This window comes from Erinaceus europaeus, chromosome 1 (genome assembly GCF_950295315.1).
Source record: "Erinaceus europaeus chromosome 1, mEriEur2.1, whole genome shotgun sequence".
NCBI lineage: Eukaryota > Metazoa > Chordata > Mammalia > Eulipotyphla > Erinaceidae > Erinaceus > Erinaceus europaeus.
Genome location: NC_080162.1, coordinates 117215426 through 117488236, shown reverse-complemented (window position 1 = coordinate 117488236; position 272811 = coordinate 117215426). Strand labels below are relative to the sequence as shown.

Genomic DNA, 272811 nt, shown 5'->3' with positions numbered 1-272811 from the left:
TGGTCTCTTCACAAGCGGTGAAGCAGGTCTGCAGGTGTTTATCTTTCTCTCCCCTCTCTGTCTTCCCCTCCTCTCTCAATTTTTCTCTGTCCTATCCAACAACAAGAACAGCAATGGCAACAACAACAATAACAGCAACAACAATAAAGGTGACAACAATGATAACAACAACAGAAAGGAAAAGGTGGTCTACAGAAGCAGTAGATTGCTGGTGCAGGCACTGAGCCCCAGTGATGACTCTGGAGGCAAAAAAACAAACAAACAAACAAAAAAAACCCACAATATCTTAAAAGACTGTTTGAATATATTACATAAGCTAGTACTGGCTTCTTAAATATTGAAGTACTTAATATTTAATATCAAAGACCAACTGTCCATGAGAAAGTTACACTCATTGTCACAGAAAGACAGGGGCTGTTTCAATACATAAGAAGTTGCTCAACTCCACTCACAGCCTCACTCACTGCCAGTTAAAACAATAAGATCCCGCTGGGACAAAGTAAATAATTCCAGGCCCAGAAGGCGGCCTCCCTCGAATGCTTCCAAACACTAATGGAAGAAATTTTAAAAACAAACAAACAAACAAGACTCTTACTCGAACTCTTCCAGGCAATAGAAAAGAGCAAGCATTTCCCAGCTCTTTTAATGAAACCAGGATAATCTTGAGAACACAATGTGACAAAGCTCAAGAAGAAAAAAGGAAAACTCAACAAAGATCAGCAAACTGAAGCCAGCAATCTCTCTCTCTCTCTCTCTCTCTCTCTCTCTCTCTCTGTGTGTGTGTGTGTGTGTACATACAAAAGATAATTCTCTCAGCTCTATTTTATAGTGGTGAGGGGGATTGAACTTGGGACTTTGAAGCCTCAAAAAAAAGATAATTCTCTACATGATATCTGGGTTCACTCCAAGGACGTAAGATTGCTTGCATGGTAGAAAATCGAGCCGTGTTCATGACACAAACACACGGACAGAATATAGAAAAACAATGGATTCACTCAGTAAATTCAGAAACACATTTCATAGAGAATATCCCAGCTCACACTCACAAGACAAACTCTCAGCACTTAGAAGCGGAAAGAAACTTCCTCAACTGAATACACTGTGGCTATAAAAGCTTACAGTAAATGCCCTACCTACTGGGGGGTATAATTGGCCTTCCTTTTGAGACTGGGACTGAGACTGAGATGAAGGAGGCTATCTGCCACAGAAAGCCAGCACACCAGTTTTATACTTTTTGGGAGGATCAGCCCTGTGTCTAGTGGTGGTAGGGAGGTGGTGGTGGTTGCAAGGGCTAGTTCCTTCTGCGAGAAGTACGAGAGACTCTGTTGGTCAGATGTGCATACTTTATTCTGATTAAATGAGGTGCAGGGACACCTCATTTAATTTAGATAGTGTGCAGGGACAGGTTTAATGTGTGAGACATCGTGTACATAGACACACAAGGGCTGTGGGAGGCATGGCCCCTCCCTGAGTTCTCTCTTTTATTATACTCAAAGCCTTAGTACCACCTGGAATCAACTTTTATTTCCTTCTTTCCTCCCTCCCTCCCTCTCTCCCTTGCTCTTTTCCTTCCTTCTTTCCTTCTTTTCCTTTAATCTGAATACTGCTCATCTCTGACTTACAGTGGTGCTGAGGATCCAGCCTGAGTCTCAGGCATGAGATTCTCTTTGCATAACCATTATGCCACTGAAGTAAAAAACGAATGAATATAAGCTTATGCTTCCTTTGTGTCTGATGTGCCCTACCTCTTCCCTCTGCATTCCTAAGCAGGACAGCTAAGGAGGAATCCAGCCTAGCCAGCAGAGATAAGACCCCCATATCCAACTAGCACCAGGGCCAAAGATCATGTGCCTGCAGTGTGCCAATGTCTGCATTCCCTTTGTAACCAAGATGTAAAACTGTATAAGCTGTGTTGTTCTTCTGTCCAGCACAGAGAGCTTCCTAGAGCTATCCAGATCTCTTGCCCACTAGTATATTAAAATTCCTCTCTTTTCACCACACCTGGCTCTGGTCTCGTGTTTGGGGATGATTTCTGCAACAACAGTTCTGGTGCTGACACTTGGATCCCCTACAAGAAATGACTGTTGGAGCCCCTAGTTGGGCAGAGGGGCGCTCTACTCAGGGCTGCAGCCTGGACACTGGAGACACAATAGGGAAGTGCACACGACCACTGTTTTCTGGAGTCCCCCTTCTGGAGAGGCTGGGACAGACTGCAGGCCCTTGGATGGCATGACCTCCAGGTGACTAAGAGATGATTAAAGCCAGGCTGTCTGGATGGGAATGTCTGTAACCCCCAGGGAAGTCAGGTTGCCAGAGTGGGTTTAATCACCCCACATCTAGGTAGATGATGGTCCAGATCTGGGTGGGTGCCTAGGGCCCCAGATCTGGAGAACTCTCATGGGGCTGGATACCTCATACCTTGTTGAGTGTGAGTCTGATCAGAACTAGCTCAGGAATTTAAAATGGGAACGTATAAACTCTGGTATAAATGTGTGTAAGTATGTGAATAACTGATTTGGTCCCACAGCACATGTGAAAATGAGTTTCTGTAAGTCTAAGAAAGTCAACTGTTCGTAATTGGATGATAAAATATTTCAAAGAGCTTTTTACAGCAACTGTCTAGATGCTTGTATGTCTGTTCTGTTGAATAGTTTAAGTCTGGCTTGACTGCCTAAAAGTGTAATTTAAGAGTTAAAACTATCTGTCTTGCAAAAGCTAGAAGCATTAACCTCGAGTTGTACTCTCTTATCAGGCAATGCTGAACAGAAAAAAATAAAAGTGTAGTCAGGGCATTTTAAGTCAGCAGCAGCTAGGCTGAAGGCCAAGCAGGCCAGTTGCAGTGTGTTACACTTTGTTTTTGAGTAGATATTCCTCCTCTGATACAGCAGAAGGGGCACTCCAGCTCTGCTTTTAGTTTCCTGAGTATATGATATAATAAGAGACCAGTTCCCTATAGATTAATAGTATTTGCTAGGTGTCCTGTACTCTAGATTTAGTTTTGCCAGAAGGGACAGAATAGGGTCTTGGTGGCCTGTTCTTCACCAGTCAGTGGCAAAAGTCAGTGGCAGGAAACAAGAGCAAGGAGCTGCTGTCCCTGTTAATATAAGCTGGCACTGGGTATCCTAAGATGGGGCACCAAGTCTTAGGTACAGAGAAGAAATGAAAGAATAGAGAAACAGTATACTGCCAGGTTCTGTTAGGTATAAATTCCTGGCCTCTCAAAAACTATGAGGCTACAGCTGCCAGACTATGAGGCTACAGCTGGATCAAGAACAGATCCTGTCAGATGGAGAAAACCTAAAGAAGAAGCCTTGTAGGAGATGGCTAGTGCTCCAGCCCCAAGACTCCCAGACTTATTCATTCTTGAGAAAAGACATTTCCCTGAGAGTGCTGACCCAAACATTGGTCCAAGACAGAGACCTATAGTTTACCTGTCCGGGCACTTGGACCCAGATGTGTCTAGATGGCCCTTTGTCTATGGGCCTCGGCTGCCACCATCTTTTGGTTAAAGAAGCAGATAAGCTCATCCTTGGACAGAACTTCAGAGTCAAAGTGGCACACCAGGTGATGATACTGTTAAACAGACATTTGGCAACGTCCTGAACCTCAGGCCCACATTCAGGGGCTTCTGTAAACAGTTCTCACATTCACAGGGTCACTGCTTTGTCACCAGAAGATGGGTACGAGGACATCCTTGTGCATGTGTCTGACCTTGAGGGAGAGAGCCAGGAGTAGAAGCAGGCCCCTCAGCATACTGCAGACAAGAAAGGGGGGTGGGGCAACAACTGCTTGGCTTGCTACAGACCTTCTTCAGTCAGTATTGGCTCTGAACTCCAAACTGAGGTCCTTTCCTCTTCCCCTGACCCCTGCCTGAAGAAGAAAGGGCACCACCAGTTCAAGAGGAGCCACCCTTCATTCTGGCTCACAGCCTCACTGATGCCCTGCTCTGCACCATGGACCCACAGCAGATGCACACGGGTCCTCTCCGTCAGGATCTGTGCAAAAAGCCCAGGACAGCCCACAGCCTGAGGCACCAGCCCTGCAGCCCTTTGCTGAGATGAGCCCTTTTGTCGCTTTAAGAAGTGTGGCTGTCCCTCAAGCCATCTCATTCCTGTGTGGCAGGAACAGTGACTCTATAATGCCTATTCTGAGAGGAAACCTGGAGTTGCATGCCCAAGATAGGGCTGGCCAGTGACTATCTAAGATGACCAACCACTGGCCTGCAAGAGCCAGGACCCCCAGGGCAGAGACCAGCTGGGGTGTGTGCATCCCCATGCCGCCACATAGAGACTAGAACCCAGAGTTACTGTTATGTGCTGGCCAGCCTCCCCAAAACTGGAACTCGTGCAGCCTGACCTCCCACTCTATGCTGGCCTTACTAGAAGAACTTCCTTGATAATTCTGCTGGTGTAGGCTGACTGCTGTGGCCCCAGACCATGACAGTGAAGAAGTATTCAACAGAAGTTTTTTCTAGCAGCTTTGAGAACAACATGCAGGTTTTCCCCAAGTTTGTCAGCACAATGGGCAGAACTCTGGACACTGATTAGAACATTCCCACTAGAAAAAGAAAGAGGCTGAATATTTATCCTGATTCAAAATATGCATTTGCAGCTTTACATGTCTTTGGGGCTATATAAGAGAGGGGCCTTCTAACAACTAAAAAAAAGACATAAAATAAAAATAAAAGTTTATGATTACTAGGTGCTATATGAGAACTGACAAAAACCAGTGGTAATGTACTGCCAAGGTTATCAGAAAAGACTAAGTAGGTAGTGATAAGGCTACTTTTTGTGGACAAGGCTATAGAAAAAAGGTGACTTAAAATACAAGTTTGGTGGTGTCAAAATAAAGATAGACAGAAAATGTATGTGAAAAAAAGGTGCAAGAATGCCTTATAACACTGAAACTGGGTATAATATTAGTCTATAGTAAGGTAAAAGAAGAGTAAATAAGAAAAGAAAAGAGACCAGAGTCCTAATAGATGACAGAATCTCAATTATAAGAAGATATCATTTTACAAGCCAATACCATACACTGGCTCATCCAAGAAAGACTACAAATTATTGCTACAAAAAATAATTCCTAGACATGGTCTCCCCACATCAATCTGCAAAGACCACAAGGCCTGTATTTATGGTAATTACTGTGCAAGGACTAGCCTGAATTTTGAAGATAAGCTAGAAACTACATGCTGCCAATAGGCCACAGAGTTCAGAGAAAGTTAAACATATAAACAGGGCCCTTAAGCTACTTGAGCCAGATATTTGAAGAGACTAACATGACCCGAGTAGATTTATTTCCCCTATCTCTACTCTGAGTTTGATGCCCCCCCAAAATCTCAGGTTGTTCAACCTTTGAGATCCTGTACTACTAAAGAGTGACCCCATAAGTAAGTAAGATAAATATGACCCTATACCTAGTAAGATTAGGGACAAATAGATCAGGAAGTTTTTTAAAAGAAGAATCCTGTGTCCCCTAAGAAACTAGTTACAGTCATCTGAGCCCAGAGACATGGTTTGAGTAAAAGCTGCTTGTCAAAGTTACAGGCACTGCTGTGCAGATCTGTCACCCTAGAGTGACAAAGGCTGCCTAGCACTTGCAGACAGAACTGATTCCTCTGGACAATAGGCAAGCAGCCTAGGAGTACAAGGGACACTGAAAAAGTCCCTTAGAGCACCACCCAGCAACGTAGAAAACAGAAAGAGATCTTCAGCTCTGCTGCAACCACCACCAGAAGCTGATTGGCTTGTGCACGGCAGAAGCTTGAAGAATTGCCACTCCCTGTGACCTGTTTTGTCCCAATTGTTTTGACCTTTTCTATTTATTATACTGTAGACTGTGGCCTCAACTGACTAGTGCCATATAGGGAGACTCCTGTTAGTCCTTTACTATTCCATGTATATAAGAAATTTCTTATCTGGTATGTTTAATTCATTCCTCTATGTTTCTCAATGACTAAATCAAAAATGTTATATTTAATTGAGTTTATGATATTAGTGATTAAGACAAAGAGTGAAAGTCACTATAACACCTGTTGTTATGTTTCTACTGTGTACCCTGTAATGTATGTGATTGCTTTGTTCTGCTTAGTGCCCTGACCCAGGGAGACAAGAGACTCTTCCATTCCTGATAGATGGTCAAAAAGAGGAGGGGGTGAAAAATATTTAAATTTTAGCCCCTAGATATGCTTAAAGTATAAGTACATGTTTAAAAAATTAGAGTTGTTTAAATGATTGTGAAAAATGATTGTGACACATTTGTAAACAGGCCTCAATACAAGACAGAAAGACTAAAAATATAATGAAGGGTTAAGAATATGTAGAAAGTCCGAGACAGGGGAGCCGGGGGGTGGGTGGGTAGGGGAGAAAATCTGAGATAGTGCAGGTGGTTAGTGCAAACTGGCCTTCACTGGGTGAGCAAATGATAACAGTAGAGACATAAAGGTCAGACTGAACTTTCACTGAAAAGGCAGCTTCTGTAACCCTGGCTAGTTTCTGCTCTCCTAAAAGACACCCCGCCCCCCAGTGGAGTATCTTATGCTGAGGCTAAACCTTCCCAGACAAAGCAATGCAGGAAAGATAACAGTAACTAAGGCAACCAGACCCTGAGCAATGGGCACAAGTCCCACCCCTTAACCTTGCAGCCTCTGCTTCTGTGATGACGCTTTTTGCTCTCAAGCCTGTACTAATCCCTTTGTTAAAGTTTGGCCTCCTGCTTGTTTCATGCTTGATCAACTCCTTGGCCAGGTTTGTTCCATCTCAAGTGGCCATGTGATAATCCATAGAGATTATGGATTGTAGTTGAAGAGGAGGGGGTGAAGTAAAAAACAGATGAATATAAGCTTATGCTTCCCTTGTGTCTGATGTGCCCTACCTCTTCCCTCTGCATTCCTAAGCAGGACAGCTAAGGAAGAATCCAGCCTAGCCAGAAGAGATAAGACCCCCGTATCCAACTAGCACCAGGGCCAAAGATCATGTGCCTGCAGTGTGCCTATGTCTGCATTCCCTTTGTAACTGAGATGTAAAACTATATAAGCTGTGTTGTTCTTCTGTGCAGCACAGAGAGCTTCCTAGAGCTATCCAGATCTCTCGCCCACCAGTGTTTTAAAACTCCTGTGGGGGTCAGGGGGTAGCTCAGTGGGTTAAGTGCACATGGCACAAAGCACAAGGACCGGCGTAAGGATCCCGGTTCTAGCCCCCGGCTCCCCACCTGCAGGGGAGTCACTTCACAGGTGGTGAAGCAGGTCTGCAGGTGTCTGTCTTTCTCTCCCCTTCTCTGTCTTCCCCTCCTCTCTCCATTTCTCTCTGTCCTATCCAACAAACGACATCAACAATAACAATAATAGCCACAACAAGGCTACAACAAGAAGGGGAACAAAAGGGGGAAAATGGCCTCCAGGAGCAGTGGATTCATGGTGCAGGCACTGAGCCCCAGCAGTAACCCTGGAGGCAAAAAAAAAAAAAAAAAAACTCCTCTCTTTTCACCACACCTGGCTCTGCTCTCCTGTTTGGGGATAATTTTGCAGCACTATCTACCGCCCCCTTCCTTCTTTCCTCCCTCCCTTCCTTTTTTTCTCCCTCCCTCCCTACCTCCCTCCCTCCCTTCCTTCCTTCCTTTCTCCCTCCCCCTTTCTTTCTTCTATTTATTTTATTTTATTCTATTTTATTGCCACTAGGGTTATTGTTGGGTCTCAGTGCCTGCACAACAAACCTACCACTTCTGGAAGCCATTTTTTTCCTCTTTCTTTCTTTCTTTCTTTCTTTCTTCCTTTCTTTATTTCTTTGATAGAGAAGTTGAGAGGGGAGAGGAAAGGCAGAAGGAGGGACAAAGAGAGACACGTGCAGACCTGCTTCACAACTTGTGAAGCTTTTCCCCAACAGGTGGGGCCAGAGGGTTCAAACCTTGGTCCTTACACATGTCAATGTGTGCACTCAAGCAAGCGTGGACCACCAGAACCAACTTTTCATCACTCCATTGAGATTATCTGACTTTTCTACTAGACTTGTGTTATTTCTCCAAAGTCCCTCCCATGATGAATGAGTCTCTTCCTAGTGTATTCTTAAAACTCTTCCCTTTACTCCTTGTTGCTCTTATAAAATCCTACCCCTTTCATAAAGGAAACAGGAAAACAAAACTAACACATGGAAAAAATTAATGGCCATCTAACTGGGGTTCTGGGCCTCCTAAGACCTCAGTAACCCCTAACAACATGAAGAAAAATCTGCTTCATTGTGCAACTTTGAGACTGGAGATCAACAATCACCCAGCCAAAGGCCAAGTCAGGAAGGTCAGGGAGGGTCAAAAGCTCTCTCCACCACCCACCCCAACTCCTAGGGTCACAGTCCCTCCTCCAGGAACAAAGCTCTATTAAACTAAAAGGGTAAAGAGGGGGTAGGGGAGGAGTTGGAGTTAAATCAATCTCTGGCCACCCGCCCCATTTCCTGCACAGTTTAGATAGTCCAAGTCCAGTCCCCTTGGGGCTTGATTTCAAGACCAAAAGAAGTTTTCCTGTTATCACTGCAAAATTCTTGCCAAAGCAATATTGTGGAGAAAGAGCAAAACAGGGTCTGAATTACCCAGCTTGACAGTAACCAGATTTTATGCTGAACCTGACACAGAATTGAAAGGATTTAAAGACAATTCCTTTCCCAAAACCAGTCTAATGCTTACTTCACAGAAAGCCAAAACTGAGGGACTGAGTATGTTGGCTTCACAGAGGATTGGTGGGGAGGTGGGAGTCGGGGGGTGGGGGCAGCATAGGAACTTTCACACTCAGGGCGGTTGATAGTGCACCTGGTTGGGCACACACGTTACAGTATGCAAAGACCCAGGTTCAAATCCCTGGTTCCCACCTGCGGGGGGTGGGGGGAAGCTTCACAAATGGTGAAGCAGGGCTTCATCTCTCTCTCCCTCTCCATCTCCCCTTCCCCTCTCAATTTCTCTGTCTCTATCCAATAATAAATAATTAATTTTTAATTATCTTTATTTATTTCATAGAGGCAGTAAGAAAAGCGAGAGGGAAGGGAATGATAGAGAAGGAAAGAGACAGAGAGACACCTGCAGACCTACTTCACAGCTCGTGAAGCCTCCCCACTGCAAGTGGGGACCGAGATCCTTATGCATTGTAACATGTGCAGTCAACCAGGTGCACCACCACCTGGTCCCATAAATTATTAATATTTTTAATTTCATTATTGGGGGATTAATGATTTACATTCAACAGTAAATGCAATAGTTTGTACATGCATAACATTTCCCAGTTTTCCATATAACAATACAACCCCCACTAGGTCCTCTGTCATCCTTTTTGGACCTGTATTCTCCCCACCCACCCACCAGTCTTTTACTTTGGTGCAGTACTCCAACTCCAGTTGGAAGTTCTGCTTAGTATTTTCTCTTCAGATCTTGTTTTTCAACTTCTGCCTGTGAATGAGATCATCCCTTATTCATCCTTCTGTTTCTGACTTATTTCACTTAACATGATTTCTTCAAGCTCCATCCAAGATCGGCTGAAAATGGTGACATCACCTTTGCAGAGGTTGGACCAATTTACATTCCCACCAGTGGTGCAGGAGGGTTCCTTTGACTCTACAACCTCTGCAGCATTTGTTGCTGTTACCTTTCCTGATGTATGATATTCTCACAGAAGTGAAACGGTATTTCATTGTTTTTATTTGCATTTCTCTGACAATCAAAGACTTGGAGCATTTTTTCATGTGTTTCTCAGCCGTTTGGATTTCTTCTGTGGTGAATATTCTTTTTTTTTTTTTTTTTCCTTTTTCCTCCTCCAGGGTTATTGCTGGGCTCGGTGCCTGCACCATGAATCCACCGCTCCTGGAGGCCATTTTCCCCCCTTTTGTTGCCCTTGTAGCTTCGTTGTGGTTATTATTATTGCCCTTGTTGACGCAATTCGTTGTTGGATAGGACAGAGAGAAATGGAGAGAGGAGGGGAAGACAGAGAAGGGGAGAGAAAGATAGACACCTGCAGACCTGCTTCACCGCCTGTGAAGCGACTCCCCTGCAGGTGGGGAGCCGGGGGCTTGAAACGGGATCCTTACGCCGGTCCCTGCGCTTTGCGCCACATGCGCTTAACCCACTGCGCCACCGCCCAACCCCCTCTTTTCTTGTTTTAATATTTATTTTATTTATTTATCCCCTTTTGTTGCCCTTGTTGTTTTATTGTTGTAGTTGCTGTTGGATAGGACAGAGAGAAATGGAGAGAGGGAGGGGAAGACAGAGAGGAGGAAAGATAGACACCTGCAGACCTGCTTCACCGCCTGTGAAGCGACTCCCCTGCAGGTGGGGAGCCGGGGTTTGAACCGGGATCCTTACGCTGGTCCTTGTGCTTTGCGCCACCTGCGCTTAGCCCGCTGCACTATAGCTCGACTCCCTGTGGTGAATATTCTGTCCATGACTTCTCCCCATTTTTGGATGGGGTTATTTGTTTTCTTGTTGAGTTTGGCAAGCTCTTTATATATGTTGGTTATTAAACTCTTGTCTGATGTATGGCATGTAAAGATCTTCTCCCATTCTGTGAGGGGTCTCTTGGTTTGGGTAGTGGTTTCTTTTGCTGTGAAGAAGCTTTTTAATTTGATGTAGTCCCATAGGTTTATACTTGCCTTAGTCTTCCTTGTAATTGGATTCGTTTCATTGAAGATGTCTTTAAAATTTATGCGGAAAAGAGTTCTGCCAATATTTTCCTCTAAGTATCTGATAGTTTGTGGTCTAACATCCAAGTCCTTGATCCACTTGGAATTTACTTTTCTATTTGGTGAAAGACAGTGGTTCAGTTTCATTCTTCTGCATGCTTCAACCCATTGTTTCCAATACCATTTGTTGAAGAGACTCTGCTTTCCCCTATTAAAATCTGGGCACCTTTGTCAAAGATTAGGTGTCCATAAGTGTGGAGGCTTACTTCTGGTATCTCAGTTCTATTCCACTGGTCAGTGTGTTGATTCATGTTCCAGTACCAAGCAGTTTTGATGACAATGGCCCTATAGTACAATTTGAGATCTGGGAGTGTGATGCTTCCAGTTTTATTCTTTCTTCTCAAGATTATTTTGGCAATTCTAGGTCTTCTGGTTCCAGATAAACATTTGTAGCATTTGTTCTATTCTCCAAAAAAAGGTGGTTGGGATCTTGATGGGGATAGCATTAAATTTGCAGATGGCTCTGGGTAGTATACTCATTTTGATGATGTTAATTCTTCCAACCCATGAACATGGAATATCTTTCCACTTCTTTGTGTCTTTTTCAATTTCCTTGAATAGTGACTCATAATTTTCAGTATACAAGTTTTTCACTTCTTTGGTTAGGTTTATTCCTAGATATTTTATTGTTTTTGTTACTATGGTAAAAAGAATTAATCTCTGAATTTCATCTTCTTCCAATTTAGTGTTTGCATAGAGGAATGCCACTGACTTTTGTATGTTAATTTTGTAGCCTGACACTTTACTGTATTGCCTGATGATTTCCAAAAGCTTCTTGCTGGATTCCTTAGGTTTTTCTATGTATAGTATCATGTCATCTGCAAATAGGGAGAGTTTGACTTCTTCTCTTCCAATCTGTATCCCTTTAATTCCTTGCTCCTGCCTGATTGCTATTGCAAGAACTTCCAACACTATGTTGAATAATAAAGGTGACAGTGGGCATCCCTGTCTAGTGCCTGATCTGAGGGGAACTGCTTCCAGTTTTTCACCATTGAGTATGATGTTGGCTGTAGGTTTGCTATATATAGACTCTACTATCTTCAGGAATTTTCCATCTATTCCCATTTTTGTAATGTTTTGATCATAAAGGGATGTTGTATTTTGTCAAAGGCTTTCTCTGCATCTATTGATATGATCATGTGGTTTTTGGTCTTGTTTCTATTGGTGTGGTGGGTCATGTTGATTGATTTATGTATATTAAACCAACCTTGCATCCCTGGGATAAACTCACTTGGTCATGATGAACAGTCTTTTTAATATACTGCTGTATCAGGTAGTCAGAATTTAGGTCAATATTATAGCATCTATATTCATCAGAGATATTGATCTGTAGTTTTCTTTTTTGGTTGTGTCTCTGTCTGCTTTTGGTATCAGAGTCATGATGGTTTCATAGAAGCTGGAAGGGAGTATTCCAATGTCTTCAATCTTCTGGAAGACTTTTAAAAGTAGAGGTATTAACTCTTCCTTGAATGTTTTGTAGAATTCATTTGTAAAACCATCTGGTCCAGGACTTATATTTTTGGGAAGGTTTTTGATAACTGTTTCAATTTCATTAGATGTGATGGGCCTGCTCATGTTATCTAGTTCCTCTTTATTTAATTTTGGAAGTTTGTAGGTATTTCAGAAATCATCCATTTCTTCCAGGTTCTCTAGCTTGGTGGCATATAGTTGTTCATAGAAGCCTTATATGATATATTGAATTTCTGCGGTGTCTGTTGTGGTATATCCTCTTTCATTTACTATCCGATTTATTTGAGTCTTCTCCCTTTTTTGTTTTTTGAGTCTGGCTAAAGGTTTGTCGATTTTGTTCACTCTTTCAAAGAACCAACATTTACTTTCATTGGTCTTTTGTATGGTTTTCTTACTTTCAATGTTATTTATTTCTGCCCTAACTTTAGTGATTTCTGTCCTTCTAGTTGCTTTAGGGTTCCTTTGTTCTTCTTCTAGGTCTTTAAGATGTGTAATCAGGCTGTTTATTTGTGCTTTTTCTTGTTTCCTAATGTGCACTAGTATGGCTATGAACTTCCCTCTCAGTACTTACTGCCTTAGCTGTGTCCCAAATATTTTGATAGCTTGTGTCTTCACTTTCATTGAACTCTCAAAACATTTTGATTTTTTCCTTGATTTCCTCTTTGAACCAGAGGTTGTTAAAAAGTGTACTGTTGACCTTCCACATTTTGGGGTTACTAATCTTCTGTTGATTGTTAAGTGTTAGTTTAATTCCACTGTGCTCTGAGAAGATGCTTGGGATGATTTCAATGCTCTTGAATTTGCTGATGGTTTATGGCCTAACATATGATCTATGCTTGAGAATAACCCATGTGGACTTGAGTAGAGTATGTATTCCCGTTTCTTGGGATGAATGACTCCGAAAATGTCCAATAGTTCTAGTTTATCTACCTCCTCATTTAGCTCCCTCATGTCTTTATTGATTTTCTGCCTGGATGATCTGTCAAGTTGAGAGAGTGGAGCGTTGAAGTCCCCTACTATGACTGTGTTGCTGTTAATATATTGCTGTAGCTTTTTCAGTAGATGTTTGATGTATTTAGATGGGTTCTCATCCAATGGGTGCATAGATGTTAATAATTGTTAAGTCCTCTTGATTGACTGATCCACTGAGCATTAGGTACTGTCCATCCCTGTGTTATTTAATTTTATTGATTTTAAAGTCTATCATGTCAGAAATAAGAATAGCTGTTCCTGCCCTTTTTTGTGGGCTGTTGGCTTGTATGATAGTTTTCCAACCTTTCACTTTGAGTCTTTATCTTGTTGAGTTAGGTGGGTTTCCTGTAGACAGCATATTATTGGGTTGTGTTTTCTGATCCATCTGCCTACTCTGTGCCTTTTAATAGGTGAATATAGGCCATTGACATTTATTTATATCAAAGATTGAAGATATTTTAACGCCATTATTGTAGAGTTTTAGAGTGTTCTGATATATGGCATATTTATGGTGGTCTGACTGTTTATAGGAGACCTTTCAGAACTTCTTTTAGGGCAGGCTTGGTGATGGTTGATTCCTTCAACTGTTGTTTGTCTGAGATGGTTTTGATGCCTCCATCTAGTCTGAATGACAGTCTAGCAGGATACAGTAGTCTTTTTTGAAAGCCTTTCTCTTTGAGCACTTGATAGGTATCTTGCCATTCTCTTATGGCCTATAGTGTTTGTGTGGAGAAGTCTGCTGCTAATTTTATGGGTTTTCCTCTGTAGGTGACTCTTTGTTTTTCTCTTGCAGCCTTCAGGATCCTTTCTTCATCCTTATTCCTTTCCATTCTAAATATGATGTGTCTTGGTGTCTTTAAGTCTGGGTTAATTCTGTTTGGGACCCTCTGGGCTTCTTGAATCTTTATGTCTTTGATATTGTCTAGACTAGAGAAGTTTTCAGCTATTATGGCCTGCTTTCTTCACCTCCCTCTCTTTCTTCCTTTGGTAATCCAATAATGCGTATATTGTTTCTTTTGAAGTCATCCCATATGTCTCTGTGGTTGTTTTCAGTATTTTTTTATCTCTTTTTGAGATCTCTTCCTTCTTTTTAGTTGTCTCTAATTTGTCCTTGATCTTGCTACTTATGTCTTCAGCCTCATTTATTCTATTCTCTTTTCCCTCTACTGTTTTCTGGAGTTCAGCTATTTTGTGTCCCTGTTCTGATACTGTATTAACTTGTTCAGCTAGCTTTGTTCTTAGATCAACTATTTCAGCTTTCAGCTCTCTAATAACCTTGAGATACTAGTGTTTTCTTCCAGAGTCTCATTTGTTGTTTCTGCATTTCTGATGACAATTCTTTCAAACCATTTACTCACTCCTGTGATTATTTCTTTAACTAGTGTTTGGATGTTGACCTCATTATTTTGTGCTTCAACCTTTGGGGTGCTTTTAGCTGGACTCTTGTAGGACAAGTTAAAATTTCCTATATTTCTTCTTGTTGGTTTAACCATTCTATATAGTATGTTATGAGGTGCCTCTCTCAGTAGTTTTCAAATTACTGATCACTCTTGCTTGGATTGACTTGTGTCTAAGTAAGGTCCTTAAAGGGCTCACAGCTGTGGAAATTAATAGTTGTTTCAATATTATTTCAATCCCTGAGTTGGAGCACAGTGCCTTTTAAAGCGTCTTTTGTTCTTTTTCTTCCCTGTAGGCTATGGGAGCCTGAGGGCTTTTAAACTATAAGTGGGCTTCTTAGCTTAATCCCTCACTCCTGACCAATAGATAAAGCAGGGTGGGGAAGAGATAATACAGTGGTTATGCAAAGAGACTCTCACACCCCAAGGATCCCAAGCTTCATGCTCAATTCAGCTTCTCTGCCAAGCCGGGCAGCACTGTGAGTTTCTGAACAAATTCTGTTTATAGTCTGTAGGTTCTGAGGCAACTATTCACTATGTTCTCATCAGGAGAACAACATGGAAAGGCTCCCACCACACAGCCCCACTGCTAGGCCACCTAGGTTTAGATCTTCTCCTCAGTTTCCTGGTTAGTTCTTTGTCCCCCAGTGTAAGCACAGGGCCTCTACCCTGCTGCTCCAGATTCTCAGGGCAGTAGCAATGGAGACTCACAGTTGCATTTTGTGAGTCTTCAGGGATTCCTCTCCTCCCTTTAGCAGTCTTTTTTGTTGGTAAAACAGATTGGAGGTGGTTCCTCAACTGATAATATGCCAGACTGTTACCAACCACTTAACCTCTCCACACGTATTTGCACTCACCAGTGACTTGATGGTTTCCTGAAGTTGTTCTAGTCCTGCCTTGTTACAGATGATTTCCTTTGGTATTCCTAGTTGATCTGGGAGAGGAGAGGAGAGGAGAGGAGAGGAGAGGAGAGGAAAGAAACATAGCTGCTGTTGCTCTGTCATATTTTTTAAAGGAACTTTAAACTCATATATGAAGGTGAGAAAAATACTTCTGACATCTTGCAATATGGTTAGCTACTACCAGATGTGTGTGTGTGTGTGTGTGTGTGTGTGTGTGTGTGTGTGTGTGTGTCTGTGTGTTTGCAGGAGCCAGGATCCTGGCTGATGACTCCCCCATGGTGATCTCTGTCAGCCTTGCTGATGGCAAGAATTCAGCTGACAGAAGTGGCCCCCAGCTGACAGTTCTGTATGCTTAGTTAAGATGGTGATTTCTACATGTTATCTTAAATCAGGTCTTACAATAAGGTCCCAAAGGAGTTAAAGTTAACCACAAATCTCCTTAAAGAAACTCAGGAGGGGGCCGGGCAGTGGCATACCAGGTTAAGTGCACATGATATGAAAGCACAAGGACTAATGCAAGGATCCCAGTTTTAGCTCTTAGCTCCCCACCTACATGCTGTAGGATTGCTTTGCAAGTAGTGAAGTAGGTATGCAGGTATCCCTCTGTCTCTCCTCCTCTCTATCTCTCCCTCCCCTCTCTGTCCTATCCAATAAAATAGAAAAAAAATTGGCTTCCAGGAGCAGTGGATTCCTAATGTTGGCACTGAGCCTAAGAAATAACCCTAAGCAATAACAGAATTAGCCAGATAAAGGACAAATTAGAGACAACTAAAAAGAAGGAAGAGATCTCAAAAAGATATTAAGAGATACTGAAAATAACCACAGAGACATATGGGATGACTTTAAAAGAAGTAATATACGCATTATTGGCTTACCAGAGGAAGAAAGAAAGGGAGGTGAAGAAAGCATTCTGCAGGACATAATAGCTGAGAACTTCTCTAGTCTAGACAACATCAAAGGCATAAAGGTTCAAGAAGCCCAGAGGGTCCCAAACAGAATTAACCCAGACTTAAAGACACCAAGACACATCATATTTAGAATGGAAAGGAATAAGGATGAAGAAAGGATCCTGAAGGCTGCAAGAGAAAAACAAAGAGTCACCTACAGAGGAAAACCCATAAGATTAGCATCAGACTTCTCCACACAAACACTACAGGCCAGAAGGGAATGGCAAGATATCTATTGAGTGCTCAATGAGAAAGGCTTTCAAAAAAGACTACTGTATCCTGCTAGACTGTCATTCAGACTAGATGGAGGCATCAAAACCATCTCAGACAAACAACAGTTGAAGAATCAACTATCACCAAGCCTGCCCTGAAAGAAATTCTGAAAGATCTATAAATAGTCAGACCACCATAAATATGCCATATATCAGAACACTCTAAAAATCTACAAGAATGGCATTAAATTATCTTCAGTCATTGATATCAATAAATGTCAATGGTGAATTCACCTATTAAAAGGCACAGAGTGGCCAGATGGATCAGAAAACACAACCCAACCATATACTGTCTACAGGAATCCCACCTAATTCAACAAGACAGACACAGACTCAAAGTGAAAGGTTGGAAAACTATCATACAAGCCAATGGACCACACAAAAAGGGCAAGAACAGCTATGCTCATATCTGACATGATAGACCTTAAAATAAATAAAAAGTTACTATGGATATTACTTAGCCCTCAGAGGATCAATCAATCAAGAGGACTTAATGATTATTGTTGGGCAGTACGCCAGTCCCCCCCCCCCCCGCTTAACGCTGTGGTCTATTTTACATAATCACTGTTTTACCTGAGACCTGCCCTGCCTGCAGGGCACTGGTTTAATCCCACTGGTTTACACTCTCTTTTCGCTCCACCCCATCTCCTAATCACACCCTGTTTTCCACCATTTAATCCCACTGCTTTGCACTCTCTTTTCGCTCCACCCTCTCTTCGTCACATCCTGTTTTCCACCCTACTATTTCCTTCTTGGTGAGTATAAATACAGATTCTTTTCTGATTAAACACATTGGATTGCCTTCTGGCTCCGTGAGTCCCAGAGTCTCTCTCCTGCAACACTAGCCTGACACGAGTTCCTGATCCCTCTCCCACACAGCAGCCTAGGTTGGCTCGAGTTCTCTCCAACCCAGAGAGCACGTACTTGGGAAGAAGCACCCTCAGGCTATCCCTGCATCTGGCGCCCTAACAGGTACCTACCCCTCGGCTTCACACACAAGCAGCAGACTTATGAGAAGACAACTCAGATAAGTATATGCTGCTTGGCTATTTGCAACCTCGTGTTAAGGCACCATGATTCTTTCTTTTCTCTTTTCTTTCTTATTATTTTCCTGAGACCTCTCCGTAACGGGTGATCCTTTCCAAACCCTGTACTCTTTTTCCTTTATACAGTTTTTATATCTCTGGAACATTTTTCTTGGGCACATCTTGGATCCTTTTGACCATGGTCGCAGCTTTTAGGGGATATATAGGGCAACCTCCCAAAAAGGCTATGGGACTTTGAGGCTAAGGTCCAAGAGTTAAAGGAAATAGTCATTACGCTTACCCAGCACCATAAATGCTTACAAGAAGAAGCAAAGCCTGTCCCAATCCTGACCCACCCTAAGTCCTCTGTATGTTGCCCTGAGGCTCTTGTTTTGGCAGACACATGTCTGGATTCTCCTGCGGCCTCCACAGCTGCTTCTTCGGCCACCCCCGTTTTGGCAGACACATGTTTGGATTCTCCTGCAGTCTCCACAGCCGCTTCATTGGCTGCCACTTATCCAGCGGCTTCCACTTCTGTGACTCCTCCCCCTGCTGCTACACAGCTATCAGAGCAAGTCCACACATTCCCAGTCAATGTTACCCCCAATAGACAAAAACCTCAGGTCTGGTATCCATACTCCTCCACAGTCATTAAAGACCTTTGTCAGGCTATTAAGGAGAACGGAATTCATGCTTCATGGACCAGGTCCATTTTACAAGGCTTCCTCCAGAACCTTAATACCCCCCAAGATTGGAGGGACATAACTCGCGCTACGCTCCCAAGCCTCCTCTTCCTACAATGGGAGGCATTTTTTCATGACGAATGTTTACAGAAATCGCGGGAAAATAGTCAAAATCAGCCAGAGGGGAATTTTGATGCATCATTTGTAATGGGTCATTTGGAAACAGGAATTCAACAGGCAGAGGCCAAGTTTCTACCTGGTTATTTTGATCAGGTATGCCTCTGCACATTGCAAGCATGGGAGAGGTTAACACCACCCACGGGAGCAGACTCAGCCCCCATTCTCTCCCTTCGCCAAGAACCCGATGAATCCCTGGCTAAATTCATTGCCAGGGTCCAATCGAATTTGGAAAGAAAGATTTATAATCCTGATACCTGTTTTCTCCTCCTGCAGTCCATTGTCTGGGATGGCATACTTCCAGATTTCTGACAGGAATGTCTCAGTCTTAAAAACAAACATCCAGATACCTGGATTTTAGCCACACAGGAGCTTAGATCAAGCTGTTGTCAGGCACCTACATGCAGGCCTGTGCAGCTACCCTATATAAGCGAAAGGGGGCTTGCTTTCAGTGCGGTCGCCAAGGGCATTGGCGTAACCAATGTCCAGAAAATAAACCGCGACCCTGCCTCCATTCAGGGCAACCCCACCTCCAGTCAGGGAGCCAGAGACCACGAATGCCTTGTCTCAGATGCCAGAAAGGGTTTCATTGGAGGAGAGATTGTTGGTCAAGGTTCCATAGAAATGGCACGCCCCTGCCAAATGTAAACAGGGATTTAAACTACCTATTTTGCTGTAATGGGCACACCTCTTAAAACTGACAATGGGACTGCTTTTACCAGCAAACAATTTAAAGATTTTTGTTCCCTCTGGAACATTTCCCATACTACAGGCATTCCCTATAATCCACAGTGACAAGGTATTGTTGAGAGGGCCCATCAAATCCTTAAGGCTCAAATAAAGAAAAAGGGAAATGTACCCCCCCAATATCCAGCTCACAAAAGCCTTAACTACATTAACTCTTTTTACTATTTACAAAAACTCAGACCAACCTCCTATTATTCTTCATTGGCAAACACCATCCACCCTCCACCCTCCCAGCTATTAAGGTCAAATGGAAAGACCCACTTGATAAAATTTAGAAAGTGCCTGACCCCCTATTGACCATGGGAAGGGGTTTTGCATGCGTTTTTCCACAGAATTACTCAAAATCTGTCTGGCTTCCTGCCTGCCATGTCCAGCAATACCCGTATGATGGCGCTGCTATCCCTGAGGAACAAGAAACACTGCAAGAGGACTGGATGCAGGACACAACCCAGGATCCATAATAGGACATGGAGGAATCTGAAAAATCTGGTTCACAGAGCTCTCTCTCTTACCCCCCCTTCTCTGAATGCCTTATGCTATGACTGGCCAGTTGTGTTTTGTGAAAGAGTGAGTTGAGAAAAAATCCCCAGTGATAACCCTGGAGGAAAAAAAAAGAGAGAGAGAAAGAAAGAACCAGACATCACTCTGGTACATGTGCTGCTGGAGACTGAAGTTGAGACCTCATGCTTGAGATTCCAGTGCCTGAGGTCTGGCTATGGACTAACAGCCAACAGCAAAGACAACAAATATCAACAGCTATGAAGTCCACAAACTTTACTAGATTGTAGCTGGGACATCGGCAGACACAGAGGCCTCTCTCTAGTGGCTGCTGGTGTGTATGGACAGGGTGAGGGGGGTGTAGGACTGAGGCCAAACACTCAGGCTGGGAGCTCCAGCAACAAATGGCACCATTTTCTCAACAGCAGTCAAGGCTGCACACAGTGCTGACTGTGAGAGGGGGGAACCTTTGAACTTTGGCCTGAAATGAAAAATCCATAGGCTGCTGGTGGACCTCCACTTCTGCATTCCAGTATCCGAGTGGTGGGCTCTGATTGTGACCAACCTGATCTTATCTTTATTGTCAGCACCCTGATGGACTCTGTAACCAATCAGCTTGTGTTGTACTCAGCTTGAAACATAAAAGTTGAGTACACTGCTTGTGCTGGTCTGGTAAGAAGTGGCCTATAACCCGTTAACGTAAAATAAATGTAAATCCCTGCCCTCCACATGGCTTCAGGTCTCGTTCTTTGGTTACTTTGAGCTATAATACAGAATTTTTATTACAGGCCCATGACCTCAAGGGTGAGAATTTGCTGAACTGGTGGTGTAGCAGGGGATTTGCCAGACCAGCCTGGTCTGCCTCCCCACATGCAGGCAGACACTCAGAAGGTGATTTGTGGCAGCTGGCAGCTAAAAGGCAATAGGTGACAGCTGATGGCCAAATGGTAAACTTGAGTCCTGCTTCTTCAAACATGCATTCTCCATCCTGCAATGTGTCCTTAAAATATGAGGGCAAAATAAAGGTCTTTTCAAATATTCAGAAACTAAAGGAATTTGTCACCATCAATCCCATCTTGCAGGTGTTGCTGAAAGGAGTCCTGTGGGAATGGTAGAAACAAAGGATTATGCATTATTTATGTGTTTATTCCCTTTGTTGCCCTTTTTTTGTTGTTGTAGTTATTATTCTTGTTATTGATGTCACTGTTGTTGGATAGGACAGAAAGAAATGGAGAGAGGAAGGGAAGACAGAGAGGGGGAGAGAAAGACACCTGCAGACCTGCTTCACTGCTTGTGAAGTGACTATCCTGTAGGTGGGGACCCGTGGGCTCGAACCGGGATCCTTGTGCCAGTCCTTGAGCTTTGTGCCACCTGCGCTTAACCCGCTGCGCAACTGCCCGACTCCCTAGGATTATGCATTCTAACTGAGGTGAACAGCAGCAGAATAGAACTAAGCACAACACAAACAAGAAAGAACAACAAAATAGGAAAGGGGAGGGAATTGATGGGAAGAACAATTCTATCAAATACTAGTTAGTCTAAGACTTAAAAGATACAATATGTTAGCTACTACATTTATGATAAGCACAACACAAAACAAGGAACAGAGAGTTAACAGAAAAAGTACAAGTGAAATTGGTGAGGAAACCACCATAGAAACCCATCCACACACACACACACACACACACACACACACACACACACACACACACACACAAAAATGACAGAAAAAAATGGAGAAAACATCAGCAACCTAAAACAACCTTAAAACAAAAATCAGAATAGATGCTGTGGGGTTGAAGAGGGGCCCCAAATAGTGAGAGCAGCTGTTGGCCCATGGCCAATTGTTCCTTGTTTCGTGTGGATATTTCCACTGGTGCCCATCCTGTTATAACTATAAAAAGGTGGGACGAGAAGTGATCGGAGTCTCAGACTCTCCCTTTGCTTGGAAGGGTGTTGGCAGCCCAAGCTTAAGTTGATAAGAAAGGCTCTTGCTATTGCATGTGATTCTGGTCTTATTTGTGTGAGATCTGGACTCAAATTTTGAGCATAACAGATGTAAGTAAGCCACAGAAATCAGTAATCACCCTAAAGTATGCTTCTTTGCCATGCATACAACCTAGGTTTGAGATTGGTCCCCACTGTATTAAAGGAAGTTTTGGTACTATTCTCTCATTCTCCATCTCTCTCTCTCTCTCTCTCACCTCCCTCTCTTTCTTTCTCTCCTTCCCAATCTCTATCTAAAAAGGAAAGAACAAAGTCAACCCACAAAAGTGAAAGTCTGGCAATGACAACAAAAATCCAGTTTGAAATCTGAGATTGATGTTTAGATATTCTCTAGACATTTTCACTCATTTGGGAGAAGTACAGCATGCTCTGATCAAGATTCTGTAAAAAAAAAAAAAGTTCCATACCCTCTTTATGGGGTTATTGTATATCAGATTATGTTCACTTTTTTCAAAGTGTCTCATAGTAGGTTAACATGTTTGACTATATAGAAGTTTAGTACAAGAAAATATGGATTATACAGTTCATTCTGTTATGCATGTAAATATAACAAATTTTAAATAAAAGCAATCCAAACATAGCCTTGAATAATAAAAATAATCACCTTAAACGTGAAAAGCCTAAATTCACCCATCAAAAGGTTCAGAGCAGCTAAATGGATTAAAGAACACAATCCATCTATTATGTGTCTCCAGGAGACACAAGTTCAAGGAAAAGATATACGGGGGCCAGGGTAGATAGCATAATGATTATGCAAAGAGACTTTCATGCCTGAGGCTTCCAAGTCTCAGGTTCACCCCCCCCACCCCCATAAGCCAGAACTGATCAGTGCTCTGTTAAATAAAAGAGAGAGAGAGAGAAACAGAAGCTTAATGTAAGAGGATAGATAGAACAATACTCAAGGGGGTCGGGCGGTAGCGCAACAGGTTAAGCACACATGGTACAAAGTGCAAGGACCAGTGCATGGATCCCAGTTCAAGCCCCCAGCTCCCCACCTGCAGGGGAGTCACTTCACAGGCGGTGAAGCAGGTCTGCAGGTGTCTATCTTTCTCTCCCCCTCTCTGTCTTCCCCTCCTCTCTCCATTTCTCGCTGTCCTATCCAATAACAACATCTATTATGACAATAATAATAACCACAACAACGATAAAAAGCAATAAGGGCAACAAAAGAAAAAAATAGCCTCCATTAGTAGTGGATCTGTGGTCCAGGCACCATGTCCCAGCAATAATCCTGGAGACAAGAAGAGGAAGGAGAAGGAGAAGGAAAAGGAGGAGAAGGAGGAGGAGGAGAAGGAGGAAGAGGAGGAGGAAGAGGAGGAGGAGTAGGAGGAGGAGGAGAAGGAGAAGAAGAGGAAGAAGAAGAGGAAGAAGAAGAGGAAGAAGAAGAGGAAGAAGAAGAAAAAAGAACAATACTCAAATGGAAGATTATAATCTCTGCAATTTGGGGGGTGGTGTAGTGGCTGGATTCCAGGCTCAATTTTCAGCACTGCATATGCTGGAGTGGAAAGTTCTATTTTTTTTTCTCTCTCTCTAGTTAATAAGTCTTTTTTTTTTAAAAAAAAAATTTTTAAGTAGGGACCGAGCAGTGGCATAACCAGTTAAGCATACATAGCACTAATAGCAAGTACCTGCTCAAGAATCTGGGTTCGAGCCCCCAGCTCCCTACTTACGGGGGGATGCTTTACAAGCAATGAAGCAGGTCTGCAGGTTTCTCCCCCTCTCTCTCTCTCTCTCTCTCTCTCTCTCCCCTCCCCTCTCAAGTCTCTCTATTCTACCCAATGAAATGCAAAAAAGGGTCTCCAAGAGCAGTGGATTTGTAGTGCCAGCACCAAGCCCCAGCAATAACCCTGGAGGCAAAATTAATTAATTAATATTAAAAAGTAACCAAAATATTGATAAGAGAAAAAGCAATGAGAACTTTGTCAAGAACATTTATGCCTCCTATATACGAGGGACTCAGAAAACTGAGTAACTCACACATGGCCTCAGAGGCTAGTGTTTAATTTTTTTTAATGTATTTATGAAAAGTAGTGGAGGGAGAGAACCAGAACACGTGTGATGCTAAGGGTCAAATTTGGGACCTCCTGTTTGAGAGTTCAACCTTTTACCCACTGTGCCATTTCCCAGGTTTCACTTGTCTTTAAAATATTTCTTTCTTTGAGCCTGGGTTTCGGGGTGTCTCTCTCCTTCTCCGGCAGGATATCCTCCAGGGGAAAGGTAACGGGCTGGTTCTTTCTCGCTCACGACAGGGGTGACACGAAGTAAAAGACACCAGGGGACTCTTAGCGTGAATCTAGAATCTGAGTCCTTGAGTCCCAGAATCCTAGAGTCCGTTTATTGGCAAAATTGACATGAGTTAAATAGAAAAGCAATGGAGGTAATTATTGTTGAAATATGACAGAAATTACAGGTTTCTTAACAGTCAGCATGCCCCTAAGTTAGGGGGCTGGTATGACAGGAATTGATGAGATACAAAACAGTTATTCTCCATGACACAAGCAACTTAATTATCCAAAGGTATTTGAGAGAAGCATAGGGGTTAAACTCGTAGGGTGAGACAGAGAGAAGATGAATATCAAAGAGGCCATATAATTTGGAATTTCTCTTATCTGGGGTCTGAGGTGTGTGATGAAGTGTGTGATAAGGTGTGTTCTTCTGTGATCAGAAGGTGACTTTGAATGAGTGAATCTGCAGCCATGTGGCCTGTGGTTAATGGAGGGAAGTACTGGGGTATCTGTGGGCCTGAGAGTCAAGAAGGAAAGAACCAAGTCTGAGTTTCCCCCCTTATGCTCACCTAGGTTGAGAGAGACTTACCAAGAGGTTATCTTCTCAGACCTCTATCCAAAGATGGGGGTGGTTCTCCCTAAGCTCTATCAGGCTCACACATGTTCCCAACACCTGGGTCTTGGACTTATAAAATTTCACTCACCTATCTCAGACAGACTCCATGTAATCTGGCACTCCCCTCTGAGTGTGCACTCTGCTCCCCCACCCTAGTAAGTCTTATCTACCATGTACTGGTATTCCTGAATTCCTTCTGAACCCTGAGGAGAACCTGCCCCCAGTTTGGGGTGCTTTTTCTCTTGAAAAAGAGAAATCCCGGGATCCCATTCTCAAATCATCTCTCATGGCCCAATAAAACCATTGGGAAGAAATAAACAGAAAGAAACTAGCAGCCCCAGAGAAATATCCTCCTGAAAACTCCATTCAATATCTTTTTCATCAGTGTTGTAACAAAAACTTGTGATTTGAGTGTTGTTTTCGCCGGGCTGGCTTCATGGGCGGGTAACAGACGACCAGGGACTCATGGTTGAGCTGTAGGCAGTATCTCTTTATTCATGCAGGACGCAGCACAATCTAAGCTGAGCTAAGCTAAACTCAAGGTACCCTAAAACTCACAATGCTATCTTTATATATACTTGCCAAGTAGGGTGGAAACAGGATGTGACATACAGAGGGTGGAGAGAAAAGTGACTGGTGAAAATCAGAGTGTGACAAGGAGGGGGCGGAGCAGGCGAGAATCCTATCACTGAACCACCAATGCCCTGGAGGGAGGGTGGTGCTTGTTAACAGCGGTTATGTAAATAGAATGCAGTGGTTATGTAAATAGAATAGTGTTAAGCAGGGGGGATTTAAACCAAATGAAACAGAAGGGGTCTTATGCATACCAACATTTGAGGACCTGACCGGTGGACACTTGGCTTATTTCCATGCCTTCACTCTTAGTGAGTGATGCCTCTATGAACACATAGCTCAGGCCTCCCGTTTTCCACTTCCTCTGGGCAGCTACCCTGTAGTGGAATGGCTGGGCCACAGGGAACTTGGACTGCTCATGTTAGAAGGAATTTGAATGTTATATTCCATAATGACTAGACCAGGGCCAGTGTGCCTGTCAACATACGACTTGTACTTGAAAGAAAAGTTAAAGATATTGCAATTGGCACCAGTCAAGAGTCCAGCCAGGGAAGCAGGATCACAATTGTGGTCACAGGGTCTCTGAAAGGCAGTTGTGGCTTTTTTTTTTTTTCCAGAGCATTGCTCAGTTCTGGCTGATGGTGGTACAGGGGATTGAATCTGGGAATTCAGAGCCTCAGGCATGAGAGTCTCTGCATAACCACTATGCTGTCTCCCCTACCCAAAGGCTGGGGTTTTAGATGCATGCAGGGGGGTGGGGAGGCAGAGTGCTAAGAGGAAAGATGTGCTGGAGTGTGGGGTAGGGAGTTGTGGGGAGATGGACTGCACCCTGAGTTCTGTCCTTGTTGCCAAGGGTGACACATCTGTGCTGCAGAAGCAGGGACTGGATGGCAGGAAGTGGAGCTCTGGCCTGCTGCCTGAGTCAACAGACAGCACAGCATCTGAGTGCTGATTCATTCCCACCCTCCACATCAGCCTGGGAATCTCTCATGGATTATTCTTACCCAAAACTCAGAGAGGGGTTCTGGGAAGAGTGGCTCAGCCAAGCTGAAGTGGACAGGGCCCTCATAACAGTTTCTTTTGTCTGTCACAGAGCAAGACACAGAAGAGCTCAGGGAGCCAACTGGAGAGGGCCAAGGGCTTGGGGTGTCTCCCAGGTTGCTTATTCACTACTTGTGAAGCATCCCCATTACAGGTGGGGCATGGGAGCTTGAACCTGGGTCTTTGTGATTGTGCTTAACCAGGTGTACTACTGCCTGGCCCCTCTTCCTTCCTTCCTTCCTCTCTTCCTTCCTGTCTTCCTTTCTTCCAATAATTTATTTCAATTAAAGAGATAGATAGATAGATAGATAGATAGATAGATAGATAGATAGATAGATAGATAGATATAACCAGAGCACCACTCTGGTACATGCAGTACTGGGATCAAACTCAGGGCCTCATGCTTGAGAGTCTAACACTTTATCCACTACAGCCTGCTCTATTTCCTTTCTCTTTTAAAGACACACTTGCACACACACACAATCTTGTCCCCCGAGCTTCACCACTCCAAGTGGACCTTTTCAGAGGGAGAGAGAGAGCTGCCACAGCACAGAAGTTTTCTCTAGTGCAGTGGGGGCTGGATTCAAGCCTAGAGCAGCTACTCTGTCCAGGTGAGCTCTCTCAACGGAGTCCATTCTACTGTCCACTTGTACTAACTTGAATTTTCTTTTTTTTTTTAAATATTTTTTAGAGAATTTATTTATTTATTCATGAGAAAGATAGGAGGAGAGAAAGAACCAGCCATCACTCTGGTACATGTGCTGCCGGGGATCGAACTCAGGACCTCATGCTTAGGAACTCAGGACCTAGTGCCTTAGCCACTGCACCATCTCCCGGACCACTACTAACTTGAATTTTCTAAGTCCACTGCATAAACTGAATTATATAATGTTTTGTCTGTGGTCTTTTCCAGGTTCATCCGTGTGAAACTGTGTCAAAAGTTCTTTCTTCCTTAAGGCAGATTCACATTCCATTGTCAGTTTATGTTTTATTTTTTTGTTTGAATCACGGCACTAGGTTCATGGGCAGAATTCCATCCCGGCCTGCACAGGGGATCCAGGCTGGCAGGGTTTCCAAAGCCATCCTGATTCTAGCAGAACTGGGGGAGAGCTTAGAGTGTTCCCTGTGAAAGAGCTCCAGGCTGGGTCTGGTTGGGCACCCAGCCCCCATGATGATGATGGCTGGACTTCGGTCATGTGACACCTGGAAAAGCAGTCCAGTGCATGGTGGGGAGAGGCACAGGGCAGGGTGCACTGGTGCATCTCTTGAAATGACTGGGGCCTACTCCTCCAGGAAGCATCCTTGACTTCCCACTGCTGCAGCTTCCCAGCCCCTTCTTCTCCAGGAGAGCACGCCACCAAGATCGGGTTATAAGGAGCCAACCTGGCCCTAGCTGAGAGTTGCCACTGTCCCCATTGCCAGTACCGGCTCCTTGCTCCTGGGTCAGACATTCTCTGCTGCACTGGGGTGCTGAGAAGCCTTAGCAGAGAGGGTTGTCTCCCACAAGGACCCAGGGGAATGCACAGTTCCAACTGCTCATGCTTTTGGGTGTGGGCCTGGGCCTGGGCCTGGGCCTGGGCCTGGGCCTGGGCCTGGCTCAGCACCCCCCCCCCGTACTTCAGTCCAGGAGTAACCATCTCACCATCTCCTATTTCTTTCATGGCTCCCTGGGCTTCTACATTTCCAAGTCCTTGGACAGGGGACAGGGGACTGGCCTTTAGGTTAAATGCCACAGTTCTCTGGGACTATGTTTGGGAGAGGCCAGGCCCAGGCTCTCGGATCCTCCCGCAGGCCTAGCAGCACCCCAGAGACCCCTGTGGGACCTCGGGAAAATCCTTCACAGGTGGGGCTTCCCGTCCTGGCCTGCCCCTGGCAGAGCTTAGTGTCTGGGCCCCATCTGCTGCCTGTGGGTGGGGGCAGATCTTGGCCAAACCAGAAGGAGAGGGCTAGGAGTGTGGAGGCTTAGGATGAAGTTGAGCACCCCAGCTGGCCAAAGAGGAGCTTTCCTCCATCCTCTGCTGACCCCAGACCTGTCTGCTCTTCCCTTTCTCTGAGCCTTTGCAGTGGTTGTTCCTCCACCTAGAAGGACCTAGTTCCCCACAACTCTGGATTGCTCATTCGCCCACTATAGCCCTGTCTGGGAACTGTGAGGGGCCCCTGCCCTCTGTGGTCACACTGGATCTGCTCCCACAAACCCAGGAAGTCTGGCTACACACCCTGAGTGGGGCCCAGCTAGCATGGCCTGGCCCAGGCTGCACCTGGGACTCAGGTTGGTGGAGGCTGGCCATGTCTTGCCTCATCTGCACAAAGGAAAGTACCTGCCTAGTGGCCAGAGGGCAACCCCTCAGCCCAACCCAGACCAGAGCTAGAAGCTCAGAGGGTGGGCTGGGTGGTGGCACACTTGTTTCTTTAATTATTATTATTTTTTACTTTCCCTTTTGTTGCCCTTGTTATTGTTGTAGTTATTAATGTTGTTGCTCTTGATGTCATCATTGTTAGATAGGACAGAGAGGAATGGAGAGAGAAGGAGAAGACAGAGACAGGGAGAAATAGACACCTGTAGGCCTGCTTCACCTCCTGCAAAGCGACTCCCCTGCAGGTGGGGAGCCTGTGGCTTGAGCCAGGATCCTTAGGCCAGTCCTTGAGCTTTGTGCCACCTGCGTTGAACCTGCCACGCTACCACTCGACTATGGCATACTTGTTTATCACCACCCACAAGGACCTGGATTCAAACCCAGCTCCCCACCTCCTCAATTTCTCTCTGTTCTGTCAAGCAGAAAATACAAAGAAAGAGTGGAAGGAAGGGAGGGAGGGAGGGAGGGAGGGAGGAAGGAAGGAAGGAAAGAACTGGTAAAATGGCAGCTAGAAGTTGGTGGATTTGTCATGCAGACACTGAGACACTGAGACTCAGTGATGACGCTGGAGTCAGAAGGGGGGGAGGGGAGGGGGGAAAGAGAAGGAGGAGGAGGGGAAGGGGAGGAAGAAGAAGAGGAGAAAGGAGGAGGAGGAGGTCAGAGGGTAGAGAAGCCTGGGGAAGATAGGAGACTCCCAGATGGAGTCTCAGTCTCAGCTCCTCCTCTAAATGTGCCTCATAAGGTATGGCTGCCTCCTTCAGGAAGCCCTCCAGACTGGACCTGCTACCCCAGATCCCCCAGTTCTACCTAGGATTTTGCCAAGGGCAAGACTGGGAAGGGAGGCTGGAGGCCTGGGCGAGTGCTAGTGGATGGATGCCCTGTGCAACCACTCGCCCCTGAGTTCCAAGGGGGGAGGGGCGGGGGGCGGGGCTTTGCGCATACAGAGGGGCTGAGCTTGAAACTAGGCAGCTTCAGCCTCTGTCCTCTGCTGCCCTCGTGTGGCAATTCCAAACACTGTCAGTTACAGTTCTGTCCCAGGTAGTCTCCACTCTGCTCTTCCTGCCCAGAGCTCTTCATGGTGTGGGCACCCCTCCTCCACCACCACCAGGCTGAGCCACCAGGACTTGCCAATCTCTGACATGGCCCTCCCAGCTACTTTCTTCATCTGCGACCTAGGATGATGCCATGCTGCCCTGCCCAGTCCTCCTGTAGTCCTTGCAGAGTCTCCCCTCCAAAAAAAGGGGGGGGGTAGGAGGCCTTGAGACCTCACTCATCTGGCTCCCAGCCGATGCTGGCATCAGGAGCTGGGGCGGGAAGCTATGCCGGGAGGCCTGCACTCTGGACACTCCTGAGAATTGCCTTGGTCCCTTGGCATTCTTGCTCACTGGCTTGGGGGTGGCCTGAGGCACACAGAGGTCCAGAGCCAGGCCAGGCCAGCTTGCTTTGGGGACAAGAGCTGGTGCCTGTGTACGGAAAGGGCAGGTCAGCCCTCACCCAGGTCTTAGACACCCAGTGTGGCCCCTGCATGCCAGCACTGCCCTTGTGCCCTCAGGGAGTCGCTGATCTGGCTTCTGATTCCCTGGAGAAAGGTGACTCCCCACCCCCACCTTTGTTCTGTGGGTAAAGTGCTTAGGTCCTGGTGGCTGTCAGTGCTGTGCATTTCCTGGGACAACAGGGAATTCCCCAGAATAGAGCAGGACACCAGGAGAGGACAGCACAGGCTTGTTTTCTGCAAGTACAAGCAGGAGGGTGTTCTCAGTGACATCCATCGGGAGCTTGGGGCTGACTCTAGGTTCAGGCTTCTCGGGGCCTCTGAGTCTCAGGCATACAGGGAAGCAGGGCTGCTCAGCCCTGGGGCTGCTGTGTAGGGCAGCAGGCTCAGTACATAGCGATGGATCATCTGAGTGTCAGGTGCCAGAGTGTTAAGAGTTTGAGAGGTAGGCATTAGAATTCAAGGGTCTGGAGGATTTGGGGGACAGGGCCTCAGGGGCTGCACTGCAGGAGCTTGGGGTCCAGATCTGACATGACAGCAAGTTGACAGGTTGAGAGTCCAAGGGCAATAAAGACTCAGGTATCAGGGGCCCAGGGCCAGGCATATGGTGCTGAAGTCCTGGGATGCACATTCTCCGGAGCTTGGGGTTTCTCCTGCAAGGCCGGTCTTCAGTCCTGGGGTGGCCCCATGGTCCTCCTGCTGCAGACTGTTTGCTCTTCCTCAAGGGTGTGAACCCCAGCTAGTCCTGTGGCAGAGATGTGGTCTGGAGCAGGCAGGGTGGTCCCCTGGGTTCCCAGAGCCTCAGAAGGGTGCGGAGGGCATAGCCCTGGGGTGGGCTTGGGTGGGGAGGATAGGCTCTCACCTGCTGCTTTTCCTGCGGCTTAGCAACATGTAAATGATGACGCCCAGGCCCACCACAGCCAGCCCTCCGAAGATGATGCTCAGTAACACTGTGTAGCTGCGGGCTGGGGGGGCAGAAAGCAGGAGCATGAGGAATGGCCAGGCCTCAGGCAACCAGGGGGGTGGGGCAGGGAACAGTGGGCAAGGCATCCTTACCTGGCTCGCATGTCGGGGTGGGCTTGGACCAGGTGCCACCAGTTTGGCACGTGCTGGCCTCTGCCCCCACCAGGCTGTAGCCATTGTCACAGTGGAAGCGAATGGTGGAGCCCACCAGGTACCTGGTGCCATCCTTGCGCCCATTGGTGGGTGGGGCCAGCCAGCCACAGGAAGTCACTGGGGTGGGGACGGGGCACAGACGGCAAGCCTGAGTCACTGGCTGCCACCACAGCCTGGGGTCAGTCGGGGGTCCCGTGTCCCATATCCCCTATCCCAAAGCCAGGGGCTGCTCCCCTCATGTCTTCCATTCCTGGCTGTGGGGGGTGGCTCACCAGGCTGCAGGCTGTCCGAGAGCCGCCAGTGCTGCTGGTGGGCTGCCCTGGTGGCGTTGCCCACATTCAGGCTCCCGCTGGCCAGCACGTCGAAGGTGCAGAAATGGTCATCCCCGCACAACTTGGCTGCCTCTGCTGCCAGCCCAGGGTTAGGGGTGGTCTCCTCAGGGAAGAGGGGCTGGAAGCTGGGGTCATGCTTGGGCCCATGGAGGAAGGTCTTCACCAGGTACTGGGAGTCGTAGGTGAGTAGGGAAGAGGCGTTCTCCACGGCCCCTGGGAAGACATGCAGCAGGCCTGGCTGGAAGCTGGGGGCTGGGGGCCCTCTGCTCCTTCACCAGTTTGCCCCCTGCCACACCACCCCCTTCCCACAGCAGGCACCCACTCACAGTCAGCCCCAAAACTGAACAGCTCCCGGGAGCTGGCCTGGACTGGCAGGACCTGCCCATTGCGCAGGGTGAAGTCGTCGGCTGGGTCCCCATTGAGCGTCCCCAGGAGGCCCTTCGTGTGTGTGATGAACTTCTCCGGCAGCAGCACTGACACACTCAAGAATGGCCCCTGGAGGCTGATCTCCAGCCCAGCCCCAGATGACAGCATGACGGAAACTCGGTCCCCAGAGGCCACAGACAGGAATATGCCTGGGTGCCGGAATGGGGGGGGGGAGGGGAGAGCAGTTAAGGCTGTTCCCACAGACCCTGGGGGGATGGCTGACACTTGTGAGATGAAGAGGGAGGGGTGTATCCCCAAATCTGACCCTTCTCCACTAGACTGGGTCCACATCAGAAGAATGTAAGGTGCCCCAAGCCCCAAAGGGAAGATGACACCACTCACAAGTGTCCCTCATTGCCCCCAATACCAGTCCCTGCTTGGGAGCCAGACATGCCTGTCTCAGCCCTTCCCAGGGACCCCAACACTCTCAGCAGCCACAGGGCACCGGGTATCCCCACATATAACTACTGGAACAAAATGATTCCGGGGACACTGGGGGGGGTAGAGGCCAGGCCAGCCCCCACCCCTATCCCTGGAGGATGGCTCCCCAATTGCCCACCAGTCATTGTTGCTGGGACCGCAGTGGCCACGTGTCTCACTGTCCTGGCTCCTCAGGAATCTGTCCATGTCCTGAGAAAACCACTCAGGTCTCAGGGATACCGTGAATGTTCGGCAGGCTGGGCCCTTCCCACAATGATGCAGGGGAGAGCGACTGATGGGTTCCCCACAGAAAGAGCCAGGGAAGGGGCTGGCCCCTCACCCTTCAGGTCCAGCCAGCTTTGCTCCATAAAGCTGAGAGTCTCCTGGTTCAGCAGCACCTGCAGGCTGCCGCCCACCTTCCGAACCTCCAGCACGTCTGAGTTGTCCTCCTGCACAGCCACGGCCGTCAGTCCCGTGCCCAGGGTCGTGGGACCTGGGGTGGTGGGTGCAGAGAGGGGCCCACTCAACTCCAGCCTCCCAGACAATGGAGCCCAAGCTATGTGGAGCCCCAGGCTCACCCTGGAGCTCAGTTCCAGGCTCGGCTCGGCCTTGCACTCGCAGGTTGGTCAGGTCGGCCTCCAGCAGCACGTACTCGCCGTGCCCATTGAAGGTGAAATTGGCACCATCGAAGGTGATAAAGTGTGGGTCTCCAAAGGCAGAAGCTGAGGAGCATAAGGAGGGTCAGGCAGGTATGAGGTGTGTGTGGGGAGCTATCCCTGCAGCCCTGCCCAGTCATCCATCCATCCGTCCAGGGGGCCAGCACCCACCTATGCGGGGGGGAGTGTAGTGGCGACAGTCACTGGAGGGCCGCCTCTGCATGTAGCGGGGACACTCAGGGGCCCAGAGGCAGCAGTAGTAGAAGCTGATGACGTCATAGAGCCAGTGGGAGAGGCCAGGCACTCGGGGCGGCGCGCGGAACGGGGGTGCCCCCCAGTCATGGCCACGGTCTGGGGTGCTGCCACTGGTGGAGTCCCTGGTGAGCAGCTGTGTGCCATCGGCTGTGTAGCAGCACTGCTGGCCAGAGCCGTACCTGGGGCTGTTTGAACAGCTGGGTCAGGGCTGCCATCACTGGGCCAGGAGCCTGCCCTGGCCCAGCTTGCACCCCCCACACCCTTTGGGTGCTCACCTGGCTTGCACGGAGCGCACACAGTGCACAGCCCCTGGGTGGTAGGTGCACACGCTGCCTCGCTCGATGTCACAGCCGTAGTCCGTCTGGGGGGGGGCATCTGCCGTTGACACCTGCCTCCATCTCTCCCTTCCTTGCCATTCCTTCAGGGTACCTCAGTCCCAGAACTGACCCCTCCCATACCCCATTCTTTGTCTGCCTCCTCCTTAACACTGTGCTGGACCACACAGTAGTTTCTGTGGTGGGAACAGCCACCCGCCTGCCCCTGGCCACAGTGGGGGCTCACATGGAAGCGGCCAGAGTCGGCCTGGGCCTGGGCCAGGGTGCAGGGGCAGTCAGGAAGCTCCTCCAGGAAGTTGGGCAGCTGCTTTTCCAGCTCCTCCCAGGCCAGGCACTGAGCTCGAGCCCAGGCCTGGGGGTCAGCCCGGAAGTCCTCGTCCAAATGCCAAGCCAGTGCATGCTCGTTGGTCCAGAGTGCAGACACATCTCTGCGGGAGGCAGAGGCCCACTAATGTGCCACCCACCCCACCCCACCCCACCCCTGCTTTCTGTCAGGGGTAGCTGGTGCTTCACTCTTAGCTTCCCCATCCTCACCACCAGTGGCTCTTACTTCTGCCCCTCATAGTGTTTGCTGTCCACAATCCTCAGTGCACCCACTTTCCATTTTTGGTACTTTTGAGGTGCAGGTCTTGGAGTGAAGGTGAAGAGGCCAGAGTTGGGGGCATTGGTGGCCAGGGAATAGAGGTATGACCACTGTGCTGTCCAGTTCTCTGAGTAAGGCTTCCCTGAGGGAGAGAAAGTCAGTCAGCCCTGGAGCCTCTCCAAAGACCCCCATAGTGGGGGTGTGGGGGGGTGCTGGCTGCCAGTCTTGTGTCTGTTTGCTTGGTGTCAGCCCAGACCCCCCACAGACAGAGCCTGCACAGGGCTACATCCCTGGCCCTTGGCATCAGTCGCTGGCACTCTAAATAGCTCAGTAGGTAGACAGACAGATTGACAGATAATTCCTACAAGAGGACCTACTCTGCTGCTCCATCAAGGACCCACACTGCAGGAAAACTGTCTCTGTTTGGGGGGGGGGTCATGTTGTGAGGAGTTCCAGTCCTGGGCTCAGAAAGGAGGGTGCATGGGGAAGTGCTTCTGTTTCCAGGCAGTGTACCCGGGGACAGAGAAAGGCCCCATGCTTCTGCCTGAAGCCCCGAAGTTGGGCAGCTGGTGCTTCCTGGCCTGTACTTTCCTTTCTCCACTCCTGCCCAGCTGGGAAGGCACCCAGCACACACGCCAGAATCCCCTTTGCCCCAGCCTTGCAGGCTGGTCACCCACCTGCCCCAGGCAGCGGGTCTGCTAGTCATCACCCAGCCTCACCTGTCTCCTCGTAGCCCCACAGCTCGATGGTGACAGACTGTGTGGGCAGAGAGGAGGTGTTCCAGCTCATAGTGAGGTTCCCCGAGGTGCCAGCAGTGCCATAGTACTGCCAGCGGGTCTCATTCACTAGTTCGCTCTTCTCTGTCTCTGACACTTTGCTGGGGTGCACTGAGAGGAGGGTGGGGAGCAAAATGAGGAGTGAGCAAAGATCTGGGAGCCAAGAGGCCCAGGGGCAGGGGTGCGGTACTGGCTCCCAAGGATAGAGCAAGGCAGCAGCCAGATGAGGACATTCCCTACTCAGGAAGGGCTACCTCTCTGGCTTCCACCTGGCTGTGACCATCCCCTGGCCTGGGCACCAGGGGGTAAGGAGAGGAGCTGGGAGACAGGTGTCTCTGGGCTCTCCCAAAGGACTGGTTCAGCCAGCACAGCAGGGTATGGCAGGCGGGCCCCAGGCGTGGGGAGTATGGGGCTGTGTGCCCAGGGCCGTGCCACCATGCTGGGGCTCACCAGCCAACCAGGTGCCCGAGCGTGGGAAGGAGAGGCCATTGTCGGTGGAGATGGTGAAGGGGATGCGGCCCGTCTCATAGAGGAGAGGCGACACGCAGTGCACACGGCCGAGGGTGTCCACGTGGCCCAGGGTCTGGATACTTTCCTTAAACCTGGGGGTAGGGTGGAGGGGTGGGCAGAGCCTGGCCAGAGCTCCCAATCCTCAGGGACCCTGCCCCTGCCTGGTCAGCTGGCCTCCCTGCAAAAGGGTCTGCAGCCAGCATACCATTGTGCTGCAAGTCCCCTGAAATCTCTCACCTGCAGAGCACACCGCTGGAGGAGCTGGGCAGGCGGAGGTGCTGCACCACAAAGTCCTTGCCTCCCATCAAGGAGCCTGAGTAGGGCGAGATGTCCAGGCAGAAGTCCTGGAAGTCGGAGCAGCAGGTGCGAAGGCCGGCACAGGTGGGGTGGCAGGAACACAGCCCAACCTGCTCCCCACAGCGCTGGGCACAGCTCCTGGTACCTGGAGGGAGAGAGCCCTGAGTGCCTGGACCTGGCCAGGGGTGCTGGGCAAGGCACCCCAGTGCAGCCCCCCCCGGGACTATCAGAGAGAGACAGATCCCTAGGAGACCGCAGGTAGGGGAAGCAGCTTTAGGACTGCAGAGCTAGAAGTTGACCTCAGTAAGGAACCAAAATGAGGGGGCAAGGGACAGTGCCTGCAGAAAGGCCCCTCTGCAGTTTCAGGTGGCACAGGAGAGCACAGGAGAGCCTTGCCCACCAAGGCCCACAGCACCCCCAGATGGTCATAGGAGCTGACCTGGCTCCACAACCTGAAGCATGGGGTGGGGGGAGGGGGACTTATAGAAGGCAATGAGCTAGGCCCCCCCACCACAGGCATATGGCTGGGGACATGGTTCCGTCAGGTCTGAAGCCCCCTGTGCTGCAGCTCCAGCTCTTGCCTGTGGCCCCAAAGGGAACCCCACTCTCAGGGTGGAAGGGGTCTACCCTGCTGGCACAGGGTGAGTGCCGTCCTAGCAGAAGGCATCTCTGGACCAGGGTAGTGGGTGTGGGAACTGTGGCTGGGATCATTGTCCCAGCCAGCTCTTTTCCATCACCCCCAGTGGGGCTGAGTCAGGGGTCTGTCTGGCTAAGCTGAGCCCCCCTCTGCCTATCTCCTCCTCTGCAGAAGCCCCTGGCAAGCCAGAACTCCGATGGATGAGTATTCATTGATGAGGGTGTGATAGCTGGGGGTGGGGAAGGGTGGGGAGGATGCCGAGTGATGCCAGTGAGATCAGTGACAAAAGGGTGGTGTCCCAGCCCTGTGATGGAGACTGGGGGGAGGGGCAATGACATAACCAGTTCAGGACTCAGGTGTGGTCCCCCTGGACTTGCTTGGTTTCCCCCTGCCTGATGCAAACCTAAAATTCCTCTTTTAGCCAAATAGGAACCCTGTGGAGCCAGGGGGACTCCCCCATGTAAGAGCATTCCCTCGTTTGGGGTGCAGGCCAAAGTTCTGGCCATCTGCCCCAACCCCACCCAGCAGTCCCCCAGGGAGAGGGGGGGTGGTTTAGAATGGCTGGATGGCCTTCCTCACTGGTGACCCTGGCCCCTCTTCTCCCTAGTCCCCAGAATTTCTTCCCAGAGCCCCCAGTACAGTCACAGATGGCCTGACAGATGGACAGAGGCTGAGCACAGAGGGTGTCTGCCTGGGTCTGGCTGCAGCAGGCAGATGGACAGATGGGACAGAGGGCAGGGTTGGGGCATACCTGCTGCGGGCTGGGGGCCGGGGCCGGTGGCTGCCACCAGCAGTAGCAGGGCCCCGGGCAGGAGAGGCAGCTTCATGATTCGGCCTGTCAGCAGATCGCGGGCGCGGCAGGGACTGGGCGGCAGTGACCAGATCCCTCCCTGCAGCTTTGCCCCGCCCGCCCCAGGAACGCCCGTCCCACCCCGCCAGGCCCCGCCCAGCTTCCTGTCAAAGTCCACAGGTGCCAGAGTGGGTCAACCTGCCCCGTTAACACATTCCTGGCCCGCTGGCCTGGACCACAGGGGGCTGGGGGCCCAACTTCCAGCAGCCTGAACTCTGCAAACAGCCATACGTGGAGTGGCTGCAGCTCTGCAGAGGGGCGTGCCCCCTCCCCCCCACCTACCAGCCCTCCCCTGCGGGCCAGAGGGGAGCTCTGGGTTGCAGCCCCAGAAGCCCCTGGTCCTGTCCTCAACATCCTGGTACAGCAGCAGCAGCTCCCAGTTCCTCCCCAGCTCTGGCAAGCAATGTCCTATAGGCAGTGTGTGTGCAGCATAAGGCTCCCTCTCTGGGAAGGGGAAGGGGGGGGCTCAGAGAAGAGCCACTTTGGAGGGAGGAAGTGACTGGAGAGGGAAGGACCATGACCCTAGCCAGTCAGCTGGCCAGACAGGACCCTGGGAGGGTTCTATGGAGAAAAGGCCATCTGTCCACAGTTCTCAAGGCTGGTCCACTGGCCCCACCCTCTGGCCTAGTGGTATCACTAGATGCTTGCATAATCTCACTGAGCAGGTAAGGAAACTGAAGCCCACACAGGGCAGGGTGGAGCAGCAAGTCCAAGTCCATGTGATACTGGCTCTTGCAGGAAGGTGACAGTCTTGTTTGTTGCACACAGGCCATGGAGGCAGGAGTGATGTTCTAACTGCCCTGCTTAGAAGCCGGCTTACACAGGTAGGAAGAGCTGGAAACTTCTATCTGGTCTATTTCTTGGCAAACAAGAGGTAGGTTTTGGGGATAAACATGGCTTAGGATCAGCATTGTGATGGGTTTTCCTTTCTTATCCTTTAGCAAAATTATTTACGTAGGGGTCCTGGGTGAAATACATAGTGAATTCACACAACAGATTTTCATGCCTCAGGCTCCAATGTCCCAGGTTCAATCTCTGTCACCATCATAAAAAAAATTACCTTGGGGATACAGCCTAAGGAGTCAAACATACACATCCAAAAAGACTTGTATACACCTATGTTCATAGCAGCACACGTTGTAATAGCCAAAACCTGGAAACAACCCAGGTGTCCAACAACAGATAAGTGGCTGAGCAAGTTGTGGTCTATATACACAATGGAATACTACTCAGCTATTAAAAATGGTGATTTCACCTTCTTTACCCCATCATGGATGGAGCTTAAAAAATTGTATTAAGTGAGATAAGTCAGAAAGAGAAGGATGAATATAGGATGATCTCACACACAGAAGTTGAAAAACAAGATCATAAGGGAAAACACTAAGCAGAACTTGGACTGGAGTTGGTGTATTGCACCAAAGTAAAAGACTCTGGGGTGAGGGGCAGGAGGGGAGGGTTCAGGTCCTGCAACATGATGGCAGAGGAGGACCTAACGGGGGTTGAATGTTATGCATGTACAAACTATTGTATTTTATTGTATTTATAAACCATTAATTCCCCCAATAAAGAAATTTTTAAAAAATTACGTATGAGAGAGGGAGCATGACTCAGGCAGGAGCAGTGTGGGAGAGAGAACTCCAAGATCTCATGAACACAAGTCCTGTCCTCAATTGCAACTGTGAGCTGCTTTCTTAATTTTTTTTCTTCTTTTTAATTTTAAGCTCAGTTAATTGACCTGACAAGCAAGAACAATGTTGGGGGGGGGGGTTTAGGCCTTCAAGATCCAGAAGGGTTTTCCTTAACCTCAGCTGAAGTTCCGGCACATCTCTAACCCAGTCTATCAAGGCCAGGTCACCATGTTACGTAGCCCTGCCCCTTTGGCTCCTGGTAGTTTCTAGGACAAGGACCAGGTGGGAGGACACAGACCTGGGTAGCTTCTCATGGAGTCCAGTGAGGACACATTCACTACCTCCTTGGAAGCTGGACTAGGGCGTGGCCACTGAGGTCTACAACAGGGAGCAGCCCAGAGCTAGGGGCACCCCAGGCCCAGGGCTGGGGAACCCCTTGCTAGCACATCAGGCAAGGAACATGGTAGGAAAGCTCCCAGGATAGGTTCAAAGTATCCTGGTGGAAGAGTCTTGGTAAAAGAGCACCAGCTCCTTGAAGCTTTCTTCCTGCAGGAAGGCAGGCTGTTTTTCTATATTGGGTACCGGTGAGAACATGAAAAGAAGCACAGGGACCTCCACAGCCTAGACCCTGCAGGGGATAGGGGTTAGCTGAGAACTGCTGCCCTCCCCCCTCCTCCAATGTTCAGGCCACCTTAGGAAGGGCAGGGTTTAGGGCAGGTTCAGCAAGAACCTGTCCAAGGCCACTGTGCCTCTGGGCTCCTAGGGGGCTCTGCCAGGCCTGGGTTGACCCCTTGGTCTTTACTTCTGGGCACTAGGCATAGTCTTCAGTCCAGGAGGGGAACTAGGCATAGTCTTCAGTCCAGGGAAGCCAGGAAGTGCTGCATCTCCAGCTTGGACAGAGCCTGCTCAAGGAAAACTCTTGGGAGGTAGTGACCAGGCCCTCAAGGTAGTGAATGAATTAACAGTTGTTGAGGGGGCAGATTAGGGGACCTGTGCCTCCCCTCCCCAAGACAGGGAGGGATGTTAACATAAGTTTGCTCTGTTGTCACAAAACAACTTAATATATGGTCAAGGGATCCTATATCTGTACCTCACACTGACCCATACTTACAGGACACAGAGGAGTTGTGGTGGAGATAAACTGCCTCACCTTGCCCTTCCTGACACAGAGACCTGCCCAGGGTCCACACTGGGGTACAAGCCAGTGCCCCTAAAGGGACTCACTCTTAGCTCTGCATCCCCTTAGGGAGCTCCTAATACCCCTGCCAGGCCTGACTCAAGTCTCACCCAGAAGGGCCTCCCAGGCCTCTTCCCTGACACACACACACACACACACTGACTCAAGTCTCACCCAGAAGGGCCTCCCAGGCCTCTTCCCTGACACACACACACACACACACTGACTCAAGTCTCACCCAGAAGGGCCTCCCAGGCCTCTTCCCTGACACACACACACACACACACACACCCCTCCCTGATCTGTGAAAGGTACTGAGACATCTACTACACCCCTCTGCCCTCCTGTGAACAAAGAGGCAAAGACAACTGTTTCATCTTTATTAGAAAAGAAACAAAAAGAAAATGTGGGATGAGCCCAACCCTCAATGACACCTCCACGGTGACACAGGTGAAGCCCAGCAGGTCTAGGTGTCCAGGGGTGGACTGGACTCATTACAAAGTCAACATTTCATAAAAAAAAGGGTGCTGGCCCTACAGTGCATGGCGACCTGACTGTCTGCTGTGGCTGAGGCCTGCATCCTCAGGGCCCCTAGAGGTGGGGGCAGCTCCAGGCCCACAGAGGCAGATGGGCTAGCACCCCACAGGCTCAGCCTTGCCTGCCCAGATGAAGGCAGGGATCCAGCGGGCCAACCAAGCCCTCAGATGTCCATGTAGTCATCATCCTCGTCTGTCTCACTCTCCAGTGAGGACTCCTGGCTCGACGTCTCCAGGACCTCCAGGGCTGGCTGGCACAGGCTCTCCTTCCTCACATTGGCAGCTGACTGGGCAGACAGGATGGCTGACTGTATGGACAGGGCCGGGGAGGGCAGTGGTCAGAGGGGCTTGGTCCCTGGGAGCCCTCCCCCAGCCTGTGCCTCCCCCCAATATCCAAGGTCACCTTCAGCTTCTGCTTGGTTTCCTCCGAGATGCTGCCTTTGGGTGACAGCAGGGTCGGGGTGGGTGGAGTGACAGTGATCTCAGGGGGGAACTTGGTGGCAGCCGAGGGTATGACCAGCTTGGGCATGTTGGGCAGGAGGCGAGATTTGTTGCGGCTGGGCTCTGCTTTGCCTGTGTGGACCTCTGCTGGCTTGGCACTCCCACTGCTGGGGACCTTCGCACTGGTGACTGTGGGATGGACAGGGGGCAGGGGTGGGGGCATGGCTAAGCCTTGCCTGCAGCATGCTGGGCCTGCTCTCCCTCCACCCGCCCAGCCTCGGTTTCTCTTCAGGAAGACAGAGGCATTGAGGTTTCCTCCCTGCTGTGTCAGACAAATTGCAAGTTCAGGGCTTTCTGTCTACACCTGACAGACAGGCTTCCCCTGGCTGCCTCCCACTTCACCTGACTCTGGCTTTGAGTCAGGAGGTGTGGGCGCTGGACCTCTCCCCAGAAGCTCTGTGTGCTCAGAGAGCCCAGAGCCTGGGGCACAGCTGACTATCTCCTCAGGATTCTACAGGCACTGTAACCATGAACTGTGGCATTCCTGTGACCATGCTGGGGTACAGGACCATTAGTGCACCTGTCCTGGGGAGGAGGCTGTGGCCCACAGTGCCCTTGGGCTCACAGAGTGTGGGGGCTACTTTTGCAGAAGCTCTGAGGCAGCAGTTTCGGAGCTGGAGACGTCCAGGGAGCTGCCCAAGATGGAGCCACCCAGTGCTGGCCATTCTCCACATTCCACTGCAGCCCTGTGGCTTTAAAAGGAACAGGGCTTCCTCAGAGGCACGCCTGATGCCCTTGCTGGCAGTAGGCCCTGCCATGCTAAGTGGGGTCTGTGAGAGGCACTGGTCCAAAGACTCCCAAGGGGGCCTCATGGGTCAGGTGGCTGGTGGGAATGGCAGACAGGGCTGAGACTGGGCCAGATGCCTGTCTGGCCCGGTCCAAACTGACTGACCCAGCTGTTCCTCAGCCTGACTTTGTCCTCCACATGCATGCCTGTTCCTCCATGGGCACAGATCCTCAGCAGGGTCTCACTGTTCAGCTCTGTGGGGCCAGGGGTAGGATGTGCAGCTCTGAGGCCTTTCTCCCAGCCCCAGCCATGTGCCTTAGTGGGATTCCTCCTGCCCCACCCCAAGTTTTTTCTGCCTTCCCTGGGCTGGGCCCTCTGCTGGCCTTACCCTGGCTGGAAGTGGGCTCAGCGCCTTCCAGGGGAGGTGGCTCTGCTGGCCAACAGTGCAGCTCTGCTGGGGGACTTTCAGGGGCTGTCTTCACCTGCCCGCTGTGCCCAAGTTTCTGGGCTGGTCCAGTGCCCTCTGCCCCTCCTGCCAGCTCTCCTCCTCCTGCAAGGCACAGGGCGGCTATGGGTTAGGTTCTAGCTTAGCCACAGGACCAGCCTTCCCCCCTAAGCCCTGTTCCTGACACAGTGAGGGCTCTGCCAAACACCTCCCCCCACACCACCACCATGGCTCATCAAAGGTGTGGGAGTGGCAAAGAAGACCAAAGTCAGACCTGTGGCTGGGGGTTGAATGGTAGCAGGAAGAACACAAGCTGTGCTCCCAGGTAGACACCCCCCCCCATGTGAAATTATCTCACATGAAAACATAAATATAAACAAAAAAATAAACAGATGCCAAGTGAATCAAGTAATACAAAAGTGCATGGAGCAGAACACTAGCACTGGGCCTTCCAGCCAGGCCACACCTTCTCCGGCAGGAGGCAGGGGCCTTAGTTGTGCCAAGGTCTGAATGGGCCCATAGGGCGAGAGGTGTGCCTGTGGCCGCCAGCCAGCCGTTAGTCAGCACTGGGCCTGATCTCAGGCCTCCAGGCCCTGCCTCCACCCTCCACATGGCTCCCAGGGGCACCAAGCCTCCTCGCTCCTATCCTTATTCTGTCTTAGGACCTCCAGCCCCACTACACTTCCACACCCCCACTTATGCTTCTGTTGTGAGGGCCAGCCCCTCTCCAGCAGATGAATCTACCCCCTTCCCTTGGCCAGGCAGGAGTGAAAGCTACAGGGACCAGGACACAGGCAGTCCTGTCTTGGTCTCCTGCGTACTGGCTTCCGGGCCCTAGCCCCAGGTCCTCCACTGCGAGCCACTCTGTCTTCTCCTCAGACCTCACTGCCCACCTGATTGTCATAACCACATTCTGTCCCCAGGGTACTACGAAGGCTCCTTCTGCACCCTAAGGAGCAGGGGTTCTTGTAGGGCCAGGAGTGGGTGCATGTGCTGAGAGGTGAGAAGCCTCCTGCTAGGAGGGGTCTACAGGACTAGACCACAAAGGAGGGTCACTTGGAGCAGACATGCAGGGACGTGGGGAAGGTGTGTCCCAGGCCATGCATCCCCATCTCTGCAAGGCTATCCCGGCAGTCCTGGGAGATGCTCAGGAAGGGCCTAGCCGCCAGAGGAAACCTGGTGGGGTGCCCCTGACTCCGCAGGAGTCCAGTTAGAAGAAGGTGGCCAGGCTGGAATTCTGTGCCATCAGCATAACTGTTGCTGCTGCATGGGGTGACTACAGCCTGGGCACCTGGCCCTGGCTCTTTCTCTCTCTCAATAGCTTTTGAGCACAGAAGCCCCTGAAAGCCCAAGGGTGACGCCTTGCACAGATGTTAGTTCTCATCCAGGCCAGTGCTCCACTAAGACCCCTCTCCAGCCCTCCTTCTTCTCCACCACAGACCTGAACACTTGAGGGAGCAGGGATACTGCTCACCGTGGGTAGCAGAAAAGGTGCTGGCTGTCGGTAGGCAGGCACCCACAAAGCAGATGCTAAGGACAGCTTGGCACAGGGGTGTGTGTGTGTGTGTGTGTGTGTGTGTGTGTGAGAGAGAGAGAGAGAGAGAGGCGCGCAGTGGAGGCACCTGGGGTGTTGGGGAGAACAGCTTCCCTAGACGCCCGAAAGTGGGTCTTAAGCTTCTCCAAGGTGTGCACCTGTCACCTGGGGACCCAGGGATTGGGTGGGCATGGGGAGATCTCTGCTAGTGACCAGGGAACCCTGAGGGTGCCTCTGCCATCCACAGTCACAGCAGGTTAGACAAGTTAGGGGCTGGCAGAGGAGAGGAGAGAGAACCAGAACATCACTCTGGTTCATGAAATGCTGGGGATCAAACTTGGGGTCCCATGCTTGAGAGTCTTTATCCACTGTGCTGTCTCAGAGGTTACAAAGGGCCTTTTGGTCAACTAAAACTGTTGCATGGCATTGGGGCATGAGACTACACATGGAAGGACTAGGCGGTAGGATCCTCTCGCCTTACCACACTTAGCATAAATGACCTGCGCCCCTCAGGGCTGCCCTGCTGCAGGGGCTCTGTTTGATGGCTTTGGCTGCCCGTGTTTGGGCTGGGCATCCCTGATGGTTCCCAGGGCTTTCAGGAGGTGCTTCATGGCCAGGTTACACCTGCTGCTCCTGGTTACCAGCACGTTTGGACAGAAGGGAGGGTGAGGTCTCTCTGTAGAGGCCCCTAATGTCTCCAGGCTACTCAGACCTGGAGCTGGAACTGGGGACAGTGCAAGGGGAGCCACCTGAAAAGGCATACTTCCTCCCAGCATGTCATCCCCAAGCTTAAACAAAGTAGTGAGGGGACAGGCACTTGTCCCTACGCTGGAGGCCCTGCTCCCAACCAAGGTGGCCATCACAAGCCTAATGGTTGCAGCCAGTGCAGGCCACCATTGCCTGCTGGCCTTTCAGGTGTGGCCTCAGTGCCCTTTGCTAAGAAAGCTAGTCCCACCTGCTCCACCCTGTTCTCCTCTCAGCTTTGCCTGTGGACTGCCATTCCCAGTGACATCTGAGCTCTAAAAGGAACAAGGGCAGGGCCAGCACAATACCTTACTAAGACAGTGCGCTACCCAGGGTCAAGCCTGGCCCCCACTGCACTGAAGGAAGCTCTGGTGCTGTGGTCTTTTCCATTATTTCTGTCTTTACTTTAAAAAAGTGAGACAAGGACTTGCTCCTGCTAAGAGTCACGTATGCCCCTTCCGTAAGTACTGACTCATCTCTGCCTTACCCAGCTGCCTTCCATTTACCCTGCCCCAGCAGGTACCCAGAGGTGGCTCACAGGCATGTGGAGTCTCATATGTGTTGGGATCAGGGGACCCCCCCCCTCTGCACCTGGGTGAGGGTGCTGTTACCAACCCCATACCCCCCCCCCTTTAGAGGCAGGAAGGTCAGGTTCAGTGGGAAGGTGGGCATAGAATGTTCCTAGCCAGGCAAGAGAATGGCTGATGAACAGACCAGGAGGACCTGCTCCCAGAGCACCTGTGCCATGCTTTTAAGAACCTGCCAGACTGGGGGACCCCTGCCTCTCCCAACCACTCCCCTAGTGCAAACAGCAGGGTAGGCAGCTGGCTGGGCGCAGGCTGCAAGGGATAGGACTCACCTGGCGCCAGAGAGGCCATGCTGGTGTCTTCAGGTGTGGGTGGCTGGGCAGGACCAGGGTCTTTGGATGTGTCTGGGGCAGAAGCTGATGTTGAGGGAGGGCAGGTGGTAACAGCTGTGGTGGCAGCAGGGGCAGGGCGAGGCTTGATGTGGGTGTCGCTGGTTCGCTGAAGAGAGTCTGCTGGTGTAGGATCAGGGGCCATGGAGGCTACCACCGCTGGGAAGAAGGTCTCTCGGCTGTCCTTGGCATGCTTTGGGGTGGTAGGTGTATCTCCGGAGGACTGTAAGGTCAAAGGAGCTGTGAGGAAGGCTGGCATGGCAGCTCCCTGAGGCTAAGGCTGCCAGCACAGCTCCTGAATTCACCAATGATGCCCACAGGTGATCCTGCAGGACTCTGCTGATGCCAGGCCAGTTGGAGCCCAGACCCTTCTGGGAGAGTGCCAGGCAGTGCTGGGGGACTCCATGAGGGGCTCAGCTCAGGCCTTCAGCCCACCGCACCCTCCTCACATTCCTGGGTGCCAGCCTGAGGGGAGCGCTTCTGGCTGATTCAGGGCATGGGGTTCATTACCTGAAGCTGGAGTCACAGGAAAGGCAGGTCAGTCACGGAGGGTGACATCCCAGGGCTAAGTGGTACCTTGGGGGAGGTCACCAGGGAGCTGGAGTGACACTGAAAGAGCTCAAGCCTGCTGCCCTCTTCCTGCAGCCTGACTGGCTGACCAGCAGCAATAGCCCTTTGGTCATGGGCAAGTGTGGTCCTTTGGGGTCTGCACTCTTGTCTATGTAGATCACCAGGCCACTAGACTACTGCTACAGCCAAGCAAAGCTTACCTTCCTAGGACAGCTGTGATGAGGCCCCTCCCACCCCCATGTACCAAAGGCCACGCTGGGCACCCTGTGGCCTCTTGGGCCCTCAGACTCTGAGCTGGCTGACATGGGTTGGTAGGACTCCTTCATTTCTTCTGATGCATATTCTGCCTGAGATGTCATGTTCTGTGGTCACTGTGCAGGCCTGGCCCCTGAGCCTCTGCCAGAATGAGCTAGGGCAGGACAGGCTTGAAGCTCATGGGCAGTCTCACTTTGAGGGAAGGCAAATGCTGTGTCCTCCTAGGAGGGGAGTTCACAGTATTAAGCCTTTATGTGCAGGGTTGTCTTGGCAACTGGGACAAGCCCAGGGCAGAGTGGCCATTCCCTGAGGGACAACAGTAGGGCTGCCTTCTTCCCAGAGCTAGCTAGAGGTGTACCCAGGATAGGTATAGCTAACCATCCCATTCCCTTTCCCAAAGACAGGTCAGCTGTGTGCTGGCCCTGAAAGTCTCAATCACTCAAGAAATAGACTCACCCTGCTCCTAGCACCTAAAGCACTTCCAGCCTCAGGCCAGGTTAGGGGGAGATGTTTGGGGCAAGGGTTCTCTGTGAGCCCCTCTCACTTTAAGCCCCCTCAAAGTCCACACCACACCAGAAACAGAATCAGCCTTTCTCTTGAGGGGTGGGGTGGGTACTGCCCACCTACCCCCATGTGGCCCAGTGGGGAAGGCAGGCAGGGTGTTCCCTAAGCACCTTGGCAGTTCCTGAGGGCCAAGGGTCATCCAGGCATCAGGCCTGGGGCCACAGGAAGCACATGGCTACCCACATTCTGCTGATTGGGCAGTACCAGCACGGTGGGGGCACATCTCAGTTAATGGAAAGGATGGGGGCCCCCTGTGTGCTCAAGCTCATGTCCCTGGGCTCCCTCAGACCTAGAGTTCAGGTGGAGGTGATCGTGCTAAGGACCCTATGACTGGGTACCCTGGGTTGCAGCTGGCTGCTGACTGGCCTTAACTCTGCCTCAGGACTCCCTCAGGATGTACTTCCCCCTCTGGGCCATCCCAAGCACCAGGGAGGGTCACTGTGCAGCCAACAGTGTGAGGACAGACTGGCCAACTTGAGTTGCGAGGGCAGTTTGGTCACCCCAGGGGAACAATCAATCCCACCTATCCTAACAGCAAGGACCAACCCTTTCACCCAGTCAGAGCAGGGTCTGGGCCCGCCAGGGCCTGTCATGCAGCAGCACCCCAGCTGAGCTAGAGCCTTTGGGCCCAAGGCCCAGCTGCCCCTGGTCCTTCTCTCCTTGGTCTCTGTAGGTGACCACCGTACTGTCTGTCAGGCACCAGCTTCCTGGCCTTCAGATCCTTACACAGGTTGGGTCAGACTTACCTGTCTCTGAGCAGCAGCTCCAAGGTGCACCTGACAGAACTTCACAGCCTGTTCCAGCGCTGCCTCTTCATCCACCTGGGGAAGGAGATGCTAGGTCAGAGGCTAAGGATGAGGTGGCCGACCTCCTCTTGGCCTCTGGAGTATGGGGAACAGCTCCTGCAAAGAGCGGCTGCAGGTCCAAGTTCATTTCCAAGCCCACCCCCAAGGCTGACAGCTCTGGGCCCCTCTGTCCAGGCCCCCAAGTTCATTTCTGTGGTGGTGCTACTTCATCCTCAGGGGTGGGCAGGATATTCTGAACCAGAATCCACTGCTCAGACAGGATGGAAGGACTTCTGGAATCTTAAGGTAGTGGATAGCCCTGGGCGCATCCTCTCTGGAGCCCAACTGACATTGCAAATGGACACAAATTGGGGAAAAAAAACTGCACTTTAGACACAGTCACTATTTTGTCTCAGCCAGTCACTGCAATCCTGAGGATTATTCCTCAAGAAATCATTTCTGTTAAGAGAAAAAGCTGTGTCTAACACATTATTTTTTATTTTTAAAGAAGGCAAAATCAAAAGGCTGAGCTTACATACTCCAGGAACTGTGGTCACCTTAGCAGACAGCCACAGAAGTCTCTGAGGAAGTTCCCCGTGCACCCGGAGCCCTGTCACCACAGTGAGACCAGGGCTTTATTGATTTATTATCCCCCCCACCACCACCCTCAGGTTCCTGCTCAGCTCTGGCTGATGGTAGTGGAGGGGACTGAACCTGGAGAGTCTGTTTGCATAGCCATTATGCTACCTACTTGTCCTAGATACAGGCTTTTTAAAGCTTGTGGTTTTTCTTCCTGGGGGACTTCCCTATATTTAGTGTTTTCCCCCCTTTCTTCGCATACAGTGTGATGACTTCCATGCTTGTTTTCTGACACAAACCTGTCAGGAACTCATAGCAGGAGCCTCACGCCCAAGAAGTGAGGACAGCCACCAAGCACCCAAGGCTGGCCATGGTGCTCCTGCACGGAGCATGGGTGACACCCATGGGTCAGAGGTGCTGCCCTGAGAACAGCCCACCTGCTTTATGAGCATGTAGGTCTCAGCCATGATTCTCTCAATGGGGCCCAGGTCGTAAGACACACCCTTCTGGCCCTGCTGCCACACGCGGTAGGCGTCCAACAGGAGCGTCTTGCCCGACTCTGTGTCTTCCAGGAGCTTCCTCTTGCGGCTGGGCCGTGGAGCTGTCTCCTCAGGGTGGCCACTCGCTGTGGCCGTGGTGGCAGGGGTGGGGGCGGGCTGGCCTGTGGTCAGCATGCTGGGCTGCTGCCGGGCACTGATACTCAGCTCCTCTAGGGACAGCTCGGTAGGCCGGCTCTCAGGACCCCGGTCCCTTGGGGTGCGGCCTGATGCCAAAGGTGGTGCCTGCTCCAAGTCCAAGTGGCGGGCTGTCTCGCCCGTGTCCATGGGCTCTGTGGGTGCTGCCCGGAGACTCTCTTTGTCCTTCTGCTCCCCACTCTGGTCTGTGCTATCTCCTGAGTCCATGGTGATGGGCCGGTGGTTGAGTGGGCCCGCTTTGCCACCTGACTCTGTCCCAGGCCCTGAGCCATCAGCCAAAGGGGGCTTCTTGGGGTGGGGGAGTCCTTCCTGGCCATCCTCAGGACTGGCCTTGTGAGGGATATCGGAGGTCATCCTGGCTCCAGGGTTACCACAGTTCCTGGGTCCTGGCTGTTCTGTCCCCTACAAGGAGATGCAAAGGGGAAGATACCAACTTTGGTGTCTCTTAGACAGCAAAACACCCCTAGGTATTAGAGGTATCCCCTCCCAGGCCTCTTCTACCCAGGGATGGGCCCCAAGACCTACTTAGGGAAGGTCCTCCCTGTCCAGGAGGTGCAGACATTCCAGAGTAGGTCTGCGTGTATGGGGACAGCTCTCCTCTACATGTGAACCCTCAGGACAACCCTGGGTGTCTGAGAGGGCTACCAAGTCCTCCTGTCCTGGCTTTTCATCACCCTAAGACAGAGGCTTGGGCTTTTTTGGGGGTGCTAACCTGAGCGCTTGTACCATAGTCCAGCCAATCCTGTTACCCCTGCTCAGGTGGTGACCAAACCCCTGGACCTTGAAAGGAGTTTCACTAAGAAGCAGGGTGGGGACCACGCCTACACTGGGGGGTTGAGGAGAAGCCACACGTGCAAGGAGCTGAGGCCAGGCAGTGTGAAGGCTCAGGGGTAGTAGTGTTGCCCTGCTGTGACCCTTGGATCAGCCAGCCAGAACATGGAATGCTGGGCCAGCTGTGCTGCTCAGGCCATAGTTGCAGAAGCATCACTGTGGTCCTCTGTGACCAAAAGCCCAGGCCTGCTGGGCATAGCAGTGCCTCTTTATGTGGGGGGAGGGGACAGAAAGGTGCTACTTCCCAGGTGGGGATGTGGGGTTTGCCTGGTGGCCAGGTGGGCCTAGTGAGATGGGAGCTCCACTGAGGAGGCCCAGGGAGAGGGCTGCAGTGGCTTACCTCTGCGAGCTCACTCAGTGTGTCCTCCAGCACCTTCACAGTAAGGATGAAGGCACGCTGTGCCAGGACCTGCCGGTCAGCATCCCGCAGATACTTCCTGTAGGCATGGGCGGCAGCATCAGACCCTCGCGGCCCTGCCAGTGGCGGCCTCCTCCCCTCCCAACTGTGAGCATGCTTTGCTGACCCTTACCTTCCCTCCACACCCTGCAAGCTGGCTCTGGGCTTTCTGGCTGTGAGCACAGAGGAGCAGGGTGGGCAGGGCTAGACTCAGAACTGGGGCCCTATGGTCAGTGTACGCCAGGCCCAAGCTAAAGACTGCCCAGCTCCTGGCATGCTCATGGTGAATGAGGCTGTGGGAGGGTGAGGTAGCACAGGCAGAGGGCAGCACCTCCCAGTTGTGCTAGGCCCCAGACCACAGTTTCACAAGTCTGTCCTGGAGTTCCTCCCATGCATACAGGTGGCAGCTGCTTCAGGAAGGCCTGGGTCCTATCTGTCCCACCCTTTCTGGCTAGCTCTGAGGCCAGACCTCCTTTTTGCTAGGTGGGTTATTACCGGCCTTTGCCTGGGCCATGCTGGCTGTTATTTCCAGAGAGTCCCAAGCTGGGAGCAGAGTAGAAGGGCTGGCTTGTCTAAAGCGTGCTCACACAGCCTGTGATTGCCCCCAGTGAATCCAGGGGCTTTGGTTATCTGGGGAGAAGGGCTGATCTGTGGACAGGCTGAGGAGGTTACAGCCGGTACATAAGCTTCCTCTCTGACCCTGACCCCGCACACAGGGGTGGGTCCTGCAGGGACAGGCAGCCGTACTCACTTGCCCTGGTCCGGGGTCCGCTGCAGCATGGAGGATACCTTCAGCAGGGTGTTGTGGTCCCGGAGCTGGGCCAGCACCTTGAGCAGCAGCACGATGGAGCGGTTCATGTGCCAGGCGAAGCTGCCTGGCCGGTCAATCTCATCCACGGGGATCCGCCAGATGCCCTATGTGGTGGGTGGGGTGGGCATGTGAGGAGGCCACACTGACTAGAGTCTAGCACAGTCCCAGAGTGGATACTCCATGGCCAAGGGCTCACAAGACCCCTTTCACTATCCCCAAAAGGACTGAGAGCAGTCACCCCCACTTACTTGCCCCCTATCCCCAGCCAGCAAAGATGGCAAACCCTCCTCTTTTGAAAGGCTGGGGTACCCCTCACAGCATGTTACTCAACCTACCTCCTATCCCCCAGGAAGCACATGGGGAGTCTGAAAGGGAGATGGGCAGGGTCTATGAGTCTTCTGTGGGTGTTAATTTGCCTGTAGGATCAATTTCTACAGGAGAATGGCTGGGTTGATAGGTGGCCAAAACCAAGGATTTATTTATAGAGGCTGGATGTCAGTCCACCCAGTAGAGTGCACATGTTACCATGCACAAGGACCCAGGTTCAAGCTCCCAGTACCTCAAGTAGGGAAGCTTCACAGTGGTGAAGCAGGGCTGCAGGGGTTGGTCTCTCTCTCTCTCTCCTCCTCCTCCTCGTCAGTTTCTCTCTGTCTCTATTTCACAGGAGAGATACAGACAAGACTTGAGGGTAGGGGGGAAACCAGAGTACCAGCCCAGTGTGTGCAGTTCTGGGAACCCCACTGGAAGTCTGGGTGTAGCCTGCTGCTTCTGCCTCCTCCCTGTGCTCTCCACCACCGACCACAGGGGCCAGATGACCCTTGATTCCACAGAATTCCCACTTCCCCTGCAGAGTCTCTGAAGATGCAAAGGCCAGATGGGCAGAGGTACCCCACCTTCTTCTCTTGGGGAGGATGAGCAGAGGAGCTGCAGTCACTCCCTCAGACTGTCCTTGGGCATGCCTGAGGAGAAGGGGGCTGACTTTTCCAGACCATTCCTAAAGAAGTGCCTCCTTCCCCCATCAGCAGAATCAGGACACAGACTGGAGGAGGGGCCTGGAGACAGGCCTGCCAGGGCCTCGGGGTCAGCCTGGGGGCCTCAGAAACCATGCCAACCTCAAGACACTGCAAGGCACTTGTGAGCATGACACCTCAACTTGCCAGTCTGCATACCTGGGGAGCTCACCACCCCTAGAGAGGTGGTCTGTTTCATCTCCAATGGTTAGAAAAGGTCCCTCTATTGCATGGTGCTAGGACCCTACAGCATCTAAGTCCTCACACACTATGAAGACGACAGCAGGACTTTCCTGGATTTCTTGGGGATGGACCAAGAAGGGTGGCATGCAGCAGTAAGCAAGTTTTCTTGGGGGCGGGGGGAGGTTGGCCTGAGTGATAAGCACTCTACCTCCCTGGGCCTTCCCAGCCTAGGACAGCATGGCACAATGAGCAAGGGCTCCCCCCCTGGCAGCTCTGTCCCAACGGCTCTCTTCTACAGAGAACACAGAGCTGTGAGCACCCAGGGGAGGCCCTGCTTCCCCAGCACAGGGATTCCTGCACCCCCCCTCCCCTGGCACGGGTGCAGCAGTGACTCAGCGCTCCTAACAAGCAGGGGTGGGGAGCCTGCTGGCATCCTACTCCTGGGAGCAGCGGGCCCAGGGCTGCAGAGTAGGCTGCTCTGTGCAGAGGACCAGCTGCTGAGCAGGTGGTCTGAGCTGAGAGTGAGGGAGCCCCTCAGAAGGAGGGTGTTGGGGCAGGTGGTTAAGGGCCTATTTTTCCCAGAGGCAGCATAAAAACTTTTGCTGTTCTAGGGCAGCCTCACTGATGCAGTCTGACCCCCAGCTAAGTCAGGAGTGGGAAGGAATTGGACAGCAGGCCTTGGGCTAAGAGCAGCTTCTATTGTCTTGGTAGACACCTGTTACCTGCAAGTCTATACGGACCTACCAAACAGCAAGACCACTTGGAGAGGGACCAGAGAAGAGTGTACAGAGCTATCTGGGTGCCCATGAGCTCCCTGGGGTCAGTGCTACTCAAGAGAGCCTGACCAGCTCTGAAATCCGTTTTCTCTTCTAACTGGCCAGAGAGGAGAGACTCATTAGGCCTCTCTCAATTAGAGACTACAGAACTCAGCCCACCTGCCCTTCCCACCCCACCCCACCCCACCCCACCCCACCCCACCCCACCCCACCCCAACACACACACACACACACACACACACACACACACACACACTACCACTTGTAGCACCATTCTGTTCCAGGCCTGAGATCCGGGGCACCACAAGGGGCAGGCGATGAACACCTCATGGTGCAGGAAGTCTTGTAGTCTCTGCAAACCCACATGCCCGCTGCTGCTCTGCTCTCAAGGCTGTACAGATACCGCCTGAGGCGCCAGCTACCCCTGTCCAGCGCCCCTGGGTCAGGATTCCAGGTCATCCACAGGTAGAGTCCCCAGTGCATAACGGGGGGCCTCCGGGGAAGCCCTCAACTGGCCTGCAGCATGCGCCCGCCCATTTCCATCCTCTTCTGCCAAAGGGAACACTCCTCTGAGTCCCCCAGAACTGCTGGGCTGCCCCTCCCTCCGCCCCCGGGAAAAGCAGAGACAAGCAAGTAAAGTGCGGGGTGGGGGGGGGTGGAGGCCAGTCACGCCTGTCCACGCCCCGCCGTGCCCGCTCCCCCTCCCACTGTACTACCCGACCAGGTCCCGGACTGGGGCTCAAAGACTCCGGCACCACCTTCCCGCCCCCTCACAGCTGCACCTCCCTGCTCACCATCCCCTGGGCTGCCGCGCAGCTCCTGGTCGGCGCCGCCCGCCACGAAGTTGCTGGAGCCGCGGGCGGGGAAAGGCTTTCGCTTTCGGCGCAGCCACCCCCGTGCCCCACGCCCCAGGGCACCCGCACGCCCGGCCCAGCCGTCCCCTAGAAGCGGCGCTAAGGAACTGCGACCGCGGGCGGGCTTCCTGCTGCACCCAGCGGCCGGGCCGGGCCGGGCCGGGCCGGGCCAGGGAGAGGAGGGAGGGGCGAACCTAGGAAGACGGCGAAGCTCAGGGAGCGGGAGAGGCGGCCACCCCCGCCCCCGCCCCCGCCCCGGCAAGTTCCTACCCGCCGGCTGCGCCGTGGCATCTGTGCACCGGGGCCGGGCCGGGCGCCGGGCCATGGCCGCCGAGGCTCGCTCGTGGCGGGCCGGGCCAGCCGGGGCGGGGCGGGCAGAGCGGGATGGGGCGCCGCCGCCAGCCACCCGCCGCTCCCCCGCTCTGGAAACCGGCCCAGCGCGCAACTGACTTAGTCCGGCCAATCCTCGCTCCCGGGAACGCTACAGCGGACCTGCCTGGGGATGCAGCCCCCACCCGCAGCTAGGAGCCCAGAGGCCTGAGGAGGGGGTGGCAGGACGCGGGGCCGATCACTGCAGGCAGGGCTGCCCTCACCCGACACTTTGCAGTGCGCCCCCTGGAGTTGTGCTACAAAGGCCTCAAAGGAGGGCAGGGGCTGCAGTCACCCGGGCTGGCCTGGCTGACCCAGAAGCGGGGTGAAGACCTTGCCAGCAACAGCCTTGGGGAAGAGCAGAGCAGAGCTGCTGTGGCAGCCCCCCTCCCCGCAACACACACACCTCTGTGGCTTTACAGATGGACAGTGAGGGACCTGGGAGGGGAGGGTGTTTGCTGAGCCCAAGGCCAGTGGGAGTAGTGAACTCGCCCCGTATCCCAGGACAGCAGCACCCACCACCCCCTTCTGCAGAGGGCAGATTTACAGAGCTCTGAGGGGCCGTGCACCCTGCAAGTGAGGCCTGCTGATGCCAGGGAAAGGGTGCTGTGCCCATTTTACATTCAAGGAGTGGGCTCTGGACAAAGAGCCTCATCCAAGAGTTTTAGTGCCTTGCACCTTGAGTCCCACCGTGCACACAGCACCTTCCTCCCTGACTTCCTGTGGGGCAGGCTGCGCCGGGACTTTCCACCAAGTCTTAGCTGCTCCTCCCATCCCAGCTGAGGCCAGGCCAAGCAAAGGCAAGGGCTGGATGGCAAGATGCTGCATGAGCCATGGTTAGGCACCAAGGCTTCCATCTCAGTGCCTTCTCCTCACATGCCTAGGGCCCCCAGCTTCTCTTGGCCCCTGTTCTGCTGACAGGCCCCCAAGCGCAGTTTCCATCTGGCCTACATCCAGGTTGGATTCCCCCCCCCCACTAGCACTTTTCTAGTTTTGCCAATGCCCCTGCCAGTACCCCCCTGCCTGCACTCACCCTTAGCCCAGTTCAGATAAGCCTGGATCCAATCTGACCTTTCTTCTGAGAGAGATCACACTCTGCCCTCTCTCCTTTGGGCACAGAGGCAATGTCTGGGAAGGGCCTGAAGAATCACCATTACACACCAAGTGCTGAAAGAAGCAGGCCTGGTCTCTTAGATGTCACTCACCTGCAGGGAGGCATGCATGAGCATGACCTCTGTTCAGGGGGTGAGGGGCTCCCCAGGCTCAGGGCTCAGGGAAGGAGTTCCAGTTCCATGCGTGGCTCAAGTCGTAACAGACTACTCACCATATCTACATTTGGATCATCCTTTGTCACCCACAGGTGGAGACAGATTCCAAGGCACAAAGCAGTGACCAGTGTTGGCTGGGTCACTGCTCTTGGCTGTCACCAGGGCTGGAGTAGAAACAAGACTTTTGCACCTTGCATAGCTCATGACCTCACATGGGATCTTATCCACTTCCTGTAAGACTGGGTCAGACTAAAGGAGGCTGAGAATGTGTGCATGATACTTTTAAGCCCGGGGGTGGGGGAGGTCTGTGTTGAGTGTGCAGTCTCTGAAATCAGTTCCTGCATCCAGGAAGACTTTGGGCTTAAGCAGCCACACCTCTCCATCCATGGCTCAGAAGCCTCCCTCACAGGCTTGGGAACAGTGCTTAAGGTGGGCTGGGGTGGGCTGGGGCTCCAGGGTCCCAGCAGGAGGGAGGCCTGTGGTGAGTGAGGGGGTGCTCAGGGACTCTGTGCTGCCAGGCAGGCTCTGTCTAGCAAGGACCCTGGAGAGAGCTTTTGTTCTGGGTGGTCTTTGGCTTCCTCAGCCTCTCCCAGTACCATACAAGCCCCTGTACTAGCTGGTGGAACTCTGTGACATGGGTACTGCCTCTCCCGTTGACAGGCCACATCACTGGGTCCCAAAACAAGGAGACAGGACACCCTTCCTGACGTCGGGGGCTAGCACTCCTGTGTACACTGAGTGCCCCCTGGTGCTTTAGGTGATAGTAGGCACAGGTTGGGCTTGTTTACCCTGGATCCTTGAGAGCTCTTTGGACCACAGAGCCTGGTGCCCCCCCTGGGGTATCCTACGCAGGACAGCTCTGCAGGTCAGGCTCAAATTTCCCCTCAAAGAACTTGAGTCTGTCTGTCTGTCTCCCTCTCTATGTTACTCACTCTTCAACAATAGTTCAGCAAGAGTGGTGTAATCATGGAGGTGTAAAGCTCTGGTGAAAATCCTGGTGGCAAATAAGAGATTTTTTTTTTTTAAACAGCTAGCTAGCCATGCTGTGGCCCAGGAGGTGGCCCAGTGGACAAAGTGTTAAGACTCTCAAGCCTGAGGTTCTGAGTATGACCTCTGGTGGCACATGTACCAGAGTGATGTCTGGTTCTCTCTCTGTCCTCTCCCTCTTTCATTAAGAAATAAAATCTTTTGAGAAGTGTCCAGCCATGTGGAGTATAGTTTTCTGGCTACTGTCTGGAGGAGACAGTCACCAGCCTACCATAGAATGACCCCTGAAGACCTCAGAGGTTGGGGGGCTATTACAGTGCTCTACCAGTCTCAGGGTCCAGGTCAGCCGACCCTAACCCCATTGTCCATAGGAAATAGGAGCTTCAGGGCAGGCTGGTCTAACTTGTGAGTTGGTTGCTTTGGATTAGTCCTGGAGTTAAGAGGATCCTTGGTCACCTGCCTAGGCACTCCTCTGCCCCAAGAGAGGCTCTGGTCCAGCCTTAGTCAGGGAGCCAGCCTTGGAAGTCCTCCTCTTTCATCTACCCATCTGCTGCCCACCAGTGTCCCCTGGAAACCAGTGGGGAGGAAGGAAAGCCAGAATTCTGCCTGTTTCCATACTGGGAAGTTGGTTGACCAGCATCCCTCTTGCAGCCCCCATATGTGCCTCCCTCTCCTGGAAGGTGCCCTTGTTTATCCTGTAAATTGTAGCCATGTCCGAAATGTAAGCTGCCTGGCAGACAGAGGCCTGGTCTTCTCTGGGGCATGTGTACTCCCATGGTGGCTGCAGAGAGGGCCTTGTGAGTTGGCAACCCGGGAGCCAGGGCTGGTTGCCTAAGCCAGAAGGAATCAAAAGAAACTGAGACCGATGGCCACAGTCTTGTCTGTGTGTGTGGTCACTGGCAGGGCCAGACAGGGCAGGAGAAGAGTAGCATGAGAGGACAATGTCTGGAACTGTTTTGGGTTGGTACTGAATGTGAAGCAGCTTGGGGCATCTTGTCACCTGTGCTACAAGAAAGAAGGCTCCAAGCACATGCAGCAGCATGCCATGGACCTGAGTGTGGAATCCAGATCACTGCATGTGTGTTTGGGTGGGTGGGAGGTGAGTCTAGGTCCTCAGAGCTCTGCCTCAAGTAAGTCAGCAAAAAGAGCAGCCAGGGCCTGGCCCCTGCTTCTCCTGAATAGGTCCTGGTCACCCTGGTGATGGATGTAGTCCCCCTCAGTCACAACAGTCCTGCTTGGAAACATGTCCTTGGCCTTTGGCTTACATGGCCAGGAAAGCCCTTCCCAGTGCCCACTCCCAACCATGCTCAGCTTCTGCATTAGGTGCTGCTGGTAGAGCTGCACAGGGAGCCCAGAAGCCCCTGTGGCACCTGCAGTTGTCACTGGTTCCTTTCTGCCAGCTGCTCTCAGTTCCACTTGATTTACCCCTGTCCTTTCCTGGTTCTCCATTCCACCAACCTCTGGATTGGGGTGTAGAGCTGGGGTCCTCTTATCCTTGTTGTTAGTTACAACTCCAAGCCCCTGGAGCTCTAAGCTGTCAGCTGGACTAAAGGCACAGGCCTTGTGCTGCTCACTTGCCTGCCTCCCTCCTCCTGTAGGACACTGGCTCTGTGACAAGTGCTTGGAAACCTCTCTGTTGACTGTCAGAGACTGCTGGGCCACATGAATCCACACCAGCCAGCTTCCCCTCCCTTCCCCAACAGTCAGCAAGGCAGTGCCTCTCCTTCCCAGTGCATGGAACCCCAGCTCCAGCCACACTGTTTTCACACCCTGAACATGTAGTAATCAAAAACAGTGCACGACTCTACTCTCTAGCTGAAAGGTGTCTTGGGTATGAAGCCCAACTGTTTCTGCCTGTTTCACCTGGGAATGTGGACAGAGAAGTGGGAAACAAGGAGCTGACCTGCCAGCCAAGGTCTGGTTGCCATGAGCAGGGTTCAATTAGGGCTTCCTGCCCCACAGTCTAAGGGTCCCCCTCCTCCACACTCAGCTCACAGGGGCCAGCACACGAGAAGGAGATGGATGCCCTAAGTGGGTCTGGCCTACGGCCCGGTCACCATGAGGCAGAGATAGGGTCCTGGTCACAGATAGCAGGGCTCTCTTGTGGGTGGACAATGACACAACCACATGTCAGTTCAGCTTGCCTGATGCTTCCAGCCCAGCTTAGAGCTCAGAAGCAGAGCTGACCAGAGTAGGGTGGGGGCAGGTATGGGCCCACTTCCCAGTCTCTTCACAAGGGGACAGAGCGGAGGAGAGAGAGAGAGAGAGATGGCCATGACAAGATGCTTGAGTGTCTGGGACAGTCTCACAGAGGGCAGAGGGGCCATGGGGGCCTGGGGCACAGGCAAAGCAAAGAGGGGAGACCAGCAGGCTCGAAGACCTCTTAAAGTGGACTAGCACCTGGGGGGCGAGCTGCTGTAAGCCATGAGGCCCATTGGGATAAGCGCCTGCTGCCACATCAGGCTTGGAAATGAACTTCACTGTCCAAGCTTTGAGAACAGCCCACTGTGGAGGACTGCTGAACTGCTTCCATTTCATCTCAGGAGGAGAACCCAATCCTAGAAAAGCCACATCTGTGTCACGCACTGAGGAAACTAGGACAGGACATCCCTCACCTGACCCCTTGCCCCTCAAGAATGGCCTTTGTGAGCAGGGGTAGATAGCATTACGGTTCTACAAACAGACTATTAAGCCTGAGGCTCTGAGGTTGCAGGTTCAATCTCCCACACCACCATAAGACAGAACTGAGCAGTGCTCTAGTAAAAATCAATCAATCAATAATAAATAATGGTCTTTGTGGGTTGGGAGGTGGTGTTAGCTGACTGCTCTGGGCCCCACTTAGCTGGTGGCTAAGTGAAGAGGGAGTGACAGGGCCACTCTGAATACAGAGGCAGCCACGGTGGATCCCTGGTGGATCCATGTGCAGAGAAAGGCCAAACAAGCATGGTGATGAGTCAGCACTCCACTGCGACAGGCTGGCCCAACTGTAAAACTGAGGTGAGGTCCCAGGTAGTCCACGGGCCCTCAATAGCTTCCTAAGCCAGCTCATGCCTACTGCTACCTCCTGCTCCCAAGATCCAGAGAGAATTCCTTCAAACTGTAGAATGAGAAAGGGAACAGGTTCTCCCAGATTTGTGCATATCTGTAGAAGTGTCCATGAACCAGAATGAGATGTTAGAAGACTCACCCATGAGACAGAGCCCTTCCCCTGGTTAGACTGCTGTGCAGCACCTTATAGCAATGGGCAGATAGGGCAGGGTTAGGTTCTCTCAGAGTGAGGTCACAAGTGTCTCCCCCTCCTGCAACTGCTCCTCCTGCCAGTGGCAAAAAACAGAGTAGGTCTAACTCCAAATGCTGTGAGTACTCCTCCACAAACCAGGTTGTGCCAAGTCACAGAAAATCTGATAACTCTGTGCTCCAAGCAAACTGTCTCCTAGAAGACAGACAGACAGACACACACACATACCAGTCACTGACGCAGGGATCTTCTTGGGCCCATGCCAATAGTTTTCCTTCTCTCTCTAGGCCCCAGGCCTCCTTCCAAACTCTAAAAGCTCCAACCAGGCACCCTGGCTTGGATATGCCTACTGTGAGTGGGCCCATTGCCTGCTGGCCCTCAGAATGTGTCTACTCACCCAGACCACCACTGCCTACACTTTGTGCTGTGATGACTTCCTCTCTCATTTTTCTTTCCTGAGATCTCTTTTCCCTTGGCTGCTTGACAATCTGGCTAACTTGCAGCTCAGTTCAGGCCTCTGGGAACACTTCTGATGGCCCCAGTCCTCTCCACTGGACCACAGCACCCAGAGACCCACACAGTAGTACACTCGAGATGCCATAGCTTGTCCTAGGGCTGGGTACTCAAACCCAAGCCAGAAGGGAATGATGCTGATGGCAGTGGACTCTGAACTGGGAGGAACTCTCCCTTGGAAAACTCACTGAGCTACTTACTGAGCACAGCTACCTCTTCTCTCCCAGTGGGCTCTTCATTCCACAGGGGCTGGTCTGTGCTTGGCTGACCCACACCAGAGGCAGGAAAAGACACCGCCTCCCCCAGTCTAAATGTGTCTGCTGTCCCTGGTGATGGGCTGAGGTTCTTGGTGGGTTCTGTGTAGCTTTGCTTGATCTGTTATACTCCAGTTTTATGTGCCATATATATGTGTGTGTATATGTATCTCAGTTTCTCAAAATGTGTTTTTTTTTCCCACTTGAGAGACACTAGAGTACTGCTCTATCTAGCACATGCAAGGGAAGAGACAGAACCTGGGACCCAAGGTATGCAAGTCCTGCACTCTATCCACTAAGCCATTACCCCTGGCCCCTCAAAATATTATCTATTTTTTTCTTTCTTTTTTTGCCTCCAGGGTTATCACTGGGGTTTGGTACCTGCACTACAAATCCACTGCTCCTGGAGGCCATTTTTCCCCTTTTGTTGCCCCTGTTGTTGTTATTGTTGTTGTTGGATAGAACAGACAGAAATTGAGAGAGTAGGGGAAGACGGGGAGAGAAAGATAGACACCTGCAGACCTGCTTCACTACTTTGAAGTGACCCCCCTGCAGGTGGGGAGCCGGGGGGCTTGAACCAGGATCCTTATGCCAGTCCTTGCGCTTTGTATGTGCACTTAACCTGCTGTGCTACTGCCTGGCCCCCATGTTATGTATTTCTAACCAGCCAAACTCCTATACTTCTTCTGAGGGGTCACCCCACTGGTCCTGACTCATCTTCCCTTCACTAATCCCACTGAATCTTGTCACTACTAGGGCCTTCTCTAAAAGGTCCTGTCACCAGTTCCCTCCTCCTTTAGGGACCTTCCTGGACCTCCCTCTGGAACACAATGACCCCAGGGAAATGGACAGCAAGACACGCTCCCACTTATTACCATGACTCCAGAGGGAGGTCTGGCCAAGCCCACACTGTGGGTGAGGACACAGCTTACCCAGTATGGGCAGGCTTGCCCCAAGGCACCCAGCAGCACAGTGGAACCAAGCATGGGAGAGGCCGTGGGCCAGGCCAGCGTCAGGCAGAGTTGGGCAGGGTGTGGGAGTTCCACATATCAGGGTTTTCTCTGCACCCAGGGGTGCTGGGCAGCCAAGCCTGTCACCATGGAAACCAGGCAGGGGGCTCCTGGAGTCTGGAGCTTTGGTTTGGATTTTAAACCCAATGAGGAGCTCTCAAAAACTACTTGGTCAAGCTTTCCAAAAAGGAAATGTGAAGAAAGAAGAAACAGAGGAGAGAGGGAGAGAGAGAGAGAGAAAGAGAAAGACAGGCAGACTTCCAGGCTGAAGGTTCTTCCCCCCCCCCCGAGTTCTGACCAGTCTGTTGGTTTGGCAGTATGGTGTCAAGGCAGAAAGACCCACAGCCTCTCAAGGGCTCAGGTGCCACCTTTCTGGGGGCTGTGTGGAGTGGGGTACAGACTAAGCAGGTGGGGTTCAGCCCTTCCTGTCTCTGTAGAGAATCTGCCCTTTCATGTTTCCCAGCAGGGGTTCTGAGAAAGGGATATTGTGGGAAAAGGCCTGGAAAAGTCACTGACCTCATCCATCCGATCTATCTTTGAAGAGGGGAAACTGAGGTTAGAAGGGGTCAGGGAGCCAGTGAGGTGCCTCACTGGATAGAGAACATGTCTTTCACACATGAAACCTGTGGTTCAATCTCAGCCTGACATAAAAACAAGCACGGAGACAACTGGGACTTTGTGGATATGGAGTGGTGCTCTGGTATCTGGTAACAAAAAATTTGGGCGCAGGGCGGTAGTGCAGCGGGTTAAGTGCACGTGGTGCGAAGTGCAAGGACTGGCACAAGTTAGAGTCCAGTTAGGGTCCCAGTTAGAGCTCCCGGCCCCTCATCTCCAGGGGAGTCGCTTCACAGGCGGTGAAGCAGGTCTGCAGGTGTCTATCTTTCTCTCCCCCTCCTCCATTTCTTTCTGTCCTATTCAACAACAACAGCTATAACAGCAATAACAACCACAACAAGGGCAACAATATGGGAAAAACAGCCACTAAGAGCAGTGAATTTGTAGTGTTGGCACCGAGCCCCAGTGATAATCCTGGAAACAAAATAAAAATAATAATACTCATTGGACCAGGAAAGTGATTCAGCAGCAGAGCACATGCACAAAGTGCTTGGGCTTAAACCTTGGCATTGTATTTTTACAAAGAAGAAGAAAGTATGTTTTGAGAGCAGGGCAATGTCCACCTAGCCTGGAGCAGATGCACACAGAAGATGGATAAACTTGGGCCTACCTTGGGCTGGGTGCAGTGGTCTCCCATGTTCCCAGTATGCTGTGGGCCCCATCTGCAGTCCACAAGTCCCTGGCTACACCTACAGAGGCTTGAGGTCCCACACAGGTTCAACTCCATGTCATGTATAGCAAAAGAACAGGCAACTCCTCCAGGCAAGAGTGTCACCTCTTTCAACTTGAGGATTCAAGGACAGAGTCCCCCAGAGAGCTTCTGCTAGCTCTGGGGTTTACAAGAATCCATTACCAGTACAACTTGGTGCCCTTGCCACTGGGGGTGCCACAAGTCCTTCTACTAGTACCTGAGTCTGGGCCACAGAGGTACTGTCTGAGCCTTTCATTGCCAATGCCCACTGCCCCAAGTAGTCCCTGCTTCCCTGGGAGCTTCTATCGAGAGCTGCAGACAGTTTATCTCCCTGCCACTACCCCTTTAAAGAAAGATGTATAATGAGAAAGAACCATGCATCACGGGGGTATATGTAATGATGGGGAGAGAACTCAGGGCCTCACACTTGTAAGTCCTGTGCTCTATGGCTGCGAACCTCCATACCTGTACCTTTACTCTCCTCTCAGGGATCCTAAGGGCTTCAATGACCTGCCCAGAGGGCACCCAGGAAGCCTTGGTAAGAAATAAGAGGTGAATGGGTGGAAGGTGGGTATCATGGGGCAGCAGCAGTACCGGCTCCTCCCTTTGCCACCACCCACACCAAGAATCTTCCCTGGCAGGGGTGCTGTTGCTGTTTTAATTGTTTAGGCAGGACTTTGGGAGGTAGGATGGAAAATGCCCAATAGGACAACACATAGCACGCTAGTCACCAGCGGGTCAGGCAGGGCAGGGTGGTACCCTTCCAATTGTCCTGCGTCCCATGCATGACTTCTTTTTTTTTTTTTTCCTCCAGGGTTATTGCTGGGCTCGGTGCCTGCACCATGAATCCACCGCTCCTGGAGGCCTTTTTTCCCCCTTTTTGTTGCCCTAGTTGTTGCAGCCTCGTTGCGGTTATTATTGCCATTGTTGACGTTGCTTTGTTGTTGGATAGGACAGAGAGAAATGGAGAGAGGAGGGGAAGACAGAGAGAGAGGGGAGAGAAAGATAGACACCTGCAGACCTGCTTCACCGCCCATGAAGCGACTCCCCTGCAGGTGGGGAGCTGGGGGCTTGAACCGGGATCCTTACGCCGGTCCCTGCGCTTTGCGCCACGTGCGCTTAACCCACTGCGCCACTGCCCGACTCCCCCATGCATGACTTCTTAGTGACACATGCTGTAGGAGGATGGGCCAGCACAGACCATAGCTTAGCAGCACTGGGCTACTCTTTGGGGCTCAGATATGTAGCTCTCAAGCCACCTCAACACAGCCTGGGGAAATCACAGGGCCGTCAAATATCATGTGATTGCTGAAGGGATCCATCTCCCATCTCACAGGTGAGGAGACTGAGCCCAAGTGGCCATGTGGCACTCTGTGGAGGACAGTCCTTCCACACCTTGGCTTAGTCAGCAGGAACACTGGGCCCATGGGTGGGTGTGGCAACTGACAAGTGGCCCCGGATTCAGTGTGGCCCAGGGTTTCACACGTCAAGTTCTTCATCTGCAGACTGGGCTCATGTTATGCCCTTCTCTCTGTGGGGATGAGCTGTGCAGCAAGTTAAAAACTCAGGGACGGGAGTCGGGCGGTGGCGCAGCGAATTAAGCGCACGTGGCGCAAATCGCCAGGACCTGCGTAAGGATCCCAGTTCGAGCCCCCGGCTTCCCACCTGCAGGGGAGTCACTTCACAAACGGTGAAGCAGGTCTGCAGGTGTCTGTCTTTCTCTCCTCCTCTCTGTCTTCCCCTCCTCTCTCCATTTCTCTCTGTCCTATCCAACAACAATGACATTAATAACCACAACAATGTTAAACAACAAGGGCAACAAAAAGGAAAATAAATAAATAAATAAATAAATAAATAAACAAACTCAGGGACGTGTATTCTGCTTAGGTACCCTAGCCACACCATGCAAGTTGTGTGGGCCTTTGACTGGATCCTGCCAGTGCAGTCTGGGAGTGGGTTATGGATAAGCTGTATTCTCTGCAGCCAGACCTATGGGCTGGAAGCCACAGCTGCTCCTCGTAGAGGGAGTGAACAGCCCAGGGCTCAGCTTGATAATCTTGAGATGGGGACCACAGGGCTGCAGGGAAGGGAAAAGAAGAAACGGGGGTAGCATCCGAGAGGTCTGCCTCCCTCAGGATCCTCTGCAATTCTGGGGAACAAGCTCTGAGGCCTCCACCCTCAGAAGAGGTCTACTCACTGACATTCTTCCCCATCTCAGCTCAGAAGCACTGCCATATCCCCCACCCCCATCCTCCTGTGTCTGGAGCAAGTGCTTGGTGCTGTGGCTGAGTGAACACAGCAGAGGCTGGTGCTGCCAGACCCTCTCCTCCCCAGAAGGCACATCCTGGCAGCAACAACCACAGCTAGGGCCTACTGGGGGACCGTCGCTCCTCCTGGGCCCAGCCATCTTCAAGTCTTTGCTCTTTGCAGGCGGCCTGGCTGGCATCCTTCTCTAGTGTCTTACTCAAATCCCCATGCTTCTGCCTGGGAGCGGGCCTCTCTGGGTGCTCCTCCAGATGGCTGGGCTTGACCCCAGGTGGTGTCCCAGGAAAACTCAGCAGGCTTCACCCACACAGAACAGTTACAGTAGTGTCTCAGGGAGACGGGGCAGGGACGCTTCCTCCAAGAGCAAACCTCCCCACAACAGCTTGCAGGAAGAAAAGAAATCCTCACTGAAAACAACCTTCTCTTCAGGAATGTTAAACAGTGAGCTTCTGACTGGGGGTTGGGCAGCTCGGGCTATGGGCTCTAAGGTCTGTTCTAGAAGTGGATACAACAAACACAGCTGGGCTTGCCAGAAATGCTGGTGTCCAGGTGGGCCCACAGGATGCGAAGCCCCAGGCCCATTGCCCAGCTGTGGGGCCCTGGTCAGGCCATGGCTAAGTAAGCTACAGGGGCCTCTACACTCCTTGGCAGGAGTGTCGTGCTAAGAGCGGGGATGCTAGAGACTGAAAGACATCACCTTCCTTTGCCCAAGCATCTTGGCCTTGCCACAATGAATCCACATCTGGAGATGGAAAATGCTGGCCACAACCAGGAAAGAATGCACACCAAGAATGATCATCTAGAGGCTGTTTCTATACTTTAAAAAAAATTATAGTAGTGAATGAGGGGAGCTTGGTTTGGACAGGGAATTCCTGGCTCTGCTGTAGTCCCCACAGCAGCTCTGTCCCCACAGCTCCACTTTGTGACTCCTGTCAGGCCACAACAGAGGAGAGGTCCTGGATGGGACAGTCTTTGGCATCTGTTTCAGGCTGAACATTGGCCCCACAGTTCAGAGGATGGGAAGTTCAACAAAGCTTGCAGAGCCAGGAAAAGGAGAGACAGGAGAGCCTGGAGGTAAGCTAAAAAGCATGCAAGTTTGCTAATAACCCTTTAGAGATTGCTAAAAACTAGCCTTTTTTTTTTTTCTACCCCTGGAGAACTTGAAGTGATTCTTTTGTTTACTCTGCTTTTGCAATTGGCCCACAGATCATCTCAGCAGTGCTAAAAATAGTGCTAGGGCAGCAATTCCCACTTCAGCAAAGGGGCTCTTATTTCCTCACTTTCAACTTTTCCCTTCTTTTTGATTCTGACTCCCTCTGTGACGTGGCTGGGTTTCCATTAACTCCAGGTTAAACCATGGAACTACCACATGCTGCTCTGGTCCTAGTGAAGAGGAAGGGCAGCCAGTGACCTGTCATGGTCTCTGACAGCGAGAACAGTATGAGGGGCAGAGGCCTGGCCCCTTTCCTCGACATTGGGTGGGGGACCTGCTGCCATGGGTAACTCAGTACCAGCACAGTTAGGGAAGAGTAACAGTCACAACAAATCACGGGCAGTTTCTTTGGAGAAATGGGAAAACAGGGACATGGGGAAGGAGTCCCTTTTATGACCACCTGGTGCCCTGCCCACTGGGTGGGCACATGCCTTATGTGCATGTACTCTCTTCTGCACAGCAATTCCTATGGGCCCACATCCACCTTCCCTCCCTCTATGCTCTCCTTCCTGTACCCCTGGGCCTTCTTTCACCTGTCTCTGGAATCCACTGGCCCTGACTTGGTTCTAAAACTTGGCATGTGGCTCACCTAGAAGCAGGGTTGATGGTGCTACCAGGATTCAGTGAACTTCTGGGTACAGAGATCCCAAAAGTAGTGGGTCAGTAGAGATATCAGGCCCTGTCCTAGTCTAGTCCCTCCAGTACTTCCTTACTGTGGAGAGATCCCCAAGACCTCCTGTCAACTGCCCTGGGCAGTTGGGCTGGGCAGGCAGGACCATCTGTCTCAGGCACCCACCTACACTCCCACGCTGGCTCACGCTGTTCCCTCTGCTATGTAAGCACCCCCCTCCGTGTCACCTCCTCTGCCTTCCTGATGCTTAGGCCACGGGGTCTGATGTGCAGCAGGCTTCCAGGCTTATTCAGGCATGAGGGTCTCAAATCAGGTGTGCAGTCATTTCAGAGGTAGGATCCATGCTGGCCAGAGGAGGGCAGCCTCAGGCAGGGCTGGAAGGGGAGGCTGGCTTATACAGTGGACCTATGGGAAGGCAGAGGGGGCTGCGAAGGGGAGCCCTGACTACAGCATGGTTTCCAGTCAGCAAAGGTCAGAGAAGGCCTGTGGTTGGAAGGGCAACAGAAAGCAAGACTGGGTTCTCAAGAGGGAGGCCAAAGTGTGGAGGGACTTACTTGTAGGTTCAACAAACTGGGGCCCTGAAAGCACATCTATTCCTTCCCACATCCCCAGCTCCTCCTCCATCTACTCCAGCTGCATCCCACATCCAGTGAGCTCTGGGCTCCTGTGGTTGCCATTTACCCGAGCCCCTGCTGAAGGACCTGAGCACCCCTCCAAAGTGGGCCTCTACCGGCTTGCTGGGAGATGAGCAGGGCCACAGGGCCCTCAAAGATGAGAAAGAGAGGGCCTCACTTCCAGGAGTAGGGAGAGGACTCATCTCCTGGAGGAGAAGGACACAATTGGTCACTCTCATCATCCCTTCCAAAAGGCCACGGAGCATAGGGTCCAGATGTGGTCATTAAATTCCCGAGGACATTAGCAGCTAACAGTGCAGTCCCTGGAGTGGGACAGAGCTGGATACTGTGCTAGCTGTATAATCTTGGGCCACTACTTTTGCATCTAAAGTTAATATTTTAAACTATTTTATTTATGTATTTATTTGAGGCAGAGAGAAATAAAGAAGAGAGGAGTAGATAGAGAGGGAGACAAGAGACACCTGCAGCATTGTTGTACCTCATGTGAAGCCTTTCCCCTGTAGATGGGGATCAGGATCTTGAACTCAGGTCCTTATGCACTATAACATGTGTGCTCAATTGAGTGTGGCACCACCCAGCCCCTCCCTTTGCTTCACTGGTGGTGGGAGTGGGGGTGGGAAAGGGTAGTTGTCTTCTGCAGAGCCCTGACTACTGACAATCACTGCTATAGGAGTACTCCACAAGCATCCCTTTTTTGTATATCCTCTCCCAGTATGAAGAGCAACAAGCCAGAAAACATGGAGGGAAAGAGGCTGCTCAGGGGCTAGGCCTCTGGCCACCCAGATAGGTAGGCATCTTCCTCATCCTTCCACCCAGTCAGGTAACACCCTATTTAGGAGCACTGGGCCCATCCCAGTGCAGGACTCAGCGAGTTTCTGTCTCTCATGCAGCCACTGGCCACTGCCCATGGGCCACAGTGCTAGGCATTCCTCCTGCTACATGGGCTGTGGACTGTGGCCAAGGCACCGTCCTTCCCAACACCTTCCAGAAACAGGATCAATACTGAAGCCCCATGGACTGGCCTATGGACATGGGACTTTGTTGGCAGTGAACACAAGGGGTTGAACAGTGGGCAAAAGGACAGCAGAGGCAGAATGTAAGCTAGTTGCAACCTGACCTGAATGGAGAAGTGACAAGGGAATAGCCTTGTAAAAGGTGTGGGTCTGCATAGCCCTGAATTTCCTGGTTCTGACCAGAGAGAAAGTGGGGGTGGGGGTGCTTAATGCTGGAGAAGACTCACTGAAGTGCTAGGCGGGCAGAACACCCCACTGATGCTCTGGGGTTTGTTTACAGGCTGGGAGGCAGCACAAAGCTGCCACTGCCTGGGGCGGTGTGGGTATAATTAATTGGGTGGAGACCAACACCTCGTCCTGGGTCATGTCTTGGTCTTTGCAGATATATGCCTGCAAAAAGGCATAGAACTTGGGGTTGGGATCTGGGGGTGGGTGTCAGTGACTCAGCTCCAGGGGTGGATGTGATCGAGGTAGGGGCTGCCCATAGGCCCATCAGGCACAGCGCCTCTAGGGAGCTGGAGAGTGGGGGTAGAATGGGTCACATATGGCCTTGCCAGGGACAGGGCATCTGTGGCACAGCCCCGATGGTCCAAGCAGGGCTGAAATCCTGAGCACCTGGGCCAGGATGGCACTGGTTCCCCTCAATCTGGGGGCTGCTGCTTCCCAGCTACCCAGCCCAGAGAACTCTCCAGGGTGGGAGGCATCCAGGAGGCACTGTGCCAGAGGGGTGTGTCAGGAGAGTAGTCTAGATGTGGCCCCTGCTTAGCATCCTGATCTCCATCTGGATTACCCGTTCTCCCATGACGAGGAGGTGTTGGCTAAGGCCTGGCCCGTGCCATGGACACTGTCTCAGGCTGGACTGTGTGCTGGAGTGAGGTGGGGCTGCCAGCTGATCTCTGCAAAGGTCCCTGGCATGGGTCTGGGCACACTAGACCTGTTCTTTCTAACACCTGGCATCTGTTCACTGGGCTAGGAGGAGAAGGGGGATCTCTCATGCCACACAGGTAACTGGTGGCATACCAGAGTGGCATGGGAGGAAATGGTTCTTATCCAGTACAGTGGGGTGCTGGCGGGGGGCAATTCTGACACCATCTCTCTTTAAAGAAATGAAGATGGCTCACAATGACTGTACTGCTTGTGGGTCTAAGAAATAATCAGGACAAATTAACCAGCTGTGTGGTGGCTGCCAGCTCAGAGAGTGCTCCAGAGCCCAGGCAGACAGGAAACTGGCCAAAGGCATGGGAAGGCTCTGTTTCCCTACTCCCTACTAGACAGGGGACATGAAAGTTGTGGTTCTGAGTGCCAGGAGGAGGCAGAGCAGTGGCTGGAGGGAACCTGCTCAGTTGTGAGGAAGGACTGGGTATGGAGGCCCTGCAACATAGAGCCCATGCCCAGACATTTGTCCTGGAGGTTTCTGCACAGGCAAGGAGCAAGACCAGGGGAAGCAGAGGTTTTGCACTAGTGCAAGATTGGACGCCATCTATCCACTAGAAGAATGCAGACAGATAAACTATAGAACAGTCAGACAGGACTGCTATGAAGTGGAGACCGAAGTAGCATCCACAGGCACCAGTCACTGAGCCAGACACATGGAAGGGGGCTCCTGCTGCAAAGAGGTGGCCATTCTGCATCTTGAGCAGTCTCATTACAACCTCTGGGGGGTTCTGGCCAGTTAGAGCTGGACCTCCCACCATCCTCAGCCACACCCCCTCTGGTACCAGCATTCTCTAATGAGGCATCCCTGGGCTCCACAGATAGATCCCAGCTCTCCCACAGACCATTCCTAGTCCTAGAGGTTAGCTATGCACCATGTGTGCCAAGGGCTGCCCCCTTCCCCCGCACCTGTAGTGACCACTCTGCCAGTGGGTGCCCGGGGCCCTCTCAGGAGGCTAAGCAAGGAAACAGAGTGGCTGGATGCCTAGCCTGATGGAGGCTAACAGATGCGCTCATCTAAGTGATCTGGGGGACTCCAGAACCTGCCGTCCACTGGAGCACATGGGGAGGAAGTGGCTGAGGAACAGGCAGGTGGAAGGGCAGCTGCAGCAGGTCAGCACCTCCCTTCTAGTCCCTCAAATGCAGGCCACAGTCTGTCTGTCCCCCACAGCCCCAGAAGCGGGAAGCAGTGTGCCTGGGCCCTTGGCACCACTGCTTCCTTCATAGAGGCTTGGAACTGGGTTGAAACAAGAAAAAAACAAACAAACCAAAAAACCAAAAAAACCCAGCCTGCTAAAATAAGCAAACATTTTGGGGAAGGAGGGAGTGCCATCTCTGGCTTGGTTACCATGGCAACATCACTGAACCAACTCTCAGAGGGAGAAAAGTTCATCCTGGACAGAGCAGCCCAGTTCTCGACTATAAAGACCTGCCTATCTGGAGGTGTGTACACATTCTTAGGAGCCGTGAAAGATTCTGGACCCTTAGCCCCCACTGTGCCTTTCAGCACCTGCTTTGCTGCCCCTGCCTGGTAGGGAGCCCCCCCTCCCAGCTCCCACTCTCTATAGCCCCCCTGATGCTGGCACTGGCTCAGGAGGGCTCTTGTAGCTTCCTTTGACCTTCAGGTCTTCCCTGCCCCCCTTGGAGCCCCTATTCCTGCTCTATATAGTGGGCCTCAAGAGACCCATGGCTAAACACCTTTTGCCAGTTCCTCCCAGTTCTGTGAAAGGCAGGCACCAGGGTCTAGGCCAAGCCCCACAAGGGCCGGGAAGCCCACAGGACCTCAGCCAACAAGTCTGACTCTGTTCTGTCAAAGGCTAGACTGTTCTGCCTACTGGGAGCCGGCTGGGATAACAGGGCCTTCAGCTAGGGCTCTGGCCTGCCCTGGAACATGAACCATGGTCTGGGAGATCCAACCTGCTTGGCAGACACTTCACAAGCAGGGATTTTCCATCGCAGAAGAAAGGGCTGTGCTGGGAGCCATTCCTTCTTGGTAGAGTTGTGAAACAGTGGAACTAGAAATGGGCCAATTTCACTGCCCCCTCTACCCCTCTCTAATGCTCATCCAACCACTCTGCTAGGCCCGACTATATGCACACCTATCCACTGCAGGCACTGACCAGCTAGGAGGCAGGATCCTGGTACAAGGAGCTCATACCAGGGAAACCCACAGTATAGCCCAGGTCAGTCACCTGCCCTTCACCTTCAAAAAAAACCCTACAAAGGCTCAGCCAGCACTGCACCACAAGTGGCCTAGCCCTAAAAAGCTCCCCTCTGGCTGCTGAATCTAACTCTGGCCTCTCTCTCTCTCTCTTTCTCTCTCTCTCTCTCTCTTCCCCTGGCTCAGCGGAATCCATACTGCCAGTGGGAATCCTCCTTCTAGCCTACTTGGATTCCTCAAGGGCTCCCCAACATCATGAAGGGACACACAGATGGGAGTTTGCCACAAGCCTGCTAGCACCCTGGGAGACTGTGGCTCTATGCATCACACAATCCTGGGTGGCAGCACAGCCTGTACTTCTCACAGGGAAGCTGATCCAAGACTTAATGCCACTGGGAAAAAAATAAAAGTTGCCCAAAAGCATGCAGACATGGTGCCACACATGTGTATACTTTTAAAAGCTACCTGGAAAGCACACTTATCTAATTTTTTTTTCAAACAGCTGAGGAAAGAATGGTAGCCTGGTAGCTTACAGGAGTCCTCTAAGCAGGTCCTGGTGCCAGGGGCAGGCTGACCAGGATATCTGGTCTCCACTATGTGCCTGAACTGTCTGTAGTTACCAAATGGTCCTATGTGGCTCCTACAATTTTCCAAATTTGCCATTAAATTTCTATCAGAATTAGACATAAGCCTAGACCATGAAGATGAGGAGGCTTCCCAAAACACCCCCTGGGTGAATGAATCTGTCAGGCTGGGTGGTGTGGGGGGCCCAAGACTGGGAATTTAGAGGGATGGCAGGTCAGGATACCAAGTGACCCTGGTCTCACTCTCCCCACACCTCCTCACAAGGAAGCCCCCCCCCCCCAATAGGCTGACACAGAAAACCCAAGTATACACTGAAGGGAGAAATGCTAGCCTGCTCACTCCCACCTGTCACACATGGTTAGCTGAGGGCTGTCCTAACCAGGCAAGTTTATTCACTCTTGGTACAATCTGCTGCACCAAGGGCTGCTTGCTGAGTGACAGACATAGGTGTCCACCCAGAAGGCCCACCTGCAGATGTAGGACAGGGTGGGGTAGGCCCAGTCTGGGCCATCCTGTCACTAGTCAGCTGGGTAGGTCATAAGGTGGGGTGCAAGGGCCTTTATGGCCTCTGCCCAGAGGTCAACATAGGGAATACCAACCTACTTCCTAAGGCCAGAGCCGAGAAAACAGAAAGAAAGAACTTAGGCTGGGAGAGCCCCCCACCCCCTGGGGGTGGTAACAGCAGTGGGTCTTTGGGAAGTACAGAAGAGCAGAGTCACACAGAGGAAATAAAGCCACCCCAAAACATCCAGCCCTGTTGAGGGTGGTCTGAGTCTGTGGGAGCTTCTAGAAGCAGGAAAGGCATTGCCTACATGCCAGGCTCACCCAGGGCTCTGCCAGCCTTTCATTCAGACTGCCCTACTGTGACTTGTTTTCTGAAAGGCGCAGAACCACAGGAGATGCTGCAGGGAGTGAGACCAATGTGAAGAAGGCCAAGAACACCCAGCTGCCAGCTAAGGAGCAGGCACATGAGGTGCCAGCCTCCTCCATAGTGTCATTAGGAAGGATGAGTGCTTCACCACGAAGAAAGGCAGGATGGGTCTCTCCGTCCAACATCACTGCACAGAACAGAGAGGGGCAGACAAGTGAAGGAAACTGCTCTCTTGGGCACTTACCACGTGCCAGATCCCGAGTTAGGGGCACTACTCCTTATCTAACTGGATCCCTATAATTACTCTTCAAGGCAGGCGACAGAAGCCCATTTTGCATGGGGAGCAACTCAAGCTCAAGGGAACTAAGCCACCTGGCTGGTCCCAACTTTGGTTTATCAACTACAGAAAGAAAAAAAATATATATGCAAAAAAATCTGACAAGAGGCTGGTTTCATTAATAGAGGGAGTTCTTTTAAATCAATAAAGACCAATGATGCCAACAGGAAAATGAGCACAAGTAAAATTTAAACGGCTAATATGATATCGTAGCCAATCCCAGTCACAATGAATGGAATGTGATGATATTTCCATCCACTCAAGAGCAATTATGAAGCTGCTTAATGAAGCTGAGTCTTGACGGGGCCTGACGTGGATACTTGTGGTGCAGTACTCTGTACCAATATAAAAGCTCCCCAACCTCTTTAACCTGACAACTGTTTCTAGAAATTTATCCTATGAATGGACTTCCACAAATATGTAAAGACATGCAGTGTAAGCACTGTTTGTAAAAAAGAAAGAAAGAGAAAAAGGAAGAAAGAAACAAGATAGAATCAAAGTGCCCATCTATAAAGGGTGAGTGGGTAAATAGTGGGACACCCCTATGATGGGAGTACTACGCAGTTATTAAAAAGAAGCAGGTTTTAAACTACTCTCCAAGACACACTTGTTGAAGCCTGTATACTTTGCCCCACATGAACATCTCTGCATGCTGACTTATACTGGGTTATTGGGTAAGTCATGTATTTTTCTATGCAAAAGTATGACATAATTTTTCTTTTCTTTTTTTTTTGCCTCCAGGGGCTCAATGCCTGCACTATGAACCCACTGCTTCTGGAGGCCATTTTTTCCCTTTTTGTTTATCGGTGTTGTTGTTACTACTATTGTTGTCGTTGCTGTTGGACAGAACAGAGAGAAATGGAGAGAGGAGGGGAAGACAGAGAGGGGGAGAGAAAGACAGACACCTGCAGACCTGCTTCACCGCCTGTGAAGCGACTCCCCTGCAGGTGGGGAGCCGGGGGCTTGAACCAGGATCCCTATGCCAGTCCTTGCGCTTCGTGCCATGTGCACTTAACCCGTTGTGCTACCGCCCGGCCCCGACATGATTTTTCTTTTAAAAAATATTTTATTTATTAGTGAGAGGTATAGGAGGAGGAAGGGGGGGGGAACTAGACATCACTTTGGTACATGTGCTGCTGGGGACTGAACTTAGGACATCATGCTTGGGAGTCCCAACACTTTATCTATTGCACTATCTCCCAGGCCACCATCATGATTTTTCCAGCAGCCCAATAGATGGAAGGAGTCTTTCCTGAGGTCCTGAAGACACACACATGACAAGAATCAGCGGCTACTTTGGGACAGCTGCTACAGTCCAGACATGCAGGTAGGACGGCTTCTCTTTCACTGAACACCCTCTTCTACTATGTAGATGAGTAATGGATTCCAACTATTACTTGTCCATAAAGTGCCCACAGAAGCATTGGAAGGAAAACCCCTGCCCCCCTAGCTCCAGACCCCCAGCCGAGACCTTAGAAGGGAAACAGTTTGAGATAGAAGAGCCATGAGCAAGACACCCAACCACTTGATCAACTCTTGTTGGTAAAGTCATACTGTCCACATACCTGAAGAACCGGATTCCACCATGCCCCCAGCCCTGCCCTCATTAGCTCCAGTCCAGGGCAACAGCTTGTCCTTTAGTTTCCCTACTTATAGCAGGGAGTGAGGGAAAACAAGAAGAAACCAAAACTTAGAGGGCCTGAGTGACTTGACAAAGCCACCCAGCTGGTGGGCCAGAGAGAGAGCAGCAGCCAAAGTTACCCAGATGGAAGCTGGGAGTATCAGGTGGAGCTATGACAGCTGGGTGAGGACTTGGAAGTGGCAGCTGTCTATGAGCAGGGCAAAGCAAATGACGAGAGCTGAGCTCAGGTAGGGTCACCACAAGAAGCAGCTGGGAGGCACTTGGGGGGGACCTCAGGGACTGGAGGCAGATGAGCACCAGGACTTAGATGGGTACTGAAAGCTCAGTACTAGTCAAACTTTTTGATTTTTAAGCAAGATACCTGATTGCAATATGAAGCTCCAGATGCATGAACCACCCAGGGACACACAACGCTGCTCTGCAGGGGCAGGACTACAGACCTGGAGCCCATCCCTCCACACCTTTTGTGGCCACAGTGAACACACTGAGCGTGTTGGTGCCTCCCGTAACAGAGGAGTGAGTCGGTGCCTGCAGGGGTCAGCTACTTGCCAGAAGTCACTTGGCAAGTGAAGCCCCAGTCCTGAATCTGGTGCACTCTGAACCGCTCCACCCTGCCTGCCCTCTGAGGGTGCTTCAAATCCGTGATCCCAGAAGCGCCCACCCGGGGGGGGGGGTCCACTTGCACGCCTTCAGTGAAAAGCAGTGGCAGCAGCAAAGGAGATCAATAAGGCAAGTAAGTACTCACGTTGAAGAAATTGGTCTTGTTCCTCTCGCAGAAGAGCCCCTGTGCCGGCATGTGCTGCAGCTGTTGCCACGGGATACCGCTGCCTAGCAACACATCTCGGGCCCACTGGAGGTTCTGGGGAGACAAGAAGTAGGTTGGAAGTGAGTGTGTGGGCAGCTCACAGCGCCCACAGGGAAGGGAGGCAGGCCCTCCTTCCTGGCTGCACTGGCAATGAGGCAATGAGCAAAAGCTCCTGCAGACATCGATCCTGTGGCTCCAGGCAGCTCTGGCTGCTGCCTTTGATCATCTGGCTGTGGGCTGCATTTCTGGGATGGATTTCTTAAGCAGCACAGCTAACTTGAGAGAATGTGGCCTCATATCGCCTGAGGAGGGCACAGACAGAAGTCCCTCATCCTGATCAACTCTGCTCTTAAGCTGCAGCTTGGGCCAGTACCCTGTGTCCTATCAGGAGGACCCCCGCTAGCCCAGTCAGCCCTGACTTGTTTGTGATTGGGATGTCTGTAGAATTCATCATCATAAATGTGCCATTCTACTCGTCACAGTCAGCTTGGGCTTAGCAGAGCCAGGACCCTATAAGTCCTGGGGCTAGCATGATAGCAGGGGAAGGGACTCTGTCCAGTGCACAGGCCCATGCTCTCTGGGCAGTGATGGTCTCATTATGAAACCCTGGGGCTTGGGAAGGTGTGAACAGGAGCCCGCTGGCCTAGGTGGGACTCTGGGACAGGATAAGAGGCTGGGAGGGGCCCCAGCTGCTTGGCTTCCTCTAGTACCTTCTCCCTGATCCAGAGAGCAGACTATCCTTATTAGCTATCTGGCCAGTCACTCTACCCTCTCAAGTTGTTACCAAGGTGGCTTCCATAGCCAGAACCCATGCTAAGCACCCTGCATGTACCATCTCACCCCCTATTTGGGACACTGCTATCCTATAGGCAAGAGGTCAGCAGGGAGCAGAGTTGGGACTGGAACCTGGGACAGCACATTGCCAGGCCCTCAACCCCTCAACATAAGACAGACACACACACACACACACACACACACACACACACACACACACACACACACACACACGGCCCTTCCTCACCTCTCCCATTCCTGGAGGCTTTCATTACCTCATCCCAGTTGCTATAAACAGCTCTCACTTCTCAGCCAGTGAGTATGGCCCCTTTGCTGGTCAGGCTGAACTTACAAAGTAGTCGCCCTTATCGTAATTTTCAGCAAAGATGCAAACTAGCTTCCTGGCTTGCTAGCTAAGGTTCCCCTCTGGCCTGCCTCTGACCCTCTGTTCCTACCTCCACACAGAGGAACATGACGCAGAGGGGACAGGCACACAGGAATTAGGGCCCCTATGGCTGGACAGAGGCAAGGCTTCAGGCACACACCTTCTGGATGGATGACACACTAGCAGCCAAGAAGACTTTGTGGAAGCCCAAGGGAGAGTCATCTCCCAGGAAAAGCCCAGATGATTAAGCCTGGAATCAATTCTAAGTAAATTTCTTCTTTTTTTAAAAAATATTTATTTTATTTATTTATTCCCTTTTGTTGCCCTTGTTGTTTTATTGTTGTAGTTATTATTGTTGTTGTCGTTGTTGGATAGGACAGAGAGAAATGGAGAGAGGAGGGGAAGACAGAGAGGAGGAGAGATAGACAGACACCTGCAGACCTGCTTCACTGCCTGTGAAGCGACTCCCCTGCAGGTGGGGAGCCGGGGTTCGAACCAGGATCCTTATGCTGGTCCTTGTGCTTTGCGCCACCTGCGCTTAACCCGCTGCGCAACAGCCCGACTCCCCCTAAGTAAATTTCTATAAGGACACAGCAGGTTCTGAAAGTAACTAAAAGCTCAGGCCCCACAAATTCAAGACCCTCTCTGCACAGTTCAGCCTGGCCTGAGGAGGCTCAACATGGGACCAGGAGCCAGAGGGCAACGGGGAGTTTAGCACACAGAGAGGCAGGCCAGTGCTGGATGAACAAGATGATGTGCACCATTAAAAGCCTTCTGCATGGCTGACTCCTCTGGCCAGCATTCAGTAAGCTCTGAGCTGAGACATCTTCTGAGATGCCTCTATCGGCTGAGGTCATGAGCAGATCATGACTCTGCCTTCCTTCAGTTGCAGCTGGAATTCTGAGGGGAGCCCCAAGGCAGAGTCCTGCTGAGGGCCACAGCATGGCTGCCCTCACTAACCCGAGCACAAGTGGCACTTGCAGTCAGCTGTGACACTCTCTTTTCAGGATGCGAAGGCCTTTCTAGGACCTCAGGTACTGATGTTCCACCTGCTCAAGGAAGATGCCAGGCCTCCTGCCTTCAGAGGTCCCCCTCCTCAACATTCATCTATGTGGAGGCTGGAGTAAGGCAGAGCAGGGCCTCCTTTGGCAGTGAACGGTCTCCCCCAAGTCCCCACTCCCACCCCAAGGGCCACTCTCCTTCACACACACTAAGAAGAGTGAATGCCCTGGCCTCTGTCTTCTGAAGTCTAACATGTGAGGGTAATCAACTTACAGTTCACATTCAAATGCCCTTAGCAGTGCTCTGTGGTTTGGCTCAAAGACTGCCTCCTGGGCTAGTCCATTAGGATGTCTCCTGAGGCAGGTACTAGCGCCAGCCTGATGCTTTCTGTGCCCTGTCCATCCCTATCTACATACTCCTGCTACATGGCCAGTGTGGAGGGAGATGGTCAGCTGGGAAGAAATCAAGTGTAGAATGAGGAAAGAGGTTGGCTTGGGCCCACTTCACTATAAGGAGTAAAATCCAAACAGACTGAAGGTCCCATGAGCAGGTAAAGCCTCAGGCCTGGGGAAGGGAAGAGGGATGGCTCCAGAGTCCCGGAAAAAGGTCTCTGGCTTGCATCCAGACACAGCCATGACTCCTTGGTTTCTGTACTACTAGGTACAAAACCCAAGGCAGTCATGAAGGCCCTCATGGGAGGCAACCTCTGGGTTCCAGTTTGCACTAGGGAGCTGAAGGACTCATTAAAGCAAGTATCCACATAAGCAGAGTGGCCAGGGCCACCAATAAGGCAGAAGGGCAGGAGGACCACCAGGGAGCCAGTGCATGGTCTTCATCTTGCTCTTTCTCAGACTCCAGGCACACGGAGGTCTGAAAAAAGTTTCCCTAGAGGCACAACTAACACCTCCTCTGGAGTTCCCTCATGACATGCAGAAAGTGTCCAAGTAAACCCTTTAAGTAGTAGTTGGTAGGAGTGGGAGTGGAGATGAGGTGGGGTAGGGGGGCAGTGATGTGAAATAAGACTTGAAGAAGCATCCCCATGGAGATTATCATATCCAGAAAGTAAAATATAACCAAGGCTTGGGGCCAGGTGGTGGCACACACACACTACAGTGTGCAAGGACCCAAGTTCAAGCCCCTGGTCCTCACCTGCAGGGGGAAAGCTTCATGAGGGATGAAGCAGGGCTACAGGTATCTCTCTCACTTTCCCTCCATATCTTCTCCTCCATTCCCAATTTCTCTGCCTTTATCCAATAATAAATAAGCAAATAATCTAACCGAGATCAATATGACTACGGATTAAAAGGGAAAGTAGGGGGAGTTTCCTTGCCTCTAGGGCCTCCCTCCACAGCCTTAGGCCATGGAACAGGGAACATACCTCTCTGGCTTGTTTCTGCAATGACACTGACACCAGACCCCCTTCTGGCCTTGTTGGGCTGTGTATGGAGGACCAGGGCTCCTCTAGTGGAGAAGTCCCAGGGCTCTTAGAGATCAGGCACTTGAAAGAAGTGCAGAAGAGTGCTGGCCTGCCAAACCTGACCAGGAGTGTCAATTAGCCTCCTGCAGACTCAGCTGCTGCACGCTGGTAGGGCTAGGCTCCTCAGGCGTCTCCCAGGCCTGCCAGAGAAAGAGCTGATCGATGGTCCAGGCTCAGTGTCCAGAAGACTCATGGAAAACCTGAGCTAATCACATCTGAGGCTCCAGATGGCAGCTGACAGGGATAAGGAAACTCACAGTTGGAGGCCAGGCCAGTGGAATGAGGGGAGGGGGCAGACTGGTTTAGACACTGCTAGGCCTCAAGGAGGTGCAAAGGAACTGAGCACACTGTGTCCCTACACCATGGGGCCTGCTCTGCAGCTCTGTCTGCAGTGTAAAGGCAAGAAGATATGATATCACCTGGGCTGAGCTCCTAACCCTCTGTAAGTTAGTCTTTCTCCTAGACCCTGCCAGTAAAGGCTAGAACTCTCACAATAAATGGCATTTTCAACACCACCTGGCCTCTCCCCTGGGCTTCTCACACAGACTCAAGAAGTTTACCTTTTTATCTTAAAAGGTTTATTTATTTCAACACACACACACACACACATGCACACACACACGTGCACCAAAGCATCACTCTGGCAAAAGAACTTAGTTTTCTTGAGCACGGACCAGTGTTTCAGGGTTCAATATCATGAAAGACTGTATGAGATGCCAGAGGCAGATATAGGACTACTGCAGCCACTGACAGAAAGTAACCTCTGAGTCTCAGGTGTGAGGAGTAGCTGACAGCCTCTAGCTTGGTGCAGGCCAGCAAGCTGAGGGACCAGTCCATTTTGCAAGAAAGGGGCCTTAGGCATCAAGAGAGAAATGCTCTGGGTGTTCTGATGTAGAATCAGGGTCTGAGCCCAGGTGAGGCAGGTTTCAGAACCCGCATACCCCACAGACCCTGCTTTCCACAGTTACCTGAATAGGAAAGTGGTTTCTTTATAGAGGCCTGGGGGACTCTGAACTGAGCAGGACTTCATCTGGAAATACTTGTCAAAGACCTGCAGTCCTCGGGGCCTCTCTGAAGACACGGATGATGGAAACTCCTGCCAGGCACAGAGTTGTGAGGCGGCAACAGGAAAATGCCACTGCTAAGTCTACAAGTAGGTCTTATGAAGAACTGTGCTGGTGTTAAGAACACATCACGGGAAGTGTTTGTTACCAAACAGCTGTGTTTGAAAAGCAGTCTCGGCATGTCACTTAATGGCTCTGCATTAGTTATCGAGAGCATTAGTTGTAACCCCCAGATCAAGGCCTGGCTAGCACTATGCCCAGTCCCCAGGCTGGTAGCATGCCTCAGATAGGGCTGGCCTTGAACCAGGCTCTCCATGGAGTGGGTGTTAACAACCTGCCATTCAAACTGGGGTATCAACTGGTGCTCAGCAGAAATCTCTGAGCAAAGCTACGGAAGTATGCAGGGCACAGTTGGGGTCCAAGATGAGTAGGGGGTGGCTGGAGAGTACCTGAAGCTCACCTGGCACCCCTACCTACCTATGCATAAGAAAGAAGTGTTTCTTTATTAGATTAGAGATCAGAATTCCATTCCAAAGAACAAGGAACCAAATCTGAGAAAGCAGAAGAGAAGAGATGGCAGGAACACTGAGAAATATGGGGAAGCTGTCTGAGAATCCCAATGTTCACAGTGCCGACAGTCTAGGAAGCCTCCATCCTCACCCCCTAGACTATCACAGAGTCACCAAAATGACCTGGGGAGCATCTATATGGGCCCCTCACTAAGGTGCGGAGGTAGTAGAGGGACTGGGCTTCGCAGGGCTGCCACTTACCACTCTCCATCTTGAGCCAGATTCCAGAAGTGCAGTGGAGAGTCTCTGCTTCCTACCTCCTGAACCTTCAGTCCCTAGAGCCTCCACAGGACAGTAAGCAGTATGCACACACACGATGGCCCTGGTTTTATGGTAGTGGGACTGTGGGCCTCCTTTCTCTAGCTTTTTTTTTTTTTAAGGTTGTTTTCCACTTTGAGAAAACTTACTGGGAGCAAGGGAAGAAGCCAGTGTGTCACAGCATAGAATATACATATGCCTGTAGCCCCAGAAGTCCCAGGTTCTATGCTCAACATCAACCAGAAGCCAGAGCTGTGTAGTGCTCTACTCTCTGTCTCCTAAGTAAATAAATAAATAAATAAAAATCTTAAAAAAAAAAAATCAACAGCCCAAATCTTTGCCTACTCCACGAGCAGAGTGTGAGCAGCTGCCCGTGCCTGGCACAGTGCAGAACCCTCTCACTAGCTCCCTCACACCCAAGACTAAAGTCTTTTAAGGGGGGGAGGGGGCTCTGTGGTACCTGTATCACTGCTCAAGTCTACCTCCTTCTAACTAAGCATCCTCTCTCTGCCCACACAAGATGACTCCTAATAGGCCTTTTGCAGCCCAAAGCCTGTACCAGCACCTGATTCTGGAGATGGTGACCTGCTACACTGAGGGAGAAGACTTGAACTCAGCACAGGAAATGATGTGTCCTGCTCAGAGCTGCCCTCAGCTGGTCAGACTGCACAGATACTTAGGGGAGGCTTATGGGGGGGAGGGGGGTCAAGAAGGGCATCCAGTGGAGTCCTTTCCACCTGAGAAAGGAGTGAAAGCTCCTTCACTGGGCTCTTCTGCTTTCCTGGAAGTGAAGGGTGGACTTCCCACAGCAGCACTAGAGTGTCAGCTTCAGAGTCCTGTGAACTGCCACAATAGGAGAGGGTTTTACTAACACCCAGGTCAGCAGGAGCCTGGAAGGCCTGGAGCACTGAGGTAAGGTCACCTGCAAAGAGCAGGCAGACATGGAGTGGGCTGGGTTCAGGAGCAGCACTGGTCACAGTAATGGAGAGTGGCAGCAGAGAAAGAGACCTGCAGCACCAAGTCTGGACTTGACTCCTTCCTCCCCAGCCTGCCACCACCAGCTCTACTTGCTCTGCTCAGAGAAAAATCAGCATGCCAGGCAGTCACAACTGCGAGAGGGCACATACCTGGGCCGTGTCCCCAGAGTGCCATCAAGTCATGTTCTATCACATCGACAGTACCCAGCCAGAGTCCAGTGCTCTGGTCAACTATTCCCCCTGCTGCTTCAAATGTCCCATAGAGAAACTATCAAACTAGCAGGAGCCTCTGAATGGAGAAGGTTCTGAGCCCAGCCCTGACTACATGGGACAGTCAGGCAGCAGAGACCACAGCCAGACTCAAAGGTTGCCCCTGCTTGTTCCACCATCGTGGTCTTCTATGGCCCTCACTCCATCCTGGTAGACTGCTAGGACCACCATGTGATCAATCTCCTCCTCCCCTCCAAGTATGCCAGCCTATGGGAACCACCATGGGGCCCCATGCACCCTGTTACATTCCTATAGTACCTATCACAATGGAGCTCACTTGACTTGCTCATTTGCATGTTTTTAACAGTGCATGGGCTAGGCAGTGCATTGCCCTGTGGAATGCAGCTGGGGGTGTGGGGTGGGGGTGGGAAAGCTTTTCCCCAAAGCCTCTGAGGTGAATAAAGTGTGAGAGAATGCTGCACATACCACTATCCCTCTGCTAAGTGCCATCAGGGAAAGTCTAGTTGGGAAGCCCCTGGGAGCAGACAGGGTCTTGAGCAAGCAAAGGCCCTGGGGTAGAGAAAGAGGGACTATTAGGCCCCTGGGGGAATCTGTAACAGGCAAAGGACCAAGGAGGCCCAACAGGGAAGTTAGAGCCTCTGCACAATTCTTCCAGTTGGAGCTGATGAGCTCTCAGCCCTCCCTTACTACAGCCAGTCTGCCAGCCAGGGCTCCGGCAGCAGGGACAGCTTCCACCCCTTCTCCTCCCCTGCATTTTCCACCCAGCCGCCCAGCCTGTTTGCCTGTGCTCTGCCCTGCAGGGCCCATGGCCTACTCACCCGGTGGGTCTTGCTGTAGGTGTAAAGGAAGGCCAGGCGGTAGAGACTCTTGTAGTGCTGTGGGAAGCGGCTGAGACATAAGCGGAAAGAGGAGATACACTGCTCCGTGAGGAACTGTCGCTGCTCCTCTGCACCAGCTGGCAGGCCCTGGGGGAAGGCAGCTGGCTCTGCTGGGGGCTCCCCTCTCTTTCTCCCATCCCATGGGGCCAGGCCAGGTGCTGGGGTCTTGACAGGGATGTAGGCAGAGGCTGAGGGGTCTGCAGCAGGCTTCTGGCTGCCTTGGTCTACGTTTTCCAAGGACTCCTCAGACTTCCCTACAATTGGGAAGAAGGAAGAGAAAGTGACCTCAGGGGCAGATTCTGTAATGTCATGGTTGTTTTGCTCACTTTACACACAGTCATCTCAGCTTTAGGTTGTGATGCAGCAGTGGTCTGTCACCAGTAAAAGAGGCACTTCAGTAAGATGACAAGCTAAGCTGGGTCCGTGCCCTTGTTGGCATGGTGCTGGCCCCAGCCTACTGGCATGAGACAGATGCTGGCAGTGCCCCTAGCAGCTGAGGTCTTGTCAGCCTTTCTACTACCCAGTTAGCAAACAGCAGAGGAGCCCCAAGACTGCAGACCTGGGTCCCCCTCTCAGTGGTACCAAAGGGCACCATCCTTCCCCCAGTCTGGCGCAGGTACATGGGGAAGCAGCCCACAGAGACCAGATGTGGCCTCTATCAGCATGAATTAGAGCATCTGCTCCACTGCTCAACGACTACTTGCCCCAATAGCTGTTGCTGCTGCCACATGGAAAGCAAGCACTTAGCCACAGACCTGCTCAGGGACAGTCAGGGCAGCAGAGGCTCGCCTGTGCTGGGTGGCAGGAGTGAGAGGAGATTGTCTTGTCTGGGAGGAAGTGGGTGAAGACCAGTGTAAGGGCAAGATGGCCCACTAGGTACCCAGCTGTTTGACACAGTCTCATAGAGAAGGCAAGAGCAGCACCCAAGTACTAATAATGCTGAAACCTATCTTCTGCTGTGGGCTAAGCTCCTTCCTGTCCTTCTCCTACTGTAGACTGTAGCCAGAAGGCTAAGCCTGCTGGGATAGAGTGGGGTGGGCCAGGGACTCAGCCTCCCAGCTCCCTTCATGACAAGTTAAACAGAGCCATACAGACCATCAGGTGTTTGTCACACTTGCACAGCACTACTCTTGGTAAGGAGATAATGCGAGCAATGAATCCCAGTGCCCACTTCAGCTGCCAAGACAAAGCCTCACTTCTCAGCAAGGCATGCAAAACCACCTGCCAATGGCCTTACCATCCCTTCCAGTTCCCCTCTTGACCTCAAACCTTGTAACCAGCGACTCAGAACATCTCAGTCTGTGTTCCTGCCTCTCTGCTGTCACTCCTTCTGGATACACACTCTGCCCTTCTCCTCCTCTTCTCAACATATTAACTCACTCTCCTCCCTCATGGCTCCTCTTTCAGACCTTCTCAGATCTGGCATGATGTAGAGTTGCCACCAGTCTGATGACACTAATCCCACCATACATGCATGTCCCCCCCATCCCTGTTGCTCAGAACCAAAGACAGGGTTGACCCCTTTGAAACTGACCAGATGGCTGAGTGACAGGTCATATCTGATCTCAACCAGTGCTCTCCTCTCACAGGAGCTAGGAGGACCATGTAGGTTCCACATGAACTCACTCACAGTGGATGATAGCAACCAAGGCACCTACTTAGGGCTGACACCCATCTCAAAGCTTACTTTCCATATATATGCATATGCCAGGCTTATAGCATTGTTGATTTTGAGGACACACTTATGACATGTCTTTGGCAGACACAGTTTGGGCAATGACTCTGGATCCAGCCTATGTGGGGTATGAGGCAGACAAAGAAAGTAGGCAGTCCTCCCTAACAGGCACTAAGTGCTTGGATACAAGGTACAATACACTTATGGAAAGTGGGCAGAAAGACAAGAACTCATCCAAACACAGCTCAGAAAATGTGTCTGAAGAAACACAAACAAAATTTGAAAAATAATTAGTGATGACTTGTCAGAGGCTGCCACTGCTAAGGGCCAAGTGATGGGCTCAGGGTGTGTCCCCAGTGCATTCTCTGATGCATCTGGTCCCCCTACAGGACACTCGCCAACCTCACCACTACACTTCCCAAGGAAAGCCAGGCTGAGAGGGGACGAACATGTCTGTGGAGGCCAGATGTTTCAGTTCCACCAGTCATGTCAGTAACTTTGGTTCCACCCCAACTTTCTCTGCCAATGGCTAGCCCAATAAACCATCTGCTTAAGCTGTTGGCTCTGAACAGAAGGCAGAGGCAGGATGCTTGGCACATGTCTGGTAAGCTTTGCAGTCTAGGCTGTGTAATTTTTATTTAGAAATCTCAACAAGTCAGACCTAACTGAACTAATGATCAGCTATATTCTATATCAGGTATATAGAATATATACGTATAGAGTCTAAAATGGGAATGCAGTAGACATCATCAGAGCTAACCTCCTCTTAACTAAGCACTATACCTGTGCTCCACACCTCCCTGCCCCAACAGAGCACAGGCAGTAGACCACAGTAAGAATAATCCTTAAGGTGACCTGGGCAGTAGTTCTACAGTAGAGTGCTGGGAATATTTCTCCAAATTGCTCTGTAGCGTTTGCCAATATTGGCTTGGGAAAGCATGCTGACTCGATGGTGAAAAAACAGGGTGCTGCTCATCTTGTGATGGGGAACAAGCAAATCCATGGCCTCTGTTCTATATCCCTTTACCTGACCCTAATGGGGATACCTTTCTCAGTGTGTTCTCACCTCCTAATGTGACCAGTCAGAAGGGGCTGGCAAGGAACTGGGAACTGGGAGAGGCCTTTCCTAGTGGGAATGGCTCTGGTTCCACTCCAGGCCTATCTGTGAGCATCCAGGTCTCAATCCTCCCCAGCACAGCCCAAGTGGCAACTTCCTGGGTAAGGATCAGAACATTGACAGGCAACATAGGGGAGGAGCTCAAGGTACACACAGACTGTAGGCTAATTCCTGACCTTCTCTAAATCTTAGGTTCTTAGGAGATAATATGAGAAAAGTCATATTGCTTTTTGCCTCAGGTGGCTGAGGGAAGCATATGAGTTAAAAATGGTGCTGGGTAGCCTCTTTTTCTGTACCAAGTACAGAGTTATGTTACTACTACTTCTTCTTCTTCTTCTTCTTCTTCTCCTTCTCCTTCTCCTTCTCCTTCTCCTTCTCCTTCTCCTTCTCCTTCTCCTTCTCCTTCTCCTTCTCCTTCTCCTTCTCCTTCTAGCATTTGCCCTTCTTCCGTAGCCAGTCAACAGCGTCAGGTTGAGCCTGATGTAAAGTTTCGAGACCTCCTTTGAATCTGGAGAGGTGGCAGTCGTTGACTATGTGGGTCATAGTCTGTCTGTAGCCGCAGGGGCAGTTCGGGTTATGTTACTACTACTGTTTAGCAAGCTACCTGCCTGTCCTGGCCCTTGTCAGAGTGGGAGAGCTTTCAGAATACACTGCTGGCCAATCAGCCAGGCCTCGGGGTAGGTCAGAAATGTCCGGCAAGCCTGGAGCTTCTACCAGGCCACAGTGTGGGGCTCTGTAGACCAATTTTCACAAAGAGAGCCTGAGGACACCAAGAAAGCTGCTAACCCTCTGGAACTAGATCAGGGTCTCCTGGCAAAAAAGGGGAGACCCTCCCCCACTTAAAATCCTGATGTGATGCAGACAAAAAAGGAAACAAATTCATGATTTTAGGATGCAAAGACCTAACCACTTACCAAGGGAAAAAAATCAAGTCACATATATATCACAGACATGGCTTCTTCCTGACCTTCCGTGGAAATGTAACACTGACAAGCGTCAGTGAGTGTACCAAGCTCCTGCTACCACATTGCTGGGTGGTCTTGCTTAATCCTCACAACCCTGACAGTGGGTCTCGGTTACACTTGCACCCCCACCAGAACAACAGAGGCACAGAGAGCGGTAACCCTCCAGACAAAGGCTCCAGGACAGCAGGCAGAGGCTCAAGGAGGGATGGCAGGCTGGGCCTGGGCCCTCCCTGGAGCCCATGCTTTTCAGCATTGCCCACCACCACAGATTAAAGGAGTTCTAGTTCACCCAACTAGGTCTTCATACCTCTTTCTTCTGTGGGCCCTTGAAGGTCTTTACCAGGCAGTGCTGCTTGGCAACTGGGGACAGGCAACCTCTTTTCTGCACTGGGCTTTCGGGAGCCCTCCAGGGAGCTGGCTGGCTCATTAAATAAGTCCTGTGTCGAACTGGAGTCTGAAAGTGCCACAGCTGTGCTGTCCTGGCTGCGTTCTGGGGAGAGAAGGAGGGAGAGAGAGCAACAGCATGAACCCATACCACTTCCAACATGGAAGGGCCTTCCCAGGGTGCCTCTTCCTGATGAAGGCCCAGTGACAGCCCTGCAGAGCAGACTGCCCAAGTACAGCCACTCTGACCCTGTAGGTTAAAACACAAATCTAGTTTGTCTCACTGACTGGTTAAAATACATATATCTACAGTTGAATTTACTGAGGTTTTCTCAAATGTCGGTGTTTCACTAAATGCTTAACAATTTAGTCAATTGTGGGATAAGGAGAAAACACTCATTTGCAGGATCCACTGAACTGTGTGGGCACATTTCAAGGCACTAACATGAGGTCACTGAATGTGAAGTTGGAAACAGACACACAGTGAAGTCCATCATTATACACTCTTTCCACCATGTAGAGGTCACAGATGTAAGCTTTGAAGGGTACAGAACTGTAAGAATTCAGCAAAACCCTTGTCCCCCCGCCCAGAGCACTGCTCAGCTCTGGCTTATGGTGGTACCAGGAGTTGTGTCCAGGACTTGGGAATCTCTGGCATCAAAGTTCTATGCATAACCACTGTGCTGTCTCTCCAGTCCACCAGCAAAAACTCTGATGACCAAGAGTGGTTTAGAATGGCACTACAGATCTGGGGGAGTCACAGATGCATATCAAGTTGACCCTTACCTATTGGTTGCCCACCTTAGCTTTCCACGGGTGCTCAAGACGGAGATCAGGGCCAGGGCAGGAAAAGATTAGAGAAAACCTTCCTGGGTAGATATGGGGGTGGGGTGGGGGAGGCTAGTTCTCTGGAAAAGATACAAAGCCCAAGCAGAATCTTATTTTCTCCTAAGGAACAGAAACTTAAAGCCACCTTGGCACCTTCAGCAAGTTTTGGTGTTTCCAGGGTATGAAGGAAGACACACTGCATCTGGGGAGAGAGCAAAGAACAACTCTCTGAAGGCAAAGCAGGAAAGCACCCACTGCTCAGCTCTCCTGTCACTAGAAAGAGGGGTCAGATAACTGAGGAAACCCCCCACACACACACACACCACCCTGAGACTGCACCATTGCTTGCCTGAGCCTGCGGCTGGGCCAAGACACTAGAGAACCAGCCTGTCCTTTCCTCAGGCTACCAGGGGAACAACAGGCACACACCAGTCTACCTAGGAAGAAGCCCTCCCAGAGATGGACACCAAAGGCCTGGAGCTGAAAGGGAACACCAAAGGCTGAGGAAACCTTCTAGCTAAGCTATCCACCACTGACTAAACATAAGGTCAGACCAGAGGAATTGGAAGCTGGTAATACATTCAAGATAGCTCAACTCCCCCCCCCCCCAAAAAAGAAAAGCCTAGAAACAGAAAAGGGGAGTCTATTCTAGGCATATATATTATTTACTTCAGTTTTTCTATTCTACTTAACACAACGATGTGTGCTATTCAATATAAAAATTGTAGCACACACACATTGTCAAGAGACAAAATTATCAACAAAACCAGGCTCAGAAATGGCCAGATATTGGAACTAGAGAATTAAAAACAAGTAAAGAGTAATAAAATTCATAAGTGTGCTAAAGATTCTAGTGGAGTGACACACCCAATTAAGCACACACAGTACTAAGTGCAAGGATCTGCACAAGGATCTGGGTTTGAGCCCTGGGCTTCCCAGCTGCAAGAGAGACATTTCACAAGTGGTGAAGCAGTTCTGCAGGGATCTCTCTCCCTATCTCCTCTCCCCTCTCAATTTTTCTCTGTTCTAGCCAATAAAAGTTGAAAAAATGGTCACCAGAAGCAGTGAGTTTGTAGTGCTGGCACAGAGCCTCAGAGATAACCCTGGAGACAAACAACAACAACAAAAGAATCTAGTGGAAAATATGAATACATGTATAAATAGATGAGATGTTTCAGGAAGTGAGATAGAAACTTCCTAATGAAGATGCTAGAAAATAAAAAGTAGCAAAGACAAAGAATGCTTTTCTTGAAGATTCTCAGCATGCTAAGAGAGAGTGGGAAAAAAAAAATCAAAACTTGAAGCTTGGCTAGTAGAAATGATCCAAAACCAACAAGGAGGGGACTCAGGAGTAAGAAACAAAGATCTAACATAGCAAATGGAATCATAGGGAGAAATCAGACAGAAACAGGACAGAGGAATGTTTTAAGATATAGCTCATCAAAGTCATCAAATCATCAAGAATCTCAAAAAACACCAAACAGGGCAAAGACTTCACAAACACATTAAAAAAAAACAAATCCCACACCTAGTTGAGCTACTAAAAATCAGAAAAATGTACACACATGTGTGTGTGTGTAGAAAAATCTTAAAGGTGGAGAAAGACCATGTATACAGGAATAAAATTCAGAATCACAGCTGACTTCTCATCAGTTATCCTACAAATCAGAATTTTTAAAGAGCTGAAATAAAAATGTCAACTCAGGGGGTCGGGCAGTAGCACAGCAGGTTAAGTGCACATGGCTCAAAGCATAAGGACCTGTGTAAGGACCCTGGCTCCCCACCTGCAGGGAGGTCGCTTCACAAGCGGTGAAGCAGGTCTGCAGATGTCTATCTTTCTCTCCCCCTCTGCCTTCCCTCCTTTCTTGATTTCTCTGTCCTATCCAACAACATCAATGGCAAAAAAAAAAAAAAAGGGGAAAAATGGCCTCCAGGAGCAGTGGATTTGTGGTACAGGCACCGAGCCCCAGCGATAACCCTGGAGGCAAAAAAGAGAGAGAGAGAGAAAGAAAACATCAACTCAGAATTCAGTATCAATTGAAATTCCTTCTCAAAAGTGAATAAAAAGTAAAAACTTTATCAGACAAAAACTGAAAGGACTCCTTAATATCAGATATGAGCTACAAAAAGTGGTAAAGAATATTCTTCAAATAAAAGTAATTAAAACTAGGTAGACACTTGGATCTACTTAGCAAAATAAGGATCCTTGTAAATATTTAAAGTAATGATAAATATAAAAGACATTCTTTTTATTTTCGTACTTATAATTTCCCTACTTTTTTTTTTTTTTTTGCCTCAAGGGTTATTGCTGGGACTTGGGGCCTGTATGAATCCACTGCTCGTGGAGGTCATTCTTTCCCATTTTGTTGCCCTTGTTGCTGTTGCCATCCACTTTGTACTTGTAAACATCATTTATGCTCTATGATCTATCATCTATGCTCCTGGCTCACTCACCTGAGCTCCCACAAGGGTCTCGTCTAGGGATTGGCACAGAGGAGCGTGAAGACCAAGTGATCCAATGTGCCCTGCAAGTGATCCAATTCTGACCCTGACACAGGAAAATACTGATGCCTTGGACAAAGTGGCAGGCCACGGCCTCTCTGCTTAAGAATTCTTCTGAAAGCCAGGCCAGGCACCAGCTAATCACTGCCTGACTGGGCAGCAGACCCTATGGTGAGTGTTCAGGAAGCAGGCTCAGCCAGGAGAACTGCACAGAGAATTGGCATGCTGCCTGATAAGCTCAGGAGCTCACAAGCTGTTGGGCTTTGGGCCTGAATCGCTAATTTGGTGGAATCCCAGTTGTGAGCACTGTGAAAACCAAGAATTGGCTTAAGCAAATGAATATTTACTCCCAGTGTGCTAATGCGTTCCCAGTGCTGCCTGCTGAGGATGTTTCTGATGCATCAGAGCCAGCAGTGAAGGCAGCGGGACCACAGCCATGATGGGTGGCACTCAACAATCACTGGCAAATAGTGTCTCTTTTACAATATTATCCACGTTTATAGTCACAGCAGACACAGCAGGGGACAGAACATGTGTTGTTAGTCAAGGGGCTGACAGGGATGGGGGCTGCAGCCATGCTTCTCTCAAGTCTCTTTGACATGCACATGAGAATATGTATCTGGTTCTCTGAAAGAGTGGACAGCGGAGGGCAACAGAAGCCTGTGGTACTATAGCCCTCACCCCAGGGGTGGACTCAGGCATCTAAAGGGCCCTGAGTAGTAGCGCTGATGTTTAGGAGGGAAGTGAAAAGAGTCTGAAAACCCCCAGAGATATCCCAGCTGTGTGGAGTCCATGCAGGTGGGGGGGGGGGCGTACAAACTTAGGAATGTTGGCTGGAAAAGTGACCCTCTCCTTCCCTCATCTGTGAACTAAGAGGGTGTGGTAGTATGTGCCTTAGAAGCAGCAGACATGAAAGTGGGGGTAGGCAGCATAATGGTTATGCAAATAGATTCTCATGCCTGAGGCTCTGAGGTCCCAGGTTCAATCCCCTGCATCAGCCAGAGCTGAACAGTGCTCTGGTAGAAAAAAAAAAAAAATCCAGGGCATATGTAAATAATAGCCACTAACAGGGGCACGTAAAACCAAGGTCAAGTTTCTCCCTAATCCTTTCAGATTCCATTTATCTGAGACAATTGGCATAAGGCCATCTAAAATAATCCTGAGCTTTGGGCTGGCAAAGCAGCTCACTTGGATAGGGCCTTGCTTCGGTAGCTGTGCAACTCAGCTTTAAGCCCAGCCCTCACAGCACTAAAGGAAGCTGCCGTGCTATGGCCTTTCTTGCTCTCTTTACCTCTCTGCCTTTCTGAATAAAAATAAATAAATAAATAAAAGTCCTGATTTTTAAAAAAATACTTCATTATTCATTTTAAAGAGAGAAAAATCAGAGCACTGCTCAGCTCTGGCTTACGGTAGTGCAAGGAGTTAAACTTGGGATCTCTGAGCCTTAGGCATAAAAGTCAGAAGTACTATGGGCTGCACCATCTCCCAGGTCCCTATAATCTTGCTTTTTAACAAACTTAAATCATAGAGATAGAAAATAGACTACTGGTTACCAGAGGGGTGGAGGACTAGGGGATGGTTAAAGTGGGCAGAAAGAATTAAGAGGTGCAAACCTCCAGCTACAAAGTGAGCCAAGGAGCTATAAGGTACAGCGTGAAGACTAAAATCAGTGAAATAGTCCTGCAAAATTTAAAGCTGCTGAGTTATAATCTTACTGTGCTCATAATTTGTGTACAAGTGTCAAATCCTTGGACAACTGAAACTACAATTATATTTTAACTTTTTTGTAATGATGTTGATTTAATTTTTTTCATCATGGGACTTTCATAGCTCCAGGCTGACTTCCTCAGATGCATATAGAGATATACAGACAAGGTGGGGGTAGACAGTATAATGGTTATGCAAAGAGACTCTCCTGCCTGAGGCTCCGAAGTCCCAGGTTTAATCCCCTGCACCACCATAAGCCAGAGCTGAGCAGGGCTCTGGTAAAAAGAAAAGAGAGAGGGATACAGGCAGAAAGGGGGAGGAAACTGCCACATCACTGAATCTTCCTTCAATGTGGTAGGGGTGGACTCAAACCTGTGTTGTGTACATGGCATAGCAAATGCACTGTATCCTGACAGTGTGATGCTGGTTTTAAATACTGAGAAGCAAGCCAAAGTTACACACACACACACACAACCCAAGTTGGATCCAAAAAAAAACCACTTCAGCTTCATTTCTTTTACATTACCAGACAGGAATTAAAAAAAGCTCTTAAAGAATGATTACCTTCCAGAGATAGGGAGCTTGCTTTGTGTGTTAGAAGCCCTGGATTTAATCCCCAGCACACTCTGCCTCTCCTATCCACCCCCCACCCCCCACATACAAAAAAAAAGATGGTGCATCATCAGCCTTTTCCTGTTCTGAAAAATCCTGGTCTGTCACCTCCACAAACAAATGGCCTGTGAGGGTTGCTGTGAGGACCATCTTCCTGCCACTGGCTGGGCTGCTATGGAACAGAGAAGACAATGGGCTCACAGTGCTAGAAATGTCTGGAGAACACAAGACCAGTTTGAGACGTTAGAAGAGTCTAGTAGGAACTAACTAGCAGGAACTGGGAAGATCAGACAGCTGCTTTCTGGACTAGGGTATGCAACCCAGAGCAGCTTTCTAATGTGGACAGCCCTATTCCAGAAGGCTTTTCAGTAAGTAGATGAAGATAAGAAAGATGCCACTGGCCTCCTTTCCTCTTTCCATTCCCAGAGACTTCTCTGCAATGTCAATTCTCAAGTCTCCACTACCAAGGAAACCCTGGTGATTCCAGGGAAGACAATGAGCAGGGGAAGCTGCAGGCAGAGCAGGAGAGAAAGCTCGTCTGGGTGTGAGAGCACACAGGCCTAGATGCTCACCCATCAGACATTTCCCTCTGGGCAAGGACCAGTTATCACTAAGCCATATGCCACCTGTTCTCATGACAGCTCCAGCACCACCAGTCAGAGTCTTATTGTCACCAATGGGTTCTGATACCGGGACTTGGTTGCCTGTTTGTGGGAGAGGGAGATGGGGCCACGGCCAGTTTCACCCCGGTCATCTCTATATCCAAACACCATAGGATTCCAACTCCTATGTTTTTGCTGCTGCTGGGTACTGCTGGGTGCTGCAGGCCTCTGGAGGCCCACCTCCTCCAGGAGTTCTTCCAGCTCACCAAACCCCAGAGCCAGGGCACAACACTACCTCTTGGCACCAAGCACAGGTCCAGTCACGCAGCAGGATCAAGGCTCACCTGGGTTTCCCTAGAGCATTCTCTTCCATGCCCAGCACACAAGAGGCACTCCATCAATGTCATGGCTGGTCATGGCCTAAAGGTGCTTTGTTAAACCATCTGGGAGAGAGCCCCCTTCCCCCACCAGGTGGCAACACCAATTCCCACCTTGTGGGGGAAGCCAGGATGACATCAGCAGTATTTGGTGCCCCTCCCACTTGGAGGAGGGATTTCAAAGGAGCAGTTTGCCTAAGTGAGCTGACTGCCCCGTGGTCCTGGAAAGGAGGTCAGTGAGCAGAGACCAGGCTAAGTTTGCCATGGACTGACATGTCAGTTATAGCTCCCCACCCCCAAGCCTGGACAATGCTGACTGCAGACACAGGCCCTATGTCAGAGCATCTACTGTGCAGTTTGCATTTTTACATACTTGTCCTTGTGAAGAGGTCTTGGTATCCCGGAGTTGGCTGCCTCTGTCACATTTTTTAAGGCACAGAAGAACAAAGCAATGGAAATACAGGACTGAGCCTTCTGCGAGGCAGGTGGGAGGTGAGGAAGGCCAGTGCTGTATCTGCATCTGGCCAGAACTGGGAAGATGGACCATGGGCAGAAGCCAAGCACATTAAACACACACTTTCCAAATCACAGGACCAGCGGATGTGAAGGTGTTCCTGGTCACAGGGGAAGCAGGGAGCCGGACTGTGAGCTACTAAGCATGCGGTCTGCGTCGTCCCCTGAAGCGAGCCGTGACAGGTGTAAGCAGAAAGACAAAGCCTGGAGAACAGAGTGCGGGCAGGGTTAGGGGCAGCACGGGCAATATTGGTGGAGGCAGTGTGAGCAGGCGAGTGATAAACAGACAGGGCATGACACACAGTGACACACAGTGACAGCATGGTAGGTGAAAATGAACAGTCACGTGGACTTGGCATAGGAATCCCTGGGCACTCCTGGGAAGCCCGTGACCTAGAGCAGCCCGTATGCATGCTGTCAGTGGGGCCAGATGGGCAACCAGACACCATCCTCACAGCTCCCACTCTTCTGAATGTTAGCTGGTTCTCTCCACTCCACCCACTCACCTACTTCTCACAGGAAAGAAAAATAATGCTCTGCAGATCTTAGCTAAGCTCTGGGTCCTCAGGAAGGCCTCCCCTTCACCAGGACGCAGGACCAGCTCTCTCTGGAACACTTTCATTTGTACCCTGACCTTTGGCCGTGCCCCTCACTGACTCACACCTCCCCCACTAAGAGCCTGAAGCAGGGACTAGAACTACGATGTGCACCCAGCATCATGCTGGTGGAACCCCTGCATGGACATGGGCATGGACTAGCCAAAGAACCTTGCTGAGTGCTCAGACCAGATTGACTTAAGGGCAAAGCCTCTGAGCTATATAGTCATGTCTAACTCTGGTGCTCTTAGATGACATGGAACATGCCAGACAGACAGCAAAGATCTTGGCCAGTCCAACAAAGTCACCATGCATATAGTATCCAGCCAAGACTGGTCACATTAAGAACCAGGCAATTTTGTCATGGCCTGCTCCCTTGGTTCTGTCACCAAAGGACTTTCAACAAGGAGGGAGACACACCAAAATCTAGTCACCATCAGGCTGGCTGGCAGAGGAACATTTGCAGTGTTAGCCACACCCCTGGCATGGGGCAGAGAGATTCTAGCTCTGAGTGAGTGTCCACCCCACCTGCCCTCAACTTCCTAAGGGGAAGGGGGCCCATGACCAAGCTAACAGGGAAACTGTAAGGGTGGGAATACTGTCACTACTACAGAGACCCAGGTGGAGTCCGGCACAGAACAAACACACTGCAATGCAGTGGGGGTGTCTCTCTCTCTCTCTCTCTCTCTTTCTCCCTCTCTCTCTCTCTTTATCCCCCCCCACACACACACTCACACACACGTGCGCGCTGCATGTAGGGCAGGGATGTTTTATTCAGAAGTCCCTTGACACTGTTTAACAGGTGTAAATAACAATCCTTAGGAGGACCTCAAAGACTACAACAATGCTATCCATATGACTTTTTTTTTTCTTTTTCCTGCTCAGCAAGTTTCCCTACTAAAGATTTTGCTGCTGCAGGAAAATTTATAGATGGAAGAAAGGGAGAAGTTAGGTGGGGAGAAGCAACCCAGGGCTTAGTTTGGCCTCTGTCTCTACTAACCTGGCCGGAGGGCCCCTCTTTAGTCCATAGCCCTGAGAAGAGGGGGCTTCAGAGCAGCCTGAGGGCCAGTCCCAAGGAAATTTAACCAGGCTGTGGACAGGCTGCAGGAAGTGGCAGATCTTAGCATGGGTAGCACAAGAGTGCAGGTGGAGCTGCCATCAATTGCCAGTATGGGTCCTACTAAATAGCTGCTATCAGATGCCCAGCTTCCTGCTCAGAGCTGGAGCTGTTTTCCTATGAGAATGGGCCTCAGCTGATTTCTGGCTTGGAAGCAAAGGCATATAGAAATGGAAAGGTGGGGATAGGGGAAAATTGCCTCATCACACCCAAGGAAAGTCCTGAGTCTTGGCAGATAGCACTTATTCTCGGGGAGGCTCCATAACACAGAGGAGACTAGGACCCAGGCCTTCTGAGTGCCATACCCAGGCAGGGGCTCCCGCTTCGGATGTCACTACTTGTTTCTCCACCAAGACCAGACTACTGACTACCAAGAGTCAAGATACAAACTGAGAGGACTGGTCTCAGGTCCCAGGATTCCCCTTCCCGCACTGTGCAGCACTATCAGCTCCAATAACCCTGGATGACCGTGTCTGGGTAGCACCTCAAATCTGCACACACCTCAGTGTAACAGTCATAAGGAAGTCACTGCCTCTGTTCTACAGGTGAGGAAGCAGAGGCTCAGAAGTGAAGTCCACTGAGGGGATACCCATCAAGTAAGCAGTGAACCTGGAACTAGAAATTAAGATCTCCGACTCCAAGGCTGTGCTGCCTGACTCTTCTGTCTGACCTCAAAAGGGCTCCTGCCCTCTGCATGCCACTTCTCCTCTGCTCCAGGGCTAGAGGACCAGGCACCTGCTTGCCCCAAAGGCTTTCCCACAGCCTAGAGTGAGCACTAGTGTGCCGTCTTCCTGCAGCAGGAGACAGGTTTCAGGTGGAGAAGCGGAACGGAAAGTGTGAGGCTACACATTCCCCACCCAGGGCCTGCTCAGCCAGCCCTGACTGGGTCATAGGCGATGGGAGTAGGCTACCAGCATGGATCCAAACACTGGCAACCTGCTGCTTCTGCCTAAGTCAGGCCCTTTCCCAAGGTTCTAGCCCACATTCCCCAGAGTCATGTGACATCCTAAGATCATGGCTAGTTTAGGGCTCAAGATGAACTACTTTCTCTCTGAAGTTAGATGAAAGATGTGAAAAGACCCTCCATCCAGGTCTGGGCAGAGGATAATGTGGTCAGTGTGAGGCATTCTGGCACAGGAGTGAAGGTGGGCCATAGGTCTTAATGGCTCCACATCACTGGCCACTGTCACATTAAAAGAAAATTAAGAACCATTCAAAAAGGTATAATCATTTAAAGGTCTGCACCTATTTATGACTCCCTCTGAAAACTTCCAGAACAAGTGACCACTATTTTGACAGCCAGACAGGTCACACCAGCACCTGCTTTCAGTGACCTGCTCTCCACAGCTACAAACACATACATAGGATGGCTGGGCAATGGTGCCAGGTAGCATCACAGGCCTCTTGTCTCCTTCCCTCTCCTACTACAGGGTGCCCGTGCACACACACACACACACACACCTCTGTGGTGAACAGCCCAGTACAGATCTGATGCCTGGTCTTGACTTGAGCCAGGAGGGTCAGGGAGGGGCTGCCAACTACAAGCCTATGGACAGCTGTGAGAAGTCTTCCCCTTTTCTGAAAACTAGCATGGAGATAAATCCTCACAGGCAGTACCTGGCAAAAACCAGTTCTCAAAGCAGGAATTTACTCTGTGTTTTCCCAACATTTTCAAGAGTAAAAGGTTGACAACAGGGTAGACTTGCTATTTGAATTAAGTTAGAGGGTTGATGATGAGCCTTGCTTCAGATACATCTTTGAGACTGAGGGGGGGGAGGGGGGATGGTGGTGCACCTGGTTGAGCGTTAAGTTACAATGTGCAAAGACACAGGTTCAAGCACCCAGTCCCCACCTGTAGGAGGAAAGCTTCATAATTAGTGAAGCAGGCCTATAGGTGTCTCTCTCCCTCTCATGGGGCTATTCACTAGCCCATCTCTCTCCCTCTCTATTTTCCCCTTCCTCGCGATTTCTGGCTGTCTCTATCCAATGAATAAAGACAATTAATTAATTAATTGAGACTGAGGGGGCAAGGAGCAGGTGGATCATCTCCTCCCAGCTCTGCAGAGTAGGCAGAGAGATGGCAGCAGCCAGAGAGACAGAGGGAGGTGATGGAGCCAGAGGGACACATTCAGACCTGCTAGCACACACACTGGAAATCAAACCAATCCTGGTCAGGATATCGCAAGTCTCTTCTCACAGGTCACAAGATGCCATCTTCCCAAAGTCAGCAACTTCCAGTGCTATCAACCTCCTTCAGTGCTTCTCTAGCCCTGCTCCCAAAGCCAGCTCACTCAGTAACACCCATGCTCTTTGGAACCCAGGCCTCACTGCCGTGGCAGCACAAAGTCCATCTGCCACAGCCCTGATGAGATGAACAGCATGTGAGTGAGGCCCTGGGCATCTTGCCGTGTTGCCGCTGCACCCTCAGGGCTCTACTCTAATGGCCCGCTAAGTCCACCAAGTAGTTCATTCCAGTGGGTGCTATGTCACCAGCTTATTACTGTCAGGGGGAAGCAAACATGAGGCACTCCAGTGAGGTCAGCATGCAAACCTCCTAATGTTAGTAGAAATGTGGTGGACCAGTCGCCACCTGCCCCACCCCACGTGGAATGGCCTCACACATGGCTATAGCCACTGCTTCTGCCCACCAGCTCTAATGCACACTGAGATTCCCAGGGTGAGAGACTCAGCACCAGCTACAGCCTTCCCGTGGCCATCAGGAGAGCTGTGCTACAATGCTACAGGCATAATGCGGCTTCACTGAGCCAACAGCACAGGTGTCACTCCGTGTGCCTGTGCACACCCACAGGCTCTTCCATGGCCCTTCAACGTCCTCCTTGTGCAAGTGAGAAACGCAGGCTGAGAGGTGAGGAGTCTTGCCTGCTCTGCCCCTCCCCGGCCCCCAGGTGGGCTAGCTGGCAGGTGGCGACCCTGAGCATGTCTGGGAAGCACAGAATCACCGTGAGTCCATGAGGTTAATGAATAGCCGCAACATTGCCCGTGGACCCCAGACCCAGCACCCCCCTCAATGAAACAAAGTGTCTCATTGCACAAAGCACCCTCCCTCAAGACTGGTGTGCCGCCCTGGGCTGGCAGTAGGGAGAACAGGGACTGTACCGTCCGGCGTCGCCTGCTGGTGGGGTTTTTTACATTTGACGTAATCGTGGTCAATCGGAGTGGCTGTGTAAGGTGGGGATGTCAGACCTGGGCCAGAGGAGGAGGGGAGGGAGGTTCCAGGGCCCGGCAGTGTCCCAGCTGAAGAGTGGGAGTCCTCATCCACCAGGCAGGCCTTCTCCCTGTGACGGAAAGAGAGATCACAATCTCCATAGCACTTGGAAATCAGACACCCTTGGAAGTCAGGGCCCTTCGCAGCTGCCAAACCTTCACCGCCTCTGAGGGGCTCCTTTGCCCTTTCTAGGATCCACTGTTTTCATGGACTTGTGGTGACAATACATACCACCTCCATCCCTAACTTGTGTTTCTGTTTCTGAAGAAGCTGCTGAGGGTGGGGGTAGACAGAATAATGGTCATGCAAAGAAAGTCTCGTGCCTGAGGCTCCAAAGTCCCAGGTTCAATCCCCCACAGCACCATAAACCAAAGCTGAGCAGTGCTCTGATGGGAAAAAAAAAAAAAAAAAAAGAAGAAGAAGAAGAAGCTGTTGCCATGAAATCCAGCTGGACTCTGACCTCCACCTTTCACAGTTGGGCCCTGCTAGTGTCTTGGGTCTAGAGCCCTAGGAAGCTACACGAGGGTTGGCAAGCTCCTCCCCAAAAGCACCCAGCACCACTCCCCCAAACCAGAGCTCTTCTGTCTGATAATAAACCTTGACTTTTCTAATCCCCAACAATGGTGTCAACAGATAAGCACTTAGGGTTGAGGGAATTTGCTGAGACACTGAGCTGGAAACACTCCGACATCCAGTCAAGTCACAGACAGCCTGAAGCCTCTATACTAGGGAAAGATGTAAAACCACAGATTACAGGGAGCCACACAATGGATGAGATTAACAGAGTGCTAGTCTCTACAGAGAGGGTCTCAGGCCCAGCACTGGAGAAATGTTATCTATATAATTTTTAGAAAAAGATGCATGATCACCAAAAGTCACTGATATGCCTTGGGGATCTTTTGTGACTAAAAGAAAAAGATATACAATACAAATCTGCAATGTATATTTGTAGTGAAATGTTAGGGGAAGATGGCCAGAGGGCTCTGAAACCCAATTCCTTCAGGACCCAAAAAAAGAAGAAAAAAATAAAGACATTCAAAGTAGTAACAGGTGTAGGTGTGACTTAAGACGGAAGAGAGGGCAGGACCATGGGGAAAAAATGGGCAAATATATATATTTATAGAAAGAATAGTCAGCCCATATCTGTGACCTTGGGAGAACTGCAGTAGCTTCCAGTGAAGGGAATGGGGACAGAGAACTCTGGTGGTGGGAACAGAGCAGAATTATATCTGTTACCTCCTAACTTTGTAAATCAATATTAAATCACCAATATATATATATTTTAAATCTGCAATCTGCCTGTCTTCTTTCCTTAATGAAGCCCTGCTCATCTCTGGCTAATGATGGTGTCAGGGAATGAATCTGAGACCTAGGATCTGAGGCATGAAAGTGTTTTACATAACCATTATGTTGTCTTTCTAGCCCTGAAAACTGCTTTTTCTATATCTACAGTGTTTTTCTTGGGACAAAGTTATGCTCCAATAGGGATGAGAGGAAGGACAGGTAGTTTCTCCTGAGTACTACCCCTGAGGATAAAGTGTCACCAGACACAGAGCAAAGTGACCAGAGACTGAACACTCAGTCTCTCCTAAACAGAAATGGCTTTCTCCAGCTACCAAGGGACTCTGGAAGAATGACAGATGTCAGGGTTCCTTGGGGGGAACGAGGCAGGAGCGAGTTCACTAAAAGGGGTCTTCTAGGATATCGTGGCAGCGGATGATACACAAACCTCTTTTAGGGCACCGTTGCGGGGAACGTAACAACTTTACTGATGCAGTTACAAGTTTATAAAGGCGTAGCTGTGCAGCGGAAGTAGCCAGCTGGCCAATGAAGTTGATATCTCCTTATAAGGGAAAAGAGAGCAAGGCAATGAGAGGGTATGGATGGTGATGCAGGAGCAGGGAAACAGAAATATAAGGAAGGCAAAGCCCACCAGAAAGGGGAGAGGGGTGGGTGATGCGGCAAGGCTGACAGGAAGGTTGGAATTCCTCCGTGTACTCTCGCTCGACCACAAGGCTGGCATGCCAAGGGGAGACTGATAGATGAGCTTGGGGGGCAGGGGGGAGCAGCCATTCATGCTCAAGCACACATCAGACCCACAGGCAGAAGCTCACTGAGTTCTGGCTTGCTGAACTGAACACTACACTGTCACAAATGAATCATGCCAGCTGCACATGGACTGACTGGGCTAAATGCATACCACTCACTTTTCTGAAGCTTTGGGTGTATTCTTCTCCTCACCCCTGGCAAAGGGTCCTTCTGCAGCCTCCTTCATGAAGTTGACCAAGACCTCTGCACCAACCCCAGAATCGGGCTTCCCCAGGAGCTTCAGGATGGAGGCATGGAGCCGGAAGTACACCTAGGAGAACAACACTTGGGTGTAAGCCGCTTTCTTACTCGCCGAAGGTTGTTCCACAGGCCAGTTGGTTCCAGTCAAAGGCAACACTGGAAGTGAGACCCAGAACAGGGAGACAGGCTTTCACACACCACTTCTCTTGGTTAGCTTTTAATCCAGGCAACACAGAACCCATTCAAGGCAAATTAAAATGGACAATTACCAGCACTGCAATATCAGTACTTACCAGGTAAGTGGAGCTAAAGTAACAGGAATACCTAGCCCTCAATTCTGGTCACAAGTACCTCTTCCTGCCACAGTGTCTACTGTCCTGTCCCTACTCCTCTGCTGGCACCCAGAAAAAGGGTCCCCCTCCACATCTACATCCCCTCTGAACTGTGGGCTCTGTGAGGTGATGACTAAGTAGATTTCTATTTACCTTATAGCTCCTGGACTGGATACCTTATAGCTCAGCCCCATGGGCACAGGATGGGTGGAAGCTTATTACCAACTGGGGCTTAAAAAAAATTTTTTTTCCTCCTCTAGTTATTATTGCAAATCTGTGTGAGTTAACTAAAGTTCCATATCCAGGTCAGGCCAAACCCAGGTGTATTCTGTTTCCTGTCCTCTGCTGTCCCCAAACAAACAGTACTGCCAAAGTTAACTGGATCTCACCTTCTCACCCAACTATGGGTGCAAAATGGGCTCTTACCTGTGGCACGTGCTCCTGTGGGGTAGCACAGTGGGCACCATGAGGGGTGAGAGTGGCTACTGCTACAGAAGCTGATGAAGCAGCCCGCTCCCAGCCCCTGTGGTTGTAAAAGCCTAAGCAGGTGAGTGAGTGGCCTGGTGATGCAGGCCCAGGCAAAATACTCAAGGAGCAGCCCAGAAAGAGGGATTTCACACCCAGTGTTCCTCTAGTTCTTGTCCACTCACGGATCCCAGATAAATTGGCCCTACAACTCTATTTTTCCCTGTAGGGTTCTTTGAGGCACCCACACATGTCCAGGGCTACAACTGGAGGAGAGCAAAGGGCTCAACTGCAAAAAATTTCCCAGATAGCAGAATGATCATTTTGAATGAAGGCTGAGCAGAAAAAACTATTTAATGGGGCACTTTTAAATAATAATAATTTTAAAAGCTATTTATTTATTTATTTACCAGAACACTGCTTAGTTCTGGCATATGGTGACGCTGGGATTGAATCTGAGTGCTCAGAACCTTAAGCATGCAAGTTGTTTGCATAACCATTATATTATCTCCCCAACATGAGAAATGCCATTTTTGAGTCAGCTATTCACATGTACCCACTCTTCTAAGAGCTGGTGGGGTAGACTATGGAAGAGCAATCCATACTTTCAGGGCATCAGTTCCTCATGTAGAAGTCTCTGGGCCCTAAGTCACCTGCTTGCTGACTGGTTCAACCAGGCAGCAACAGAGGCCAAAAGTCCAAAGGAAACACAGAGGACCAGGCATGTTCTATGCATGAGGACTCAGTGCCATTGGAGGACCCTGAGCTCAGTGAGATGTGGGTCCACCAGCTCTTTAGTGCTTAGCTAGTCCTCAACGCCTCAGCCTTCCCCACAGGGAAGTCCCTCCAAGGACAGGCATGTGAGCTCAGGCAAAAAGCATGGAAGAGTTGCAATGGAGAACAAAGTGGGGCCAGGGGTTATAAATGGCTGCAGCTGGGAAGCTGCTAAACAGGCGTAGGTAGCAAGCTGTGCTTCCGCACTTCACCACAAGCCCCATTGAGTGCTGCACTAAAACAGCTGCTGGAAGTCATCTAGCGTCATCCCTCTAAAGGTCAGTTTTTTTGAATGATTCTTTTTTGCTTGTTCACAAGATTGACAAGTGTTTTTTAAAGGGGGGGGGGCATTTGCATAGTGGAGGAAAGAGCCACACTCACAAGCCAGCACAACTTTTCAAGCAAGGAGACATTTTTGGTCAAGGTCAGATGACCCTTGGAAATATTCACAGAAGTGTTCCCTGCCTGCACTCTGTCATGTAAGGGGAGAGGGCCAAATCCATGAGGGGCCAAGAAAATAGAGATGCCCAAGCAGACTAGAGGGCATGTGGACAGGGAAAGAAGCCCAAAACTCCTTCCAGCACATTTTGTCCAGTGAAGAAGATGAGCTGCTCAAATGGTAGGAACATCTTATGATAGTTCTGTCTGCTAATGGGGGGAGGAGTTAAAAGGAAAGCAGGTGTGAACTATTAGTGGGGGCCGTAGGTGTGGGGACTGTGACCAGTAGGGGCTTGAGCTTCTCATTTTAAATACTTCTCAACTGCCTGGGGAGAGAAAGAGGGAAAGGGAGAGGGAGAGGGAGAGAAAGAGAGAGGGAGAGAGAGTGTGTGTGTGTGTATGTATGTGTGTTAAACCATAAGAAGGTGCTAACTTTATATAAAGACGCAAAGGTTTAAGCAAGCAGATTCTTCTGCAAAGTCCAAAGTGTTTGTGAGAACATAGATGTGGCGGGGCTGGATCCAGTCAGGAATGTGTGCTATGTGGTATGTTCAGGGCCTCAGGGAGCAGATTTGAATCCACACAATGCCCCAGTTTTCTCCCTACAAGGAATGTTGATTCAAGTCACCTAGACTGCCTCACAGGACTGCCATGAGCAATGGTAAGAGAAGTAGGTGAAATGCTCTAGAAACAGTGAAAGCAAAGCCAAGCACAAAGCAAGTGCTTTGATGTGGAGGGGCAGCAGAAGTCCTCAATTCTGTGGTTAAGTCCCTGGCTCAGCCCTACTAGGCTGGGATCTCCAGGCACAAGCTGTGGCCTCAGTTGTCTAACAAGCCGACAAGCATGCCTTCCCTCCTCTCCCTGCTGGGAGTGGCTGCTCGAGGTACCAGAAGGTTCTGGGCTGTGCTGGTACTCTCATCAGCCAGGTTCTTAGAACCTGAACACACTGATGAGGAAGGACTGTCTCCTGGGAGCTAATAATGAAATGCTCACTCATCCGGAAAGGATGCTAAGCACCCTTCAGAGAGAGGAAAGGCTGGTTTATTTATACAGAACACAGAAGTTTCCCGTGGCTGCTGTGGAGTCACTGGGACTATATGCCCCAGCCCCAGGCAGGTGAAGAGAGCAGCCCTCCCCTCCCCTCCTTCCCCACACTGGGACAGCACAGTGTCACCTCCAGGGCCTCCATGGCCAGCTCGGGTGGGTTATGGTAGTGGATCTTCTTGGGGTAGCGGGCGGCCTCCTCATGCAGGTAGTAGCTGGCCTGTCGGTAGTGTAGCAGGTAGACGGCAGGTGGCTGCTGCTGCTTCTCAGCCACTTTTCCCAGCATGTAGTGAATGAGCCACTCCTCCTCATCACCATCGCCCTCGCAGTGGGCTGCCGATGTGAAGCAGTGCCTGGCCGTCTCTAACATGCTGTCACGGCGGCTCTCCATCTGTAATGAGACCGCAGGCATGACGGGCCTTAGGTGTAAGATCCAGACCTGCACAGGATTGTGCCATGTCCTGTTTAAAGCCCTGCTGACTTGTCTGTGACACATACAACTGCTGTAGGCAATCATTTACAGCTGGCACACAGAATGTGGACAGGCCTGGGGACACCTCAGAAGCACACAGCAAGTACGGCAAAGAGCTAGGCCAAAGCTGAGACTCCTTTAGGTCCTCCCTATCAGCTGACAGTCCCTCCAAAGCTCCCAGATAAGACTCATGTGGCTCAGTGATGCCCTGCACCTGGGTGGGGAAGCACCAGGCCAACAGCAGCTTGCCACATCAGGTGGAGAATGCTGGCCAGCAAGTGAGCACCCTGTTGCCCCCTCCTCTCACCAGGTGGGCAAGCAGACTAGAAGGACTGAGTGTGACTCATGACTCTCCTGACTCTCACTCACTACTGGCTTTGCCTTTCTCTTACCACCATAGCTGCAAGTTTCCACCCTTGCAGAGCTTCACAAACAGAGCCCACCAATGCCAAGGGCAGAAAGGGCATTCTGGCTTACCATCTCATTTATTTCCTGGAAAATGCTATCTTGCTAAATCTCACTTGGCATTACCAATGGGAGACTGGGTGGGGTGGGGGGGGGAGAAGGGGAGTGAATGCCAAGACAGATGCTCTACACACACCCCTGAGCCCCAGGAAAGGACAATGGTGTTCCTGGTGTCGCTGGGATGGCTTGCAAGGAGTCAGTGACCAGCTACTAGGCCACAAGATCAATGCAACACAAACAGAATAGCGTGAGGGACCACTGTATCTTACAGTTAAGAAGGGAGGAGGAGAGTCTACTGGAAACAACGGAATTTCTCAGGTTCAGAACACAAGAGGAAAAAAAGGGAAGTAACACACATACTTGTAATTATCAAGGTTCTAGTGACAAAAAGATTGTTAAAAGATTTTTAAGAGTGACTTTCACTATTATTTATTACGATAAAGTCCTAATCACGCCTATTGTGGACTATATAGTAGAATAATGCAAGTTGATTCACTATGGGAACCCTTTTTTAGTGCTGACTGCTCTCAAACAGCCCCTCCATTTTTTTTCTAGAGGAGAGAATATCACACAGGTATAAAAGAGGCTATTGCTTGGAATGGGGGGATTATCTATGTTATTGTTATAATCTCCTTTTCTTTATATTCTCCTTTTCTTTTTTTATCTAGTCTTTTTTTTTTTTCCTTATTATGATAGAAGCAGAGAGGAAAAGGACAAAAGAGGGGGAGAAAGAAAGACACTTGCAGCCTATCCCCCCAACCCCCGCAGGTGGGGACTGGGGGCTCAAACCCAGGTTTTTGTGCATGGTAATGTGTGCACTCAAGCAGGGTGTGCCACTGCGCAACTGCTTTTTACATGTTTCTATGTGGCCTGAACTATTACACCAAATAAACCTCACATCTGTAACCAGAAAAAGCAAAATAGAGCAGCCACTATCTGTGCAGGGCTGAGACTCCCTGCTTTTTGCTCTGTGCTAGGATTTTGAGCCATTACAAGGCCTGGGAAGCAGTTATGGGAGCCTGTGTCCTACTCTACAGAGAAATGGGGGGCAGTGAGAGCCCTAGGTGCATCAACAGAGGCCCACCCCTCAGAGCATAGTGGCAGTGCAACAGCAGGTGAGAGTCTCACTGACAAGTGTGGTCCCAATAGTGCCAAGACAGAGTTAACCAGGCCATCATTTTGTGTCAGGTTCTGATCACAGGTGATCTCTGCCAGATCCAGGCCCTCTCAGCACTCTGTCACCCAGGAGAACTTCCTGGATGGTGGCAAGTTATTGCCACAATGGTCCAGATGTAAAGTGGCTTTTCCACTTCTACCTCTAGAAACCAGGGGTTCTCTGCTGAGCACAGACATCAAGTAGATAGGCAGCAGTATACAGCTAGAGGACCCCCAACTAAGAGAGGGACTTCAAGGTTCTCAACAGGGCAAAGAACTGTACATTTCTTTGAGAGAACAGGGGAGAGACATCTATTTATGTAAGTCAACCGCCCTGCCCTGCTTCATAACTGTCTAAACTAATAACTGATCAGTGGGTTACAAGAGCCCAGCCCTACCTCACCCACAACAGAGTGACTGTGCACTGACCATGGGGAGGAGCTATCTGGGCAGAGTCATTTGGGAGCTCTCAGCATGACTGAGAAGACAAGTGCAGAGAATAGGTGAACTGGAACTTTGCCAACCCAAGGGCACACTAGCCAGACAACAGGACTGCTGGCCCTTCAGAGAGCCCTGGCTTACCTGCTGCACAACCTCAGGGGGCAGTTCTGTTCTCCACTGCTTCAGCTGGCGAGAGGCAAATGAATGCAAGGCGTAGGACATGGTACCATACTCGATCCACAAGGACAGGTTAGAGCTGTCGATCTCCAGGGCTCGCCGGAAGCAGTTCAGGACAGGGGTGGCATGTTTCCAGATAGGCCCGTCACTTTTCAGTTCATTAGAGTTCAGCTTATCCTGAATTCGGCTGGCTCGGGCCAAGGCCATGCCTGCCCAAGAGTCGAACCTGTGGTTGTAACAAAAGCACTCGCTAAAACACTGTTGTTCTTATAGCACAGGAGACCCTTGAGACCACTGAGACCCAACACCTGCCTTCCTAGCCCTCGGGCCCCTGAACAAGCCCTGCCCTCTCCAGCCCAGCTCTTGGCAGCAAGGGAACCACATGATGGCTGAAACCCTACCATGCTGAGATCATCTAAAAGAGACTGATGGTGAGAACACAGAAAGCTTTGAAGGTCAACAGCTATAAAGACACCAAAACCAATATGTCTAGGTCACTTGGGAGAACCTGTCTTGTTATGTGTCGTTTGTTTATATGTTATGACAGATAACAGAAAAGGCAACAATGTTGGGTGGTGGCACACCTGGTTGAGTGCACATGTTATAATGCACAAGGACCCATGTTTGAGCCCCCGGTCTCCCTGCAGTAAGAAAATTTTTTGAGTGGTGAAGCAGGGCTGCAGGTGTCTCTCTGTCTCTCTCCCTCTCTCTCACCCTTCCCTCTCAATAATTTTAAAACGTAAAAAGGCAATAATCACACTAACAAATGCTAGCACCCTCCACACACCAAGTCTTTTTTTTTTAACTTTTTAATATTTACTTATTTATATTCCCTTTTTGTTGCCCTTGCTTTTTATTGTTATTGTAGTTATTGTTGTTATTGATGTCGCCGTTGTTAGATAGGACAGAGAGAAATGGAGAGAGGGGGGGAAGACAGAGAGGGGAAGAGAAAGATAGACACCTGCAGACCTGCTTCACTGCTTGTGAAGCAACTCCCCTGCAGGTGGGGAGCCAGGGGCTCGAACCAGAATCCTACACTGGTTCTTGCGCCTTGCGCCACCTGCGCTTAACCCACTGTGCTACTGCCTGACTCCTCCAACAAGTCTTTTTTTTTAAATTTATTTATAAAATAAAAATATCGACAAGACCATAGGATAAAAGGGATAGAGTTCCACACAATTTCCACCACCAGAGCTCCATATCTCATCCCATCCCTTGAAAGCTTTCCTATTCTTTATCCCTCAGGGAGCATAGACCCAGGGTCACTATGGGGTACAAAAGTTATGAGTTCTGGCTTCTGTAATTGCTTCTCTGATGGAAATGGACCTCTGGAGAGGTGGGGATGCAGAACACACTGGTGAGGTCATCTACCAAGTCTTAACCAACTGCTATGATCAATTTTAAACTAGATTGTTGGCATCCTGGACTATTTGACAGTCCCCATAAATGGTGATGTGCATAGCAGAACCATGTGAAGCAATGAAATCTGAGAAAATGTACTAGAAAATGTACATAGAAAGACAATGGAAAACCCAAAGGCTTCATGCTGACAAGAAGACAACAGACTGGAAACTTCTACCTCATATAAAGTCCTGAATATACATATCTTTTCCTGCTCAGAGGCCTGGAAATTCAGAGCTACTGACTCCCAGCTTTGCTGGGGTCACCCTGGGGCACCCCTCAGTTGGTAGAAGCTTGCTGATGAAGTCAGAGCCAGCTCATTTTTCACAGACATACTTCTTCACTCACTCTCAGAATGCCTTTAGCAGCTCGCTTTGCTCTTACCTTGAGAGAAAAAAAGACCATATCACAGGGCACACTGAAGTGCTTGCATGAGGACCAAGATGGAAACTGCTTTTTCCTGTCAGAAGTGTGAAGTAACCAAGAAGACAGACACACTGTCACAGGCTGTGGCAATGGCCTAGTGGGAGTGCCCACTCCAGCAGAGCAATGCACAGCTCATGCAAGAGGGCTGACCTACTGATGCACTTTTTAATGCTTATAGAAATCTCTAGAAAATTACAACAGAAAAACTTCATTTCCTTATTTACTTTCTTTGTTTAAATATTTTTTATTATTTTTATTTGATAAAGACAGCCAGAAATTGAGAGGAAGGGGGAGAAAGAGAGGGAGAGAGATAGAAACACACCTGCAGCATTGAAGCTTTCCCCCTGCAGGTAGGGACTGGGGACTTGAACCCAGATCCTTGAGCATTGTAACACAGGAACTCAACCAGGTGTACCATCACACAGCCCCCTTATTAACTTCCTACCCCATGGCAATGCTAATAACAAAATTAACCTGGAATTTAACTTAAGGAAGGTGATAGTGTGTTAGGTTTAGCTAAACATTATCTAGCTTACTATTAATCTTGTATATCAGGAGCAGGACAGATAGTTCACTAGGCAGAAATATGCCCTGCTATGCACACGGCCCTGGCTCAAGCTTTGGCAGCACACAGGAGTGCTATAATACTAGGGGAATTTCCAGAGCTATAGAGTCAGTCCCCCCCACCTCTCTCTCTATATATATCTCTATTGCTATCTCTATCTCTATCTCTCTCGGCCTCTAAATGACAAATTTGCCCAGGAGCAGTGAAATCATGCATGAATGAGGCCCTGGAGGAAAAAAAATTTTTTTTAAATCAAATGCCAGCTCTTTTCCCTTTCTCTCCTATACTGGCCTCTTACTCATGCAGGACAAGCCTGATCCTGACCCCAACCTCAGATTTATCCCATTAGTAGAGGGATAAGCTATACTGGGGCTTGCTCCCATCTTCCCCTTCCCCCAGTACCCCTATAAAAAAGGCCTGGCCAAGCTGAGCCACTTTGAGCAGGACAAGAGCAGAAGGTATAGTAAACACTTATAGGAAAAAATACCATCACCAAATCCTCACAGCCTTTTCCCATAACCAGCACCACCAAACGTGTCATTCAGAACACGTTGGCTATTTCTCAGTCATCTGCCATGGCCTTCACGTGGACCCAGTAGGATTAGAAGATTCAAAGGGGGAAACAGTATTTAAACTTTGATTTTGGCTAATACAAATCAGACAGAGCCCAAGTCTCCATGGGTGTCTTTGCTTGTTAGGGCCAGAGTGAAAAGGGTCCAGGGGAGGCCACAAGTCTGTCCTCACCCTAGGGTCAGTGCTCACAGAAGACTCCATCACTCTGGCATACTGATCTCTCTGAATGGGTTTGGGGAGGGTGATGCAAGTTGGAGGGAGACCTATTTGAGTCACCATGACTCATGTTGACTAAGGGGCTGTCAGATGAGAGATGCCACAACAATCTCACCTCCTCCTGAATGAGTGAGCAACACCTTCACTTTTCTGACATGGAGGCAGAAGAGGTGAATTCCCATGTATCACTCTGCACAGCTCTGCTCCACCACACCAGTCAGTCCAGGGGAGGTCAGCCATGGTCCATCAGGAGAAACCACAGGCTGAGAATGGGCATCTGGGAGAACCTGTCCCATAAGCTATAAATACCATGTAAACTGGCCTCTTCGCTCACATCCCAGCCTCTCTCCTCTCAGCCTGAGGAGATAGAGCTTTCCAGCCCCCCTGAGGGTGGCCCTCAGGGGCTGTCTCCAGAGGGTTTCCAGCATGGTTTTCCAATGAATCCTGGATCATTCAGACACAAGCAGGCATAGAGGCAGTCCTTGTTTTAACCTTTCCCCAGAGATTACTGCTTAAGTGTGTCAGCCATGAAAAAGTATTATGTCTCAATCAAGCCACTCAGACTTGATGAGCTTGGCAGGACCCTTCAGGATGAGGAAGTCAGTTACCACATTTTAAGAAAAAGCCATCAGGGCCCCAAGGGGAGAAAGCTTAAGCCCCACATACACGGATCCCCCTATATCACCTCCAGTCAACTGCTACTGTTAACAGTGCATCAAAACAAGAGAAGATCTGGGTTAAACTGCTCCCATTATTCCTCCTCCCCCCAAACATGGGAACAACCATAATTACAGACAGTGCAGTAGAATAAGCAAGCACACACATCAACCAGTTCCCTGGGTCTACACCCAGGGGAGGGGACAACATAAAACCAATAGGATGGAGCCAGGCAATATCTCCTTGCCCTCCAGGTCTAGACCCAAATGTCACCTCCTCCCATCTTCTTTAATTTCACAGCATCTGTTCTGAGGTCTCTAGAGGAAACCTTCTCCTATACTTTTTTTTTTTTACATAGTAGCTACATTTCCCAGTAACCACTGATGCCAAACTGCCTTCGCATTCATTTCTCCCTGGTTTCTTTGCAATGACAGAAAAACCTCAAACTTGCCCAGTGAAAAGTTTACTGAGTTGAAGTCACCCTAGCTCTCCTCCCTCTATGCATCCAGAATGGCCTCCTGCAGGCCCAGGCACTGACCTATCTGGACAGACGCAGATGTCGTGCATATAGAACTTGATGGCCTTGGACTGCTCCTTGTTTTTGAAATGGTAATCAGCTAGGAGGTAGTACAGTTCATTCACCACTGGAGGGGAAGAGTCTGCCCCTTCTGGGAGGCTGGGCACCTGGCAGATGAGAAGGCAAGTAGTGAGGAGACTCAAGTAGAACCAGTAAGGCTTATAGCCTAGAACATTCATAGCAGCACAAGACAGACCCCCAGCTTCTCCTGCCTTGATTTGTGGGGCAGAGCAAGGACAAGCTGGGGCACATAAGCAACAATGCTGAAGAAGGTGGTGATGGACACGGCCCAATCACACTGGGCTCCTACCTCTGCTGAAGTCCCCTCAATGTAGGCAGAGACTTTATCTAGGCTCAGGGCTGGCTTTTCTGTGCGGGGCACAATGGTGGCTATTCTCTTCAGGAGGTTGGCCAAGTCAGCAGACACGGTGCTGGTCTTGTAGCTGTCAAATTCAGGAAGAGTCTTGGGCTTAAAATAATCAAACATGAACTGGGCATCTTCCCATATAAGGTCCACCTAAAAAAAAGAGGCAGAAGAAAGATCAGACTAGAGCACAAAAGAAAGATTCTTTTTCTTTCAAGATATGCTTAGTTATCAACAAGAGAGAGAAAGAGAACATGACTCTGGAACATATGGTCCTAGGAACCAATCTCAGGATGTGTGGAGGCAGGTTCTGTGCTCTTCCACAACGTCAGCTTCAGGTCACAGGGTTAGTCCTTTCTCGAGAATGCACTATACTTATGCAGATGAGCCCACAATACAGTGGAGAGCCTAAAGTAAACCTTGTGTCCTATACAATCACAGGCCAACTGTAGCCCTCAGGCCCAAGTGTCTAGAAACAAGAAATGTGAACCAGTCATAAAACTGGCCATTATATGCTTTTCAGCCAACAAGCTGCAGATGCTACCATGATGCCAACCTGACTTCCCTGGGCAGACAACCTCACCAATGTATCCTGGAGATACATTGGCCTCTCCAGAGCCCTGCCCCACTAGGGAAAGACAGAAGCAGGCTGTGGGTGAGGATCCACCTGCCAATGTCCATGTCCATCAGAGAAGCAACTACAGAAAGCAGACCTTCCATATTCTGCACCCCATAATGACCTTGGGTCCATACTCTTAGAGGGATAAAGAATAGGAAGGTTTCCAATGAAGGGGGTGGGATATGGGACTCTGGTGGTGGGAACTGTATGAAATTGTACCCTTCCTATCCTGTGGTCTTGCTGATCATTATTAAATTTTAAAAAAATTGTGGATGGAGGGTAGTAGTATAATGGTTATGGAAACAGACTCTCATGCCTGAGGCTCCAAAGTCCCAGATTCAAGTCCCCGCACTACCATAAGCCAGAGCTGAATAGTGCTCTGGTAAAAAAAAAAAAAAAAAAATGCTAGAAGGTGAAGGCTGCCGAATGTGGATCTCAGGTGGATCTACTCCACGCCTCAGCAACCCACTGGTCAACAAGATTAATCAAGTGTTAGTGGATCTGCACTACAGTGTGGCTACAACAGGGATTCTACCCAAAGGATGCTGACGTTCAGGGGCAGGAGAATAACTGACAGTACTGAGAGGCCACATATCTAGTACACCCAGCAGGGGTCTGAAAACTGAAATAATACCAAAAAGTGGAAGAAAAAAAAAAACTCCAAGAAATTACTTGGAATATGAAAAACAATCTATTGAAAATTACCATGCTGTATATTTGGGTGTTTAGTCCACATTTATGAAGCTAATGCCTTCCTTTAATCAAACTGTGTCAGATTGTCTTCTTTCAACATCCTGGTGGAACTCCAACTTGGGGCTAGGAAACTGTATTCTGGCAAATATGAAGGCCTCCCTGATACCCACGCTCTGGGCAGGGAAGGGTGCAGAAGGTCTAATAGTGTCCTCACCTGCTGGGCTGAGTGCTCCTCCAGGTACCTGGCCTTGCTCTTCTTGCTGGGGAAGCTATACAGGCAGTAGAAGCACTGTTCCAAAGCTGTCTCCAGTTCTTCCTTGTAGGGGTGTGTGTCTTCAGAAGTGGATGCAGCCAGCTCCTTCTGGAGAACCCTGACCTGCAGAAGGTAGGGAGAGAGGCCTGAAGACCTGGCCCAGAAGGGACCCCCAGTAGACCAGCACTCTATCAGCTTAGTGAGATGCCAGTTCTGACAGTGGCCTCCTGAGGGGTTTGCCAAATTACCTTTCCTCCGGCACACCAGGTCCATTTCTACCAACTGCTAAAAAGGCAACTTCTTTACTGATCTATTTAAAACATCTGCTTTCTCCCTAAATTTCTAGTGAGTACCTCTTAATGCTAGGCACAGTATGACATAGTCTCTACTTTTAAGAAATTCAGATTCTAATGAAGGGCCATTTAATAAAATAGGTATGATGTCCTATAATGAGTCTCATTTAAGGCTAAGGGAATATCTCTCAGACAAATAATAGTGAGAGTGAGGTGACAGCATAATGGCTATGCAAAAGACTTTCATGCCTGAAGTTCTGAAGTCCCAAGTTCAATCTCTCCATCACCATAAACCAGAGCTATGCAGAGCTCTGGTAAGAAAGAAAGAAAGAAAGAAAGAAAGAAAGAAAGAAAGAAAGGAAGGAAGGAAGGAAGGAAGGAAGGAAGGAAGGAAGGAAGGAAGGAAGGAAGGAAGGAGAGACGAGAAAAGAAGAGAAGAGAAGAGAAGAGAAGAGAAGAGAAGAGAAGAGAAGAGAAGAGAAGAGAAGAGAAGAGAAGAGAAAAGAAAGGAAATAGTAGTGATGATCACAGAGTGTATGTACAACACAGCTACCAGGAGATGGCCAGGCCAGGAAGAGTCGTTGCCTTCTACTGTGTCCAGGTCAGCAAATGTACAGCGCGCTCAAGCATACACAGGGATTTCTACCAAAACTAGATAACAGTCAAATCTAAATACGAACAGTGATGTGATACAGCTTTTAGATGCTGGAGATAACTCAATAAAACTAAAAATCAATTACATAAAGTGAGTAAGTACCAAATGCCAAAACTTATGGCATACAACTAAAATATAATTAAGAAAAACTACTTAGAATGTTTGACACATGGATTAGAAGAGTGAATACTAAAATAAGCTTTCATCAAAATAAAAAAAACTTAGAAAAACAAAGTAAATCTAAAAAATTAATTGCATGCACATCTAAATGTAGATTTTTTTTTTTCCCTTTACAAAGTCAGACTCACACATATACTGTATTTCATTGCTTCTGGGCCAACTCTTTTCTTTTTTTTTTTCCCCCATTTTATTTCAGAGAGAGAAAGGGCTCTAGAGAAACAATGAGGGAGAGATACCACAGTACCGCCCCTCCATCTATGGAGCTTCCTCTGGTTCCCAGTTGCTCTCATGTGAGTCAGAGCTTGTCCAAAGGGCCTCTTATAGCAAGACAGGCATTATACCAGGTAAGCTATCTCCTGGCTAAGAAAGATAAATATTAAAGTGGCAGTTAATGAGCTAGAAGTAAAGAAAAATAGACTAACGGGGATGGACAGTAGCGCAGCGGGTTAAGTTCACATGGTGTGAAGTGCAAGGACCAGTGTAGGGATCCTGGTTAGAGCCCCCGGCTCCCCACCTGCAGGGGGGGGGTCACTTCACAGGCAGTGAAGCAGGTCTGCAGGTGTCTATCTTTCTCTCCCCGTCTTCTCCTCCTCTCTCCATTTCTCTCTGTCCTATGCAATGACAGCAATAACAATAATAACAACGATAAACAAGGGCAACAAAAGGGGAAAAATAGCCTCCAGGAGCAGTGGAGGCACCGAGCCCCAGTGATAACCAAAAGCAAAAAGAAAAGGCAAAAAGAAAAAGGCAAAAGGCAAAAAGAAAAAGGCAAAAGGCAAAAAGAAAAAGAAAAAGAAAGGTAGACTAACATCCCAATAACAGATAATTTGAAAATAAAACTAGTTTAAATAAACCTCAATAAAGACTGCATTTGTTAAGAGGCACAAATAAATTATTTTAACAATAAAACACTTAACTAGCTAGTGGTACTACAGAAATTTTTTTAATCATAAGCAAATACTTTGGATAATTTTATGCTTATGTGGGAAGAGGAGGAAGGGGAGGAGGAAGGGAGGGGAAGAGAATGAAGAAGGAAGGGGGAGGAAGGGAAAAAGTCAGAAGAAGGAGAGGAAAAGAAGAGGCACAGGATTGAAAAAGATAAATTAACTATTCATGGACGTGACTGTCTACAAGAAAAAATTCAAGAAATGGGCAAATCATCAGAATTAAAAATAAAAACAATAAGCAAAATAGCTGTGCGTAATAGATCAGTTGTTTTTATAAGCAGTGTTCTTATGGGCCCTTAAAAACATAATAGAACAAGAGATCAGGTGGTAGCGCAGCGGGTTAAGTACACGTGGCAACAACGCGTAAGGACCGGCATTAAGAATCCCAGTTCAAGCCCCCAGCTCCCCACCTTCAGGGGAGACACTTCACAAGAGGTAAAGCAGGTCTGCAGGTGCTATCTTTCTCTGTCTTCCCTTCCTTTCTCCATTCCTTTTGGTCCTATCAACAATAACAACATCAATGGCAACAATAACAATAACAAGGGCAAAAAAATGAGAAAAATAGGCCTCCAGGAGCAGTGGATTTGAAGTGCAGGCACCGAGCCCCAGCAACATCCCTGGAAGCAAAACAAAAAGAAAAAAAAAAAAAAGGGAGGGGATTGGATATGGAGCTCTGGGGGTGGACAATGTGTAGAAATGTACCCCTCTTATCCTGTAGTCTTCTCAATATTTCCATTTTTTAAATATTTATTTCCCCTTTTGTTGCCCTTTTCATTGTTGTTGTAGTTATTATTGTTGTTATTGATGTCATTGTTGTTGGACAGGACAGAGAGAAATGGAGAGAGGAGGGGAAGACAGAGAGGGGGAGAGAAAGACACCTGCAGACCTGCTTCACCACTTGTGAAGCGACTCCCCTGCAGGTGGGGAGCCAGGGGCTCGAAGCAGGATCCTTACGCTGGTCTTTGGCACTTTGCGCCACCTGCGCTTAACCTGCTGCTGCGCTACCGCCCGACTTCCAATATTTCCATTTTATAAATAAATAATAGAACAGAACATGGTGCAAAGCGCAAGGACCCTAGCTCAAGCCCCCAGCTACCCACATCCAGGAGGGTCTCTTCACAAGTGGTGAAACAGTTCTGCAGGTGTCTATCTCCCCTTCTCTGTCTTCCCTCCTCTTTTGATTTCTCTCTTTCTTATCTAATAACAACAGTAATAGTAACAATAATAACAGCAACAACAACAACAAAAAAGGTCTCCAAGAGCAGTGGATTTGTAGCATAGGCACTGAGCCCGTGATAACCCTGGAGGCAAAAAAAAAAAAAAAAAAGAACAGAAAAAAAATTTTAATTTTATTTCACAGGATAGAGAAGATGTCAATGGTAGTACACAGGACTTGCTCCAATCAGAGATATGGTTTTATTTATTACCAGAGCACTGCTCAGCTCTGGTTTATGATGTTCAGTGGACTGAATCTGGGATTTTGGAGCCTCAGGCATGAAAGTCATTTGCCTATTATGTTATCCCCAGCCTCCCCTCCCCCCAAAAAATAATCATAAATCTTTTAAAAAAATACTTTTAGGGGGTCAGGTGGTAGCACACCTGGTTAAGCACAAGGACATGGGTTCAAGCCCCTGGTCCCCATCTATAGGGGGAAAGCTTCACGAGTGGTGACACAGGGCTGCAGGTGTCTGTCTCTTTCCCTCTCTGTCTCCCTTCCCTTCTCAATTTCTCTCTGTCTCTATCCAATAATAAATAAATAAATTATTTAAAAAGTACTTTTAAAGGTTTGAGAGAGAGCTCACATGGTGGAGCATACACTTTACCACATGTGAGGTTTTGGCTCTGGATCCAACCCCAGAACCATCAATAAAGATAAAGACTAAAGATAAAAGGATGGTTCTTCCTGGTAGAGTGCACACTGCCATGTGTGAGGACCCAGCTTCGAGGCCTGGCACCACAAAGGAGCACCAAGAATAACAAGTGCTATGATTGGTCTCTTTTTCTCTCTCTGCCCCCTTACTCCATTCTCTATCTTAATTGGTGGTGGGGGGTGTGTCAACTAGAAGCAGTGAAATTGCATAGGCACAAAATCCTGTCTTGACAAAAAAATAAAAGCAAAATATATATACTTAAAAAAAAAGGAGTATTTTCATCCCACCATCACCCTTCTGGCCTGCCCTTTCCTCTCAAACTGGACAGGCACTCACTCTCAACTAGCCCTCAATCAGCCCTAATGAAGTAATCCAGGGGAAGAAGACAGTGCCCATCTCTCTGCTCTGACTGGGAGCAAGAACACAGAAGAAGAGAGCTACCAATTCCCAGGCAGCAATAGAAACTCCACTTTGCACAATTCTTACCCAAACTGTCCTGAAATTTGGAGGTGTCCCAGGGTGAGCAACCTGGTCCCTGGAGCTCAACAGGAGAAGGAGGCACTCAGGCATTGATAGCAGAGACTGGAACCCACCTTAGACACTAACCATCTCCAGGGTCCTGAGGCAGATGAGTCTCCTAGACAAGTCTTTATGTCCTAGACCCCAATACTTCGTGAACTGCCAAGCCCTACACATGTGCTCTACACATACTTTAAGTCTCATTCATTCAACCCATATTTATAAATGTCTACTGTGTACTAGGTGCTGTGCTAGGATCCAGTGGTGAAAAAAACAAAGGTTCCTTCCAGGTGTGGATGACCTCACCAATGTGTCCTGGAACCCCACCTCTTCAGAGCTCTACCCAACTAGGGAAAGGCAGGAACAGGTTGTGGGTATGGATCCATCTGCCAACATCCATGTCCAGCAGAGAAGCAATTACCAGAAGCCTTCCACCTTCTGTACCCCAAAAAGAATTTGGGCCCATATTCCCAGAGGGGAAGAAATGTTAGAAGATGACCAGAGGGCTCTGAATCCCATCAGGACCCAGAGAGAAGAGGAAAAAAGGAAGGACATTTGGAAGTAGTAAAAGGTATAGGCATGATTTGAAAAGAAAGAGAAGACAGGACCATGGGGGAAAATGGGTGAATATATATAAGTATAGATAGTTATAGAAAGAATAGTCAACCTATATCTGTGACCTTGGGAGAAACACTGCAGTTACTAATGGAGGGAATAGGGACACAGAACTCTGGTGGTGGGAACAGTGTGGAATTATACCCCAGCTATTTTGTGATTTTGTAAATCACTAATAAAATTTTTTTTAAAAAAGGGGTTCCTACTTCATTCTCACTGATTTGCCCTTTTAATTCATATGTGCTCAATGAACTTAGTTTCAGAGTTATTTTGTTTGGAACTCTTCAAACTTCCTGGATCTGAGGGTCTGTTCCCTTCAGCTTGTGAAAGTTCAGGGCTAATATATTCAAATAAGAAGTCTACCCATTTCTTTCCTCTTCTCTGGCATCCTTATAATGTATATGATGAACATAGACATAAATCATATGGCATGCTGGGAGGTGATATGATTGAAGGGGTAGAGAATGCTGGCTCATTGAAAAGAACGTATAGAGGTTGGCAAGCCCTTTCTTAAAATACCAGATAGTAAACAGTTCAAGTTTCACAGACCATATGTATTAGAGACACACAGCCATGTCAGTGTGTTGTAAAAGCATTCACAGCTGATATATAAATGCACAGGTCTGGCTACAATTCGCTAAGACATTTATTAATAGACACTGCAAGTTAGGCTGAGTGTCCCTCCACGCTGTGTGCTGGCTGGTCTTACACTCAGCACTGGAATCTGCAGACGGAGAGCAGCCAACTACAGATGGCAAGTGAAAAGAGCTCTACTTGTGTTCACTACTTATTGGCTGAATGCATCTAATGATTACTGCCTGAACAGCTACTACCTGGTATAACAAGTGGCAGTTGGCAAACAGAATTTTACAGAAGGTGATGGTGAATACAGTTATTATTTCTCAAATGACTATGAAGGGCTTGTTTTTTGTTTGTTTGTTTTTTGCCTGATATATAATAGGCTCAATACCTCATAGACCTAAATCCACCCACAGTTTAAGGCTTGGTTCACAGACCCTAAGCCTCAGGTGCATACGGGAATCAGATCAATGATTCTGACAGCGCTAAATATATGTACAGGAAGCCTTCCTTCAGAGAAACATCTAGCAAGCCATAGAACTTCAGCCCAGCTCCACTGTCCCATCCCCACAGTCAGCCCTAGTCAGGCAGTTAGCACTTACATAAAAACGCAGCAGAACCCCGTCGGAGTTGCAGCACCAGGACCTCCGGCCCAGGTACTCATGAGCTGTGTTGAGCAGCATGAGGGAGGATGGAAGCATAGGCGTCTCGGCCATCACTGAGGAAGAGCAGACCAAAAACAAAATTAACAGGAAGACAGGCTTGTCAACCATAATGGAAGTGACCACCGATTTTTCTCTTTCCTCGTTTCTTCTGTTTGAGTAAGTAATGATTTAACTAGCTTTACTAACAATGCATGCTGATTTTTAAAAATCCAAGTCTTACAGGAAAACATAAAGGATTGCTTAGAGGCTGGGCGGTGGCATACCTGGTAGAACACATGTTACAATGCACTAGTACTCAGTCTCAAGCTCCCATTCCCTACCTGCAGGTGGAAAAGCTTCACAATTGGTGAAGCAGGGCTGCAGGTCTCTCTCCTCTCTACCTACCTACCTATCTCCTTCTTCTCTCTTCAGTTTTTCTCTGTCTCTAATAAATAAATATTTTTTTAATATTTATTTTCCCTTTTTTGCCCGTTATCTTTTTGTTGTTGTAGTTATTATTGTTATTGATGTCATCGTTGTTGGATAGGACAGAGAGAAATGGAAAGAAGGGAAGACAGACAGGGAGAGAGAGATGCCTGTGAAGAGACTCCCCTGCAGGTGGGGAGCCGGAGGCTTGAACTGGGATCCTTACGCCGGTCCTTGCACTTCATGCCACGTGTGCTTAACCCACTGATAAATATTTTTAAGTCATCATTAGTCTGTTATTAAAGAGAAGAAGGAGGAGGAGGAGGAGGAGGGGGGGAGGAGGAGGAGGAGGAGGAGGAGGAGGAGGAGGAGAAGAAGAAAAAGAAGGAGGAGGAGGAGGAGGAGGAGGAGGAGAAGGAGAAGGAGAAGGAGAAGGAGAAGGAGAAGGAGAAGGAGAAGGAGAAGGAGAAGGAGAAGGAGAAGGAGAAGGAGAAGAAGAAGAAGAAGATGGGAAAGGGGCCAGGTGGTAGTGCAGCAGGTTAAGTGCACATGGTGCTAAGCACCAAGGACCAACACCTGGCTTTCCTCCTGTGGGGGGGAGGGGGGAATCTCCCTCTTGTAAATCTTGTAAAGAGTTACAAGTGGTGAAGCTGGTCTACAGGTGTCTTTCTCTCCCCCTCTCTGTCTTCCCCTCCTTTCTCGATTTCTCTCTGTCCTATCCAACAGCAATAACAACAAGGGCAACAAAAATGGAAAAAATGGCCTCCAGGAGCAGTAGACTAGTGCAGGCACCAAGCCCCAGTGATAGCCCTGGAGGCACGGAGGAGGAAGAGGACAATGGAGGGGGAGAAGAGGGAGGAGGGGGAGGAGGGGGAGAAGGGGGAGGAGGGGGAGGAGGGGGAGGAGGGGGAGGAGGGGGAGGAGGGGGAGGAGGGGGAGGAGGGGGAGGAGGGGGAGGAGGGGGAGGAGGGGGAGGAGGAGAAGGAGAAGAGGAGGGAAAGGGGAGGAGGGTGGGGAGGAGGGGGAGGAGGCTGCAAGGGCTCAAGTGTCCCAAGGTTGCTCCCAGGAGTAGGGGGAGAATCTTGTCTCAGATCTGATAATGTGGCTGGGGCCTTAATCTAGGTAGTGACAACACAGCCCATGCTCTGATTTGTCAAGGCACAGTTCTGGCAGGTTGTGAGCCAGGGATTTGCTACCAGGCCCTGTTACTATGGAAAGTGAATCCCAATATGGTGCACAACCCCCTTTAATAGCTTTCCATCTCCTAATTTCTGTTGTTGTAAAGTTGTAGGAACAGGGTTGGAGAGCCAAGATTTCAGGAAAGTCTGCTCCCTGCTACCACATTAAAGCCCTACACCTTATGAATCTCTTCAGCTTATAGTTTGCTTATACCTTATGAATACCTTCAGCGTATAGTTTGCTCACACCTTATGAATCTCTTCAGCTTATAGTTTATAACCTTCATAGTGTGCCAGTTGTCTTTCGCTCAATTCCAGTTTAAAATGAATTTGATAGCTATCACAATTTTTCCCCCCATGGCCTTTCTATTCCTGTGGGATTTTTTTCTGGTTCCAACCTCCAACAGTATTCTAAGAAGTGTTCACAGAACTAAAATCCCTGTTTAAAAATGTTTGTCACCACTGTCATGACAAACAATGGTTAGGTGTGTCTTAGATCACACATTCTTTCCTTAAGGGCTGTAAAGCGTTAGATATCCCAACTACCCTGAATGCCTGTATGGAGACATTTGGCTATAGAGATATATTTCAGATAATTGAAGTGAGTCCCACTTTATTGATGCATTAAGATAAATTGCTTTTTCAGTCTAAAGAACTGAAAATTTTGTTCTTAAATTATTTTTTGGGGGGGTGAGAAGACTTAATTAGAAATTGCACCCATCTCTCCTCTCCTCTCCTGGGTCAACTAGGAATACCAAAGGAGACCACCTGGGACCGAAACAAGACAGGACTAGAACGACTTCAGGAACCCATCAAATCACCCGAGAGTGCAAACACATGTGGCTGGTGGAAAGAGAGGAGCCTAGGGAGAGATTAAGTGGCTGGTTAACAGTCAGGCAGTTTATCACAGACACCACCTCCAGTCTGTTCCACCAACAAGGGGACGGCTGAAGGGAGGAGAGGACTCCCCAGAGATTCACCAAGTGCAGCTCTGAGTCTCCATTGCTACTACCCTCAGAACCTGGAGCAGCAGCAGGGAGGGACACTGGGGGACAGAGATCTAACCAGGAAACTCAGGAGAAGACCTACACCTCTGTGGCATAGTCGTGGGGCTGTGAAAGTCTCTTTGCATAACCACCGGACTATCTCTGCCACACCCTGCCATATCTCTTGGTCAGGAGTCAGTGATTAAGCTACAAAGCCTACTTATAATTTAGAAGCCCTCAGGCTCCCATAGCCTACAAAGAAGAAAAAAAAAAAAAAGAGGCTTTTAAATCACTGAGCTCCAACTCAGGGATTAAAATACTATTGAAACAACTGTTAACTTCCACCACTGTGAACTCTTTAATTACCTTACTTAGACACAAGTCAATCCAAGAAATAATGACCAGTAATTTGAAAAGTGCTAAGAGAGGGAACTCATAACATAATATATAAAATGGATAAACCAACAAGAAGAAATATTGGAGACACGAACCAGGACAATAGTCCAGCTAAAAGCCCCTCAAAGGGTGAAGCACAAAATAATGAGTTCAACATCCAAACATTAGCTAAGGAAATAAACACAGGAGTGAGTAAAGACTTTGAAAGAATTGTAATCAGAAATACAGGAACAACAAATGAGACTCCAGAAGAAAACACTATCTCAAGGTTATTAGAGAGCTGAAAGCTGAAATAGCTGAGCTAAGAACACAACTAGCTGTACAAGCTAAAACAGAATCAGAACAGGGTAACAAAATAGATAAACTCCAGAAAACAGTAAAGGGCAGAGAGAATAGAATCAATGAGGCTGAAAACAGAATTAGCAAGATCAAGGACGAATTAGAGACAACTAAAAAAGAAGTAAGAGATCTCAAAAAGAGATTAAGAGATGCTGAAAACAACAATGGAGACCTATGAGATGACTTCAAAAGAAACAATATATGCATTATTGGCTTACCAGAGGAAGAAAGAGAGGGAGAGGAAGAAAGCATTCTCAGGCCATAATAGCTGAAAACTTTTCTAGTCTAGACAACATCAAAGACATAAAGATTCAAGAAGCCTGGAGGGTCCCAAACAGAATTAACCCAGACTTAAAGACACCAAGACACATCATATTTAGAATGGAAAGGAATAAGGATAAAGAAAGGATCCTGAAGGCTGCAAGAGAAAAACAAAGAGTCACCTACAAAGGAAAACCCATAAGATTAGCAGCAGACTTCTCCACACAAACACTACAGGCCTGAAGAGAATGGCAAGATATCTATCTAGTGCTTGATGAGAAAGGCTTTCAACCAAGAATACTATATCCTGCTAGACTGTCATTCAGACTAGATAAAGGCATCAAAACCTTCTCAGACAAGCAACAGTTGAAGGAATCAACTATCACCAAGCCTGCCCTGAAGGAAGTTCTGAAAGGTCTTCTATAAACAGTCAGACCATCATAAATAGGACATAAATCAGAACACTCTAAAACTCTACAAGAATGGCATTAAAATATCTTCAATCTTTGATATCAATATATCTCAATGGTCTGAATTCACCTATTAAATGACACAGAGTAGGAAGATGGATCAGAAAATAGAACCCAACAATATGCTGTCAGGAAACCCACCTAACTCAACAAGACAAACACAGACTCAAAGTGAAAGGATGGAAAACTATCATACAAGCCAATGGCCCACAAAAAATGGCAGGAACAGCTATTCTCATAGCTGACACGATAGACTTTAAAATAGATAAGATTAAAAAGATAGGAATGGACACTACTTAATGCTCACAGGATCAATCAAGAGGACTTAATAATTATTAACATCTATGCACCCAATGAGAAGCCATCTAAATATATCAAACGTCTACTGAAAGAGCTACAGCAATATATTAAAAGCAACACAGTCATAGTAGGGGACTTCAACACCCCACTCTCTCAACTTGACAGACGATCCAGGCAGAAAATCAATAAAGACATACGGGAGCTAAATGAAGAGATAGATAAACTAGAACTATTGGACATTTTCAGAGTCATTCATCCCAAGAAGCTGGAATACACATTTTACTCAAATCCACATGGGTCATTCTCAAGGACAGACCATATGTTAGGCCACAAAGACAGCAATCAGCAAATTCAAGAGCATTGAAATCATCCCAAGCACCTTCTGAGACCACAATGGAATTAAACTAACACTTAACAATCAACAAAAGATTAGTTATAGTCCCAAAATGTGGAAGCTCAACAGTACACTTCTTAACAACCTTTGGGTCAAAGAGGAAATAAACGAAGAAATCAAAATGTTTTGAGACTTCAATGAAAATGAAGACACAAGCTATCAAAATATTTGGGACACAGCTAAGGCAGTACTGAGAGGGAAGTTCATAGCTATACAAGCACACATTAGGAAACAAGAGAAAGCACAAATAAACAGCCTGATTGCACATCTTAAAGACCTAGAAGAAGAAGAACAAAGGAACCCTAAAGCAACTAGAAGGACAGAAATCACTAAAGTTAGGGCAGAAATAAATAACATTGAGAATAAGAAAACCATACAAAAGATCAATGAAAGTAAATGTTGGTTCTTTGAGAGAGTGAACAAAATCGACAAACCTTTAGCCAGACTCACAAAACAAAAAAGGGAGAAGACCCAAATAAATCGGATAGTAAATGAAAGAGGAGATATCACAACAGACACCGCAGAAATTCAACATATCATGCGAAGCTTCTATGAACAACTATATGCCACCAAGTTAGAGAACCTGGAAGAAATGGACGATTTCCTAGATACCTACCAACTTCCAAATTAAGTATAGAGGAAGTGGATAACATGAACAGGCTAATGAAATTGAAACAGTTATCAAAAATCTCCCCAAAAATAAAAAAGTCCTGGACCAGATGGTTTTACAAATGAATTCTACAAAACCTTCAAAGAAGAACTAATACCTCTACTTTTAAAAGTCTTCCAGAAGACTGAAGACACTGGAATACTCCCTGCCAGCTTCTATGAAGCTAACATCACTCTGATACCAATAGCAGACAGGGACACAACCAAAAAAGAAAACTACAGACCAATATCTCTGATGAACATAGATGCAAAAATATTGAACAAAATTCTAGCCAACCGGATACAGCAGTATATTAAAAAGATTGTTCTCATGACCAAGTGGGGTGTATCCCAGGTATGCAAGGTTGGTTCAATATACGTAAATCAATCAATGTGATACACCACATCAACAAAAGCAAGACCAAAACCACATGCTCATATCAGTAGATGCAGAGAAAGCCTTTGACAAAATACAACATCCCTTTATGATCAAAACACTACAAAAAATGGGAATAGATGGAAAATTCCTCAAGATAGTGGAATCTATATATAGCAAACCTACAGCCAACATCATACTCAATGGTGAAAAACTGAAAGCATTTCCATTCAGATCAGGTACTAGACAGGGCTGCCCACTACCACCATCACTATTCAACATAGTGTTGGAAGTTCTTGCCATAACAATCAGGCAGGAGCTAGGAATTCAAGGGATACAGACTGGAAGAGAAGAAGTCAAACTCTCCCTATTTACAGATGACATGATAGTATACACAGAAAAACCTAAGGAATCCAGCAAGAAGCTTTTGGAAATCATCAGGAAATACAGCAAGGTGTCAGGCTACAAAATTAACATTTAAAAGTCAGTGACATTCCTCTATGCAAACACTAAGCCAGAAGAAACTGAAATCCAGAAATCAATTCCGTTTACTATAGCAACTAAAACAATAAAATATCTAGGAGTAAACCTAACCAAAGAAGTGAAAGACTTGTATACTGAAAATTATGAGTCACTACTCAAGGAAATTGAAAAAGACACAAAGAAGTGGAAAGATATTCCATGTTCATGGGTTGGAAGAATTAACATAATCAAAAGGAATATACTACCCAGAGCCATATACAAATTTAATGCTATCCCCATCAAGATCCCAACCACATTTCTTAGGAGAATAGAAAAAATGCTACAAATGTTTATCTGGAACCAGAAAAGACCTAGAATTGCCCAAACAATCTTGAGAAAAAAGAACAGAACTGGAGGCACATTCCCAGATCTCAAGTTGTATTATAGGGCCATTGTCATCAAAACTGCTTGGTACTGGAACATGAATAGACACACTAACCAGTGGAATAGAATTGAGAGCCTAGAAGTGAGGCCCCACACCTATGGACATCTAATCTTTGACAAAGGGGCTCAGACTATTAAATGGGGAAAGAAGAGTCTCTTCAACAAATGGTGTTGGAAATAATGGGTTGAAACATGCAGAAGAATGAAACTGAACCACTGTATTTCACCAAATACAAAAGTAAAGTGGATCAAGGACTTGGATGTTAGACCACAAATTATCAGATACTTAGAAGAAAATATTGGTAGAACTCCTTTCCGCATAAATTTTAAAGACATCTTCAATGAAATGAATCCAATTACAAAGAAGACTAAGGCAAGTATAAACCTATGGGACTACATCAAATTAAAAAGCTTCTTCACAGCAAAAGAAACCACTACCCAAACCAAGAGACCCCTCACTGAATGGGAGAAGATCTCTATATACTATACATTAGACAAGAGTTTAATAACCAACATTTATAAAGAGCTTGTCAAACTCAACAACAAGACAATAAATAACCCCATCCAAAAATGGGGGGAGGACATGGACAGAATATTCAACACAGAAGAGATCCAAAAGGCCAAGAAACACATGAAAAAATGCTCCAAGTCTCTGATTGTCAGAGAAATGCAAATCAAGACAACAATGAGATACCACTTCACTCCTACATCAAAAAAGTAACAGCAGCAAATGCTGGAGAGGGTGTGGGGTCCAAGGCACCCTCCTACACTACTGGTGGGAATGTCAATTGGTCCAACCTCTGTGGAGAACAGTCTGGAGAACTCTCAGAAGGCTAGAAATGGACCTACCCTATGATCTTGCAATTCCTTTCCTGGGGATATATCCTAAGGAACCCAACACATCCATCCAAAAAGATCTGTGTACACATATGTTCTTGGCAGCACAATTTGTAATAGCCAAAACCTGGAAGCAACCCAGGTGTCCAACAATAGATGAGTGGCTGAGCAAGTTGTGGTATATATACTCAGTGGAATACTACTCAGCTATAAAAAATGGTGACTTTACTGTTTTCAGCTGATCTTGATGGACCTTCAAAAAACCATGTTGAGTGAAATAAGTCAGAAACAGAAGTCTGAATATGGGATGATCTCACTCTCAGGCAGAAGCTGAAAAACAAGGTCAGAAAAGAAAACAGAAGTAGAACCTGAAATGGAATTGGTGTATCGCACCAAAGTAAAAGACTCTAGGGTGAGTGGGTGGGGAGAATACAGGTCCAAGAAGGATGACAAGAGGACGTAGTGGGGGTTGTATTGTTATATGGGAAACTGGGGAATGTTATGCATGTACAAACTATTGTCCTTACTGTTGAATGTAAAAACATTAATTCCCCTATAATAAAAATAAATAAATAAATAAATAAATAACATTCAAAAAAAAAAAAAAAGAAAGAAAATTGCAACCAAAAGGGTAGAGTATGGGCTTGATCTCAAAAACTGGGGAAAGCTCCAAATTCCATGAGCAGTAGAACAGAAATTGGATAATCAGATTTTTTTAACTTTGTAGATTCTTTTTATTATATTTATTTATTTATTTTTCCTTTTGTTGCCCTTGTTTTTTATTGTTGTTGTAGTTATTATTGTTGTTGTTACTGATGTCGTTGTTAGGTAGGACCGAGAGAAATGGAGACAGAAGGGGAAGACAGAGAGGGGGAGAGAAAGATAGACACCTTCAGACCTGCTTCACCACCTGTGAAGCGACTCCCCTGCAGGTGGGGAGCCGGGGGCTGAACCGGGATCCTCATGCTGGTCCTTGCGCTTTGCACCACCTGCGCTTAACCCGCTACGCCACCGCCCAACTCCCTAAAGTAGATTCTTAAATTGAGCTCATGTCAATCTTTTTCTGGTACCTACTGTGCACTTTGAATCTAAGGTTTTTATTACATTTCAGAGCTCTCCTATATCTGCGGTTGGCTGTTTCTCCTGTCTCACTTTCCATCAGAGGCACCACTGATTTTCACACTGGACCATATTTTCTCTCCATATCTACTATATTTTCTCCAGTGTTTTAGCTGCTGTTGCTCTTCCTCCTCCTTTTTTTAATAATTTTTTTTATTATCTTTATTTATTTATTGTATAGAGACAGCCAGAAATCAATAGGGAAGGGGGTGATAGGGAGAGAGACAGAGAGACACCTGCAGCACTGCTTCACCACTCGCAAAGCTTTCCCCATACAGGTGGGGACCAGGGGCTCGAACCGTGGTCCTTGCACATTGTAACGTGTGCTCAACCAGGTGTGCCACCACCTGGCCCCCTCCTCCTCCTCCTTTTTAAAACATAGGGCAATGTTGATTTAGAAAGCTGTATGATTCAGGAATAAAATTTCACATGTCTACACCTTGGCATGATTGTGTGACTACACCATGTCCGAAGTGCTCCTTTTCCTCCTTTCACTTGGTGGCCTTAGTTTATTTCTTGGTCACAGCTCAGCACCAATCATCTTTTTGCTTCTTATGTTTAGTTTATTAATTTATAATGGTGAGATCTAGAACACAATGTTTGACCTTGGTTCTGCACTTTTTTTTCACATTATATATATTTTAACCAGAACATTGCTCAGTTCTGGCTTATAGTGGTGCTGGGGATTGAACCTGGGACCTCAGAGCCTCAGACATGAAAAGTGTTTTTTGTATACCCCATTATGCTATTTCCACTGACCCTGATTCTGTTCTGTTAATCAGCTTTAAAAATATATATATATTTTCCGGTGCCAATCACTTACAGGACCCCTGCCTCTGGGCCTTAGTGTACGTGCTCTTGTAGTACAAGTTCATCTGGGGTGTGTGCTCTTGCTGTCTCTCATGTGGGTGACATTAGCATCCTTGCCATGTCACTTCTGGGCATAAATTCTAGCCTGTGCATGATGAACTAGGAAGTTCCTGTAGGCTATGTAAGCACTTGACTACGTCATGAATGAAATTTCTAGAGTACTTCCCCATATCAGAAGGTCTATTCTGCCCTTTTCTTAAAGCCATGATTTTAGGGCAGAGGTATTGCTCTTAATTCACTTTTCAGTATCACCGAGGTAGAAGGGACTCATGGCTCTGGGTATGTGAGGTCCTTTCTAGGAAACCAGGTTTGATTCTCTCTTCTGAGACCCTCCTCCCCTTCTTTCTTCTTACTGATTCAATGCTGCCTTACAAAAGTATAAGATTTCAGGTATATCACTCCATACTTATACATGCAATTCACAGCACCTACATGCAATTCACAGCACCTACAACCAAAATGGCTATGCCCCATTGCCATTCCAGGCAACTTGTTTTTTGTTTTTTGTTTGTTCGTTTTTTTTTTTTTTTTACAAATTCATTCTTTAGTTATATGTATTTCACATATCCAGTAGTTATCTTTTATGCCTTATTTGACATAGCACAATCACCTTTAGCCCCATCTATCTTGCCCCAAACAATTACAGTATCATTTTTAATTACACAGCAGTATTCCATTAAATATATACCCCAGTCTTTTTTAGTCAGTTGTCTCTTGGTGGGAATTTAGGTTGAGTGCATATTTTGGCCACTGAAAACAGTACAGCTATGCTGAGATTCCCTTCAAGCTAAGATTCTCTGCCCAATAAGAGAAGTGCACTGAGCAGAGAGCTCTCAGGTGCCGGTTTCTTCAAGGTTCCTGCAGCTCCAGAGGCTGACCAGACTCAACCTCACACACTTCCTGTGCAGCCCACATCAGTGAGACTGAGATAAGATGAGAGTACAGAGGTCTGGCTACATTAACCCACTATGTTGCAACAGTTCTCACTCTAGGGCTTCCTGCCAAGTTGGTTGTGGTTTTTTCAGGTCTACATCAAGTTCACTACTTCTTCTGCACCTCATGTGCCCTCCCTCTTGTGTTCATAGATATTTGATCGATTATAAATTGTTTCAGTGCCTGCATCAGAGAACTCAACAGCAAGCAGGAATCCTACCCATGGACTCTCACTGCCCAGACACAAGTGTTTTTATCCCTAGTCCCCTTCCCTCAAAGTAGTCTGACCACTGGAAGGTGGGACACAGAAACCCTCCCTGCCTCTGCAAAGGCGCTGGGAAATACTAAGGGGCCTGCCCACAACCCACTCTCTCACAGGATATTAGTAATACATCTCAGGATTTTGTCAACTTGCTATCTTCCGCTAGCTCTCTTACCAGGGTTAAAGAAAGGGACAGGAATGACACAGGCTGCCAGTCTACCAGAATCTTTTCTTTCTTGGCCTACTTTTTCAAAGACTATGTCACTGGACTGCTCCTCTCTGTTCACTGGCAGGTTTCCCACTTTTCTAAGGTTTTCAAAATACTGAGGGAAAATTCCTCATACTTTTAATGAATATGTGCATAAATATGATCTGCAGTCACAGATATACAAAAAGTAAGTGTCTGTTGGCCAAGCCTAGACAGAAAGTTCAAGAACACTCAATCCATTAGGCTAGATTATAGGTTGTCTTTGCTTCACCTAACTATTGTTATTAAGTATTTTCTTCAATTATCTATATTCCCTACTGCTATGTTCCCCGGTCTAAAAGTCATCTTTGTGAAAGGTTCTGTGCTCACCCTGATTGGTTCCAACATTCATAATAACTACCCATCACTGAGTGAGCCAAGAGCTGATTTTCCACAGCAAAGAATAGTTATCTCATTTCATCTCATCCTCAGAACAAACCTCTAACACAGGGACTGTCATTCCTAGCACGAACATGAGAAATAGAGGTTAGGAAGCTGTATGACTTTCCCAAGACCATATGGCCAAGAAGCAATAGCTGGGATGTGGGACCTATGCTTGCTCCAGCTGCCCTCCAGCTGCCTACACCCAGTTCTCACTGGTTCACATGCAGGAGGGGCCATGGTATAGGTGCAGGGATAAGTGCAAGGGCTAGTAAGGGTCACAGGTATGAGACCATTTGGCATAGTGTCAGTTTCTTGTAAACAACCCACACAAAACACAGCCACCTGAGCTAGACATGAAATGCTTCCAATACTACTGCCACCCAGCTCCAACCCCAGTACACAGTGAGCACCCTGAGCTACCTCCACCTCTGTGGGACTGCAGCACAAAATCCTATTGCCTGAGCCCTAAGTCCAGTCATAGCACATGGACAGGGTCACAAAGCACAAAGACAGACAAAGGCAAGAACCAAGGACAAGCAGGTCAGTGCCCACCCAAGCCCAGAACCACTCCCACCACCTTCATCTGCTGGGTTCTGAAGTTGCTGTTGGTGGCACAGGGAGTGGAAGGTATCCTCTTCCTGCCAGATGATCCGATGCAGGATAATCCAGGGCAGCACGGAGGAAACGTGTGGCTCCTTGGGTTCCTCTTGTACAGCCATGCTGCAGTCAATGACCTGGGGGAAGGATGAGCAGAGACTGTCACAGCAGACCAGTCCTTGGGGGACTGGTACAGTAGGGGGCAAGCTGCCTGTCTGTACCCACCTCTAATGAGGAGCTACTGATATAGCCTATTCAGAGTCCCACCGGAACCTGACTTCAGTTTCCTAGGCATCAGAAGAGCTAATGCTGACTATCAGAGTCAGCTCTAACTACCCTCCCTCACATCATGTGTAGTCCGAGATCCTCAGCACTGACTGTGTGTTAGGTCCTGCATGAGACACAAAGGGTACAGAGATGGAGGGGCACAGGGGCATTGACAGCCCAGAGGGAGAAAGCCAGAGACAAGTCACACAGAGTTAAAGAAAAGAAAATGAGATTTCCAGGAGGCGTGGCCATGAAATAAGTGGGACCAAATCACCTCTCCTCTCAAAACAACAAATAAATACAACAAAAGATCCAACTAAAGTCATAATCTACAGATGAAAGTTCTGCAGCCTCAGGTGGGTGCTCACGTGTGATCGGAGCGAAAAGGGGTGTGGGTGCGGGCTGAAGAACAGCAGTCAACTCAGAGCTCTGGGCAGCGCAGGCGCTGAGCTGCACCTTTTGGTGATTTCACTTTAAGTGCAGCAAGCAACATTGTTCCTAGTGCTGGAAGGAAAGAAACAAGGGCTTAAAACCTCTCAGTCTTTGACTCAGGGGGGCCTTTAGCCTTCTAAATTCAAGGCAAGGATACAATATAAAACAGGGCATTTGTGACCAGAAGACAGCCCAAAGAAACCACATACACACACACACACACACACACACACACACACCATGCCATAGATCATACAAATGAGAAACCTAGAGATCACAGCAGCAGTTAAGAGTATCTTTTACTCCCTGGGGTTCTGCTGGCCATCAATAACCAGCACAGAAAAATGTGCAAGCAGAGAAACAGAATTATGGTATCAGCCAGACAGAAATGAAACAGAAGAAATCCAAAGAATTACAGATTTATTTAGAGAGAGACTCAGAGACAGACTACACAGAGCTCATTATGAGAACTCTCCAAGAAATTAAGTAAGAATTAAAAGAGCTTGTTACTATGGAATTGAAACACATGAGACAGGGACTTACAACAGAGATCACTAAGAATCGTCAAATCTTGAAAGAAGAACTTCACTCAGAACCCCAGGGAATAAAAGATACTCTATCTGCAACCCATGCCCAGGTAGAAGGCTTAGCAAGTAGATCCACACATTCAGAAGAAATAATATCCAATCAAGAAGATACAGCCAGCCCACTCTTTCAGTTCAAAGATGAGGGAGAGGAATGGTTTAGAAAGACTGAAGCAACTCTATGTGAAATTAGACTCCATCAAAAGATCAAATATAAGTGTGCTATATCTGAAGAAGACAAGGCCAAAGACCCAGAGTCCATTTTCAGAGCAATTTTAGCTGGGAACTTCCCTCATTTAGGAAACCATCAGAACATTCTCATCCAAGAGACAGAACGATCATCCAGATTTATAAATACAAAAAGACCAATGCCAAGGCACATTATTGTAAACATCAAGTTGCAAATGCTACCATGATACCAACCATGATGCCAACCTGACTCGCCTGGACAGACGACCTCACCAATGTACCCTGGAACCCCACCTCTCCAGAGCCCTGCCCCAGTAGGGAAAGATAGGGACAGACTGGGAATATGGATCAACCTGCCAATGCCCATGTCCATCGGAGAAACGATTATAAAAACCAGACCTCCCACCTTCTGCACCACATAACAACACTGGGTCCATGCTCCCAGAGAGATAAAGAATAAGAGCACTTCCAATGGAGGGGATGGAATATGGAACTCTGATGGTGGGAAATGTGTGGAATTTAATCGCTCTTATTCTATGGTTCTGTCGGTATTTTCTATTTTACAAATTTAAAAAAGGGGGGGTTGGGCAGTAGCACAGTGGGTTAAACGCACATGGCGCAAAGTGCAAGGACAAGTGTAAGGATCCCAGTTCAAGCCCCTGGATCCCCACCTGCGGGGGGGGGGTCACTTCACAAGCGGTGAAGCAGGTCTGCATCTTTCTCTCCCCCTCTCTGTCTTCCCCTCCTGTCTCCATTTCTCTGTCCTATCCAACAACAATGACATCAATAACAACAACAATAGTAACCACAACAATAATAAAAAAAAAAAAAAACAAGGGCAACAAAAGGGGGGAAAAAAGACTCCAGGAGCAGTGGATTTCATGGTGCAGGCACCGAGCCCCAGCTATAATCCTGGAGGCAAAAAAAAAAAGAAAAAAAAATTTGTACATTTTTAAATTTACCTTATCTATCCAGAAACTGTAATATTTAATTATATTTTATCATTAAAAAAGGGGGAGTCAAGCAATAGCCAGCAGGTTAAATACACGTTGCGCAAAGCACGAGGACCGGCATAAGGATCCCGGTTCAAGCCCCCGGCTCCCCACCTGCATGGGAGTCACTTCACAAGTGGTGAAGCATGTCTGCAGGTGTCTCACTTTCTCTCCCCCTTTCTGTCTTTCCCTCCTCTCTCTATTTCTCTCTGTCCTATCCAACAACAACAACAATAACTACAATAATAAAACAAGGGCAACAAAAGGGAATAAATAAATATTTTTTTAAAAAAGAAAAGAAAATGCAGGCTAACGTGGAGTGGTAGGAGGGTGAGACAGGAGAGCCCTTGAGGAAAAGTCTCTCAGAAGTAGGTGTGATGTGCATGCGTGAGGCCAAGGAAGCAGAAGGTGAGGCAGAAAGGAAGGCAGAGTGGAGGCAGGAAACCTGGAGGGGCTGTAAAGGGCTGAAGAGCAGAAGAACAAGTGGTGTTTCCATTCTGGGAAGGAAGCCCCAAGTGCTACACCATCTCTGCACCAGAGAATCTGGCAGCCAGCACACAGCCACCCACATGAGGTTCCTGCCTCCTCTTCCTCCTCCAGGCAGAGTACCCTTGGGGGTACCTGATTTACAGGAGAAGTTGGTGGACTGTGTAGAAGGAATAGGGCCTACCTGGATGAGGTTGTTGGTGAGTCGGATGAGGCTGGTTGCAGAAGATGACTCCTTCAAGATGGAGCCACTGGTATCTGTTGAGAGAGCCTGCTCGATGCCCAGCAGTAGCTGGGTCACTGTGGCCACCCACTCATCCTTGGCTGCAGCCTCATTTGCATTCACCATCTGCTGGACTGCCTCATGTAAAGCCACATCAGAGCATTCAAAACACTGATGGTGGTCCTTCAGGCGAAGCAGGGAATCCTAAACAACACAGGGAAGAGGCCCATGAGAGACTGACAATCCCCACCTCACCTGGGCCTCAGGTAGCCTGGGACAAAGACATAAGGAGCAGAGCAAATGAAAGGGAGGATGGGCAGGGCCCTCTACACTAAGGCGTCTAGGAAGACACCTAGAGATCTGTATGCAAGCACAGCACGGGGTGACACCAACCAGGTGGGCTTAACTTCTATACCTCACTTTTCTGATTTATAAAGTTGGGGTGCTGGGACCACCCCACATAACCAGAAGACACCCAAGGTGAGGCTGACTAACTCCACCACCTTTGCCAGCTCCCACCTAAGCCATTGTGCCCAGAGTCCTCGGTCAGGCACCCAGTGGCTCTGGGGTTCTGCACGTGAGGCAAGCTGCCACACTCAGCACAGCACCCTGACACATGGAGGGACCCTCAGTTCAGCACACTGAGCTCTTCAGACTATTTTTAAATCTCCTTTCTGGGAGTCACTGCTTTCTGAAAAGCTCCCTTTCCTTTTGCTCTAGAACACAGCCCATTTAAATACCTCACATCTCAGTCTCTTTCATCACGAGGCTGGGTTGTGGAGAGGCCCGGCCTGGCTGTGAATGTGCAGGTCTCTCTCCACAGCCCTCAAAGCAGCAGGAAGCATCTGCTGCCCAGCACCCCGCTGGGCTCTGACCACACTGGCGCCAAAGCCTGACAGCAGTTCCTGCTCACCAAGCACAGCTGCTGCTCTCTGAGTTGACAGCTGGAGACTAAAATGCCCCCAAATGCCTTTGAGATGCACTACAATGTCTGATCACAGATCAAAACCACCCCCCAGTCTACTAGCCTTAACTGCCATGAGCATAGGACCTGTGTATCTATAGAGAAAACTGGCATTCCTTAGCAGAGGTGATTGCAATGCAAGAGACACATGGGATGCAGATCCAAGCCCAAAGGCCCGAGCTGACCCTTTCTGGTCAAATGCCAAACACTGGAAGGGCTGAGGGTTCTTCTTTTTTTTTTCTTTTCTTTTTTTTACCAGAGCACTGCTCAGCTCTGGCTTATGGTGATGTGGGGGATTGAACCTGGGACTTTGCATCCTCAGTCATGAGAGTCTCTTTGCATAACCATTATGCTATCTACCTTCCACCCCTGAGGGTTCTTTTCTAGCAGGATAAAGACTACTAACCATGGGGGCCAGGTGGGGGCACAGCTGGTTGAGTGCACATGTTACAACGTGCAAGGACCCATGTTCGAACTCCCAGACCCCACCTGCAGGGGGAAAGGTTTTTTTTGTTTTGTTTTGTTTGTTTTTATTTATTCTCTTTTGTTGCCCTTGCTGTTTTATCATTGTTGTGGTTATTATTGTCATCGTTGTTGGATAGGACAGAAAGAAATGGAGAGAGAGGGGGAGACAGAGGGGGGAGATAAAGATAGACACCTGCAGACCCGCTGCACTACCTGCAAAGGGACTCCCCTGCAGGTGGGGAGCCAGGGGCTCGAACCGGGATCCTTACACCGGTCCTTGCACTTTGCGCCATGTGCGCTTAACCCGCTGCCCTACCACCCGACTCCCAGGGGGAAAGTTTTGTAAGTAGTGAAGCAGGGCTGCAGATGTCTCTCTGTCTCTCTCTCTCCCCCTTCCCTCTTAATTGCTGGCTGTCTCTATTCAATAAAGATAATAATAATAATTAGGACTACTGACCATGACTGTCAGGGACAAGACAAGGCCCTGCTAACAGCAGTGCTCTAACATCGCATCAAGCCAGACAGAGCTAAACATCAGGAAAAGAGATGACACCAAATTACCACGGATTATGGGCATCAATCATGACCATCTAGCCAAACAAAACCCCAGGAACTATCAGGAATAATGGGAATCTAGTAAATTGGCTAGTTTCAAAATAAACTATGCAAATATCAACAAGGTTCCTACAAACCAAAAATGCAGTTAGAAAATTATGACTGACAAAATGATCCTGCTCAGCACAGAAAATAAAAGTGTAAAAATAACCTTAACCAGAAACAAAATGATGATGCAACTATCTAGAAGAACATAAAAGATAGCATGCCTAAAATGGCGGAGAGCCACCCCTCACTAGAGGATTCTCATCCACTTCCATAAAAACTGATGTTGAAACACTGTAAAAATAAAACATCAGACATTAACACTGCTACGTAGGGCCTGGTGGTGGTGCTCCTGGCTGAGCAGACACGTTACAATATGCGAGGACCTGGGTTCAAGCCCCTAGACCCCACCCACAGGGGGAAAGCTTTACGAGTGGTAAAGCAGGGCTACAGGTATCTCTTTGTTTCTCTCCCTCTATATCTCCCCTTTCTTGTCGATTTTTTTGGCTGTCTCTATCTAGTAAATAAATAAAGATAATAAAATTTTAATTAAAAAACAACACTGCTATGTAAGAAGTGAGGCAATGTTACTTATTTGTTGACATGTTTCTTAACCGCCTTTCTTGTAGAATGTAGGTTCTGTCAGAGGGGGACCCCCTCCTGCCCAGCACCAGGAGTACTCAATCTCTGTGTGTGGTATTCCAGTCTTAGAAAGTAGAATGAGGCAGTCGGGTGGTAGTGCAGTGGGTTAAGCCCAGGTGACGCAAAGTACAAGGAACAATGTAAGGATCCCAGTTCAAGCCCCCGGCTCCCCACCTGCAGGGGGGTCACTTCACAAGTGTTGAAGCAGGTCTGCAGGTGTCTATCTTTCTCCCTCTCTGTCTTCCCCTTCTCTCTCCATTTCTCTCTGTCCTACCTAGCAACGATGACATCAATAACAACAACAATAACTACAACAAAGACAACAAAGGGGAATAAATATTTTTAAAAAGAAAGTAGAATGTACAAAATCACAAATGTTCTCAAGAGTCCAGAGATGTGATCAACTATGAATTCATAACTTCCATATGTAAAAAGTAAACAAAGTCACAATTTAAAACAAACTGGGGAAAATATTTGCAATGTTTTAGAGAAACACTAGTATCTTTAAAATATAAAAAGTGTTTCAAGTCAGTGAGAAAATGTGTGGCTGAAGGGGAAACTGAGGGAAAACCAGGAGTCACTTAGACTTATAAAAGACTGGAGCTTCTCAGCACTTGGCCTGCAGTCATTTGTGCTTGGGGGGGGGGGGGCGGCTGAATTGCCCTGTCATACTCAGCAGTGTGAACAGCAGGAACACACTGATAGCTGAGCCGCTGGGCCAGCTTACAGAGGCAGAGAGGGTTGACTCCTCTCCTTCACTGGCTGTGGTAATGCAAGTCAGAGACATGCCTGACCCCCTCTGCTAAGACACTGGACTCTCCTTCCTTCTCTTCCCTCCTCCTCCCTTCCCCTCCCAGAACCAACACCTTTCTCCCTTTTTATCAGGGCAGAGATGCCTCCCATTTGTTCCTAGTCATACCTCCTAGCTATTTCTAAAGTGAAGAAAATTAAAAGTTCTCATGCAATTTGTACACAAAGTGAGAAGACCTGGGTATGGTAATAAACATATCAGGGGGAGCAGGTGATGGTGCACCTGGTTGAGCACACAAGTTACAATATACAAGGACCAGGGTTCAAGGCCCCAGTCCCTACCTGTAGGAGGAAAGTTTCGCAAGTGGTAAAGCACTGTTTCAGGTGTCTGTCTCCCTTTTCCTCTTGACTTTTGCCTATCTCTATCAAATAAATAAAGATAATAAATTTTAAAATAAATAAACATATCACAGTTAAGAGTGTTATCCAAAAGGGACAGGATGCCTGGCCACCCAGCATAGCTAAGCATATCATAGTTTCTCATCTGCCATATCTGTTGCTGCCTGGCTCCACACTTCCTGAGGATGGTAACAATGATGACAGCTGGCACCCAGATGGCACTTGCTATATGCCAGGCACTGTGCCATACACACTAACTCATATAAATCCAACCACAGGCCTCTAAGATAAGGGCAATGATCATTTCCATTCTGGAGAGCAGAAATGAAGTAGACAGAGACGATGAGTAAGCACCCCAATGCTCAGCACTGAGCTCCAGTGAGGATCATCTTCCTCAGGAACAGACACAGAGGGAGGCAGAAGGACACATGGACAAAGCACCGTGCTGGTTTCTCTTGCTTCACGTCTATGATCACACATGAGTATTCATCTCATCTTGGTTCTTTACAATGCACTGGTTCTTGATTCACTGCTATATCTGATCAACAATTAATTTAGAAAATAATCTTACTTTATTATATTTTAATTACTTTGTATTTGTTACTAATAGTAGGTTACAAGATTGTAAGATTACAGTATACAGTTCCACACCACACCCACCACCAGAGTTCTGTATCCCTACTCTCCTACCTCCCAAAGAGTTTTCCCAAGCCTTAGAAATAGTTTGCTTGCTTCTGTGTTTTGTTTTGTTTTTAATTTAGAAAGTAATTTTAAAGCAAGCAGACAATGTGATGGCTAGCAGGCTCATGTCTGTCTCTTCTTCCATTCTCTATAAGAAGTTCAGCACCCCAGAACCTGCATTCCTAGGTTTCAACTTCTCCAAGTCTTTTTTTCCCTAAAATTTGTTTCATATGAGATAGAACTTCACATAAGAGAAGCCTGAGTACCTTCCCCCTACCGTGATACATGTAACACCTGGAATTAAACCTGGAGCTTCAGGTTAATTCCTGTGCTCTACCAACTGCACTTCCCTGGCTGCTTTCTCCCTAGTCTTACACCTGACCTTCTGACCAGCGAATCCATGGGGGCCAAGCTAACAGCTGTTAACATCTTTCTGCCTCTTCATGTTTCCTGGGAATCAAAGCCTCCAAATAGGACCTGCAAAACACCTCATCTAGGTAGTGCACCGCTCTGCCATGTGCATGACCCAGGCTCAAGCCTGGCCCCCACTGCATTGAAGGGAACTTCAGTGCTATGATAGCACTCTCTGCTTCTCTCCCTATCTTAAAAAAAAAAAAAAAAAAACCTCTTGTGTGGGGTCAAAGGAACCCTCCTACACTGCTGGTGGGAATGTCAGTTGGTCCAACCTCTGTGGAGAACAGTCTGGAGAAATCTCAGAAGGCTAGAAATGGACCCACCCTATGATCCTGCAATTCCTCTCCTGGGGATATATCCTAAGGAACCCGACATATCCATCCAAAAAAAATCTGTGTATACATATGTTCTTAGCAGCACAATTTGTAATAGCCAAAACCTGGAAGCAACCCAGCTGTCCAACAACAGATGAGTGGCTGAGCAAGTTGTTGTATATATATATATATATATATATATATATATATATATATATATATATATATATACACAATGGAATACTACTCAGCTATAAAAAATGGTGACTTCACTGTTTTCAGCCGATCTTGGATGGACCTTGAAAAATTCATGTTAAGTGAAATAAGTCAGAAACAGAAGGAAGAATATGGGATGATCTCACTCTCAGGCAGAAGCTGAAAAACAAGATCAGAAGAAAAAAAAAAAAAAAACACAAGTAGAGCCTGAAATGGAATTGGCGTATCACACCAAAGTAAAAGACTCTGGGGTGGTTGGGTGGGGAGAATACAGGTCCAAGAAGGATGACAGAGGATGTAGTGGGGGTTGTATTGTTATATGGGAAACTGGGGAATATTATGCATGTACAAACTCTTGTATTTACTGTGGAATGTAAAACACTAATTCCCCAATAAATAAATTTTTAAAAAAACCTCTAGATAGTAATCCCACAACATAGTAAAGGTTATTAACAGGCAAAGGACACAAGGGAACATACTTGCAACAGCAACAGCTGAGCTGGCCTCTCAGGGATGGAAGTCATAAATTCTAGGTGTTTGGCTCGGTCAAACCCGTCTGTACAGAGGGTAGGGCGGAGCAGATGCACAACTGCCTTGTAGTCACCAGCCTCATAGAGCCGCTGAATCTCCTCCAGGGACTGGCACCGCTCCAGTGACTTCAAGTTCTTATCGATCTAGAAAAGACCCAGAAATGTAGCCCAAGGACAAACCTTTCACAGCTCCCCAGAAATGCAGCCAGTGTTAATCAGATCCAGGTAAGGAATACAAAGTTAAAAGACCCCTAGTAGATCAGTACTTATAGTCAACACATACTTTCTAAGAAGTACTTGTAGAAACACTAATTCAAAGAGCCATATGCATACCTGTGCTCATAGCTGCATTATTCACAACAGCCAAAGGGTGGGAGAAATTAGATGCCCATCAACAGATGACTGGATAAAGAAGCTATGGGGGGGGGGGGGTCGGGCTAAGCGCATGTGGCGCAAAGCGCAAGGACCGGCATAAGGATCCCGGTTCGAGCCCCCGGCTCCCCACCTGCAGGGGAGTCACTTCACAGGCAGTAAAGCAGGTCTGTAGGGGTCTATCTTTCTCTCCCCCTCTCTGTCTTCCCCTCCTCTCTCCATTTCTCTCTGTCCTTTCCAACAATTACATCAGTAACAACAATAATAACCACAACAACGATAAAACAACAAGGGCAACAAAAGGGGAAAAAAATGGCCTCCAGGAGCAGTGGATTCATGGTGCAGGCACCGAGCCCAGCAATAACCCTGGAGGAAAAAAAATTTTTTTTTAATTATTAAAAAAAAAAAAGAAGTTATGGGCTATGTACCCCCAAGGAATACTACTCTGCAATTTAAAAAGATGTCATCATGTCCTTTGGGACAAAAATGGATGGAACTAGAGGTGATTATGCTTAAGTCAAGAAATTTAAAAAAAAAAAAAAAAGATGACTTTATTCATATGTGGAATCTAGAGAATAAAAAACATGTGAACTTGAAAATAATAAAATAAGCAACTGGGGCCAGGTAATGGTGCACCCAGTTGAATACACACATTACCATGCTAACTTCAAGCCCTCAGTCTCCACCTGCAGGGTTAAGATCCACAAGTAGTAAAGCAGTGCTTCAACTCTCTCTCTCTCCCCTCCCTTCTCAGTTTCTCTGTCCTATCAAGTAAATGAAGGGGAGAAAAGGATGTTCTTTTTTTTTTAGAAGTTTATTTTTTAATATTTTATTTATTTATTAATGAGAAAGATAAGAGGAGAAAGAATCAGACATCACTCTGGTACATGTGCTGCTAGGGACTGAACTCAGGACATTATGCTTGAGAGTCCAATGCTTTAACCACTGCAGCACCTCCCAGACCACAAAAAGGATTTTCTTAAAACTTTATGAGCACTATACTGGTTGTGGTTGGGAAGGTGGGGCACAGAACTTTGATGGTGGGTAACGTGTGGCACTACACCCTATGATTTTATAGTCTTGTTACTATTAAATCACTAATAAAAATTTAGAGGCCAAGTTTCACCAAAGAAGTAAAATATCATTTATGGTATTTTAAAGAAAACAAGAAAAATCAACAAGGGAAGAAGAGTAAAGAAGCTGAAGAGGTTCCAGAATACTTAAAGCATTCACAAAATAATTTAATTTCCTCTGATAAGATGCTGCAAATGATAATGAATAGATCATGAGCTGTTTTTTAACATGCTCCATCAGATTACTTTTCAGAGAGAAAGCAAGGACGCTGCTGAGTATTTTCCTCTATTCAGTAACTGTAACTGTTCAGCAATTTGACTTATTAATATTTTGTTACCTCTTTATATATTTTGAGAGCTAGAAGAGGAAAACAATGCAAGTATGTTCACAATTCAATTCAAAACACATTTATTGAATGCCAATCTTCTAGCATTTGCCCTTCTTCCGTAGCCAGTCAACAGGTCAGGTTGAAAGCTGGCAGGAGCTGCTTGTTGCTGGCTTTGAAAGTGACTGGGATCCATGTGGATTCAGTCGGCTAGGAAGGATCGTCAGTTTCCCCAATGAATGGGTACTCACGGGATGCACCACGAGAAAGTCAATCCAATGCAAAGATCGAGACATTCAATTCTTTTAAAAAAAAATAATAAACATACCGAAAAGCATAAACTACCCCAGAAGCAGAGAGGTTCCAGAGAAGTATCTGCTAAATAGTTAGATGGCCTCATTGTCATAGTTCAGCTAACCAGAATCAGAGAAGCACAGGGTGTCAGGCCACCAGAGACACAGCAAGGCCAAGACCAGAGACTGGAATACCCCACTGATTCAGAATCCTCTTCTCATGGGAGGTCTGCCACAGCCCCCAGAATGTAGGCAGTGGGGAACTGAAACTGATCTTGTCCAGACCACACACTACAGTCAAGAAACTGGTGAGTCTGTGACTGCACTGTGAGAGACAGTGTGGAACACATGCCATACAGCAAAGATCAGCTCTGGTCTGCTTCTGCTGGCGTTTCCCACTTACTCCCCTGGGGTTGGTGCCATGTGTGGCTGAAGAGCTGAGCCATCACCACTCTAATTAATGTCAGTCTCTATCCCCTGCCCCTGCTGCTCAGCAGACAGCTCCACTGGAGCTGATTTGGGGGCCTTGTGAACCAGAGCACCTCTCCCAGGCCTCCTGAGGAGAAAAAAGACCAGCTCAATATTCTGACTGCTCTCCCACTCCTCAGGAATAAGATATGTGTGGCCAGACTGAATCCATCTAGAGTATATCTCTCTTATTACTTTGATGTTATGTCCAGGAATGAACCCAAAGCCTTACACGTCACAATATCACTGATGCAATTTTTTCCCCCTGTATTTTGAGAAAGCGAGAGACACCAAATCACTGCTCCACCAACCCATGGAGTTCTCCCCATCTTCACCCTTGGTACTCTCATATGATACTGAAGACCCAACCTGGGGCTCCACAAACAGAGAGCCTGCATGAAGAGTGGCTTTTTTAAAAAAAAAAACTTTAGAGCTTTACTGAGTAATGGTCTACAGTGTAGTCCTTTCTTTTTTCACTACTCCCATCACCAAAGGTCTGTTTCCCCATCCTCACCCCCAAAGATAACCACTATATTTCTCCCACAGTTATAGGCTGACATTTTTTTTCACATTTGAATAGTCAATTCTTCATATTTCGCATATGAAGGAAGCCATTCTGTAGTTGTTCTTCACCTCCTTACTTGCTTCACTGAGCATCATCATCTTCCCCAGTTCCATCCACTTTATCTCAAAGGACACAATATCATCTTTTTTATTGCTAAATAATATTCCACTGAGTATATGTTCCAAAACTGTTTTATCTAGTCATCTGTCAAAGGGCATTTTGGTTGTTTCCAAGTGTGGTTGTTTGTTTTTTTTTAAATCATTCTTTTAATTAATTTTTTTAATTTATTTTACCAGAGCACTGCTCAGCTCTAGTTTACAGTGGTGCACAGGACTGAACCAGAAACTCAGGAGCCTCAGGCATGAGTCTCTTTACATAACCATTATGCTCTCTACCTTGCTCCCAAGTTTTTGCTATTGTGAATAAAGCCAGAGGTGCATATATCCCTTCAAAGCAATGTTATTATATCTTGGGTAAATGCTTAGGAGTAGACTTGATGGGCCATATGACATTTTCATTTGTATTTGTTTAAGGATTCTCCATATTGTTGGTTGCACCAACTTGTACTCCCACCAGCACAGTAGTGGAGTTTCTCTCTCTCCACATCCTCTCCAACACTTATCTTCTCCTGTTTTATTGATGGAACACGTGTTCACAGGTGTGAGGTAGAATCTCAATGTGGTTTTGACTTGCCTTCCTCTAATGACGAGTGAATGAAGAATGACTCTTTGACAAAGACACCCTATCAAAAAAATCACACTCGGGTTGAGAAATCACTCAGTAGAGTGCACATTCTACCATGTGTAAGGACCCAGGTTCGAGCCCCCAGCCACCAGATGGGAGCACCTGCACAGGGAGAAGCTTCACAAGTGGTGGAGCAGCGCTGTGATATCTCTCGCCTTTGCCTCACTGTCCGTTTAGGAAAAAGAGAGACAGTGTGCCAGTCATAGTGGAACTGTGCAGGCATACAGCCCTAGCAATAACTGTGGTAGCAAATAAAAAGAAAACATCCCACTCACCTCCTCCAAGGAAACAACAGAGTCGTTGTGGAGATTGGGCAGGCGGATGATGATGTCTCTGGGCTCAGTCCCTGCCTCTGCCTGAATGGCAGTAGAGCTCTGGAGCATCTCTGTGCAGATGTCATAGTTCTCCAGGGCTTGCTCCATGTCTCCCTGCTCAGAGAGAAAACAGTCAGGGGCTAGGAGTAGAAGGAAAGGAACTCTCTGGTTTGTGGCAGGTGCTTTATAGTCCTGTTCACAGGCCGTAAGCTGTACAAGGATGGGCATTTGACCCTTTACTGCTCTACCCACTGAAAGGGCCTGACACACACACTGGGACACAGTATTTGTTGGATGAGTGAACAAATAAGTGACTGTGTCACACAAGTCTAAGAAGAGCCACAACTAACTCCATACTACAGGCGAGGACAGTGAGGACACTTGATGTGCTTGAGGTCACCTGATGAAGAGCAAGAGCTATCTGATCAAGCCCTCCAAAAGAAGCTGAAAGATGTTTGGTTAGTTCCCTTCCAGAAAGGTTATGATCCATTTGTACTCTTTTAGAGCTCTGTGGCTGGGCTGATATGCTTTGTAAACTTGTGGTCATGTTAGATCTCTGAGTCACTGAAAATCCCCCACATCCCACTTCCTCACTCTGAGCCATGTCTGGGTAGGTACTATCTGTACACACACGTGCACAGACACACACACTCTTCCTTCCGTGCTGGGTGCCAGGACATGCTCCCCAGGCAGCCAACCACATAACCAACCTGCAGTGCCAAGAATCGAGCCTTCAACCAATAAACACGGACCACAAATTCCAGCCAGCCATCTTCAAACAGGTCCCGCTGAGATGAGGCAAATGACAGCTGCAGGAGGTCACCCAGGAAGTGGGTTCCTGGGAAATCAGGGCCAAACCTGCCATTCACTGCAATAGCAGGGCAGTTCCGAGGAGACACTAAAAAGGAGTCAACTTCAAGCGTAAGATCCAAATACCCTGCGGCTCCCCACAGGCTCTCCTCAGCCCTCATCTTTCTTGCCTCAGTGTCCATAAACATCTTGAGTCTCTCAGAGCCTTATAGCCTCCCAACCACAGCACCACAGAAGTCAAGCAAATCAGACACAGATACAGAGGCCATAAGAGGTAGAGGGTTCTCACTTTATTTTATTTTATTAATATTGTATTTATTTACTGAATAGAGACAGAGAAAAATGAGAGGGAAAGCCCCGCTCCATGGCTCTCCCAAACCAGCTTTGACCATATTCGTGAGGACTGGCGGCTCAACCCCAGTCCGTGTGCAAGGTAACACATGTACTCAACCAGGTGCACCACCACCTGCAAGGGCCCTCATTTTATAGACTAAACTTGGACCATGTTTTTGTTCACAGGAGTAGCTTTGAAAGTCAGAATAATCCATATCATCTTGGAAAATGACTGGGAATACATGATGGTAAATTTTAACTCAAGAAAAAAGATACCACTTTTGTCAGTCTCTCTGAGGGCTCAGCTGCTAGCTACTGCTATTGTGATGGGACCCTGCATTCTCCCTACTATAACCACACAGGAAGCATGCCCACTGCAGATATGAATCTGAATTCCATGATAAGGCCAGGGAGATAGCATAATGGTCGTGCAAAAGGACTTTCATGCCTAAAGCTCTGAGGTCCCACGTTCAACCCCTGGCATAAACTAGAGCTGGATAGTGTTCTAGTCAAAGAAAAAAAGAAGAGAGAGAGAGAGAAAGGAAAATGAATTTCACAATAGCCTCCCCACTTGCACTTTTTCTGACTGTTCTGACTATGAGGACTAAAAAACACATCTTACCTGCTGAACTTCTGCCCTTGGTTAGCAGCCATTGGTCCAGCTGGAGCTCCATGCAGGAGAGAGACATCAGCATCATGTCCTGCAGGTACCAAAAGGCCAGAAATGGAGTTACAAAGAGTCTTCGATCAGGTTAATTCCTAGACATTTTATTGATTTTGCTGCTATAGTGAATGGGAGTTATTTCTGAATATCTTCTTCTGAGTATTTACGTAAAGGAATGCCACTGATTTTTGTAAGTTAATTCTGTAGCCTGACACCTTGATTAATGATTTCCAGAAGCTTTCTGCTGGATTTTTTTTTTCAGGTTTTCCTATATATAGTATCATATCATCTGCAAATAGTGAGAATTTGACTTCGTCCCTTCCAATCTGTATTCCTTTGATTCCTTTCTCTTGCCTGATAGTTATGGCAAGAACTTTCAATACTATGTTGAAGAGTAATGGTGATAGTGGACAGCCTGTCCTGATCTGAGGAGGAATCCTTCTAGCTTCTCCCCGTTGAGTAAGATGTTGCCTGTAAGTCTACTGTATATAGATTCCACTAGGTTACGGATTTTTCCATCTATTCCCAGTTTAAGTAGTGTTTGATCATGAAGAGATTTGACCATGAAGAGATGTTGGCTTTCTCTGCATCTAATGATACAATGCATCTAATGATATAATCATGTGGTTTTTTTCTGATGTGTCCTAGAACCCCACGTCCCTAGAGCCCTACCCCACCAGGGAAAGACAGAAACACGCTGGGGGTATGGATCAACCTGTCAATGTCTATGTACAGTGGAAAAGCAGTTACAGAAGCCCATCTTCTGCATCTCATCTCATCTTTAGTCTATTCTCCAGAGGGATAAAGAATAGGGAAGCTTCCAATGGGGGGGATGGGAACTCTAGTGGTGGGAATTGTATGGAATTATGCCCCTCTTAGCCCACAATCTTGTCGATCATTATTAAATCACTAATAAAAAAATATTGATTTTAGTGGCCCAGGAGGTGGCACAGTGGGTAAAGTGTTGTACTCTCAAGCATGAGGTACTGAGTTCAATCCCTGGAAGCACATGTACCAGAGTAATGTCTGGCTCTTTTTCTCTCATTAATAAGTAAATAAAATCTTTCTCATCAATAAGTAAATAAAATCTTTTAAGAAATAATATTTATTTAATAAACTAAAAAAAGTCTTCAAGGGACAGGAAGTAGAGAGAAACTAAAACTAAAAAAAAAAAAAAGATCTACAACAACAACAATAACTACAACAACAATGAAAATCAACAAGGGCAACAAAAATGGAAAATAAATATATAAAAAAAATAAAAAATACTTAAAATTAAAAAAAAAAAAAGAAAAGATCTCATTCTACTTACTTTCCACTTGATAGATGACAATCAGCAAATACTTGTCAGGACAGAAAAAGAAACACAAAGACCTACAATGGATTAAGTCTTGGGACAAACAGGACTGTGTCCCTTCAGACCTGAAAAACTGACATACAGCAGCTGCCAAGTGCTGGGCCAAATGCTGTATGGATGCCACAGCACTCAACCCTTACCAGTGCCTAGGTCAGTGATCGAGGAAATACCTCAACAGAAAGTCCCAGACAGAGTACAGGACTTGCATGCCTGAGGCTCCCAACTCCGTCTCCAGATCTGAGAACTCTCTGCTTTAAACCTGCCAGGGCCTCAGGTTTCAGGCCTGCATGAAGATGCAGATGAGTAGGTGTAAGGAGACAGCATCCCCACACTGTGGCTGATCTCTGCCTATGTTCTGGTCCCACAGCAGCAGCAGCAGCAGCACTCACAAGCCCCTGCCTGACCTTGATGTGTTTGTTGCTGCAGTCCCTCAGCAGTGGGTTGGGTAGGCTGGTGCTGTGCCTCCTCCAGCTGTGGTAGATGCTGAGCACGACTTCTGCCAGGCCCGGCGGCCACCGTAGTAAGAACTTGTGGCCCATGCTCTTCAGGTAGCGCATCATCAACTCTAGGATGCCCCCGTTGGTCAGGTTCTCCAGCAGGAACAAGTGTACATCCTGCTTCTCTGTCCAGGGGAGGAGAAACACCTGACTTGAATAAAGGACCTTCCAGGCCAGGGTCTCCCATTTCCCTTGGGAGAAGGGAGAGAAGAGTGACAGCAGGGGTAAAGTAGGAACAGGGATGGAAGAGAGTCTGTGTTTTCTTCTTCCTACATGGTGGTGCTATGTCAGGATATGCCTGGTTTCCATTCTGGCTCCGGGCCTCACGAACTACAAGCAAGTAGCTTATATGGGTATGATAAATGGCCTACTATGCGCTACAGTGTGCACTAAGTACAGGAACACAAACAAATTCAACAGCTGAGTTAAAAACATCAGCTTAGAAATTCACTACAAGTCCTTCAGGGAGTAATCGAGTTTGAGACTAGATATTTCAACAGAATTCCCACTGACCACAAAGCCAGGTAAAACCCTACACTATATATATTGGTCATCTCTGAGGCTTCACCACCTCAGCTTGATGTTCTCATATAGACAGACAGGCAAAGAGATGAGAGGAAGAAAGCTTTCTCCACTGCAGTGTGTGTGTGTGTGTGTGTGTGTGTGTGTGTGTGTGTGTGTTGGGGTGTGTGTGTGGGGGGCATCATAGACATGGCAACCACAAGTCAGGCACTATCCAAGTGGGCTATTCTGCCATCCCTGGAGAACACTTCTAATCACACCCCAACACAAAGCCTATGCAGTCTGGAGGATAACGGGAGGAAAAATTCTCAATAGTGAATAATCAAAGTACTCAATCCTACCAGATTCCATGAATGTGGCTGAGTCAAATGATAGTCTGTGAGACCCAAGGTTTGGGAAGCTGTCCAGTTTGGCTTCTGACTGGACTTCATAGTTATTATAGGAGTCATCTTCCTCCTCAGGATCCAGTTTTCTTAACCTGCATGGAACACATCAAAATCACACAGCTACTCATACATCCTCACACAAACACCTGAATTCTTCCTACGAGAGAAACAAAACTGCAACGAGGGAGAAGACTAGAATCAGAGTTCAGTGGAGTCCTGAGGAGAGAATTCTGAGAGTCAGCACCTCTCTCTAAACCTTGGTGAGTTGGCATCTCATCTACACCCTCATCTACTCATGCACACCACCAACAGAGGACTACTAAGTGCCAGCACATGTCATGTACTATACGAAGCACTAGAGTATTAGGCACTTGTGTAGCAGACAAATTTACCTTCCAGTAGAAAGAAGAATAAATAGATGCCTAGAACAAAGAATCCAAATGAAAAGCAACCAAAGAGCATGCTTGAGACAGAGTCATGGGGGACTTATGCTACAGAGCAAAGTCAGAGGCCTCTTAGAGGGCACCAATGTTCATGCTAACACTGGGAAAGAATGGGCATACAGAGATGCAGACAGAGACAGGTACAAAGGCACAGGCATGAACCTAGCATGTTCTAAGGCCTAAGGGAAGCCCATTAAGCAAGGAGAAAGTGGGGAGGTGGGTAGGGTATAAGGTGGGGATGCACAGCAGGTCCTTCTGCGCCTGGCTCCTCCCTAAGTCTTGGGCCTAGAGTGACAAGAAATGTGGCCACCACATGTTAGAAGGAAGAGAGATGAAGACCAACAGAAACTGAATTGCTTTTATATTCAGCTATGTGTAAAGAGAATTATTAAGAAGCCCACCCACAGGCACCATAAACAATGGCACCCAGGGGGAGTCAGGCGGTGGCACAGCGGGTTAAGTGCACGTGGCACAAAGTGCAAGGACCAGCGTAAGGATCCCAGTTCGAGCCCATGGCTCCCCACCTGCAGGGGAGAGTCACTTAACAGGTGGCGAAGCAAGTCTGCAATGTCTATCTTTGTCTCCCCCTCTCTATCTTCCCCTCCTCTCTCCATTTCTCTGTCCTATCCTACAATGATGACATCAAAAACAATAACTACAACAATAAAACAACAATGGCAACAAAAGGGAAAATAAATAAATAAATATTAAAAAAAAAAAAAAAAAGACAGAGACAGGCTGGGAGTATGGATCTACCTGTCAACATCCATGTCCAGCAGAGAAGCAATTATAGAAGCCAGACCTTCCACTTTCTGCACCCCAAAAACAATTTTTATCCATACTCCCAGTAGGGGAGAAGTAATAGGAGGAAGAGGATAAGAGGTCTCTGAACTCCAACTCCATATGGACCCACATAGACAGGAGGAAAATGGGAGGGGCATTTGGATGTAGCAATTGGGTTATGTGTGGCTTGGAGGGGAAGAGAGGACAGGACCTGGAAGAAAAGGGGAACGATTATGTACAAATGTAGGTGGACAGTTGTAGAGATGACAGTTAACCCATGTCTGCAACCTTGGGAGAACCAAGGTGAACTGCAATGGAGGGATTGGGGATTCAGGACTCTGGTGGTGGAAACAGTGTAGAATTATACCTGTTGACATATAATTTTGAAAATCAGTATTAAATCACTAGTAAAATTTTTAAAAGACAATAAAATAAAAATAAATATAGAAAGAAAACAAGAAGTATGCAAAGAAGAGGGTGACAATGAAAGGAGATAGGTGGCTCCTGGTATAGGCTGCAAGCTTACATGTCTGTACACGTACACACACACACACACACACACACACACACACACACACGGTGTGCTCTGTACCTGGATGGCAAGAACTTCATCAACAATTCCTGGAAGTCTACTTTCTCCTCTTTTTTACACTTGGTGTTTCGAACACGAGCTGACCGCCGCTTTGCTGTCTCTCCATTCTCTTCAGAAATTTTCTTTCGTTTTACACCTTTCTTGGCTTTATCTCCCCCAGAAACATCACCTTTACAAAGAGTGTAAATTAAAATTTTACAAGGGAGTGGGAGGTAAGAAAATGTACAATAATGACACATCCATTCTTATTCCCTTTTGTTTAAAAAAAAAGAGAGAGAGAGACAGAGAGTGTAAGTAACCATAGCACCAAAACTTCCTTCATTATAAATGGGGGCCGGGCTCAAACCTGGGTCACACACATGGCAGTGCACTGTCCAAGTGAGACATTTGCCCCTTAGCCAATTCATCTATACTTCCTTTGACATTCAAGAAATCTCCTACCTCTTCCTTAACAAGAATCCTAAGGAAAATTAATTTTAAAGCACTTAACTCTCACAGACCTTTCTTAAATTCGTAGATTCCACAAATCAGTTTTTGTTTTTTTTTTTCCAGATCTTAAAAGAGCCAGGCGGCGGTACACCTGGTTCAAGCCCCTGGTTCCAACCTGCAGGAGGAAAGCTTCACGAGAGTGAAGCAGATACAGGTGTCTCTCTGTCTCTCTCCTTCCCCTCTCAATTTCTGTCTCTATCCAATAATAAATAAAAAAATTTTTTAAATCAGCTCTTGCAGGGGTAGATAGCATCATGGTTATGCAAAGAAACTCTCTTGCCTGAGGCTCCGAAGTCCCAGGTTCAACCTCCCCTGCACCACCATAATCCAGAGCTGAGTAGTGCTTTGGTTAAAAATAAATAAATAACCCCTCCTACCTTATGGTTTTGTTCATTAATCCTTTCTTAAATAAAAAATTTTTTTAAAAAAGAAAGAAAAATAAATAAATAAATGAGTCAGGCGGTAGAGCAATGGGTTAAGCGCACATGGCGCAAAGCGCAAGGACCAGCGTAAGGATCCTGGTTCAAGCCCCCAGCTCCCCAACTGCAGGGGAGTTCCTTCACAGGCGGTGAAGCAGGTCTGCAGGTGTCTGTCTTTCTCTCCCCCTCTTTGTCTTCCCCTCCTCTCTCCATTTCTCTCTGTCCTATCCTATGACAACGACATCAATAACTACAACAATAAAATAACAATGACATCAATAACTACAACAATAAAATAACAAGGGCAACAAAGGGGAATAAATTAATAAATATTTTAAAAATAAAATAAAATAAAAGTTTTTAAAAGTCAGCTCTTAAGATGATTTTCCACTGCTCCACTCCCACCCCTCCCTGTCTGGGAGCCTTGGGGGCCTCAAGTGGCTGCTCCTGGATGGGTCAGAGCTGGCAGCAAGAACAATGACTATACCCATTACCAAAATTCTGAGCACCCAATGATGAACAGAGAACAGGAGAGTGTCATGTGTGATAAAGTAAAAAGGGGTTATAAATAATCCCATACATGTTCATTCAGAGACTTCTTTAACTATTCTGTTCTCTTCTCTATTTTTTTCCAGTGACCTGAGCAGTTTTTGAAAAGCTTGAGTTCTTTTACACTTGATAGGCTTAGGAAGTTTTGACTAAAATTCTTTAAGTTGCAATGATAATGAAAATCAATAAAACTATTCAAATGTCTACTACCTCATATAGTGGTGACTTTACCAACCTTTTTTTTTTTTTAGTATTTATTTATTCCCTTTTGTTGTCCTTGTTGTTTTATTGCTGTAGTTATTGTTGTTGTTGTTATTGATGTCGTTGGATAGGACAGAAAGAAATGGAGAGAGAAGGGGAAGACAGAGAGGGGGAGAGATAGACACCTGCAGACCTGCTTCACCACCTGTGAAGCGACTCCCCTGCAGGTGGGGAGCCAAGGGCTCGAACTGGGATCCTTATGCTGGTCCTTGTGCTTTGCGCCACATTGCACTTAACTCGCTGCACTACCGCCAGACTCCTTTAGAGTATCAGTGCATGGCAACACTCTGAGTTAAGGAAGTGACACAGCAAAAGACCTGCCAGTTCACATGTCACAAGTGGAAGAGCAGCCTTTACTCCACAGATTGTGAGTCAGAAGGTGCCTGGGAGCCACACTCCTGAACTTCAGCCCACCACAGGGGCTTCACTTCTGAAGTAGGTCCTAAGAAGCAGAGCAGCAGCCTCTGTGAGCAGCAGTCCTATGAGTGGCTGAGAGGCCCCCTTGGAAGTGGAGAGGCTCACTTCAACCTTGGACCAAAAGCACTGACAGGACCTGTGCCTATGGAGATGTCAGGGTACCCTAATACTCATTCCTGCTCCTCAGACAACTTAGGTGAGGAGCCCACTCACCTGTGGGGACTCCCGTGTCCAGCAGGCTGGGGCTGTGCAGTGGGAAACTGGCTGCCGTCACAGAGGGGTAGGGAAGCACAGGCTCCACTACAGTCACGGCTGGGTTGGCATTGACAGGAGCTGGCTGGGCCACACTGATAGGTGTCACCACTATCGAGGACACCAGAGGCTGGTTGGGGTCCTGGTAGTCAGACAGGTCAATCTTCTTGCCAAGGCTGGGTCGTGGGGGCTCACAGGTAGTCAGGTGGTTGTACATGGCCAGCAAGCTCTCTCCAAGGCACTTCCAGCTGCAAGGAGAGGATCACCACAGCTGGGCACATACACATGGGCCTCTCAAAAGGAGTCACAGAGCACCCCAAGCACAGGGACACCTTCAGACTCAGTCAGGCAGGTATAAAAACCACTGACTCACATCAGCAACTCTTTCCCAACAGTTAAATCTTTGAACGTCTGTGGGACTTCTCTGCTGCCATGTTTGGCTTTTGGAAAGAAGCAACAAGTTGACTAATATGGACTGAGCCTAAAGGAATCTGTCAGGACCTTCTGGAGACACAATATCCACGAGTTCCCATAGGGGCCAGGACTATGGGATGGCAAACCAAGAGTACTGTGTTTTGCTGAGTGCTGTACTACACTTCACTATGGTGTAGTGTGTTGTTTTATGTTGTATGTTATGTTGTGTCAATGCATGATGGTGTGGTCTAATTTCCCAGGCTCTCAGACTTCAAATCAAATCCTCAGTTTCATGAAGCTGAATGTCCAGGCCAAGTTGGACTCGGCCAACCATTCCATTTTCAACCTCAACTCACAACCCGTGCACTCACATCATGCTAGTTTCTGTTTGTTTTTAATTTTACAAACACATCCTATACCCTTCACCAAAGGACCTTTACAAAGTCTAAAAGCCAAGCCCCAACCTAATACACAGAAGCAGCTCTGTCCAGCTGGTCTTCCTCTTTCAGAATCCAGTTTGACAGAGGCCCTCTTCCAAACCCCAAAGAAGCACAAAATTAATTATGAGGTCCCGGCACTGCTACCCTTCTCTCTTCACAGTATCTGTCAGTGTGGTGTATAAGATCCCTCTGGGTGACTGCCTACCACAGGGACCACATCCTGTGAAGCACCAGGGCCCATTCTAGTGGCATCAAGATGAATCAAGGAATGAAAAGAGTGTGCTTCAAAAATCCAGCATGTAACCAAATAGAGGTGCCTATGAATGAAAGGGATTCCTTTTTTCCATCCAAAAAGGGTTATGTTTGGACAAGGAAAAGTTTGTTCACTGGCTATGCTGTGAATGACTTAAATACACAATTTCACTTCCTTGTACCTTGCTCATGTGCAACAGACACTAAACAGACCTGGGGAAGCAAACTGTAGCCCACTGCTACATCCCACTCAGACACATCCACAAGGAAGATGTTTACATTTCAGAAAGGTTGTTAGCAACATGTGTGGCTAAGGATGCTGCTCAGTGATTGAGATACCACTGTATGAGATCCTAGGTTCAATCCCTGCCATCATCCCCACCCAAAAAATTAAAACCCTAAGTGATAAAAAAAAACAAACATATATACACAAACAAGCAAAGCACCTGGCCCATACAATCTAAGGCTTTTATCAATTCATCCTTTATTAAGAAATGTGGAGATGGCATAAAGGTTATACAAAAAAAGGCTTCATGCCTGAGGCTCCCAATCTCAGCCCCCTGCATCACCATAAGCCAGAACTGAGCAAGTGCACTAGGGATGGAAAACAAAACAAAACAACCTTAGACAAGGTATAGTTATTTCAAGTCCCCAAACTTGCTGCTCCAGGAGAATCTCTACACTGCACCTAATACCCATGACTCCACACCAAGCAATGTTTTCTTTAGCTGCACCCATCTCCCTCATGCCCCCATTCTGCCTTTACCAGCACTATGGAGGGTGCTGTGAGGCCAGTTCACACCTTCTGTTCCCCAGTCACATTGCCAGAATCCCTCCCAATATCCTCAGTCTTTCCCACTCCATCAGCATAAGAGCTTGGCCCTTCCAAACACCCTGTAGCTCTTGCTTGGGAAGCGCCCATGCTCAGATGCGATGGGGCCCCTGACCCAGATGATCAAACAAAGGCACCAACAATAGTCCAAGAGCAGCCCTCACTTCTGACCACTACAGGATGCAAAAGACAACACGGTCCTAGGAGACCCAGTAAGCAGAGTAAAAAGACCAGAGTCAGAACTTTCCAGTGCTAAATCAAGTGTTAAGTGCTAAATCTATACTAGCCCCCTAAAGCTCAACTTCATTATCAACACTCCTAGACAAAAGGGTAGTGCCTGGGAAGTGGCAAATCATGTCTCCCAGCACCACCTCACCCCTGCTACCACCCCGCTAGATGACATCCATTCCATGGTGGGAGTTAGGGACCACATCACAATGCTTCTGAATATAAGGAGAAGAGGCACCATAAGGCAGAGTTTAGTGGTGCTCTGGTCATATTCTCTCCCCCTCATTAAAATAAAATAAATAAAATTATTTTTTAAAAAAGGAACAGTGCTTCCAAATTATGGTGAATTTAAAGATTCAAGATATTATTATTATTATATGGGTCTAGGGATTGAATCCAGGGCCTCACTCAAGTAGGCACATGCTAAACCACTGAGTTACTTCCCTGCTAAAAAATGCTTGTTATCTGCTTTAAAAAAAGGGGGGGGGGACCTGGGGGCTTGGCGGTAGCACAGCAGGTTAAGCACAGGTGGCGCAAAACACAAGGACCGGCATAAGGATCCCAGTTCAAGCCCCCAGCTCCCCACCTGCAGTGGAGTTGCTTCCCAAGTGATGAAGCAGGTCTGCAGGTGTCTTTCTCTCCCCTCTGTCTTCCCATCCTCTCTCAATTTCTCTCTGTCCTATCCAACAACAATGACATCAATTATAACTACAACAATAAAACAACAAGGGCAACAAAAGGGAATAAATAATAAATATTTTTTAAATAAGTAAAATAAAGTATCTGCATATCAGATCTCATTAAGGGGTTTGATTACCCAAGCTCTAAGACAATCAATATAAACTTGTTCATTCTTTCTTTAAAAACTTATTTACTGGGTACAGAGAAATCAATAGGGAAGGTGGAGACAGAGAACTGACTGAAGTACTACTTCACTGCTCATGAAGGTTTCCCTCTGCAGGTAAGGACCATGGGCTTGAACCCTTGTCCTGTGCATTGTAACATGTATGTTCTACTAGATGTGAGACTAACTGGCCCCATTAATGCTTTTCTTTTTTTTTAACCAGAGCACTGCTCAACTCTAACTTATGGTGGTGCTGGGATTGAACCTGGGACCTGTGGCTATGCAAAGAGACATTCATGCCTGAGGCATCATCCTACTACCTCCTCAGTCCACAATAACTTGTTCTTTCTGGGAGGCTTCTCACAACTATGGACCTCTCAGGGGCTATGCTGAGGCCCCTCCTTCAGCATGGGCTCAAGTCTGTGAACCCAGACCTCACATCAACTCCAGGCTTGCCATTTACCATTTAGCTGCTCTGAGCCCCATTCTGTCCTGTCAATGCTTGGCAAATGCTCACTTTCTTCTCCCCTCTGGGTGGGGTGGAAGGACTGGGAGTATAGGAAGGGGCAGTAGAGTGCTTTCAAGGCAGGTGGATAGAATAAAGAACTGCAACATCAAAGAGGAACTTATTTGGGAGAAGGCTGGTCTATCTGAACAGTCAACATTAAGCTTGCACCCCAACCATCTGCTCCACCAGGACACATCAGACCTCAGAGTCTCTTTCTCCTGTGCAGGGCCCACTAGTCCACCCAGAATGTCCAGAAATACAGGTTACCTACGTGAAAAAGGGAATGGGCTGCACCAGCTTCAGGTCTGGCTCTTTCTCCCTCACGGTCAGCGCCTGCCTCTTCTTCCGTAGCCCTAGGGCCTCATCTACAATGGCCTGTGTCTCAGTCGCACTCACTGACACATCATGGATAGACATGTCACTAAAAGCAAATAAGACAGGAAGAAATTACAATGTTACAAGCTAGAATCAATAATGCAATTTTACAGCAGAGATGCGGTTAATACCTTTAATCTGTATTAATGTCTCTACAAATAAAATAACCACTTAAGTCTGGCCTCAAAGGGACAGTAATTAGCATTCTTTATACACACAGACTAGAAATGAGTAATACCCTTTGTTCCTGCTACAATTCAAAGTTGAACAAAAGGTTTCATATCATGTAATATTAGTAAAGCTACATGATAATAAAACCTTTTCAGTTACTTATAGAAAAAAAATTTTTTTTTAATTTTAACCACCCCATTATGCCCATCTTAACAAAAAGTCACCAGACCAGTTCACTCACTAGTCTATGATTTCTTTAAATTATCTCATTGCCCTCTGATGGATAAAGAGAAGGGCAGTACCTTCAACCCCTGGCCCTACCACAGACTGTCCCTGACACCCATGCTGCCAGTGGGGCTCTAGCACAGAGTCACTGGCTTATAGGTTCATCTGCTTATCTATCCAAAGAAATGCATGCCCTCAGGATAGTTATGAATAAAAGGCAGAGTCTTACAAGGAATGGACACTAAGACAAATAACCACAAATTCTCCAACATATGAGACCAGGAGCCAAGGGAATACTAGAGAGCAAAGCTGATTTGGCTGGAGAGTTGGAAGAAAGGGAGTAGCCAGGGTGTGGAAAGCTTCATGTGGTGACCTTGAAGCTATAACATTAGAAAAAAACAATAGTAGGAGGGGGAGTTAGCATGACATCTAGACAGGTAGGAAGCTGGCACTCCAGGGCACAATGGGAGCCAGAGAGCAGGGGTAGGGCAGTGGAGCTGGCATGAAGTCTGCCACAAACCAAGGGTAGTTCTCCTTAAAGAGAGAAGAAGAGCAGGGGAGGAGAATTAGGGTGTCAGACTGTAAAGGACTGCCTGGGCAGTGCTATGGAGCATACGATCTGTCTTAAAGGCAAGGGAGGCATGGTGCAGGGTCAGGTTTATGCTTGGGACCCTGAACTTGAGCAGCATTCAAAGAGAAGCCATGGCAAGGAGAATGTTAGGTGGCGAGGAAGGAAAGAAGACAGCAGACTACCACAAGCAGCCAGAGGAAAGCCAGCGAGGTAGTGGGAAAGAAAGGCAGCAGACAGCCAAGGAGGCATGGGAAGACCAGCCACTGGCTGAGTAGTGAGCAAGGCAGAGCAAGGCTAGCTTGCCAGGCAAGATGCCCCACAGAGAGTGACGCACAGGGGCTTTGCCAGTCACCGGTGAGAACCCCACATGACAGGTGCAGAGACCCCTTAATAAAAGCACCAATCCCATGGGGAACTGGGCAGGTCATACAGAACAGTACAGGAAGCAGCAGCACCCACCATTTGAGAAACATCCTAAGGGAGTCCTTCCGGAGACAGGGCTGCTCCTCAAAGATCTTCTCCTTGAGAACCAGCCCTTTGCTGTAACGGCAGTCTTTCTCCAGGGCTTTGCAAATGAAGTACAAGCAAGCTGGCAGGGAAAGAAACAACACGACTTCTGACAGTGCTCTCCAAACCTCTGCCCTGGCCAGTTAACACCAAAAGCACCCCCACTCTGGAATTAAGGAATGCACAGCAAACATCAAAGGATAATTCTAAAAATAATACCACCCCTAGTGGAAGGAGCAAACCCAAAGGGAGAGAACAAACTCCACAACCTTTCTGCTGAAGCAAAGACCTTACACTGACCCAGGGTCCAGCAGCTCACTTCCAGACCAGTTCAAAAACACCCTTCAGAAAAATCAGGAGATGGAATTGGCATATTGCACCAAAGTAAAAGACTCTGGGGTGGGTGGGTGGGGAGAATACAGGTCCATGAAGAATGATAGATGACATAGTGGGGGTTGTATTGTTAAATGGGAAACTGGGGAATGTTATGCATGTACAAACTATTGTATTTACTGTTGAATGTAAAACATTAATTCCCCAATAAATAAATAAATAAAAGGAGACACAAATAAATCAGACTGTAAATGAAAGAGGAGATATCACAACACAAAAAAAAAAAAATCAGGAGAGTGGCAAGACAGCTCACCTGGGTGTGTGCCTGCTTAGTCACGCACGTGGCCCAAGTTCAAGCCTGGACCCCACTCTGCTGAAGAAAGTACTCATGTCGTGGCTTCTTTCACTCTCTGCCCCCCCTTCCCTGTCTCTCTATCTGAAAAAGGTAGCACAAACCAGTGATGCCCCAGACATCAGTGCCCTACTGACCCCATAGTCATGCTCAGTTATGGGGATCTACAAGGGGAAGATTTCCCAATCCATGAGCTGGGTTACTAAGCTACTGCTATGCCTCCAGTGGCTGAGAAATATGCTCACTGATCAGATGAAAGGCCACAACACAGGTCGAGGGAGAGGCAATAGACACCCAGACAGTGTGACTGCTTTTACACATAAAACCATTTCTGTTTTTTTATGTGTGTATGTTTTGTTTTTTTATTGGCACCAGTGTTATCACTGGGGCTTAGTGCCTGCATGACAAATACACCACTCCTGGAATCCACTTTTTTTCCCTTTTATTTGATAGAACAGAGAGAAATTGAGGGCAGAGATACAGAGAGAATAAGAAAGACACTTGTAGACCTACTTCATTACTCATAAAGCGTGCCCCCTGCAGGTGGGTCTGCGGGCTTGAACCCGGGTCCTTATGCATGGTAACATATGCACTCAACCATGTGTGCCACCACCCAGCCCAGCTGGCATTCCTGTTTCTTTTACTTACCTGTATTTTCCCTTTTTTTTTTCTTTTCCCTTTCTTTTTTAAAAAACTGTTCTAATTTTTTTTTTAAAGTAATTGCTTACCACTGAAAAGATGCCCATTATTCATGTCAACAAGTCTCCTCAAACCTACCATTTGGGAATCCTGTACCAGCTCTGGCTCCTCCAGCAGTGAAGAGAATAACAAGCAAACTAACACACAGAACACAGGATTCAGAAAGCAGAGCTACAACGTGAATTATGAATGTCTCTGGGATCTGTAAGCAAGACCAGCCTTTGTCAATGACTGCTGTGAACACACAGGAGAGCAGCACAGTGCAGCTGAACTCCCAGGCCTTCTCTGCTCTGACAACTGGAGATACCGGTGTGCCTTGCTAGAGCCCTGAGCTCCAAGTACAGGTGAACTCTAAGTTCTGTCAGGATTAACCAGAAAATTCTAGCAGGAGCCATAGGGTGGTGAGGAAGAAAAGTCAAAGCAGAAGAAGGAGGTTTGGGTGTGGAGGGCATGGCGGGGGGGGGGGGTGTCCTTCTAGTACAATGACAAGAGAGAACATCATCTTCCCACAAGTTCAACAGGGACCACATGTCCTACGGCATGCAGGCCACGCAGCCTGCAAGCAAGGAGGTGCCTGTGCAGTGCCGGGAAAGCTCAGGAAGCTCTGAGTGGTCTCGGAGGAAAGCTGTGGGCACCCCTACCCGCTCGTGGAACTGGACTGAGCACACTGCTTTTACTTGGTGGGTGAAAGGATGGTCACATCTGTCTGTGCTCCCAGACACACGCAACAGTCCAGTCCTCCAAGTCTGCTTTTCCCATAAGAACTTGACTTTCTAAAAAAATACTTTATTGATTTTAACAAGAGAGATACAGAGAAAAAGACCAGAGCACTACTCAGCTCTGGCTTCTGGTGGTGCTGGGATTTCAGAGCCTCAGACAGGAAAGTCTTACACAACCATTAAGCTATCTCCCTCCAGCCCAAGGAATTGACCTTCCCAAGTGAGCTTCTCCCACTGAGAGAAAGGAAATGTTAACGAAACCAAGTTGCCAAGGAAAGAAGGCAGAGCACAGATTTATCCACATCAGGAAGGAAGAGCACCCAAAGAGACTAAATACCTCAGGAGGAAGAAACTGCTAGAATCAAAACTGTACCTCACAGTGACCACCATATCCTGTCAGGGCTAGTGAAAACTGAGCAACCACTAGAACTAACACATAAATCCATAGGAAAAAGTATATAAGAACAAAGCAGTACTATTCAAAAATTCAGACTTGAAAATAACCCTAATGTGTAAACAAAAAGTGGTAAAATTATATATATACAAATAATAGATGGTTTAAAAAAAAAAGTCTTAGTAAACACTGCACCCAGCACAAGAGTGCTGGCAGAGAGGAGGCCCATAGCCAGGGTGCCACGCTGAGTAAGTGCATACCATCTGACACCACCAGGAGGGGGCTTCAGGGTGTTAAGGACAGGAAGGGCTGGAAGCAGCCACTTTCTGGAGCTTTACAAATACTCTGTGTTGATATGTCTCCTGTACACAAACTGACAGACCTCAACTCTGTGCATTTTAGAGAGAGAGAAAGAGAGAGAGAGAGAGAGAGAGAGAGAGAGTGTGTGTGTGTGTGTGTGTGTGTGTGTCCTCAATTAACTGGTTGTGGGGAAGGAGGAACAGAGCACTCTACCCTGGTTCAACCTGTTTCTTTCTTTTTTTTTTTTTACCAAAGCTCTGCTCAGCTCTGGCTTATGGTAGTGCCAGGGGTGGAACCGAGAACCTCAGAAGCTCAGCATGAATGCCTTTTGCATGACTACTGTGCTATGTTCCTGGCCCCTATGTATCTTTTTAAAGAAAAAGGAAAAAGTATCTCTGCAAATTGGCTTCCCAGGCTTAACCCTTCCAAGTGATATCAAGTACTCATCAGCATGCTCGTCCTGGCAGAACCAGCCTGCAGCACATTTCTCAAGTCCTAGACCCTTCCTGCACTCAGAATCCTCTGCATCCCAAAGAAGCTGACTCTCATAGCAATCCCAGAATACCTAATCAGTGCCTCTCTCGGGACTGGCCACTATAAAGGGCAGATGTGTTCTCTACAGAGCAAAAGGCAAGGCTGGAGCCAGGGAACTAGAAAGCAGAGTGGAACTCTCTTTCTCTCTGGTAGACCCCTTTCCAGTAGCCCAGATGCTCACCAAAGGAACAGGAAATCTCAAGAGGGAGAGAGATCCATGGCACAAAAAGGAATTGAGCTAGTCTGTGAACTCATCTCTCATCAAGTTACAGAAATTATCTTTGGTATAGGATGAGATAATGCCAGGATGAAATGTCACACCAAAGGAAAAGCCACTAATAAAATATTCTGTTTATTACTACAACGTACTAAATAAATCTTAACTGAGTCAAACAGAATAACGTACAGATGCAAAGACGTCTTCATTCTCCGTGAGCAGTCCAGAAAAAGTCCCTTAGGGTGAATTGGGGCATCCAGTTCTCTCTTTTCTAAAACATGAGCACTTGAGAGAGCACACAGAAGTGTGACTCACTTGTATAATCGCTTAGGGTGTACAAGACGGTGATGAGGTTGTCCAAGCAGGGCCAATGATCAGGGTTGCACCGCAGTCCTTCCTCAAATGCATGGCGAGCCAGGGGGACCCGGATGAGCCTCAGGGCCACATGTCCAATCTTATACCAGAGGTTGACATCAGTGGAGTCCAGCATGACTGCCTGGAAGGAACATAGGTGGAGGGTGCAGTCAGTTGCTCTCTCACTGAGCAGGCCCTGTGGTGAAGGCAAGGGCACAGCACCAGCCCAGCCACATAAACTGCATAAGCCAACTCATCTAGCTCACAACACTTGTTGCCATTTTTTGTCACTCAGAATATCTGCATCCCTTAGTGAATGGGAAGGAAAGACACAGATTTAAAGAAAAATTAGTCTTGTGGGATTCTAGACTCAAGAGACATCTTACACCCCGACACCTGGATTCGTAACAGCACAATCCTGGGCATCAACCCTCTCAACACTAAGACAAGGACAAAGACACCTTACCTGCAAAGTGGCATGAGCATGCACATGGAAGCAGTGCATCTGGCACACTGGTGACAATGATATAAAAACAGTGGCAATACTATTATGTACAAGTACAGGGTGCCAGAAGATTTACATTTCTTTTTTTTTTTTTTTTGCCTCCAGGGTTATTGCTGGGGCTGGTGCCTGCACCACGAATCCAGTGCTCCTAGAGGCTATTTTTTCCCTTTTGTTGCCCTTGCTGTTTTATCACTGTTGTGGTTATTATTGTTGTTATTGATCTTGTTGTTGTTGGATAGAACAGAGAGAAATGGAGAGAGGAAGGGAAGACAGAGGGGGAGAGAAAAATAGACACCCAAATACCTGCTTCACTGCCTATGAAGTGAACCCCCCCCCCCCGCAGGTGGGAGGCAGGGGTTTGAACCAGGATCCTTATGCCGGTCCTTGCACTTTGTGCCATGTGCGCTTAACCACTGTGCTACCGCTTGACCCCAGAAGATTCACATTTCTTAGCATTTGTATATACACCAATTCATTGAATTTTTAATAACCACCCTCTTTTTTTTTTATTATTTACTTGTGTGAGAGAAAGAATGAGAGATGAGGAAGAGAAAGGGAAAAAGCCAGAACAGTGACCAGCTTGGCATAAAATAGCATCAGGGATTAAACTTAGGGGCTCAAGCATGACAGCTGATACCCTAGCAGTCTGAGCTTTCTCCCCCAGACCCTACTACCTGCTTCCATGTTACTCTTTCTAGACTGATGTAGACCTAGAGACCCAGAGATATTAAGCACCTTGCCATGATCATAACTGCAGGAGTGGAGAGAAAAAATTTACATGCAAGCCCCTGCTCTGCAGGTCTCTCTGGACTTGATACCATCCCTCACTGACCAGGGCCTCACACACTAGTTTGCTGACACAATATTACAGATCTTCTTTTCATGGGCCACAGAGAGAGCTCACCAGGTAGGGCATGAACCTTGCCAGGCCTGTGTCCCAGGATGGAGCCCTGGCACCACATGGGGGTGCTATGGCTCTGGAGGAAGTTCTGTTGCTGTAGTGTCTCTCGCTCTTCTCTACATATATATGTGTATGTGTACACATCTATCTGAATGAAAAAGGCACCCCATAGTAGTAAAACTGCACATACACAAGGACCTAGTTGTAAAAGAAATTAAAAATATGTAAGTAAAAAGCAATACAACTTCTTTTCATTCAACAAGACCAAAGCTCATCACTCCCACCAAGAGCTTTCAAACACACCAGTGGAGCTGGGCACTGTCAAAGCCTCACCTCCAAGTAGAATTCCATAGCTGTCTCCAGGTCCTCTCGCTGTGCTGCCAGCTGGGCCAGGTTCTTATATGTGGAGTATTTCAAAATCAGGCCAGGGTGTTTCAGTCCCTCTTTCTCATCACCAGATGAAACTGCCTGTGAAGAAAACAAACAGAGGAGCAGAAGTGCCATCAGTACTCAAGCCTCAGAAGGCTATCAGAATGACACCAAGCCTCCAGGTTCAGCCTCTGCCAAGAACTGTGGGTCAGTCTGGTGCCACCTTCACTAAGAAATGAAAGTGCTACACCAGTTGCTCTCATAAAACCCATGAAACTCTAGGCACACAGAGAAGAAAGGCCAGACTACCTGCAAGTTTTCTTGCAGTCTGGACTTCAAAGAGACATAGGGAACCCAACCTATCACTACTATGAAGCCTGAGAGCTCAGTCTTGGAGTCAGGACCCTACCCCATAGTATGGAGACAGGGTGTGAAGAGGCTGTGAGGGCAGAGGGGAGCAGCAAACATGGCCTGGAGTTTCACCTCAGGCAGGAGCTAAATCCTACAACAGTGAGAACTAGACTAGGAGTTAAGAGAATGAGTTATTGATTTTTTTTTTAATATTTATTTATTCCCTTTTGTTGCCCTTGTTGTTGTTATTGATGTCGTCGTTGTTGGATAGGACAGAGAGAAATGGAGAGAGGAGGGGAAGACAGAGAGGGGGAGAGACAGACAGACACCTGCAGACCTGCTTCACCGCCTGGGAAGCGACTCCCCTGCAGGTGGGGAGCCGGGGGCTCGAACCGGGATCCTTACGCTGGTCCCTGCGCTTTGCGCCACCTGCACTTAACCCGCTGCGCCACCGCCCGCCTCCCCGATTTTTTTTTTTTTTAACTACTCACATGAAAAGTTACTTTAAGGGCGGGGAAGACAGCATAATGGTTATGCAAACAGACTCTCATGCCTGAGGCTCCTAAATCCCAGGTTCAATCCCCCACACCACCATAAGCCAGAGCTAAGCAGTGCTCTGATGTTTCTGTGTGTGTCCCTCTCTGCATCTCTCTCAAAAATAAAAAAAATAAAAATAAAAAAAAAATAAAGTTACTTTAAAAAGTTAATTATCTCAAGAACCTCTGTTATATAAAGACAAGAAATTCTACACTAAATATCACAAGAGAAAGAAAGTGAGCCAACAGAGCATACACATTATAAACTTATTTTATGTAAAAAGTTATTTCACATGGGAGTCGGGCAGTAGCACAGCAGGTTAAGTGTACGTGGCACAAAGTGCAAGGACCAGCCTAAGGATCTTGGCTTTAGCCCCCAACTCCCTACCTGCAGGGGAGTCACTTCACAAGCAGTGAAGCTGGTCTGCAGGTGTCTATCTTTCTCTCCCCGTCTTCCCCTCCTCTCTCCATTTCTCTCTGTCCTATCCAACAACAACAAAACAAGGGCAACAAAAGGGAATAAATAAATATTTTTTAAAAAGTTATTTCATACAGCTCTTAGAAAACCTTACATCTTCTTAGAAATTGATTAAGAAAAGTACTGGCGCTAGAGGATAAAGTTGAGGCAGTCAACAGTAAAGACCAGAAAAAAGAATGAAAACAACATAGGAAAAAAAGGTGGGGTGAGGGCGTTGGGGGGGACATAAGTTTTACTTGAAAAAATAATAGGTGAGAACTCCCACAAGTCAGGAAGCGGAAAAGAAACCCAGATCCAGTCCAGGAAGTTCAATGAAATGCAAACAAAAGAAATGCAAATAGACATACAACAAGATGTGTCATTATTAAAATGCTGAAGGCAAAGAGAAAGAGCAAGGGAGATGGGTGGTAGCGCAGTGGGTTAAGTGCAGATGGCGCAAAACACAAGGACTGGCATAAGGATGCCGGTTCGAGCCCCTGGCTCCCCACCTGCAGGGGAATCGCTTCACAAGCAGTGAAGCAGGTCTGCAGGTGTCTATCTTTCTCTCCCCCTCTCTGTCTTCCCCTCCTCTCTCCATTTCTCTCTGTCCTATCCAACAACGACAATATCAATAACTACAATAATAAAACAACAAGGACAACAAAAAGGAATAAATAAATATTTAAAAAAAGAATATTGAAAAGATTATCAGCACATTCCTCACTGAAACTCTACTGACCAGAAGGGATGGCAGGACAAATAAAAAGTTCTGAATGGAAAAGATCTCCACCCAAGAACACTCTACCCAGCTAGGTTACTTTCAGGCTTGTAGGAGAGAGCAAGAATTTCTCAGACAAACAACAGTTAAAGGAATTAATTCATCACCACCAAGCCAGCCCTGCAACAAATACTAAAGGGGCTTCTATAAGTGAAAAAATGAGCCCACTCAATAGTATTAAGATACCTGGAAAATGTCATAAAATGGCAATAAATTAGTTTATGAATATGTTTACTAAACATCAATGGTTTTAACTAACCAATCAGAAAGCAGAGAGTAATGAGATGAATCAAAAAGCAGAACCCAACCTTTGTTGTCTACAGAGCTACAATGATAAATACAGGTCAAAAGTAAAAGGCTAAAAAACAATCATACAGGTAAATTGGTAGCCTTAAAAAGGAACAGTCATACCTGTATTGAGAGGCAACAAGAGACAGGGATAGACATTTTTTATTTATTGGGTAGAGAGAGTCAGAAATTGAGAGAAAGGAAGAGACAGAGAGGGAGAGAGACATAGAGACATAGGTGCAGCACTGCTTCATCACTCACAAAGCTTTCCCCCTGAAGGTGGGGACTAGGGGCTTGAATCCAGGTCCTTGTGTATAGTAACATGTACACTCCTGGTCCCTGACACAAAGTTCTTGACATGACTCTAAAAACCTTCCTTGGAGTCAGACAACCTCAAAAAGCACCACAAAGTTGACAATCTACAGCTGCAGAAGCTGAGGGGCAGGGGCAGAGAGGGGAAATAATGTCCCCAAGGTTACCCAGTAAAGCAGTAGGAGGGCAAAGGTCAGAGCCTGGGCAGCCAGGTCCTACCAGTCCTCACCTCTCTCAGCAAACGTGCCTCCAGGAGCTCATGGTAGGCCTTGGCGGATTCCTCAAATCGGTCATGTTTCTGGAGGTCCAGGGCCTTGTGATACAAGGCAAAAGCCTCTGCTTCCTGTGAACCAAGACAGATGGTATTTTTAAGAAGGACAAAGATTTTGCTTTTTTTTAAGCTTAAAGTATAGACAAGGCAGACAACAGTGAAAGGTCATGTTAACTGTCGACTATAGTCTCTGTAGTGAAAACAATTCTAACATTCAGTCTCCCAGAAAATGATCATAGAAGAGGCCTTAGGAGCCTCAAAGGAAACAGAGTATTGCACACTTACCTGAATGAAAGAAACAGCAAGGAATACAGAGACCCAAGGGAGAGTCAAAACATTGCCAAGGTTATGTACCCAGTTGATCCTTTCTGAGGGAAGTCATCCCAACCAGGGAAACCCATAGCTCCTGCAAAGTATGGATGGGTCCCACTGATTCCTACCCACCACTCTGCCATAGCATGATAGCAGCCTGGGGAAGCTGAAGGCCTTCTTCAGGAAGGAGAGAAAACTGGACAGAGCAAGCCCCACTGACATTCTGTGAGACTAAGTGCCAGCTGTCCACAGATTTTAGAGATCTCTCCAGATTGTCTTGGTTTTTCCTTTGAAGGGGGAAGGTATATGCTTATCTTAGTGAAAACTATAAGAGAAGCAAATCCTTGTTATACAAAGACAGGACAAGGGAAAAGAGATGGAAGAAAGGTAGACAGGTTGAAATGGAAGTGATGGGGGAGTTGGTCGGTAGCGCAGCAGGTTAAATGCAGGTGGAGCATTTAAAGCAGAATCCAGCATAAGGATTCTGGTTTAAGCCCCCAGCTCCCCACCTGCAGGGGAGTTGCTTCACAGGCGGTGAAGCAGGTCTGCAGGTGTCTATCTTTCTCTCCCCCTCTGTCTTCCCCGCCTCTCTCCATTTTTCTTTGTCCTATCCAACAATGACAACATCAATAACAACAAGAAAAAAAAAAAAAGGGCAACAAAAGGGAATAAATAAAATTTTTTTTAAAAATGGAAGTGATGGCATATCTATAGTCAAAGGCAAGATGAAGAATTTGGAAAGCTAAGGGTGCAGCTGGCTCCCTCACTGGCCTTCAGCAAGCCCACTCAAGCAGCTAGAGCCTCCTGACACTAGAAAGTGAGGGCAACATAATGGGAGCCAGGAAGTACTATTTGCCATTGACCTGCCACCATCTCCCGGGTATGTCAGCTCCCAAGCCTGCACAAAGCATGGGCTGCATGGGAAGCCAAGCCCAGTTGAAAAATTTGGATCCATGAACTGAACTAACCCAAGCACACACCCAGAGAATAAATAAAGTGTCCCTGCAGTGTGACGGCCCCTTAGTGAAGTAGACACAACATGAGATGGTGAGCTGAGATTTACCAATGAGATTTCCCTCTAAGATCCCACTATGGAGACATGTGGATGCATTTAAAATTAACAGCCATCCACCAAAGTAAGAAAGCAGAAGTATACTAGAGTTTGCAGTGAGTACCTCCCTAATACTTCCTCTCCACTTTTCCAAGCTTTGGGTCCATGATTGCTCAACAATTTGTTTGGCTTTGTATGTTAACTCTCTTTTCAGTCACCAGGTTCCAGGTGTCATCAGGATGCCGGCCAGACTTCCCTGGATTGAAGACACCACCAATGTGTCCTGGAGCTCAGCTTCCCCAGAGACCCATCCTACTAGGGAAAGAGAGAGGCAGACTGGGAGTATGGACCGACCAGTCAACGCCCATGTTCAGCGAGGAAGCAATTACAGAAGCCAGACCTTCTACCTTCTGCAACCCTCAATGACCCTGGGTCCATGCTCCCAGAGGGATAGAGAATGGGAAAGCTATCGGGGGAGGGGGTGGGATATGGAGATTGGGCGGTGGGAATTGTGTGGAGTTGTACCCCTCCTACCCTATGGTTTTGTTAATTAATCCTTTCTTAAATAAAAAAAAAAAATAAAAAAAAATTAACAGCCATCAACAGAAATCAAAAGCGAGTTCTACCTACAGAGGAAGATCATGAGTCACATACCTGGGCCTCCTTCGTCTGGGTCTTATGACTTTTGAAACTTCCTTCATGATCATCTTCAACCGTGGAGCTGGCATTCAAAGCTGCAATTCGAATCTAAAATGGAATTTGAAGGGAAAGTTTTAGTTGAGATGTCATTGATACCCACAATGAGTACAACTATGCTCCAGCGCATAAACTATTCTGCCTCCGCTATGTTCTCAGAATGCAGGGCATGAAAAGTAAATGACCACTAAGGAAAAACAAATCTAGACTAGATGTATATGTGTGGATGAGGGGGTGTGGCACCCAATCTGTTTGGGCAGTGTAGCATGTCCTAGGTGTTACCTCCTGCAAAAGGAATAGAGGCTGGGGCACCACTCAAGCTATGTGTAAAGTCCAGGTATCAGAAGAACAGATTCTATCAAAAGATGCTAACTTGGTGCCTTTCTACCAACTGTGACCTGCAAGCAACTTCAAAAGATGGTCAGGCATCCACACCCTCTGATGAGCCAGCAGCTCTCCCAGAAAGAAGGCTGCTCTGTATGGGAATTTTCATGGTGCGCCAAGGTAAATGCCTCTCAACCGCAGGAGTGAAGTAACAAAAGAACACCCACTAGAAAAAAGTGCAAGCATCAGTCCTTACCATACTCAGAAAGCGAAGGGGTGCCGCTTAGCACTGCTTCCCATCACTGGCAGGGGCTGCGTCAGTCCACAAGTCTCCTAGACAAAAAAACAGGAGCAACAACAACAACAAAAAAAAAAGGTCCATGAAGAGCCAGGAAGAGTATAGTGCTAGGGGCCATGGGAACTAAGTCAGTCCCGCAGCGCACACCCCACTACAGACCTCTCCCAGCTCTAGGCACAGAGTAAGCTAGCTGCCTACGGATGAGTGTGTGGTCTATCACTCAGTCTCGTGGCCTCTGACCAAGCACCTGTCCTTGCTAGGCCAAACTCCAGGGACATTCTCACAAGAACAACTCCTGCCCCTAAAATTAGTGCTCAGCAAAGACAATAGACCTCCCACCCCATAAGAGAAAAAAAAAATTCAAAAGCTGAATGAAATGGAAACACAGATAAAATCTAAGGGTGGGAAACAATTCATTCCAAGGGATCAAGGAACAGAAAGCAGGACATTTTTGTGTTGAACCCTGAAGAATGAACAGCACTGTTCCAAAAGGCAAGAAGCAAGGAGGTTGGGGAAACACAACATGGTGGGGAAATAAGGAGAAAAATGACAGCTAGCACAGGGCCCTTGGTGCGGGGGTGGCAGTGAAGATGGAAGGTGCCATGCTGGATGCCACGCTAAAGAATTTGAAACTTTAGTCTATAAGCAGTAGGGAAGTCATTTTGAGTCTTTGGGAGGATAAGTTTTTAGAAATATAAAGGAAAAAACTGAAGAGACAGTCAGACCCTGCTGTGCAGATGTCCCCTCAGGCTAGTGCCAGTTCCTACGAGAGTTAATACGATATTCTCGAAGTACCCTTCCCAACCAATCCTGTCCCGGCTCGTCACTCCTAGTTTTTGCCCTATAAAGCCCTTCTTCTTCCGCCCCTCGCTCTCTTGCCCGCTTTTCACCTCGGTGAACGGAGAGCTGCTGCGCATAGCGGGAGGCGGCCATTTTTGCTACCTCCACGTGGCCCAAACCACTGCGCTCTCACCCAACTCTGAGGTGCCCGCACAAATAAAGAATTGTGTTCCCTCTCCACTAGGGATCTCCTCTCTCTCTCCTCCGTGTCGCAGCATGACAAGACTCCAGTTTTAAGTCTAAAGAAAATGACAGGGTTGGTGAGTATCTAGAGAAATTGATGGGGATGTAAAACAGTGCAGACACTATGGAAATCTTACTGGCAGTTGCTCAAAATGGTAAACAGGTCGTGAGTAACCTGGAAATTTCCTAGGCATTTAGCCAAGAGACGCAAATACATGTCCACACCAAAATTTATCCACAAATACTCACAGCAGCATTATTCATAACAGCTTAATGGGTGGGACAACCCAAATGTCTATCAACTGATGAACAGGTAAATAACAAGCAGTATGTCTGTATAAGGGAATTATCCAATTATAAAAAAGACCAACCTATGATACATACAACATGAATGAATTTTGAAAACATTAAGCTGAACAAAGCAGTCAGTCTCAAAAAGCTACATTATTGTCTAATGAACAGGCAAATCTACAGAAACAAAGTGAAAGGGGTCAAAGTGCGGTACTTCTGGTAGAGTGCACGTGTTACAATGTGTAAGGACACAGGTTCATGCCTCTGGTCCCCACCTGCAGGGGGCCAACTTCATAAGCAGTGAAGCTGTGCTGCAAGTGTCTACCTCTTCCTTCCCTATTCATTATCTCTATCCCTATCCAATCAATAAATAATAAATAAGATAGCTTTTTATTTTTTTAATAAATTTATTTATTTTCCCCTTCTGTTGCCTTTTTTGTTGTTGTTGTAGTTATTATTGATGCCATCGTTGTTAGATAGGACAGGAGAAATGTAGAGAGGAGGGGAAGACAGAGAGGGGAAGATAAAGATAAGACACCTGCAGACCTGCTTCACCACCTGTGAAGTGACTCCCCTGCAGGTGGGGAGCTGAGGGCTTGAACCGGGTTCCTTACGCTGGTCCTTGCACTTTGTGCCACGTGCACTTAACCTGCTACGCTACCACCCGACTCCCATAAAATAGCTTTTTAAAAGAAAAAGTGGGGAGTAGCACAATGGTTAAGCACACGTGGCTCGAAGCGCAAGGACTGGCAGAAGTATCCTGGTTCAAGCCCCCGGCTCCCCACCTGTAGGGGAGTTGCTTCACAAGCGGTAAAGCAGGTCTGCAGGTGTCTATCTTTCTCTCCCCCTCCTCTCTCCATTTCTCTCTATTCTATCCAACAACGATGACATCAATAACAACAATAATAACTACAACAATGAAAACACAAGGGCAACAAAATTGGAAAATGAATAAATAAATATATATATAAAAAAAGAAAAAGTGGGTTTGTGGGCTGAGGAGAAGAATAGATGGAATGACTACTAGCAGGCACAAAGTGCTTACTTTTTAGTATATTTTATTTATTTATTTACTTACTTTAGTGAAAGAGACAGTGAGAGAGTCAGAGCATCACTCTGCTTCCTGCAATGGCAGAAATCAAAATTGGGACCTCACACTTCAGAGTTCAGTACTTTACCCACTGCACCACCGTCCTGGTCACCAAAGTGTCTTTCTGAGGTTATTAAAATGTTATAAAGCAGTTGCTATGGTGGCTATACAATTCTGTGAATACAAAAGCCAATGAATTGTAAACCTTGTATATGTGAATTGTTTGATATGTGACTTGTACCTCAATAAAACTGCTAAGCCCAGAGGAGACTGAATGGGGCAGTGACAGTGGGGAGGACACACTCTAGAACAGATCTCTCTAGAACACTGAGGCAGGAAGGAGCTGCAGAAGGATTCTGGCCTGAGGGGAAAGGAGAGGACAAGGGTACACTATGAAATAAGACAGGAAGAGGAGAAATCAGAAAAAAAAAATCCCATCCTGTAGGCTGGCAAAAGGCACTAGCAGAGTATAACAGGGTATTATCAGTGAATCCTAGTAGACTGACAGAATCTGTGCTCCACCTGTCAAAATAAAGTGATCACTTCTGTTTATTATACAGAGTGCTCAGATGGTGATTTCTAGCATGAGCTTCCACAATAGGCTCTGAGTTATTCAAGGATCTTTCAAGGAAGAAAGCAGAACATTTTCATAAACTTCCAAACAAGCCTCCACTAGGCTGAAGTTATTTTATCCCCTGGGTTCTACATTTAGAAGAGAAAGAGGAATGCTGCTAACTCCTATGAATAAACTGTTTCTTTGCCATAAGCTATACCAAAACAGACACTGTTACCACTATACAATATGAGGTAAAGTGATAAAAGTAGAAACCATATTATTAAAGCCCTGCATGGAGTCAATCATTTTTAAAAACACATAGAAAAAATAGCACATGTCAGTGAGGAGGATACAGAGAAACTGGTGCAGCTGTTATGGAAAACAGTATGGAGCTTCCAAAAAAAAGTCAACACAAAACTAGTATATAACATGGCACTTTCACTTCTGAAATAAGGCTATACTTTTTTTTTTTTTTTCAGATAGAGAGGCAAAGAGAGAAACCACAGCTCTGAAGCTTCCTTCAGTGCAGTGGGGGTGCCAGGCTCAAATCTGAGTTGAGCACATAGAAAAGCAGTACACTGCTCAAATAAGCTATTTCTCTGGCTTGTGAGGGTCAGCTATCATAACCAGCGCAAAGCTTGCGGGAGAGAAGTCACAGGATAGCACTGGCATCTAGTAACTGGCCTCTGGAAATGCTTTCGGCAAGGAAGGTGTCAGCCAGCTGTAGGTGCCACCGACACATAGCCCCTAGGCTAGAAACCCACACAGCAAGTACACTGAATAAAGGAGGCAACCAAACTATAATGCTGTTTGTAGATCTAAACAATTAGATGTACAAAAGATACGGTAAGCAATATGGCTTATGAAAACAAACGGCGTGTCTGCAGGCAAGGGAGGCAGCATGATAGCTTATGCAACAGATTCATGCCTGAGGATCGGAGGTCCCAGCTTCAATCACTGCTTAGCAGCGCTCTGGTCAAAAAGTAAACTAAAGAATAAGCTAACCTCTAGAGGGTACTCATGATTGGTGCTTGCAAAACTGGAAGTTGCTTCACGTGTCAGCGAATGAGTAGTGGTTAAGTGAATGAGAAGGCCCTAGACATTACTGAGCCATTATAGTTTGTGTTACATACTCTTTGGCTACACAAAACTCACTAAAAAAAAAAAAAAAAAAAAAAAAACTGTATTTTTTTATTATTATCTTTATTTACTGGATAGAAACTGCCAGAAATTGAGAGGGATGGGGGATAGAGAAGGAAAGAGACAGCAAGATATCTATAGCCCTGCTTCACCACTCATGAAGCTTTCCCTCCTGCAGTTGCGGACTGCGGGCTTGAACCCAGGTCCTTCCACACTGATGCACTCAACCAGGTGTGCCAACACCTGGCCCCAAAAACTTTACCTCTTCCATAATAAATTAGCCTTTGCTTATTATAACTCTCTCACTTTACAAACTTGGTAATTTTAAAACCATTTTGACTTTTGCAATGACACTTTTACAAAAACACAAAATGTACAGTTGTGCCAAACTATTTTCCTTCTGTATATCCTTGTTCTACAAGCTTTATATATTTTACATTAAAGTGAAAAAATGTTTTACTCTAAAAAATCTTTACTCAAATCTGAGAGTCGGGCAGTAGCATAGCAGGTTAAGTGCATGTGGTGCGAAGCGCAAGGACCAGCATAAGGATCCTGGTTCAAGTCCCCAGCTCCCCACCTGCAGGGGAGTCACTTTATAGGCGGTGAAGCAGGTCTGCAGATGTCTATCTTTCTCTCCCCCTCTCTGTCTTCCTTTTAAGACCTACATGGTTATCATATATGCAGTCTTTTTTTTTTTTTTTAACCAGAGAACTGCTCAGTTCTGGCTTAAGGTGTTGTGGGGGATTGAACCTGGGACTTCAGAGCCTCAGGCATGAGAGTCTCTTTGCATAACCATTATGCTACCCCCAGCCATATATGCAGTCTTCTGGTGACTGAAGCACCATCATGAGGTGCAGGACTGTAGCTCTACCTCACTTAGCACTGTGTACCTGATGCCTGGTACTCTGTGAACACAGCAGTGATGAGCAGACAAGTAGTATCGAGGCAGTTTGTCTGCCTTAACGAGACACGTTTAACATTTCTGTCAAAATTTCCTCCTAGACCTGCATCTATCAAGCAGAGAACAGCCCTTGCAGGACAAGTCACACTGCAGAGGCTCACAGAAGCAGGCTGCAGAAAAAGGCCACAGTGTGTCCTAAATACGTGTAACTGGCACAAGGGAGTCCTGATGGTAAATACAAACAGTAATTAGGAAAGCGACATCAGAAAAAAAATTATGGGAGTCGGGTGGTAGCACAGTGGGTTAAGCGAAGTGCAAGGACCCGGTTTGAGGCCCCGGCTCCCCACCTGCAGGGGAGGTCACTTCACAGGCGGTGAAGCAGGTCTGCAAGTGTCTATCTTTCTCTCTCCTTCTCTCTCCATTTCTCTCTGTCCTATTCAACAACAACATCAATAACAACAACAATAACTACTACAGCAATAAAAAACAGTAAAGGCAACAAAAGAGAAAATAAATATAAAAAAATTAAACATTTTATTAAAAAATGATAACACCAATAGGTAAAACAAATAATAATAAGTAAAAAAGCAGAGACCAGTGAAAAGCCTCACCTGGGTGATGTACCAGCTTTGCCATGTTCGCAACCCAAGGTTGAGCCTGGCCCCCACCACAGTGGAGGAAGCTCTGGTGCTGCGGACTTGCCCTCTTTCAGTCTCTTTTTATCTGAAATGTCATCCCAAAGGAATAGAGCCCCAGAGACAGACAGATAGAAAGAAAGAGAGAGAGAAAGGGGAAAAAAAGGGAGAAACTACAATGGAAGTCAAACAAAAAATCTAGGAGTGAAAAACACAATTGCTATGAAAAGTTCACTAAGAGGATTCAATAACAGATTTGAGCAGGTTAAATAAACAAAGGGTCAATATCCCTCATACATGACCAAGGGGCTAAAGCCATTCAATGAGGGAAAAGAAGGCTCTGGAGCCTGGTAATGTGCACTTAGCCAGGTGTGCCACTGCCCAGTCCCCTTCTCAGTGTAGTTTTAATTGACATTTTTCTCTGTCCTATCAAATACTAATTTTAAAAATGCAAAGGAAAAAATGGCCACCAGGAGCATTAGATTTGTGTGTTGGCACAGAGCCCCAATGATAAGCCTGGTGGCAATAAAAAACTGCAGACATTCCACCTTACACCTGTGAGAATGCCCTGCATCAACAAAAACAGGAGATGACAGGTGTTGGTTGAGAACATAGAGAAAAAGGAATTCTGTTATGTTAGTGAGAATACAAATGAGTTTATTTCCTATGGAAAGCTATGAAGACTCATTAAATAAAAATGGAAATACCTTATGACCCAGCCATACCACTCTTAGGCATTTATCCAAAGAATATGAAAGCACTAATTCAAAGAAACATATGCACCCCATGTTCATAACTGCATTATTCGCAATAGCCAAAGAGTGGAAGCAGCCTAAATGACCATCAGCAGATGACTGACTAAAGAAGTTATAGGATATATATACTCCAAGGAGTACTACTCTGGCACAAAAAATATATATATATATATTGTGTCCTTTGGGACAAAATGGATGGAACAGAAAGTGATTATGCTTAGCGAAATAAGAGATGAAAGACAACTACCAGATGGATTCACTCATTTTGAAATCTAGAGATCTGATGCACATGAATTTGGAAAAAAAAAAAAAAAAAGATGAAGAAGAAGAAGCCAGCAAGCAAGCAAACTGTTTCTGAGAATTGTGAGAACTGTGGTGGTTCTCTTGGGGAAGAGGGAGGGTGGGATACAGAACTTTGGTGGTGGGTGTGGTATGGGACTATACCCTGTAACCTTACAATCTTATAACCTACTATTAATCACAAAACAAAAATCCTATAGAAAAAAAAATAGACCTTATAGACCAGCCAACATATATCTCACAGGTGAAGTTAAATGTCTGATATTAAGCTTTCTATTATAATTTAAGTGTCTGTCATTAAGCTCTAATTGTGCAGACATCCATTACAAAGATATTAATCTCAAATAAACAAATTGCCAAATGTATGGTACAGCAACTAGATAAGAAACCAGGTCACCTCACACATAAGTCCCCATTTTAGAAAGTCCAAGGTAACCTAAATAATTGACCACATTAGTGACTCCACACTTCCCTCACCACACCCTAAAATCTACTCTTAGGTTGTATAATTCACAAATGAGGAGCACACCTCCAAGTTCATAGCGGCCTTACTGACAATAGTCAAGATATGGAGACAGCAAGTAAGTCAGCAAATAACTTCCTACACATACATGGATTGGAATAATTAACATCATTAAAATGAATATACTATCCAGAGCCATATACAAATTTAATGCAATCCCCATCAAGATCCCAACCACATTTTTAGAATAGAACAAATGCTAGAAATGTTTATCTGGAACCAGAAAAGACCTAGAATTACCAAAACAGTCTTGAAAAGAAAGAACAGAACTGGAGGCATCACACTCCCAGATCTCAAATTATACTATAGGGCCATTGTCATCAAAACTGCTTGGTACTGGAACATGAATAGACACATTGACCAGTGGACCAGTGGACCAGAATTGAGAACCCAGAAGTAAGCCCCCACACCTATGGACATCTAGTCTTTGACAAAGGTGCCCAAACTATTAAACAGGGAAAGATGAGTCTCTTCAACAAATGGTGTTGAAAAAATGGGTTGAAATGTGCAGAAGAATGAAACTGAACCACTATATTTTGGCAGGAGCAAAGTCAGGCCTGCTGTATGGCACAGCCCCAGGAGGCTAGGGCCAACTGCAAAGTGGGGAGTCCTGGACTAAACTGAAGCTATTTTTCCTTACACTGATAATTTAAAGATTTATTGGATATTGAAAATACACAAATATTACCTGAGGACAATGGAGGAGGCAAGTCAGGCCTGCTGTATGGCACAGTCCCAGCAGGCTAGGGTGAACTGCAAAGTGGGAAGTCCTGGACTAAACTGGAGCCATTTCTCCTTACATTGATAAATTAAAGACCTATTGGCTATACTGGATATGTACAAATAATACCTAGGGACAATAAAAGGAGATCCCTGGGGGAAGTACATTGTGACAACAATTATGGCAGTGAGTGTGACAAGACTAAAAATGGCCTAGGAGCAGAAGCTGCTGTACCCATTGGGAGGCTTTCAGAAAAAGAGCTATTTGTCACCATTATAGGTTCTCAATTAGCTGGACTCAGACCAAAAGTCAGAACTATGGGTGGCTTGTAGCATGAGTGGCAGACTGTGATCTCCATCTAAATATAAAGAGGCTCTATTGCTTACCCTCACCCACAAACACCCTGCTTCCACTTACAGGCATCCGTGATGAGTATTAGGTTGTGTAGTTAAATAGCTAATGTTAGGATATATGGGTAGAAGTAAACTTTCATTAGCTAAAAGTTAATGAACTTTCATATACATAAAGGTTAACCAGAAGAGAGCCCCCATGGTGTGTGCTTACTTTACAGCGGAAGATTTCTTTAGGTGGACAGCCTATTATGATCTAGTTAGACCCAAGGTTAAGAAGTAAAGCTATTGATTTAGTTCCAGGGAGAAATGTTTATTCATACAGAATATCAGAACAGGGAGATGGTCAAAACACAGGTCATTTCAAGGGAACTTTGAAGGGAAAATTTAGACTACTGTCGACCAAGGAAACTTTCAAGGGTAGATTTAGGCTACCCCAGACCCAAGAAACTTTCAAGGGGAGATAAGGATGCCCCACACCTAGGGAACTTTCTGAGGAAAACATACCTATAATAATAATAATGTTGCTTAAGGTTATTCTTGATGTTAATGAAAACAATTATGCATGATGTCATCTGTATCCCTGATGTTAATGAAAATAATCTTACATGATGTCAACTATATCCGGGTAAAAAGTGTTTAAAGAATAAACCTCTGCAGACAGAGGGCAGAGATGCCTCTCTCCTACACCTGAAGCACCTGATGTGTCTCTCATTTCATTCATCTCTCCGACACCCCCTTTCCTTCAGGGACTCTTAATTACTTTTGCTGGGGCTGGCTCCTAGCAATATTTCACCAAACACAAAAGTAAATTCCAAGTGGATCAAGGACTTGGATGTTAGACCACAAACTATTAGATACTTAGAGGAAAATATTGGTAGAACTCTTTTCCACATAAATTTTAAAGACATCTTCAATGAAACCAATCCAATTACAAAGAAGACTAAAGCAAGCATAAACCAATGGGACTACATCAAATTAAAAAGCTTCTGCACAGCAAAAGAAACCAATACCCAAGAGACCCCTCACAGAATGGGAGAAGAGCTTTACATGCCATCCATCAGGCAAGAGTTTAAAATCAAAATATATAAAGAGCCAAACTCAACAACAAGAAAACAAATGACCCCATCCAAAAAATGGAGACTGGACATGGACAGAATATTCACCACAGAAGAGATCTGAAAGGCCAGGAAACACATGAAAAAATGCTCCACTGACTGTCAGAGAAATGCAAATAAAGACAATGAGATACCACTTCACTCCTGTGAGAATGCCATGCATCAGAAAAAGTAGCAGCAACAAATGCTGGACAGGTTGTGGGGTCAAAGGAACCCTCCTGCACAGCTGATGGGAATGTAAATTGTTCCAACCACTATGGAGAGCAGTCTGGAGAACTCTCAGAAGGTTAGAAGTGTATCTACCCTATGATTCTGCAATTCCTCTCCTGGGGATATATCCTAAGGAACCCAACACACCCATCCAAAAATATATTTGTAGTCAATTAAATAATATAGAAATGTAAATATAAAAATCATGTAAGATTTATAGTCATATAAATCACTAATTAATATGCGAGGGGAAAAACTGATTGTATGTCTCAAACTTTTTAAAGCACAGACTGAGTCTTTTTAATACATGGGCTGAGTCTTTGATATGTTGACTCTCTCAAAAGCCTAAACCAGGAAGAACAGAAGCAACCAGTGGCACAGCTATATACAAATAATGTCAAAGGACATAAACTATGGTGATGTTGTGTATGATACAGCAAATCCTAACAAAGGGATTTTTTCAAAGTTAACCCAATTACTAAATAATGTGATTATAACAGTAACTATCTATTGTCTTCTTGAACCCTAAGACAGCAGGAACCACACATTTCCACTATAGAACCTATATTTCCCCCAGTCCTGGAACCTAAGGGGATTCCCAAACAGATATGATGGGGCTAGACCTCAAATAAATCCCTCTCTCCATTGTTACAGTCATTTCTATCGGAACAACAAAACAGACCCCTTTGTGGACCCCCATAGGACCTTGCCCTCAACTTGGATCAACAATGGTAGAGAATGCTCCATCCTCCAAAGGGAGGATGGACAACATACTCTATGTTACAGGAAGATGGGTCGATATTGAGGCAGCTTGGACTGTTCCAACTCTACTCATGACCACAGAATGTGAGCTCAGATCTACAGGGATGCAGAGGTCACATAGGCTCCTAAGCTGAATATGGGCCCCAGATCACATCAAATCAATGGGGTGTACAGTCAACAATATTTATACCCTTTCCCCATATTAGGGAGCTACTCTCTTCCCTGATCCAGCTTTCTGTCCCTTTTCCAGCCATGACATCACCTCCCCATACAATAACTAGGATCCACCTGCATATCAGATTTCAGGCTCAGAGAAGAGAAAAAAAAAAAAAAAAACTAGTATAGCTACAGGCCCTTTGGAATATAACTAAAATATGCCTACTAGCTGTCTACAAAACCAAGGACCACCACCACCACCCCCGCCACCCGCCAACACTTCATCTGCACTATTCCAGCCTTTGGGTCCATGATTGTTCAACAATGTTTGGCTTTGTACTTTAACTCTCTTTTCAGCCACCAGGTTCCAGATGCTGGCATAATGCTGACCAGATTTCCCTGGACAGACGACCCCAACAATGTGTCCTAAAGCTCCACTTCCCCAGAGCTCCACCCTACTAGGGAGGGAGAGAGACAGGCTGGGAGTATGGATCGACCAGTCAATGCCTATGTGCAGTGAGGAAGCAATTACAGAAGCCAGACCTTCCACCTTCTGCATCCCACAATGACCTTGGGTCCATACTCCCAGAGGGTTAAAGAATAGGAAAGCTATCAGGGGAGGGGATGGGATACGGAGATCTGGTGGTGGGAACTGTGTGGAGTTGTACCCCTCATATCCTATGGTTTTGTTAATGTCTCCTTTTTTAAATAAAAATAATTTTTTTTCTTTTTTTTTTTTCCTCCTCCAGGGTTATTGCTGGGCTCGCTGCCTGCACCATGAATCCACCGCTCCTGGAGGCCATTTTTTTCCCCTCTTTTGTTGCCCTTGTTGTAGCTTCGTTGTGGTTATTATTATTGCCCTTGTTGACGCAATTCGTTGTTGGATAGGACAGAGAGAAATGGAGAGAGGAGAGGAAGACAGAGAAGGGGAGAGAAAGATAGACACCTGCAGACCTGCTTCACCGCCTGGGAAGCGACTCCCCTGCAGGTGGGGAGCCGGGGGCTCGAACCGGGATCCTTATGCCGGTTCCTGCGCTTTGCGCCACATGCGCTTAACCCACTGTGCCACCGCCCGACCCCCAATAAAAATAATTTTTAAAAAAAGATTTGTGTATACCTACGTTCATAGCAGCACAATTTGTAATAGCCAAAATACCTGGAAGCAACGTAGGTATCCAACAACAGATGAGTAGCTAAGCAAGTTGTGGTATATACAGAATGGAATACTACTCAGTTATTAAAGATGGTGATTTCACCATTTTCAGCCCATTTTGGATGGAGCTTGAAGAAATCATGTTAAGTGAAATAAGTCAGAAACAGAAGAATGAATCTGGGTCCTTGGAGCCTCAGGCATGAAAGTCTTTTGCATAGCCACTGTGCTATGTATATATGTACACTGTGCTACAGTACAATGTGCAAGGACCCAGGTTTGAGCCACTTTTCCCACCTGCAGGGGGAAAGCTTCATGGGTGGTAAAGCAGTGCTGCAGGTGTCTCTCTGTCTCTCTTCCTATCTATCTCCCTTTTCCCTTTCAATATCTGAGGCTCCAAAGTCCCAGGTTCTATTCCCCATACCACCATAAGCCAGAGCTGAGATAAGTGCTCCGGTTAAAATATATGAAAAAGGAAGGAAGGAAGGAAGGAAGGAAGGAAGGAAGGAAGGAAAGAAGGAAGGGAGAAAGGGAGAAAGAGAGAAAGAAAGAGAGAAAGGGAGAAAAAAAGGAAGGAAGGAAGGAAGTCATTAATGCACATGGAAAAGCTCCAGAGTTGGAGTGGTACTGTGGTATCTCTCTCTCCCTCCTCTATCTCTATCTGAAATTTAATAAAATATAAATAAAGTTGACCCAGAAGCAGTGGAATCACTCATGCATGAGGCCTTAGAACCACAAAGCTGTAAAAAATAAAAAGAGCTCAACAGCTGGAGAAATAGCATAGTGGCTATGCAAAAGACTTTCATGCCTGAGGCTCCTAGGTCCCAGACTCAATTCCATATGCCAGACCAGTACTCTGGGGGGGGGGGGGAGTGAAATTCAGTATTATTCATAATAGATATAATGCAGAAGCATCCCAAGGGACCACTGACAGTTAAGTAGATAAACAAAATGTAGTCTATACATATAGTGGATATTATTTGACCTTAAGAAAGATATCCTGGGGGCTGGGTGGTGGTGCACCTGGTTAAGTGCACACGTTACAATGCGCAAGGACCCAGGTTCAAGCCCCTAGTCCCCACCTGCAGAGGGAAAGCTTTGCAAGCGGTGAAGCAGTGTTGCAGGTGTCTCTCTGTCTCTTTTCCTATCACCCCTTCCCTCTTGATTTCTGACTGTCTCTATCCAATGAATGAATAAGGATAACAATAACAAAAAGAAGGCTATCATGACACATGCTACAACATGGCTGAATCTTAAAGACATAGTAAGAAATAAGACACAGAACAAATCCTGTATGATAGCATTTATATGAGGTACCTAAAATAGTAAAGTTCAGAGACAGAACATAAAATAGGAATATGTAAAAAATGAAAGTCCTAGACAGCCAAATGCTGGGGAAAGAATGTGGAGACTGTTTACAGTTCAGGGTTTCTGTTTGAGAAGATAAAAAGTTCTGAAGATGGATGGTGGTGGTGGCTGCACAAGTGTGCAAGTACTTAATGTCACTGCAATGCACAACTAAAAATAGTGAAAATAGGGCCTGAGAGGTGGTGCAGTGGATATGGCATTAGACTTGAAAGCCTGAGTCCCAAGTTCAACTCCCAGCATCCCATGAGCCAGAATGATGTCTGGATTCTATACTGTGTTAATAAATAATTGTTATTAATTTTTAAAGTTATAACAGTACATTTCAAGTATATTTTCCCACAATGAAGACAGAAAAAAATTTGAGGGATGGGAGTCAGGCGGTAGCGCAGGTTAAGTGCACATGGCATGAAGCACAAGGACGGGTGTAAGAATCCTGGTCCGAGCCCCTGGCTCCCCACCTGCAGGGGAATCGCTTCACAGGCGGTGAAGCAGGTCTGCAGGTGTCTATCTTTCTCTCCCCCCTGTCTTCCCTTCCTCTCTCCATTTCTCTCTGTCCTATCCAACAACAATGACATCAATAACAACAACAACAATAACTACAACAGCAATAAATTAAAAAAAAAAAAAAAAAACCAAGGGCAACAAAAGGGAAAATAAATGTAAAAATTTTGTTTTTTAAATCTGAGGGACATAAAGCCTGATAGAAAAACATCTGACAAAAAAAAAAAAACACGGAAAGAATAGACAATTCACACATACAAAGACAAACAACTGGCTCTCAAGCATATGGTAGGACATCACTCATTAGAACCTAAACACCTCTGTCACCTAGGACACTGGTAAAACCTATAATACAACAGCACACTCTGTTGGTGAGGTCTGAAAAAACAAGCAGTATTCTCACACATTGTAGGTGGGAATGCCAGTTGAAACAATCACTCCGAAAAGAATTTGACAATAGTCAATAAAATTATACATATGCTTTCCTTTCAACCTAGCAATTCCACTGGTAGGAATCTATCTCCAAAGATGTCCTACCAACAACATATATGCAAAGGGCTATTCATTCCAGCACTGTCTATAGTGGGAAAAATGCTGGAAACACCCTAAGTGACCATAGAAATTATAGTGAATCAACAGGCTACAATACATGCACACAACAGATGGAGAGGCATTTGTAAAAAACGAGAGGGGAGTATTTAGAGTAATATGCTTCGTATCACTCCCACCAAAAGGGAAAAACAAGCCATTTGTCCATCAAATGGCAAACAAACATGTTGCACCCATACAACAGAATAGCATTCAGCCAGAAAACTTAATCAAGTGGAGCCAGGAGGTACTGCACACATTACCATGCACAAGGTCCCCAGTTCAAGCCCCTGACCCCACCTGCAGGGGAGAAGCTTCATGAGCAATGGTCAAAGATGAGCAGTGCTCTCTTATAATAAACAGATATTAGAAAGAAAAGAAAGATGCCAGTCTTAAACTACATATTGCATGAATCTATGTGTATCAAATGTCCATGGGCCTGGAAAATAACTTACTAGGTAAAGTGCACACACTACCACCCAAACAGACCAGGTTTGAACACCTGTACTATCAGAGATAGGGACACCATGCATGCTCCATCAATGGGGGGGCAATGCTGTGGTGCTGCTCCTCTCTTGCTCTTGTTCTCTTGCCCTCTTCTCAGACCCTGGTGGGCAAAATAATGATAACAATAATAATAATAATAATACCCAGAATAAGCAAATCTATCTAGACAAAAAGTACATTAATGGCTGAGGGAGAAGGTATTGGAAATGACTGCTATTGGATACAGGTTTTTTTGTAGTGATTAAAATTTTTGTAATACTTTATTTTATTTTAATGCATGAGAGATACAGAGAGAAAGACCAGAGCACTGCTCAGCTCTAGCTGGTGGTGCTAGGGATTGAACTTGGGGCCTCAGAGACTAAGGCATGTAAGATTTTGCATAACCCATAATGCTGTTTCCCCACACAAAAATTTTTCTATACAGGCCAAAGAGATAGCACAAGAGGTTTCTGCAACAGACTTTCATACCTGAGGCTCAAAGGCCCTAGGTTCAATCAGGTGTTTATCATTCTCTCTCCCTATCTCTCTCCCTTTCATTTCTCTTTGTCCTATCAAACAAATACGTGTTGGCAAAAGGCCTCTAGGATAACCCTGGTGGCAAAAGTAAAATAAAATATCCATTTTCAATTTTGATTTCTTGTGGATAAACAATGTGAAACTGGAGACTTCATTTTTATTTTTCAGAAATCCATTAGAATTAGCTAATTTAAGAAAGTAGCTACTGGACAGGGGTAGATAGCATAATCATTATACAAAGAGGCTTTCATACCTGAGGATCCCAGGTTCAATCCCCTGTACCACTATAAGCCAGAGCTGATCTCTGGAGGTGGGGGGGGAAGCCAGAAGCAAACATAACAACAACAATAATAACAACAAAGTAGTTATTCAATAAAAATGAAAAGACATCCAGGCGTGAAGCACAAGGACAAGCATAAGAATCTGGGTTCAGCAGGGGTAGATAGCATAATGGTTATGTAAACAGACTCTCATGCCTGAGGCTCTGAAATCCCAGGTTCAGTCCCCTGCACCGCCATAAGCAAGAGCTGAGCAGTGCTCTGGTAAAAAAAAAAAAAAAAATACAGGTTCAAGCCCCCGGCTCCCCACCTATATTGACATTGCTTTGCAAGCGGTAAAGCAGGTCTGCAGGTGTCTTTCTTTTCCCCTCTCAATCTCCCCTCCTCTCTCAATTTCTCTGTCCTACCCAACAACATTAATAGCAACAATAACGGCAAAAACAAGGGCAACAAAAATGGAAAAAAATGGCCTCCAGGAGCAGTGAATTCACAGTGCAGGCACCAATCCCCAGCAATAACCCTGGAGGTAAAAAAAAAAAAAAAAAAAAAAAAGACATCTATTTCATATCCCATATCAGCAGTGGCATTTTCTCAGAACAGCAGAATCAGGAGTTTAACCTCATAAGTTTCCAGAAAGTCTCTAGAATATGGTTTGTTTCCATGGCCTTAAGAACACACACTGAAGAGCAGCATACTTTTGAGCACACTGGCACACTGAGCACATTGACCAGATTAGCAGTGATGTCTCCTGGCATGCTCTGGCCTATGAGTCTAGGTGTGCAGCTGATGTGAGACTATCTGGCTGTGTTATCACTTAACATGATGCAAGCTACTTCGTTCTGAGTCTGGGTCTCAATTTTCTCTACCTTAAGCGGCTTTGGCCAGGACTAGGGGTACACATGCTAACAGGTCCACTGTTTTTGTACAGAATGGTTTACATTTTTAAAAGTTACCCCCCAAAAAAGTGACATATAAAAAATTGATATAAAATTCAGTGTCCATAAATAAAATCTTACTGAAACAAAACCTTACTCACTTGTATGTGTGGCTGCATCCACAATACACCCCAGAGCTGAACAGAGTACATATGGCACACAAAGTTTAAAAATCTTATCCCATTAGGGAAAGATAGAAACAGGCCGGGGGTATGGATCCACCTGCCAACATCCTCATCCAGTGGAGAAGCAATTACAGAAGCCATACCTTCCCCCTTCAGCCCCCCATAAAGATCTCTGGTCCATACTCCCAGAAGAAAAAATTGGGAAGCTTCCAATATATGCAATGGAACAAGAACTCCGGTAGTGGGGTCTGTGTGGAATTGTATCCCTGTTAGCCTACAATCTTATTAATCATTATTAAATCATGAATAAAAACTTTTTTAAAAATAAATCTTATTCTAGGGCCCGAGTAGTGGTGCCCCTGGTTGAGTGCACATGTCACAGTGCTCAAGGACCCGGATTCGAGCCCCTGGTCCCCACCAGCAGGGGAAAAGCTTTGCAGTGGTGAAGCAGGACTGCAGGTGTCTATCACCCTTCCCCTCTAGATTTCTGGCTGTCTCTATCCAATAAAAATAAACGTTAAAATTAAAAATAAATCTTATTCTAATTGTATCCATTCATTCACACACAAATCACAATGTTATATTATCACCCTAAAAACAAAAGTTTGCCAGGCCCTGAATGAGACTCCCTCTAATGATCTCTCAGTGCTAATCGAATTCACTTCCAAATCCGATAAAAGGAACCTTACTTGTGCTCATGGAATCCTGAACGGACACCTGCGAGGGTCAGCACCTGCAAGCTCAACTAGACCGCGTCTGCAGCCCAGGAAGAGGAGGGCGCGCGGTCCAGATGTTCAGGCCGGAATCTGGGGCCCGACCCCCGGCTCCCCGGGGGGCTGTGGACAAGTCCTCACCCGGGGGAAAGGGCCCAGGAAGCCGCACTCACTGGCAGGAAGGTCACGGGTCAAAGGTCAGTAGAATCAACGATGGCCCCCGTGGCTGACACAGAGCGCCCAGCACCAAGGGCCTCGCGGCTCTCGCTCTCTGACACTAAAGCTGCCAAACGACCCCCCCAACCCCCGCCACAAACACACAGACACACACACCCCGCCTCCAATCGAGTCTCGGCCGACGCTAGATGACCCCCGAGGCCTGCGACGCCACACTCTGACCCAAGCTCAGTAGAACCGGAACCCCACCCGCAAACAAGCGGTGGGGGAACTCACCAGGTGTCTCCACGGCAACTGCCTGCCCACCCGACCAGGCGCCGGCCGGCTGCGCGCCTCACAACAAGGACTATGCCCATTGGCTGCGGTGCCGGTTCCGCCAGCCAATCGGCGACGGCGCACGGGCAGCTGGCCCGCCAGGTGAATGTACCGGACTCAAAAAGCATCGGTACTAGTTTCTGGCTGCCCGACCCATCTCTTTCCTTTCTTTCCTTCCTTCCTTCCTTCCTTCCTGCCTTCCTGCCTTCCTGCCTTTCTTCCTCTTTCTCTTCCTTCCTTTCTTTTTAAATACTCCTTAAAAAATTTATTTATTTATTGGATAAAGACAGAAATCCTGAGGGAAGGGGGAGATAGAGAGGAAGGGGGGAAGAAAGACACTTGCAGCTCTTCACCATTTGCAAAGCCTGCTCCCTGTAGGTGGGGATCAGGGGTTCGAACCTGGGTCCTTGTGCATTGCAATGCATACATTTAACCAGGTGAGTCACTATCCACCTGCCACCTCTTCCTCCTCACCCCCCCCCCACACACACACACTCCTACCATCACCACTACTTTAGACCCTTCGTATTCCAGCCTCCACCTGGATTTGGTGTCTGACTCTTTAACAGTCATTTAATGATGGGCTGCTATTGTTATAGCAGGAACCGGTGTTCTGAAGATAATGGAACTGGACTGACACTTCAGTGAACCGGGGGAAAAATGTTTCTTCACGTTGCCTCTAAAGGCACAGATACAATCAAACTATTGAAACCTAGAAGGTGGGGGGTGGGGAGTGAGGGGAAGACACACAGGATGAGTAAAGAAGGGATAAAATTCTAGAGCTGAAAATAGGTTCCAACATTGAAGAGTTTCAACTAATGTATCCTGACTAAGGGAGGTAATGGCTCCTGGGCACTTGACATTTTAATCACAGTGAGGTTGAAAGTCACAGGGTTCACAGTGAGGTTGAAAGTCATACCTACTTGAGTTCAGCAAGTGGATGGTGGGTGAGTTAGTTATTGCAGAGTAGAAGTGGGGGACTTGTATGTACAGGATTTCACCTTTCCCAGGCTGACTTTATATTCTTATTTTTATTGAGAGGAGAGAGACCACAGCACCGGGGCTACCGATATGGTGCTCCAACCTGGCCACTATGACAAGGACTACACCCTCCCCAACCCCAAGAAATATATTATGACTTTCTGAGGTTTTTTGTTGTTTTTTTTTTAATCTACAGACAGTAAAACCATAGTAAAGTTCAATAAAGCTTTACCAATACACAAAACAATTGGGCCACAGACTTTGATTTTGAAAGAAGTGTTACAATTAGTCAGCAGGGCAGTGAGCAGAAATATAAAACATTATCAAAATTTCATGGACACTATGCAATGCTGGATGTAGTTCCTGCCCATCTGAGTTATATCTTGGAAGACTCTGGAGTCAAGCAGTTGAAAAATATGGGACTAGCATAATGGCTATGCAAAAAGACTTCCACTTCAGGTTAAATCCCTCACCATCACCACCATACAAGCCAGGGCTGAGCAGTGCTATGGAGAAAAATTAAGTAGCAGGGAGCTGAGTGGCTAAGATCTGGAGATGAGAAACAGTGCAGGCCATTCTCTAGTCTCTAGTAGCACTATATCACTAGAAGGCAAAGCCTAGGACCACTGTGGGGAGAAATAATGGGGGAGGTTATCCCTCACCACAGGTATATTACTGATCATTCTCACACCAAGCTCAGGGTGACAGTTTGAAGGCAGAGAGATCCGATAGAATTATATTGCTTTGTGATCTTGCTAGTGTCAGGCTTGAATATCTCCTTGGGCACATCAACCATTCATTCACTTCCAACTCAAAGAATTTCCCAGGTCCCTTTAGGAAGCAGAGCACCCTTATTGACAGAAAGGAGTTCAGAAAAATACTTGGGACCAGAAGCCTGGGGAAGAAATCCTAAACTCATGAGACTTCAACAGTGGTCAGGTATGAACATAGCAGGTACAGGCACAGCCCACTGTAAACTGTACTATGAAAAAAAAAATCACAACTTGGCATTTCACTGGTGCAATAAAGACAAGGATGATCAAAGCTTCACATATGCCAGGAAAAAGTGTCTACCACAGTGTAAAGGTCACAAAATGTTAACTCTACACCAAACCTCTATAAGGAAACAGAAAAGGAGACTTCCTTTGGGATCTCCCTACCCAACCTGCCCACTTTCCTGCTGAAATGTCAAGGCAAGATATGACATTAAGATAGGGAGCCATTGTTATCGGTCATTCCTATCAGGAACAACACAATAGACCTTGTGGGCCCCCCATAGGACCTTGCCCTCAACTTGGATCAACAATGGTAGAGAATGTTCCATCCTCCGAAGGGAGGCTGGACAACAAACTCTATGCTACACCTGAGAAGATGGGTCCTGATATTGGGGCAGCTTGGAATGTTCCTACTCATGACCACAGAATGTGAGCTCAGATCTACAGGGATGCAGAGGTCACATAGGCTTCCAAGCTGAATATGGGCCCCACATCACATCAAATCGATGGGGTTTACAGTTAACAATATTTATACACCTTTCCCATATTTGGGAGCTACTCTCTTCCTTGATCCAGCTTTCTGGTCCTTTTTCCAGCCATGACATCACCTCCCCAGACAATAACTAGGATCCACCTACATATCAGATTTCAGGCTCAGGCAAAAAAAAAAAAAAGCACTAGTATAGCCACAGGCCCTTTGGAATATAACTAAAATATGCCTACTAGCTATTTACAGAATGGAGGGGCCCCCAACTCTTCATCTGCACTATTCCAGTCTTTAGGTCCATGATTGTTCAACAATGTTTGACTTTGTATGTTAACTCTATTTTCAACCACCAGGTTCCAGATGCTAGCATGATGACCAAATTTCCCTAGACAGATAACCCCACCAATGTGTCCTGGAGCTCTGCTTCCCCAGAGCCCTTCCCCACTAGAGAAAGAGAAAGACATACTGGGAGTATGGATCGACCTGTCAACGCCCATGTTCAGTGGGAAAGCAATTACAGAAGCCAGACCTTCCACCTTCTGCATCCCACAATGACCTTGGGTCCATACTCCCAGAGGGTTAAAGAATAGGAAAGCTATCAGGGGAGGGGATGGGATAGAGTTCTGATAGTAGGAATTGTGTGAAGTTGTACCCCTTTTATCCTGTGGTTTAGTCAATGTTTCCTTTATAAATTAAAAAAAAATGGGGAAAAAAAAGATAGGGAGCCACCCCCACCTACAGGCAGAAAGCTTCACGAGTGGTGAAGCAGGGCTGCAGGTGTCTGTTTCTCACTCTCTCTCTCTCTCTCTCTCTCTCTATATATATATATATATATATATATATCCCTTCCCTCTCAATTTCTGTCTCTATCCAATAATAAATAATAAATAAATGAAAAAAAAAAAAAGATAGGGAGCCAGGAGGGAGCGGGTGGTGGCGCAACTGGCTGAGCACACATTACAGCGCTCAAGGACCCAGGTTCGAGCCCCTGGTCCCCATCTGTAGGGGGAAAGCTTTGCAAGTTGTGAAGCAGGGCTGCAGGTGTCTCTGTCTCCATCACTCCCTTCCCTCTCGTTTTCTGGCTGTCTCTATTAAATAAATAAAGATAATGCAAAAAAAACTTAAGAAGATAGGGAGCCAGGGTCCCCCTTATCCACTTCCTAAGAGCAGACATTGCAATTCCAGGTTTACCATTCTGGGACATGGGTTTTTACAAAATGTGCAGGAATACAGATTTTTTGTGTGTGTTTTACTTTATTTATTGGATAGAGACAGAAAAGGGGGGATGTAGAGGGAGAGACACCTACAACACTGATTCACAGCTTGTGAAGCTTTTCGCTGAAGGTCCTTATGTGCTGTAGCATGTGCTCTCAACCAGGTGTGACACCCGCCCAGAACAAGAAATAGAGAATTCTTAGCAAGTTATGGAAGATGGAGTTTGAGGATATCCAGAGAAACCCAGTTTTCCCTATTTTCTTGCTAGGCATAGAAGTCTATGGGATACCTGGCTATGCAGGCAGACAGGAACATTTATTTATTTATTTTTAATTTTCATTTATAAAATGGAAATATTGACAAGACCATAGGATAACACAATTCCTACCACCACAACTCTGTATCCCATATTCTCCCTTGAAAATTTTCTTATTCTTTATCCCTCTGAGAGTATGGACCCAGGATCATAATGGGGTACAGGAGGTAAAAGGTCTGGCTTCTGTAATTGCTTCCCAGCTGAACATGGGCATTGATAGGTCGATTCATACTCCTATCCAGACAGGAACATTTTACTGGTCAGCAAAATCTGCAGAAAGGCCCAAGCTGGACCATCTGTCCCCAGGAGCCTATACATGGGACATTGCAATACTGAGGCTTATAGGAATCTTTCAAATGAAAAAAATATTTCTTTTAAAAAAAATTTTTATTATCTTTATTGGATAGAAACAGCCAGAAATTAAAAGGGTAGTGGGAGATAGGGAGAAAGATACCTACAGCACTGCTTCATCACTCATGAAGCTTTCCCCTTGCAGGTGGGGATCAGGGGCTTGAACCTGGGTTCTTCTGCATTATAACATATACACTTAACCAGGTGTGCCACCACCTGACCCCTACAAAGATATTTCACATACATATTTGGTCTTCATCCAGTTTCCACCTTGAAGCTCTCCAAACCCTTGTATTTTCCCAAGTCTTATCTTGTGATAAGGCTTTATGTTAATGAAGACTTTTTTTTAAGTTTCTTTAATTTTTTATATTTATTTATTTATTTTCCCTTTTGTTGCCTTTGTTTTATTGTTGTAGTTATTACTGTCATCGTTGTTAGATGGGACAGAGAGAAATGGAGAGAGGAGGGGAAGACAGAGGAGAGAGAAAGATAGACAGACACCTGCAGACCTGCTTCACCACCTGTGAACACCCTGCAGGTGGGGAGCTGAGGGCTCAAACCAGGATCCTTATGCCAGCCCTTGCACTTCGAGCCACCTGCGCTTAACCCACTGTGCTACTGCCAGACCCCCCCCTTTATTAAGACCCTGAAGAAGGGGGCTGATTGCCCAAAAAAAAAGAGAAACTACAAATAATAGAGGGTAGGACTTCCAATTCCACCCTCAAGCTCAGGAAGAGGGGAGAGATGCTGGATGGCCAGTGGTTTAATCATTGAAATAAGACATACCCACAAGAAGGGGCTCAGAGAGCTTCGAGGTCAGTGGAGAATGATGCACCTGGAAAGGAAAGTCCAAGCCCTTTCCCCCTACCTGAATAGCTACCTATTTAGCTATTCCTCTTATCTCTTATGTAATCTGGTGATCTGTTGAGTAAGTGAGTTTCTTCAGTTCCATGAGCTGCTCTAGCAAAGTAATCAAACTTGAAGGGGGTCAGGAGAATCTGAATTATAACTAGTTAATCTAAGCAGGAGCACTTTCATCTGTAGCCAGTTGATCAGAAGCCTGGGTAATAACCTAGTCTGAAATGAAGTGTGGTCTTAGGAGACTTGAGGCCTTAACCTATGGAAACTGAGGCTATCTCCTGGTAGGTGCTGTCAGATAGCCTACTGGTGTCTGAGAATTGTTTGTTGCTATAAAAAAGCCTCCACACACTCATTAGAAGTTGGGTTCAGGAGCTCTATACAGGCATGGAGAGGAAGGTCTTCAGGCTAGCCCTCCATCCTCAGACATGAGCAGCCTCGATATATGCACACCCAGTAGAGCACAAGGACCACAGCTCAAGCCCCCAGTCCCCACCTGCAGGGGGGAAGCTTCAAAAGTGGTAAAGCAGGGCCACAGGTGTCTCTCTGCCTCCTATCTCTACCTTCCCTCTCAATTTATTCTATCCAAAAACAGACGTGTGTGTGTGTGTGTGTATGTGTGTGTGTGTGTGTGTTTTAATCCTTGGAATAACTGAGAATGAATATATATATATATCAACATCTCTGAACACAGGGAATATCCAATAATCATAGGTTCCCCACTTTGAACCAACCCCATTGTTCAGGGTAGCCCAGAATGTTCAGGAGGGAGAAAAGGAAATTAAAAAGTCACCTTTGAAAACAGAAGCTCTCTTTGTTTATTTGCAGAAGGACAAGGAAGAGGACTATTGTCTGCATACCAGGAGGTGCCTGACATTCCTATCCACAGATCCTTCTCTGCCAGCAGGGTTTTCTGGGAGTGGTGGACCAGCTCATGGATAACCTAGAAGCCCTCTGTGTCAATCATAGAAAAGTCATGACGGTCCCCTTCTTGCCAATCTGCCAGGGCTCCACAGGGTAAAAGCGGACAACTATCCTTTAGAATACAAAGAAGAAAAAAAAAGATGTCATCAGCTCCTTGGGTAATTATACCCCAAATTCCAAGGTCCTAACCAGGCACCCCCACTATGGGCTTCTAGACCAGTCTACCTTACCCACTAGGCATTTCACAAGCCTGCCTCATTCCATTAATGATCTCCCCACCCCCATGTCTCTAGACAGTGAACCTGTCAGGTGGATGGTGGCTGCCCCATGACACTCAACACAGCAGTCTCTGTGGTCAGTATATTCTCAATTGATTGTCTCAGTACACCAGCCCTCCCTCTTCCAAACTGTAAGACTCCATGGGACAGCAGTACCTCAGCCACATTTTCTTAAAGCCTGACTCAGAATAAGGCACAGGGCAACACTCACTTATGACTGTGGCGTGAGTGAGCATGTCCTTCCTCAGAAGTGATGGCAAGTTCCTGGCAAAAAGCACCAAGATACTTGGGATAATCTAGAAAGAGTTGTGTGTGACAGCTGACAGCTCAGGAAAAAAATAAATAAAAAGCCTAATGGCAGCCCTGAAGAAGGTAGGGTGGATAAGGTGCTATAGTGTCAATCATGAGGCTATAAGTTCGATCCCCTGCATCACATGTGCCAGAGTGATGTTCTGAGTCCCCCCATTAATAAATGGATAAATAAGAAAAATAGGCCCACTGCACAAAAGCAAAGGACTCTAGAGAAGGAGGGAAAGAGACAGGATGAAGGAACAATAGGGGGGAGGAGGAGGAGGAGGAGGAGGGGAGGGGGAGGGAGGAGGGGGGAGGGGGAGGGGGAGGAAGAAAAAGAAAGGAAAGGTAAGGTAAGGAAAGGCAAAGAAAAAGGGAAAAATGTAATGAACCAGAGATGATTCATTTCCAGGTTTGCTTGGAGTACCCCAGCTGTGCTAGACCTAGAACCCAAGTGTCCACACAGAAAGCCAATGTTCTTTCCACTACTTCAGACTAGGCCACAGGCGCAAAGGTCACAGCTTAGGACATATCAAACATGTGCTCTGAAGATAATGAAAACTGCATAATGAATTATCTAGAAAGAACACAGGGTGCATACCCCCAAATCCCTCCTGAGCAGTCTTAAAAAGGTCTAGAAAATGACTCTTGCCTTTCTAAGCAATGGAGAAGCCTGAAGGCAGGTGATGAAGTGATCAAAAGCGCGTGGGGCAGACAGTAGGCCCCTCATGGTCAGGGTAAGGAATGTATGTTTTCTCTGAGATGGGATTCCCACCCCTACGCACCGGTCCTGGCCCAGTTTCAGCTCCTTGGTGAGGAACTCAAAAAGGCGCGCGCTGTGGCCTCGGTTCTCCTCGGCAGTGCCCACCACACCAATAGAGGAGACGAGCAGCTGCGCGCAGGGCTCCGCCGAGCCGTTCACTGCCATGAGTAGGCCGGGCCGCACCGTCACATTCACGCGCTGGAGGGACAAAGTCTCCCCTAAGGCGGGTGCAGGATGGGCTGGGCTCCCCCACCACCACCCCGACCCTCGTGGGGAAGGACTAGCCCCGGTCCGGTCGGGATCCTTGGAGGTCACGTCGGGTCCTGGCTAGGAAGGTGACTGGGGCACACGTGGGGGGTGGGATGGCGGCATCACCGAGGTCGGGAGGGCAAGGGTCCCCCGGAAGAGGGGGTCAGGGACGCCGGCAAGGCTTGCCCTCTGCTCCCCCAGCTCTCCCCAGCCCGTGCTCCCCAGCCCACGCTCACGTCCTCGGGCTTGCCCAGGATGGCGGCGGTGGCCGCACAGAGCCGCTTCTCCAGCCCTGCAGGCACACTGCCAGCCGGCAGGTTGGTGTCGAGCTCTACAAACGGCATTTCCTACAGCAAGGCACGCGAGAAGCCGCAACTAAGAAGCACCCGGCCCGAGTAGGTGGTCCCTAGGTCTCCGGGGGGCGTGGCGAGATAGCGGCACAACGCGGATCCTTGTGTTCCATTGGCTGGAAGGGCCACACCCCCGCCTCGCGCATCTTCACTGCGCCTGCGCAGATTTCCGGAAATCCCTTTGCCCTGCCGGAAACTGGATTTTGGCCAAGCCTCAGCTCCGCCCACTATGCCACTGCCCTACTGTGGCACAGGACGTTGAACTTCGTGATCTGTTTCCTGTGCTTTGCCTAACTGTGATTTGATATTATTGGAGCCTTAAAACATTTGTTGGGGTCGAGCGGTAGCACAACGGGTTAAGCGCATGTGGCGCAAAGCACAAGGACCAGCGTAAAGATCCCGGTTTGAGTCCCGGGCTTCCCACCTACAGAGGGTCGCTTCACAGGCGGTGAAGCAGGTCTGCAGGTGTCTATCTTTCTCTCCCCCTCTCTGTCTTCCCGTCCTCTCTCCATTTCTCTCTGTCCTATCCAACAACAACGACAGCAAGGGCAGAGGGTAGATAGCATAATGGTTATGCAAACAGACTCTCATTTCCTGAGACTCCAAAGTCCTAAGTTCAGTCCCCCGCACCACCAGAGCTGAACAGTACTCTGGTTAAAAAATAAAAAACTTTTTTTAAACAACAGCAATAACAATAATAATAACAATGATAAACAACAAGGGCAACTAAAGGGACAAAAATAGCGTCCAGGAACAATGGATTCGTAGTGCAGGCACTGAAACCCAGTAATAACCCTAGAGGCAAAAAAAAAAAAAATCTGTTAAGTCATTGCTACTGTTTCAGTCAGACATTCAATGGGTGCATCTCTGCATCAGGCCTGGGGTCACAGACGTTGACACATGGTGAGAGTGGACAAAGAACCTCGGGTTCACTGCATTGCTAACTGACCCCCTACTTGCCCGCCCTGGACATCCTGTCTTTGTGACTTCTTGGGCAGACATCAACATTGTCTTGTAGGACTGCCCAACAGAGGTGGAAATCAGATTCCAAAGGAATTAGGTACACTACTTTTTCATAAAGATTTACTCACCTTTATAAAACAAGGAAATTGCATTATTGGTTGTGCAAAAAAGACTTTCATGCTTGAGGTTCCAAAGTCCCAGGTTCAGTCTCCTGTACCACTATAAGCCAGAGCTAAACAATGCTCTGGTAAAATATATATTCTGTTAATAACAAAGAAGAGAGAGAGAGAGAGAGAGAACCAGAATATCACTCTATTACACACTATACTGGGATTCAAACTTGGGACTTCATGCTTGTAAGTCCATCCCACTCCATCACCTCCCAGGTAGCAGGAGCCATATATATTTTTTAAAGTATGTATTTATTTATTTATTCCCTTTTGTTGTCCTTGTTGTTTTACTGCTGTCGTTGTTGGATAGGACAGAGAAATATGGAGAGAGGAGGGGAAGTCAGAGAGGGGGAGAGAAAGACACCTGCAGACCTGACAGGATAAGAATGTAGTAAGAGTAGGGCACCAAAGTAAAAACCCTGTGGTGAGTGGGAGGGTGGACATGCGACTTCCTGGGCTGGTGGAGGGTGGGGTGGGGGTGGGGGAGTGGGAATGGGACACAATCTTTTGGTGATGAGAATGGTGTTTATGTACACACCTATTAAATTGTAGTCATATAAATCACTATTTAATTAATATGAGGGGAAAATTGATTGTATGTCTAACAAAGGGACTTTTCAAAGTTAACCCAATTACCAAATAATGTGATGATAACTGTAACTATCTATTGTCTTCTTGAACCCTAAGACAGCAGGAACCTCACATCTCCACTATAGAGCCTAAACTTCCCCCAGTCCTGGGACCCTAGGGTAGGGCCCACTTTCCTGTATGCTTCTCCCAATTCTTATCAAATAATATTGCATCCGCTAATTGCAACCTAATCAACGCAACGAGTGCCACCCCAGCATGCTTCACCTCAGACTGTGTCCAGAGACTTCAGGTGTGGAACGACAACCCTTCAGCTTCATCACTCGGGTGAGACCTTTCCTTTCATAGTATTCTCTAATTCCATCCCAGGTGGTTCACTTCCTAACAAAGTCCCAAAACCTAGATAGACCAGGTTCCAGGAGATAGAGCATATGTTCACAGGTATCCATAAACTAGGGCAAATATATACCTGAACGCAGTAGTACACTAGAGTTTGCAGTGAGTACCCCCCAACACTTAATCTCCACTATTCCAACCTTTGGGTCCATGATTCTTCAACAAATTGTTTGGCTTTGTATGTTAACTCTCTTTTCAGCCACCAGGTTCCAGATGCCATCAGGATGCTGGCTAGGCTTCCCTGGACTGAAGACCCGACCAATGTGTCCTGGAGCTCCGCTTCCCCAGAGCCCCACCCTACTAGGGAAAGAGAGAGGCAGACTGGGAGTATGGATCGACCAGTCAACGCCCATGTTCAGCGGGGAAGCAATTACAGAAGCCAACTCTCCCACCTTCTGCAACCCACAATGACCCTGGGTCCATGCTCCCAGAGGGCTAGAGAATGGGAAAGCTATTGGGGAGGGATGGGATAATAAACAAATGAAAAGAATGTAGTAAGAAGACAAATAAAAGGAGAAACACAGGCCTGAATCAGAAAGGAAATGGCAGCAGAGACTGCACAGGAGTTCTCACTAATTCCACAGAAGGGCAGCTCCAGCTCTTTATTATAAAAGCAGTTTCCATCATTGTTGGTGACTCCTCAGGCCCAGCCCCTCACTCAATGTAAAAACACCTGCAGTAGAGGCTTCAGTTTCTCCTTTATGGCAGTGTCTGCTGGAGGCAGGTCCTTGATCTTCATGATGTGTGTATGGGCTTCCTTGAAGAGGTTCTCCCCCACTTCAGTCTCCACACGCTGGCGCCATGTGGCCAGCTTGGGTCGGCTTTTGAAGACTTGGCATCCAGCACTGACTGGCTGTTAGGAAAGAGAGCCAAGAGGAAGGGGTTGGGCATGGTCAGGGACAAGGCAGCAGCATGACCTGTTTGGGGCACCCACAACATCAGTATTTTCCTCCTCTGCCACATTTGTAGTTGTCCTCTCCTGGGAGACACGGGGCGGTCCTCAATATCCCTACAAATTGGGGTTTTGAAACTCCATTTCACAGATAAGGCCACTTATCTTAGGAGGGCTCAGAGAAGAAAGTGACTGACCCAGGACACCACAGTCAGAAGGGCAGCATGAGCTGGTCCAGACTCCTCTCTGAGTATCCCAGTGCCCTTATAGTACTCACATGCATCAGCTCTGTGATAGCTACCAAGTCAGCCACTGAGACTTGGGGCCCAGCAAGGAAGGCCTGGTCCTTCAGGAATTTGTCCTCAAGCAGCTGTAGGCATCTGTCCAGTTCAACCAGAGTAGACGCCAACAACTCAGGGGGCACAGGTTCACCCAGGAACACAGGGATTATCAGCTGGTAGGTGAGCAAGTAAGGAGAAGGCTCAGTGTCCACCTAAAGACTAGCGTGGTTCCTACTTATATCCAGTCTCTTACAATCCTCCCATATATATGTATGTGTGTATATATATGTATATATTAGATTTACATTTATTATTATTTTTATTTTATATTTATTTATTTTCCCTTTTGTTGCCCTTGTGTTTTTATTGTTGTAGTTATTGTTGTTGTTATTGATGTTGTCATTGTTAGATAGGACAGAGAGAAATGGAGAGAGGGGGTAAGACAGAGAGGGGGAGAGAAAGATAGACACCTGCAGACCTGCTTCACTGCCTGTGAAGCGAATCCCCTGCAGGTGGGGAGCCGGGGGCTTGAACCAGGATCCTTACATCAGTCCCTGAGATTTGCACCATGTGAGCTTAACCCTCTGCGCTACCGCTCGATTCCCTGATTTATATATTATTTATGAGAAAGAGAAGAGAAAGCCAGAGCATCACTTTAGCACATGCAATGCCAGGGTGTGAACTTGGGACATCATTCTTAAGAGTCCAAGCCCTGCTTTGCTTTGTACACAGCCCAGGATTGAGCCCAGCCCTCACTGCACTGAAGGAAGTTTCAGTGCTGTGATCTCTTTCATTTTTCTCTTCCTCTCTTTCTATCTAGAGAGAGAGAGAGAGAGAGAGACTGAAAGAGGAGGCTAGTAGGAGACTTGGAGGAGAGGTGGAGAGAGTAGGAAAAGAATGTGTGTAGCAAAGTAAAGACTCCATTCTACAAACCTTCCTCTCCCCCACCACCACTGCCCCCACTAAATCAATATCCCCAGGCTGCCAACAGTATGAAAACACCATCCTTCCAGCATCCAGGAAAAGGTCCTCAGCTCCCATGTGTCACCTGACCTGGACAAAGCTCACCTTCTGCCACATGACCCTCGTGCAGCTACTCCTCAGAGCCGTGTGCTGCCAAGCCAGATATTCATCCACACGGGCACGGGCCTGCAGGTCCTGGGGGTACCAGTGGTCAGGGGTCTGATACTTGCGGCTGAGGTACAGCAGGATAGCCACACTAGAGGATGTGGTGGGGTGAAGAACAGGTCCCAGTCACTTTGCAGCCGCTGCTCCAGGGGACCAGACCTGGATGGGGCAGTTCCAAGATGCTTCTGTGCCTCTCTCAACTATCTCTATGGTGCTGAGGAGGACGTGAGGCTTAGAGAGTAACCTCCAGAGTCTCACAGCTCTATGATGGGCCATCCCTGCATCAGAACTAGAGGCACCCAACGAAAATAAAAAACATGTCAGGATTTTCAAAGTAGAGGAGCACAGGCAGTAAACTTTCCACAAGGAAAGGGAGATAGCATGGGATTTGAAGGATGAGAGCAACTCAAATACTACTCCTTCATCTATGTAAAACATGACGTACCAGAAGTAAGGCCAGTTAGTTCTTCAGACTCTCTTAAGGTTGAAACAAGGCTTCTAGATGACATGGGACACTGTTTCCTGCCCAATCTCAGCTCCTTTTTACCTGTGCAAGCTTACAGCCCCTCCTCCCACACTATGTCTGGTCTGTTCATCCTGACCCCCAAAGCACTTTGTCTCTGTGCTTGTCAGACTGTCCAGTAAACACAAGTTCTAAAGTCAAGTAGAACCTGAGTCTGGCTCAAATGCAGCCTTGGTAAAGGATACCATCTTTTAGCCACCAACCCAGAGGCTGGCCTGAGTTCTCATCAATCCCATCCCCTTCTCCCCCCCCCCACCTTTTTTTTTGCCTCTAGGGTCATCACTGGGACTCAGTGCCAGCACTACAAATCCACTGTTACTGGAGGTAATTTTTTCCCATTTTATTGGACAGGACAGAGAGATTGAGAGAGGAGAGGGAGATAGAGAGGGAGAGAGAGGTATACCGCAGATCTACTTCACTGCTTGTGAAGCATCCCCCCTGCAGGTGGAGGCAGCAGGACCTTGAACCTGGATCCTTGCTCGGGTCCTTGTGCTTAGTACTATGTGCCCTTAACCAGGTGCTCCACCGTCCAACCCCCAAACCCATCCATTTTTAACCCTTCAGGTCAAGTTTCAGGGAGAGTCAGAAGAGACTACTTACTTCCCTTGCACTCCTAGCACCCCCAACCTGGATTAACTAGCAAGTCGACAGAGGGGTACTCCAAACTCTTATGACTATAGCTGACTCCTACACAAGCCCTCTGGTGGCCCTGGCTCACCTCCAGTAAAGATGAGTCTTCTCCATATGTTACTCTTTTTTCTTTTTAAAATTTTTTATTATATATTGGATAGAGACAGCCAGAAATCAAGAAAGTAGGGGAGATAGAAAGGGAGAGAGAAAGAGAGATACCTGCAGCCTTGCTTCACCACTGGCAAAGCTTTCTCCCTGAAGGTGGGGACCGGGGGCTCGAACCCAGGTCCTTGAGCACTGTAACATGTGCACTCAACCGGTAGACTCTTCACATGATATCAGACTCAAATTCACACCCATCCCTTCCTTACATTCTGTCTTTTCTCTGTGGTGTTCAACCTGACATATTTATATAGATTATGGTTGATCCTCCCCTTTTAGAGCTCTAAGGGGAGCAAGGGCTTAGAAATGTTCATTGTGGGGATGGGTGGTGGTGCACCTGACTGAGTGTACATGTTGCACTGCACAAGGACCCAGGTTCAAGCCCCCAGCCCCCACCTGCAGAAGGAAAGCTTGAAGAGTGGTGAAGTAGTGCTGCAGATGTCTCTGTCTCTTTCCCTTTCTATCTCTCCTTCCTCTCTATTTCTGGCTATCTCAGTCTGATAAAGTTAATTAAAAAAATAAAAAGAAAAGAAAGAAATGTTCACTGCTCAGACCTCAGGCCCAGACGGTCTCTGGTCTTGGGGTGGGGTGGTACTGAGCAAATCATCACTGAAGCTCTCTGGGTATTGCCATGGTTCAAGAAAATGAGACTTGCCCCACAGTATCTGTGGGAATAATGGCACCAAAGGGCCTGGACCAGATGCTGCTCAGTATTTAGTGCTGTCCTTCCACCTCAAGACTGGCTGGCAGTGAAGCAGCCAGAAGTGGGCAGGGGTTGCTTCCTGTTACCTTGTGCAAGTTCCTCCCCTCTCCTGGCTTCATCTGTTCAGTGTGAGGGGGAGCTGAGATGCCATAACTTCAACAGCTCCTCTCAGCCTCAGAGCACCTTCGCCAGCTTTAACCAACTCTTCACACCCTGAGGCTGGCACAGGTGCTAGGGCTCATAAGCTGGAACTTACATCATCAAGAACAGACACACTGACAGTTGGCTGCCCACACCTCCTAGATTGCACAGTAGTTCAGTACCTCTCAGCCAAAGTAAAGTCTCCATCCTTTAAGGCTGGAACCTTCCTCAGAGGGTTCACCTGGACAAAAGCATCACTGTGGTGTTCACCTGTGTGAGAGAGCAGTGAGGTGATGGGGAAAACGGAGACTTTTCAGTTCTTTCCTTGACTCCCTCACCCCAATACCCAGGCACCAGCTTTCTGAAGCCCCTGTTTAGATAGGGTGCATGATGGGAGAGGGCACTCCACTGGTCACAGGCCCTGATCTCACCTGAGGGCCACACTTCCCCCAAGTCCATCTGCCTTGGGACCACGACCAAACTGCACCTCAACTTGGGCTGAGGGGGGGGGTGGAGATTCCCCATCTCATCAGGTTTATCTATTCACAGGGCTTGTCACCTATCTGTCCACACCCCAAAACTCAAGCCACACCTACTCCCAACCGTCAGCCCAGCCCTGATGTTACCAGGGACACCTGTCCCATTCCGTCATCCAGCCTCCAAACTCAGCTATTTGTTTCCTGTGTAGAAATTTCAAGGATCCACCTCCAGTGGGGGAGTTTCCAGGACTGACTGACTTCTGCATGCCTCCCCTGTCCAAGCCAGTTTTGGAGGGCACACCTATGAAGTCAGCCAGCATCCAGCCTGGCTACAGGCCTATTGGTGCACTTCTCTGCCTTCTGAATGGACAATGCCTGTGTGTCCACCTCCTATCCCAAGCAGTGCTGGAAAGGCAGGACTACATAGCAGCATAGCCACCGCCAGTCCAGACTGGGTGCACCACAAGCAGGTAGGCAGGCTCCAACTAACAGGACCTTCCAGGCTGCCCAAAGAGCTCTGGATCCAGAACTGCTGAGTTACATCCCTGACTCTCTCTCTCTCAATTTTATTTATTACTGGATAGACAGAGAAATTAATAGAGGAGGGGGAGATAAGGAAAGAGACAGACACCCGCAGCTCTACTTTACCACTGGTGAAGATTTCCCCCTGCGGGTGGGGACCAGGGGCTTGAACTTGGGTCCTTGAGCACTGTAGTGCTTTTAACCAGGTGCACCACCACTTGGCTCCTAGCCCTGACCTTCTCTGTTGTAAAGGTGGAGAGGGGCCAGACTAGGGTGGACAGGAATAGAGACTAGATCCAGGTGGAACAACCTCTTACAGGAGATGTAGAGACTCAGGAGATGTGGAGTTCTATCAGGAAAAGAGGAGGTCCAAGCCCTGAAATGGTATTCAGGCCGTCTTCCCACTTCTCTACACACCCCTATACCGCCACCGAGCTCCACGTACTCTGCTTCCCCTTAACTTGTATTTTAAAGAGTGTTTCCGTATTCACTAGGCAAAGATGGAGATTGTTTGTAAAATACACAACTGGTGACGGCTGCAATGATCTCTGCACTAGGAGACCATCTCCTCCGGTCCGTCTGCACACGCTGGCAGACCTCAAGGTAGCATAGGTAGACCCACAGATGTGCATGTGTGTGGGGGTCTGTCTGAAGGCAGGACCCACATTTGAGCAGCTCCACTGTGCGCAGCTCGAACGGGATACAGTTCTTCTTGGCGAAGATGTAGACGGCGCGGCAGGGCTGGGACAGCAAGTCCAGGTAGAGCTCCAGACCCATGGCGGGGCGGCGGCCAGACTCAGGGCAGGGGGTGGGGGTGGGAGGTGGGTGTATGTGTGTGTCAGGTGGAGTACAGGGACCACGAGCAGGAACCGCCAGCCTCGCCCCAGCCACGCCTCTCTGCCCATTGGCTGGTTCTGCATAAGTTTGAGCCAATCAGCGACGTCGCTTGCTATCTCCTTTCCTCCAGGATGTTGGGCTCTGAGCCTAGACTAGGGCAAAGGTGCAGCTTCCAGCCAGGTACTTGTCTGTGTGGGGGCAAGACCTGGGCAAAGAGGCCCTGAACCACAGTGCCACCCGGGGCTACTTAGGACTGTGGCTGTTTTGTCTTTTTCACCTGTTTCCCCAGTGAGAAGTGAGCAGCAGGGAAGTAGTGGGAAGAGTTTGATGAGCTTACCAGAAAGGTAGACACGCCTGGAAAAAGGTGGGGAAAGTTGGGACTAAGGCAGGGAATAAATTAGGCAAGAGAACTCAGGGAAATGGCACACTTTCTGTGATTCTCACGTGGTTGTGCACAAGCGGAAACTTTCTGCACTTTTAAAGTTTTTTATTATTGTTTTATTTTTATTTATTAGATAACCAGAAATCAAGAGGGCAGGAGAGATAGAGAGGGAGAGAGAAAGAGAGACACCTGCAAAACTGCCTCACCACTCACAAAGATTTCCCCCTGCAAGTGGGGGTCAGGGGTTTGAGCCCAGGTCCTTGCACGCTGTAATATGTACTCTCAGCCAGGTCCACCACTTTTCTTTAGAGAGAGAGAGACCAGGGCACTATTCAGCTCTGGTTTATGGTGGTGCTGGAGATTAAACCTGGGACCTTAGAGGCTCAGTCATGAAAGTCTTTTGCAGAACCATTATGCTGTGTCCCCAGCCCACATACTTTTTAAAAAACTTATTTATTTACTATGCTGTATCATACACACCCTCACCATATTTTATGTCCTTTGACATTATTTGCATATAGCTATGCCACCGGTTGCTTTTGTCCTCCCTGGACTAAGCTTTTAAACTTTTAAAAGTGCCCACACACTTTCTATCTCACTTCTTGAAATAAAGTTTGCATACCTGACCCATGGAGTCTTTCATGATATCATTTCTTCTGAAACAATATCTGTGAGTGGACCAACAACCCCCAGGGAGATACTGGCCTTTAGCCCCCCTCCATGGACCCAGAGCCAGCCCTCCCACAACACCTGAACCTCAAAAGCCTGCCTTTGTCAAGTGGAGCAGGAGAGATGGTCATGGAAAGTGGATGGCAAGATAGCTTCCAGTACAGACCCATAGTGAATTTAGGGTCTATCTGGCTGGTCTGCCAGCAGTAGGCCCCAATCTTCCTACCACCCTACCCCTCCCCACCACCTATCAAAATGGGTGAGAGGGAAGGTGCCTTACAATCCCTGGGAACACAAAGGGAGGAGAAAGGAAACTCAAGCATCTTTCCTGGACCCAGTGCCTGGAATGGAGGCTGGGGAGGGTGTTTGAACCCCTGGTCCCAGCAGAGACCTGACTTAAACACCCAGAAAAAAAAAATGGCCACCACCACACATGCCCAAATTCCTGGAATCATATTCATCAGACATCAGCTAATACATCTCAGGTAAACTAAAGCCCAGTGGGCCCATCTAGAGCTATGTAGGGGTAACTGGCAACATTCCTCACTTCCTTCGCACTGCTTAGTCCCTCTAACTGTGTCCTGAAGTCTGTGGTTATGATGTCCCTGTTGCCTAACAAAGCCTCCTGGCAGAGGGCCAGGTGGTGGCACACCTGGTTAAGCACACACATTACAGTGAGCAGGGAGCTGGGTTCAAGCCCCTGGTCCCCACCTGCAGGAAGAAAGCTTCAGGAGTGGTGAAGCAGGGCTGCAGGTGTCTGTCTTTATCTCCCTCTCCATCTCAATTTGTTTCTATCCAATAATTAATAAATTTTAAAAAATGAAGGGGGCATAATGTCATCTCAAATCCAAAAAATTCAGAGAAAGACCCCTTGGCAAGTGGATCTACTACTTGAAAACTTGAGAATAGTTTGATATTGTTTTCTCCCACTCCACATCCATGATCCTATAGTTTAAAGAAGACCCTACCCCCAAAGTCCCTTCCTGGCCTAGAGCTGCAAGCTGGGAAGAGGTCTTTCTCCACCCCTTATAGCAGCCTGATCTCCATGTTACCTTTGGAGGATTCCTGGCTGCCCTCCAATTCAGCCCTCAGTTCTTTATTGTTCTAGAAAGTAATCTGAGATCCCCACTCTTCTTTGGGCTCTGTCCGTACGGTCCTAGGCCTGGCAGCATCAGGTCCTATGTGACTGGCTCCACCTCTGACCAATCCCATAAGACTCAGCAGGACTCCTGTTGCCAGCACACATAAGATGCCTGAGATCCATGTGCAGTCTTAAAACATTTATTTGAAATCAAGAAATTGTGACTAGAAGAGCAACATTTCTGGTAGAAACTATGTCCCAGGGTAGAATTTTATTATTATTATCTTTATTTATTTGATAAAGACAGCCAGAAATCAAGAGAAGGGGGAGATAGAGAAGGGGGAGAAACAGAGAGACACCTGCAGCCTTGCTCTACCACTTGTGAAGCTTCCCCCTGCAGGTGGGTGCCAGTCCCTGTTCAGGCGCCAGATGCCGAGCTAGCTTCGCGGGCAGGAGAGAGACAACCAGGAACTCATGGCTGAGTGGGAATGCAGTCCAGTGTGTTTTTTTAATCAGAAAATAATCTGCCTTTAAATATCTTCTAAGTCGGAAGTGGTAGGGTGGAAAACAGGAAGTGACTAGGAGAGGGGGCAGAGTGGAAAAAGAGCTCGAACCAGTGGGGATTAAACCAGTGGGGATCTAACCAATGGGGATTAAATCAATGCCCTGTAGGCAGGGTGGGTCTCAGACAAAACAATGATTATGTAAATAGACCACAACATCAAGCAATGCAGCAGACCTGGCGTAATGAACAACAGGTGGGGACTAGGGACTCAAACCTGGGTCCTTGCACACTGTAATGTGTGCACTCGACCAGGTGCACCACCATGTGGTCCCCCCAGGGAGGAATTTTTTATGGAAGAAAGACAACAAGATGAAGTAACTAATGGTTTAAAAAGAGGTTTCTGCTTATTTGATTTGCCTACTTGTTTTGGCTGCTGAGCAGCGTAGCAACTCTGACCTGTACGTGATTGGTTACTTATTCTGTCCTCAGGTAAAAAGTTCAAAATCATAGATCTTTACCATCAGGGTAATTTCTCAATCTGTTATTTGATCAGTAGTTTCTCAAAACAGCTCTAGTTTGGCCCAGTTCAAAGGTATGCTCTAAGGTAGTTTCTCTATAATAGCTTATCCAGGCCCTATCCTGAGAGGGGGTTCAGCAGGCAGAGAGCAGGACTCCCAAGCCTGACACCCCAAAGTTTATCCCCTGCACCAAGATGATAGAGCAATGCCCTGCTTGCTCTCTTGCTTGCTGTCTCTCATAAGAAACAAATCTTGAATATCGGCTTCACTTTTCTTTTTTAAAATATTTATTATTTTTCCCTTTTGTTACCCTTGTTTTATTGTTGTAGTTATTATTGTTGTTGTTATTGATGTTTTTGTTGTTGGATAGAACAGAGAGAAATAGAGGAGGGGAAGACAGAGAGGGGGAGAGAAAGACACCTGCAGACCCTGTGAAGCAACCCTCCTGCAGGTGGGGAGCTGGGGGCTCAAACCAGGATCCTTACACCGGTCCTTGAGCTTTGTGCCACCTGCACTTTACCCGCTGTGCCACTGCCCCGCTCCCTCAATTATTTTCTTTTAAAAAATTCATGATTTGGAGCCAAGTAGTGGTGCACCTGGTTAAGCACACACATTACAATGCACAAGGACCTGGGTGCAAGCCCCGGTCCCCACCTACAGGGGAAAGTTTCACAAGTGGTGAAGCAGGGCTGCAGGTGTCTCTCTCCCTCTCTATCTCCCCCTTCCTTCTCAATTTCTGTCTACATCTAATAAATATTAACTAACTAACTACAAACTTTTAACAAAAAAAAGTATTTTATTAATAGAGAAAGAGAGGACAAAGAAGATCACAGCATCACTCTGGCAACTGGATGCCAGGGATTGAACTCAGGACCTCATGCTTATAAAGCCAGTACTCAAGCAAGCCCCCCACCCCCACGGGGCTACTTATATCATTTCTTATACACTAAGTTAGAGCAACTGTTCACTTCATTTCATTTCACTCTTGGCAACCACTGTTGGGAAACCGGCCTTTGAGTAAGAAGAGGGGCTGACTTCTGGGTAGAGACTAAGACCAGAATTTGGTGAAAGGGCAGGTGAAATAAAACACATATCAGAGTCAAAAACAGAAGCTCAGGCTGAGCCTAGGTTTATTCTTCAAACTGAGAAATAAAATACAGTGATTAAAAGAGACAAGGTCTGGACATATCATTCTCATGTGGCTTTCAGACAGCTATGGAAGACAAGATGGGGAACAGAGATGGCCTGGGGAGCAGAGGGGCAGTGGGAGATGGGTACGCCCAGGCCTACGTCCCACAGGAACTGGAAATGAAAGTAATGATGCTTTATGAACTGTGAAGGGCAGTGTTAGAGTGAGACTTCCCAGTTCACTGGATCATGGCCAGCACCCTACACAGCAGCTTCTGCTTTATGGTGGGGTCTATGGGTGGACAATCCTTAGCCTTCATGATGACCTCGTGGGCTTCCCAGAAAAGGGCCTCCCCGACAGCCGCCTCCACGCGCTGGCGCCACGCAGCCAACGCTGGCCGCCCTTCAAAGATCTGGCAGCCAGCGCCTACAGGCTGTAGGGAGAAAGGGGTCAGACGGGTGAGACCAAGGATGACAGTAGTTGATCTGGGCGTCACAGAGCTTCAGAAAATGCTTTTATCATCTGAGCACAGTGCCATAGCCACGGAGGGGGTGTCGAGAGTAGGATTTTAGCAGCCACCCGGGCATTCCTGCCTAGCAGATCCAAGCTGCCCACCATACTCACATGCATCAGCTCTGTGATGGCCACCAGGTCTGCCAGGGAGATGTGAGCTCCTGCGATAAAGGCTTTGTTCTGGAGGAACTTGTCCTCAAACAGCTGTAGGGACTGATCCAGCTCTGCCATGGTGGCTGCCAGCATCTCAGGAGATACTGACTCGCCCAGGAAAACAGGGAACATCACCTGGTGGGTGGACAGGCAAAGAGGGGAGTCAGGGACCAGCATGGCAGGGGAGGGGGAACAACTGCCCCTTGGAGTTGCTTCCTGGTTCCATATACTATTTTTTCCCCACAGTCTGGTGAAGCCTACAGAGAAATTCCCAAAGAAGTCCTTTCCTACAAATATTACTGCTTCTGTGATTTCCAACTGGCTGAACCTTAGGAGCAGCTGACATTAGGACTCTGATCTCTTTGAGGATGACAAAAAGAGACTGAATAATTGGGTTCACATTTGGATGGGGGCTGATTTAAGGAGCTCTTTTCTTTCTTTTTAGTTTAATTTTTTAAAATATATTTATTTTCCCTTTTATTGCCCTTGTTTTTTATTGTTGTTGTTATTGATGTTGTTGTTGGGTAGGACAGAGAGAAATGGAGAGAGGAGGGGAAGACAGAAAGGGGGAGAAAAAGACAGACACCTGCAGACCTGCTTCACCGTTTGTGAAGCGACTCCCCTACAGGTGAGGTGCCAGGGGCTCAAACTCTGGTCCTTGCACTTTGCACAATGTGCGCTTTACCCACTGCACTACCGCCTGACCCCCTTTTCTTTTTATTTATTTTATTAGTGATTTAATAATGATTAACAAGATTGTATCTTTTTTTTCCCTTTTGTTACCCTTGCTGTTTAACATTGTTGTGGTTATTGATGTCATCATTGTTGTTGGCTAGGACAGAGAGAAATGGAGAGAGATGGGGAAGATAGGAGGAGAGAAAGATAGACACCTGCAGGCCTGCTTCACCGCCTGTGAAGCGACTCCCCTGCAGGTGGGGAGCTGGGGGCTCGAACCGGGATCCTTAAGCCGGTCCTTGCGTTTTGCGCCACGTGCGCTTAACCCACTGCACTACCGCCTGGCTCGATTGTATCTTTTTTTTATGGAGACAGAGAAGTTGAGAGAGAAGAGGAAAAGAGAGACAAGAGACGGGGCCAGGTGGTGGTGCACCCAGTTAAATGCACACAGTACCATGTGCAAAGACCCAGGTTCAAGCCCCAGTTCCCCACCTGCAGCAAGGATGCTTCACAAATAGTGAAGTAGCTCCACAGGTGTCTATCATTCTCTCTCCCTCTCTATCTCGCCCACGCCTCTTACTTTCTCTCTGCCCTATCAAATAAAATACAAAAGGGGGGGCATTAGGAACAGTGGATTTGTAGTGCTAGCACCAAGCCCCAGCAATAACCCTGGTGGCAAAAGAGGGGGGGGAGGGAGAGGGAAAGAGAGAGACCTGCAGCACTGCTGCACCCCTCAAGAAGCTTCCCCCTGCAGGTGGAAACCAAAGGCTTAAGCCTGAGTCCTTGTGTATAGTAATGTGTGCACTCAAACAAATACACCACTGCCTGGCCCCTAGAAGCTGTTTTCTTTTCTTTTAACATTTTAAATATTTATTTATTTATTTCCTTTTGTTGCCCTTGGTTTTTTTTTTCTTGTTGTTGTAGTTATTATTGTTGTTACTGATGTTGTCGTTGTTGGGTAGGACAGAGAGAAATGGAGAGAGGAGGGGAAGACAGAGAGGGGGAGAGAAAGTTAGACACCTGCAGACCTGCTTCACCACTTGTGAAATGACTCCCCTGCAGGTGGGGAACCGGGGGCTTGAACCGGGATCCTTACGCTGGTCCTTGAGTTTTGCGCCACCTGCACTTAACCTAACACTGCGTTATTGTCCGACTCCTAGAGTTGTTTTCTTATTAAAGATCTATTTGTTTATTTAAAAGAGTGAGACAGAGAAAGAGAGAGCCAGAGGAACACTCTAGCACACGTAATGCTAGGTATCAAACTTAGGACTTCATGTTCAAGAGTCTAATATCTTATGCATTGTGCCACCTCCTGGGCCACTATTTTATAACCTCATTCCACAGATATAAAAGTATCTATTATAAGCAATAACCTTGGTAGAAAAGAGAAAAAGGAGGAGGAGGAGGGTGAGGAGAAGAAGGAAATAAAAATGTATCTCCTGGAGGGGGAGATAGCATGATAATAAGTGCTCAGCATGTAGGAGTAGCGTTCCACCCCAGTCTCACTGCTTGGCATCTGAGACTGACACTGGATGGAAAGTGCTCCTTCAGAAGGGGCACAGAGGCCTCTCAGTTTAGGGGACCCTGCCTTGTCCTCCATCTCATTTATTATCTGTTTTGATTTCCCTTCTGCTCCAAGCTGGAGGTTCCAAATTTCTTGGGGCTTTAAAAAGTAATTAAAAAATTCTCTTTAAATTTTGGAGACCATGATAGGGTAAAAAAAAATCAATTCTGATTCTGAATAAAACCTAAATAGATTCTAAATTCTAAACAAAGTTCTGCCTGATAGCAACTCATATATTAGAATGCTACTAAAATGCATTCAGAACTGTGGTGGTGGGTGCAGCATAGAACTACGCCCTTATGAAACCACTAATCAAATTTATTTTTAACTAGTCATTAGAGCATGGAGGAGATTGCACAATGGTTATGCAAAAGAATTTCATGCCTGAAGATGGCGACTTGGAGGCAGCTGCTGGTATGAGCTCCGACAACAACTGATGGAAAGGGTAGGATACCTGGCAGGACGTCAGCAGGACGGTGAATGAGGGATCCTAAGTGTGACACCAAGGAGGTGACTATAGCTCAATTTGGGTTAGAAAACAGAAAGAAAAGAAAGAAAATTTTTTTATTTTTTCTGAAGCGCACCCCTCTCCCCCACCCTATAACCAGACCCCAGGGGCTGGAGACTGCTACTAGCAGGCTCCCCGCTGAGCTTTTTTCTTTACCAAGATTCCTGGCTCACCAGGGGTGTGATTCCAATCCTTTTCCTTTCTGATTCCCTTTGCTCTTTTTTTTTTTTTAATTTCTAAGTGGTTCAAGCACAATTGGAGTGGTAATATATCTGACCAATCAGAGCCTCACCCCACCTGGGAAAAACTACCTGGAGGTTGTTTGTTTGTTTTTTTTTTAACAATTGGCTGTCTTTGCTCAGGCTGCCTGAACCAATCGGGAGCCATGCAAGCTGCAGACTGACTGTTAGGGTTTTTTATTCTGTTTTATTTCATTAGTACTATTATATCTACATGTGTCCCTTTCCCCCCCCCTCCTTCAGGTTGACCAAAGTTAACTTTTAGTGTATTTTCCAATGCTAGGTGACTGGTTGTCCTATCCATTGTGAGAGGAACTTGTTTCACTCTACCTACCTCCTCTATCCACACCCCCCTCCCTCTGCCTAGCTAATTAAACAAATAAATAAAAAAAACCCTCTTTTCTTTTACTGCTCTTTTTTTTCTGTTTTTTTTTTCATTTTTTCTCATTCTTGTCTTCTTTTCTTCCTTCCTCCTTCTTCTGCTTTCTGAATTCACTGATACTCATTTGTGAATTATTTTAGGGAAGAAATCTGACTCAGAGTGGTCTCTGTTTGTGTGTATCTCTTCTCTACTTCCCTTTCTCCTCTTGCTACCCTTAGAATTTATAGTGGACATTAGATTTGCATAATTGTCTATTCTTGCTATCCCTTTTTTCCTTTCTCTTTCTTTCTCATTTAGATTTGGTTGCTATTCTTTCTTGGACTGGAGGCATTGTTCAGCTGACTGGTATTGGTTAAGCTGCTTCAATCTTTGCTTGAGTTACTATTGTAATTTCCGAGGTTGGTGACTGCATTTGTCATAAAGGTATTTAGTATAGCATGGCTTGTACTCAAAACACAACAACTGAATAACAGAACATAAAAATAAAAAACACATCAATAAAAAAATGAGCAAGAGCAAATAAAACTACTACTGCAATAAATGAAGACAGGAGCTCAGAAGAAACTACAAATCAGTCAGATGTAGCCATAGATAAGAAAACTATGCAAGCAAGAGTTAACTTAATAATCACAGAAATGAAGACAACTATGGAGGAAAGGGCTAGCAGAATTAGGAAAACAACAGATGAGACCCTCAAGGAAAATACTAGATACCTTGAGGTAATTAGAGAACTGAAAACTGAAATAGCTGAACTGAAGAAAGAAGCTGAGGGAAGGAAAAGCAGACTAACAGAAGCAGAAAAGAGAATTAGCCAGACAGAGGATAAGCTAGAGAAAACTAAGAAAGAGGTAAAAGAACTCAAAAAGAGATTGAGAGACACTGAAAACAACAACAGAGACATATGGGATGATCTCAAAAGAAGTAACATTCATATAATTGGCCTGCCAGAGGAAGAAAGAGAGGAAGGGGAAGTAAACATTCTAGAGGAAATTATAGAAGAAAACTTCCAAGACCTGAACAACAGAAAGGACATTAAGATTCAAGAGGCCCAGAGAGTCCCAAACAGAATCAACCCAGACCTGAAGACACCAAGACACATCATAGTTACAATGAAAAGAAGTAAGGATAAAGAAAGGATCCTAAAGGCTGCAAGAGAAAAACAAAAAGTCACATACAGGGGAAAACCGATAAGACTATCAGCAGACCTCTCCACTCAAACTCTAAAAGCCAGAAGAGAATGACAATATATCTATCTAGCCCTGAATGAAAAAGGGTTTCAACCAAGGATAATATATCCTGCTAGACTTTCATTCAAACTAGATGGAGGTATCAAAACCTTCTCAGACAGACAACAGTTAAAGGAGGCAACCATCACCAAGCCTGCCCTGAAAGAGGTTCTAAAAGACCTTTTATAAACAAGAACATCACTATAATACTTGCAGTATATCAGAACAAATAAAAAATTGTTGAATAATGGCACTATAATACATTAAATCCATAATATCAATGGCTTAAACTAACCCATCAAAAGGCACAGAGGATGGATCAGAAAACATAACCCAACCATATGTGGCATGCAAGAATCCTACCTGACCCAACAAGGCAAACACAGACTTAAAGTGAAAGGATAGAAAACTATCATACAGGCCAATGGACCACAAGAAAAGGCAGGAAAAGCCATTCTCATCTTTGACACAATAGATTTTAAATTAAATAAAGTAATAAAAGATAAGGCCATTACATAATGATCAGAGGATCAATAAGCCAAGAAGACTTAACAATTATTAACATCTATGAACCTAATGAGGGACCATCTAAATACATCAAACACCTACTGAAAGAACTACAAAAATACATCAATAGTAATACAATATTAGTGGGAGACTTTAACACCCCACTCTTACACTTAGACAGATCAACAAAGCAGAGAATCAACAAAGAAAAAAGAGAATTAAATGAAGAGATGGACAGACTAGACCTCCTGGACATTTTCAGAGTTCTTCACCCCAAAAAAACGGAATACATATTCTATTCAAATCCATACAAAACATACTCAAGGATAGACCACATGTTAGGCCACAAAGACAGCATCAACAAATTCAAGAGCATTGAAATCATCCCAAGTATCTTCTCAAACCACAGTGGAATAAAGCTAATATTTAACAACAAACAGAAAATTACTAAAAGACACAGAATTTGGAAAGTAAACAACATACTGCTTAAGAACCACTGGTTCAGAGAGACACTCAAGCAAGAAATTCAAATGTTCCTGGAAACAAATGAAAATGAAGACACAAGCTATCAAAATATTTGGGACACAGTAAGGCAGTGTTGAGAGGGAAACTCATAGCCATACAATCACATGTTAAAGAACAAAAAAAGCTCAAATAAACGACCTTACTGCATACCTTAAGGACTTAGAGGAAGAGGAACAAAGGAACCTAAAGCAACCAGAAAGACAGAAATCACTAAAATTAGAGCAGAAATAAACAACATCAAAAATAAGAGATCCATACAAAAGATCAATGAAGCCAAATGTTGGTTCTTTGAAAAATTAAACAAGATTGACAAGCCCCTAGCCAGACTCACTAAGAAAAAGGGAGGGGGGAAGAACACTCAAATTAATAGAATTATAAATGACAGAGGAGATATCACAACTGACACCACAGAAATCCAGAAAATCATGCGAAACTTCTATGAAGAACTATACGCCACCAAGCTAGAAAATCTGGAAGAAATGGAAGAATTCCTACAAACATATGCCTTTCCAAAACTGAACCAAGAAGAACTACAAAACCTAAATACACCAACCACAGACAAAGAAATCGAAACAGTTCTATGCAGCTATCAAGAACAATGAACCCACCTTCTCTGACCCATCTTGGACAGAGCTAGAAGGAATTATGTTAAGTGAACTAAGTCAGAAAGTTAAAGATGAGTATGGGATGATCCCACTCATCAACAGAAGCTGACTTAGAAGATCTGAAAGGGAAACTAAAAGCAGGACCTGATCAAATTGTAAGTAGGGCACCAAAGTAAAAACCCAGTGGTGAGGGGTAGACATGTAGCTTCCTGGGCCAGTGGGGGGTGGGAGTGGGCGGGAGGGATGGGCCACGGTCCTTTGGTGATGGGAATGGTGTTTATGTACACTCCTAGCAAAATGTAGACATATAAATCAGTAGTTAATTAATATGAGAGGGGGAAATCAATTGTATGTCTCAAAGGTTCTCAAAAGACAAACTTGAATCTTTTAAATAGATAGGCTACATATTTGATATGCGGACTCTCTCAAAAGCCTAGACCAAGTAGATTAGAAGCTTCCAATAGCACAGCTATATACAAGATACTGGGTACTGTACAGCAAACCATAACAAAGGGACTTTTCAAAGTTAACCCTATTAACAAATAATGTGATGATAATATTAACTATTGATTGTCTTTTTGAACCCTAAGACAGCAGGAACCTCACATCTTCACTATAGAGCCCCTACTTCCCTCAGTCCTGGCACCCTTGGATAGGGCCCACTTTCCCGTATGCATCTCCCAATCCAAACCAAATAATATTGCATCCGCCGATCACAACCTAACCAAAGCAACGATTGCCATCTCAACATGCTTCACCTCAGACTGTATCCAGAGACTTCACGTGTGGAATGACAACCCTTCAGCTTCATTACTCGGGTGAGACCTTTCCTTTAATAGTACACTCTAATTTCATCTCAGGTAGTTCACTTTCTAACAAAGCCCCATAACCTAGACATACAACAGTTTCTGTGAGAGAGAGCTTATGTTCACACGTATCCATAAACTACTGCAAAATATATACCTGAAAGCAGGATTACACTAGAGTTTGCAGTGAGTACCTCCCTAACACTTCCTCTCCACTATTCCAAACTTGGGATCCATGATGGCTCAACAAATTGTTTGGCTTTGTATATTAACTCTCTTTTCAATCACCAGGTTCCAGATGCCACCAGGATGCTGACTAGGCTTCCCTGGATTGAAGACCCCACCAATGTGTCCTGGAGCTCAGATTCCCCAGAGACACACCTTACTAGGGAAAGAGAGAGGCAGACTGGGAGTATGGACCGACCAGTCAACGCCCATGTTCAGCGGGGAAGCAATTACAGAAGCCAGACCCTCTACCTTCTGCAACCCTCAACGACCCTGGGTCCATGCTCCCAGAGGGCTAGAGAATGGGAAGGCTATCATGGGAGAGGGTGGGTTATGGGGACTGGGTGGTGGGAATTGTGTGGAGTTGTACCCCTCCTACCTTATGCCTTTGTTCACTAATCCTTTCTTAAATAAAAAATTAAAAAATAAAAAAATAAAAAAAAATAAAATAATAAAAAAAAAAAAAAGAAATCGAAACAGTTAAGATTAAGAATCTCCCCAACAACAAAAGTCCTGGACCAGATGGCTTCACAAATGAATTCTACAAGACCTTCAGGAAACAGTTAATACCCATACTTCTAAAGCTTTTCCACAAGTTCGAAGAAACAGCAACACTCCCTTCCACCTTCTATGAAGTCAACATCACCCTGATACCAAAAGGAGATAGGGACACAGCAAAAAAAGGAAAACTACAAACCAATATCTCTGATGAACATAGATGCCAAAATATTAAACAAGATCTTGGCCAACTGGATACAACAGTATATCAAAAAGATTGTTCATCACAACCATGTAGGATTTATCCCAGGAATGCAAGGCTGGTTCAACATACATAAGTCAATCAATGTCTTTCACCACATCAATAAAAGCAAAGCCAAAAATCACATGATTATCTCAACAGATCCAGAGAAAGCCTTTGACAAAATCCAACACCCATTCATGCTCAAAACTCTACAAAAAATGGGAATAGACGAGAAATTCCTCAAGATAGTGGAATCCATATATAGCAAACCTACAGCCAACATCATACTCAATGGACAGAAGCTGAAAGCTTCTTTGGTGCTGTGATATCTCTCTCTTTCTACCTAAGGTGGGGGGAAGAAAGAAAGAAAAAAAGTATTGGGTGTAGGCAGTGATACACCTGGTTAAGCACACATAGTATGAAGTGCAAGCACCGGTGCAAGAATCCCAGTGGGGGGAGGGGGCTCGCTTCACAAACAGTGAAGCAGGTCTGCAGATGTCTATCTTTCTCTCCCACTCTTTATCTCCCCTTCCTCTCTCATTTTTTCTCTATTCTATCCAATAAAAAATGCAAAGAAAAAAATGGCTCCAGAAGCAGTGGATTTGTAGTGTGGGTACCAAGCCTTAATAATAATCCTGGAGGGAAAAAAAGAAAAAAAAAGTATTTATAGGGGGGAAAAATGGACCAAATAAAATAGAAACTGCAAAGAACGAAATTTCTAAAAATGAAAAATTCATTTCTCAAATAAAGAATGTTTTAGATGGTACATTAGAAGAATCAAAGCCAAGTCAAAGTTAGAAGTCAAGGAAATGGTGCTATGATTATGCAAGAGATTTTCATACTTGTTACTCTTAGGTCAGGTTCAGTCCCTAGAACCATCATAAACCAGAACTGAGCAGGGTTCCATGAAATAAATAAAAAAATACAAAAGTCAAGCAGTCCAGAAAATAACTCATATGATAGAGAGCAGAATTTGTATGCCTGAAGGCCCCAGTTTGATACCCAGCACAGCGTCTGCCATCTGGCAGAGTGGTGATTTGCCTTCTCTGTCTCTATCCTGATCTCTCTCATTTTATTGAGCTGATTTTGACTTCTGACTTAAAAAAAAAAAAAGATGCGCTTGTGTGATACACACACACACTTTCACATCAAAGAGAAAGAAGTCAAAGTACCAATCTGGTCCTTTTGGGGTTCTGCCCTCACTGCTCCCCCACTGGGTCCTCACCTTATGCCACAAGATCCGGAGACAGTTTCTCCGCAGAGTCATGTGCTGCCATGCCAGGTACTCATCCACACGGGCACGGGCCTGCAGCTCCTGAGGGTACCAGTGATCAGGTACCTTATACTTGTGGGTCAGGTAGAGCAGGATGGCCACGCTGCAGAGAGGAGAGAATATGACAGGTGGAGTACGGGACTCCCGGTGCACAGTCCTTTTTTTTAACCATAACACCATCAGCTCTGGCTTATAGTGAGGCGAGGGATTGAACCTGGGACTTTAGAGCTTCAGGCATGAGTCTCCTTGCATAACAATTACACTACCTAACCCCACCCCAGAGTCCCTTTTTTAACCTTCTGGACCATGTGCCAAGGTTATCTATCTCAGTGACCAGAAAATCAGGCATAAAATAGTGAAGAGGCTGGGGACCAGGTGGTGGCACACCAACTTAAGTGCACACAGTTTGAAGTGCAAGGACCTGCTCAAGGATCTGGGTTCAAGGCTCCTGGCTCCCCATCTGCAACAGGGATGCTTCACAAGTGGTGAAGCAAGTCTGCGGGTATCTGTCTTTCTCTCCCTCTTTATTATCTCCCTTCCTCTCTTAATTTCTGTCTTATCCAATAAAATGGGGGGAAAAAAGGCCACCAGGAGCAGTGGATTTGTAGTGCTGGCACTGAGTTACAGCAATAACCCTTGAGACAAAGCAAAAAAAAAAAAAAAAAAACAGTAAAGGGATTTTCCCAGAGCACATGGCCTTTAATGGCAGAGCCAAGTGTTTTTCTGAGTAATTTTTTTGATTAATACCAAGCACTATCAGGCAGAATCTCATAACAGAGCACCCCACCAATAACTAGGTCAGAGAGCTTCCAAGAGGAAGTGGCATGAAAGCTGAGTTTACAGCTCAGTTCTATCCAGTCTGCACCAACTCTCATCTAGAGTCAGGCCAGCCTCTGATGGCTTGAACAGACCTCCTGTCATTCCTGTTCTCTCTAAGCACCCTGGAGGAAACACTGGGGAAGAGGGAATGTTAGGACCATGGGACAGCAGAGCACTCACCCCCAGAGCTATTTTCCTGTCCTGGTTTATGAGGACTAACCATAGTGTTGGGAGAGGGACACAACTGGGAAAGCACTGGAGATGCATAAATCTGTAGGCACAAGAAGGCTTTCAGGAGTGGGGGGTAACCACTGGACACCCCAGGGAAAGGAGCAGAAAATCTGTTTTCCAGTTTCCCATGGTCCCTGTTAGAAATCCTGCACCTGGAGCAGGAGAAATAGCACAATAGTTCTGCAAAGAAACTCTCATGCCCAAGCCTTCAGAGTCCCAGGTTCAATCCCTCTGCATCACCAGAAGCCAGAGCTGAGCTGTGCTCTGATAAAAATAAATAAAATTATTAATATTAACAAGTAAATAAACCCTGCATCCAAACTCAAGTTTAACAGCTCAGTTCTCTGTACAAGTAGCCTTGGCACTCTTATTCCAGCTAGTTAATTGTTCCACCTACCTCTGAGGAAGGCTGCAGGTCCCTGGGAGTCATAGAGCATCCCCCAAGGGGGAGAGAAGAGACCGAGTAACTGGGAGAGTACACACTGGCCCTGGCAGACATCCGTGAATCCTGCACCACACTGGACAATACAAGGACTCGGACAGTTGGGGGAGTAAGACAGAATGGCCCTGGAAAACTGTCTGAGGAAACCATTGGAATGCATCCCTTTGAAGCTGCAGAGATGAGTCCTAAAGATTCCTCATGTTGCTCCTTGGGTGATGAAAGGGAAAGAACTGGGAGACGGTCTGGCCTTTGTTAAAAGGGTTTCCACTTTAGAGGCCAGCAAGTGACTCACACAGTAATATATACCATGTTCGAGGACCTGGGTTTGAGCCCTAGGGCACAAGATGGGAGTACCTGTAGGCAGTGTTTCGTGAGCACTGGAGTGGTGCTCCTCTCTCTCTCTCCCCCCTCCTCCCTCCCCTTATCTAGGGGAAAGAAATAAATGACTTCTGAGAATGGTGGAGTTGTGCAGGCACTGAGCCCCATCAAAAATCTGGTTGGAAGGCAGAGGAGAGAGCACAATGGTTCTGCAACAGACTTTCATGCCTGATGCTCTACTGTTGGAAGTTCAATCCCTGGCACCACCATAAACCAGAGCTGAGAAGTGCTCTGATCTCTCTCACTGTCTTTCTCTATGTCTCTAATTAAAACAAATTAATTTTTAAATCCTGGTGGAGAAGAGAAAAAGGAGGAGGAGAAGAAGAATGGGCAGCTTTCCCTTCCTGTGATTTGTTGAGGTGTAAAACTCAGGGGAACCTTAGCTTAGCATAGAGCTAATGGGTAGCCTAGCCACCCCTGGCCCATCTCAAAGCAAGACTGGTCTGATAACTGTTCCTATGGGATGGGGTTGGGTGAGATGGAGTAGTGAAGTTATGTCTCCTCTTCTTTGCACCTCTGCACCAGGGTACTCTCACCAACAGCCACAGGACTGACACAGAAGTGAAAAAGTGGCTTGCCTTCCCCCTTCTCTGTGAACTACAGTGGGCCTGGGTTCCAGCCCTTGTCTACGTGATGTTGGGCAAAAGCCCCTTCACCTCTGATGACATCAGTTTGTTGTCTACAAAACATTTAGGACAGGATGATAGCAGCCCCTAGAGGAGGGGGTCTCCCAGTTACCTCTCAGTCAAAATGAAGTCCTCATCTTTCAAGGCAGGGAGCTTCTTCAAGGGGTTCACCTGGGCAAAGGCATCGCTGAGGTGCTGAGCTGTAGAAAAGCATTGTGGGTGCTAGGAAGAAGACACCGGGCCCTGTCTGGCCTGTGTCCACTCCCTGCAGAGTCCAGCCAAGTCCACAGCCCTTCTCCAGCCCACAGCTCCTCACCTCCATGGCAAAGCTTGGTGAGGTCACTGCGACAGGAAGAGTAGCTGCTCTGTCACATGGTGAGTCTCCCTGAGCTTAACTTCCCCCAGCCTACCTATCAGCAACAGAACTCAAAATGGGCCAGTCAAGGAGGCCTGTCCTTTCCTGAACCTGCCCATGAAACCCACTACTATGTTTCCATCACCAGCATCATGGTCTCACATTCTAGGTATCCCAAGCAGAGACAAGGTGGTTGGTCACCTAAGAACAGCTTTCAAGGGGCAGGGCAGTGGTACACCCAGTTAAGCGCATAGTATACTAAACACAAGGACCCACACAAGGATCTGGGTTTGAGCCCCTACTCTCCACCTGCAGGGGGTCACTTCACAAGCAGCAAAGCAGATCTGCAGTTGTCTATCTTTCTCTCTCCCTCTCTATCTCCCCTCCCCTCTCAATTTCTCTCTGTCCTGTCCAATAAAATATGGAAAAAAAAAAAAAAAGAGCAGTTTGTAGTGGTGCTCTGTGATAACCTTGGAGGCAAGAGAGAAAATAGTTTTGACTTCTTACATCACCTCTTTCCTTGTCACCAAATACAGAGAGGTGACCTTTTCTTGGTGTCTACTTGCTATCTCTTCTTCTGTCCCCTTGCACACCCTCTTGGTTATTGGGGATATCCAAGTTGACCTGGCCTTTAGGCTCTCCTGGAACTGGAATTATTCTTGTCCCATCCAGAGTCATCAAAAGGTATAATTCAGTGTCTCTCTGTATCCTGGCTTTTTGGGCGCTCCTCTGAGAAGTTTCTGCTCCCAAAGATGCAGCCAGAGGGGACTTTCTGAAGGACATGTAAGTGTCATCACTGCCGTGTTCACCAACCTTTGGTGGCTCACCATCAGCCCAGGATTAGATGGAAACTCCTACAAATCATACTCCCAATTGCTTTAAGCCTACAACCATGACCACAACTGTTTAGCCTTCCTTCTAACTCCCTTCAGAATGTTCCTTCACAAAAGAAACTCTCTCCTCCTCTCCTAGTCAAACACACCTTCCACTGAACCCCTCTATTTGATATTTCAAGTCGCTCCTGCCCCCAAGTTCTGCAGAGGTAACCTCTGGGCAGCACAAGTAGCCAGTCCCCAGGGAAGGCTGGAAGGAGGTGGCACTCTGGCAGAGACACAAAGGCAGGGAGTGGAGGGTCTGCAGAGATGGAAGAGCTAGGTGGAAGATAGTCAAGAGAGCCAGAGAGACAGCATAATGTTATGCAAAAGATTTTCATCCCTAAGGCTCTGAAGTCTCAGGTTTAATCCTCAGCACCACCAAATCCCCAGCTGCAGCTTTTCTGTCCACCCCATCTCTCCTCCAGTCTTCATCACCCTGCCCCTTCATTCAGCCTCAGCTAAGGCTGACAGAGTAGGTCTGGTGGGTTCAAGGTCTCTGAACTGTGGATCCCCCTGTGATGACTCTGTGGATTACAAGGTAATGACCACACCAAAATCCAGAGCTGAGCAGGAGAGAGGGAGAGAGAGACTTAGCCAAGACCATCTCAACTTGCTTACTATATCTTCCTCCCACTCCACCCCCCACACATATACCCCAATATTAGGCTGCAGGATTCTAGCTGGGTCCATGGCATCTCGGGGAATCTGTCAGAGAAATGAACTTTCTTACAAAGACAGAACTCTTCATTTGCGCGCGCGCGCGCACACACACACACACACACACACACACACACACACAGACACACATGCATCCAGTAGCTCTCCTGCTCCCACCATACCTGTGGGGTACCTCCTCTCATCTCCAGGCAAACAGTTAATGGTATTTATATGCTTGTCCCATGTTTGGGAGCTACTCTCTGCCCTACACCAGCTTTCTAGCCCTATTTTTAATTCTGACAGCATCTTCCCATACAATATTTTTAGTCTACCTGCATGTTAGCTATTGGGCTCAGGCAAAAATTACTGAAGTTATATGCCCCTTGAAACATACCTAAAATAGACTTCCTTGCTTCTTCCCACCCTAAAATCCCTATTGTCACCTGCTCTATTCCTATTTTCTGGTTCCTATTTATTAAGCTTTTTGTCCTGCCTCATAACTTACTGCCTTCCAGCCACCAAGTTGCAGGTGCTGCTATGACACCATCCTGACTTCCCTGGGTAGATGACCTCCCCAATGTGTCCTGGAACCACATCTCTCCAGAGCCCTGCCCCACTAGGGAAAGATAGAAACAGGCTGGGGGTATGGATCCACCTGTCAACACCAATGTCCAGCAGAGAAGCAATTACAGAAGCCAGCTCTGCCCCCTCCTGTACCCCAAAAAGAATTTAGGTCTGTACTCCCAGAGGAATAAAGAATAGGGAAACTTCCAACGGAGGGGATGGAATATGGAACTCTGGTGGTAGGAACTGTGTGGAACTGTACCCGTTATCTTGGATTCTTGATAACAATCATTAAATCACTAATGAGAGATTAAGAGGGAGAGGAAGAGGGAAGGAGAGGGGAGGGGGAGAGGGAGGCAGGAAGAGTGGGAGAGGGAGGGGGAAAGGTAGAGGAAGAGGGGAGATGGGGAGGGGGCTGGGAGAAAAGGGAGAGGGGTTGGGAAGAGAGGGAGAAGGGGACGGGGAGAGAGGATGGGGAGAGGGGGATGGGGCGAGGGAGAGAAGGGGGAGAGGGAGGGGGAAAGGAGGATGGAAAGAGAGAGAAGGAGATGGGGAGAGGGAGAGGCAGTGGACTGCGTCTGTGCAGAATTGGACTCCAAAGTCAAATATCCCTCCGGAGCAGAATGTCGGCAACCGGGTACCCTCTGTTCCGGTCTCTGCCATGGAGCCTGCACCTCTTCTCCTTCGGTCTCCTAGCCCCACAGCAGGCGGCACACTTCTCTGAGCCCCCATCTCTCCTCCGCTCCTCGTGTCCCGCTCCTTCAGCCTGGCGGAGGCTCCCCTCTCCCAGCGAGGAGCGCAGGGAAAAAGGACGGATGGAGAGAAGGGCTCCTTCCACGAACCTTGGCCTCCCTGTTCCTTCCTGATCTCTCGGACCCACAGCCCTGCCCGGACCCACCATTGAGCAGCTCCACGGTGCGCAGCTCGAACGGGATGCGGTTCTTCTTGGCGAAGATGTAGACGGCGCGGCAGGGCTGGGACAGCAGGTCCAGGTAGAGCTCCAGGCCCATGGCGACCCGAGACAATCTGCGAAGTCTGGGCTGGGAGGCCCAGCACGGCCAGGAGGCGTGGCCAGACCCCCAAGACACCCTGCTGTTCTCCCATTGGATGAACACGGCCAGGAGGCGTGGCGAGGCCCCCAAGACACCCTGCCGCTCCCCCCATTGGACAACCAGGACACACACGCACACGCACGCAGGGGGGTGGGAGTAGCAGGGGGGGCTATTCGGGCGTTGCTGGCTGGTCCCGGTGGAATAGTCGTCCCTGGTCCCTGCTTGCTCACTCAGTCCTTTTGTGTGTGTCTCCCTCTCCCCTCTCCCCTCTCCCCTCTCCCCCCCTCTTCTCCCTCTCCCCTTCCTCTTCTCCTCCCCCTCCCCCCTCTCATTATCTTTACTTATTGGATAGAGACAGCCAGAAATCAAGAGGGAAGGGGGAAATAAAGAGGGAGAGAGACAGAGACTCCTACAGCCCTGTTTCATCACTCCTGAAGCTTTCCTCCTGCAGGTGAGGACTGGGGACTTGAACCTGGGTCCTTACACATTGTGACATGTGTGCTTAACCAGGTGCACTACCACCCAGCCCCCGTGACTTTCTCTATACTTTATCATCACATATGCCAGAGATCAAGCTCAGGACCTCATGCATGGAAGTACTGTGCTCTGGTGCAGAAATGTCTCCTCAGCCTGTTACTTTTTTTTTTTTTTTTTTTTTTTTTGCCTCCAGGGTTATTGCTGGTGTGGGTGCCTGCACCACGAATCCACTGCTCTTGGAGGCTATTTTTTCCCCTTGTTGTTTTATCGTTGTTGTGGTTATTATTGTTGTTACTGATGTAATTGTTGGAAAGGACAGAGAGAAATGCAGAGAGGAGGGGAAAACAGAGAGGGGGAGAGAAAGATAGACACCTGCAGACCTGCTTCACCACCTGTGAAACGACCTCCCTTCAGGTGGGGAGCCAGGGGTTCGAACCCGGATCCATATGCAAGTCCTTGCTTCGGTGCGTTTAACCTGCTGTGCTACTGCCCGACCCCCAGCCTGTTACTTTTTTTTCCCCCCAGCAGAACACTTTCTGTGGCTCCACTACTCCTGGAGAACTTTATTATTTGTTTATTTATTTATTTATTGCCTCCAGTGTTATCGCTGAGGCTCTGTTCTTGGAAGCCATCTTTTTTCCATTGTTGTTGCTTTTGTTGATGTTATTGTTATATAGGACAGAGAGAAATTGAGAAAGGAGGGGAAAACAGAGAGAGAGATAGACACCCGCAGACCTGCTTCACTGTTTATGAAGCGACCCCCAGGGGCTCTAACCAGGTTACACCAGTCCTTGAGCTTCATACTCTCCCCTGTACATTATGCTGTCACTAGTTCCCTGAAATCCTTTTTTCTGCCTTTGAGGAGGTGGACACTCTCATAAAGGAAAAGAGAGTCCGGCGCTAGTATTGAGAATCAAATTACTAATTTCCTTTATTAATCTTTTTGGGATAGGCTTTAAGGAAGTTGAATCTTCTTGGGAACTTTCTCCAGTGGACATCTGAGAAGACTCTGAGGTCAGGACTGGGTTACACTTACTTGATGGCTCTTCTGGAAGTCTAATCCTCCTGTACTGTATCTTTGAGTTCAGGTAGAAGGTAATACTCTAACTGACCAAGGGGAAAAAAAAACCTTCAATTTCTTGTTTTAATAAGATGTATAAAATTCCCTCTTAGCTCTGCTTCTGCAGCACTGTAGCAATTTTATTAAGTGTATTTTCATTTTCATTTGGTCAAGGTGCTTTTTCATCCCTCCTGTGATTTTTTTTTTGACCCACTAGTTCTTTAAGATTATATCACTTGCAAATACTTATTCACAGATTACAACAGCACCATCACCTGCCACAGCACCAGCAACAGCAGCAGGTGTTGGTAGCCTGTCTCCTCTCAATGGTACATGGAGGTATCCAGAAGATGAGCAAACCTCAGGCATCAGGTGCAAAATTTTGTATCATTTAGGGGCTGGTGGTGGCTCATATGTTTCTGGGTGTAAGATCCCCAGCTTCTACCTGTCTCTCTCCCTATTTCTGTCTCTCACCCTTTATTAAAACCCTAATCCTAACCCTAAAATAGCAGGAACCTCCCGCTTCCACTATAAATCCCATATTTCCCCAATCCTGGAACATCTAGGGTGGGGCTCACTTTCCTGCATGCTTCTCTCAGTTCATACCAAATGATAATGTATCTGCTGATCCCAACCTATTCGATGCAATGAGTACCACCTCAGCATGCTTCACTTCAGAACGTGTCCATGGACATCTGATGTGGAATGTCAACTCTTCAGCATCATTACTCGGGTAAGACCTTTCCTCTCCATAATTCCATTTCAGGTGGTTCACTTCCTAACAAAGCCTCAAAACCTAGATATAGTCTTTTGGTGGTGGGAATGGTGTTTAAAAAAAACCTAGATATAAACTACATCCCTTAAGATAGGGCATATGTTCACATGTATCCATAAATTAGGGGGAAAATATATATATCTTAAAGCAAAAGTGCACAATAGTTTGCAGTGAGCCAATAAATGAAGCAAGCAAGTAGAGAGACCTAAAAAAGACACCATAAAGTTCCTAATGAAATATTTTCTACTTAGACCTAGATACCCTTCTCACCTACTTCCTATTACACTTCCCTCAGTCACTCCAAAGCTAACCTTATCAAAGTAAGGACTACAAAAGCTGAATAAGGGTAAGAGACTGGCATACTTTAATGATGACTCTTTAGTTGGTATCAGGCCACCCCATCAGCTGGGACCCTAGTTAGGGGGTCCTGGGACTCCCACACAAACACAATGAGCCTAGACCTGGAATAGATCCCTCCCTCCATTGTCACTGGTCATCTCCATCAGGAACACACAATGGACCCCTTTGGGAGCCCCCATAGAACCTTGCCTTCAATGTGGATCAACAATAGCAGAGAATGTTCCATCCTCCAAAGGGGGGTTGGATAACATACTCTAGCTACCATCTGAGGAAGATGGGTCCTGAAATTAGTGCAACTTGGAATGTTCCTACTCACCACAGAATGCGAGTTCAGAGCTACAGGGATGCAGAGGTTACATAGGCTCCTATGTTGAATATGGGCCCCAGGTCAAATCGATGGAGTTTATAGTCAATAATATTTATACACTTCTAACATGTTTGGGAGCTACTCTCTTCCCTGATCCAGCTTTCTAGCCCCTTTTCCAGCTATGACATCATCCCCCCAGACAATAACTTGGGTCCACCTGCATATCAGATGTCAAGCTCAGGCAAAAACTAATAAAGTCATTGGTGCTTTGGAATATAGTTGAAATAAAACTACTAGCTATTTCCAAAACAGAGACTCCAAATATTCATCTGTAATATTCCAGCCTTTAGGTTCATGATCAGTCAACAATTTGTATGGCTTTATATGTTAACTCTTTTTTCAGCTACCAGGTTCCAGATGCTAGCATGATGCCAAGCAGAATTCCCTAGACAGACAACCCCACCAATATGTCCTGGAGCCTGGCTTCCCCAGAGCTCTGCCCCACTATGGAGAGAGAGAGAGAGAGACAGACAGGCTGGGAGTATGGATTGACCTGTCAATGCCCACATTCATCGGGGAAGCAATTACAGAAGCATCACCTTCCACCTTCTGCAACCCATAATGACCCTGGGTCCATACTCCCAGAGGGTTAAAGAACAGGAAAGCTATCAGGTGATGGGATACAAAGTTCTGGTGGTGGGAATTGTACCACTCTTATCCTATCCTATGGTTTTGTCAGTGTTGCCATTTTATATATAAAAAAAAAAAGCTACCGGGGTGGTGGACACATCATGTAGACATCAATCCCCAGTGATACTCTGGTGGCAAAAAACAAAACAAACAAAAAACAGGTATATGATTTCATTTCCATAGTCTAGTTAATTGTCTGGTGTTATTATTGATTTCTGATTTCATTCCATTGTGTCCAGAGAACACACACGGTCTGTTTTTAATTTGTTTAGGTTTACCAAGATTTATATTGAACAATCAATATAATCAGTCCTGGAGAAATTTCTCCTGTGATCAATCTTGGAGAAAAATTCACGTGTGCTTGAGCATGTTTGTCCTGCTTTTGTTGAAGGGAGTATTCTGTAAACATCTAGTAAATCCAGTTGGTTAAGAGTCTTGTTCAAAGGTTGGGGGTATGGACCTACCTGCCAATGTCCATGTCCAGTGGAGAAGCAATTACAGAAGCCAAACCTTCCACCTTCTGCTCCCCATAAAGAATTTTGGTCCATAATAAAGAAATAAAGGAATAAAGAAGCTTCCAATGGAGAGGATAGGACAGGGAACTCTGGTGGTAGGAACTGTGTGGAATTAATATGCCCCTGTTATATTTTTTCTTTGTTTTATTATTATTGTTGTTGTTGTTGTTGTTGTTACCACTAGAGTTTGGCTAATGGTGGTGCAGGGGATTGAGCCTGGGATTTTTTAAAAAAAATAGTATTGCTCAAGTCCTCTGTTTCTTTGATTACCTTCTATCTCACTAGTCTATCCATTAGTAAAAGTAGATTATTGATGTCACCAACTATTACTAAAAGCATCAATTTCATCATATGTAAGTCTTAATTTTAAAATTATTTTGGAGGGCCAGGAGGTAATTCATCTGATAATGCATACACATTATCATACATGAGGAACTAGGTTCAAGTCCCCAACCACCACATGGAAGCATCTGTTGGGTGGGGTGGGGGAGAAGCTTCCTGAGTGATGGAAATGTGCTGAGGTGTCTTTCCTCTCTCCGTCTCTTATCTTCTCAATCTGTCTCTGTCTTACCCTTTATAAAATAAATTTTAAAATTTTGAAGCTGCTGGGAGTGGAGAAATTGTGCAGAAGTAGAACCTAGCAATAACCTGTGGCAAAAAAAAAAAAAAAACCTAAGTGAAAAAAATGCTTCAAGTCACTGTCAGAGAAATGCAAATAAAGAACATTGAGATACCACTTCACTCCTGTGAGAATGCCATACATCAGAAAAAGTAGCAGCAATGAATGCTGAAAAGGTTGTGCACTGCTGGTGAGAATTCAGTGGCTCTAACCCCTGTGGAGAACAGTCTGGAGAACTCTCAGAAGGCTAGAAATGGACCTACCCTATGACTCTACAATTCCTCTCCTGGGAATATATCCTAAGGAATCAAACACACCCAACCAAAAAGATTTGTGTATACCTATATTCATAGCAACACAATTTGTAATAGCCCAAATGTGGAAGCAACCCAGGTGTCCAACAACAGATGAGTAGCTGAGTTAGTTGTGGTCTATATACACAATGGAATACTACTCAGCTACTAAAAATGGTGAATTCACCTTATTCACATTATCTTGGATGACGCTTGAAGGAGTCATGTTAAGTGAGATAAGTCAGAAAGAGAAGGATGAATATGGGATGATCTCACTCAGAAAGAAATTAAATAAGATTAGAAGGGAAAACACAAAGCAAAAATCACGGATTTTGGACTGGTTGGGGTGGGCGGGGAAGTTTCAGGTCCTGAAACATGATGGTAGAGGAGGACCTAGGTGGGGAGGTGTTAGAGTGTCATGTGGGAAACTGAGAAATGTTACACATGTACCAACTACTGTATTTTACTGTTGATTGTAAACCATTAATCCTCCCAATGAAGAAAAAAATAAAAAGATAACACCTTTAAGGGCAGGGGTAGATGGTTGTAGATGGTTATGCATCTGAGGCTCCAAAGTCCCAGGTTCAATCCCCCACACCACCATAAGCCAGAGCTGACCAGTGTCCTGGTTTAAAAAATGGGGAAGACTCCTGGTCTTGCACGATCTCTTGGTCTGTGCTCTTTCTCTCTGCTCAGACCATCATGTAAGTGGTAACTTGGTATTTTTTTCTCATTCTCTCCTCTCTCTCTCTCTCTCATGCCCTACATGTGAATGTTCTCAGCTTTCCTGAATAAAGTTTAAAGTGCCTGAATAAAAAAAAAAATTTGGAAGCTGAGAGGACTTAAAACTACCATGCAGTCCACAAGACTCTCTCCTACTTCAGAAATTATGCTGCTACAAATTACCCCTAGTTTAGCAACTATGGTGCTTGTTTCAGTTTCCTTATATTTGTTTTTTTCAGTGAAAGACAGAAAGAGAAACTAAGTCACTGTTTCTTCCCATTATGATGTTGTGTCTTTTTTTATTTTTTTGTGGTGCTAGGGACCAAACCCAGGGCCTCACACATGCAAGGCATACACACTGACATAGAGTTACCCACACTCAATCCTACATTATGGAGAGAATTTTCATCACCACCCCTGAGGAAGGAGAACCAGAGATCTGAGCCAGCTAGGTCCTGCCAGACAGGCTGCTCCTACTTGAATCTGTGCAGCAAGTCACGGATCTTCTCCTTGACCGTGGGATCCAAGGTTGAACAGTCCCACTCTTGCAGCTTTGTCAGCCGGTCATGAGCCTCCCAGAAGAGGGCAGAGCCTACAGCCAACTCTACCCTCATGCGCCACTCAGCCAGCCTGGAGCTGTTAAGGAAGATATTATAGTTGCACCCTATAGGCTGTTGATAGAAAAAGTGGAAGAAGTGATCAGTCTGGAGACCAGCCCTACCTGAGTCCTCTCCTTTAGTTTCATGGACTCCCCCAGTCTTCCTCTACAAAGTTAGCCTGTTGACCCCAGACACCTGGACAAAAGGTCACAGGTTGTGTAACAAATGTAAGATTACAGTGCTATTTTGTTTTGTTTTGTTTCTCCCAGAATAAACTTAGAACCCTTTACAATTCTTGGTCATTGAACTTACTTCAAGATTCCCAGATCCTTGAGGTTACTCCTGACTCAAGTGATTCTTACCTTGTTCAACCTGAAACTCCCTGGGACCCTTCCTTTTTCCAAGGAACTCCCACCCTAGTCCCCACTAAGAGTTTGGGGATGGGAGTCAGGTGGTAGCGCAGTGGGTTAAGCATAGGTGGCACAAAGCGCAAGGACCATCATAAGGATCCCAGTTCGAGCCCCTGGCTCCCCACCTGCAGGGGAGTCACTTCACAAGCGATGTGACTATCTGAAGCAGGTGTCTATCTTTCTCTCCACCTCTCTGTCTTCCCCTCCTCTCTCCTTTCTCTCTGTCCTATCCAACAATGACAACATCAATAACAACAACAATAACTACAACAATAAAACAACAAGGGCAACAAAAGGGAATAAATAAATATTTTTTAATTTTTTTTTAAAGTTTGGGAATGGGAGATACAGTTCTTTTCTCCTGACTTTGAACCTTTCTCTGTGATCAGGTACAGGGACTGAAATGGGAGACTCCACGGGCAGCCTAACAAACATGTAACCAAGATATTCAGGAGATGCTAAAGAGGGTGTGGCTGGTGAAGGGGCATGAAGTATGGGGGTGAGGGGTGGGGGACAGGACGACAAAGCACCAGAATAGGTTTAAAACCATCCTGGAAAGTGTCAAGATGGCCAAGTAGTCTAAGGCACCAGACTCAAGGTGTTTAAAACCATTCTGGCCTTGCCCAGTGCAGGTCTGCTGTGCACACTGACCATGGACCAACATGGTCACTCTATACACTGACCAGATACTATACTGGCCTCTCAAGGCACTGGGAAAGGATTAAACAAACCATCCTGCATGCCAGCTTGGTTAGAACCGACCATCTTCCCTTGTATGAGGGAATCATATGAATGACCCACACACAGGCATGCCAAGTGCATAGAGGATGCCCCTTGGATCCAAGGCCAGGGCAGCTACTCTGCAACTCCTCTGTCTAGAGTTCTATTTACAGTAGTCACAATAGCAAAAACCTGTAAACAACCAAAATGCCCTTCAACAGATGCCTAGATAAAAAAGTTATGGGATATACACTCAACAGAGTATATTATGCGGCAATAAAAAGGGATGATATTGTGTCCTTCAGGATAAAGTGGATGGAATTAGAGAAGATGATGCTCAGTGAAGCAAGTAAAGAGGTGAAGGACAACTACAGAATGGCTTAACTCACATGTGGAATACAGAAAATTGAACATATGAATGAGAAAAAAACAAGATGTTAACCTATTTCCAAGACTGTGGGAGAACTATGGTGGTTGTCTACGGGGGTGGGGATGGGATCACAGACCTTTGGTGATGGGAGTGGCGAAAGAAAGACCCATGTAAGAATCCTGAGTCAACCCCCCAGCTCCCCTACCTATAGGGAGTCACTTTCCAAGTGGTCAAGCAGGTCTGCAGGTGTCTGTCTCTCTCCCTTTCTATCTTCCCCTCCCCTCTCAATTTCTCTCTGTCCTATCTAAATAATTGAAAGAAAAAAAAAATGGCCACAGGAGCAGCGGATCTGTAGTGCAGGCACCGAGCCCCAGCAATAATCCTGGAGGCCAAAAAAGAAAAGAAATAGAGTTCTAGAAAAAAAGTGTTATAGCCAGGATGTTGCAGTAGAGGATTCTGGGCATTTTCTAGAGAGCCCAGTGGGAGGAGGGGGCCTCTGGGAACCTGATTGGCTGATCCCCCAGGCCACATTCTCATAGCTCCTCCATACACTCTGGAAAGTACAGATGATCACAGTCACAGCCCCTCCCCACCCTCCGCCTCCCCCAGTTCAAAAGCTTCTGTGTTACCATCCAGCCAGAGATCAAGTCCAGGCCCCTGGAATCCCCACAGGCCCCCCCACCCCCCACCCCCACCTCCACCTCCACCACCTCCACCAGCCTATGCTGAAGCTATTGCTTCTATCACAGCAGACGCCTAGACTCTGCCCTGCCCTCAGCCCCATCATATACCTGCATCATCTCCACCAGGGCCATCAAATCGGCCAGTGAGATCTGATCCCCAGTGATGAACAGCTTGTCCTGCAGAAACTTCTCTTCAAACTGCTGAGTACTGTGCTTCACCTCTTGCAGTAACTGTTCGGTCCTCTCAGCTGAGACCTCCTGGCCTGTGATCATCGGGATGAGCAGCTGGCCAGCATGGAGTGAGAGCAGGGATGATTGAGCTGCACCCTAGTCCCTTCTGACCCCCCCAAACCTCAGTGCCCTTGTCTGCTGCAGAGCTGTTGGACACCACCAAGGATGGAAAGGAGTTTCACCTTTCACAGCAGTGCTGGTAGTAGAATTCACCTGGGGCCTTTGTCTAGAAGTACTTTGAGATCCCAGCAGAAAAGAATACTGGGATGGGAGGCGGGAGGGCAGCCAGGCTGTGGCACACCCAGTTGAGCACACACTATACCTTCCAAGGGCCAAGGTTTAAGCCCCGTCTCCACCTTCAGGGGGAAGCTTCCTAAGTGGTGAAGCAGGGTTGCAGGTATCGCTCTCTCTCTATCCTTCCCTTCTCTACCTCCCTTTCCCCTCTCAATTGCTCTCTGTCCTATCAAATAAGTATTAAAAAAAAATAAAAGAGCCCGTGGTGCACCTGGCTAAAAGCACCTGTTACCATGTTCAACGACCTGGGTTCAAGCCCCTGTTCCCCACCTGCAGGGGGGAAAGCTTCACAAGTGGTGAAGCAATGCTGCAGATGTCTCTCTGTCTCTCTCCCTCTTTATCTCCCCCTCTAAATTTCTGTCTCTATTCAATAATAAATAAATAAAATTTGGGGGGGGCTGGGCAATAGTGCACCTGGTTAAGCACACATAGACGAAGCACAAGGACCTGAGCAAAAATAGAGGGAAGGAGATGAATAAGCCCCCATGTGTCCATCTTAAAGATGGTCATTTCTTTGAATTCTTTAACTCTGATTTTTCCTGGTTGAGTATGAAAATTTCCAAGTCTGATCCTGGATTGAGCAGTGACTCAGCCTCTCCTGAGTAACCCCCTTCTTCCCTTTCCTGAGGTAGTTCAGACTCAGTGGTTGACACCATTCTCTGAAGGACTACAAGGTAGGCAGAGCTTGAGACTCAGGGAGGGAGGGTCAGTGCTTGTGCTCAGCAGGGTGCTGCTCACCTTGGCCCAGAGGATCTTGTTCATGGGTAGCTGAATGGCCGTGTGCTGCCAAGCCATGAACTCATCCACTCGAGCACGTGTGTGTAGATCTGGTGGGTACCAGTGCGAGGGGGCGCTGTACTTGCGGCACAAATAGAAGAGGATGGCCACGCTGCAGAAAGGACAGGTCAGGAGCACTGCTTTGGATCTTCCCCAAAGTCTCCATATGGACCACTGCAGTGTGGCTTGGGCCCAGAGTGCAGCCTCCAGTCACAAGCCTGAGTGTTGAGCCCAAAAGGACCCAGAGAAGGTGGCCACCCTGCCCATTGGTGAAGGCTAAGGGGGCACCTGTGGAGCGATAAGAGTCAGTGATGGTGTGAGGAAGGGCAGTGCAGGTGGGGAGACACAGGGAAGAGAGGGGAGCAAAGTCAGGGAAAAAGAAGAGTAGCTGAATGTGACCGGAAGAGGGGTGGGGGGGTGACTGGGGTATGATGGGAGATAGAGAAATTGTGGAGGGCAAAATCACAGAGGAGGCACTGGGTGACAGCTCACCTGGTAGAGCACACATGTTACTATGTGCAAGGACCTGAATTTGAGCCCCTTTAAGGGAAAAGCTTCATAATCATAGGAATAGTGCTGCAGGTTTCACCTGTTCCTCCTCCTCCTCTTCCTCTTCCCCCTCCTCCGCCTTCTCTCTCTCTCTCTCTCTTTCTCTTTTTCTCTCTCTCTCCCTCTCTTTGAAAGACAAAGAATAGGGGGCTGGGCAGTGGTGTATCCAGTTAAGTGTACATATTACCATGTGCAAGGACCCAGGTTACAGCCATCTGCAGGACTCTCTCTCTTTAAATTTTTTTAAACTTTTTTTGTGATTTTTTAAAATTTTTCTTTATTGGAGGATTAATGGTTTACAGTTGACAGTAAAATACAATAGTTTGTACATGTGTAACATTTCCCAGTTTTCCACATAACAGTTCAATCCCGACTAGGTCCTCTGCCATCATGTTCCAGGACCTGAACCCCACCCCTACCCCAGAGTCTTTTACTTGGTTGCAACACACCAACTCTACTCCAAGTTCTGCTTAGTATTTTCCTTTCTGACCTTGCTTTTCAACTTCTTCCCATGAGTTTTTTTTAAATACTTTTATTTTATTTATTATTGGAAGGAAAAAGAGAGAAATTGAGAGGGGAGGAGAGAGATAGACACCTGCAGCCTTGTTTCACCACTCCTGAAGCTTTCCCCCTGCAGGTGGGGACCAGGGTGCTCTGTAAAGTGTGTGCTTAACCAGCTGCACCACCGCCTGGCCTCTCTCTCTTTCTCTCTCTATCTCCCCTCCCTCTCAATTTCTTTCTTTCCTATCTAATAAAAATTAGAAAGAAAAATTTAAAAATTAGAAAATAAAAAATTGCTTCTGGGATTAGTGGATTTGTAGTCCAGCACTGAGCTCCAGCAATAATCCTGGTGGCTATAAAAATAAATAAATAAATAAATAAATAAGACAAAGAACCATGTTAAATAACAAAACTGTTTAATCACGTTAAACAGCACTGTATTGGCAAGCATGAAACCCTGGGTTTGATCCCTAGTACCTTGTGCACCAGGGTGTTGCTCTGTTTCTCTTTCTTCCTTTCATTAATAAATAAATGAATAAGACTTGTTTTGAGTTAGGGAGGGGCCAGCAGATGGTTCACTCAACAGAATGTTCACAGTACCATGCACAAGGACCTGGGATCAAGCACTGGGACACTACACAGGAGTGCTGACAGACTGGAGGACCTATGGACAGTGGGGCAGTAGAGTAGTGTGTCTCCTCAGTCTCTCTTCTCCTCTTTCTCTGTCTCACGCTCTATCAAGAGTAGGGCTGAGGAGGACCAGAGGAAGGACTTTAAACTCAATAAATCTAGGAGTTTTTTCCCATAGCAACATTAATTGCTAATTTTTTTATTGGGGGGAATTGTTTACAGTAAATACAGTTGTTGATACATGTGTAAAATGTCTCAGTTTTCTACAAAACACTCTCACCCCCAGCCTTGGCCTCCCTTCACCACCATGTACCAGGACCTCCACTGCCCACCCCCTGCACACATACACACAACATCAGTGGCTAATTTTTAAATTAACTGTTCTTATGACCTGCAGATGATGTTATAAATAGTGTATGGCCCTTGGCAGAAGAAAGAATGCTCCCCTCCTAATCTAGAAGAAAGGGAAAAAATGACTGCTAGGAGCAGTGGAGCTCCAGTGACAATCCTGGTGGCAAAAACGGTTCTGAACTCATCATACTTGCAAATATGAGCTGGACATTTGATAAAATCTGGGGATTATTTTAAAATGTCTGTTTTGTTTGAAGTCCTTATCTCTCAGAAGTACATTCCTTAACATTTATGGATAAAATTATGGAAAGAAAAGGAGGCAGGAGAATGGACAGGGGTACACATGATGCAAAGTGGGCTCCCCCAATCAGACAATGGCCGGAGCTGAATGATGAATGACAGAGGGCTCATTATCTTCCTTGTGTATTTTAGTGCGTGTGCATGTGTGTACATGTACGTGTGATTTCTCATGGGTATTTGGTTTTCTTCCACAGATCCTACCTCACAGCTCCTAAAACTTCTGTCTTAGTATATTACTGATGGTAACTTTGTGGGAAAACACCAGAGAATAGCAGCTGGCTGACTATAAGATGAAACCAATGTGGGTGGAAGGCAGGACACGTATACCTGCCTGATCTAAGAGGGATGAGAGAGACTTAGAGACTGAGCTCGGTCACCAGTCGGCAAGGATTTTTGAATCTGTCATGACTAAGTAATTAAGTCATAGGTGGGAGTGGGGGGTGGGGGAGGAGCTGCTAGGTTGGGGAATACAGCGTCTGGGTGAGGCTGGTTACCTGGGAAGGGCAGGGAGGGACCCCATGGTGGTGCACCTGGTTGGGCACACTTGCTGCAATGTACAATGACCCAGGTTTGAGCCCCTGGTTCCCACCTGTAAGGGAAAAGCTTTGCAAGTGGTGAAGCAGTGTTACAGGTGTCTGTCTCTCTCCATTCTCTATCACTCCTTTCCCTCTCGATTTCTGGCTGTCTCTATCCAATAAATAAATAAAGTTTAAAAGAAAATCTAAGAAAGAAAGAGAGAAAGAAAGGGCAGGGAAACTCCGGTCCTTTTACTCACATCTTGGCCTGGGCATCTTCCAACTGGCAGACCGAGTTACTTCTTTTGTAAGAAATCACTGAATGGGTTGCCTGAGTTCTATGTATTGCTCTAGCAAATTAATCAAATCTCTGACTTACAGCCAGTTGGTCAGAAGCATGAGAAAAAGCCTAGGCCTGCAGGGGCATCTGAAGTGGAGGGAGAGTGTGGGAGGCTGTGGCCTTCACTAAAGCCCTAGGATATCGCAGGGGGTTGAATTCTGGTGCCTGAGAGTTACTTGCTAGTGCGGGGGAGCCCCCCACCCCCACACACAAACACAAACTTTGGAATTGGATCCAGAGAATTTTAAACAATGTGACTTCTCCCATAGGTAAACAGCCTAGGAGAGAGCTCACCCAGTAGAATGCACACTTTGCCATGCATGAGGACTTGGATTTAAGACCCCAACCAGCACATGGTGCACCAAATTAAGGGAAGCTTCATGATCAGTGAAGCAGGGCTGTAATGCCTCTCCCCCCTGCCTGCCTCTCTCTACCAGAAGCAGTGGAATCATGCCACATGGAGCTTGGTGATAACCTTGGTGAGCTTTAGTTGAATCTCCCAGGAGACTTAGCCATAGATGGGTGTGTGGCCTGGGAAAGACACTTACCATTCAGATAAGATGAATTTCCCATCTCTGAGGCTTGGCAGCTTCCTCAGGGGGTTAATCTCAACATATTCCTTGCTGTGGTGGTGTCCTGAGAGGGGCAGGGAAGGGTTGAGGCTCATGGGACCCTAGGGAAGAGAGAACCAAGCCTCCCAGAGTGTCTTCCTCCTTTCTTTCTTTCTTTCTTTCTTTCTTTCTTTCTTTCTTTCTTTCTTTCTTTCTTTCTTTCTTTCTTTCTCTCTTTCTTTTACCAAGAGCACTGCTCAGCTCTGGCTTATGGTGGTGCAGGGGATTGAACCTGAGGCTTTGGAGCCTCAGGTATAAGAGCCTCTTTGCATAACCATTATGCTATCTCCCCTGCCCTGTCTTCCTCTTTATTTTCTCAGGAAGGGGCTCAGAGCAACAGTATCACTCACCCCCAATTAATAGGGCAAGTCGGTGACAGAGATCAGTTACAGATCTTGCCCCCATCCCAGTGATCTCAGTGACTCTTTGCTTCATTTAAGTGGGAGGCCTCTAGCTCCCAGTCCCCAGCTCAGCCTGAAGCTACAGCTGGTGAATTAGCAGAAACCCCTGGAGAGCTGACACCTCACCCCCTCTACTCCATCTCTCTCTCTCTCTCTCTCTAGAAAGATGGCAGTTGCAGCCCTAGCAAACAGCTACAACCCCAAAGGAAGCCTCTCTGGCAGCCAGAAGAAGTGGCTCAGAGGACAGAGTGCATGCTTTGTTATTTATTACTATTATTATTTTATATTTTTATATTACAGAATTACATGTAGACAGGGGTTTGAATCCACAACATTCCCACCACCAGAGTTCTGAATCTTTACTCTCCCCACTGCAATCCACCACAGTTCCCCTAAAGTTGTATACATGAGCCATTCATCTTCTCTAGAACTATCTGTCCACATTTATACACAGTTGCCCCTTCTTTTGCTGATTCAGTCCTCTCTTTCCCCTAAGCCACAAAGTGCATGCTTTGTAAGTATAGAAGTACCAAGTTTGATCTCAAGCACCACATATGACCAATAGTGCTCTGGTCTTGGTCTCCCTCTGCTCTCAGTCTCTTAAACACACACAGTGAATGAATGAGTGATTGAGTGAATGAATGAATGAATGAATGAATGAATGAATGAATCTTTCAAAATGTAGCCTCTCACATGCAATCATTTGGGGTGAACAGGTAACCCAACATGGGGACATAAGTTTTAAATTTATCTTTGACTTCTTGTCCCCAGTTAGAAACATCTCTAGGGGGTCCCACTGACACCACATGATTTCTGGAGCTCTCCTGTCACCCTGTTCTGTGTTCATGATGCTCCTGACTCTGTGAGAGGAGGTTTTAGAGTGTCCTCTATGCTTCTGGCAGTACTGGAGATGGTGCCTGGAACCTCAGACTAGATATCTGTCACTTAGAGAGGATCTGAACCCATTTGACTCTGAGGTGTGAAATCCTCACACTGCTTTTCAGCCTTCAGCCAGCCTGCAGCTAGACCTTCGCCAGAAGGGAGGGCATGGGGTGGAATCAGCCCTTCCTTTTGCTTTACCCTACAAGAGCTTTATTTCGTGAAGGGCACTTCCGGTGAGGACAGCCACATAGCTTCCAATTTCCTTGGGAGTTTTCTTCTTCCCTGTGGACCTTGAGCCTTGAGTGTGTATATGTGTATGGGGCAGAGGGTGGCGGGGAGGCTCCTCAGTCTCTGTGTCTATTTCTCAAGGACACCTTGATGCCCACCTTTCAGCAGGTCCACAAACTGGAATTCAAATGGGATGCCATTCTTCTTGGCAAAGATGTAGACAGCACGGCAGGAGGGAGACAGCAGATCCAGGTAGAGCTCCAGGCCCATGCTGAGAAGAGGGTCAGAGATCTCAGTTCTGGATGATAGACCACAAAGCTGAACCCCCACCCAACCTGAGCCCCTGGGTGCTATCAAAACCTCTCCTACCCTGGCCCCTACATTCTGGAACTTCTGGGTCACTTGCTGTTGTCATAAGACCAAGGGAGCCTGGAATTCTCCCAGCAGGGGGATTCTGAAGAGGAAGCTGGAAGAAGGCTTGGGGTCTGGGGGAAAGGGTGGCTGAAGTCCTGCCTTCCCTCTCCCAAGGCACCCATGGGAATGCACAGCTGGCTGTGTCAGAAGAGCTTATGCAAAAGCTCCTGGGGGCTAGACCTTTCTGCTAAGAGATAAACAAAGGGGCTTTGCAGGGTGCAGAATTAAGATGGGGTGAGAAATAACCTTGGAGAGTTTCCAAGGGAATTGAGGGTACAAGTAGATGAGCCCATTCTGAGTCATAGTGCATTGTTACTGTTTTTAGTTTTGTTTTTTTTTCCAGATACCCCAGTGCCCAGTGTGATAGAGGCTGGGCTTGAACTTGGATTGTTGGTATGCTTCTAGTTCTGCTTCTGGGATCCCTTCTGTTACATTGCTTGACGTTGTGGTCTATTTACATGGTCATTCTGTTACACTGGTTTGGTCTCACTCCCCCTGCCTCCAGGAGATTTTGGTTTAGTCCTTGCTACTTCACGCTTCTTCCTTCTCCCCGCCCCCTATCCTATATACTTCCTGGGTTGCTGACTCTTCCCCCAGAAGAGAAGAGAGGCAGCACAGAATTAGATTGTGATTAGATTAGATTAGTTTTTTGAACCGTTCACTTGTGAATAAAGAAATACTGCTTCTCCGCTCAGCCATGTGTCCCTGGTCGTCTGTCTCCCACTGCAAAGCTAGCCCAGCATACTGGTGCCCTGAACTCTGACTGACTTTGGATCACACACATGACAAAGCAATGGTGCTATTCAGGTGAGCTGTTTTGTCAGCCCCAAATCTTGGTTAGAAAATAGTTGGGAGGGAGCGATGATGGCATACCTGGTTGAGTGCACACATCAGTGTTCAAGGGCCTGGGTTCAAGTCCTTGGTCCCCACCAAGGTCCCCAGGAAAAGGGGACCAAGGGAAGCTTGGAAAGGGGAAGCTTCAAAAGTGGCAAAGCAGTGCTGCAGGTCTCTCTTCCTCTCTTTCTCTTTCTCTCCTCTTTCTCCCTCTTCTATCTCCCCTTCCTTCTCAACTTCTGTTTCTATTCAAAATAAATAAATGAATCTTTAAAAGGAAAAAAAGAAGAGAAAAATTATTTTAAAAAATGGTTGGCAACAAGGGCAACAAAAGGGAATGAATAAATAAATATTTTTTTAATTGTTGGGAGGAGGGGCCTGGCGATGATGCACCTGACTGAGCACTCACATTACAGTGTACAAGGACCAGGCTCAAGTCCTGTTCCCTACCTGCAGAAGGAAAGCTTCATAAGAGGCAAATCAGGGTTGCAAGTGTCCCTCTGTCTCTTTCTCTATCTCCGCTCCCCCTCTCAATTTCTGTCTCTATCTAATAAAAAGAAATGGTTGGGAGGAAGAGAAACTTAGTCTGGGAGATGCAAAGGTGTCAAGGCAAATAACATAATGGGAGGGATAAGGGGCAGCAACAGGGAGGGTGCAAAATTGGGATGTTTCTGAGAAGTAGTCACAGAGACTAAGAAGGACCCTCCCTCCACATACACATGTCCACAGGGAAAGCAAAGTTCTTGAGGGATTTGTAGAATGTGCCGTGCAGAAGGTTCTGGGCTGGGAAGGGATTGGCAAAGGCCAGGCCATGTACCTGACAGTTAAACCCAGCTGCGGAGGAATATAACTATGAACCCACATTCCAGAGACCTGCATTCTGATTACTGTAGTGTGATCCCAAGAGATTCCCTGATTTCTGAGGTTTCTGCGAGGCAACGGGGAAACCCTCAATCCTGGAACAGAAACACTAGAGACAAGGGGAAGACACACAACAGGTTTATTGTGAATAGCAATGTTCAGGAGAGCCTCTCTTGAAGCCGATGCACCAGTATCTGGGCCACTTGGGGGTCCCGCTGGGCCTCTCGGGGGTCCCGAGGCTGTAGTACCAGCCTATGTGCCTCCTGGATGAGCTCAGGGCCCAGGACAGCCTCCACACGGGCCCGCCATGATGTCAAGCGGGGCCAGTCTCGGAAGACTTCACAGCCAGCAGCAATGGGCTGGGGACACAGACAGAGGGGTCAGAGGCTCGGTTCCATGGCTGGTACACCAGCCCCCAGAATGCAGGGAGACAGGAGATCCTCACCTGCATCAGCTCTGTGAATGCCATCAGGTCAGCCAGAGAAACCTGCTCAGTGGCCATAAAGGGCCGGACGGCCAGAACCTGCTGGTCTAGGTGCTGCAGTGTGGCTGTCAGTCTACTTATCAGCCTCTCCAACTTCACAGTATCCACAGGCTGCCCCGAGAAGTAAGGCAGGAGCGTCTGGGCCCGAAGGAGAGAAAGCAGCTTGACCTGATCCCACTCCCCAAGCCTCCTCACCACTCCTCTCCTGCTGACACCTGATTTAATACCCTTTGTGGGACTCAACCTTCAGAAGGATTCTGAGGATTCACTGAATACAGAAGAAAGCCTCTATGATAGATTAGTGATGTCTGCCAGGGCAGTGGAGGGGAAGCAACATGTGGACCCTCTCAGCTCTGGTTGTCCTGGCTTCTGCCAGGCTCTGCATGAAGGGGCCAGGGAAGCTCACCTTGCACAGGTAGACATTGGTGGCAGGCAGCTGGATGGCGGCATGCTGCCATGCCAGGAATTCGTCCACACGAGCACGTGCTTGCAAGTCGGCTGGATACCAGTGTGCTGCAGTCTGGAACTTGCGGCTCAGGTAGAGAAGAATGGCCACACTGTGGGCAAGAAGGGTCAGACAGCTCTTCCTGCCCTGCCAGGGCTTCATGGTTCCACCTCTCAATCCCATAGTGACTGGCTTGGATTTTTTTTTTTTAATATTTATTTTATTTATTTATTCCCTTTTGTTGCCCTTGTTGTTTTATTGTTGTAGTTATTATTGTTGTTGTCATTGTCGGATAGGACAGAGAGAAATGGAGAGAGGAGGGGAAGACAGAGAGGAGGAGAGAAAGATAGACACCTGCAGACCTGCTCCACCACCTGTGAAGCGACTCCCCTGCAGGTAGGGAGCCGGGGTTCGAACCGGGATCTTTATGCCGGTCCTTGTGTTTTGCGCCACCTGCGCTTAACCCGCTGTACTACAGCCCGACTCCCTGGCTTGGATTTTTTGTCCAACTCTACCTCTAGGGCAGTCCTAGGCCCACATTCCCAACCCTCTCCAGGGAGTGACTTCCCCTCGACCATTTCCAAACTGTTCTTCTCCATCCGGTGGTTCGACCTCCCCACCCAGTCTACTCCAGCTTGCTCTGTTTCTCTGAGCCCAGCTTTCAAAGACCAGGGCCCAGACACTTAGTGGTAGAGGACAAGACTTGCTAGACTGAGGCTCTGGATTTGATCCCAGGCACTACATATGCTAAAGCTGAGCAGTGCTCTGGACTCTCAAATGAAGAGACAGACAGACAGACAGACAGATAGATGATAGATAGAAATATAGGTTGTAGGGGCCGGGTGGTAGTGTACCTGGTTGAGTGCTTGTATTACAATGTGCAAGGACCTAGGTTCGAGCCCCCAGTCCTCACCTGCAGGGGGAAAGCTCTGTGAGTGGTGAAGCTGCAGGTGTCTCTCTGTCTCTCTCCCTCTCTATCACCCCCTTCCCTCTTGATTTCTGGCTATCTCTATCCAATAAATAAAGATAATAAAAAATAAAGAAAAAGAAATATAGACAGTAGATAGAAAGATAGAGAAATATAGATAGATAGTTGATAGAAAGATAGATGGTAGAAAGGAAGGAAGGGAGAGGGGAAGGAAGGAAGAAGGAAGGAAGGAAGGAAGGTGGGTGGGTCTGGTCTCTCCTCAGATGAGGGGGCAGAATTTTCAGGCCCTGCCCAAGCAGTCCCCAAGCCCCCCCCCCAGTGTTAGTCACCCCCAGTGTGGAACAGGGAGGGAGCTCAGTAGGTCTTTTCATGACCCCCCCTCCTTGGGCTATTGGTTTTATTTAATTTGTTTTGTTTTGCCACTAGGGTTATTGCTGGGACTCAGGGCCTGCATGACAACAACTTCACTACTCCCAGAAGCTTTTTGTTTTGTTTTTGTTTTTCCTTTTTCTTTAACAGAGAGAGAGGAAAATAAAGTGAAAGAGAAAGGGATAGGAAGAACACCTGCAGCACTGCTCCATTGCTCCCAAAGCTTCCCCTCCACAGGTGGGAGCTGGGGGCTTGAACCCAGGTCATTGAACATGGTAATGTGTGAACTCTACTGGTTAAGACACACCACCCGGACCCAGGCCACTGGGTCTCAATGACTGTTTTTCACTCTTGGATGAGCCTCAGGAGGTAGTTTCATGACTGCACATTTTACAGAAGACCCTAAGAGCTGTCTATGAACACAGCACCTAGAAGTGAATGACTAAGACCCAGGGACCACTGGACTACTGTGACTCTGAAAGCAGACAAGCTGAAGGCATTTGGGGAGGAGCTAACCCACAGCCTGGGTCTCCAGGTCATCCAAGCACGGCTGGGTGAACCATGTGCCCATCTTGTGCTGAAACTCCTAGTTTTACCCCCAAGAAGCTTCTGAACTATATGGGCTGGAAGGCAAAGGTCTGGAGTGTGGGAAATAGCTCAGCTGGTAGAGCATTGGACTTGAGTGCCCAAGGCTCCTGGTTTGATCCCTGGCACCACACATACCAGAGTGATGCTCTGCCTTCTGTCTCATGTGAAACTCTCTCACATATAATTTAAAAAAAAAAATTCTTAGTTGGCCCAGGAGGTGGTGTAGTGGGTATAGCACTGGACTCTCAAGCATGAGGTTCCTAGTTCAATCCCCAGAAGCACTTGTACCAGACAGATGCCAGAGAGATCTCTCTTTGCCTATGTTTCTTCTTAATAAATAAACTCTTTAAAAATATCTTTTATAAAAAGGGAGGAGGGGCCGGGTAGTGGTACACATTGAGTTGAGTGCACACATTACTGTTCTCAAGGACCTGGGGTTCAAGCCTCCAGTCCCCATCAATAGGCATGAAAGCTTCACAAGTGGTGAAACAGGCCTACAGGTGTCTCTTTGTCTCTCTCCCTCTGTCTCTCCCTTTCTTCTAGATTTCCCTCTCTCTTTATAATAAGTAAAATGAATAAATAAAAATATCTTTTTTAAAAAGGGGGGAGGGGAGTGGAGGATTAAACACATTGGAAAGCTCTTCAGGTCAGGGATTCCATGGCTTTCCTGTCTACCCCCTTACCTCCAGGAACCACAACTCCCACCCCAGGCAGAGCCTGGCTTCCAGCTCCTCAGCCCATTACCTCTCTGCCAGAAGAAAGTCACCATCCCTGAGGGCAGGCACCTTCTTCAGAGGGTTCACCTTCAGGAACTCAGGCTTCAAGTGTTCCCCTGAAAGACAGAAAGCAGAGGAGATCACAGGCAGGGTCTGACCCTTGGGCACCCCCTTCCACAGCACCCAGCCTGGCCACGCAGCTCACCCCGGGCCAGCTCCACAGGTCGTAGCTCAAAGGGAATGCCGTTCTTCTTGGCAAAAATGTAGATGGCACGGCAAGGGGGCGAGTACAGGTCCAGAAACAGCTCCACTAGCATTGTGCTCACAGCCCCGCAGGCCCACCTGCCTGCTCTCTCAAGCCTGCCTCCAAAGTCGAGCTCAGCTTTTCCGAAATGAGTCTCAAGCTCTGTGCCCCTTGTAGAGTCGACTTCCTACCCCAGCTGGCTGGGCACCCTGCCAAGCCACAGCCCCTCCTGGCTCTGAGGAGGAGGGGAGGTAAGCGATTGGGTGTTGTACACTGGTTTCCAAAAAGCTGAGCCTGGAGCCTGGCCCTTCTCCACCTCAGAATGTCGCAAGCCTGTGGACACTCCCACCTCCAGCTCCCTCCTTCAGCAGGGGCCCTGCTCCATCCCCCTACACTGACTCCGCCCTGCTTCCCAGCAGCCTCTGCCACTTTGGGGGAGGGGGTGGGGGCAATGACACACTCCGGCTGGCCGACATGCATTTCAGGTCTGCAGGGCCTTAACATCCAGATACACATATGCATGTGCATACACGAATGTACATGTGTGCACACATACATGGATGCATGCACATGCATGTGTATCCCAGAAGAGCAACAACAGTAAGTCTCATAGGCAGCTCTCTATTTCCTGCCTCCAGTAGCTCCAGCTGGACCCCTGGGACCCCTGGCTCAGGCTGGACCCCTGGGAATCTGCTCTTTTTTTTTTTTTGCCTCCAGGGTTATTGCTGGGGCTCAGTGGCTGCACTATGAATCCACTGCTCCTGGAGGCCATTTTTCCCATTTTGTTGCCCTTGTTGTAGTTGTTATTGTTATAGCTGTTGTTGGATAGGGCAGAGAGCAATCTAGAGAGGAGGGGAAGGCAGAGAGAAGGAGAGAAAGATAGACATCTGCAGACCTGCTTCACTGCTTGCGAAGCTCCCTACAGGTGGGGAGCTGGGGGTTCAAACCAGGATCCTTACACCGGTCCTTGTGCTTTGTGCCTCCTCTTAACCTACTGTGCTACCGCCCAGCTCCCTGACCGCTCTTTTTTCCAGCATCAGCTAATAAGACAACTTAAGGAGATGCTCTTCCCCACAAGCACACACACACATACTCAGAGGCCACTTGGATGGAGCTCCCTTGGTTCTAAGGACAGCACAAGGCCTGATCTGGTTAGTGAAGACACTTTTGCTTCTTCTATCCTAATTAGAATGTATTTCTTCCTCCCTTCCACACACAATTCCAGGCTGCTTCAGTTAGAACAACCAGCTGAGAGTGGTGAGAAATGGGGGGGGGGTGGCACACCCAGTTAAGGGCACATAGTATGATACGCAAGGACCCAAGCAAGGATCTGTGTTTGAGCCCCTGCTCCCCACCTGTAGTGGGGGAAGCTTCTAGAGCAGGTCTGCAGGTTTCTATTTCTCTCTTTCTCTATCTGCCCCTCCCCTCTCAATTTCTCTCTTACCTAGCCAATAAAATGATAGGGGGATGTCTGTCAGGAGCAGTGGATTTGTAGTACTGGCACTGAGCCCCAGCAAAACACATTACTATGTGCAGGGATCTAGGTTCAAACTCCCCCACCCCCACCTACAGGGGGGAAGCTTCACAAGTGGTGAAAAAGTACTACAGTTCCCCCTCTCTCTCTCCACCCCCTCCTCCCAATCTGGCCCTGTTTAAAAAAAAAAAAAGGCTGCTGGGAGCACTGGATTTGTTGTATAGACAGAGCCCTGAATCCCAGCAATAACCCTGGTGGCAATACTAAAAAAGAAGGGAGTTTGGGATCTACTCTCTACCCTAATCCAGCTTTCTAGGCCTATTCTCAACTCTGACCCCATCTTTCCAGACAATACTTTCAGCTCACCTGCATGTTAACTATTGGGCTCAGACAAAAATTAATTAAAGTCATGGGCCCCTTGGAATAAAATAGACTTCCTAGCTTCTTCCAACACAAAGACCCCAAATCTCATCTGCTATATATCTTTAAGTTCCTGCTTACTAAACAATTTGTTCTGTTTTTTCCCTGTTGTTTGGTTTCTATTAACAAACACTTTGTCCTGTTTTATATCTTATCTTTCAGCCACCAAGTTGCAGAAGCTACCATGACATTCCCTGGGCAGACAACCTCACCAATGTATCCTGGAACCTCACCTCTCCAGAGCCCCACCCCACTAGGGAAAGATAGAAACAGGCTGGGGGTATGGATCCACTTGCCAACTCCCATGTCCAGCAAAGAAGCAATGTCCACCTTCTGCATCTTGTAAAGATCTTTGGTCCATACCCCCAAAGGGATAAAGAATAGGGAACCTTTCAATGGAGGGAATAGGACACAGAACTCTGATGGTGGGGACTGTATGGAATTGTACCCCTCTTATCTTACAATTTTGCTCATTATTAAATCACTGATAAAAAAAATAGTAGAGGGTGAATGTCCAGCTTCTCGGAACTTTTCCTGCAGCACAGCCCACTCCCTCAGCACTGGAAGCCACCATAGTTGTCTGGAACTGGAGAGGAAAACTTTCACACACACACACACATACACACCCCACCCTAGGAATTCACCTGTCCCTGGTCCTTCCAGGCTTCTCCTCAAGCACATAACTACAGAAGAGAAGAGCCAATGCCGGTCCAGTGGGTGGAGACCAGACTTCATCTGCAGCCCTCAGGGCCTCACCTGAAATGTGATCCCACCCAGGTCCACACAGCCTTGCCCAAGGTGCCTTAGGCACAGTCATTGTGCTAAAGCAGGCACTCATTTTAAGAAAGAGACACATAGAAAGATCCAGAGCATCGCTCTGGTATGTGTGCCAGGAATCGGACTCAGGATCTCACACTGGCAGATGCAGTGCTCTACCCACTGCACCACCTTCCTGGCCACTGCAGGCATTCGTTTGCCTGTGGGTGGAGCAGCACCAGTGGACTGACATGGACAGGCAATGACCTAAGGTCACCTGGCACCCAGTCACTGCCACTCTCAGAAGACTGCGTATGTTTCTAACATGTGACAGTTGCCCCCTCACCCTCTCCTCCACTTAGCTCTCTCACCTCATTCTATATCCTCTCATCAGGTTGTGATCCTCCATCTGGTCACAGACCTGGGCAGCTCCCCATGCGAGGAATTAACATTCCTCGCCCAGCACAGCCTGTGCCTATCTTGCCCCAATTGCCTCTTGAGGGGCACTTCTGCAGTGGCCTCCCAGCATCCTCTTCTGCACACTTGGCTGCATGGAGGGGAAGGCCCCCCAGACATCTGGTGTCCATGTTCCAGCATTATATAGGGTCCTTCCTGCTGCCAAGAGTCAGTTTGAAATTCAAGTGAGTGTCCTGGGCATCTTTTCTGTCCCTCTTGCTGTCAGGTGACCTGGATATCCAACTGCACCCCTGATGTGGCAGCAAGCATGGCATCTACCTTGAGGACTTGCCTGTTCCCATCACTGTACAAAGTGACCTTTGCCTCTGTCCTTTACTGCTTCAACCTTATTACACTGTCTGATGAAAGCAAGACTGTCCAACTGCGAGCAGCAAAAAAAAAAGTTGGTGTGGCTCAGGAAAGGACAGGCTATCTCTACCTGGGTATCCTAACCCCAAGGGGTTGGGGGGTGACAGAAAAGGTCCGGAAAGCAAGCAAGCCTGAAGCAACTCTGGAAGGGAGAACAGGCCCTAAGGTGCCCCCAAGGCAGGACAGCAAAGTCCGTAAGCCACTCCAAGTGTTCCGGATTTGGTACAACACATGATGGACACAGGGTAAACCAGGAGAGACGGGCTGAGAGCATAATGTTAAGAATCAAATTTATTGGTTGACAGTGAAATTACCATAGAATTCAAGGACTTTAACCACATGGTCTTCTTTGAGGAGTCCTCTGGGACCACCCCACAATCTCTTCACAGAAAACAATGACATGAGCCCACTACAAACAGAAATGTTGGCAAGTGGGACAATAAGAAACTTGAGAATATTATGTAGTTTGACCCATATTGTTTCTGTTCTTAGAACTCCCTCTCTCCCTCCCCTCTCTTTCTTTTTTTCTCCTTTCTTTCCTTCTTTCTTTCTTAACAAGAGAGAGTGGGGGAGAGAAAGAGGGAATCAGAAAATCCCTCTAACATATGAAATACTAAGGACCAAACTTAGGATCTCATGTATCCAAGTCCAACCACTATTTTTTTATATAATTTATTTTTATTAGAGAAAGACTCATGCCTGAGGCTCCAAGGTCCCAGGTTCAATCCCCTACACCAACACAAACCAGAGTGGAGTCATGCTCTGGTAAAAAAGAAAGAGGTGGGGAGCTGGAGAAAGAGAATAATGGTTCTGCAAAAGACTTTTCTGCCTGAGGCTTTGAGGTCTCAGGTTCAATCCCCAGCAGCACAATACGCCAGAGCTGAGCAGGGCTCTGGCCTTTCCCTCTATATCTCCCTCTCTCATTTAAATAAAGACCCTTTCTTTGTCCAAAATATTTTAATAGTTTTTTTTCATTTCTTAATTGATAATTTTTCCTTGGCAAATTTATTTTTTAAAAGATTTTATTTTCCCCCACTCCTATAGACATCTAATCTTTGACAAAAGTGCCCAGACTATAAAATGGGGAAAGCAGAGTCTTTTCAACAAATGGTGTTGGACAAAAATGGGTTGAAACATGCAGAAGAATGAAACTTAACCACTGTATTTCACCAAATACAAAAGTAAATTCCAAGTGGATCAAGGACTTGGATGTTAGACCACAAACTATCAGATAATACTTAGAAGAAAATATTGGCAGAACTCTTTTCCGCATAAATTTTAAAGACATTTTCAATGAAACGAATCCAATTACAAAGAAGACTAAGGCAAGTATAAACCTATGGGACTACATCAAATTAAAAAGCTTCTTCACAGCAAAAGAAACCACTACCCAAACCAAGAGACCCCTCACAGAATGGGAGATCTTTACATGCCATACATCAGACAAGAGTTTAATAACCAACATATATAAAGAGCTTGCCAAACTCAACAACAAGACAACAAATAACCCCATCCAAAAATGGGGGGAGGACATGGACAGAATATACACCACAGAAGAGATCCAAAAGGCCGAGAAACACATGAAAAAATGCTCCAAGTCTCTGATTGTCAGAGAAATGCAAATCAAGACAACAACGAGATACCACTTCACTCCTGTGAGAATGTCATACATCAGAAAAGGTAACAGCAGCAAATGCTGGAGAGGGTGTGGGGTCAAAGGAACCCTCCTGCACTGCTGGTGGGAATGTCAGTGGGTCCAACCTCTGTGGAGAACAGTCTGGAGAACTCTCAGAAGGCTAGAAATGGACCTACCCTATGATCCTGCAATTCCTCTCCTGGGGATATATCCTAAGGAACCCAACACACCCATCCAAAAAGATCTGTGTACACATATGTTCTTAGCAGCACAATTTGTAATAGCCAAAACCTGGAAGCAACCCAGGTGTCCAACAACAGATGAGTGGTTGAGCAAGTTGTGGTATATATACACAATGGAATACCGCTCAACTATTAAAAACGGTGACTTTGCCATTTTCAGCCGATCTTGGATGGACCTTGAAAAATTCATGTTAAGTGAAATAAGTCAGAAACAGAAGGATGAGCCCTCCAGGAGCAGTGGGTTCGTGGTGCAAGCACCAAGCCCCAGTAATAACCCTGGAGTATATTAGAAGAAGGAAATGACCTGACTGTGTTAGTACTATTAATGAGAAGTCAAATAAAATAAAGGGAGAATGGTTACTGAATTTAGCCTGTAAGTAATCACTGACTTGACTGGGTGTGAAGACAATTTAAAAAAACCAACAACACGGGAGGAGGTAGATAGCATACAGGTTATGCAAACAGCTTCTCATGCCCGAGGCTCCAAAGTCCCAGGTTCAATCCCTCGTGCCACCATAAGCTAGGGTTGAGCAGTGCTCTAGTTAAAAAAAAAAAAAAAAAAAAAAAAAGGGAGTCTGCGGTTGCGTGGGTTAAGTGCACATGGCACAAAGTGCACATGGCACAAAGTAAGGATCCCAGTTTGAGCCTCGGGCTCTCCAACTGCAGGGGAGTCGCTTCACAACCAGTGAAGCAGGTCTGCAGGTCTTTCTCTCCTCCTCTCTGTCTTCCCCTCCTCTCTTGATTTCATTCTGCCCTATCCAACAACGACAACATCAATAACTACAATGATAAAACAACAAAGGCAACAAAAGGGAATAAGTAATATTAAAAAAAAAAAGACTTTTCAACAAATGCTGGGATGGCGGATGGCTGGATTGGACATTCACACATAAAATAATCTAGTTAAGCTCTCATAAAAAGTATAAAATTTAGGTTACACAAAATAATGGTTATGCAAAGAGACTCTCATGTCCGAGGTTTCGTAGTCCCAGGTTCAATCCCCCAAACCACCATAAGCCAGAGATGAGCAGTGCTCTGGTAAATAATACAAAATAAAAGTAAAAAAATAATAATAACAAATTTACCAAGTACAAAATTTACAAAAAAAAAATTTACACAAAATGGATCAGAGACCTAAATTTAAGAGTTAAACCCTTAAAATTGTCTTAAAATATAGGAGCAAAACTTCATAAACATGGATTTGGAAATAGTTTTCCTAAATATTAAGTCAAAGGAAAAAAAAAACCTAAAAGCCCTGTCAAATAAAGTAAAAACAAAAACAAAAAACTACAAAAGCTGGGTAAGGTTAAGAGACTGGCACTTTATTTTATTTTATTTTTTTAATATTTTATTTTATTTATTTGTTCCCTTTTGTTGCCCTTGTTTTATTGTTGTAGTTATTATTGTTGTTGTCGTCGTTGTTGGATAGGACAGAGAGAAACGGAGGGAGGAGGGGAAGACAGAGAGGGGGAGAGAAGGATGGACACCTGCAGACCTTTTTCACCGCTTGTGAAGCGACTCCCCTGCGGGTGGGGAGCCGGGGTTCGAACTGGGATCCTTATGCCGGTCCTTGTGCTTTGCGCCACCTGCGCTTAACCCGCTGCTCTACAGCCTGACTCCCGAGACTGGCACTTTTTAAAAAATTTAATAATGTTTGACAAGACCGTAAGATAAGAGGGGTACAATTCCATACAATTCCTACCATCAGAGTTCCACATCCCATCCCCTCCACTGGAAGCTAAGCTTTCCTATTCTTTATCCCTAAGGGAGTATGGATTCAAGATCTATATGGGATGCAGAAGGTGGAAAGTCTGGCTTCTGTAATTGCTTCTCCTCTGAACATGGGCATTGGCAGGTTGATCCATACTCCTAGCCTGTTTCCATTTTTCCCTAGCGGGGCAGGGCTCTAGAGAGATGGGGTTCCAGGACACACTGGTGAGGCTGTCTGCCCAGGGAAGTCAAGTTGGCCTCATAGTAGCATATGCAACTTGGTGGCTGAAAAGCATTAAAGATCCTGGGTCCATACCCCCAGAGGGATAAAGAATAGGAAAGCTTCAAATGCAGGGGATGGGATGTGGAGCTTTGGTATTGGGAATTGTATAAAATTGTACCCCCTCTTATCCCTGACTTGTTGATCATAATTAAATCAATAAAAATATAAAATAGAACAAATTGTTTAATAATCAGGAACCCAAAGTTAAGAATATAGCAGATGTGATTTGGGGGCCTCCATTTTGGAAAAAGCTAGGAAGTCTATTTTAGGTATATTCCGGGGGCCCATGACTTTACTCATTTTTGCCTGATCCTGACAGCTAACATGCAGGTGGGCTAAAGGTATTGTCTAGGCAGATGGTAAAAAAAAAAAAAAAAAAGAAACAGAAAGATGAATATGGGATGATCTCACTCTCAGGCAGAAATTGAAAAACAAGATCAGAAAAGAAAACACAAGTAGAACCTGAACTGGAATTGGTGTACTGCACCAAAGTAAAAGACTCTGGGGTGGGTGGGTGGGGAGAATACAGATCCAAGAAGAATGACAGAGGACCTAGTATTGTCATATGGAAAACTGGGAAATGTTATGCATGTACAAACTATTGTATTTACTGTTGAATGTAAAATATTAATTCCCCAATAAAGATATTAAAAAGATATAGACATATATATGTAGTATTTATTTTAATGAGAGACACAGGGAGAAAGATACAGAGGAAGAGAGACCAGAGCACTTTTAGGCTCTGGTTTATGGTTGTGTTGGAGATCAAACCTGGGACCTCAGATCCTCAGACATAAAATCTTTGGCATAACCATTCTGCTATTTCCCCAGTCCTGATCAAATATTCTTTTAAATCACATCAATAAGATAGTTACTCTGGTGGTCTGGGAGGTGGCACAGTGGATAAAGCACTGGACTCTCTCAAGCATAAGAGCCCAAATTCAATTCAATCCCCGGCAGCACATGTCAGACTAATGTCTGCCTCTCTCTCTCTCTCTCTCTTCTCCTTCATTCTGTCTCTAACTTGGCCCTTTTCCACTTTACATTTCCTGACTAACCTCAGAACTGAGGTAGGAACATAAACAGCACTGGGAGTGGGAGACAACAGATATTAGTAACTTACTTTTCTTCTTTACTAAGACCTTTTTCTTCTATCCATCTTCTACCTGGGCTCCTGGCTCTCCACACTGTTGTCATTTAACTTTAAAAGGGATTTTTGGTGGGGCTGCTACAGTGTGAAAGGATTCACAGTGGGGAGCTGGGAATTGGTTTAAACAATAAAAGGTTTATTAGGGTGAAACAGGTAAAAGGCAAAATAAGCACTTATTATCAAGGGTTAAGAGTACGCTAGGCCCATAAAGTCTGAGTATAGTTATCAAAAGTTTAGTCCCATAAGATAAACAACTATCAGCTCTGGTAAATATTGCTCATGGCTGTAGAGGGGTCTACAAGTTTACCAGCTATCAGAGTCACATGTGTTCAGTTCCCAGGGTAAGTAGCCATGGCGCACCTCTGCTGACATGCATCTGACCAGGAGAAGCAGCAGCAGCCCAAAAGAGAGCAACGTGCTCAAAGTCCCTTCTCTGAAGCACCTCCTCAGGGTGACGTCATTTGTATGCTAATAGTCCCAAACTCCTGTTGGTGGTCACAGCACTACACCACTGTCCTGGTGAATGAAGGCACCTTCCCAAGACCAGGATCTGGGGAGAAAAGCAGGAGTATTGTGCTCTCTGCTCTCTAGGAAGTGTAGGTTTTTACCTGCTGTGCTTTCAAACAGAAGCCCAGTCTCGCTTTAATTTTCTCTACTGCACCGGAACAAAAGGACACTGGATGTCCAGCTAGTGAAACTTTTCTAACTGATTCAGAGACAAGATGGAAAAGATGAAAAGGACCAAGACACAGAATGAATCTTTATTGCTAATCTCTTAGCCTCCAACCATGTGACCCAGATCCCACTGCCTCAGGGGATCCTGGAAATTCGGTTCAGCATTGTTGGATGGACTTCTGGCGGAGGTACTGGGAGGGTCTTGTTGGCTGCCTGTTCCAGGATGTTCAAGATGGGACCATGAGCCTCCTGGCACAACTCAGCCCCCAGGAAAGTTTCCACTCGCTTACGCCATGCTGCCAATCGAGGTCGTCCTTCAAACAGGTCATAACCAACAGCAAAGAGCTGCAGGGACAAGATAGAAAGACACTGCGATACCAAAGCCCCAATACCAGGAGGCCCTGGCATAACTGTCAAGTCTGTTCTCCAGGCTCAGGACAGTGTACCCAGTCCTCAGTGTCCAAGACCATCAGATGAGACCCTACACTCAGGAAATAAATAAGAGGTCAAGACTGAGCCCATCCAAAAATGAGAAGAGAATATGAACAAAATGTTGACTACAGAAGAAATCCAAAAGGCCAACAAGCATATAAAAAAAAATGCTCCAAGTCATTGATTGTCAGAGAAATGCAAATAAAGACAACAATGAGATAACACTTCAATCAGAAGGGAAAACACAAAGCAGACTTTGGACTGGAGTTGGTGTATTGCACCAAAGTAAAGGACTCTGTTCAGGTTCTGGAGCAAGATGGCAGAGGAGGACCTAGGTAGGGAGGGGGTTAGATTATTATGTGGAAAACTGAGAAATGTTGCACATTGACCAACTACTGTATTTTACTGTCAACTGTAAGCCATTAATCCCCCCAATAAAGAAAAAAGTTATATTTGAAAAAAAAAAAAAAAAGAGGTCAAGGCTACAGAAGCAGAAGCCTCATTGTCAGAAGCAATTACAGAAGCCAGACCTTCCACCTTCTGCACCCCATAATGACCCTGGGTCCATACTCCCACAGGATCAAAGAATAGGAAAGCTATCAGGGGAGGGGATACGGAGCTCTGGTGGTGGGAATTGTACCCCTCTTATCCTATGGTCTTGTCAGTATTTCCATTTTGTAAATAAATTAATTTAAAAATAAGAAGCTTACTTTCATTCTGGCAAACTCCTGGCTTTCTCTAGGCCTCACTGTCTGGGAGGGGGGACACTGTTTCATGGCCTGAGCTCATACCTGTATCAATTCCTCCAGCGCCATGAGGTCAGCCAGTGTCACCTCCTGACTGGCCAGGAAAGCTCTGCACCCCAGGAACTTGTCTTCCAGCTTCTGCAGAGCCCCGTTGATGGCAGCCTTGTTGCGCTCCACCTTCTCCTCAGGCACCTGGGCCCCGATGAGCGGCACCAGTACCTGATGTGGGACAATGGGTGAGTTATCAGGCTGTGGGACCTGCCTCCTTCCAGAGCCCTACCAGTCAATTACCCCTAAAGGCTCTTCTCACCCGAATCCACAGGGGTGCACCAAAGATGCTACGGATGCAGTCAGCATGCCAGCCCAGGTACTCATGGATGCGACTTCGGACATGCAGCTCAGATGGGTACCAGTGAGCCTCTGTCTGGTACTTAGAGCTCAGGTAAATCAGGATAGCCACACTGAGGACAGGAGCAAGATGGTGGCTGTGACATCCCTGTCTCTTGGATTTTTCACAGGTGCCCCCAGCCCTCAGAGGAGCCTTGGGGCTCCTCTATGAATTGTCCTCCCCCTCCTGCCTCACTTCCCACCCCTAGTTCCCTGGGCACTACCTCCCCTCTCTCCAGCCAATGCTTCCTGATTCTCCTCCTTTCTTCTTCTTTTTTTAAATATTTATTTACTTATTCTCTTTTGTTGCCCTTGTTGTTGTTTTTATTGTTGTTGTCGTTTTTGGATAGGACAGAGAGAAATGGAGAGAGGAGGGGAAGACAGAGGGGGGAGAGAAAGACAGACACCTGCAGACCTGCTTCACCACCTGTGAAGCGACTCCCCTGCAGGTGGGGAGCCGGGGGTTGAATCGGGATCCTTATGCCGGTCCTTGCACATTGTGCCACTTGCTCTTAACCCGCTGTGCTACTGCCCGGCTCCCTCTCCTCCTTTCTGACTGGCTCAATAACTGACTCTGGACAGACAGAAGAATAATATCTGGAGGCCAGGTGGTGGTGCACCCAGTTAAGTGCACATAGTACTAAGTACCAGGACCCACTCAAGGACCCAGGTTTAAGCCCCCAGGTTTAAGGTGTCTCTCCGTCTCTCTCCTCTCTATATCCCCTCCTCTTTCAATTTCTCTATGTCCTATCCAATAAAGAGGAAGAAATGGCTGCTAGGAACAATGGGTTCATAGTGTTGACACCAAGTCTCAGTGAGGCAAAAAAAAAAAAAAAAAAAAGAATCACATTTGGTTTAATTTGAAGTGCAGTTCTTGCATGTGTGAGGTCCCGAGTTTGATCCATAGTACCACACGTGCTACAGTGAGTCTAGTTCTCTCTAAAATAACAAATAAACAATAAAAAACCCATAATAATGCACAGGACTTGCCTGTAAGAGCTTGTAGGCCTGATGCCAAGCATTGCATAATGCCAGAGCTGAGCAGTGCTCTAGTCTCTTTCTCTCTCTTGAAAATAAATTTTAGGGTGGGGAGGAGATCATCTTTAGCATATCCCCCAAAGTTCCCCTATCAGGTAGAGACTCCCTCCATGGATCTCCCCTGGTGCTGTCCATAGTGCTCCCTCCCATGTTATGCCTGGGCTCAAACCCAGGGCCACCAGCATGGCAAGGCTCATATTCTACTGGCTGATCAATTTTCCCAGCCCTGCTTCCAGACATTTGTTTGGTTTTTGTTTTACCAGAGCACTGTCCAGCTCTGCCCTATGGTGGTGCAGGGCATTGAATCTGGGACTTTGGAGCTTCAAGCCTGAAAGGCTGTTTTTTCTTTCTTTGTTTTTGTTTTTTGGTGCAACTACTATGCTACTCTCTGGCCCTGAACCCACCATGAACTGTGCCCTCAGGAGGCCCTGGCAGGTTCCTTTTTTTCATGCTTTTGAATATAGGGGGTGAGAGACACTGGGTTTCAGAAAAGAAGAAATTAAGAAAAACACACAGGGGGTCAGGTGGTATTTCAGCATGTTAAACACACATAGCGCAAAGGATGGGTGTAAGGATACCAGTTCAAGCCTCCGGCTCCCCACCTACAGGGAAGTCGCTTCACAGGCATGGAAGTAGGTCTGCAGGTGTCTATCTTTCTCTACCCCTCTCTGTCTTCCCTTCCTCTCCCCATTTCTCTGTCCTATCCAATAACGATGACATCAATAACAACTACAACAATAAGACAACAAGGGCAACAAAAGGAAAATAAATAAATAAATATTTTTAAAAATTTTTAAAAAGAGAGAAAGAAAAATGCAGAGCTGGAACCCAAGAATGCTTAGAATGCTGAATTCTTAAGCATGAGGTCTGAGCTCAGTCCCCAGCATCACATGTGTCCGAGTTCTCTCTGGTCCTATTTCCTCATCCCCCCCCTCTCTCTATTAATAAATAAATACATAGTAAACCTTTTAAAGAGAGTACAGAATCAAACTCCATTAATTAATGGTCAGCCGGAGGCTATCTACTGTTCCCCAGCCCCCACCCTGTGCCTTAGCTGCCTCACAGTCCTGGAATCCCCACCTAGGGAGGAGGATGCCACGGAACTTGTAAGGGAGAAGGGCGACTGCAGGTACCTTTCCGTCAGGATAAAGTCACCATCTTTGAGAGTCGGCAGCTTCTGGAGGCTGTTAATTTGGGAGAACTCCTTGCTGATATGCTGTCCTGTGGAAATATGAGGTCAGATCAGACCTAAAGAGTAAGGTCTTATCACACCTGTGCTGCCCAGCTCCTCCCTCCCCCAACCTCACAGGTTCTAAGGGTGCTGGTGACCTGGAAGAGGGGGAGGCGAGGAACTCCCCTGCCCTGAAGAACAGGGGTCAAAAGAAGTTCAGCCAAGTGCTCAAGGAAGTCATTCTACTGGCACTGGAGGAGGCAAGGAAACACACACACACACACACACACACACACACACAACACAAACGAGGAGGGACGGCACAGACAGGTTGTTAAACGCTTTATTCTCCCAGCAGTGTGGCTTTCTCCCCAGGACTGTTGTCTGTCTGTCTGTGTGTGTGTGTGTGTCTCTCTCTCTTACAGGGTCTGCTTCCACACCACATCCACAACCAGAGTTCTGTGCCACCACACTCCCAACCATAACCACTATAGTTCTCACAAAGTCTCCCTTACCTTTCCTTTCCTTTTTTTTTTTTTAACCAGAGTTAAAAGAGTTGGCCTGAGAACCTCCTGTGCACACCAGGGGAGCAGCCCGGACCCACCTTTGAGCAGCTCCAAAATGCGCAGCTCAAATGGGATGCGGTTCTTCTTGGCGAAGATGTAGACGGCACGGCAGGGCTGGGACAGCAAGTCCAGGTAGAGCTCCAGGCCCATAGCGATGGGGACAGCTGGGTGGGCGGTCTGGAACCTCAGCAGTGGCGCAGATGCGCTGGCTGGCAGGCAAATAAAGGCCCAAGCTCCGCCCCTGCTGGGACACGCCTTCCTCCACCCCTGCCTCCCCCCAATCCAATCGGATCTCACTCCAGCCAGTCCAGGACTAGGACTCAGCCTGGCTGGGGTCTAAATCTGTGCTGGAACAGAGGCATGGCCCCTGGTGACTTGCAAAAACCTCTTTAAAAAATTATTATCTTTATTTATTATTGGATAGAGACATCCAGAAGTTGAGAGGAAGGGGGAAGTAGGGAGAGAGACAGAGAAACACCTGCAGCCCTGCTTCACCACTCGTGAAGCTTTCCTGGGGACAGAAACCTTTTTAAAATTCCAAAATGTGTCTTTCCATTTAGAGATAGCCTTTCTTTTCCACATCATCTTCCTAACCCAACCCCCCACCCCAGGCTTCCATAAGCAAAAGCCAATGGTTAGTCACTTGTGCTATTTTCAGTACTCAGTTTAAAATTTAACCAAAGCACTAACAACAACCAAAGGTGTGTCCCACTAACACTTTTCCTGCAGCTTCTGCTGGTTGGGATCATATATCGCTAATGAAATTAAAGATGTCACATTTTACATTAACCTTACCACACATTAGCAGGCAATAGCCAGAAATACAAAGCTACTTTTTTCCCCCTACTACTACTGCTCAAACTCCTCCTAGTAAATCCAGCATTACAGGTTCTAGGGAAAGTTGAAGTTGAAATGAGGTCAGGAAAACTGAAGATATGCTAGAGAGGGCTGAAGTGTTTTCTTTGTTTTCCCTCCTCTTGCCAGCAGAACTTCACTGGCACTGTGTACTTGCAAGATTCTACTTCTCCCAACAGACCTTGCTACTTTCCAGATAGAAGGTGAAAGGAGAGACAGAGAGAAGGAGAGACACTACAGCACTGCTTCACTATACCTGGAGATTACCCCCTTTAAAATTGTTTTCACTTATTTATTATTGGATAGAGACAGAAATTGAGAGGGAAGGAAAAAGAGAGAGGGAGAGAGACACCTGCAGCTCTGCTTCACCACCCATAAAACTTTCCCCCTGCAGGTGGGGACTAGAGCCTTGAACCTGTGCCCTTGTGCACTATAATGTGTGCACTTAACCAAGTGTGCTACTGCCCGGCCCCCAAATTCCCCTTTATATAATGAGTGCCTTCATCTGGTAGCTGGGGGCTCAAGCCCAGTTCCTGTGTGCAGTGTACTGGGTAAGCCATCTCCTGACCCTCTCAAGTGCTTTTCCTCCTTCCCCTCAGCCCTCTTTCTCCCACTCACCTGAAATTTTGTATCAAATCTGTTTACTGATTAAAACCACCACCACCACCACCACCCCTTCACTTGGAAGTCCAAACAATGCAAATGTATAACATCTTTGGCCCATCACAAACCCAGATTAGAGATTACAGGGTTCTGTATGTGTTCTCCCCACCTTACTCTCATCACTGTGGGCAAGAGTAGATCACAGAGCAATTCTACACCTCTGGGGCTAGATCTGTCCTTTTCAAGCCCATAGGTAATATTTGCCTTTAATAAGACAGCTCAGCTATTTCTTCACACTATGGATGACACAGTCACCAAAGCACCAAGAAAGTAGGGTGTGCATCTCTCTCTCTCTATATATATATATGTGTGTGTGTGTGTGTGTGCGTGTGTGTGTGTGTGTGTGTGTGTGTGTGTATGCATATGTATATATCCTCAGGCAAAGGCTTTCTCCATACTTCCATGAGCCTAGACTATTTCTTACAATCCCATTTCTGGTATCAGCTGCATCAGAATTCTCCAAGAGTTGCTAGGAGGATTCAATCCAGGATAGAGTCAGAAATTGAGAGGAGCTCTCCTCTCCTCTCCCGGATCAACTAGGAATACCAAAGGAGACCACCTGGAACGAAACAAGACAGGACTTGAATGACCACAGGAAGCCAGTAAATGACCCGTGAGTACAAACACGCATGGCTGGTGACAGAGAGGAGAGAGGGGCCTAAGGAGAGATTAAGTGACTGCTAACAGTTCAACAGTTTATCAGTGGAGACACCACCTCCATCTGCTCCACAACAAGGGGACAGCTGAAGGGAGGAAAGGACTCCCCAGAGACTCACCAAGTGCAACTCTGAGTCTCCATTGCTACTACCCTCAGAATCTGGAGCAGCAACAGGGAGGGACACCAGGGGACAGAGATCTAACTGGGAAACTCAGGAGAAGACCTATACCTCGGTGGCATAGCTGAGGGGCTGTGAAAGTCTCTTTGCATAACCACTGGATTATCTCTGCCACACCCTGCTTTATCTCTTGGTCAGGAGTCATTGATTAAGCTAAGAAGACTATTGATAGTTTAAAAGCCCTCAGGCTCCCATAGCCTACAGGGAAGAAAAAAAAAAAAAGAGGCTTTTACACCACTGAGCTCCAACTCAGGGATTGAAAAAACTGTTAACTTCCACCACGGTAAACCCTTTAATTAAATTACTAAGACACAAGTCAATCCAGGCTATAGTGATCAATAATTTGAAAAGTACTGATAAAAGGAACTCATAACATAATATATAAAATGGTTAAAACAACAAGAAAAAATATTGGAGACTCGAACCAGGACAAGAGTCCAGCTAAAAGTCCTCCAGAGGGTGAAGCACAAAACAAGATGTTCAACATCCAAACATTAGCTAAGGAAATAATAACAGGAGTGAGTAAAGAATTTGAAGAAATTGTAATCAGAAATGCAGGAACAACAAATGAGAATATGGAAGAAAATTCTAATTATCTCATGGTTATTAGAGAGCTGAAAGCTGAAATCGCTAAGCTAAGAAGGCAACTAGCTGAACAAGGTAAAACAGTATCAGAGCATGGCAACAAAATAGATGAACTCCAGAAAACAGTAGAGGGCAGAGAGAATAGAATCTATGAGGCTGAAGACAGAATTAGCAAGATTGAGGATGAATTAGAGACAACTAAAAAAGAAGTAAGAGATCTCAAAAAGAGATTAATAGATGCTGAAAACAACAACAGAGTCCTATGGGATGACTTCAAAAGAAACAATATACACATTATTGGCTTACCAGAGGAAGAAAGAGAAGGAGAGGAAGAAAGCATTCTCCAGGCCATAATAGCTGAAAATTTCTCTAGTCTAGACAACACCAAAGACATAAAGATTCAAGAAGCCCAGAGGGTCCCAAACAGAATTAACCCAGACCTAAAGACACCAAGACATATCATACTTAGAATGGAAAGGAATAAGGATAAAGAAAGGATCCTCAAGGCTGCAAGAGAAAAACAAAGAGTCACCTACAAAGGAAAACCCATAAGATTAGCAGCAGACTTTTCCATACAAACACTACAGGCCAGAGAGAATGGCAAGATATCTATCGAGTGCTCTGTGAGAAAGGCTTTCAGCCAAGAATACTATATCCTGCTAGACTGTCATTCAGACTAGATGGAAGCATCAAAACCTTCTCAGACAAGCAACAGTTGAAGGAATCAACCATCACCAAGCCTGCCCTGAAAGAAGTTCTGAAAGGTCTCTTATAAACAACCAGACCACCACAAATAGGACATATATCAAAACACTCTAAAACTCTACAAGAATGGCATTAAAATATCTTCAATCTTTGATATCAATAAATGTCAATGGCCTGAATTCACCTATTAAAAGACACAGAGTAGGAAGATGGATCAGAAAACACAACCCAACAATATGCTGTCTACAGGAAACCCACCTAACTCAACAAGACAAACACAGACTTAAAGTGAAAGGATGGAAAACTATCATACAAGCCAATGGCCCACAAAAAAGGGCAGGAACAGCTATTCTCATATCTGACATGATAGACTTTAAAATAGATAAGATTAAAAAAGATAGGAATGAACACTACTTAATGCTCAGAGGATCAGTCAATCAAGAGGACTTAACAATTATTAACATCTATGCACCCAATGAGAAGCCATCTAAATACATCAAACTTCTACTGAAAGAGCTACAGCAATATATTAACAGTAACACAATCATAGTAGGGGACTTCAACACCCCACTGTCTCAACTTGACAGATTATCCAGGAAGAAAATCAGTAAAGACATAAGGGAGCTAAATGAAGAGATAGATAAACTAGAACTATTGGACATTTTCAGAGTCATTCATCCTAAGAAATTGGAATACACATTTTACTCAAATCCACATGGATCATTCTCAAGGATAGACCATATGTTAGGCCACAAAGACAGCATCAGCCAATTCAAGAGCACTGAAATCATCCCAAGCATCTTCTCAGACCACAGTGGAATTAAACTAACACTTAACAATCAACAAAAGATTAGTAACAGTGCCAAAATGTGGAAGCTCAACAGTACACTTCTTAACAACTTCTGGGTCAAAGAGGAAATCAAGGAAGAAATCAAAATGTTTAGAGAGTTCAATGAAAATGAAGACACAAGCTATCAAAATATTTGGGACACAGCTAAAGCAGTCCTAAGAGGGAAGTTCATAGCTATACAAGCACACATTAGGAAACAAGAAAAAGCACAAATAAGCAGCCTGATTGCACATCTTAAAGACCTAGAAGAACAACAAAGGAATCCTAAAGCAACCAGAAGGACAGAAATTACTAAAGTTAGGGCAGAAATAAATAACATTGAGAATAGGAAAACCATACAAAAGATCAACGAAAGTAAACGTTGGTTCTTCGAATAAGTAAACAAAATTGACAAACCTTTAGCCAGACTCACAAAACAAAAAAGGGAGAAGACCCAAATAAATCAGATAGTAAATGAAAGAGGAGAAATCACAACAGACACTGCAGAAATTCAACATATCATGCGAGGCTTCTATGAACAACTATATGCCACCAAGCTAGAGAACCTGGAAGAAATGAATGATTTCCTAGATACCTACCAACTTCCAAAACTAAGTAAAGAGGAAGTGGATAACATGAACAGGCCCATCACAGCTAATGAAATTGAAACAGTTATCAAAAATCTTCCCAAAAATAAAAGTCCTGGACCAGATGGTTTTACAAATGAATTCTACAAAACTTTCAAAGAAGAACTAATACCTCTACTTTTAAAAGTCTTCCAGAAGATTGAAGTCACTGGAATACTTCCTGCCAGCTTCTATGAAGCCAACATCACCCTGATACCAAAAGCAGACAGGGACACAACCAAAAAAGAAAACTACAGACCAATATCTCTGATGAACATAGATGCGAAAATATTGAACAAAATTCTAGCCAACTGGATACAGCAGTATATTAAAAAGACTGTTCATCATGACCAAGTGGGGTTTATCCCAGGTATGCAAGGTTGGTTCAATATACGTAAATCAATCAATGTGATCCACCACATCAACAAAAGCAAGACCAAAAACCACATGGTCATATCAATAGATGCAGAGAAAGCCTTTGACAAAATACAACATCCCTTTATGATCAAAACACTACAAAAAATGGGAATAGATGGAAAATTCCTCAAGATAGTGGAGTCTATATATAGCAAACCTACAACCAACATCATACTCAATGGTGAAAAACTGGAAGCATTTCCCCTCAGATCAGGTACTAGACAGGGCTGCCCACTATCACCATTACTATTCAACATAGTGTTGGAAGTTCTTGCCATAGCAATCAAGCAGGAGCAAGGAATTAAAGGCATACAGATTGGAAGAGAAGAAGTCAAACTCTCCCTATTTGCAGATGACATGATAGTACACATGGAAAAACCTAAGGAATCCAGCAAGAAGCTTTTGGAAATCATCAGGCAATACAGTAAGGTGTCAGGCTATAAAATTAACATTCAAAAGTCAGTGGCATTCCTCTATGCAAACACTAAGTTAGAAGAAATTGAAATCCAGAAATCAGTTCCTTTTTCTATAGCAACAAAATCAATAAAATATCTAGGAGTAAATCTAACCAAAGAAGTGAAAGACTTGTATACTGCAAATTATGAGTCACTACTCAAAGAAATTGAAAAAGACACAAAGAAGTGGAAAGATATTCCATGTTCATGGGTTGGAAGAATTAACATCATCAAAATGAATATATTACCCAGAGCCATCTACAAATTTAATGCTATCCCCATCAAGATCCCAAGCACATTTTTATTTATTTATTTATTTATTTATTTATTTATTTATTAACATTCCCCAGATTCCCATTTAACAATACAACCCCCACTATTTCATTCATCATTTTTCATGGACCTGTATTCTCCCCACCCACCCATCCACCCCAGAGTCTTTTACTTTGGTGTAATACTCCAATTCTATTTCAGGTTTGACTTGTGTTTTCTTTTCTGGTCTTGTTTTTCAACGTCGGCCTGAGAGTGAGATCATCCCATATTCATCCTTCTGTTTCTGACCCCAAGCACATTTTTTAGGAGAATAGAAAAAATGCTACAAATGTTTATCTGAAACCAGAAAAGACCTAGAATTGCCAAAACAATCCTGAGAAAAAAGAACAGAACCGGAGGCATCACACTCCCAGATCTCAAACTGTATTATAGGGCCATTGTCATCAAAACTGCTTGGTACTGGAACATGAACAGACACACTGACCAGTGGAATAGAATTGAGAGCCCGGAAATGAGGCCCCACACGTATGGACATCTAATCTTTGACAAAGGGGCCCAGACTATTACATGGGGAAAGCAGAGTCTCTTCAACAAATGGTGTTGGAAAAAAATGGGTTGAAACATGTAGAAGAATGAAACTGAACCACTGTATTTCACCAAATACAAAAGTAAATTCCAAGTGGATCAAGGCCTTGGATGTTAGACCACAAACTTTCAGATAATACTTAGAAGAAAATATTGGCAGAACTTTTTTCCGCATAAATTTTAAAGACATTTTCAATGAAACGAATCCAATTACAAGAAAGACTAAGGCAAGTATAAACCTATGGGACTACATCAAATTAAAAAGCTTCTTCACAGCAAAAGAAACCACTACCCAAACCAAGAGACCCCTCACAGAATGGGAGATCTTTACATGCCATACATCAGACAAGAGTTTAATAACCAACATATATAAAGAGCTTGCCAGACTCAACAACAAGACAACAAATAACCCCATCCAAAAATGGGGGGAGGACTTGGACAGAATATTCACTACAGAAGAGATCCAAAAGGCCGAGAAACACATGAAAAAATGCTCCAAGTCTCTGATTGTCAGAGAAATGCAAATCAAGACAACAATGAGATATCACTTCACTCCTGTGAGAATGTCATACATCAGAAAAGGTAACAGCAGCAAATGCTGGAGAGGGTGTGGGGTCAAAGGAACCCTCCTACACTGCTGGTGGGAATGTCAATTGGTCCAACCTCTGTGGAGAACAGTCTGGAGAACTCTCAGAAGGCTAGAAATGGACCTACCCTATGACCCTGCAATTCCCCTCCTGGGGATATATCCTAAGGAACCCAATACATCCATCCAAAAAGATATGTGTACACATATGTTCTTGGCAGCACAATTTGTAATAGCCAAAACCTGGAAGCAACCCAGGTGTCCAACAACAGATGAGTGGCTGAGCAAGTTGTGGTCTAGATACACAATGGAATACTACTCAGCTGTAAAAAATGGTGACTTCACCGTTTTCAGCCGATCTTGGATGGACCTTGAAAAAATCATGTTAAGTGAAATAAGTCAGAAACAGAAGGATGAATATGGGATGATCTCACTCTCAGGCCGAAGTTGAAAAACAAGATTAGAAAAGAAAACACAAGTCGAACCTGAAATGGAATTTGAGTATTACACCAAAGTAAAAGACTCTGGGGTGGGTGGGTGGGTGGGGAGAATACAGGTCCATGAAAGATGATGAATGACATAGTGGGGGTTGTATTGTTAAATGGGAATCTGGGGAATGTTATGCATGTACAAACTATTGTATTTACTGTTGAATGTAAAACATTAATTCCCCAATAAAGAAATAAATTATAAAAAAAAAGAAATTGAGAGGAGAGGGGGACGTAGAGAGGGAGAGAGACAAGAGAGACACCTGCAGCTTTGCTTTACCACTGGTGAAGTTTTTCCCCTGCAAGTGGGGACCAGGGATTTGAACCCAGGTCCTTTCATACTGTGTGCACTTAACCAGGTGTGCCACCGCCTAGCCCCACAAATGTCAGCTTTCAAATCTATCATCTCACATGGAATAGTTTAGAAGTTTTGCCAACAACTCAAATGAGGTGCTATTCCAGGAACATGTTGACAGAGGAAGAACCTGAGGAACATTTCTTGATTGACATCTTCAGATGTCCCCTGTGTTCATGTAAGAATTAAAAAAAAAAAAACCTTTCAAAGGATCAGCAATTCAGCCTGCTATATTGTGTCTTCTGTATAATTTATTTTTACTTCTTAAGATTTCTTAATTGCATAATGATGTATTATCACTGTAACAGAACTAAAAAATACAGAGAAGCATAAAAAGTGGAAGTTTCCCCACCTGCAAAGGAGTCACTTCACAGGCGGTGAAGCAGGTCTGCAGATGTCTATCTTTCTCTCTCTCCCCCTGTCTTCCCCTCCTCTCTCCATTTCTCTCTGTCCTATCCAACAACGACTACATCAACAGTAATAACTACAACAATAAAACAACAAGGGTAACAAAAGGGAATAAATAAATATTTTAAAAAGTGGAAGTTGAGTCTTCTAACATTCTGACTGGGACACTATAGAACATCAGCTTGACTGAGATGGTGTGGGTCAGCTCACTGCACTGTTTTGCCATGAGTGTGGCCTAGGTTTGAAGCCAGCCAATAGTGAGCTGCATCAGAGGAGGTTTTGAAGCTATGGTATCTTTGCCTCTCTCACTCTCTGTCTCTAACTCCTTCTTTCTATCTGAAAGAGTCAGCAGAACCAATGTATAGTTGAGACAGTGACCTCCTGAATCACTGGGGGGAGAAACCTGGCCAGATAGAGGGTCTGGAGGTAGCAGGAGAAGGAAGTCTGAGTCTAGAGTGAGGCCAACACAGAACTCTGTCTTCTGAGGGAGAAGTACTCAGCCTCTGTCCTGAACAAGTGCCTACCTGCAATGAACTGCATGAAAAAGTAAGGTTCAAGGGAGTCAGGCGGTAGCGCAGCGGGTTAAGTGCACTTGGCGCAAAGTGCAAGGACAAGCGGAAAGATCCCAATTCGAGCCCCCGACTCCCCACCTACAGAGGAGTCACTTCATAGGCGGTGAAGCAGGTCTGCAGGTGTCTGTCTTTCTCTCCCCCTCTCTGTCTTCCCCTCCTCTCTCCATTTCTTTCTGTCCTATCCAACAATGACGACAACAGTAACTACAACAATAAAAAAAACAACTAGGGCAACAAAAGGGAATAAATAAATAGAAATAAAGGTCAAAAGCCTGTAAAGAAGCTGCACTTATATGTGAATGTATGTGTGTTTGCATGTGAGTTTGTGTATGAACATACACCCACCTACAGGAGGGGATCTTCACAAGAGGTGAAACAGGTTTGCAGGTATCTATCTTTTCCCCTTCCTCTCTCTCTCTCACTCCCTCCTTTCTCTCTCAATTTCTCACTGTGCTATCAAATAAAAAATAGAAAGACAAAGAAAAGGGGGGAAATGGCTGCCAGAAGTAGCGGATTAATCATGCAGGCATGGAATCCCAGCAGTAATCCTGATGGCAACAGAAAAATAGTAATTAAAAAAGAGAGAGTGGACATATATGTGCACCTCCGTGTTATGTGTGGGTAGTGTATGTTTGCATGCACGTGTGTACACTGTGATATATGTACATTAGTCATTTTTCCCATTTTCTGTGATAGAGGGTGTGAGACAAAAAAGAGGGGGGGAGAGAGAGAGAGAGAAGAGGAAACACCTGCAAAACTGTTTTACCTGCAGGTGGGGACCATATGCTTGACCCAGACTGTGGCACCACCCAAGCCCCATTAATCTTTTTATTAGTATTATTATTATCAGTTTTGACATCTAGGGGCCTAGAGAAAGATGACCCCCAGTGCTAGTTAATTCCTAGAAATAGCATAAAGACCTTCCTTCCATATGCTAAGCACCCAATCCAAAGATTGATCTTTATCTCACACACTTGGCCACTATCTCCCTACCCTAATCATCCAAAGCCAGGTACCTGACAAACTTAAGGCAGCTCCCCTACCCCAAAGTCTGCTGCAATAAGTCAAACAGGTTGTCCTAACCCTGCTAGTTCTGTCTGGCCCCTACTACTGAAAGGGTTTTGTCAATTCCTGCCCACTCTCTGTCTCCTGAATGCCCCTAGTGCTTTCCCATGTGGGCTTCAATAGCAGACATGCCCCTGGCTTCTGAGGGACTGTGGGTTAAAAACTTCTTTCCGGGGGTAGATAGCATAATGGTTATGCAAAGAGACTCTCATGCCTGAGGCACCGAAGTCCCAAGTTCAATTCCCCACACCACCATAAGTCAGAACTGAACACTGCTCTGGTAAAATAATAAATAAATAAATAAATAAATAAATAAATAAATAAATAAATACTTCTTTCCTTGAAGGGTTTGGTGGTAGCGCACTTGGTTAGTGCACATGTTACAATGTGCAAGAATCTGGGTTTGAGACCCCTGTCTCCACCTGCAGGGGGAAAACTTTGCAAGTGGTGAAGTAGTGATGCAGGTGTCTCTCTTCCCCTATCTCCACCTTCCTCTCTATTTCTATCAAATACATAAATAAAGGTAATTTTAAAAGCTTCTTTCCTTTAGTAGTGAACTGAATGTCATATATATGGATACTGGCTTTTAATGACGAACATCTGAAACTTACATAGTATTGCAATCCAATGCTATTTCCATAATATTTTTTAAATTTGTGGCTGGGGAATTGATAAACTATTGGAGCACAGGACTCACAACCTGAGGCTCCTGATTCAAGGCCCAGCATTACCTGTACCAAGTAAGTGCTCTCACCTTTCTCCCTCTCTTTCTTTCTCTTATTTCTTATTTTTTTATTTTTATTACTTTTATTTAGTGGATAGAGACAGCCAGAAATCGAGGGGAAAGTGGAGAGAAAGAGAGATACCTGCAACACTGCTTCTCCACCCGCAAAGCTTTCTCTCTGCATGTTGGGACTAGGGGCTCGAACCAGCATCTTTGCACAGTGTAACATGTACACTCAACCAGGTGTACCACCACCTGCCCCTCCCTGTCTTTCTCTCTCTCTCTCTCTCCCTCTCTCTCTCAACTCTATATAATATAAAATTTAAAAAGTTTTAGGGCAGAAATTGAGTTTTATGGAAAGAGATTATCATGCTGAGGCTCTAAAGTCCCAGGTTCAATCCCCTGCACCATCATAAGCCACAGCTGAGCAATACTCTGGTAATAAAATAATAATAATAATAATAAATTTTTAAGATTTAAATTTTAATTGATAGTTTCAGCTTTCTCTTGTGAAATAAGTAAAATAAAACTTTAAAAACTTTTCTGCCTTCAGAATGGTTATTTCTTTGTCTGCTTATCTTGTTATCTGTGAATCCCAAGTATGTATAAAATAATCTGTGGGAATGTATTTGAGAGAATGGGGATGTCTGAGTGTATGTCTTTGATTGTCTAGTGTGTATATAAAGTGGGTGTTTGAATGTGTAAGAGCACATATGTGTCCATGTGGTATATGCTTGAGGGTAGGTGATTTTTTTTGAATTATTATCTTTATTTATTGGATAGAGACAGCCAGAAATTAAGAGGGAAGGAGGAGATAGAGATGAAGAGAGACAGAGAGATACCCGCAATCCTGCTTCACAACTCACAAAGCTTTCCCCCTGCAGATGGGGACTGGGGGTTTGAATATGGGTCCTTATGCACTGTAACATTTGCAGTCAACCAGCTGTAACACCGCCCAGCCCTGTGACTGTGGCTTTTATCTCTTAAAGTTGCCTGAGCACAAATGGCTAAGACTCTTTGTGTTGAACTAAATTCCTCAGGTAGTTACCAACATCAAGTAGCTTACCCCCTCTCTGGGCTGGGGAGGCAGGGGGTGTAATGAAGAAGAGAGTTCCCTCATAACTGAAGCAGTTTAGGACTTTGGGAACCATATGCACCACCTGTGTTTTCTTTTTACTTTTTTTTAATTTTATTTTATTTTTATTGTTGGATAGAGACAGAAAGAAGTTGTGGGGTGGTGGCACTCCTGGTTGAGAGTACAAGTTACAGTGCTCAAAGACTGGGGTTTAAGCCCTCAGCACCCACCTGCAGGGGGAAAGCTTCACAAGTGGGGAAGCAGGGCCGCAGGTCTCTCTCTCCCTATCTCCTCCTTCCTCTCAATTTCTGCCTATCTCTACCCAATAAATAAAAAATATAATTAAAAAAAAGAGAAATTGAAAGGGGAGGAGGAGATAGAAAGGGAGAGAAACATAGAGACACTCATTGTGAAGCTTTCCTCCTGCAGGTGGGGACCAGGGGCTTAAACCCAGGTCCTTGAACACTGTAGTGTGTACACTCAACCAGGTGCACCACTACCTAGCCCTCTGGTTAGGACTTTGTATATCACTCTCCTATCTAAAGAAGGTTCTCTTTGAAAAGTCTAAGATCTGCACAGGAGGGGTGT

The 272811-nt window shown here is 47.1% G+C and overlaps 8 protein-coding genes and 2 long non-coding RNA genes across 17 annotated transcripts; 2 read left to right on the top strand and 8 right to left on the bottom strand.

Annotated features, from left to right (window-relative positions):
• Positions 1–30320: 30320 nt before the first annotated feature.
• Positions 30321–37363, bottom strand: SUSD2 (sushi domain containing 2). The gene is made up of 15 exons (XM_016187154.2): positions 37202–37363; positions 35754–35958; positions 35457–35608; positions 34950–35117; positions 34198–34372; positions 33874–34075; positions 33588–33673; positions 33229–33497; positions 32980–33123; positions 32742–32894; positions 31882–32130; positions 31496–31768; positions 31164–31340; positions 30970–31072; positions 30321–30852 (listed from the first exon to the last, which is right to left on the bottom strand). Exons 1-15 carry the CDS (start codon positions 37275–37277, stop codon positions 30828–30830), a joined length of 2457 nt encoding a protein of 818 aa, XP_016042640.1. The 5' UTR covers positions 37278–37363; the 3' UTR covers positions 30321–30827.
• A 3108-nt stretch (positions 37364–40471) lies between these two features.
• On the bottom strand, positions 40472–188856 carry CABIN1 (calcineurin binding protein 1). 6 transcript variants are annotated; one of them, XM_016187153.2, is made up of 37 exons: positions 188779–188856; positions 171072–171148; positions 170450–170542; positions 168391–168504; positions 165404–165538; positions 163626–163806; positions 159715–159844; positions 158185–158334; positions 154357–154643; positions 152009–152177; positions 150146–150282; positions 149190–149407; positions 147387–147465; positions 146332–146519; positions 145583–145735; positions 141416–141610; positions 135453–135695; positions 132299–132455; positions 120348–120463; positions 114048–114209; positions 112468–112674; positions 112119–112264; positions 107707–107968; positions 105163–105423; positions 101898–102049; positions 99582–99760; positions 87534–87716; positions 83410–83723; positions 75795–75908; positions 50936–51099; positions 50128–50224; positions 48699–49358; positions 47644–47718; positions 45452–45731; positions 42258–42419; positions 41045–41271; positions 40472–40949 (listed from the first exon to the last, which is right to left on the bottom strand). In XM_016187153.2, the coding sequence occupies exons 2-37, from the start codon at positions 171072–171074 to the stop codon at positions 40806–40808; spliced, it is 6537 nt and encodes a 2178-aa protein (XP_016042639.2). In that variant the 5' UTR covers positions 171075–171148; positions 188779–188856; the 3' UTR covers positions 40472–40805. The 6 variants fall into 6 exon arrangements, with proteins under 6 accessions (XP_016042639.2, XP_060051228.1, XP_060051202.1 ...); XM_060195245.1 differs by having other exon boundaries at positions 99669–99760; XM_060195219.1 differs by having other exon boundaries at positions 188659–188797.
• Positions 188857–194814: 5958 nt separating this feature from the next.
• LOC103111482 (D-dopachrome decarboxylase) lies at positions 194815–196967 on the bottom strand. The gene is made up of 3 exons (XM_007520765.3): positions 196762–196967; positions 196299–196474; positions 194815–195056 (listed from the first exon to the last, which is right to left on the bottom strand). The coding sequence occupies exons 1-3, from the start codon at positions 196867–196869 to the stop codon at positions 194984–194986; spliced, it is 357 nt and encodes a 118-aa protein (XP_007520827.1). The 5' UTR covers positions 196870–196967; the 3' UTR covers positions 194815–194983.
• A 2598-nt stretch (positions 196968–199565) lies between these two features.
• LOC103111526 (glutathione S-transferase theta-3-like) lies at positions 199566–205238 on the bottom strand. The gene is made up of 5 exons (XM_007520812.3): positions 205119–205238; positions 203635–203722; positions 201234–201384; positions 200162–200338; positions 199566–199845 (listed from the first exon to the last, which is right to left on the bottom strand). The coding sequence occupies exons 1-5, from the start codon at positions 205228–205230 to the stop codon at positions 199651–199653; spliced, it is 723 nt and encodes a 240-aa protein (XP_007520874.2). The 5' UTR covers positions 205231–205238; the 3' UTR covers positions 199566–199650.
• Positions 205239–209552: 4314 nt separating this feature from the next.
• Positions 209553–225530, bottom strand: LOC103111481 (glutathione S-transferase theta-1-like). Its single transcript, XM_007520764.3, has 5 exons — positions 225363–225530; positions 222126–222213; positions 219470–219620; positions 210199–210375; positions 209553–210007 (listed from the first exon to the last, which is right to left on the bottom strand). Exons 1-5 carry the CDS (start codon positions 225472–225474, stop codon positions 209813–209815), a joined length of 723 nt encoding a protein of 240 aa, XP_007520826.1. The 5' UTR covers positions 225475–225530; the 3' UTR covers positions 209553–209812.
• Positions 225531–225540: 10 nt separating this feature from the next.
• LOC132539464 (uncharacterized) lies at positions 225541–239199 on the top strand. Of its 2 annotated transcripts, none has more exons than XR_009550772.1 (3): positions 225541–225967; positions 227310–227425; positions 238875–239199. It is a non-coding gene; the product is annotated as an uncharacterized LOC132539464 (long non-coding RNA). The 2 variants fall into 2 exon arrangements; XR_009550773.1 differs by lacking the exon at positions 225541–225967 and adding an exon at positions 226944–227007.
• On the bottom strand, positions 231603–241132 carry LOC103111480 (glutathione S-transferase theta-4). 2 transcript variants are annotated; one of them, XM_007520763.2, is made up of 5 exons: positions 240886–241132; positions 239154–239241; positions 235381–235531; positions 234226–234402; positions 231603–232006 (listed from the first exon to the last, which is right to left on the bottom strand). In XM_007520763.2, the coding sequence occupies exons 1-5, from the start codon at positions 240995–240997 to the stop codon at positions 231809–231811; spliced, it is 726 nt and encodes a 241-aa protein (XP_007520825.1). In that variant the 5' UTR covers positions 240998–241132; the 3' UTR covers positions 231603–231808. The 2 variants fall into 2 exon arrangements, with proteins under 2 accessions (XP_007520825.1, XP_060050875.1); XM_060194892.1 differs by having other exon boundaries at positions 231943–231971.
• Positions 241133–242958: 1826 nt separating this feature from the next.
• On the bottom strand, positions 242959–246951 carry LOC103111525 (glutathione S-transferase theta-1-like). The gene is made up of 5 exons (XM_007520810.3): positions 246572–246951; positions 246395–246482; positions 243727–243877; positions 243282–243458; positions 242959–243195 (listed from the first exon to the last, which is right to left on the bottom strand). The coding sequence occupies exons 1-5, from the start codon at positions 246681–246683 to the stop codon at positions 242995–242997; spliced, it is 729 nt and encodes a 242-aa protein (XP_007520872.1). The 5' UTR covers positions 246684–246951; the 3' UTR covers positions 242959–242994.
• Positions 246952–247044: 93 nt separating this feature from the next.
• LOC132539463 (uncharacterized) lies at positions 247045–249104 on the top strand. The gene is made up of 3 exons (XR_009550768.1): positions 247045–247210; positions 247645–247761; positions 248667–249104. It is a non-coding gene; the product is annotated as an uncharacterized LOC132539463 (long non-coding RNA).
• Positions 249105–254612: 5508 nt separating this feature from the next.
• On the bottom strand, positions 254613–260323 carry GSTT2B (glutathione S-transferase theta 2B). Its single transcript, XM_007533645.3, has 5 exons — positions 260160–260323; positions 259518–259605; positions 257270–257420; positions 257005–257178; positions 254613–256126 (listed from the first exon to the last, which is right to left on the bottom strand). The coding sequence occupies exons 1-5, from the start codon at positions 260269–260271 to the stop codon at positions 255917–255919; spliced, it is 735 nt and encodes a 244-aa protein (XP_007533707.1). The 5' UTR covers positions 260272–260323; the 3' UTR covers positions 254613–255916.
• Positions 260324–272811: the final 12488 nt, after the last annotated feature.

Bases quoted from the DNA above. Each gene is read 5' to 3' on its own strand.
- SUSD2 (XM_016187154.2), bottom strand. From the start codon at position 37,277: ATGAAGCTGCCTCTCCTGCCCGGGGCCCTGCTACTGCTGGTGGCAGCC. The intron at 35,118-35,456 runs GTGAGCCCCAGC...CCCTCCTCTCAG, and splicing joins CTCGGGCACCTGGTTGGCTG to TGCACCCCAGCAAAGTGTCA. The intron at 32,895-32,979 runs GTGAGCCTGGGG...CCACCACCCCAG, and splicing joins GCCTGGAACTGAGCTCCAGG to GTCCCACGACCCTGGGCACG.
- CABIN1 (XM_016187153.2), bottom strand. The intron at 154,644-158,184 runs GTAGGTAACCTG...CTCTCCTTGCAG, and splicing joins CAGCCCATTCCCTTTTTCAC to CTGGAAGTGCCTTGGAGAGA. The intron at 51,100-75,794 runs GTGAGTACTTAC...CCCACCACATAG, and splicing joins ACAAGACCAATTTCTTCAAC to GGCATCTGGCGGATCCCCGT.
- LOC103111482 (XM_007520765.3), bottom strand. From the start codon at position 196,869: ATGCCGTTTGTAGAGCTCGACACCAACCTGCCGGCTGGCAGTGTGCCT. The intron at 196,475-196,761 runs GTGAGCGTGGGC...TTGTCCCTCCAG, and splicing joins TCCTGGGCAAGCCCGAGGAC to CGCGTGAATGTGACGGTGCG. The intron at 195,057-196,298 runs GTGCGTAGGGGT...TGTATTCTAAAG, and splicing joins CTGAAACTGGGCCAGGACCG to GATAGTTGTCCGCTTTTACC.
- LOC103111526 (XM_007520812.3), bottom strand. From the start codon at position 205,230: ATGGGTCTGGAGCTCTACCTGGACTTGCTGTCCCAGCCCTGCCGCGCC. The intron at 201,385-203,634 runs GTACTGAACTAC...CACATCCTCTAG, and splicing joins GACTTTACTTTGGCTGAGAG to TGTGGCTATCCTGCTGTACC. The intron at 200,339-201,233 runs GTGAGCTTTGTC...CTCACCTACCAG, and splicing joins CGAGGGTCATGTGGCAGAAG to CTGATAATCCCTGTGTTCCT.
- LOC103111481 (XM_007520764.3), bottom strand. From the start codon at position 225,474: ATGGGCCTGGAGCTCTACCTGGACCTGCTGTCCCAGCCCTGCCGCGCC. The intron at 222,214-225,362 runs GTGGGTCCGGGC...GCTTTTCTACAG, and splicing joins CACCGTGGAGCTGCTCAATG to CTCAGCACCTCAGCGATGCC. The intron at 210,376-219,469 runs GTGAGGACCCAG...TCCACCCACCAG, and splicing joins TCCGGATCTTGTGGCATAAG to GTGATGTTCCCTGTTTTCCT.
- LOC103111480 (XM_007520763.2), bottom strand. From the start codon at position 240,997: ATGGGCCTGGAGCTCTACCTGGATCTGCTGTCTCCCTCCTGCCGTGCT. The intron at 239,242-240,885 runs GTGGGCATCAAG...TGCCCCTCTCAG, and splicing joins GTTTGTGGACCTGCTGAAAG to GACACCACCACAGCAAGGAA. The intron at 232,007-234,225 runs GTATATGATGGG...TTCTATCAACAG, and splicing joins CCCTGGTGGAGATGATGCAG to CCTATAGGGTGCAACTATAA.
- LOC103111525 (XM_007520810.3), bottom strand. From the start codon at position 246,683: ATGCTAGTGGAGCTGTTTCTGGACCTGTACTCGCCCCCTTGCCGTGCC. The intron at 246,483-246,571 runs GTGAGCTGCGTG...TCTGTCTTTCAG, and splicing joins ACCTGTGGAGCTGGCCCGGG to GGGAACACTTGAAGCCTGAG. The intron at 243,196-243,281 runs GTGAGGATCTCC...CTGTGTCCCCAG, and splicing joins CATTCACAGAGCTGATGCAG to CCCATTGCTGCTGGCTGTGA.
- GSTT2B (XM_007533645.3), bottom strand. From the start codon at position 260,271: ATGGGCCTGGAGCTCTACCTGGACTTGCTGTCCCAGCCCTGCCGTGCC. The intron at 257,179-257,269 runs GTGAGAAGAGCC...GTCCCACATCAG, and splicing joins GTGCACCCCTGTGGATTCGG to GTACTGGTGCCGCTCATCGG. The intron at 256,127-257,004 runs GTATGAGCTCAG...TTGTCCCTGCAG, and splicing joins CGCTGGAGGAATTGATACAG to CTCTTTGCTGTTGGTTATGA.